This window comes from Hyaena hyaena, unplaced genomic scaffold (assembly GCF_003009895.1).
Source record: "Hyaena hyaena isolate Hyena2069 unplaced genomic scaffold, ASM300989v1 scaffold_34, whole genome shotgun sequence".
In the NCBI taxonomy this organism is placed as follows: Eukaryota; Metazoa; Chordata; class Mammalia; order Carnivora; family Hyaenidae; genus Hyaena; species Hyaena hyaena.
Window position 1 is genome coordinate 4,634,331 of NW_024080665.1, and position 288,358 is coordinate 4,922,688.

The following is a 288,358-nucleotide window of genomic DNA, read 5'->3' on the forward strand; positions in this document are numbered from 1 at the left end:
CAGTTGCTTCAACAGGGCAAACAGCTGTGGTCTGTTTTCAACATAATTTGATGTAATCAGGGTTAATTTTGATGATGCAGTAACTCTGAAGACTGTTTTTTAACTGGATTACTGTTGGGTCAACAATCATGTGCTATTACATTTAGTGGCTGAAACAAAAGCCAGAATTAAAACAGCTTCCCCCCAGCCCCTTCTAAATGACAGCCCCGCTGGGATTAGGAATTATGAGGCACATTTAACACAATTAACTAAAAAAGGAAAGTAGTTGCAGTCAAATTACATGCAGGCTTCTCCAAGGTCCAGAGTGTTGACTATGCAAAGACTGGAAACTTATTTGTTGCTGTTTTCTTTTCCTAGAGTGATTAGAAATATGTTGGCAGTAATTATTATAACTTAACGTTTTCATAACATTCTAGGAAAAAGCCCTCAGATTTTCTTCAGAAAAAATTTTCCTCAACCAAATGATGATTTTAGCAGTTTCCAGTTCCCTATTTTCCATGCATGTTTTCAAAATGATTATTTTAAGTGAGGACTAGATTCAGGGTGCGGCATGCCAGGGCTGAATGAATATGGTACACAAAGCTCTAAACACATTTGGAACTGTTTCTGAAGAGCAAAATCTTTTATCTTACTTTCCTTGTTTATGGCCGGACAACAGCAGGGTCTGAGATGGTCTAGGCACACGTGTTTTACTTAGTCTCTTACAGTCAGCAGTTTTGGCTAGTCTGAAACCCAGCTCAGGCTCATGACAAAGGCCATTCTTACACATTTCTGTTAAGATTCTTCAAAAATAGATGTCTTGGGAAGCTGCCAAATGTATTGGTTCTTCAAAACCTCTCTAATCCAATTTTGTAGTTCAAAAAAGGTCTGATATTTGTCCAACCCCCCCTCCTCCCCCATAAATAAGTGTCCATTCATTTGTTTTTGTGACTTAGAGTATCAAGAAACTTGAAAAGCAAAGAAGTCACTGATCCTCCTATGGCATCTTATCGATGAGGAATTTCTCATCTAAATAATTTCCTGATTAACACGTATTCTGGGATAATGTGGGGGTGTGACTAAAGGTAATGGAAGCACAACAACAACAAAAAGTAATGAGAATTCTTTCCATAAGTCAGATAGTGTATTAATGTTCTCTCTTAGTTGCAAAAGCAGATACCTGTTCTAAAGGTATCTTTACCCAAATAGGAAATTTATTGGTAAAAAAATGAGGCACATCCCATGGAACCCAAATTGGTAAAAAAATTGGTAAAAAAATTTCCTATTTGCTTAAGCCCAAATAGGAAATTTATTGGTAAAAAAATGAGGCACATCCCATGGAACCCAAGAAAAAGTTGAAATAATCTGGCCTCGGGAAGGTTAGTAACTGAAGACTAAATATAGCAAAAACTAGGCAGCCAGTTTGTATGTGTGTGTCTGTCTCTCACAGGCCATCTGGTTTTTCATCTCTGAGTATGTGTTTCATTTCTTGCTCTCTGCAGACTGCCTTCTCTGTCTCTTCAGGCACACGGCTGCTCTACATTTCCTAAGTTTATGTATTCCTGGTTCAAGCAACCAGTCCAGACTTTCTAGTGTTCTCCATCCCACTTTTCCAAGAGAAAATGACTGGCCCGTGTTGGGTCAGGTATCCACTGCCAGTAGAGTCAGCAAAGGAAGCTCCTGTCCCCAGTGTGTCTGCTGGGATCCACCGGCTAGGGTAGGGGTGGGGGGAATTCTCAGAGGAGGAATGGGTTTGATAACTAAATTGATGCCTCACCAAGTATTTGTGAGAGGCATGAAAATCAATCTACTTTCTTTCAGGACTTACCCAGTACGTATCATCTGAAACTATGAAAACACTTAGAAAGGCATATACTCCATCCAAATGCAAAATATATATTCAACGATATGTTACTTAGGAAAGGTCATTTATGTCCTTATATAATTCTCAAGAAGGATTTCTGAGAACCTACTACCATAAGTTCAGCATACAGACACTGAGATGAGTAAGACCAGGGTCTTAAGAAGTTCAGGGTGTTTCTGGGGAGAGAAGTAGGTAGGGAGGGATCTACAGTAGAGTGTTGACAATGTTATAATAAGAGGTATGTTCAAAAGATTGTGGGAACACAGAGAAATTATCAACCAGATGTATGGGAAATGAAACTCAACTCTCAGGTTTTGCATATTTAGGGGTGCCCCACAGAGATAGGCACAGAGTTAGCATTAATTAACATTTGCTTAATTAATGATGCAAGCAGTAGCTACTTCAATTTGGAGGCAGAAAGCCTGTCTCGATTTGGAGAGCAAGATTTGGAGAACACTAAATGAAAATCTGAGCAACTCTGAGTTCATCTGAGACTTGCTCTGAATTTCTCCCATCAATCAAATATCTTCATTTGTTATTTACTGAGCACTTACTGTGTGCATGGACATGGGTAAGTGCTGGTTATGTAATGATAAACAGTACAGCGAGGTTCTTGAGAAGTCTAGTTACTATACTCCAGAAGCAACACCAGGAGAGATGCCCTAGAAACTCACCTTCACTAACAGCTCCTAAAGATAAATTATTAGTTTCAGTAATTACTAGTTGTCTGATGGACATATTTCCTTTTTTTTTTTTTTGATACCTCAATAACACCTAATGCATTCATTCAAGAGTTTTTTCATGAGTACCCACTATGTGCCAGATACTCTCCAAGGCACTGCAGATACAGAGATGGATGTGCTCTCTCTCCTCTGTGTTTCGGAGCTCTCGTTCCGGCAGAGAAGACAAATGGCAGAGTAATATGGCTGGGATTTGCATGTGGTGCTCAGGGAGCATAACGAAAGGAGTCTGGAAGGCATTGTCCAACCATTGGTGTCTTGAAGTACAAGCAACATAAACATGTGAAAATATAGAAATCCTAGCTGCATTTTGGAGCATCACCCCTCCTGAAATAAAGACTCCCAGCCTCAGATAGTGTGATTAGAGCTGTAATATTTTGATTCTGGGTGACTAAGAGGTGACAGGTGTGTAGCCTGGAAAAGCCACACAAGCCCATCCACAGGCATGTGGAGACAAGCACTGCTGTGTCAGAATGCAGGGTATACTCCAACTCGACGGGCAGGACAGCAATCCATTGAGGGCTGCTAACCCAATGGAAAAAAGTTAATCAAGAGCTAAATGACAGTCAAGCACCAAAACACAGAAGTTTCCAGTTTCCACACATGGTAATTTTGTGGTTGGTGATCAATGAATAACCCACTCCTAAGTTTTCTCAGAAATACTAAGCATACATAAGAGCCTTCCAGAACGAGTTAGTACAGCAGATATTTGTTTCAATAACACTGACCTATCTCATGGGGGGGGGGAGGGGAGTAGGCTGGAAAAAGGAAGTGGGAGAATCTGGATGTTGATACATTACTGGACGTTGCAGGAATCAGAGTGGGAGAGACATAGATGCACAGGGGGAAAACACGGGTGAGGCGGTGGACGAGAAAAGGAGGAAAAAGATCTAGGCCAAGAGGTGTGGTAGGCTCCACGCTGCATGGATTTAAGAGTAACATCACTCTGTGGGCTGGCTTTCCCTCCTTGATACAGAGGCATAAAAACCAGGCCAAAGATGCAGGCAGAACAATCAAAAATAGTATGTTCTTCAATGAGCAGATTTGGGTATTACCTTTTACTGTAAAAATATTAAAACCTCACTGAAACTTTCTCACAGCATGGAATTAAACCACATACATTAGGATCACTCAGGGTGACTGTTTAACATACGTAAAATGTGGGCTGTTCCATCTACTGAACCAGACTTTCTATGGCAGGACCAATGTAATGTGCATTTTTAAAAAATAATTATTTATTTATTGGGGGAGAGAGACAGAGAGAGAGAGAGACAGAGAGACACGGGGGTGGGGGGAAGTACATGTGTGTGCAAGCAGGGGAGGGGAAGAGAGAGAGAGGAAGAGAGAATCCCAAGCAGGCTTCACACTGACAGAGCACAGCCCAACACGGGGCTCAATCTCACTAACTGTGAGATCAAGACCTGAGCCCAAATCAAGTGTTGGATGCTTAACCCAATGAGCCACCCAGGTGCCCCCTGAATTTTTTAATAAGCTCCGCTGGTGATTCTTCTTCAAAATAACCCTAGCAAAGACCATACGCAATAGGGGTCCCTGAGGCAAGGTATATATCCCCCTTAACTGTGTGTGTGCAGTCCAGCACTGGACCTGGTACAGTAAGTGCTCAGTAAGTTTACTGAACTGAACTGAATACACCAAAGAAGTTTTAAGAGAAAAAGTCACTCAATTCCACTGCCTTGAAATAGCTGATTTCATTTTTTCCCCAATGCTTCTAGTCCATGTACACAGATTTTACACTACTGGTCACTAGACCACTATTTAACATTTTTCAACACATTTCCTCTTATAATTTTTAATGGCTGTAAAATATTTCATTCAATGTGCAACAGGTATCTTAGTTGATACAGACTGAGTTTTGAAAGGGTTTCCCTCAGGAGATCTTACATGTGTGCAGTGCTTTGCACAGTTCTGTTTCTCACAACACTTTGTAAGAGAAGGACTACCCTCACTCTGCAGGTGCTGGCCAAACCCACAGGTAAAATCACCTGCACAAGGTTCTGCAGCTCAAAAGTAGAACGTCATGACTTAAATCAGAGGGGCATGTGGGTGGCTCAGCGGGCTAAGTGTCCAGCTCTTGATTTCGGCTTAGATCATGATCTCACGGTGAGAATGAGCCCCGAGTTGGTCTCCAGGCTCTGTGGTGAGCATGCAGCCTGCTTGAAATTCTCTCCCTCTCTCCCCAGCTTGCATGCATGCACGCACACACACTCACTCTCAACAGAAAGAAAAAAAAAAGATCTTTTCTCTCTTTGTCTAATACCTTTTCCAAGACACTAAACATCCACCAGTTTCTGGCAGGAACATGACCCAACAGTTTCCTGATGTGAAAACCTTTAGTTCAGAATGTAGAAGATGGAAATCACACTTAAAGAGATCACTGGCCAGCTATAGCCTAACTGTACAGGAATGAGTTCCTACCTTTTGGGACACTGCAAAGATCATGTGTAATGGTGGAGATCTTCAGTGAAAAAACTTAATGTTCTTCAAGAACAAATGTGTATGTGACGCAAATCCATTTTTGCAATCCCCAAATGAAGGGGGCTGGGATTGCCCTGAACATTTTGAAACTGTAAGATTCCTCAGCAGTTATGTACACAGGCAACTACTAGAGGCTGTAAGACAGCTGGAAAGGAGGCACTGGAGACTTTTAGGCTCTTCTAATATCAAAGTTGGTATCACAGCATATTTGGGTAGCAGCTGAGTGCATAGTGGAGGGAAGCACTCCTCTGCCAAGAAAAAGGCCCGATGAATGACCTAGTGGGGACAGCCCTGTAGAGAAGGGCACATTATCCACCTGGGCAGCCATGGACAGTCCATCCTGGAGAAGAGAAGGCTGGGGAGAAGAAATGGTGCTGTTGTGTTTCTTATTACATTTGTTACAGAGGCAGGTTTCAGTATTATCATCAGGTCACAGTTCTCCAAGGAGAGAGAGCTCCTCCTATTCACCAAAGGTACAGGGAGTGGGTAAACTACCAGGAGCTTGGAAAATATAAGAAAGGGCAGTTTATATACCACAGGGGAAGAAATATGATCTTTAAGAGATTTTTCATATCCAGGATCCTAGGAAAAGAGCAAAGCAGTTATTGTTGAACCAGTGTGCAGAGAAGGTTGTAAGTCAAAGAGTCACGGCTACAAATGGCCCAGGTTTTGTAAAATACAGTTCTAGCTGTGCATACGTGTATCTGTAGCAAGAAAAAAACCTGTGCTGGATGGGCCCACCATGTTTCTATTCTCAGAGCATCATCTTGACATATCAAAGGTTGATCACTTTGGGAGAGGATATTAATAATCGCCACCAAAGTTCCTGCATCTATCTTTCCACGTATATTCTAGGATGAATCTAAAAGTAAGGTAAGTAAGGCAAATATGAGCATAAACTCATTAAAAAAAAAATGAAACACAGCAAGTCTAAGTACACCGCTGGGTCCAGGGCCCTTTATTCCACTTTGTGTTTCTTTCTTTTTTTTTTTTAACGTTTTTATTTATTTCTAGGAGAGAGAGAGAGAAAGCGTGAGCAGGGGAGGGTCAGAGAGAGAGGGAGTCACAGACTGAAATAGGCTCCAGGCTCTGAGCTGGCAGTCAGCACAGAGCCCGACGCGGGGCTCGAACCCACGAACTGCGAGATCATGACCTAAGCGAAAGTCGGCCGCTCAACCGACTAAGCCACCCAGGCACCCCCATTGTGTTTCTTTATATTAGAATGCATTTAAATTCAACCGTCATTTCCTTCACACTGTGAAGTCTCTTTCCTCTGTGTAAAACAAGGAAAACAGAGGCCAAAGTGTGTGTTTGCGACATGTCCACTAAACTCTGGGGCTTAGGATGCAAAATTCTTTGGTTACCATAAGCTCTGTGCTTTCAGTTTCTCTGGAGGCTAAGAGTGGTAAACTTTATTTGCAATCTTACTCTCCCTCGATATTAGGAATTCCTAATAACCAATCTTCATAACAAACTAATCTTTAAAAAAAAATTTTGTTTTATTTTATTTTTGAGACAGAGAGAGACAGAGTGCAAGTAGGAGAGGGTCAGAGAGAGAGGGAGCCACAGAATCTGAAGCAGGCTCCAGGCTTTGAGCTGTCAGCACAGAGCCTGATGCGTGGCTCAAACCCATGAACCGTGAGATCATGACCTGAGAAGTCATGCTTAACCGACTGAGCCACCCAGGGTCCCCAAAACTAATCTTTTATTAAATCAAATGAATGTGAGGCACATAAGCTACAGAAGAACAAGGTCCATAATGCATTGTGGATACATTAAAAAATTTTATAAACTGTAAAGCAATGTTCAACTGATAGTCATATTACTAATAACAATTATGGACAGTAAAGATGTAGCACAAAGTTACTAAAGAGTCATGAACTATGTTAATTCAATAGCTGCCTGAATGACAGTTTAAGAACCACCTAAACTCCTGACTTCTTTACAAAGTTCCCCTGGAAACTCCCACACAGGGTGCTAATAATGGCTGTAAATTCACCAGACTCCAAACCAAACTGGAGCTAACTAGAATGCCCAAGAGCTAACTGGAACCCTCGCTGATCAGAGGAGTAGGTCAGGACTCCGGGAATGGCAGAATGTCTGGGTTTCTGGAGGTGTGTTGGACATGATTTAATGAGATCTGTCTTGTGGAAGTCCCATTAATCATTTTCGTGTCAGGTGATTAAGGTTATTTTTTGTCCTGAATGCCTTTTATTTTAATTTGGACTACACACTGGGAAGAAAGTATAGTCAGATATTACGCCCACCTGTTTTCTTTTTATTATACATACTTTAGATTGCAGACTGAATACAAATATTGATCAGAAGCCAACAAGCCCCACGCATTTCTTATCAATTCAATCCAGGCCAATTTGTCTTTCAACTCTGCATTTTTATGTTCTTGCCTCACCACTTACTAAAATAAATATATGAATAAATAGCAATCCAATCCAAATAAGCATCTTTCATCTATAATTATCTGAAACAAGAGATTTAAAGAAGAGTAGAGTTAATCCATCTCACCAATGGCATCCTCAATGCCTGTTCAGTCATGCTTAAATGTCTAGATTCAATTTATGGAGAGTATGAATGTATAACATTGTAGAGGGACGCTTCTGGCAGATACTGTTGGAGGGACACCAGGTCAAACAGTCCCTCTGCTGTTTTGTGACAGTCAGTCTCTGGGCTGGGTCAGATGGTGGGAGAGTTATGTCTAAATCTGGAATGGATCACACACAATTAAGTTCTTGTGAGACCAAAAAAATCTATCAATGAATGAATGAGAAAGTAAAAGCAAAACCTCCCCAGGCTAGAGGACAGTCAAACGGAAAGTAACTATCTTTTCCCACCTAATTAAAAATTTGAAATGAGAATGGAAATTAATGATGGAAAAACCGTTTCTAAGTTTTAAAATATACAGGCTTTTTCTTGGGTGGCTGGGGTTGCTATTTTGAGGTGATGTTTGGAAATCTTGGGAAAAAAATCTGATTTTTCCCCTCACTGGAAACTGGTTACTCAAGCAAAAGTTAACAGCCTCAAATCACCTTTTAACTCACAATTTAAGCCCTATAAGAATACTACCACAGGGTGGGCAGTCCTCAACTTTTATTCATTCTACACAGAATTCTACAATGCTGCTTATCTGAAGAATTTGGATATTCATATAGCAGCTGACAAGTGGCCATTTTAAAGTTTTCCCTGTAGATGCTGTCTGCCCTGCCAGCAAGTTTAGTTTTGGCATTTTCATGATCTTTGACACCAGGATCTGTTGTTACTCAATTATCAGTAAAATAAAAGTACCAAGTCAAAGATGTCAATTTTGAGGCTTGTTATCAGTGGCAAGTGTTTGGCTTCAATCAGATAATCACTGTGTGATCAACTGTAGAGGAAAAGAACGAGTAGGCATGAAAGGTGGGAAACATTGCTGAAGTTGATCAAAAAGGCAAGAACCTTTGCTGACTTGAGGGGGGCCTTCTCTGTTGCACACATGCACGCACACAATGAACACATTGAAGTCTATTGCAGAACTTTCAGTGATTTGACTTCACTGTACATTTTTGGGGACCTGATATGTGCTAAAATCAAGTGTAAAGATTAGACTCTAAATCCATCATTATTAGTGACTATCTCCAGCACAGAAGATAGTCCTGAAAGATTAAGAGACAGAAAAAGAATCCTTAGAGTTGACCTATTTTGAAATGATAGTTCTGCAGGTGAAGTAACTAGAGGGTACAAAGATGATCATCCTAGATTAACACTCTCCAGCTAAATCAATGGTGGCTCTGGGATCAGTGCCTGGGGTTTCTCTGATTCACTGTTCTTTCTATTACTGTTATTTTTGATGCCCTACCATCATGTTAACATTATAATGCTATCTGATTCCTCAAAAATCACTGGACACATGATTCTCGAAAGCCTTGGAAAATAGTAGTGCCTCCAGGTTGGGGGTCTGTGAGTGTCTCTGATTCTCACTTCCCAAAATTAATACAGTATCAAGACTTGAATGTCAAATCAATACTGACTGATGTTGCAAATGTTTTAAGATGGTTTCTGTATTTATCTTCCAGGTCTAAGGTTAAATATCACCTTTTCAGAGATGCCTTCTCCAGCAAGCTTATCTATGCTTGCCCTGTTCTTTATAAGATTTTATAGCATAAGTCATATTCTGAAATACATTTGTTTGCTTACTGATTGTGTATCTTCTCTAATAGACTGTAAATTCCATGAAGGCATGGATCATTTCTGCCTTGTTCACTATCATTTATTTAGCCCCTAGCCCCATTCTTGGCATACTGAATAAGCTCAAATAATATTTGTTAAACAAACAAATGAATTTATCTCTCTAGCCCATGATTGAGGCAAGACTTATAAAAGCTCTAATTATCTCTTTTGTCCTGCCCTAAACTTGGTATCTGAGCCCAGCGGATTAAAGTTTTAGGGAAGAAGATTTTAGCTCAGCAAAAGCTACCAACAAGACAGATTCAGAAATGGAATGAGATGTTTTGTGGGATCCTAAGGTCTTTGCCAAGAAGTACATGCCCAGGTATATAGGGTCTCTGTGCATCAGGCAAAAGTTGGGCCATGAGAACATCTTAGTGACTTCTGTGATTTCCAGCTCTAAGGTTTGGCAGTTCTTTTCAGTTGTTTGCTTTGGGTTAGGATAAAATAAAGTCCACATACAAACTCATCGGGAAATAACCTCAGATAAGTTATCTAATGAGATGCAGAAAATTGACTATTTAGGCATGCATGCCATTTACCATTATTTGATACATACAAATTCTACTGGGCATACAATTTGCCTGTAAGTCCATAGATATGTAAAACTCAATGAAGACTAAAAGAGTTAAAAAAAAATGTAGTATTTCACCGTTTCAAGTCTGTGCGGGCGCGCGCGCGTACACACACACACACACACACACACACACACACACACACTTTCATGTAACTGTATCATCTCTGAGGAAATGATGCATGAGCTCATACAGAGTAAGTGGCTTGTCCAAATCATACGCATAAAGTGCTACGTTGTCAGGTCTCAAATTTCCAAATCAGCAATCCTCTTAAAACTCTAATAGCCGATGTTGCTTTCTGAGTCCAGAATTACCCGTCCTTCAGGTTTAGCTATATTTGCATGCTCATCTTGCATTTGAAACACCTTCTTCCACTTTTCACTGTGGAAAGGTCATATGGAATTTAAAAATATAACTGTATTTTTCTTTTGGAAAATATTTTAGTATCAAAAATCTATTTTATTATTAGAGAAGTTATAAACATCTCCTATAAACTAATTACAACACAACAGTCATTAGTTTAAGTAATTAATACATTTCATTTGCTGTTTTTATAATTAAAGATCAACAGTTATTAAATGGGACTTTTCTCATCCAGTCTGATAAAAGATTTCAGTTCAGAACAGTAGCTTAGTATTAACTCAAATAAGATCCCCAAAAGAATATTTTCTTATGTTTAGTAAAGCAGTGAGAATAAGATGGCCATTTATCATAGGTTAAATGGAAAGGGAGAAAAGATCCAACATTTTATTTTTAGCTCCTTGTTTCTCAGAGGTCACAAAGGGCAGTGCTCTAATGGTTAAAGACAAAGTAAAACACATGTTCTCATCTCGTCTTAAGAATCTGAAAGGACCTCTGAGACCACAGTTCAGTTTCTTCATTTTTTCTTAATTGACATAACAGATTTTGAGATTCTACCTGCTGCAAGTATCTCTTTTTGAGAGAGTTCATCTTTCCATGAATTGCTTTCAACTTTCTAAGAAAATCATGATCACTTCTATTTTTCATAGGTTATATCTTAGGGCATGACAATTACCTACTGAAACTGCATTTCTACACTTCAAATGTGCATTCTCCTGTCTGCATATTCACATGCAGTACTTCTGGCACAGGGTAATTTTCTTTACCTGGTCTTCCAGCTATAAAACACATGAATGAGTAAATCTTGGAAAGGGGATAACATCTTTGATATTGTCAATTCCCAAGATGCACTGCAGATAGCGTTCAAATCCCATCCCAAAACCTCCATGTGGTACAGATCCAAATCGACGGAGGTCCAGATACCTGATTTTGAAAAACAGAGAATCATCACATATAGATGCTATATTGTATCAGATGCCATGATAGGACTTCACATTTCAAAAATATTTTACAATCATTTGTTATCATCTATATCATTTTTTAAATGTTTATTTTGAGAGAGAAAGAGAGCAGGTGGGAGTGGGAGGGAGGGAGGGAGGGAGGGAAGGAGGGGGAGGGGGGGAGAGGGGGAGAGAGAGAGAGAGAGAGAGAGAGAGAGAGAGAGAGAGAGAGAGAGAATCAATCCCAAGCAGGTCCCATGCTGTCAGAGCCAGAGCCCAACAGGAGACTTGATATGACAAACTAGGAGATCCTAACCTGAGCTGAAATCAAGAGTCTGGCACTCAAATAACTGAGCCACCCAGGCACCCTGATTTACCTGACTGTAGTAAACAAATCTTTTCCCTCCAAAGACAGGTGAAGGACAAGTTACAATGAACTGTCCAAGGTAACTCAAATAGCAGTATTCCTGTCAAGCATTCATATGCTTTGGTCACTTGATCCTTTTTAAGTCATTTATGTACTTATATACAGAAAACTTGCCTCATGAGGCTACAGAAACTGTTCTAATAACTTTACTAATTTTCTTGAAAATATATTCTTCTATCTCTTAGTATGTTAGTGCTTTTTTTCTTACTAAAATCATGTTGTTCAATACAGAGAGGAGTGAAGAGTTTTGCCCAATATGTTATAGAACGATATCCCTCTGTATTAGACTGTACGCTCTATCAAGAGTCGGAGTTGTGCCTTATTCAACCATTTTATCTCCACTGTCTGCTCTGGAGTAGATACTTACTCCATGAAGATTTATGGTGTGAAGCCATAAAAATATACTCTTGAATGTTAGAGTGAAATTTCTAGTCCTGTGCTTCAAACCTAGTATATGATGTCCAGATCCATTTTTCTGGAAGGTTAGACAGCCCCCAAAACCTATCCATACTAATTCTATTCCCATTTAAGATAATGTGGCTAGAAAATGGTGCAGTCATGATTCAAACTCAAATTTCAATACACCAGCTTGTCACAAATTTATTTTAAGAGAGGAAGAGAAGGCGGAAGACTTTAATTTGGTGGGAGATTTCTTTATTGCTTCTTGAATGATCTGTAAAATCACTTCCAGAATAAAATTTAAGTGCCATAGCTGGTAGTCATTTGGTTCCTCAGGCACAGAGACTAAAACCTATTTACCCACTATCAGTAATAATGACCACATGTACTGGTATTTTAGGCAAGTAAGAATGAATATGGATCTTTCTAAAATATAAGATGAATTGCAACTGGGTGAGTGACCACCAAGTGAGGGATCAATGAACAGGAGTATCTAGTATAAAGCTTCAGACTAGTAAGAACTATCAGGAATGATGGAAAAAGCACAGTCTTGAGTAAATGTTTGGTAGCTGAATTAACTTTAAGTTTACAAGGCATGGGGGCAGGGTATACTTTGGTTTACTTAGAAAATGAGATGAAAAGCCTATCAAACCACCTGCCACAAACACCTGCAGGATCTGGACTGGCTGTTAAAAGTCCAGCAATAGCTTTAGCTGACTCTAAATTTCTCACACATCGATGCCAAAACACCGGAATAAATGGCTGAAAACTGAACTCAGCAGATGGACTCAGTGTGTAGCATTTTTCTTGCCCCTGCTTTGATAAACAGAAAAATCCACTTTTAAAAAAACAAGTTTTCAAAAGAATATGTATTTGTTAGATTGCTGTTAAATTGATTCTAGGGTAGTCAGGTTACAGAAGAGATGGCACAAAAATTTGTGGAACTAGTTATAGATGTTATTTGCATAAGGCATGTAGAAATAGGAAGTGAGTAAAATCTTTAGACACCTGGGATGGTTACTCACAATGTAGAGATCGCAGACTTGAAGATTTCTAAAATCCCTTCTACCTTTCAAATACTGTGATTACCAGATAAAAGGAAGCCGATTCCAATAACAAGATATTTATATTTAGAGATCTTAAGAGTTTGAAAACTTTAGCTGGGACAAGAATCGTACTGAAATGATTAACAAAGACCAATAAGGCCTAAACTTATTTAACCAACAATTAAAATTTGTATTTAGCTAGCTTTTACACACTATGAAGATTCTCTCGTAGACAGACAAAAAAAGGCAAAATACATAAGCTTGCTCAATCAGGTTCATCTACCTAACAGCAAGAATGAGAACAAAGGAAGGAAAGGGGAAAGGAAGCTAGCTTTTACTGAGGTTCTATGCTAGGTAGCTACTTACCCTGTATTATTTCATTTCATCCCCACAATAATCCTGTTAAGTTGATATTTTCATTCCATTTCAGAGCCAAGAAAACCAAGACTCAGAGAGATTAAATATGCCTAAGGTCACTATTGGTAAATAATAAGGCATTTAAGGGTCATGACCTGAACATCATTTTAGGCTTCTGCAATTCTGCAATCTAGGTATTTCAAAAGTCAAGTGTATAATTTGACCCTTCCTTCTCCTGAAGACAGCAGAAGAATTAATAATATTGTTGGTATTATTACACCAAGATTCTGAAGGAAAGCTACTATAAAAATATAAGTACATAATTTGTATGTATTCAAATGTACTTACAGAAAGGGTCTGCAGAAACAATTCTGAAGAAGTAAATGTATGAATACAGACAAGTGTTCTTTCCTGTGTAGCACAGATTTCTACAGGCTTTAGGGATCACTTAGCTCAAACCTTAATTTGACACATGAAGAAACTGAAGCATAATGGTTAGGAAAAAAGCCCCAGCTCTATGTGTCTAACTGTGTGCTCTTGGTTAAGTTAGTTAACATCTCTAGGCCTTAGGTCTGGAGAAGTAATAAAAAGGAGATAAGAAGAGTAACCAACTCACAGGGTGTTATGATAATTACATAAGAAAATATAATTAAAAATTTTAACACAGTTATCCAGCACACAATAACAGAAATAAATGGCAGCCACTATCATTACTATTTTTCCAGGACTCAAAGGGAATAAATACTCTTCTGAGAACCTACCTATTCATTTTTCTTAACATCTTTCACAGTGCCTTGTGAATACACATAAAACCTACATAACAATCAGGCCAAACAGCTATAATAAGAATGATTAAGGGTCACATTCTTACCATTGGTAGGCTTCTGTTAGTCTTAATCTGTAAGAGGAAAATAACAAAATTCTTTCAGAAAATGGCAAAAGATAAAAATAATAATCACCAAACAATTATTCCAGGTTGTATGCAAAGTGCTCTTTATAAAGAAGTATACACAAAAACGTGTGCTCTCAGAGAACATGCACTATAGTTGAGAAGCTGAACCTTTAATATGGTAAGAAAGCTAAGGTATCCAGTAGTCTAAGGTATTATCACGTGAGTGGTAGAGATGATAAATGCTATAGAAAGTATAGTCCAGATCCCAAAAGAAGGGGTTCATTTTAGACGAGCTTACTATCCTCTGACATAGGAAATGCACTGTAATTATGGGGACTGGGAGGCACACTGAAGGAACACAAAGACATACCTTTCATTCTGTAATAGTGAAATAGTATTATAGATTCTACCTTCAGAATATGGTTGAAGATCATTTTTTGGCCAGTTTGGAAAATGTTAATAAAAGTTTAAAGTCTTAGTTCTCATGAAAATTAATTTTAGCCCTTTAACGCCTCGCTGGCTTGGTCAGTGGAATGTGCAACTCTTGACTTTGCTGTTGTTAAGTTTGAGCCCCAGGCTGGGTGTACAGATTACTTGAAAATAAAATCTTAAAAAAAATAATTTCAGTCTTTTAAAAAAGTGTGTGGGATCACAGTGCATCTGAAGTGATACAAACTATGAAAAAACCACATATATAGAAAACATGAACATAAGTCACAGATATATCCCTGAGATAGGGAAACACATATAACCATTTCATTAGGAAACATAAATTGGGATATAATCAGGTATTAGGTACACATGTAATGGTATGAGCAAGGGTTTCCTGAAGGAAGGAAGCAAGCAAAGAAAACAGACCAATTAATCTTTCAACAGATGAGGTTTCTTGCCATGTGTGATTTTTATTGTGCTTAAAAAAAAAAAAAAAACCCGGAGAATCTTAAAATTCTTTCCATCTAAGGAGTTTGACCTTTACTTCAATTTCACAATTTTCCCAGGACTTTCTAACATTACAGTAGTAAGGAATTAGGGGTCTAACTCACAAAAAAGAAGCCTCCCAGAACATATTTATCCCCTTTCTCCTGGACCCTAACCAAATAGAGCAGTTCAAATGACTAGGATTACAAAACCAAGTTACCCCACAGATTTATAGGTTGGGATCTTGGAAAAAATATCAACTTTTTAAGCATTTCTCCATTAGGAAAAGAAGAACTTACAAATGACTAATTTTACAGGATATTTTCAAACTATTATGGCTTTTCCATTTTACCATGAAACCCAGTATTATCTGGAGACTAGGAAGGAGAGTGGGATTAAGCCTTCAACATGGGAAAAACTTTATTTTTTTTTAAAGTCTGGCATAGCAAAAGTGGAGACCGTGGAAAACAGAAGTTTATAACCTTGGTTAGTTTAGGAAGTCATTGTGGTTTGTTGGCAGACCACGTATACATAGGAGTTCGATTAGAAACACAATTCTCCACTTCACATCTCCAAAACATTTTCTGTATTTTATGGACTCATTTCTAGGTCTCAAGCAGCAAGTTAAAATGAGTTATTCAAATAGCTTAATCAAGACCCTTACATAGCAGAAAACCCGAGGAAGGGAAAACTGCTTATTCTAAATGTTGGTTTAGTGGGTATTTTGAGTATCTTTCTTCCCCCAGCTTTATCTTTTCCCTGATTCAGAGTCTGTCTTTATCTCCCTATAGGAGTATTTGTTTATGTCCCCAGTCATAATTTAGAATCAATAAAAAAGTACACAGAAAAGAGCAAAAAAATGAAGGACAAGCTTTAAGGTTGGCTTCTATCATTAACTTTTAAAAAAGCAATTTCTGAGGTGTCTGGGTGGCTTAGTTGCTTAAGCATCCGACTTTTTGATTTCAGCTCAGGGCATGATCAAACGATTCATAGAATGGAGCTCTGCATCAGACTCTGTACTGACAGTGTGGAGCCTGCTTGGGATTCTCTCTCCCTCTCTCTCTCTCTCTCTTTCTCTCTCTCTCTCAAAATAAATCAATGAACATTAAAAAAAAATTTTAAAGCAATTTCTATAGGGAGAGAGATATACAAATGAGTGGGCAAATGTCACTATGGGCCTTATTTCACCTAACAGTTCCAACCACTAAGAAAGGGAAGCTCAGAGAGGTCATATAACAACTTGTTCCAGGCCACAGGGAATCGGAGATCCAGGTCAGTCAGGTGCTGTGGCTCATTCACTGCTGCTCTCTGTCACTTTGCCAAGACGGCCTTTGGAGTGCCTCATCCTCAGTCTCTGAATTTTGTTTCTTTTAGGTCTGATCATTACCTGGCCAGTCGCTGCTCTAAGAAATGGTATCGTTCCTCTCTGAGGCTTCCTCCAAAGAGCTCCCCAACTCCAGGGACCAGAAGATCAACAGCAGCAACCTAAAAAGGAAAAAAAACTATAAGCAATCTTACATTTTCAGAGGATTCCAATAATTGTCAGGTTCTCAAGGAAGTGGAACTTTTAACATTTTGGCAATGGACTATTTAACTGCTTACCCAAATATTATTTATGTTATCCATTCATGCTGTTTCAAAATCAAATTTTTAATATAATCTTTAGACTAAACGATACAAATTGCAGACAGTTACGTCTCCTTTCTTGCACCATGTATGCAGTGTACCTAATAGAAATGTGTTTTCTTCACAAATGTGTTATGTTTATTATAAAAAATATGGCAAGTATTAAAAATTATGAGGTATTAAAAATCGCCTATCACCAGGCAGAATAAATAGAATTTTTTTATAAAGATGTTGTATTTTTTATGTTGAAAATTAGGCCAGCGATAGTCCAACTTTGCCGGGGAGGGGTAGACTGAGCCCAGTATCAGGCTATGTGCTGACAACGTGAAGCCTGCTTGGGATTGTGTCTCTCCCTCTCTCTGACTGTCCCCTATTCTCTCTCTCTTGAAACAAATAAACTTAAACAAAAAAAAGTTATCAGTTTTTATTTAATTGCTTTTCTTTTGTTGAACATTTTGGTGTCTCTTGTTTATTTTCTCTTTAATAATGTGACAGTAAAGAGTCTTCTCTGATTTATAGTATTTTGGTAGGACTTGTAAAATGTTATTTAAAAAAATTTTTTTAATGTTTTATTTATTTCTGAGACAGACAGTGTGAACAGGGGAGGGTCAGAGAGAGAGAGAGAGACAGAATCCGAAGCAGGCTCTAGGCTCTGAGCTAGCTGTCAGCACAGAGCCCAATGCGGGGCTCGAACCCACGAACCATGAGATCATGACCTGAGCCAAAGTCGGACGCTTAACCAACTGAGCCACCCAGGCGCCCCTAAAATACCTTATTTTTTAGAAAATGTTTGTTTATTTATTTTGAGAGAGATAGAGCAGGGGAGGGACAGAGAGAGAGGGAGAGACAGAATCCCAAGCAGGCTCCGTGCTGTCAGCGCAGAGCTCAATGTGGGGCCTGCTCTCACGAACCATGAGATCAATGACCTAAGATGCAATCAAGAGGTGGAAGCTTAACCGACTGAGCCACCCACTGAGCCACCCAGGTGCCCCAAAAATGTTCTAATGATTAATCAAAGAAGTAAAAACTGAAACAATGAGATAGGATTTTGGAGTTATCAAAATGTGAAGGCAAAAAACCCAACATAAACAGCATGGATAAGAAGACACGTAAGCCACCACTCTCCCACGAGTGACAAAACCTTTCTGGTTAGTAACTCGAGAGAAGATGATCAAAAGCCTTAACCATCCATATGCTGTGACCTGGCAATGGAACGAGTCTTAAGAAAATAACCAGAGATGCAAAAACAAGCAAGCAAACAAACAAACCAAACAACCAGAAAAAAAGAAAAAGAACAGAAAAGATTATTGCATAGGGTGTCCGTTGCAGTATTACTTACAATAAAAATTCAAGCGTATGTCAACAGAAGATGATGACTAGGTAAATCTTATTATTACTATTTTTAATGTTTTATTTATTTCTGAGAGAGAGACAGCGTGAGCAGGGGAGGGTCAGAAAGAGAGGGAGACTTAGAGTCTGAAGCAGGCTCCAGGCTCTGAGCCAGCTATCAGCACAGAGCCTGATGCGGGGCTCAAACCCAGGAACCGCAAGATCATGATCTGAGCTGAAATCGGATGCCTACCCGACTGAGCCACCCCAGATGCCCCAATGATTAGGTAAAAAAGACTGGCATCTACAATGAGATGTAATTATGTTGCCACTGTAATTTCTTCTTTTCTCTGTTATTTATTTTCTACAATGAGGATGTGTTACACTTTTATAGTAAGAAAATAACAAAAAACTTAATAGGGGAAAATGGTAGCTTCATATTTTAATTTGTATTTCTTCAATCACTAGTAATACTTAATTTTTGATAATGTTTGCTATCAATATTGTTTTGTGACTTGGTAATTCTTTTTTGTGGGGCAGGTAAGCATTATTAGGACCAAGAATCTGAAGGCACAAAACTAAAAAAGTATGCAACAAATGAAAAATTAGGAACTCATAAAACACATTTCAATCTTCAATTATTATTATTATTATTATTTTAAAGTAAACTCTATACCCAATTGGGGCTTGAACTCATGACCCCAAGGTTAAGAGTCACATGCTCTACTGACTTAGCCAGTAAGGTACCCCTTACATCTTAATCTTTAAATGTCACATTATATTAAACTCTTTTCTTAAACTCTACCTTACTGTACTATTAAGCCACCACCCTGTTCTGATTTCAGAACTTTTTTTTTTCTTCTAAGTAGACTTCACACCCAGCATGAAGACCAATGCAGGGCTTAAACCCATGACCCTGAGATCAAGACCTGAGCTCAGATCAAGAATTGGATGCTTAACTGACGGAGCCACCCGTGTGCCCCTGATTTCAGAACTTTGAACTGAGATATCCTTTATAAATAATTGAGATTAATAAAGAATGTAATAATTCAAGAATGTGCCCCAAATAATGTATGTCTCATCCTCATTAATATGGTTAAAAGAGAAAAACATCAGGTATAATTTTCTTCACTTGGCTGAATGAGAATGAGAGAGAAAAGAAATTCACTAATGGCGTTTACCTTTACTAAACTTCCTACCACTCAATAAGCTTGTGGGAAGACAGATTTTTGTCACACTACCACTGCTTACTGACCACATCTTAGTAATTCTTCTGTGAACTTGGGGGGAGAACAACCACCAAGCAGGTAATTCAGAATGTGGATTTGGTGACTCATACACGATGACAGGTAATGAAACACACAACTTTGGACAGGTGGACAAGACAGCCTTAGAGTAAATTCTCATGGGCTATGTAGTTAATAGAGTTGGACTCCAACCAGGACCCTGCAGTTGCCCTTCCTGTTCTTAGAGAAAGGAGAAGTTTCAAGGGAGTTTTTATGGCCACTGAAGGACTGGTATCTTTATTTCTTAGTATCCTGCTTTTAGACATGGCTAAAATATGCTAGAGGTTGAGACACACGTGTTCAAAAATTTGTTAACTTTATTTTTCTAGGTGTATTTATTTGAGAGAAAGAGAGAGAGAACAGGGGAGGGGCAGAGAGAGTAAGAACAGGGGAGGGGCAGTGATACAGGGAGAGTGAGAGGGAATCTCAAGCAGGCTCTGTGTTGTCAGCATGGAACCCGATGCAAGGCTCGAACCCACAGACCATGAGATCATGACCTGAGCTGAAAGTGAGTTGGATGCTTAACCGACTGGGCCATCCAGCCACCCCCAAAATTTGTTAACTTTAATACAGAGTTTTAAATTTAGACTTACAGGTGATCAAGATTAGAAAAGAAGAGACAACATAGTGGCTCTCTGGTCTTTTTTTAAAATATTTAAAGACTGGGGTGCCTGGGTGGCTTAGTCGGTTAAGGGTCTGACTTTCGCTTAGGTCATGATCTCGCGGTTCGTGGGTTCTAGCCCCGCGTTGGGCTCTGTACTGACTGCCAGCTCGGAGCCTGGAGCCTATTTCAGAGTCTGTGTCTCCCTCTCTCTGACCCTCCCCTGCTCACGCTGTCTCTCTCTCCCTCTCTCTCCTAGAAATAAATAAAAATATTAAAAAAAAATATTTAAAGACTGAGAACCACTACCCCTGAAATACAGCATTCCATCTTTGGGTAGTTCTGACTACTAAGACAGGACAGGTATATCTAAAATCTATTTCCAAGGGTTTTGTTTTTTATTTTTAAGTTTATTTATTTATTTTGAGAGAGAGAATGAGTGTGTGCATGTGTGCAAGCAAGTAGGAGAGGGGCAGAGAGAGAGGGAAAGAGAATCCCAAGCAGGGTCTGTGCTGTCAGCATGGAGCCCAATGTGGGGACTGATCCCATGAACCGTGAGATCATGACCTGAGCCAAAATCAAGACTCGTAAACTCAACCAACTGAACCACCCACTTCTCTCCCCAAGGTTCTGAAGTTGAGGCAATTCCAAGCCACAAAGGTAAGCAATAATTGCTTCTGCTACTTTAAGTGTAGGCAAAGCTTTTAAAAGCCAGAGCTATAAAGGTCTACTGCCAAAAAAAAAAAAAAAGATGCTGGAGAATTAGCTACCATGGAAGAACAGGAAATTAGAGTCTGGCTGGGGTTGGTGGCCAGGGATGAGGGAAGGAGTTATTCTGCTTTTTCTATCCATTCATAAGAATCGAACAAGAGACCCATTTCTTGCTTGGTCTTGCTGCTAATGCAACTAGAACAAGTTAAAAAAAAAAAAAACCTTTGGAAATCTTAGCACGTTCTGTAGGTCTCAATTATGTTAGTTTTGAACCTTAGTTTTTTCAATATTTTTTTAGAGGACCATGAAAGATACATATTTATCTTTGATTTAAAATCTCCTTTATTTTAATATTTGAGTTCACTGGAGAAACTATACTGGTTTTAGACCTTTCTGTTATTTTTGTTTATCTAGGATATTTGCAACTGCACAGTAATAGTTGTAGAACCGGTAGCTTCTGAATCTTTTGAACCACCTTCAAAATCGTATGCCACAGTACAAAATCTACATTTTTCCCCCTGGATTTCATTTAAATCTGTCTTCCTAATAAAAGAGGCATCTGACTGGTTAGACCCAGTTATTTCCACATTAGCTATTATAAAATTAATGTGGTAGTTGCTGTAGTAGTCTATAAGTAGTTAGATTATGCTACTTAATAACCTAGTAATAAACAATCCCAGAAACTTACAACAGGGCTTCTCAATCTCAGCATTAGTGATATTTCTGGCCAGGTAATTTTACTGTGAAGGTCTGTCCTGTGCATTATGGGATATAACTGCTCTCTCCCCACCAGATGCCAGGGGCACTGCCCTAGTTCTGACAACCAGAAATGTCGCCAGACATTGCTAAATGTCTTCTGCATGGGAGTAGGGGGTTGGGAGTGGGGAGACGACATAAAATAACACCTGACTGAGAACCACTGCTTTCCAACAGTGAATTGGCTTTTTTAAACTTATCCTACATGGCCATCCTGGCTTGAAGCTGATAAGAAAAAAAAAAGCCTCTTTATGAGGTACTGCTGACTGAGCAGTTGGAAAAAAAGAGCACAGACAACTATGTATTAAAGCATTTGCCCAGGAATAATGCATGTAGATCACATTTGCTCACGATTTCTTTGGCCAATACAAGTCACATGCAAGTCACTCAACTCATGCCAATGGAGCAGGGAGGTACAATCTCGGGAGAAGTGGCAACTACCTATATGTAGTAGAACAGTTTGCCTTGTTTCCTCCCCTCTCCCCCACTTTCCACTTCTACTCTCCCAACCAAATCCTCGTTGTTGGCTACAATTATGTCAGAAGAGCTGTTCTCCTATTTTCTTCCTCTCTACTCTGGGAGAGGAACTTATCACGAAAAGGAAAGAACTTACCAGAATAGGGAAGAACTTAACAAAATAGTCTATTTAACTAAATAAAAATTTTATAAGACCTCTGGATCAAGCCTCATTATCACTCCTAATTTTGTGACATGCAGAAGGAATTACATATATCATCTATCTCTGTTCTTTGGATGGTCTGAAAATTCATACCTTCAGGTGGATGAATTTCACGTATGTTTTCTTGACAAAGAATAAAACTGCTTCTCCTCTTAAGAGAGATATATCTTTTGAGTAAGGCATTCCTTCACAATGGCTCATGGATGTGCAAAGACCAAAGGGTACTGTTTCTTTTTTATCAAGGACAGATTTATCACTTTGTGAAGAAAGACACACAAAGGCCTTGTTCTTTCTTCTTCCTCCATATAACCTTTTTCTCTTCTCTTTTTCTTTAGGTTTACTTTCCTGTTGACCCTGTCAGATTATTATACTTCCTGCTTTCCTTTTATAATGATATTCTCTATCTCTCTAGAGAGTCTGCACACTTTCTGAGAAGCTATAACATAGCAAAGTATTCCTCTACTATAAAGACATTTACATTTGGTATACATAGAGCTGCACTTCCTTCTGATATGATATAAAAAATACTACATTCCCTAAAGTTATTAACACAACTCCTTCAAATTTCCATACCTTTTATACTTAGGACTGACAATCCCAGAAGCATTCTTCCACCTTGTGTCTCCCCCTGGTAACTACTGAGCTACTTACTATAGAAACTACCAGTCTTTTTAGGGATCCAGTGGATATAATACAAATCATGACACAATGGTGCACAGACTATAAAACATGGAGGGAATCACACAAACGTCTTAAGGACTAATGAGAAAAACTTGGCCGTGGGTTTGTCAAGTGATGGGTGGTAGGGGGTTAGAGTCCAAACAGGCTGGAAACAAGCAAGTTACCTAGAACATTAGCTGGTGATTACAATTCGCCCTTATGGGCTGGCATGTCTGTGGTTTATGGGAGACTGAGGCTCGCTTACAGAGCTGGGGCTGAGCAATCCCGCCCTTCGTTAGGGAAAGTGAAAATTCACAGGCTACACAGTAGAATGTCCTCTGAATTCACAAATTTGACCAAGTCTGAGCACTTCTACAGCTGCACTTGTGTTACTATGCACCTTCGGCAAACTTGAAAGAAGTGGAAAGATTTTAGTTGTGCTGAACTTTCACTCTCCTATGTGATAACAATGAAGGCTACAAATAATTGTACTACATTCTTCACTAACTTCCTTAGTCTTAAACAACACGTATTCCACTTTGGACACATCTTTGAGGCCAGAATGCTGCTGGGCACATCTTCCTCCACCATCCATGAGTTTTTATTTGGTTTAAGTCCCACAGTTGTGCCAGTACAGGTCTAGAAATAGTTTGTGCTGGTGTTTAAGTTCAACAAGCCCTGGTCTCTATTTATGAAGCTCCCTTTGACTCTTACTCTTTGATTTCAATCAATATACTAAAAATAAAATGCAGACCTTGAATTAAAAACCAAACAGGCTAGACAGGAACAAGGCCTTTAATACATTACCTTTTCTATGCTAATTTCAGAGACGGGGGGAAAAAGTTTAATATCCCTTCCTCTAATACCTTTCTTCTTACCTCAGTATTTTTAACTAATAATGAAAAACACAAACTGAACACCTCCCTACTCAGTTTCTCATAGTCTGCTACCAACAATGGGGAAAGATTACGTATTATCAAGAGAAGAAGAATGTTCCATAAACCACAGGAAATCTGTTTGTGGTTTCAGCCTCTATGAGCTTTTGCTCTCACTGCTGACAGTATTTTGCCCTAAAACCAATGAGGTGCAGGTAGGAAAGAGGGCCTTCCAGACTAGATAGTGTAAAGATTCAAATGGGCTGCAGGTAGCAATGGACAAAAACGGGCTTTTGCTAGTAAATGGCTAGCTAGTTGGGGAACATTTTAGATGTATTACAATGCACACTTTCAACTCGTGACATAAATACCTGAATGGTCATTAGTCCCAGGTGTGGGGAAAGTTAGCCACTCCCTTCAATCACGATTTCTATTGGTTTGACAGAGGTTGGTTAATTAGCACCAGCCAGGGAAATTCATTACATACCCTTAGGTTGACTATTATGCCTTCCAAGTCAACTTCGCAGTGTGTACTGAATGCCCACTAATGCTTAAACTTTTATGATTTGCTAAGTAACACTGATACAATTTAAAAAATTAGAACATTGGTTGGTGATGGTGGCATCTCATCAGGGACTGTTGGGTAGTCACTTTCTCCTGATCACAGTGGCTGGAATGACCAGATCTTCTTCTCTGAAAAGCCATTTCCCTAACTGAATACTTGGGATTGGTCTGTGGAGGACTTACTTAGGGACCCAGACCCAGGGAAATATGGTATTTTGCATGTTTGCTTAGATTTGTTTTATTTAGGCCCATGATCTGTGTCCTTCAAATTAGCAAATATATTTACTAATTTGCATGTTAGTCTTATATATCCAAATGGGAGAAAACTTACAGTACTTGAAAATAGATAATCTTAAAAGCTGTTTAGTGCCATGGAGGTCATCTATCTGATCCAATTCTCTGATTTTACAGAGGGAGAAACTAAGGCTCATAAACTGGAGACAGCTGACTGAGGTCATGCAGCTAACTAGTAAGAGAGCTGGATTTCAAACTCAGCACTATTAACTCCTTAGTCCAGTGCACTTTTCATTATAATAATGCATATCTTCATTTATTGTTTTTTGGAAAGGGGAAAGGGTGGAAAGAAAGAAAAAGGAACAACAGCTGGAAAAATACACAATTTTACTATTTCTGACCTCTGGTCAGGCATTACAGGTATAGAGTAAACATTTCTCTATCCTTCACTTTTGATTCCCCAAGGACGGCACCTATGAAACATGCATGTCTGAATTTTTTAGATTGCATCACACCCATTGCAAAAACTCTTGCAAGCCGTTATTATAGCCTTACTAAAAGAAACACAGAACTTAGTTATTTGGCCCAAAGCCTGTTCATTCACCAGTGAAAAAAAAAACAAAGCAGGGATGAAAGCAGGCACCCTATACAAGTGGGTTGAAATCCAGGATGTTAATAAATCAATGTTATAATCTATGTCTAATATACATAGTTTAAATAAATTATGCTTTAATAATTTAGCTCTGGGAAGCTAAATATTATAGCATGGTATAAACTATATAGGTACACTGAACTACCATTATAATGCTTTCAGTCTTCAAACTGAGGCACATTACTAGAGACTTGTCATAAGGGAAGAAACGTTCGTGACTGCAGTCTATGAGAGAATGGACTTTTGAGGAATCTTGTGTAAGAGCATGTTTGATGTTGCAAAATACATATTTTAACATTACTGTGCTTTATCACAATAAAGATTTTATCAAAATTTAGAAGGAAAGAGAGCTTTGCACTTGTCTACTACCTGCTACCCCAAACACCATGCTAGATATTTTTCTTAGATTATCTAATTTAATCTTCACAAGGCTGGAATAAGATTACCATCTTATTTTTTATGGACTGGGAAACTAAGAATCAAAGAAATTAGGTGGTTTATTTAAGATCACATGGTCTATTACACACAGACCTAAGACTTGAACCCAAGAGTGATTCTAAAGCCACCAGACTTTCCTTTGTACAATGTCACCATCACTCTAGAGATTTAGAGAAAAACTGTTCTTTGGTTTCCCAGAAATTTCCTTAGCAAATCAAGTCACTCACTCACTACTTCTCCACCGTGCGTCTACAACTGTGCTGGGTTCAATTCATCCATCTGCCCAAGACCCAATCTATCACCAAGTAGATACTAAGTGTCTGTGGTGTCCCAGGCATTATGAGAGGCACTATGGACCCAATGATGAGTGAAAAGGAGGACCGCGTGGCATAAAAAAGAGCTGTTAATTAAACAGTCATAAACATAAATGTAAAATTACAACTGTATTAATGACTATGATGATTAAGAGTTAATAGCTCTGGGTCTGAAATTTAACCTGGTACCACTGTAGTGCCTGATGGTGGTCTCTGACTCAGTCTGGAGGGTCATGGAAGGTTTCTCTGGGGAAATGACGACTGAGTAGAGACTTGGAGAAACAGAAAAATTACTTAGGTAAAGAAGATTGCTCTAGACTCAGGGAACATAGTGTGCAAAGATACTATGATGAAAGAAAGCAGTGCCTGTCTGAAAACATGGAAGGGTGATGTGAATGTAGCAGAAACAGCAAAGGGGAGCAGCACAGTACACCAGGCAAGAGAGGCCGGAGCAGCCTGAGGATACTGGGGCCTAGCTAGAGGACAAAGGAAGGATTCTAACTTCAGTACTAAAAGCAATGGGAGGCCACTGAATGGTTTTAAGAGGGGAGATGACATGACCAGATTCACATTTTCTAAAAGCCTACACTGAAGTGGGGAGAACTGACTCACAGGAGGAAAGAGTGGACACAGGAGCAGTCAGGAAGCCACTGAAATACACCAGGCAAGAGATGATGGTATCTTAATCTAAAAAGGTAAAAGTGGAAATGAGGAAAAGTGGATGGATTTGAGATTTATTTAGAAGTATAAAAATGACAACTTTGTAACAGCTTGAATATGGGAAGTGAGGAAGATTTCAAAGATGAGGCTAGTATATGGCTTGCACAATTAGATGGACAGGGGACACTGAAAGAAGATCAAATTTGGCAGGAGGAGGGGAGAAGAGTAGAAGTCATGGGTCAGTTTTATATTTGCTGAGACGCCTTTGAGATATATAAATGGCAGTGAGAGCTCAGAGCAGAAGTATGGATTAGAGACAGGATTGTCTCTGAGTTGTCTGCAAATAAATATTAAGCAGTGAGTACAGATGAAATCACCTGAGGAAAGAAAAGACCTATTATAGAGCCTTGAGGAATCCCAATCCCACTGGATCGATAGAAGAGGACAAATGTATATAAGAGACTGAGAAAGAATAAACCACGAGAACAGAATGCAGTGTCACAGGAGCCAAGGGAGAAGAAAGTTTTCAAAATAAGAAAGTCATCAGTGCTGAGTAATACCAAGAGCTAAAGTAAAAGTTAAGACTTTTAAAGTCTACTGGATTTAATAACATGACAGTTATTACTGACCCTAGAAAAAGCTGCTTTAGTGGTATGATGGGTGGAAGTCACAATAGAGGGAATGAGATGTGAGCAGTAGAAGCCATGGTGGCTATAAAAAACTTATTCCCATCCTGAAGGAGAGTTTCATTTGAGAAAGCAAAACCAATACAGAGTACACAACACAGACACAATGCTACCAGTTTTACTTTCTTTACATGCTACAGAAATCCAAAAGAGGAAAGCTCAAGGTGGCTGGGTAGCCCAGGAAAGCCTATAAAGTGGCAGAGTTATTAATTAAAAAGCTTTTAATTAATTGATTGATTTTTAAATCACTGAAGTATAGCTGACATACAATGTATTCGTTTCAGGTGGACAACAGTGACTCAACAGTTCTATACATCACTCAATGCTCACTGCAACAAGAGTAGTCACCAGCTGTCACCATGCCACACAATTAACATAGAGAGAAGGAGTATTTAAGAAGTGCAAAACTGAATGTCTGAGAAGTGCCGTCAGGAAATTACATGCCAACACTACCCGGTGTGTGCATGTGGCGGGCAGGGGATGAGGGAGTGGAAGCAGTATGGGATAGAGGGATAAAAAAGCCAAGGCATTTGGACACAGCTGTGTTTTGTGATACAGGGTCAATACTGAATATTTTAGGATTGGATAATCTATGTCCTAGTCTCTCCTATTTTTGGGGGCTAACTTTTCAGCCAATTCTTTTCTCATAATCAGTTATACCAGAGGTTGGTAGGGAGAAGAGAAAATAAGAATCATAAATCAACTGTGCACTCACTGGTTTTGGATAACATTGTATGAAAAGGTGGGATGCGTAATCAATGTAACTTTATGACTTTGAGGTAGAATGACCGTGGAAAAGAAGAAAGACTTCAGAGCCAGAGGGTGTCAGGTCTGATCACCAAGGCTGTCATTCACTACCTATGCAGGCTTGGGGAGGCAATCCATGTGTCTGAACCCCAGCTTCTCATCTGTAAAATGGGAGAAACAGGAAGTTTCTTGGCAAGTTAGAGATGAGATGTAGTGTTGCCTTACAGGAATCTATTAATTGATGGCTAATGCTGTTTTAGTAATACCATAACATATAGAGAAAACAGGTAATATATTCAAAGAGAGAACCTTGTATTCCTAAGATGAAGGCATTTTATTCCCTCGTGGGCCCTGATCTAATTTTTCTATTGGTATTCATCCAGAGACAAGTGAAAAGCACCAGATGGCAAAGTTTAGGTCTTGGGACCTTTTGTGAGTTAAACATATTTGTCTCCCAGACTTTTTACCATTAATGATATTAAGTATTTAACTATTCAGTAAGTATTTAAGGATTAAAATATATTCTTATTTTATAGTATGAATAATTTTGTAGGAGTGGGAAGAAGAAACAAAAAAAGAAAAAAAGGAAAAAGTAAACTAGAAGAATAAGAAAGCGATGTATGTTAAGGGTGCAAAAAAGGACAGAGCATAGGAGCGGCAAAAGCAGAGAAAGAGACAGGAACAAGACAGACAAAGAGAGATTCAGAAGAGAAGGGCCAGGAGAATGCGCCCAGCTCTCACGGATCCCTTGGGACTCAGCCTCCCAACTGCTCTGTGGCAGCCGAGCCAGAGCACTGTGCGCCTCCTGCTCAGCCAAGCAAGCTCTCTCCCTGCCTCATCACACCTCTGCTTTCCTTTCTTGCTGCATCCCGCTGCCCCTCAGTCTCCTTATCAGTATTTCACTTGACAGCAGACCTGGCATTGTTCAACAGTGCTCTGGGCCACTTCATCTCAATTACTTAAAAAACAAAAGAAAACAAAAACACATTTACATGTGCATCTGCTAACCTAAGAAGGATCCGATGTGACAGAAATGAGGAAATATGTTTATAGAACAATGAGATCTTCTTTAGGAACACTTTTTTAGAGGTGCCTTTGAGGAATTTTATTACTTTAAGAGATGTAAAGAGTGATGGCTGTAATTCTGTAAAATATACCAGAAGATAAATGAAATTAAGTCAAGGGAAAAACCCAGACTCTGAGATGACCAACCCTGATTTATTTAGTGATTTTTCTTACTGTGTGCTGAGGGCCATCTTCATTATCCCTCATGTAGAAAGGCTTGAGTGCTAATGGATAATTAATGACGAAGACTGGTATGTTGCCACAGTGTTTCACCAGGTACTTTTCATGTTCAGTTTGCAGATCAACACCCCACTGTAATGAGAAAAAAGAACTTATCAAAGGAGAAGACAGAGCTGAAATACACAATGCAGTACCCGAAAATAACCTGTATCAGTTCCAAGGGCTTCCTCTGAGGATCAGTGATGTGTAGAGCTGTCTGCTGAGGTTACACAGATAAGTGAACCAGAGAGGTGTGTTATGAGAACATCCGAAGGCTTGGAGGGATGAAAACTGAAACCAGTACATAAAGACTATACTTTCTGTCCCCCATCTTGGGGAGTGGCATTTAGTAGATGAATAGCATCTGCAAGAAAATAAAGCACACTTCTCACAGTGTGTAAAAACGGACTTCAGAATCATGGCTTTTATTAATATTGCCTAGAGCTTCTTCTATGGTTACTGTTCCTATGTCACAGGAAATTAAATGATGAAAGATAATATTCTTAATATTCTGTCTTTCTCTGGCTAGATGGCTTATCTCAGTGAATTTTTTTTAATAAAAGAGTCAATTCACATATCAGTTGCTCTGGTGAATATTTAATAACACTGTTTATCTTTTCATTCAACAAATACTAATGTGCCTATTTAAATCCCAGTACCATGCTAAATACTGAATAGAGTGGTGAGAAAAATAGAGTCCCCGACTTCAAGAAGCTTCCAGGGTAGGAGACAAATATTAAATAAAAAATTATACAAATTAACTGATTATAAATATAACAAGCATAACTACTATAACTCCTAAGAGAATCTGACTTAACTGGGGATAGAAACAGTGTATGGAATACTTTGAAGACAGAGTTATTACAGTAATTCTTAACATTATATTATTCCTGCTTGTCTGCGAATACCTTAATTATAGAAAAGAAGCTCTGGCATAGGAATAAGGACTCGCCTCTCACAATATGCGCATGCCCACTGATAAATCATGTGGCCTTTCTGAACACATTACCATTCTCTTAAAGGATTTTCATCTTCCCAAATGTGGGAAACTTCTTTAGAATCCTTTAGTCACAACAATTATAAAGGATATGATTCTACTTCAAAATTATTATTTATTCTAAATATTTCACAAGGTTAAGCAAACATCAAAAAAAGCTATCTAAAGATGAACAAATACTAAACACTGCTAGTAAAAGAAATAAGATTATTTTAAAAAATTCTTTTTTTTAAAGTAAGCTCTATGCTCAACATAGAGTTTGAACTCATGACCCTGAGATTAAGGGCTGCATGCTCTACTGACTGAGCCAGCCAGGTGTCCCAGTAGTCTTAACGATATATGATAAGGGCAAGAGCAGAGGAAGATATGTATAAATACTAATATAAAGGTAAATAAAAATACTACCTCTGGGGTGAAGGTGAAGTTCTGAGATGCCTGCTTTAAGATCTCTACTGCTTCAGTATAAGAAATGCTGGAAAGGAAAAGGATAAAAGCAGAGAAAAGTCAATACAATGGTATACTGTTAATTAGTCCATCTGAAAAACCACAAAGGTCCTACTCCCATATAATCTTTGAGATCACAAATGAGTACTAAGTGGTTATTGAGTAATCAGGAATGATTAAACTAAATCATCATTGAGTAATCAGGAATTAAAGCTGATCTAATCATAGAAGAGTCTGATCAGTATGAAGAGAAACAGTCATTCAATAATCCTATTCCTGATCTACTTGCAGTGTACACAGAGGAACTAGTCATTTAAACAAGTAAAGATTTTCTCTGAATTTATGCTATGCCAATGCCTTAATAAAAGGTATGAAATATAGAGGATGAAAGAGCAAACATTTTTCCATAGTCATCATTCATTCACTCATTCATTCATTCAATATACATTTAATGAGAACGTACTATGTGCTAGGCATTATTCTAGGCACTGGAGGAACAGTAAATAAAAACAAAGCCTTTATAGAGCAGATATTCATATGTGTATGTGCACGCGCACATGCGGGTACACGTGTGTGTGTGTGTGTGTGTGTGTGTGTGTGTGGTTTGTGGTGAGTGACGGGGATGGAGGGTGGGGAGAAAGATAAACAAACAAACAGAAAGAATATAATGCCAGGGCTCTATTGGTGCTATGAAGAAAAATAAAGCAAGGTAAGAAGACAAAGGATGTTTGGAGGTGCTATTTTATCTTATTAAACAACATTTTTTTAATGTTATCTATTTTTGAGAGAGAGAAAGAGACAGACAGAATGCGAGCAGGGGAGGGGCAGAGAGTGAAGGAGACACAGAATCTGAAGCAGGCTCCAGAGTCTGAGCTATCAGCAGAGAGCCTGATGAGGCTCAAACTCAGGAACCATGAGATCATGACCTGAGCCGAAGTTGGACACTTAACCAACTAAGCTACCCAGATGCCTCTTGGGGGAGCTATTTTAGATAAGATGGCCAAGAAAAGACTCACTGAATTGGGGACCTGCATGACATAAGGAAATGAACCATACAAATATCTGAGGGGAAGTATTCCACGCAAAAGGAACAGTAAGTACAAAGGCCTTAAGTGAAGGAACAGTTTGGCTCATTCAAGGATCAAAAAGGTCAGTGTGCCTGTAGAATACTAAACAAGGGGAGGAATGTCAGGAAATTAGATAGGAAAGATAGTCAGAGGTCAGATCTTATGGAGTCTTTCAGGCCATAGTCAGGGCTTTGTAATATATAGTAAGAACTGTAAGATTCTTTAGGAAAAAATATCATTAGTTAACCTCAGTAAGAAACTCTCAGGTCTAAAGCAAGTCAAGCCAATCATGTTTTAATTTAACTTAATAGGTAATATATGAACATAGTAAAAAAAAAAAAAATTCAGTATGTACAAAAGAATGTACATCTCCTGTTCCATAGCCACCTGGCTCCTCTCCTGACATACAAACACTTTTGCTGGTTTCTTGTGTATCTTTCCACAGGGCTTTATATATCTATAAGCAAATATTAATACACAATCTTATTTAACAGAAGGCAGCCACAGTATACATGCCATAACACTCTTTTTTTTCTCAATCATATACCATGCAGATCTTTCCACATCTGTATATAAAGAAAGAGCTTCTTCATTTTTTAGAATTATTACATAATATTCCATTTTGTGGCTGTATCCCAGTTCATTTAGCTACTAATCTATTGATGGACATTTCAGCTGTTCCTAATCTTTTGCTATTAGAAATCATGAGCACATACATCAATTACAAATGATTCTACATTAATTCTATATTAATTTTGCATATGGAAAAAATGGAATTGTTGGATCAAAGTGTATTTACATTTACAGTTTTTATATATTTTGATACTCCCCAAGATACTGCTTCCCCTTTATAGTGTTCTACCAATTTAGGCCTAACTAATAAACAAAAATGTCAGTTTCCCTATGCCGTTTGTAACAGTACTTTGGACAATTAAAAACAAAATTCTACAGGGGCGCCTAGGTGGCTCAGTCGGTTGGGCATCTGACTTCGGCTCAGGTCATGATCTCACCGCTTGTGGGTTCGAGTCCCACGTTGGGCTCTGTGCTGACAGCTAGCTCAGAGCCTGAATCCTGCTTCAGATTCTATGTCTCCCTCTCTCTCTGACCCTCCCCTGCTCATGCTGTCTCTGTCTCTCAGTAATAAATAAAACATTAAAAAAAAATTAAAAAAACCAAAAAACCAAAATTCTACAATAAGACATCACAAAACCTCTCCCCAAACCCCAAGACAAACCAAACAAAACCCCCAAATCCACAAATTTTATGAAGGACCTTGAGGTCAAAAAGTAACTTACTCAACACAAACTTACTCACTGAACGAAAAATGAAGATCATACCTCTCTAGTAACTAACTAGAAAGAGTTGTGTATAGAGCACAAATAAAGCTTCCAAAGCTGTTTTGAGTGATTTTTCCAAGATGAAAACTTCATTCAAGTTAAAATCTAGTATTACATAATAAGTAATGTCTAAGGTGAAAATGGCGATGGTGTTGGTGGTAGTAATAATTTTTAAACGAGTATTTTACAGAAGGGAAAGAGAAGGTTAGAGGAGACAGTAACTTGCCAAAAATCACCCATGCAAATAAGTAGTAAGGCTAATGTGCTGACTCCAGAGCCTAAACTTGTAACTGCTAAGATAATGCCTAAAACACTGGGGAGTTTAATTATGCTCAATCAAAACAAACACCATGGGCTCGGAGTTCTCCCTCTGACTCTACCACTTACTGGCTACTATGTAAATTGCTTTACCTTAATGAAAACATTTTATACATTTTTGTAATGTTGTATACAACCAGTAAAAACATTAAATATTTGTACTTATAAAATAAGGGTATTGGACTAGATTGTCTAAAATTCTTTCCTGCTTAGACATTCTCCTCTATTCCACCAATTACTTGAGATGATCTACTCCTTATACTGAGAAATAAAAAAGCAGTCCAATGGGAAGCACCGGGATTTGGTGCCAGTGCTATGTTACTGCTACCTTACTTCACAAAATGACTCTATGTGTAAGTATCTCTATTCTGGATCTTCTGCCCCAATCCCCCCACACCTTAAGCTGAGGCACAGCTTTTCAGTTCAAATTACAGTTCTGACACTGGATATCCTTAATGGCTTTTATCAACTCTCTCTAGTAATTTTTTTTGTATACAGAGAATAATATTTCTTCTTCCCAAAAGCTATTTCTAAAGTACTTTGAGGAAAGAAGGAACAGACACACTGATATTGTATGATGCAGTATCAAACTACCTTCATATTTAAAGTTTTTATTGATGAATGAAGAAAATTATTCTGAAGCTGTTGGGAATAAAACTGCTAAGAGAAAATTATTAGCATTCTTTGACTCAAATTCACAGATAACGAAGAGCAAAAGATGGTAAGTACTATATATTTAAAAATCCTTATTGCTATGAACGAAGCTTAAAATAAATGAATTCTATTTCTTCTTGGTAAAGGCTAAATTCAATTACTACACAAGACCTTTAAATAATGTATCTTCTTTTTTTTAATTTTTATATGTTTTTTTTAATGGTTTTTATTTATTTCTAGGAGAGAGAGAGAGACAGCGTGAGCAGGGGAGGGTCAGAGAGAGAGGGAGTCACAGACTCTGAAACAGGCTCCAGGCTCTGAGCTGGCAGTCAGCACAGAGCCCGACGCGGGGCTCGAACCCACAAACCGCGAGATCATGACCTAAGCAAAAGTCGGACGCTTAACCGACAAAGCCACCCAGGCGCCCCTAAATAATGTATCTTCTTAGAAAACAACTCTAACAAGTAACCAAAAATACAATGAAATCGATTTATGCATAAGAACACAAGTCACACGGTATTTTGTGTGTGTGTGCGTGCGCGCGCGCGCACGCGCGTGTGCGTGCATGAGTATGTGTACTTTGGGGAGTGTCTTGATTCTAATTCATCATGCTTAGGTCTACTCTCATGTCCTTTCATGGCTGTTAAAATCCCTGGTTTCAAAGGCTAGCAACATCCCCTACATTTAGCATACACTCCACCTTGAGAAACCTCTACATCATGTCATTTATGTATACCCCTCTGGTGTTCAGTTTTCTTTTCATTTCTAGCTCCTGGAACTTCTCTTACTTTCTAGTGAACCCAATAATGTCTTAACAATTTTTTAAATAAATTTTAATAAGCACTTTTAGATGTTTTGTACCAGGAGTTATTATTTACATTATCTAGTCTAGCACACTGTTTAAGCAGTATGGTAATTTGATCCTTTAAACAATATGATAGACAAGTTACTAATTTTTTTTTTTTATAAGTTTATCTATTTATTTTGAGAAAGAGAGAGGGTGAGTGAGGGAGCAGAGAAAGAATCCCTAGCAGGTCCCATAGTGTCAGCACGGAGACTGAGGTGGGGCTTGAACCCAAGAACTGTGAGATCACAGCTAAAACCAAGAGTTGGATGCTCCACGGACTGAGCCACCCAGGTACATTGACAAGTTATTACTTTACAGAAGAGGGAACGGAAGTTCAAAAAGGTTAAAGATTTACTATTAATCAAATTCATAGCTGTAATTAAATAATCATTCATGCAAATAGTTAATCATTCATCATTTTCTCTAGATTTTAAATTCTCTAAAAGGACCAATCGTTGCCTGTATTCACTACTGAATCATTACTGACTAGCAAAGTGCCTAACTCATAGCAGGCAGCCAATAAATATTTGTTGAAAAATACTAACACATTCACTAATGGCTGATAACAAGTATAGCCAGAATTAGAATCCAGGTCCTCTGAGCCATAGAGCTTATTGCGTTCACAGCCCAGAGTAAACAGTGATATGTGTTAACAAGAAAAAAACCTCAGGGAGAGGACCCTAGCCTAAAAAAGAATATTCTCAACCTCACTGCTGCTCAAATGCCATTTACTCATTCATTCAGTTATTCAATATTTACTGAGTTCCTGTTAGAGGCACTAAGCAAGCGGGGGTGGGAGGGGGGTGTTGTAACAGTAAATAAAATCAACAAGCCCCTGATCACATGGAGGTGAAAACACTACACAAATCATCACAGGTATATACATTTTAACCACAACCATGATTTGTGCTGTGGAATGGATGATGCTGGCAATGACTGATGTGACATAGCCCATGAGGTCATTTCCCAACCTCAGTATTTTACAGATCTGGACCCCAAAGCACAAGTTAAGTGATACGCGAGGATCATAAGGACAGCAGGGAACTACAGCTCCTCTAGCATTAATTCCAGTGCCTTTCGAATAACATGAAGCCCTGTGGTTGAAAGCATGAGCTCTGAAATCAGGCGAGTGAGTTTGAATCCCCATTTCATCTTCTACTTGCCGAATCTCTTTGAGTGGATTCTTCATCTACAGAATGGCAATAATAACTACTCACAGAGTTGGTGTGAAGATAAAATGAACTACTAATGTATGTAAAGTTTATCACTGTCTGGCACACAGCAAATAGTCAATAAAAGGTGGATTTTTTTTTTCTATCTTAGATCTTATTTAGTAGATGTCTCCCTGGTTTTCTGTCCCCAGCACAGATTCCTTAGGATGCCCAAATTAATTCTTTCCTACCTGCTTACTTACTACTTTTATCAATATATAAAGTTCAGAAGTCTTCAGTAAACTCCAGATCTGTACACTGAAACTGCCTATGCAACATCTACAACTGGATGTCTGAAAAGAATCTCAATTTTTTTTTAATGTTTTTTTAAATTTATTTCTGAGAGAGTGAGAGAGAGAGAGAGAGAGAGGGAGAAGAATCTCAATCTTAACATGACACCTGATGATGATGATGATCCTGATATCTCCTCCCAACTTCCCCCAAGGGGGATACAACTTTCCCAGTCTCAGTTAATGGCAACTCCATTTTACAAGTGTTTAAGATAAAAGGCTTGAAGTCACTCTTGACTTTTTTTCTGTCTCCCAAATACTCTCAGCACATCCCGTTTGCTCTTTTAAAATATATTTATTTCTTTAAAAATTTTTTTAATGTTTATTTATTTTTGAGAGAGAGAGAGAGAGACAGAGCACGAGCAGGGGAGGGACAGAGAGAGGGAGACACAGAATCTGAAGCAGCTCTAGGCTCTGAGCTGTCAGCACAGAGCCCGATGCAGGACTCAAATTCACTAACTGTGAGATCATGATCTGAGCTGAAGTCAAAAGCTTAACCGACAGAGCCACCCAGGCACCCCTCGTTTGCTCTATCTTTAAAATATATCTTGACTAGAACAACTTCTCTCTACCTCCACTGCTACCATTCTGGCCTATAATGGTTATTTTATGTGTCAACTTGGCTGAGCAATGGTACTCAGATATTTGGTCAAACATTATTCAGGATATTTCTGTGAAGGTGTTTTTGGGTGAGATTAACATTTAAATCAGTGGACTCTGAGTAAAGGAGAATACCCTCCACAGTGTGGGTGAGCCACATCCAATTAGATGGAGGCTTCAATAGCAAAATGACTGGCCTCTTCCAAGAAAGAGGGAATTCTGCCAGCAGAATGCCCTTGGACTCCAGCTCTAACTCTTCCCTGAGTCTGTAGCTTGCTGAACTACTCCAACAAATGTTGAACTCATCAAGCATCTACACTGTATGAGATGATTCCTTAAAAATAAATCTTTACATATATACATCATGTTGGTTTTGTTTCTCTGTATAATACATGGTCCAAACCATCATTTACTCTCATCCAGATGACTCTAATAATCTTCTAGTTGGTTTTCTGCCCTCACTCTTATGTTGGTTCTCACTCTAAAGCCTGTTCTTGCCCAGTAGCCAGAGTGATCCTATTAAATCCAGCTCAGATCTTATCAGAGCCCTTCAACGGTTTCCTGACCTTACTCAAGCAAAAACCCGAACTCTTTACAGTGACCTAAAATGCTGTACATGATTTTTCCACCTCCCACCACCTTTCTTTGTCTTCTATTATCCTTTTCCCATATCCACTCCTCACTATTACTTGAACAAACCAGGTATGCCTCAACCTCAGGGCCTTTGTACTTCCTAATCTCTCTGCCTAGAATATTCTTTCCCCACATATCCATATAGCTTGTTCTCTTTCTTTCTTTAACTCTTTACTCAAAAATCATCTCAGTGAGATCTTTTCTGTCATACTAAGTATAACTTCTATCTCTTCACTCTTTTGTCTTCTTTCTCTTCTCTGGGTTTCTTCCCCCTTAGTACTACTCAATCTCACAGACTGTATGTTTTACTTATTTATCTTGTTTCCTGTTTCTTATCACCTCCCCAGAAATGTAAGCTCACTGAAGGCAGGGAATTTTATCTGTTTGGTTCACTGATTTAAGACAGTTGTTTTAGATTTTAGAACGAGCCTGGTACATTGTAAATATTCAATACACTTTTTTTCCCCCTTCTGTCAAGTTTTCATTTATATTCCAGTTAGTTAACATACTCAATATACACTTAAGTGAAAGGAAAAAACCTCAAAAGCCTTTAGTTGTACTCCACTGCCTTTCGATTCTCTATCATAGGGCTCCTATTTCCTCTTTTTCTGATCTCACATCTGTTGCGTTGCTATTCATTCAGGCTCAACGACTCATCACTTTTAACTTGTAGCCTGAAGGTCTACACTGATATCTGAAATTCTCAGTTCAGTCAAGTCTGCCAAGTTGTTATTACCATCCTCCTGGACAGGTTGAATTCTTTATTCTTTTAGAACAAAAACTTCCTAAACCTAATGATAGCAAGTGAAGAATGATACCAACTTACATTCAGAAACAATTTTCTATTCTTCTGAGTATCAAACTTACCTCCTATACACACTGTAAATACACTGAATACTGAGTCTTATATAAATTATTTGTACTATTTATGAAGAGATTGCTTATTGTTCTTTTTCCACATCAAGTATGTATTTTATAAACTGTATAATGGAATAACCTATCTGATTAGTATGGTTAGTGGAATACACAGTCCGATATCAAGTGCTACTTGTATAGGACTGTAGTGGAAATGAAGCAAAAATGTATGTGTTAAAACATAGGTCTTTAGGTTTAAAAAAGTGGCTAAAAAACAGGTTTAAAATATATTATCAGATTAGAGCAACTGAAGGTAAATAAAAAGAAGACTGAAATAGTAAAACTGATGGGTAGACATTACATGTATGTATTTTAGAAGTTGGTCTTTTAGATGACACAATTGGAAAGATAGTCCATGTTCATAGATTAGAAAAACAAATATTGTTAAAATGTCTATACTACCCAAAGCAATCTACAATTTTAATTCAATCCCTATTAAAATACCAATAGCATTTTCTTATAGGACTAGGACTAGAACAAACAACTCTAAAATTTGTACAGAACCACAAAAGCCCCCAAATAGCCAAAGCCATCCTGAAAAAGAGGAACAAAACTGGAGTATCACAATCCTAGATTTCAAGATGTACTACAAAGCTGCAGTAATCAAAATATATGGTACTGGCACAAAAATAGACAGATAGATCAATGGAACAGAATAGAGGGCCCAGAGATAAACATATAATTGCATGGTCAAATCATCTTTGGCAAAGGAGGCAAGAAAATCCAACGGAAAAAAGGCAGTCTCTTCAACAAATGGTGTTGGGAAAGTGGACACCTACATGCAAAAGAATTAAACAGGACCACATTCTTATACCATACACACAAAAAAATCAAGATAGATTAAGAACCTAAATGCACGACCTGAAACTATGAAACTCCTAGAGGAGAGCACAGGCAGTAATTTCTCTGACCTCAACCACAGCAATGTTTTTTCAGATATGTCTCCTGGGGCAAGGGAAACAAAGGCAAAAATAAACTACTGAACTACACAAAAATAAAAAGCTTTGGCACAGCAAAGGAAACAATCAACAAAACTAAAGGATAATGTACTGAATAGGAGAAGATATTTGCAAATGACATATCCAATAAAGGGTTAGTATTTATAATATATAAAAAGCTGAAATAACTCAACACCCAAAAAACAAACGACCCAATTAAAAAATGGGCAGAAGACACAGACATTTCTCCAAAGAAGATACAGACAGATGGCCAACAGACACATGAAAAGATGCTCAACATCACTCATCATCAGAGAAATGCAAATTAAAACCACAATTATCACCTCACACCAGTCAGAAAGGCTAAAATCAACAACACAGGAAACAAGTGTTGGTGAGGATGAGGAAAAAAAGGAACGCTTGTGTACTGTTGGTGGGAATGCAAATGGTGCAGCCACTGTGGAAAACAGCATGGAGGCTGCTGAAAAAATTAAAACTAGAACTACCATATGATCCAGCAATTCCACTACTTGGTATTTACCCCCAAAATTCAAAAAGACTATTTTGAAACAATGTAGGCATGCTTATGTTTACTGCACCACTATTTACAATAGCCAAATTATGGAAGCATGTCCACTGATAGATGAATGGATAAAGAAGATGTGGTATCAATATACACAAAATGGAATATTATCCAGCCATAAAAAAGGAACAGACTCTTGCCATTTTCAACAACATGAATCAATCTGGAGAGTATAATAAGAGAAGTCAGAGAAAGACAAATGCCATATGATTTCACTTATATGTAGAACTTAAGAAACAAAACAAAGAAAAAAACAGACCAAAAAGTCCCCCAGATTATTAACTATAGAGAACAAACTGATGGCTACCAGAGGGGACGTGGGTGGAAGGAATGGGTGAAATAGGCGATGGGGATTAAAACTGCACTTATCATGATAAGCAATAAATAATGTATAGAATTGTTGAATCACATTGTACACCTGAATCTGATATAATACCCTATGTTAATTACATGGGAATTAAAACAAAAGCTTTTTAATTGAGCCAAATTTCGATTACTGAAGTTAGTATTAGTTTGAATTGCATCAATATGGTTAATAATTACTGTGTTCATTTATCTTGCTATGATTTGTTCATTTATTCATTCATGAAACACTGATTATCACCTAGGAACCAGACAAGAGCTATAAAAATATTTAAAAACTGGGCCTTCCTTGTGATAAGAAGATATATAAAAAAAAAGATTTAATGGAATGCGATAAATACTGTGATAAAGTATGAACAAAGTTCAGAGAAAGTATAACTACTTACATTAAAAAGTTGTTTTTTAGCATATGTTCCAATTTGTCCTTGGTAAGAAAAAAGAAAAAAATTATTAAATGCAATTATATTCATTATATGTAATTAATATATTTAAAGAGATGTATTGTACTTTATCCACAAAACTAATTACCTTTTGGCCAGGAGCTATGAATTTGTGACAGAGTTCCACATCTTCAGGACAAATGGAAAGAACTGTCATTGTTGCAGTCTTGAAGAGCCCCTCCATAACCTAAGAGAAACAACATGGAATTGCCTGACACGTCGTCTACTTTATATGAAACACCTGTTTAGGGTCCAGGCTGCTCTCCAGGTTTTAGTGGCTATCAATCCATTCGGTCTCTTACTTACTAATGTACTATACCAAGTTAGTTCAGTTTTCCAGACTGCTTTGGGGAGGCAGTGCAATTTCTTCCCGGAGTGGGAAAAAAAAAAAAAAGAAAGAAAACCATATGACTCTTCCGTTCATCGTTTAATACTTAGTATTGAAGCAGGAAGTCAAATGAACAGCCAAAACTGACATCTCTCTAAAATGCACTGTAGAATCAGGACAATGATGCTACCTAGATCACAGGATTGTTGTGATAATTAAATAAAATAATCCATGTATAAGACTTAGCTTTAGTACAGGACTCAGAGAAGCATACAACAAACATTAGTTGCTGTGAAGGGTGAGACACTTTAAAAAGTGCTTCGTTCAGTCACTGGTAAATCAAAGTGGACTTTAAAGTTAGAGGAGCAATAAGATATACCTATAAAGATTTTATATACAGAGAGATAAATCTATGTAGATTGCTTGGCTAAAGCATACAGTAAAAAGAACACAAATCATGATACAACACAAATCAGTATGTAAGAATTCATTCCACTAGGAGTATCCATAGACATCTCACAGAAAAAACTTGTTAGAAGGAAAAAAAGTGGAATGGAAGATATTTCTAATCAAAACTAAAACTTCTGGTTTGAAGTCAGTGAGATCACATTAGGCTTTCCAAATGCTGTACTCAGAAAAACGCAGACATCGATTAAGTACAGGCTGCCTCAGAGTCCAGGATCTTCCCTTCCTCTCTTGCATTCCTGGTGCACCCTATCTGGGTACCCACAGGGTGGGGCACAAGCATCTACTCAATTAACTTAATATGATCAGATACAGGAAAGTGCTTAATTACCAACGGACAGATACATTTATTTATATACATATCTTTTATATTTGTTATTTATGTATTTTGTGTGTGGTTTTTTTGTTGTTGTTGTTTTGTTTTTGGTGTAGTGTAAGGAAAAACCTGATGAAAGAAGAGCAAAAGGAGGCTAAACATCTTTTAGCTTGAGACTATATTACCTTCAATCTAGCAGTGAGATAAAGAAATCACTAAGTAACTGAATGATTTATGAAGGGTCATATACCTCAATCACTAACAAAAGCTGACACATATGGGGTGCACACAAAAACAGGCTGATTGGATACTAAGTCTGCACTAGTGAGGGGCACAATACACCTGTCTGTAAGATGAAGACTTTGATCACTGGGGTTGTTTAACTGGTGTCTTTCACATGAGCAGTAAATTTCCATTTGAAGAAGAAAATCATTGGCTTCTCTAACCTTGACTTTCAGACTATGCTCTATAAATATATTTGAAGAAAACAGAAACTTAACCGAAGGGTTAGCATAACTTTCAGATGTTTTTAAAATTATATTACTCAATGGCACAAAAACAGTAATATTTATTTGTTTATACTTCCTGAGGGGAAAATCTTTGTTATTCTGATTTAATATTTTCATCAAGATAATAATTTCCACAGAATGTAATTTATAAAAGGGAGAAAGAGAAGCAGAAGATTAATTTTGGGGGGAGCATATCTTTCTTCTGTCTTTAAGAAAAAACTTGCATTTCAATTAATTAAAAATCACTCAACAGTGTGTGCTGAATACCACTCAGTGAAGGACCAAGTAAGAATTATTTAGTTGTAGAATATATAATTATAGAGCAAAGAGTATCATGTTTAGTAAATTCTTTTTGTTTTTTATTTATTTTTTTAATGTTTATTCATTTTTTGAGAGATAGAGAGAGACAGAATGTGAGCAGGGGAAGGGCAGAGAGAGAGACACACACACAGAATCCGATGCAGGCTCAGGCTCTGAGCTGTCAGCATAGAGCCCAATGTGGGGCTCAAACTCATGAATCATGAGATAATGACTTGTGCCGAAGTCGGATGCTTAACTGACTGAGCCACCCAGGTGCCCCTGATAAATTCTAACCTAATTTATGTCTTTGGAACTTTCCTCTGATATCTGTGTTTGGGCAGTAGAGACAGAGTCAAGGCAAAAACAAGGAGTAAAGTGTGTGGTTCCCTCGCTTACAATACTTTTCATTACCTAAAACAAAAGAGTGATACAGAATAGGGTGGTGTGCTCAGATTGAAAGCTGCTTAAGGAATTTTACTGACTCCTTGTGAGCCTCACATCCTGAATCCCTACAATTTAAAGAGTTACTGGACAGTGTTACTCTTGCCATTTTTGGCCAGATAATTCTTTGTTGAGGGGAGGGACCCATACTTTTAGCATGCTGAATAGCATCCCTAGCTTTTACCCACCTAGATGCCAGGAGCAACCACTCTCCCCTTTCTTCCATCCACTTCTAGGAGAGACAACCAAAAATGTCCCTGGGGAACATTGATCTGAGAACAATCAGTGGGAGATGCTAAAGGAGTATGTAAGTGGATACTGTTACATATGGTCAAAACACCCCTCAGGACCAAGAGTTTTTTTTTTTTTTTTTTAATCCACTGGTACTATTAACTGCTGAGGTCTCATTGTTGAATTCCTCTTCAGGAACTGGCCAGGTCAAGAGTGCTATCTTATCCAAGAGTAGGTCTCTTTCCAAGACTAATCCATGTCAGGTAACAGCTTGACAGGGAAAGAACAAAGGCCCACCACCACCTTGTCTTCCTATGGGACAACTATGAAGGACCATTCCAGCTCCGAAGTTCCGCGAAGAATTAGCTAAGGTCTCTGTAAATGCATTGTAGTTTAACTTTTCCCTCTGCCCAATACAGCTTTCTTCCTTTCCATACAGATACTCTTCTCCAGAGCATTCCCCAGTAACCCCCTCAACCCCTCAAATCTGCTTTAGAGTTTGTTTACTAGGAAATCCAACCAGGACAGGATAATAAAATAGTAAGTCCATTCTATTTGATGATATGTGTGGTACTTATGTTTTAAGTGGAATTGGGTCAGAGAGATATAAAATGAATAAACATTCTGTAATTACAAATCCAAACTAAGATATTAGTGGTACTGGAGAGACAATTCATAATAACAACAGTTAATAATTTCTGGGTACAAAGTACCATGACCTATTTATTCTATGTGCCTTATATATATTATTTGTGTAATCCTCTGAACTACTGCATAAAAGAAGAACTATAACTCTCATTTTACAGATGAGGAAACTCAGGCTCAGAGAATTAAATCCTTTGTCTAAGGTCACATAGCAAGTTAAGTGGTGGAGCTAAAAATCAATTCCTGGTTCATCCAACTTCAGAGCTTATGTGCTCTATCTAGATTATGGTCATAGCCTCCCAAAGGGGCTCCCACCCCCATGTTTATCTTTTTCTAAATAATTCTTTATATTGTTACTAAAGAGATGTTTCTAAACTATGACTGATCGTGACTTTTCCCAATTGAGAACTTTCTCCTTTATCTTCTTGATTAAGGTAAAACTACTTAGCATGGCATTTACAAGGTCTTTCTTTCATGATCTGACTTTTCACCCTCTCTGTGGCCTTACCTCTTGTCCCTCCCCTCCCCAAATAGAGCTCTGATGGTTCCTGTACATGCTTGCCAATACAGCTATATAGATGTTTCTCTAACTAGAAGGATGTTTTATTTATTTGCCTAACAAATAATGAGAGCTACTATTTACTGAGCCTGCCATATGTCAGGCCCAAAACTAGGTGCTTTACATTATACAAACGTTATTTCATTTACTCCACCCAATTACCTTATGAAACAGTTACTATTATTCTCATTTTATAGTTGAGAAAGCTAAAGATCATCAAGGTTAGGTAACATCAGAACAAAGTTAATGGCAGAGCCAGGATATGAACTCAAATCTGTCTGATTATTGTACTTTAAACTAAAGGCATTTAATATTTATCAAATTTCATTCTCCATATTCTTCACTCCATGAACACCTATAATGCACAGATGTATACGGAAGCATTTTAATGTCACAGATAGCTGTTATTTAGAAAGTGTTTTAACACTTGCATACCTACCCGCATGAGATCTTGAAGACTTTCAACAAAAGAAATCTCTGCTTCTACCATATAAAATTCTGCCAGGTGTCTCCGGCTCTGAGAATTCTCTGCTCGGAATGTTGGGCCAAAGGTAAACACTTGAGTAAAAGCTCTGCAATTCAAGATTAAAAGTATAAAAATAGGATTCATGTTATTAATTTTAGGTATTTAAAACACTCAGTGTACTCTTAAAATATAAAAGGTTTTGTGCCTCTGTCTTGTCACAAATCCACACATATTAGCTGCCATATTTCTCTAATGGGTGATAATAATAGTTTCATTAAAAATGTTACAATTATAGAAACCATTTTATCCCGAAGGAATCTGCAAATGCTTTACAAACCCTATGGCTTACTAAATATAGAACCAACCACTTCTGGGTGCACTCGACTGCAGCTGCCTTAAACAGCAGGCAACTACACTTCACAGCAATCAAGAACAAAGTAAAGGAAAAATACCACAGCCCAACGAGCTTCACAGAGAATCTATACAGTAACAGTGAAAACTAGAATTTCATGTGGATGAAGTATGCTAATTATTTTTTTAAAAAGTGAAAAAAGAGTATCACATATGTATGGTGATCTGCCTTGCTCAAATCCTCCTCAAGCCATTCACAACCACCCAAGTGTTTCAATGATCGCTGAATGATCCCTGAAACTTGGGGGTGAGGACGGATTTTGAAGAACTGTCTTTGGTGTTCAAGGGAAGAGCTCTTAGCTCAATAATTCAAATAGTGGGGGAAATCTTACTTTTCAATTCCTGCAGAAAAGTGGACACTACACCTTCATTCTTTAACACTTAGAGTCTCCTTCCTGTGGAATCAGGGCAACAACTGGGATTAAATCAAACATATGAAATGCAGAGTATTTCCTGAGGACTATCTAATCTTTGAGTTTTAAGGTTTTGTTAGAATAAAACAAGAGATTTGGGGCTCCTCAGCTATTATGCTGAGCACTCTTCGTTTTACTGGCATTAGTCAAACAACATTAAGATCAGAAAATAGTGCAGAAAGTAGATTGTGCATATACATATACATATATATATATATATGCATGCACATACACATACCTGTTGGGCTTTTTTTTTTTTTTTTTTAAAGACACTCTGGGAAATGAAACAGTACGACAATTATACTGGAAACCAAGATATTTATTTTTTTCTTTCAAAAGGCTATTTTAGTTAAGGCCTAGTTGGTAAGAAGCTTAGGAATTTATGTTTTGGTTCTACAGTCACCTTCCTGAGACCATAATCAGTTAACCTCCAAGAATCTTAGTTTTTAATGGAAATATAAACAATAAGAACTCAAAAATATTACTATGGTAACCTCTCTGCTGAAATTCAGATCCAGATGTGCCTACTAGAATGTTCCTGAAAAGTGACCCTACCTTGTACAAAATGAAAACCCTTGCCCTGCTCCCAGAGTAGACAAAAACCAAAACAAGGAACAATCCTTCCTTTTGTTTTTTACTTTCCCCAGTTCTATTAATCTCAGTTACTCCACCTCATCACCCAGACCAGCTCTGCCACTGCCCACATTTCCCATATCATACTGTTTACACCTAGGAAAACTCTCTCAAATCCAGAGACTCCCTGCCCCTCCCTTTATTATTATTATTATTATTATTATTATTATTATTTTATCTGAGAAAGTGAGTGCATGCACAAGTTTGGGAGGGGGCACAAGGGGGGAGAGAGAATCCCAAGCAGGCCCATTGCTCAGTGTGGAGCCCGACACGGTGTTCAAACCCATGACCTTGGGATCATGACCTGAGCTGAAATCAAGAGCTGAATGTTTAACTGACTGAGCCACCCAGAAGCCCCCCACCCCCCAATTTTTTTTTTTTTAATCTCCACAGATACTGTTAGTGTACACTCTAGTGTATTGCTTGGGGAACTACAACAACTTTTTAAAAATTAATTAATTAAATAATTAAGAGGGAGAGAGTGCAAGCAGGGGCAGGGCAGAGAGAGAGGGAGAGAGAGAATCGCAAGCAGGCTCTGTACCGTCAGCAGAGGCTGACTCAGGCTCTAAATCACCAACTGTGAGATCATGACCTGAGCTGAAACCAAGAGTTGGGACACCTAACTGACTGAGCCACCCAGGCACCCTGAATAACAACAACTTTTTCACCGGTGTATGCCACTTGTCTTTCTTCCTCCGGCCCCAAGCTACTATGACTTCTCAAACTCACGTCTGATTATATCAGTCACAATTTAAAAATCTTCAATGCTTCCCTAGTGTTCAAATGATACAATTCAAACTCCTAACTTTGACTCACTTTCTTTCACAAAACCTTTTCTCTAGTTAGGCTGCAGAAAACGCCCTCACACAGCATGCCTGGGCAAGCCTTGAGGCCTTTGCAAGGCTGTTCCCTGCCTCTAATGACCATCACTGGCTCCTCTCTCTCCAGATGGCAAATTCCCATCTATTTTCAAGACTTGGCTCAAATGCCACTTTCTCTTTGTAACCTTACCATACATCCCCAAATTTACTGTTCCCTCCTTTATATGACTATGACATTTTGTTCATATATTACACAGAATATATCACTTTGAAATGCAATTATATATGTGTCTTTCTCTCCCAATAAACTATGAAATTTTCCAGAGCAGGAATCATGTTTTATTCATATTTACATCTCCAGTGCCTAAGATAAAACAGGTGCTCATGCTGAATGAGTACTAATGATGATGACAGGCTTCCTCAGTTATAAAGTGAAAAAGTACAGCATCCTCACAAACAGTAACATTACAAATAATGTACAGAAAAATACTCAGATATGTTTTACCGTGGCTTTTACTCAGTGCCTAAACTGTGTCAGACAATCTAGGCCTGTCCCAGATATAAATTAAAAAATTATAAGGCCCTGGGTTTCCAGTCTGTGACTACAAAATCTCTTGCCAATAGTATAGCTACATAAATGAAATGAGATTTCATCAGTGATCTTCCTGAAATACACGGAAAGCCAATGAGACTGTTTTTTAAAAGAGACATATAATTTGTATTAAGATGCTAGTTATAGAAAATAGTGGTTTATAAGAAGAACTACAAGTTCCACTCAAAAGGGCATCTGCCTCTCACATGGCAATTCTATGCAGGGTGCTCAAAGATGAGTAGCAATAGGGAATTTTAGTTTAACAACGGTTAATAACTTTCTGTAGCAACGTAGGGTAGGTGTCTCTAGTGTAAAATAACAAAGAACGTCAGGGATTTTTATTTTAATTATAATAAGGATCAGGCTCTGACTGAGGTACCCAAGAGTTAAGTATTATTCTAATAGGGTAAGTAAAAACTGATGGCCACGTGCTTCCTCTGAATTAACACAAATTTAAAATAAACTGGAAGGTATGTTAAAAAAAAAAAAACCTACCTAATTCAGCCGCTAGTCTTTAAGCAGATGAACATGTAAATCACTCAGTAATGAACATCCTATGCCAGTGCTCAGTTTTCTCTTATAAAAGTGGGGATAGCAGCACTACTATCAGCGATAGTAGCTGCCATTAGAAGTACTCCTTGTGGGCCAGGCACAAGCTGTAAGGACCTTAAAGTTAATTCCTTTATAGATAGCTCAATAAAGTATGTATTGTTACTTCTCTTCAAGCTAAGAAATGGAAGTTCAGAGAGGTTAAGAAGCTTTCCCTAAAGTCAGAGTCACAGCCTATTAAGTGTATAGGTCAGATTCAAATCCATATCTGATCCTAGTGGTCACAGCCTTTCTCATGATATGAAAATACTGATGCTCATAACTGAACAGTGACAAACTCAGAGAACTACAAAGAAAACTTCGTAATGGATCCTTCCCCACACTCTTCTCAAAGATAATTAGGGTAAGTAGTTTGATATATTTACCTACCTTATAAATAGCTTACTTGTTTTATGTGTTAAAGTTATAGCTCACTAGGATATGTTGCCTTCATGTAAGAAGAATGATAAATTTTCATCAATATTTCATAACCTTTAGCCTTTCTGGTCTTCAAATTCCTTGATGAGTGGGAGACAGGAGTAGCTTGGCATTAATCTCTAGTGTCTTTTATGACCATTTTGTTTCTAGGTCCGTATGAAATCATTCTTATTTTAATTTATGCTTACTTCTTCTTTTCTGTCATTTGCAGCAAGGCTTGGACTCATCAACATTTAAAATAAGATCTGAGAACAAGGCCACTTCTAAAAAAAGATACAAAACCAGGTGAAAGGCCAGTACTGCTGTGACAAGAGACCAGCAGAAGAAGAAAACGCTCAGTACTAAAAAGCATTCTTGTGCCAAATTATGGAGAGAGGCAAGCTATATAAGGAAAGCCCATGAACTTGGACTTGATGTTTAAGATAAAAAAAGTACAGTCAATACACATCAACCAAGTCAACTACAAAAGTGGCTTTTTTAAAAATAAAAAAACAAAGTTATCAAAAAAAAAAAAGAAGTTCTGCAACAGCCATAAATTGGTAAGTGGAATACTATAAAATGGTCACTGACTGCTTGGCCATTTATTCTTTTTAGCCCTGGAATTTAAGAGCTAATCTTCATAATTTGACAGAATAGAGAAATTATAATTCTTTAGCTGAAGAAGAACTTATTCAGCATAAGGTGGATCATCAACTTTCCCTAAGGCCCCCAATCCCAACCTCCTATCAACTTCTCTGTGCTCAGCTCAGGAAACATCCATTGAACAGCTTTCACCTAGCTTTTAAACCAGTCTCTGTCAAATGGTATTCCCATCTTTCAGAAAGTAATCATCTGTTTTACTACCACTTTGAATCTACTGGATTATCAATACTATGACATATCTGTCTTTCATTATTTCCACAGAGTGGACCCCAGGCCTCTATTTTTCAGTTTTCCTCTCTTCCTCTGACCATTCTACGATACACTTGGTGGAAGCGTGTAAGACACAGCTCTCACTATTTCAACAATTCATGTGAAGATGCCTTAGGGAGGATGCACTCTCAAATCTAAAAATTATTCTCTAGAATAGTTTAGAAATTAAACATTTCTTTAAAAAATGAATTGTCTTTAATGTGAGCTAAATATCTGATTTAGTACTAAGTTTGAGGCCCAAACAAAATTTAATCTTAAATGTATAATGAGATTCAAAGATGAACAGAATCTGACAACAATCCTGGAGGGTTGGCTACTCTTCAGCGAGAAGATAACATCCATGTTATGGAACATCAAGCACACAGGGCAAAGGTAGGAACAAGCCTGACATGTTTAAAGAAAAGAAATAGGGCAGCAGCATGATGAATGGTGAGAGGTCAATGAAGTGGGAAGGGATCCCATAGGGCCTTACTTGTAAGCCATGGTATGAAGGAGAGTCCAGATTTTATTTGATTCTCCTTGGAAGATTCTTTCCTCTTGAAAGATTTAACACTGTATTCTCAGTTTTCCTATTTATTTGACGTCCATCTCTGTCTCCTACATTCTACTCTAGCTGTTTATTAAACACTAGAATTCCTCAACACTTAGTCACTAGACCCTCTTCTGTTCTCGCTGTATACATTCTCCCTAAATGATCTCACCTCAGCCAACAAATTTCAATCACCTATGAGCATACAATTCACACATTTATATCTCCTGCCCAGATTTCTTCTCTAAGCTCCAGAACCATAGATCAGCTGTTCGATTGATCCTTTCACTCGTCACACATAGAACTCACAACTTTCCCTACACTCATTTTGGCTTCAGTCTTCTTCCAACCTTCTTAGGTTATTAGGCTCTTTTTAAAAACACCACGTACTAGTGTGTTCACAGCACCTTTTAAAATTAAAAAAAAAAAAGAAATATATAGATGTGATCATTTGTTTAATGTCTGTCCATTTCTTTCATTTTTCTGACTTCATTACCTATTTTTTGGTTCATATTTTCCTCAGTCTCAATCCAGTGTCCAACAACACTAGACAATTACCACTTGCCAAATGAGCAAATAACTTGTTTTCCATAAAATATGCTGATCCCCAAAATGGATACTTGAAACAGCATTTCGATGGGGGTGAAGATGGAGAAGTAATAAGAGGAAGACGGTAAACAGAATATAAATTACTAAGCAAAAAATTCTGCTATTTTCTGAAATAATTTTTCACTGAAGGCACTAGGAGATAACAAAATCAGTTTTTTGAAAAGTGACTGCCCATATACTAGTTTTTTTTTTTTTTTTTAATGTTTTATTTATTTCTAGGAGAGAGAGAGAGAGAGACAGCGAGAGCAGGGGAGGGTCAGGGAGAGAGGGAGTCACAGACTGAAACAGGCTCCAGGCTCTGAGCTGGCAGTCAGCACAGAGCCCAACGGGGGGCTCGAACCCACGAACCGCGAGATCATGACCTAAGCGAAAGTCGGACGCTTAACCGACTAAGCCACCCAGGAGCCCCGCCCATATACTAGTTTTTACTCTGTAGCCAACAAGTAAATTTTTGAAAAGGACTAGACCTGGTGAACTTCCCTAACTAGCAAAGATTTTACTTCTTGATGAACCGAAATGTTCTCACATGAAAAAATCACCCTAAGTCTTATTCTTTGTAAACAGAGCAGCTCCTGATTATTGTGCTTTTGTGACAGTGGACACCAGCAAGTTAAAAAAAATTATTCCACTCCATCATTTCTGCAATGATGGGCTCTTCAGAGGACTGATTGGATAGGAGGTCTTAGAAAATAAGATTTTGTAAAGGGGCACAATTTGCAGACTGTTCTAAATGACTATTTATCCTGTTTCAATAAGATGCTAAAGTCACTTTTCCAAAAAAGCTAAAGCTAAACATTGTCAACTGCATCTATTCAGACCTAGATTATCCTTCTTATATTACTCATATTTAATAGTCCTTATAATAAGGACCACTAAAGAGAACAAAATGCAATATGTGTACCACATGGTATTTACATATTATTGAAGTCTATAAAGATTTCTAAGGTTATCTTTCTGGAGCCTGATGCTAGAGATAGATGAGTCATTATGGCATTGAACTATCAACAATTTCCTGGGCTCACATCCTGTACAGATGACCCTTACTTTTTTAAGGTTATGGTAATGATTAAGAACATGTACTCTAAAGACTTAAATTGAAATCCTGGTTCCTCAGCTTATGAACTAGCCAAGTTAACTTTTTTGAGAATAAATTTCTCCATGTGAAAATGGGGTTAAGTATACATATGTCATGAAGTTATTATAAAGATAAAATGAAACAAAATATGTCAAAAGCTCAGCCTCCTATTAACTAAATGGTAAGTACCCAACAAATGGGTAATAACTATTTTTTTGTTTGTTTCCTTTCTTTCCAAAGGTCTAAATTCTCATTTGGTTGGTCTCAATATCTCTTTACACTTTGTATTACTGAAAATCTCAAAGGGATTTTGTTTATCTAAGTTATGTCTACTAGTATTTACCATTAAAACCGAGAAATTTTAAAAACCGATGATTTTAAAACAATGATAAACCCATATAAGTCATAAAGAACATTTTTTAATAAAAATTCATAAGAGGAGTGGTACTGTTTCACATTTTTGTAAATCTCTTTCATGTCTGGCTTAATAGAAGACAGCTGGATTCTCATATCTGCTTATGCATTCAATCTGTTGTGCTATCACATGTCACGAAGACTCCGGAAAACTTCAATGTACACTCATGAGAGAATGAGAATGAAAAAAGCAAATACTTTCTTAGTATTACTATGAAAGTAGTTTTAATCTCAAAGACCTCTCCTGAAAGGATCTCAGGGGGCCTCAGGGAATCTCCAGACCAAATTCTTGAGAATCACCATTTCAGGCAATGGTTCTCAATTAGGAGTATTAATTCTGGACTTTATTTCTGGAGACCTTCATTCAGAAAATCAAAGAGGATACTGGCAATGAGTATATTTTAAAAGTTCTGTAAGTAATTATTATGTGAACCCATAATTAAGAACCACTACTCTAAAAAGTGTTTAGATTCCCTCCAAATTGGCCAAGAGGAGGTCAAACTTTCACTCTTCGCAGATGACATGATACTCTATAGGGAAAACCCAAAACATCCCACCAAAAAACTATAAGAACTGATCCATGAATTCAACAAAGTGGCAGGATATAAAATCAATGCACAGAAATTGGTTGCATTCCTATACATCAACAATGAAGAAACAGAAAGAGAAATCAAGGAATCAACCCCATTTACAACTGCACCAAAACCTATAAAATACTTAGGAATAAATCTAACCAAAGAAGTGAAAAATCTATACAATGAAAACTATAGAAAGCTTATGAAAGCAACTGAAGAAGACACAAAAAAATGGAAAAATATTTCATGCTCATGGATAGGAAGAACAAATATTGTTAAAATGTCAATAATACCCAAAGCAATCTACATATTCAACCCAATTGCTATCAAAATAACAGCAGCATGCTTCACAGAGCTAGAAAAAACAATCCTAAAATTTGTATGGAATCCGAAAAGACCTCAAAAAGCCAAAGCAATCTTGAAAAAGAAAACCAAAGCAGGAGGCATCACAATCCCAGACTTCAAGCTGTATTACAAAGCTGTAATCATCAAGACAGTATGGTACTGGCATAAGAACAGACACTCAGATCAATGGTACAGAATAGAGAGAACCCAAAAAAGGACCCACAAATGTATGGCTAACTCATCTGTGACAAAGCAGGAAAGACTAACCAATGAAATAAAGACAATCTCCTCATCAAGTGATGCTGGGAAAACTGGACAACGACATGCGGAAAAAGGAACCTGGACAACTTTCTTACACCACACACAACAATAAACTCAAAGTGGATCAAAGATCTAAATGTAAGACAGGAAGCCACCAAAATCCTCGAGGAGAAAGCAGGCAAGAACTTCTTTGACCCTGGCCACAGTAACTTATTACTCAACACATCTCCAGAGGCAAGGGAAACAAAAGCAAAAATGAATGAATGGGACCTCATCAAGATAAAAAACTTCTGCACAGTGAAGGAAACAATCAGCAAAACTAAAAGGTAACTGACAGAATGGGAGAACATATTTGCAAACAGCATATCAAAGGGTTAGTATCCAAATATCTATAAAGAAATTATCAAACTCAACCTCCAAAAAAACAAAGAATTCAGTGAGAAATGGGCAAAAGACATGAATAGACATTTCTCCAAAGAAGATATCCAGATGGCCAACCGACACTTGAAAAAATGCTCAACATCACTCATCATCAGGGAAATACAAATCAAAACCACAATGAGACACCACCTCACAGCCGTCAGAATGGCTAACATTAACTATTCAGGCAACAACAGATGTTGGCGAGGATATGGAGAAAGAGGATCTCTTTTGCGCTGCTGGTGGGAATGCAAACTGGTGCAGCACTCTGGAAAACAGTATGGAGCTTCCTCAAAAAATTAAAAATAGAACTACCCTATGACCCAGTAATTATACTACTATTTATTTATCCAAGGGATACATGTGTGTTGTTTCAAAGGGACACATGCACCCCAATGTTTATAGCAGCACGATCAACAATAACCAAAGTATGGAAAGACCCTAAATGTCCATCAATTGAATGGATTAAGATGTGGTATGTGTGCGCGTGCGCGCGCACACACACACACACACAATGGAGTATTACTTGGCAATCAAAAAGAATGAAATTTTACCATTTGCAACTATGTGGATGGAACTAGAGGGTATCATGCTAATTGAAACTAGTCAGAGAAATAAAAATATCATATGACTTCACTCATATGAGGACTTTAATATGAAAAACAGATAATCATAAGGGAAGAGAAACAAAGATAATATAAAAACAGGGAGGGGGACAAAAACATAAGAGAATCTTAACTATGGAGAACAGAGGATTACTGGAGAGGTTGGGGGGGGGGTGGGCTAAATGGGTGAGGGGCATTAAGGAATCTACTCCTGAAGTCATTGTTATACTATATGCAACTAACTTGGATATAAATTTTAAAAAAAAATAAATTAAATAAAAATTTTAAAAAAATGTTTAGAATCACTAATTAATATTCTTTTTAGATAGGCTCTGGAATAAAATTCTTAAATGAACAATAACAGGTGTTGGTGAGGATGTGGAAAAACTCCTCATACACAGCTGGTAGGAATGGAAAACTGTGTAGCTGCTGTGGAAGAGCCTGGGGATCCCTCAAAAAGTTAAACAAAGAACTATCATATGACTCAGCAATTCCACTTCTGAGTATATACCTCAAAAAATGAAAATATATGTTCAAACAAAACCTTGTAAATGAATGTTCATAGCAGCATTATTCATAATAGCCAAAAAGCAGAAAAATCCCAAGTGTCTGTTAATAGACTAATAGAAGAACAAAAGGTAACATATCCCTACAATGGAATATTATTCAGTCAGAAAGAGGAACAAAGTACCAATATACCCCACAAAATGGTTAAACCCTGGCATTATGCTGAAACTAAAGAAGGCAGACACGAAAAGCTATATTTTGTATGATTTCATTTCTGTGAAATATGCAGAACAGGCAAATATTTAGAGACAGAAAGCAGAAGAGCAAGCACCAAGGACTAGGGAGAAGGGGGAATAGAGAGTGAATGCTTCATAGGTATGGGATTTCCTGTTGGGGGGTGAGAATGTTCTGGAAATAGACAATGGCGTTAGTTGCACAACGTCACAGATAGTAAACTTCTTGTTATGTGTGTTTTATCCCGATAAAATTTTTAAACATTTACTGGAACTAATTGTCCATGAGGCTCTTCACATGTTTTATTTGATCCTTGCTACCCAAAAAACACTATACAACAGTCATCCTGTTCTTGGTGGCTGTTTCTGACTCCTCTTTCAACTGCGCTTGTAATCTCTGAGACTGCCATCTCCTACCATGTATGGCTGCTCTTTTCTGCCTCATGCTTCCTCTATCTACAGCCCCTTCTTAGTGAAAGGGTATGTTCATTTATAAGCACTATGGCCAATCAGGATACCTCTTCATTGCATTTTAGGTTACAAATGAATGGTAACATGCCAATGAAGTTTGTAGCCCTTAAGACCCCTTTTGCTCAGACTCAGGGATTTACCAAAACTGCCTTCTTTTTGGCATGTGTCAAGGCTGGACCTGAGTAAAAGGAAGCTTTGTTGTAAATACTTAAATGATTTACTAAAGTGGTTCTACAACTTTAGAATGCATTAGACTTCTTGGATCAGTTACAGTAGGCTTCTGGTGGAATCTGTTGGGTTTTCTATGTAGAGTATCATGTCATCTGCAAAAAGTGATAGTTTGACTTCCTCTTTGCCAATTCTGATGCCTTTTATTTCCTTTTGTTGTCTGATGGCTGATGCTAGGACTTCCAGCACTATGTTAAACAGCAGTGGTGAGAGTGGACATCCCTGTCGTGTTTCTGATCTCAGGGGGAAAGCTCTCAGCCAAGTTGCAGGGTACAAAATCAACATACAGAAATCGGTTGCATTTTTATACACCAACAATGAAGCAACAGAAAGAGAAATCAAGAAGCTGATCCCATTCACAATTGCACAAAAAACCATAAAATACCTAGGAATAAACCTAACCAAGGATACAAGAGATCTGTATGATGAAAACTACAGAAAACTTATGAAGGAAATTGAAGAAGATACAAATAAATGGAAAAACATCCCATGCTCATGGATAGGAAGAATAAATATAGTTAAGATGTCATTACTACCCAAAGCTATCTACACATTCAACGCAATTCCAATCAAAATTGCAACAGCATACTTCTCAAAGTTAGAGCAAACTATCTTAAAATTTGTATGGAACCACGAAAGACCCCGAATAGCCAAAGTAACACTGAAAACCAAAACCAAAACGGGAGGTATCACCATCCCAGACTTTAACCTCTACTACAAAGCTGTCATCATCAAGACAGTATGGTATTGGCACAAAAAGACACACTGACCAATGGAACAGAATTGAGAACTCAGAAGTGGACCCAAAAGTATACAGCCAACTGATCTTTGACAAAGCAGGAAAGAATATCCAATGGAAAAAAGATAGCCTCTTTAACATGGTGTTGGGAGAACTGGACTGCAACATGCAGAAGAATGAAACTAGATCAATTTCTCACACCATACACAAAAATAAACTCAAAATGGATAAAGGACCTGAATGTGAGGCAGGAAACCATCAAAACCCTACAGGAGAAAGCAGGAAACAACCTCTTTGGCCTCCACCGCAGCAACCTCTTACTTGACACATCCCCCAAAGCAAAGGAATCAAGAGCAAAAATAAACGATTGGGACCTCATCAAGATTAAAAGCTTCTGCACAGCCAAGGAGACAACCCACAAAACTAATAGGCAACCAACGGAATGGGAAAAGATAGTTGCAAATGACAGACATATCAGATAAAGGGTTGATATCCAGAATCTATAAGGAACTCACCAAACTCCACACCCGAAAAACAAACAACCCAGTGAAGAAATGGGCAGAAGATATGAACAGACACTTCTCCAAAGAGGACATCCAGATGGCCAAAAGACACATGAAACGATGCTCAGCATCCCTACTCATCAGGGAAATACAAATCAAAACCACACTGAGATACCACCTCACACCAGTCAGAGTGGCTAAAATGAGCAAATCAGAGAACACGAGATGCTGGCGAGGATGTGGAGAAACAGGCACCCTCTTACACTGTTGGTGGGAATGTAAACTGGTACAGCCCCTCTGGAAAACAGTGTGGAGGTTCCTCAAAAAATTAACAATAGAACTCCCCTATGACCCAGCAATAGCACTGCTAGGAATTTACCCAAGGGATATAGAAATGCTGAGGTATAGGAGCACATGTACCCCAGTGTTCATAGCAGCACTCTCAACAATAGCCAAAACATGGAAAGAGCCTAAGTGTCCATCAACGGACGAATGGATCAAGAAGATGTGGTTTAGCTATACCATGGAATACTACATGGCAATGAGAAACAATGAAATCTGGCCATGTGTAGCAACATGGATGGACCTTGAGGGGGTTATGCTGAGCGAAATAAGTCAGGCAGAGAAGGCCATATATCATATGTTTGCATGTATAGGAGGATTAGGAGGAACTTAACTGACGAACAAGGAGGAGAAGAAGGGGGGAAATGGTGGGGGAAAGGGAGAGAGGGGGGAGGGGGGATGGGCATGGAGGAGGGCACTCATGGGGATGAGCACTGGGTGTTATGTGGAAACTAATTTGACAATAAACTATTTGTAAAAAAAAAAAAAAAAAAAAGAATGCATTAGACTCCCCTGGGGCTTGTTAAAATCCAGCTTGCTGGACCCCACACTCAAGGTTTCTGCTTCAGGAGATCTTAGGGTAGGCCTGAGATTCATGTTTCTATAAGTTCCCAAGAGATGTTGCTGGTCCAAGGACAACATTTTGAGGACAACTGTTCTAGAGTGGTTCTCAGTCTTGGCTGCATAGAATAATGTATGGTTCTTCAAAAACAATCACAAGAACCAGTCCCACCCACAGACCGATTAAATCTGTTTTTCTGGGGGCATGAGTTGAAATATGATGCATCTATATTTTTTAAAAGGCTCGCCAATCTCCCCCCTCCCCCGCAGACATTCTAATGGACAGCTAGAGTTGAGAACCACTGATGTAGACCTTCTAATTACCAATTATAATGTAAAGTAAAAGGGACAAATAACTGATACAAAGGTGTTAGTTCACAAAAGGTACCATTTGCATGAGAGCTGGAGACTATGAATGGAATAAGACATTTCTAATATTCTTGACCAATTCCAAATCAGAGCTTATTCTATGAATGGAAAAGCATAAAGGGACCATGGCAGACTAGAAACAGAGACATGATACTTTTAAAGGAGCACTTAGCCTACAGAAATAATGCAGAAAAATCTCTATTTCTCTGCATTCATTTCCCCTGCATTCTAGAAGAGGAGGAAGAGGAGACGGAGGGAACAGGGTGAGGAAGAGGAAAAGAGGAAGACACAGAATAGAGAAATACCCATTTAGACCCTGAAGTTAAGTCTTTTACGTGTGTACCACGTGACATATACAGGGATATCAGGACTGCATAATAATACACTAGGAAAACACTAGGAAAAAATATCCATCAGTAATAAAATAGATGATTTGTGGCATATTCATATTCATAAAAATAATATCCCACAGTAGCAAAAATGAATAGATATGCAACATGAGTATAATATAACAATGTGGAAGCCATTAGGAATATATTAAGTGAATAAAGGAAGTCACAGAGGAATACACACAGATGATTCCATTTATATAAAATTCAAAAGCTTGTAAAACTAAAAAATGAGTTGTTTATGAACATATGTGATGACACTATGAATAAAAAATGATAAACACAAAATTAAGGCTAGTGGCTAATTCTCATGGGGAGGGAAGGGAAAGTACATAGAGGAGACTAAAGAAACATTTTAGGTGGACCAGGGTGTTGAATGTATCATTATTCTTTATACTTTACCTATACATGTATTTAAAAAGTAATTTTGTGTCCATGCAATATTTAGCCACCAAAAAAGACACAAGATGGATAACCTAATGGAACACAATGAAAAGTAAAATGACAAAATTATACTAAAACTAAAGGACAGGCATTAGCATGAGAGCTCAAAACACCTTACCAGGACACCACTCAGTTCTTCATGCTTCCTACCTTTCTCTCTCTCTGTCCATTCAATTTAACTCAACAAACCTTAATATACTCTGAGTACCTATATTTGTCCAGCATTATTACTATGCTAAGGGCAACAGAAACCTCCTCACAGCATGGAACACGAGTGACTTCAATGCTTTATGCTTTGGCCAGAGGCTAATTAAGTCTGCACTGTTCAATATGGTGACTACCAGCCACATATGGCTATTTAAATTTACACTAATTAAAATTAAATAAAATAAATAAAAATTCAATCCCTCAGTCAAACTGGCTACGTTTCAAGCGCTCAACAGCTACATACAGCAGCTTGTGGCTACTGTAGTGAATAGTGCAGATAAAGTGCTGCAGGAAGTCCTACTGTACCAGAGAAGACTGCTGAAGTCTCAGCAAACCCAGAAGACAACCAACCAAAAAAACCCATGTGCTCAGACAATGGGACATGAGGGAAGGGATCAAAGGAGGAAGAGCTGCTGGGCCTACTCATACACGTTTTATTTTACCCACAGCTATTGATCTGCCATGTCAGGTCCCTGTGGTTCTCCTCCCCTCATATCTGTTGCTTTATAAAAATAATGTTCTACTTCTTGGGTGTTTGCAGCCATAGCTCCTCTCTTCTGATAAAATGGATGCCTTTCTGAAAGGTACTGATACACAACCTAAGAATTACTCAGTAACCCATATTTATATCTTTTATTAACTTTCCATCTATGTGCATGCCTAACTTGAGGATCAGGCTTTGACAGGTATTAAATCATCAATGGCCAACTATAAGCCATTGTATTCGTCATCTTCTAAAGATGAGGATGAACCAACTAGGCTCCAATGGCAGTGGCTCCCTGAGAAGGAACATTCAAAACAGATACATGATGCAACAAATAGTTCTTCCATCTTTTGTTTTCACTTATAAATATGTCGCTAAATGCCAAAAAGAAACAATGAGTGCTGAATAATACTAAAAACAAATGCTTTTAATTATATTGATCATGGTATGATCTATACAAAAGGTAAGGAGACTTTGGATTGAACAATTTGAGCAGTTATCTTCACATTCTCATATCACACTCAACTCTCAACAGCTATATATGAAATCTCAGTATTATCATATCAAACACATATTTTGGCGACAAGGGGCATGCTTGTAAATTGTGAGACTTCTTTACACAGTAGTTCCTAAAGTGCGGTCTACCCAGACTTCAAATGTTCTCACTGAATCTTATACTATACTGCTCTGAAGGAGGATCAGAAGGAAAGCACAGAATAATTATCCATTTGAAGAAACTAAATAAAAGTCACTAAAGATGTTTCAGAAACAAAAACATTTAGGTTTTTATCTTTATCTTCCAACCTCCATCATGATTCACACACTAAATTTGCCTCTTAAATGTGAAATATGGCTGGGTCAGGTTTTGCATATTCTCCAAATTGTAGAGATTTATGTGACACATGTATATTTATCTGTCCCATGCACTTGTTTCAGTGGCAAAACAGAGGTTTTAATTTTTCAATGCAGGGGTATATGATAGGAGATAAAGTGGGTACTGACATCAAGAGAAATAAATATAATTATCGACTAATATATGTGAGTGAGCTTACTGGTTACCAATTTCTACTGGTGAGAGGGAAGCAAAAACCATGGCTGGCTGAGTTTCTTATTAATAATTTCTTCTAGAGAAGCAAAAATGAAGTTTCCTTTTATTTTATAAAAAAGGGAGCAAGTGTATCTTACTAAAGCAAAAATACATACAAGTGGTTTCTACAATTTATGTACGTAATTTATAGGTGATTTGAAAAAAATTTTAGTAACACTCAAGTTTCTAAATTCACACAAAAAGAAATTTATACCAACAATATGGGAAGGTAAAATGAAATAAAGTTATGTCAAAATATCTAAACAGATCCAATATAATATTATTCAAGTTTCTTAATGTATTGTCTAATGGAATTTTTAAAAAATTTCTAACTAGAAAGATTGGTGCAATAAGTCAAAAGTACAGAAGTAACTCAAGCCTACAGGTCACACCAGCCAAGAAGAAACAGATCCAGCAGTCTAGGGCCTAGCTATCCGTCCTTATCTTACAACCATCATTCTCTACCATCAAGTCATACTCATGTACTCCTTTGTTAAGCAAACATTAATCAGACTACTAACTACCATAAAAAATAGAGAAATAAATCAGACATGGCCTTTGCCTTCAAGGCTTATATAGAATAGTAGGGGAAATCACAGACTTAAATGTACAAGCTACAATGACAAAATTCCTAAGGAAAAAAAATAGGAGAACATCTATGTAGCCTTTTGAGTAACATATGAAAATCAAGAATCAAATAAGAAAAAAGTGAGAAAATGTGTATCAACAAAATAAAATAAACTTTGGTCTTCAAAACATGCTGTAAAAAGATGGAAATAGCAAGGCACACTAAGAGAAAAGTATCTATAATGCATACATATGAAAAAGGAGTAGTATCCAAAACATATAAATAACTCTTGTAACTTAATAACAAAAAGACAAAGAACCTAACAAAAAAGTGCAAAGGAACTGAAAAGACAGTTCACAAAAGGAGATACATAAATGGCCAATAAGCACATAAGAAAAAAAAAAATTCAACAATATTAGTCATCACAAATGCAAACTAAAACTGTAATGAGACATATACTTACCAGAATGACAAAAAAAATACTGACAACATCAATTTTTGTCAAGCATGTGGAGTAAACAGAACTCTCATCTTTTGTTGGTGGGCATATAAAATAATACAAGTACTTCAAAAAACTGCTTGGCAGTTTCTTATAAAATTAATCACACATTTACCATACAACCCAGCAATACCTAGGTATTTACCCAAGGGAAATGAAAACATGTGCACACAAAGACTTGTGCATAAATTTTTATACAGTTTCATTTATAATATCCCCAAACTGGAAACTAGTGCCCATCAAAAAATAAGTGAATTAAAAAATTGTATATTCATGCAATGGAATAATATTTAGCAATAAAAAGGAAGAAACTACTGATTGAATCTCAAAAGCATATGTTGAGTGAAAGAAGTCAGACACAAAAAAGTAAATATTGTGTGATACCATTTATTTAAACCTTCTGTTTAATTTAAACTATTTATTTAATACACCATTTATTTAAACTATTTTGTTAAATATTATATAAATACTATTTATATGAAATGCTAGAAAAGTTCTATAGTTTTCTTAAATGTTTATTTATTTTTGAGAGACAGAGAGAGACAGTATACGAGTGGGGGAGGGCAGAGAGGAGGAGACACAGAATCTGAAGCAGGTTCCAGGTCCCCAGCTGTCAGCAGAGACCTCAATATGGGGCTCAAACTCAGGAGCCATGAGATCATGACCTGAGCCAAAGTCAGATGCTTTACGGACTGAGCCACCCAGGTGCCCCAGAGACAAGGAAAATTCTAATCTGTGACGACAGAAAGTAGACCAATGGTTGCTTAGGGCCCGGGCCAGAGAGGGAGACGGCCTACAAAGGGAAATAGGGGATTTTTCTTTTTGGTGATAGAAATGTTTTTTATTTTTATTACAGTAGAGGTTATAAGGCTTTATAAATTTGTCAAAACTTACCGAACTGTACATTTACAATGGGTGGTTTTTCTGTATATAAAGTATATTCAATAAAGTTGACTGAGAAGCAACAATAACAAAAAGTGCTTATTTATGCACTGGCTTAATTACTCAATTGGCCTGTTACTTAATTCTTAAATTCTAATCACACCCCAACTACACTATAAAAGGTGAAGTGTCAGGCTCCTGGAACCACTGAAGGGGCACCGCAATCATCTACTTCAAAGAACAAAAGAATCCAGAACACAGTGATGTCCCACTGTCAACACAGCTGATCACAGCTCTTAGGGTAGATTATGACCTCATCTGCTCTCAAGTTTCTTTCTGATTTGGTCTTCAAATTCTGACAGGTATCTTATTTTTGTGTCCTCATCCCCTCCTTCATTCCAAGGCACTGGTGTAGCTTCACCTTCTGACCCGTCTCGTCTTGTGAGTTCTGAATTCTGGCAGACTCACTGTTTGTCTTAATCTTCTGCTCTGCATAACGCCAGTGCTGCTACTCTTGTAAAACAACTTGATTACTGGCTGCCAGCTATTTTTCCTGGTTACAACACCTTGGCTTCTTTCTTTATAATCACCCTGGGCTCTCCAGGTCCCAGACTGCATGACAACCATCATCACAGCACTTACCATTTCAGTGTCAAACTGTGATAAATGCTAGGCTGTACACAGTACCTAATTCTCACAATAGTTCTGCAAGGTGGCCATTACTATTCATCCTTATAATTAGGAAGTGGTGGCTCAGATAAGAAACTTATAAAACTAGTATTTATAAAAGGAGAATTCTAATTTGGGACACCTGGGTGGCTCAGTTGGTTAAGCATCTGACTTCGGCTCAGGTCATGATCTCACGGTTCATGGGGTTGAGCCCCACATCAGGCTCTGTGCTGACAGTTCAGAGCCTGGAGCCTGCTTCAGATTCTCTGTCTCAATCTCTCTCTCTGTCCTTGCCCTGCTTGTGCTCTGTCTCTCCCTCAAAACTAAATAAACATTAAAAAAAAAAAATACACTTTTTTATTTTTAGGAGAGAGAGAGAGAGACAGACAGCGTGAGCAGGGGAGGGTCAGAGAGAGAGGGAATCACAGAATGAAACAGGCTCCAGGCTCTGAGCTGGCAGTCAGCACAGAGCCCGACGCGGGGCTCGAACCCACGAACCAAGAGATCATGACCTAAGCGAAAGTCGGTCGCTTAACCGACTAAGCCACCCAGGCGCCCGCAAAAAAAGTGTATTTTTTTTTTTAAAGGAGAATTCTAAATTTGTTGGACTATATGACAACTTGCTTGGAAAAATTCAGCCCCTTCTGGTAAGGATACATTACCTTAGTAGCTACTTCACTCTGTAACAGGACTGGGAATCCTCTGTATGTCAATCAAGAAGTCTGTCCCATATTTTTAACATTCTCCTTGGTGTCCAACACAGTTACATACCATTTGGGTGAACACTAAAATATTGCTGAATAAATGAGTACCCATAGTTATTTTTAGGTAGAAGAAAACAAGCTAGGAGGAAAAAAAAAAAAAAAGGCAAAGAACACAAATTTTTTCTGCTCCTAGCCCAACCTAAATTCTGCAAACATGTAACAAATAGATTTTTTTCCCCTTCTCCTAAAAAAGTAATTAAATCCACCAGAGCAAAATAGAATTTGGACAAGATTACACAGTAATTGTAAGCAATAATAACATCAGTTTTGCTTTTTATAGCTCCAATTACTGTTCATAATGGTCAAATTACTACAGATTAATTGATGCCTCACTACAGTAACCTGTTAGGCAATGCTAACAGGCATTGCATTTTATGCAAAATGAGTTCTATTTGTGTCATTCTTCAAAAGATTGACTGGTAATATTTTTTTAACGTTTTATTTATTTCTGAGAGAGAGAGAGAGAGACAGCATGAGCAGGGGAGGGTCAGAGAGAGAGGGAGTCACAGACTCTGAAACAGGCTCCAGGCTCTGAGCTGGCAGTCAGCACAGAGCCCAACGTGGGGCTCGAACCCACGAACAGCGAGATCATGACCTAAGCGAAAGTCGGACGCTTAACTAAGCCACCCAGGCGCCCCGACTGGTAATTTTTTTTTAACTCACACCAAACTTGCTTATTTCAAAGGCATTCAATACTTCAGACTTGCTCAGCCAGACCTGAGATAATACAAGAATGGGGCTGATTCTCTGATACACTTGAAGAGGAGAAAAGGAAAATTAGTAACTGCCTTCACAAAGGAATGCAATACTAGAAATAGGTAGAGAACCCCATGTTTAGACTTGCAAGGTGGTATGCAGATACTGCAGAATTAATAACACATTAGGCAAAGGCACTAACTCATCACACAAATAATGAAGAGCCTAATGAGAAATTAAAGAAAAATAAACTATTACTACTCAAGCTAATAAAATGAACTTCAAATAGTGAATTAAGCACAGATATTACAGGAGTCCCCCTTCTACTTGCTAGATGGGGTAATGCCCAATTCATGAATCATTTCATAAAGACAATTAGATCTTCAAAAAAAAAAAAGCATAGATATTTACATTCACTCCTTCCTGAGACAACGTTAAAATAATAAGTTAAAAGGAAGAAATAGGAAGAGAATCTTCAGGGCACAAGAGATTTCAACCCAATTTTTGGAGGACAGAAAACAGTTGTTGAGAGATGACCAATGTGTCAAAGAGTGGAAACCATTACCTAGAATACAGAGTTATGTATGCTGTAGCAGAGAGGAAGTGACCTGAACCTTGGTGAGGTTGGAGATGGGGGAAATTCATTGACTGAGTTTACATATGGAACTGTCTGCCTTCTCCCCCTTCCCCTAGAATGGCTGGAAGCCAGATGTCCCCATCAACCAGGGAACAGTGTCTTTCTCCAGGTCAGTAGTCCCCAGCATCATCCCCACCCGACAGGTTTGTCATGACACAGATTGCTGGGCCCCGCTCCCACTGTTTCTTTTTTTTTTTTTAATTTTTATTTATTTCTAGGAGAGAGAGAGAGAGAGACAGCGTGAGCAGGGGAGGGTCAGAGAGAGAGGGAGTCACAGACTGAAACAGGCTCCAGGCTCTGAGCTGGCAGTCAGCACAGAGCCCGACGCGGGGCTCGAACCCACAAACCCCGAGATCATGACCTAAGCGAAAGTCAGACGCTTAACCGACTAAGCCACCCAGGCACCCCCCACTCCCACTGTTTCTAATTCAGTAACGGTTGCCAGGGGCAGGGGAGGTGCTTACTAATGGGTAAGGGGTTTCTTTCTGAAGTGATGAAAATATAAAATTAGATAGTGGTGATGGTTGTGAAAGAGGACCCAGCTATACTTTAATTGCCTCGATTTTGACTTCAGACTATACTTTCTAACTGAAGTTCTTTCCAGTTTATCTTTTTACTCAGGCAAAAGACCCAGTGGGCAAATCATCCTGTGATGGGAACCAAAATTAGCCCCTGAGCACGGACTACCCTGACATCAGCAAGCCCTCACATGACTGACCCCAAGACAGTGACCGACCTGATCTTTACTGCTCACCTGCACACTCACCAATCTTTGTCCCTCATCTTCCTTATACGAACCTGCCAGTGTTTTCAGCACATTAGAGACGGTCTTTGGGATATTAATCCGCTATCTTCCCTGTATGGGCCTCACTGATAAAAATTCCTGTCTTATTTCACTGTCACCTGTCTTTATGCCTTTGGATTTTGCCAGCAGTAAGGGGTTGAACCTGGTCTGTTTGGGAGCTCCAAAGTCAGGTGCTCTTGCACCCCTGGGCCCTAATTACAGTTGCACAATTTTGTAAATACACTAAAACATAATGAATTATACAGTTTAAGGTGTAAATTTTATGGTAAGTTAGTTGTATCTCAGTAAAGTTCTTCTTTCAAAAATCATTTACTCATCTGCACACAGGGCTCTAACCAAAGCCCAACAAAAAGATTTGAAAAAAATTTAAATCATGTCTCCCTTTTATCTTTCCTATGCTAACTTATTCAGTTTCTTCAACGATTTCTTTAGACCATGATGTCTGCATCCCTCTTATCCTGGCTGTTGCCTTAAAGTCAGATAGGCTACAAAGTCACAACCTTTTCATATAAAGTTTAATAAAAGATTCTAAGTATTTGGAAGTAGATAAGGGAACAGGACAGAAAAGCTAGACAGTTTGCTAGCTTTTCATGATTTGGCTAAATATCATTCACTCAAGGATAGTGTATTATACAAGGCATAAAGGTACCAAAAGATATTCTACAACAAAATACAGATAACATATACTGGGGTAACTAAAAGACTGTACACCATAAAATGCTCTAACATTGTATTAACTAGATTTCTGTTGTCCCAAGAACAGAAAACCAATAGAATCCAAACTAAATACGAGAGCCAGTGGTCATTAAATATAAATGACATTTTAAAATGCACTCTCATATAATCATTCCACTGATAAGGTTACTTCTAAATTCAATTCAACCTAGACAAGGTTGAAATTCCCTTGCCATATGTTGTTCGTGCCTCAGGACAGTCTTTTGTATTAACAGCTACCATGCTGTGAGTTTTTATTTAATACTTATCTTGTTCACTCAATTGTACGGGGCCATGAAGGTTGGGATTATATCTGTCTTGTTCATCTTTGTATCCCAGCACCTAACCTAGTGTCTGGTACAGAGTTGACTCTCAACAAATGTTCAATCAAGCTGAGATTGATTTTTGATCTCTGAATCAGGGAAATGATAGTAAAGAAACTATGAAGACAAAGAGGAACAGGAAACAGTTTGAGGAATTGGTAGGCTAAATGGAAGATAAGCATATAAACAGGTAATTTCAAGTTTTTATAAACAGAATTGATATAACTCCTTTCCAACAGGTATTAAAGTCTTTATTCTGTATTAATAAAGTTACAAAATTAAACAGTCCCTAAATCCAAAAGCTTTGAGTCTAAGCTATAGAGAAAAAAATGTCAGTGATTCCAGTGTTATAAAACAGAAAGAATAAAGCAACACAGGTGCACAAAAGAAGCACACTTAGGCAAGTAAGATGTGGGAGTGGGGATCCTCAAGAGTTTTTTTTTTTTTTTTCTGAGAGAGAGAGAGAGAGAGAGAGAGAGAGAGAGACAGCATGAGCAGGGGAGGGTCAGAGAGAGGGAGACACAGAATCTGAAACAGGCTCCAGGCTCTGAGCTGTCAGCACAGAGCCCAACGCGGGGCTTGAACCCACAAACCACGAGATCATGACCTGAGCTGAAGTCAGACACTTAACCGACTGAGCCACCCAGGCGCCCCTTAACAGATTTTTTAAGAATTAAAAACATTTTTAATGTTTATTTATTTTTGAGAGAGAGAGCAAGTTGGGGAGGTACAGAGAGACAGGGAGACAGAATCTGAAGCAGACTCCAGACTACAAGCTGTCAGCACAGAGCCCCGACAGGAGGCTTGAACCCACGAACCATGAGATCATGATCTAAGCTAAAGCTGGGCGCTTAACTGACTAAGCTACCCAGGCATCCCTGGGAGAGATCATTTTTAAGCTGAATTTAGATGGATAGGCAGGGGTTAGCTAGACAAAAGCATGGGGAAAGGACATTCCAGGTAAAAAAACAACAAAGGCACAGAAACACTTATATGTTAAACAGGATGTGATTAGAAATTTATAAGCAGTTTAGGATAGCTGAAGCAAAAGGAAGTAGACACAAATGACTGAAAAGATGAATGGATGTTGAAAAAGAAAAATTGGGGATAGAATTCACACAGTTGCTGTGACAAACTGGAAAGACAGTAGTGCCATTTCCTGACTTAGGAAATTCAGCAGGAAAAAACAGGCTGAGGGAATAAGATGATGGATCTAGTTTTGAAAATGTTGAGGTGGTTAAACAACAGCCAAATGGAGAAGCCAACTGGCATTTCACAGGTGGGAACCAAGCAGAGATTCCACCTTGGGATCAGGAATTTCACAACATCATTCTTTGACCATTACTTCATAACTATGCAGATTTTAACCCTAGCACATTCATGCTAACAATTCTTCATTATGACCTCCAATTCTTTAAGTCCACCACTTTTACCATCATCACCTACTACCCTATTTCCTCACTCCTCCTTGATCATGACCTTTTATACCGATCTACTTCCAACAACCTCATTTGGTAATTCCCAATCCCTGCTTAGTCCAAATATTCCCAATCTCTGTACTGTACCCAAATGAAATATTCCTATGAAAAATGAAAAGGCTCTGCACTTGCTGCTCAGTTTGCCTGAAATGGTCATCCCCTAGCTATATCGTACAAATGAAGAAATTGGTAAGGTGATAATGAAATTCCTGAGTCTTTTATACCAATAGTCTGCTAATTCATATTTCTATCAAAGCAGTTATTTTTTTAAGTTTATTTATTTATTTTTGAGAGAGAATGAGAGAGAGTGAGCGAGCATGCAAGCAGGGAAGAGGGGCAGAGAGAGAGGAAGAGACTCACAAGCAGGCTCTGCACTGTCAGATGCTGTTATGGGGCTCGGTCTCACAGTGAGATCACGACCTGAGTCAAAATTAAGAGTTGGAGGCTTAACTGACTGAGCCATCCAGGCACCCCAAAATACTTAATTTTAATTTTCCACTAAAAAGAAATCTCTTTGTTTTAAGGCCCCAATATCATATCAAGGGAATAGCATAAAGAACCATCATTATTCACACATACTCAGGAAATTAGGTAATTAAAGATCTCAAAGTTTCATGGTGATCATCTTTTCTAAAAGAGAGTAAAAAAATTGATTAACATATATTTAACTCTGTTGTAGGCTTGATTTTATAGTACAAACTACAAATTTAGAAGAATGAGAATTCAATTTACCAATATTTACTAAATATGTACTATTTTTAGTAGACATAAATACTTAGGATGTCTATAATCTGAAACAGACATGAAAAGAACCACAAACTGGCTAAACGTTAAGAGGAACTTTTCCCCTTTAGGACATGAGATAGGTGAATATTGGAAGAAAAGAGGAAAAAAACAAAAATAATTTCTTTTGAGAAGAACAGGGAAGGAATCAAGGAGAAAGTCCTCTTTCAGTTGAGCTGTGGAGGAATGAAATATGGAAAAAACAGTCTAATGCTACAGGGAAGGGCATTAGAAACAGACATGTACAAAAACACATGGCATGAATAAAATGGCCATAATCAAAAACGCTTGAAAATCAAAGGAGTATAAATTAATAAAGTTCAGATAAGCATCCAGGCATCAAGAGGATGAGGAATGAGAAAGTTATATGGGATGCAAAGACAGTTTCACTCTCAATTATAAAAGATACCTCAGTCTAACTCAGGTTCACATGCTGACATCCTTACCACAGCCACTTAACAGGATTAAGTACATCCTGAATATGAATGTTTCATGGCTTGTGAGCTCAGCATGTGAACTGATGAGATGACCCAGGGGAGTGAGTTTAAGATTGCTCATACCAACCAGAAAGCAAACAATTAATCAAACTAGAATAAAATTAACTTGAAGCATAAGCTGATTCTTCCTTGCCCCCACAATGGGAACAGCTGATTTTTTCTTATTAAAAATGTAATAAATACTAGTTTTTTGGATCTGAATAAAAGACAAACTTAAAGAACAAAATAAAAATTAGCAGAGATGGCCATTGCTTATTAGTTGAATACTGATGTACATTTTCCCTACATATACACGCATACACATTGTAAAACATGGAATCACATTTTACTTTCAGTTTCATAACCATTTTTTCTACTTTTAACAACATGTTGTAAAGCTTTATCATCACTTTTAAAAGCTGTACAGTAGGGGCGCCCGGGTGGTTCAGTCGGTTAAGCGTCCGACTTCGGCTCAGGTTATGATCTCACAGTTCGTGGGTTCGAGCCCCACGTCGGGCTCTGTGCTGACAGCTAGCTCAGAGCCTGGAGCCTGTTTCGGATTCTGTATCTTCCTCTCTCTCTGACCCTCCCCTGCTCATGATGTCTCTCTCTCTCTCTCTCTCAGAAATAATAATAAAAAAAATTAAAGAAAATTTAAAAGCTGTACAGTAATCCATTGTTTGAATGATTCATAATTAATTTTCCCTCGGTTTATTGTCAGGGTCCATTATACTCAATTTTAAGTTTCTTTGTTGAGCAATTTGTTGCTGTTATTTTGAAAGAGAAAGAATTTTTAAAGAAAACTTTAATTCCAGTGTAGTTAGCATACAATGTTATATTAGTTTCAGGTGTACCATATCATGATTCAAAAGTTCCATCCATTCCTCTATGTTCATCAAGGTAGGTGTATTCTTAATCCTGATCCCCTACTTCATCCATCCTCCTACCCACCTCCCCTCTGGTAATCCTCAGTTTGTTCTCTACAGTTAGGAATATGTCACTGAGCAGTTTTAATTATTTCTTAAGTTAGTATTTCATGATTTTTATTTTCTTAAAGATTATATTAATTTCCTAAGGTGGTCACAGCAAATTACCATGAACTGCTAGGCTTAAAAGCATATACATTTATTCTCTCAGAGTTATAAATGCCAGAAATCTGAAATTGAGGTGTTGGCAGAGCCATGCTCCTTGTAAGGTTCTAGGGAGGAACTTTCTGAGTTTCTGGTAGATCTCAGCAATCCTTAGTATTGCATTCCCAAGCATCAGTCCTATCTCTGCCTCTGCCTTCACATGGTCCTCTTCCCTCTGTGACTGTTTCCTGCATGTCTCTGAATCCAAACACCCTTCTTTCTTTTGAAAGATAAGAGTCAGTGAATTTAGGCCCACCCTAATCCACTATTTTATTTGATTATATCTGCAAAGACCATTTTTCTGAATCAGGCTGTACTCACAGGATTTATCTTTTTGGGGTACATTAATTGAAGCCACTTATAGATGTCTTCCAAAAGGCAGAGAAATTTGTACTTTATTCAAATAGAATAAAACTAATTGAATCCTTTAATGAATCTAAGATACATATGGGATTTAGTGATCTTATTTTCCCTATATATTTAAAACATTCTGCTATTTCATAATCCTAGAAATTATTTCATCGTTATTCATCAATTACTAAGTAAGTTAAAAAAAGAAATATTGAAAATAGAAAAATGAGGGGTGCCTATGACACATAGTGGATAAAAGGAAGATACAAAATGAGATAAGCCATCACCATCATATCATCCTCAGTTTTCTTACTGCAATACACAAAGTATTGTGTCATCTTTCAAAAAGATATAAGAAAAGCCTGGAGATACTATTGTTAAAGTCTTTTCCTAGTTTTCAGAGAACACAGTGGAGAATTGATATCTTTTATTTTTCACTCACAATGATTAAGAGAAGAAAAATGATAAAGATGCTTCATAAATATTAGGCAAGCTAGGAAATGAATGCAAAGAGACAGATAGTCACAAGCTAGTCTCTAGTAATAATGGTATAATTGGTTGTATAAATGAAATCTCAGACAATGAGCCTACAGATAATGATATCCTAAATGAATTTTCTCAAACCCAAGAACTGATAAGTGAACAATACATTTTTAAGGACAAAAAGGAAACATGATATTTTTATCCAATTAATTATTCTACAGTTAGGACTTCATCATGCAATAATATGCAACAAGAACTTGGATCATACCATTCTGCTGAAAGGATATGCGACAATACTGTTTCATCATTTGTGCACAAGAGTTTACTTGATATGGTTAATAAATTAACAAAGGCTGAAGGCAAGGATGTATACAAAGGCATTTGGAAGAAATAATATGTAGAGATGAAAAAAGCTAAGTGATTATAATTGGGAGTTTTACGAATCTAAAAATACAAATGTTTCACAATTATGGATCAAAATAGATGGCCACCCTGTCTTCAACAAAATTATGAGCTGTCCAGTATTCAAAAGTATTACTTTTTGATGATGTGAGTGCAAGAACCAGAAGTAATAATAATATTTAAAAAGTATTTGAAATCTAGCAACTGAATTAGGTATAGACATATTTTGGGCTCATGCCACGGCAGTTGATAAATAGCTACATATAAAGTACCGTGTCTATATGGGGTATTTTCAAAACCCAGAAAAGTGAGAATAAAAACTGAGGTTTGCTACCATCATCAAGACAATGAAAAATAACCTACAGAATGGGAAAAATATTTGTAAATCATATATCTGATAAGGGACTTGTATCCAGAGTATATAAAGAACTAAAGAACTCACAGGGGCGCCTGGGTGGCTTAGTCGGTTAAGAGTCCGACTTTCGCTTAGGTCATGATCTAGCGGTTCGTGGGTTCGAGCCCCGCGTCGGGCTCTGTGCTGACTGCCAGCTCAGAGCCTGGAGCCTGTTTCAGTCTGTGACTCCCTCCCTCTCTGACCCTCCCCTGCTCACGCTGTCTCTCTCTCTCTCTCTCTCTCTCCTAGAAATAAATAAAAAACAAAAAACAAAAACAAACAAAAAAAGAACTCACAATTAAATAATAAAAGACAACCAAACTTAAAAAAAAAAAAAAGAAAATGAACCAAAGACTTAAATAGATATTTATGTCTATTAAGTTTGGATGTCTCCACAGAAGATATCCAAATGGCCAACAGGCACACCAAAAGATGTTCAACATCAGTAGTCATTAGGGAAATGAAAATCAAAACCATACTAAGATGCCACTTTACACTCACTAAAATGGCACAATAAAAAGACATATAATAAGTGTTGACAAGAATGTAGAGAAATTGGGACCTTTATATATTGTTGGTGGGACTGCTGTAAAATGCTGCAGGCACTGTGGAAAACAGTCTACCAGTTCCTCATATAGTTAAAATTACCATGTGATCCACAGGTTCCATTCCTAAGTACCCACCAAGAGAAATGGTCACACAAATACTTGCACTCAAATATTCACTAACATTACTAATAATAGCCAAAAAGTAGAAATAACCCAAATGTCCATTATTACCTGTTGAATGGATAAACTGTGGTATACTGATATAATGTATGTTATTTGGCAATAAAATCAAATGAAATACTAATACATGCTGCAATGTGGACATTGAAAATATTATGCAAAGTGGAACAAAATATGATACACTGTGTATTCCATTTATATGAAGTATCCAGAACGTACAATGCACAGACACATAAACTAGATAAGTGGTTGCCTAGAGTGGGAGGGAGGATGGAGAGTAAATGCTAATGTGAAAAAGTTTCTTTCTGGGTGATAAAAATATTCTTAAATTATGGGTGATATTTGAAGTATGAAAATACACTACTGAGTTGTATGTACTCTTTAAATAGATAAATTTTATGGCAGTAAGTTATCTCTCAATAAAGCAGCTTTAAAAAATTTGGGTTTGCTATGTTTAAATTCTTTTTTTTTAAACTTTTTTTAATGTTTATTTTATTTCTGAAAAAGACACCAAGTGTGGGGAAGAGATAGAGAGAAAGACACAGGATCCGAAACAGACTCCAGGCTCCGAGCTGTCAGCACAGAGCCTGACGCAGGGCTTAAACCCACAAACCATGAGATCATGACCTGAGCCAAAGTTGGACTGAGCCACTCAGTTGCCCCAAAATTCTTACTAAAAATTCTAATGAAGTTGATTTTCATTATTCCTTTATTTTTACTTCTGCAAATTATTAAGAAGATGGCTTAAGAATATTTATTAAAAATAAGGTGAATTACTCCCAGATGGTAAATGTTGATGACTATTTTCTTTGCATACTGAGGGTTAAACAATCTTAAGTGGACATTTAGATTGTTAGTAATCTTTCCCTAGTATAAATAAAACTGCTTTCAACATTTTTGTTTATACATCTTTATAGAGTTGTAAAATCATTCCCTTAAGAAAAATTCCTAGACATGAAATTCTTGGTAAAAAGCATTTCTCTAGAGAGGTTCTACCAATTTATATTTCCAACAGCAATGTTCAAGAGGAAAATATGTTTTATTAGGAAATATGCTTCCCCTCATAGCTTACTAAAAAATACATAATAAGGAAAAAAAAACCTGTTAACAAACCACCAAAAGCAAAAAGCAAAAGAAAACCAACAAAAAAAGCAGTGATAATCAAAAGCTCTTTCAAATGTATTAGGCTGAATCTTTTCCCAATTCTGGCTTTAACTTACAAGAAATGGAAATTTTTATTATATGACATTTCTGAATGTAGGTTTTGCAATTCAGTATATTCCTAATTCTCTCAGAATAAATATGTCACTTAAAAATTATATTTATAGGCAGAGTATAAAGCACTTAACTTTCTCTTATTTAAAAAATATATTTATAGTTCTGTCTGCTGAAGGCTTAGAAGCAATAATACCCCTACAGCAGAAGGATACCCAGTGACTGAATCTTGGTTTCTAAAAAAACATCTTCCAATAAAAGGAACGAAGTCTCACCAGAAATGGCTGATTCTAGGGCCTAGGTAGGGAAAATAAAAAGCCTAGCATAGTGTCCCTAGGCAGGTGAATGGATAAACTATGGTACATGCAGATAATAAAGTATTATTTGACACTAAAAAGAAATGAGCTATCAAAGCATGAAAAGACACTGAGGAAACCTGAACATATATTACACTAAGTGAAAGAAGCCCATCTGAATAGGCTACTTACTCTATGATTCCAGCTATATGACATTCTGAAAAAGGCAAAACTCTGGAGGCATTAAAAAGATCAGCGGTTGCCAGGGATTAAGAGGGAGAGAGTGATGAATAGGAAGAGGACACAGGACTTTCAGAGCAGTGAAACTTTTCTAAATGATACTATAATGGTGGATACATGCCATTATTATACATCTGTCCAAACAACAGAATGTACACCACCAAAAGTGAAACCTAATATAAACTGCAACCTTAAGACTATTAATACTGTGTCAGTATAGGTTCACTGATCATAAAAAACAAATAAATAAATATGGGGTATCTTACAGTACCGGAAAATAAAAAAGCACTCAGAAAACGAAATGATAGGGGCATGTCAAAAGGATACAAGAGTTGATGTGAATGAGTTGCCAAATAGCTAAAACTAGAACTGTTTGAGCAACAAAATACATAACAGAACTAGAGTATAACCCAACCTATAAAATAAATATGCAAGTCCCTCCTGATATAAGTGAGTACAAAAATCAATAAGAGGGAAGAGATGACAAATGTTCCATAGAGAAGAATTCCAAAGACTCTCCCCTCCAGGAGGTGATGCTCAATTCCATCTCCCACCTCCCTAGAGTGCAGGTGGGTTAGACATGGTGACTTACTTCCAAAGAACCAAGAAAGGGAAAAATAGTGTATTTTCAGTGGAGAAACCCAGCAGATACTATTTTAGCCAAGTAATAAAGGTTAACATGGTTGTCACATACACCCTGATATGATAAGATCACTTCACCTCTACGGTATCATGCAATGCACAGTACTAGTAATGGGGAAACTGGACAAGAGGTATACAAAAAGTCTGTACTATCTGTGAAACTTTTATATATTTAAAAATTGCTCAAAATTAGAAAATTTGTTAAAAACAACAAAATTAAACTTTATTTTTTTTAAATGTTTTTTATTTATTTCTAGGAGAGAGAGAGAGAGAGACAGCGTGAGCAGGGGAGGGTCAGAGAGAGAGGGAGTCACAGACTGAAACAGGCTCCAAGCTCTGAGCTGGCAGTCAGCACAGAGCCCGACGCGGGGCTCGAACCCATGAACCACGAGATCATGACCTAAGCGAAAGTTGGACGCCTAACCGACTAAGCCACCCAGGAGCCCCACCAAAATTAAACTTTAAAATGGAGCCATGGAACCACTAAACCAACACAGATATCCTTTTAAAATGTGTTAACCTTCGGGGCGCCTGGGTGGCTTAGTCGGTTAAGCGTCCGACTATCGCTTGGGTCATGATGTCGCGGTTTGTGAGTTCGAGCCCCGTGTCGGGCTCTGTGCTGACTGCCAGCTCAGAGCCTGGAGCCTGTTTCAGAGTCTGTGTCTCCCTCTCTCTCTGACCCTGCCCTGCTCACGCTGTCTCTCTCTCTGTCTCTCTCCTAGAAATAAATAAAACATTAAAAAAAAATGTGTTAACCTTCTAAATGTAACCACCATTTACTCCATTTTGAATGTCTGCTCAATAGAGACGCTTGGGTGGCTCAGTCAGTTGAGCATCTGACCTTGGCTCAGGGCATAGTCAGGTTTGTGAGCCTCACATAAAGCCCCATATCAGGCTTACTGCTGTCAGCACGGAGCCTGCTTCAGATACTCTGCTCCCCTCTCTCATAAACTCTCTCTCAAAAACAAAACAAAACAGAATTCAAAAGTCTGCTGAATAAAATTAAAGAAAATGCAGAGGGAAGAGTAACAATTTTTTATTGGAGATTAAATCAGGCATTAATCTAAAACAGGAGGTACTGCATATTAATAGTCCTAGAACTATGCATATTCAACTAGATACATTTGACTGACATTACTAGAAACACTTCAAGACACATTAAAAAATACTGAACCTTATATTCTGCCAATTTAATCTTCTGTCAAGTTTCACTGTACACTATGTTCTATGGTTCACTGCATGTTACTGAGAAAGAGGGAACATATTTAATCCACTAGTGGTATTATAATGCCAAACACTTGGTAAATTTACACCTTTCACATATTATGACATTTCTGAGGGGAAGGTACTTTGCCACTAACAGATTAAAAAAAATGAAAACCAAAAAGTTAAGAAAGATTATCCAAAACTTGGATATAAAGCCGAAAGGTAGACAGTGTGTCCTTTCAATGGACTATGGGGACACAGATCCATTTAAACATTATTTAATTACTTATCAGAATGTACTTTGCTCTATTATTCTATTTACTATTGAATTAAATATCCCAGATTAAGTAAATTTACATGTTAATTTGTAGATTTTTGTCTAATAGAGCTGCAAATCGTTTCTGTCAGGTAGAAGAGAAAATTCCAAAGATTAAGGTTTAGTCACCTATAAGACATAAACCAGTATGTAACTAACCTAGCAATCTTATTCTAAAATTCCTTTACTAAACTGCCTACGAACACACAGCTCTTCAAAAGCTCTCTGAGCCAGTCTTACTTCTTTACGTGTTCCCTCAGTAATTAATGAATTGAATAAAATATTTGATACATGTTCAGTTTATATATGAGGCATGATTTTAATTTTTTAAAATTATGCTTTGAGGGGCGCCTGGGTGGCTTAGTCGGTTAAGCGTCAGACTTTCGCTTGGGTCATGATCTCGCAGTTCGTGGGTTCGAGCCCCGCGTCGGGCTCTGTGCTGACTGCCAGCTCAGAGCCTGGAGCCTATTTCAGAGTCTGTGTCCCCCTCTCTCTCTGACCCTCCCCTGCTCACGCTGTCTCTCTCTCTCTCCTAGAAATAAAGAAAGCCTTAAAAAAAATTAAAAAATAAATAAATAAATAAAATTATGCTTTGAAAGGCATAAGGAATTTTCTATGACATGCCTCACATGACCTTTTCCCCAAACAGCTCTGCAAATCCTACACTCCCACAGGGCTATTACAATAACGGGTTTTCTTCATGGTATTCTGATAATATTGTTAATTATCTGGTTATTGGAGTCATCAAATAACACTTTCTGTCTCAAAGATAAATCAGAAAAATGAATCTAATTAAGTATATGTTATTTTCAAGACCATGTTGATCTGACTTCCAAGACTTTCTGATTTGTCACATGTCGCTCCTGATGGTTCTGTGGGTTAATTTTTTTACATTTAAGCCAATTACTTAAAAAAATTTTTTCTTCTTCCATTTGTTTCAGGTACTACTACTACTTTTTTTCTTTTTTATTTTTTTTTAATACAATGAACTAATGCCTGCCTCAGATGTGAACTAAAACTGCCTTTAGTTTCATAAACATGATTCAGTACACTTAAATTTTGAGATTTAGGCCAAAAAAAAAAAAGATTAGCAAAAAGAAAAAAAACTCACTTCATCTTTCCAGTACTGCATTTTTTACTAAAACCAAAAGTCTAGACTAATGCATTTTTGGAAGAAACTTGGTGACTTTCAAATCTAAATGTACTTTGGTGAATTTAAGTGGACTAATCATAAACCCTAATTTCAATTTTTAGGTTTTAGCAACGGGAAGAAAAGCATTATTTCACTCTTACCCAACCCATAATCAGTAGTCCATTAAAGCAAAAGAGAAAAGAAAATTCTGTACCCTGACATCACTTCTAGGTGAAGTTGTCCTGAAACAGTTAAGAAAGCAGGAACATTGAAGAAATTCTCCTCAGGCACCTTAATTTTACTTGAAGGCTGCAAATGAAAAACATGAACCACAAAAAGCTATGAGATGCTTTGTTCTACTTTTCGCATTCACATACATGACATAACTAAAAATTACAATGCAATTAAACATATGTTAGGACAGGTCATTTTCTTGAAAATAAAAGCAGTTCTCAGTATACTCTTAAAAAGAGAAAATGCCTACTTGGAAAGTGCTAAGGTCAAGGAAGTTTGCTTCATATTTTCAAAACAACCAAAGGACAAAGTACTTTTGTCACAAAATACATTTCTGCAGAAAAAGTAATTTTGACTGGGTGACAAGCCAAAATAAGAGATTATGAATTAAAAATTTTAAATGTGAAGAACTATATAATCTCTTAAAATTCTGACCTATGTTTGAGATTTGATTTTCTCAAGGGAACAGCCTCTAGAACATGTGTTGTCCTATTATTAAAGTTTTAATAATAATGCTTTTAATGCAGATTTGTAAACACAACATAAACTTTTATATACATTATTTCGTTTAATTTCCACCACAACTCACAGAGGTAAAAGGAGCAGAACCTTATCTTTAAAAGTGTTGGGAGCAACTGGGGCACCTGGGGTGGCTCAGTCGGTTAAGCATCCGACTCTTGGTTTTGGCTCAGGTCATGATCTGATGTTTCATGGATTTGAGCCCCACGTTGGGCTCTATGTGGACAGGGCAGAGCCGGCTTGAGATTCTCTCTCTCTTCCTCCCTCTCTGCTCCCCCCACAACTTGTGCTGCCTCTGTCTCTCTCAAAATAAATAAATAAACTTTAAAAAATATATTTAAAAGATATTGGGAGCAATTAGATTTAAAGATCTTTAAAAAATTTACAAAATAGGGTGCTCATTCTATTTGAAACAGGTAGGAAACAAGCCAGGCAATATTTACAACAAGCTAAAAAAAATTCTTTGCAGGTCAAACATAACTTAAATAGTATAAATTTAAGAAAGCTTCTGGATCCAGATATGAATATTTATACTCACTTTTTTGGAAGAAAATTAATTTACTTTTCCTTATACCTCAAATTGCTCATTTGTTTGAAAGTGTTTTGATGTAACAGTGAAGTTACTATAAAAGCAACAAAGCCTATTTTATTTCATTTTAAGTTTATTTATTTATATTTTGAGAGAGAGAGTGCACAAGCAGAGAAGGGGCAGAGAGAGAGAGTGGAAGAGAGAGAATCCAAGCAGGCTCTATGGTTGGTGGAAGCCCCACACGGGGCTTGACCTTAGGACCATGGGATCACCTAACTGAGCCATCCAAATGGCTGCAAAAAAAGCCAATTTTAAATACGAATAGAGAATGTGAGACTCCTTTTAAGAGACTTAGTATCAAATACTGAATTACAGCAATACATAAAACGAAGGCCTCTTGTGCCTTGGTGGCTCAGTTGGCTCAGCATCTGACTCTTGATCTCGACCCTGGTCTTGATCTTACGGTTATGAGATGGAGCTCAGCACTGAGCTCCGTGCTGTGCACGAAGCCTACTGGAAAGGAAAGGAAAAGGAAAGGAAAGGAAAAGAAAGGAAAAGAAAAAAAAAAGAAAAGAAAAAAAAGAAAAGAAGGCACCTTATTTAATTCCATTGGTTCTAAAAATATTGCCTATCATATATAGGCATCTATGTGTATGAATGAGAAATCTAGTGTAAAAATGACCAATTAAAAACCATTCATTTATTTTGTAATTGCCTGTTATTTTTCAGACTTACTTTGAAACAGGTCCTAAATGTCCTATCACTGCTTTTATTTTATTTTTTTAAATATTTATTTATCTGGGGAGGGGAGGGGCAGACAGAGAGAGGAAGAGAGAGAATCCTAAGCAGACTCTGGTCTGTCAGCATGAAGCCCAACCATGAACTGTGAGATCATGACTTGTGCCAAAATAAAAAATCAGACACTTAACCAAGTGAGCCACCCAGGCATTCCCTATCACTGCTTTTAAAATCCATATTCAGGGGCACCTGGGTGGTTCAGTCAGTTAAGCGTCCAACTTCAGCTCAGATCATGATCTCACGGTTCGTGGGTTCAAGCCCCGCCTCGGGCTCTGTGCTAATAGCCAGCTCAGAGCCTGGAGCCTGTTTCGGATTCTGTATCTCTCTCTCTCTCCCTCTCTCTGACCCTCCCCTGCTCACGCTGTCTCTCTCTCTCTCCTCTCTCTCTCGCTCAGAAATAAATAAAAAACATTAAAAATGAAAAAAAAATCCATATTCACTGGGATTCAGTGAATCCCATATTCACTAAAAGGATGTTGTTTCTAAGAACTTAAGTACTCAATACTAACATATTTGTCCTGACATGTGTTAGGATTTCAAAATAAATAATATATATTTCCTCATTTTTTACAAAGTAATTATGATTCAAATAAGGCCCAGCACATTTATAAGAATATTATATTTTGTCCTTCCTTTCACCTCTTTAGTCCATAATTTGTATTGGTATCTTACCTCAGCTTCTCCTAAAGTGATTTCTCTCCTTTTCTATACATAAAAAATGTCTAGTTTTTATGACTACATTTTAGTCTTTCACGTATTAGCATTTGTACAAAATGGAATCTGATCCTTTTGCATCTCTTTAATCCAACTTATTTATATAGGTAAAAAATGTCACTACTCAATTATGCCTTCCAATATCATATGTACTTACATACTGAAATTCATACTATGCTTTAAAAATTACTTCCTTTTTCTCCTATATGTTGTTTACACATTACATTGATTTTTTAAAACATCTGTATGAATTAAGTTATATTACCTATACGTTTTACTTCAGAATGTTAAAGAGACATTACAAAACATTTTAAAAAGGAATTACTGTGAGTGATATTGGCAAACATGGTAGGATGGGTACATCTGAAGGACTGTCCCTCCACAGAACAACTAAAAATAATGAGTAAAAACTGTCAGAACCAACTGTGGGAACTCTGGAAAATAGCCAAAGGTTTATAGCAACCAAACACATGCTGAATTAAGGGAGGGGAAATTTACAAGTGACAGACTGCACCCAACAACAGCAGACTGCACTTTTGTCTCAAGTACACATGGAATATTGTTGCGGATAGACCATATCCTAAGACATAAACTAAAAAAGAATAAAATCATACATTTTATCATACAAAGGAGTTCTCTCCTTTGGCCATAATGGAGTGAAACGAGAAATGTTCAATGGTGTGGAACATGAACAATTTGGTGGTTCCTTAAAAAGAATTACTATACAACCTACCAATTCTACTCCTACATATATACCTAAAAGAATTAAGGCCAGGTACTCAGAACACCTGGGTGGCTCAGTCGGTTAAGCGTCTTACTCTTGGTTTCAGCTCAGCGCATTATCTCACAGTTTGTGAGTTCGAGCCCTGTGTCAGGCTCTATGCTGAGAGCTTGGAGCCTGGAGCCTGTGTCAGATTCTGTGTCTCCCTCTTTCTGCCCTTCCCCCGCTGGCGCTCGCTTGCTCGCTCGTTCGCGCTCTCTCTCAAAAATAAATAAAATATTAAAAAAAAAGAAAAAAGAGCCCGGTATTCAAATACATACATGTACCTTAATCTTCATAACAGCACTATATGCTGTGGCCGAAGGTGGAAATAATTCAAATGTCCATTAACGGATAAATGAATAAACAAAATTAATATATGCAAACAATGGAATAATATTCGGCCATAAGATGAAATGAAATACTTATATACACATTAAAACATGGCTAACCTTGAACATGTTATGCTAAGTAAAAGACATAAAAGGACACATGTTGTATGATCCCATATATTAAGAAATGTCTAAAAGAGGTAAATCCATAGAGACTGGTGACAGGCAGGGGTCTGGAGTGGGGATGAGAAATGGGAATAGGGCAGTTTTCCTCTGGGGTAATGAAAATGTTTTGGAATGTGATACAGGTGGTGGTTGTACAACATGATAAATGCACTAAATGCCACAAAATGTAACCTTTAATAGTTAATTATATATTATATGAATTTCATGTCAATTTTTTAAAAAGCATATATAAACAAGTAACTATTGGATCTGACAGGGTCAAAAACTACTAACATAACACTGCAAATTTAAGATTTGTAATCTTAAATACTTGTTAGTACTGAAGAATAAAATATACCAATTATGCATCCAATTTTGTGACTTTGCCAGTGGGTAGAACTTCTTTAACAAGATCCAACAAATCCAAATCATAAAATGATATATGGACAATTTTTTTAATTAAAAAAGTTTTTATTTATTTTTGAAATTGAGAGGCAGAGAGAAAGAGCGACAGAGGATCCAAAGCAGGGTCTGCAGTGACAGCAGAGAGCCCAATGCTGGGCTCAAACTTAAAAACCATGAGATCATGACCTGAGCTGATATTGGACACTTAACCATTCGAATGAGCCACCTGGGCGCCCCGACAAATTTGACATTAGCATTGCGAATTCCTATTTAATAAAGAAAGTATATAGGCAAAGTCAGAAGAAGAATGCAGAGTAAGAAGTAAATATTTGCAGGGCATCTAGCTGGCTCAGTCAATAAATAAGGAGACTCTTGATCTCAGGATTGAGAGTTTGAGCCCCATGTTGGGTGTAGAGATTACTTAATAATAAAATCTTTTTAAAAGAGAATAAAATATTTTCAGCATCTAAAACTGACAAGTGATTAATGCACAGGATATATAAGGACCTCCTGCCAAGAAAACAAGAAAATGAGCTGCTTCCCAACTGGGCAAGAGATAATGAGGAGAGATTTACAAAAAGGAAAATTCAAATGGCTAAGATGAATGAGGAAACACTCAAATTCATTACAAATTAAAGAAATGCAAATGAAAATCAGGCATTTTAAGACAAATTCATTACATTTACAAGACTGGCAAAGATTAGAAAGTTGTTTAATGTCAAGTCTAGGTGTAGACTCAGGGTATGATAGGCAGATTTCTAAGATGCACCCTAAGATTCTCAGCCCCTCGTTTATTCAGTCAACCACTAAGGCAGGAACTGCCAAGAAGGGGTTTTGCAATTAAATTTCCAATCAGAGAGCACAGGCAGTAATTTCTCTGACATCTGCAGTAGCAACGCTTTCCTAGATATGTCTCCTGAGGCAAAGGAAATAAAAGCAAAAATAGGACTGCATCAAGATAAAAAGCTTCTGCACAGTGAAGGAAAAGCAAAACTAAAAGGCAACCTCCTGAATGAGAAAAAATATTTGCAAATGACTAACTGACAAAGGGTTAGTATCCAAAATATATAAAGGACTTATAAAGCTGAACACACAAAAACCAAATAGTACTCTAAAAAATGGGCAGAACACATGAATAGATATTTCTCCAAAGAAGACAGCCAGAGAGCCAACAGACACATGAAAAGATGTGCATTATTACTTATCACCAGGGAAATGGAAATCAAAACTATAATGATGTATCACCTCATATGTGTCAGAATGGCTGAAATAAAAAACACAAGATACAACAGGTGTTGGCAAGAATGTGGAGAAAGAGGTAACCCTCTCTTGCACTGTTGGTGGGAATGTAAACTGGTGCAGCTACTCTGGAATACTGTATGGAGGCTCCTCAAAAATTAAAAATAGACCTACCCTACGATCCAGTAATTGCACTGCTGCCTCCAAAATACAAAAAAACATGAATTCAAAGGGATACATGCACCCCTATGTTTACTGCAGCATTATTCACAATAGTCAAACTATGGAAGCAGCCCAAGGGTCTATTAATAGATGAAAGGACAAAGATGTGATAAGTATATATGTGTGTGTGTATACAGGAATTATTATAACAGTGGAATATTACTTAGCCATTAAAAAGAATGAAATCTTTTTTTATTTAAAAAAATTTTTTTTAATGTTTTATTTATTTCTAGGAGAGAGAGAGACAGCGTGAGCAGGGGAGGGTCAGAGAGAGAGGGAGTCACAGACTGAAACAAGCTCCAAGCTCTGAGCTGGCAGTCGGCACAGAGCCCAACGCAGGGCTCGAACCCACAAACCGCGAGATAATGACCGAAGTGAAAGTCGGAAGCTTAACCGACTAAGCCACCCAGGCGCCCCTAAAAAAGAATGAAATCTTGCTATCTGCCCATCATAGATAGAGTATAATGCTAAGTGAAATAAGTTAATCAGAAAAAGACAAATAACATGTGATCTTACTCATTAGCAGAATTTAAGAAACAAAACAAATGAGCAAAAGGAAAAAAGAGAACAAACTATAGAGAAAAGAACCATAGAGAACAAACTGAGAGCTACCAGAGGGGAGGAGGGTGGGAGGAGTATGGGTGAAATAGGGAATGGGTATTAAAGAATACACTTATTGTGATGAAATAAAGAAATGAGCAAAAAAGTTTAAAAAATAAAGTGAGACGATTCTTATTCATTCTGCCTTAGAGTTTATTAAAAGATCCAAAAACAGAAAAATAAAATAAAGTTCCAAGTCAGATGGCCTCAAGATGTGGAGGTTTTCTGGGTGTTCCCGACCTAATCATATGAGCCCTTTAAAAAGCAGAGTTTTCTACAGCTGGTTGCAAAAGGGGAAGTCAGGGATTTGAAGCAGAAGGATTCAACAAGCTGTCACTGGCTTTGAGACACAGAAGGTCACATGCAATATATTCCTGGATATATATTCCAGAGAAATTTTCATGCAAGTCCATTAGGGAATATAGAGAAGACCATTTATGCAGTACTTTTTTTCTGGGTTTAAGTTGGAACTGGAAACAACCCAAGAGTCCTTAACTAGAAGAATGAGTAAGTAAAATGTCGTAGAAAAATACCACTGAATATTCTGTACCAATGAGAAGCAACAAATAAATGTACCTAAAGGGACAGAATTTCAACAGAGTTAAATGGGAAAAAGTAGGACACAGAACAAGATACATGGCACATTATCATTAATGTAAACTCAAAGCACATACAAAAGATCACTCATATTTTATGAGGCTATATACATAGTAAAAGATGATATATCAACAATGTTAAAGTGATTACCTCCAAAAGAGAAGAAAAAAGAAAGGGAGAGGAGACTGGATGAAAGAGGAAAAAATAAAACAAGAAAGCGACTATGCTGAATTGTGTTTTGTCAGCTTGGCACTACTGTCCCCATCCAAACTAAGGACTATGTTTCCTAAACTTCCCTTTCCTGCTTGGTTCCAGGTTAGAGTAGGCCATCTACTGTTGGGGAGAAAAATGCAAAAGATTTGAGAGGAGAAAATAAAGCTGAAGTCATGACTCTCAGAAGACTGTGGCAGTCTGCCACAGTGACACATATACACCAAGGGGCTGGATGATCTCTAGTTTCTAGCTTGTCTTCCATACTACTGACCAATAGTAGCTCGAAGTGGTGCTGGTGGTTTAGATCAGATTACTACAGTTACTACAGAGTAGATTAGGTTAGATTAACTGCATTAATGGCTTCAAGTTTTCACACCTCTCTGTATTAGCACCCCTTAGGATATCACACACTAATTCTGACTTTGTTCATGTGATTCGTTCTGATTGATGGTATGGTAACAAAAATTGACAAAAATAGTGGCTGTGCAATTCCACATTCTTTCTTGGATGTATGCTACCAAACAAATCATGCCCTGATTAGCATGATGGAGAAATCTGAGAGACATGTGGGGTCATCTTAGATTGGCCAGTTTCCAGGCAAACCATCAGCTAACCAAGTCCAAATGAAATCAGTATCACTCAAATGACCTGTAGACTCATAGGAAAGAATAAATGCTTTTGTTACACAGTAATATGACACAAGTGCCTTGGGAAGACCAATAACGACAGTGTACCATGAATGAAAATTATGTTTAACTGAAATCTATATTGCTGTGATTGAAAGAGGGTGGCTCAGTTGGTCGGGTGTCTGACTCTTGATTTTGGCTCAGGTCATGGCCTCGTCATTCTTGGGATGGAACCCTGTGTCAGGCTCTGTGCTGACAGCCTGGAGCCTGCTTCGGATTCTCTCTCCCCGCTCTCTCTGACCCTCCTCCCCTTGAGTGCTCTCTCTCTCGCTCTCCCTCACTCACTCTCTCTCAAACTAAATAAACATTTAAAAAGAAAAAACAAGGGTGCATGGGTGGCTCAGTCAGTTAAGCATCTGACTTTGGCTCAGGTCATGAACTCATGGTATGTGAGTTCGAGCCCCATGTCGGGCTCTCTGCTGACAGCTCAAGAGCCTGGAGACTACTTCAGACTCTGTGTCCCCCTTTCTCTCTGCCCTTCCCCTGTTTGCACTGTCTCTCTCTCAAAAATAAATAAATAAACATAAAAAATAAAAAGAAAAAAAGAATACACATTCAGATACTTTTACAGAAACCACCACAGCCAATATGCACTAAACACAATGTGCCATGTATTGTGTTAAAGAGTTTACAAGCAACCCAATAAAGTACTAGTATTCCCATTTACAGAGGAGGTTATTAATTTAACTTGCCATTAATGCAATTCACACTATGAATCAAGGTGGTCTGGCCAGAATCTCTTATCTTAACCAAAATGTGATAGTGCCAGACAGTATTTTCAGGATTCACAAGAAACAGCAATGGTTGATATTAGGGAAAGAAATCAGGTCACTGGGGAACAAAGGTGGGACAGAATTCTGTACTTTAATTTTTTTCTTTTTCTGTACTTTTAAATTAGTACCTTTGAACCACCAACTATATTACCTATTCAAAAAATACATTTAGGTGCACTTGGGTGGCTCAGTTTGACTCTTGATATCAGCTCAGATTATGATCCCACATTGGGCTCAGCCTGAGTATGGATCCTACTTGGGATTCTCTCTCTCTGTCTCTCTCTGTCTCTCTGTCTGTCTCTCTCTCTCTCCCCCTTGCCCCAGTCACTTATGCTCTTTTTTTTTTTTTAAATGGTTTTTTTTTTTTTTAATGTTTTATTTATTTCTAGGAGAGAGAAAGAGAGACAGCGTGAGCAGGGGAGGGTCAGAGAGAGAGGGAGTCACAGACTGAAACAGGCTCCAGGCTCTGAGCTGGCAGTCAGCACAGAGCCCGACACGGGGCTCGAACCCACGAACCGCGAGATCATGACCCGAGCGAAAGTCGGACGCTTAACCAACTACACCACCCGGGCGCCCCTCACTTATGCTCTCTCTTAAAAAAGAAAAAAAAAAGACACAACCCGAAAAACAAAAAACCCCAAAATACATTTTAAATAATCTATATATTTTAAAGTAGGACTCTGAATTACTATTAGCAGGTTCTCACATGGTATATGGGCTTTATTCCCTGTGTATTTTTTTTGATAGTATCTTTTTCTGACACAAGCAGACTTCATTTATTATTAATGTTGTTGTTGTTTTAAAGTAAGCTCTATGCCCAATGTGGGACCTGAACTCATGACCCTGAGATCAAGAGCTGTATGCTCTACTGAATGAGCCAGCCAGGTGCCCCATTTCTTGTGTATTCTTTATCACATAAACATTAATGATTTTACCTTTTGTCCTATGGTGACATGGATTCCTTTGATCAGCATCAATAAAAAATTTAAAAAACAAGAACAAAGTGTGGAACAAAGTCAAATACCAAGAAGAATGTAGGTGGTTACACTGTACTACTTGTAATGAAAACACCGTTGGGGGAAGGCCAAGAGAAGAGAAGGCCAAATGATCACTGAGTTCTTTGAGTAGGGAATGAGTTTATACATCCTAGTATACTAAACACCTTAGCATAGTGCCAGAGACAAGTAATTGTTCCGTAAATGCTTGTTAACCAAGAGTGATGTCAAGTGTGCCCAGAGGGAGTCAGTCATCAGAAATCAGAAGAGTTAAAGTCTGTCGGAAAAAAAAAAAAGCAAGGTTAAGGGATTGATTGATTGTTGTTTTCTGCTCAGGTCATGATCTCATGGTTCATGGGTTTGAGCTCTGCATTGGGCTCTATGTTGACAGCACACAGGCTGCCTGAGATTCTCTCTCTCTCCCTCTTCCTCCTTGCCCCTCCCCAACTTGCACCCTCTCTCAAAATAAACATTAAAAAAGAGGGGAAAAATGCAGCAGCAAGGAAAGTACATAAAGCATATGTAGCACATTTAGCCATAAAAGCTTCTAACAAAGTGTCATGGCTTTGCTGATCTGAAAGATACGTTTAGTGCACTTTCAGTGGTATGTTTGTTTTCAAACATAGGTACTGATAAGCAAATAGTATTAAAGAGAGGAAGTATCTCTTATATTAACTTCTGTAACTATACTGCTTATAATTAATTCTGTTATTTCCTAGTAGACTTGGAAACAGATGTTTACTATGTCTTTTTTTAATGTCATCATCATTTAACACCTACAAGAATTTTTTTATTTTATTAATTTATTTTTTATCTATTTTTATTATTTTTTTTAAAATTTAAATCCAAGTTAGTTAACATACAGTGTAATAATGATTTCAGGAATAGCATTTAGTGATTCATCACTTACATGTAACACCCAGTGCTCATCCCAGTAAGTGCCCTCCTTCATGCTCCTTGCCCATTTAGCCCATCCCCCCACCCAACACCCCACCAGTCACCCTCAGTTTGTTCTCTATATTTAAGAATCTCTTGTGGCTTGTCTCTCTCTCTGTTTTTGTATTATTTTTGCTTCCTTTCCCTTATACTCATCTGTTTTGTTCTCAAATTCTACATGAGTGAAATCATATTTGTCTTTCTCTGACTTATTTCACTTAGCATAATGTACTCTAGTTCCATCTACATTGCTGCAAATGGCAAGATTGCATTCTTTTTGATCGCCAAGTAATACTCCATTGTGTGTAGATAAATATACACACACACACATTTTCTTTAGCCATTCATCTGTCAGACATTTGGACGCTTTCCGTACTTTGGCTATTGTCGATAGCACTGCTATAAACGCTGGGGTGCATGTGCCCCATCAAAGCACTCCTGTATCCTCTGGATGAATACCTAGCAATGCAATTGCTGGGTTGCAACTACAGGAATTTTTAGAAATATAAAGGTAAAAAATGTATTTTGAATATATGGTTGTATGTTTAAAGTGCTTAGAGAAAATTTTTCATTTTCTTCAGAGAAATAAATTATGTGCCTACTATGACTCCACCTTCCTCCTATCCACTCTGATTCACAAGCACATAATCTGTAGATATTCTTTATAATTAAATGCCATTTTTGGCTAGATATAAAAAGACATATGGTTGGGCACCCATGTGGCCCAGTTGGTTGGGTGTCAGGCTCTTGACTTCAGCTCAGGTCATGATCTCACGGTTTGTGGGTTTAAGCCCCACATAGGGCTCTGTGCTTGCAGTGTAGTGCCTACTTGGGATTCTCTCTCTCACTCCCTTTCTCTCTGCCCCTGCCCCACTCACACACACTCTAAATATGACATAAACTTTAAAACAAAGATATATTCTCTCTCCTGCCAACCTTACTCAACACCATTTTCCTAATTCTGACATCAAACAGGAAAATTTGGAGAAGATAATCTGATCAATTTCATCTTCTGCATGCTCATGGATGTGGCTCACTCAGTTCCAAAGAAGGTATTACCTCTATATACTCTCTTAGATACCTTTTACTCTCTAAACCAATCACCCCCACTCACTTCTGGGACAGCTTGTTTCCTTCTTTCTCCAAGCTTGCAAGTCTTAATATTACCCAATTTACATAAAGCACTAGGAGAATCATAAGTTTTAAAGTAAAAATTAAACATAATACTAAAAATCGCATGTTTTATTTATTTCTAAGCTTCTGAAGCAAAATATTGAGTTGGGTGACATTTGGTTGTTTATTTTCTATGCTTTTCCTGTATGTTTAAAATCACAAATCAATATTTACAGCTCTTAAAAATGTTCAGCATAACTGTATGATCCCCATAGATATCAATACTTCTCAACCTATTTTCTTCAAGCATACAATAAAGGTTTTTTTATTCAACTTCACCATTTTTGTTTTGCTTAATGATCAGTGTTCTGTAAGTTTTCATTAAAATTTATAGTATTTTACCTACATGATGCATTAGTCTTATGCTACCCTATGAATTACTATACTTTATGCAAGGGAAAATGAGTTCTAAGATCCAAAATAACCACCTTAAAAATAAATGTCCTAATCTCTGAATATTCTATTTCTGCTGCATCTTAAAAAAGAAAACAATGTAACTAAACTAAATGTAATTAAAGAAATAAAACAGAAATTACTTTATACACCACCAAAACACCATCATGCCAATATCATTAAGTATGAGGCAAGTAACAAGATACCAAGCATTCTTCCTGGTTTATGTTTAGGAATATTTTTCAAAATGAATGATTCTTCTGTAAAAACTTATTTCAATGTACAGTACTTTAAAGTGTATTTATATTCTTTTATATTTTATTATTTTTCCCAAATAAAATACTCATAGTTTGAAAGAAATATGTTCAAAGGGGGTTAAAAGTAAGTGAATTATGTACTATAATTTTAAGAATTATGGAAATTCTACTGATGTGCTGGAAATACTACAAATTACTACAACATTATTATCCCAAAATTCCTGGAGGGATAAACATATATTCACATCATATCATTTGCCACAATGTAAATAAAATTCTGCAAGTTATTTCTGGCTGACACAATGCTGTCAAATTGACCTAGTACCATTTACTTCAATGATGTGAGATGACAATCTTTATAGTATAGCTTAGGTCCATTTCTGAGCTTTAAGTTCTAGCACCGGTTTATTTATGCACAAATAACACTCTAATTTAGAAGCTTTATAGTATATTTTAATTGCTGGTTATTCCTCATTTTTTAACAATTTTTTATTTATTTTTTAAAAATTTTTGTTTAAATTCCAATTACTTAACATATAGTGTAAAGTGTAATATTAGTTTCAGGTGTACAACACAGTGATTCAACACTTCCCCACATCACTCAGAGCTCATCACAAGAGCACTCTTTAACCACCATCACCTATTTAACCCATCCCCCACTGACCTCTCCTTGGTAACTATCCGTTTGGTCTCTACAACCAAGAGTCTATTTCTTGGTTTGACACCCCCACTCTTTCTCCCTTTGCTTCTTTTTAAAGTCCACATATGAGTGAGATCATATGGTATTTGCCTTCTTCTGACTGACTTATTTCAGTTAGCATAGTACTCTCTAATTCTATCCACGTCGCTGTAAATGGCAAGATTTCATTCTTTTCTATGGCTGAGTAATATTCCTCTGTGTGTGTACATTTCTTTATTAATTTATCAACTGATGAACATTTGGGCTGTTTCCATAATTTGGCTATAGTAAATAATGCTGCTATAAACATCAGGGTATGTATCTCTCTTTGAATTAGTATGTTTGTATTCGTATTCTTTGGGTAAATATCTAGTGATGTAATTGCTGGATTGTAAGGCAGTTCTATTTTTAACTTTTTGAGGAACCTCCATACTATTTTCCAGAGTAGCTGTACCAACTGGTATTCCCACCAACAGGATAAAAGGGTTCCCCTTTCTCTGAATCCTCACCAACACCTGTTGTTTCTTACATTGTTGACTTTCACCATTCTGACATTGTGAAGTGATATTTCATTGTAGGTCTGACTTACATTTCCCTGGCGATAAATGATATTGGCCATCTTTTCATGTATCTGCTGGCCATCTGGATGCCTTCTTTGGAGAAATGGCTGTTCATTTCTTCCGCCCATTTTTAACCAGGTTATTTGTTTTTTGAGTGTTGAGTTTGATAACTTCTTTATAGATTTTGGACACAAACCCTTTACTGGATATGTCATTTGCAAATATCTTCTTCCATTCCATAGGCTGCTTTTTAGTTTTACTGATTATTTCCTTCACTGTGCAGAAGCTTTTTATCTTGATGTAGTCCCAATAGTTTAATTTTGTTTCCCTTACCTCAGGAGACTTATCTAGAAAGAAATTGCTACAGCCCACTATTTTTGATCACTGTATTCTTTAGAATTAACATGAATGAAGCCCTTTCCACGTCTCTCAGTTGAGAAATAAATTTGTGTCTCAGCTCAAATACAGGTATCTCCCATATTTCCAGGCCCTACTTCCTTCAATTCAATCTTCAACTGAAAAATATTTACAGAGTGACTCCTATATGCCCAGCCGTAGATTAAATGTAGGGACATAATAATGAAATAAGAGACAAGGTCCCCAAAGAACTCCAGTTATTTTCAATTTCAAGGGTTAACACTATGAAACAACAGTTATTTATTTATTTATTTAATGTTTGTATTTATTTCTGAGAGAGAGAGAGATAGTGTGATCAAGGGAGGGTCAGAAAGAGAGGGAGATACAGAATCTGAAGCAGGCTCCAAACTCTGAGCTAGCTGTCAGCACAGAGCCCGAAGCTGGGCTTGAAACCATGAACCGTGAGATCATGACCTGAGCTGAAGTCAGACGCTCAACTGACTGAGCCACCCAGATGCCCCAAAACAACAGTTATTTAATATGAAGCATTGATATTGAGTTTTGTCAATTTATGAATATGTCTCGAGAAGATTATATCAGCAAAGTCTTAATTTCCTGACTCCTTCATCAATGAATCTAGCACCCCAAAGGAACTTACAGAACTTTCCCCAAGTTTTTTATTCCTTTAAGTATTCAAAGTCCAATAAAAACTGGCTCCCAGACTGCTGGAAAAACTAACTGCTATTCATTTTTATGGCTGAGGGTGGGGGTAAACAAATCATGTGATCCACAGAAAATGCCCCACAAGCAGTGTCTTGAGCAAGGATGCTGAAAAGCCAGTCAGTACCACTGCACACGTATTAGAATGGCCAAAATCCAGAACAGTGACAACACCAAATGCTAGTGAAGATATAGAGCAATAGGAACTCTCATTCATTGCTGGTAGGAATGCAAAACGAGACAGCCACTGTAGAAGACGGTTTGGTGGTTTCTTAGAAAACTAAATATACTCTTGAGCAATCACATTGCTTGATATTTGCTCAAAGGAATTGAAAATTTTTATCAAAACCTGCACACATATTTATAGCAGCTTTATTTACAACTGCCAAAACTTGGAAGCAACCAATATGTATGTCCTTGAGGAGGTGAATGGATACACTGTGGCATATCCAGATAATAGAATATTATTCAGCTAAAAAGAAATGAACTATCAGGCCATGAAAAGACATAGAGAAAATAAGTGCATATTATTAAGTGATAAAAAGCCAGTTTGAAAAGGCTATATAATATAGGATTCCAATTATAACACATTCTGGAAAAGGCAAAACCATGGAGATAGTAAAACAGATCAGTGGTTGCCAGTGGATAGGGTGGAGAGAGGGATGAATAGGTAGAACACAGGATTTTTAAAGCAGTGAAATTACTATGTATGATACTATAATGGTAGATACATGTCAACACAGAATGTTAGATCCAAACACAAAATATACAAAACAAAGAGCAAACCTAATGCAAACTAAGGCCTTTGGGTGATAATAATGTGTCAATACAGTAAACAACTTCACAACTGTACCATTCCGGTGGGAGATGTTGATATGGAGGAGGCTACGTATGTATGGGGCAGGAGTTTATGGGAAGTATTTGTGTCTTTGCTCAATCTCACTCTCAATCTGAAACTACTCTAAAAAGGAAAATCCATTTAAAAACAACTCAAGTCAGGGGCACCTGGGTGGCTCTGTCAGTTGAGCGGCCGACTTCGGCTCAGGTCATGATCTCACTGTTGGTGGGTTTGAGCCCCGCATCTGGCTCTGTGCTGACAGCAAGCTCAGAGCCTGGAGCCTGTTTCAGATTCTGTATCTCCGTCTCTCTCTGCCCCTCCCCCGCTCACGCTGCCTATTGCTCTCTCTCTCTCAGAAATAAATTAAAAAATTAAAAAAAAAAAACTCAAGTCAACATATAGACGGAGCTCTAAAATCAACATGTTGTATCCTTCATTTGACAAGAGAAATGGTCTCATTTCTATCAGTGTCAGCAAATGTAAACAAAAGAGAGATAAAGGACTCTTCACACAGAACACACACAGCACCAGGAAGCTGTGGAGGTTGTTTGTATTCCATACAGGGCATTATTTTGATCTTTACACTGGGTTGTTTATCACAAAGATAAGACTCAGAAATAGGAATGTATTTATTTTCTTTACAATTTGTAAATGTGCCCAAAGGTTTCAGAATTAGATAATAAAACCAATAATTAAATAAACAATGAGGAAGAGAAATGACTTAACTACCATCTCATTATTTAAGACATTCCTTATTTGGAACTTTTAAGCTTACTAAACTAGCAATAAGGAATATCATCTCACTTGATATAAAAAAAATTTAATTTGTGAATATATTAAAACTTTAGAGAAGACAGTTTTTGATGCTGGGGTTGCACAGTTTAATGCAATAAAAAATTGGTAATAATTTACTTATGAAGCAAAAATACCATGTTTCTAAGTAAAAGTATTTGCTGAAATAATAGTAAAAAGCCACTAATGTTTTTTCTCTAACTTTTCTATTGCAACATACAACACACATACAGAAAAGTACAGAAAATATACAGCTCAATGATGTATCACAAAATGCATGCTTCAAGACTATTACCCAGAACACAAAATACAACAGTAAAAACATGACAAAACTCTAGTTAATCCTGCTTCCAATAACTTATCTTTAAAAAAAAATTTTTTTTAAATGTTTATTTTTGAGAAGGAGAGAGACAGGTGTGAGCAGGGTACAGAGAGAGGGAGACACAGAATCGGAAGCAGGCTCCAGGCTGTGCACTGCCAGCACAGAACCAGACACAGGGTATGAATGCATGAACTGTGAGTTCATGACTTGAGCCAAAGTCAGATGCTTAACTGACCAAGCCACCCAGGCACCCCCCAATAACTCATTTTTCCTTTCAAATTGTTAACCTAACCACCAAAATCTTATATTACTTTTTAAAGAAGAACAAACTAAGTCAGCACAAAGGAGGAAATAACAAAGATCAGGGTGGAAATCAATGAAATAGAAACTAAAAAGACAATAAGACTAAGAGCTGCTTTTTGAAAAGAAAAACAAAATAGGCAAACCATTAGCTAAACTTACCAAGAAAAAAAGAGGATTCAATAAATAAAATTATAAATGAAAGAGGAGATATTACAACTTATAACACATAAATACAAAGGGTTATGAGATTACTATGAATAACTATATGCCCCCACAATTGAACAACCTAGAAGAAACAGATAAAGTCCTAGAAACATACACCTACCATAAAGAAAAGTAATCAAAAGCCTTCCAACAAAAAAAGTTCAGGACGAGAGAGTTTCACTGGTGTCTTCTAACACATTTAAAGAAGAACTAATAACAATCCATCTCAAACTCATCCAAAAAATGAGAAGGAATACTTCCAAACTCGTTTTACAAGGGTAGCATTACCGTAATAATGCCAAAGTCAGGCAAAGACACTAGAAGAAAATAAAAGGCCAATATTCCTGATGAACATGGATACAAAACACTTAAAATATTAGCAAACCAAATTCAAGAATACATTAAAAGACCATACATGATGTACAAGTGGATTTACCCCAGGAATGCAAAGATGGTTTAATATCCATAAATCCATCAATGTGATATATAACTTGAACAAAATGAAGGATAAAAATCATATGATTATCTCAACTGATGCAGAAAAAGCACTTGATAAAATTCATCATTCTTTCATGATAAAAACTCTCAATAACTTGGGCATAGAAGGAATGTACTCAACACAAGGCCATCTATGACAAGCCCACAGCTAACATCATACTCAATAATGAAATGTGGAAAGCCTTTCCTCTAAGATCAGGAAAAATACAAGGATGCTCACTCTCATCACTGTTCTTTTATTTACTTTTTTCATCACTTTTAAACAACATAGTACTGGAAATTCTAGCCATGGCAATTAGGAACAAAAAAAAGAAAAGGAAAAAAGAAAAAAAGACATCCAAATTGGAAACGAAGAAGTAAAACTGTTACTATTTGCATATGACATGAGGTATTCTATAAGTAAAATCTTAAAAACTCCACAAGAAAACTGTTAGAATAAATACATTCAGTAAGATTATAGGATAGAAAATCAATACACAAACATATGCTGCATTCAACAATGAACTACTAGAAAGAGAAATAAAGAAAATAATCCCATTTACAGTTACAACAACAAACACCCAGGAAAACTAAGACACTGATGAAAGAAGCTGAAGAAGACACAGATAAAAGATATTCCATGCTTATGAATCAGAAGAATTAATATTGTTAAAATGTCCATACTCCCTAAAGTGATCTACAGATTCAATGCAATCTCTATCAAAATTCCAATGGCATTTTTTACAGAAATAGAAAAAATAATCCCAACATTTGTATAGAACCACAGAAGACTCTGAACAGCCAAAGCAAACTTGAGAAAGAAAAGCAAAGCTGGAGGGATCACACTTCTTGATTTCCAACTATATTACAAAGCTATCAAAACAGCGTGCTATTGGCATAAAAACAGATGCATAAATGGAACAGAATAGAGTCCAGAAATAAATGGTCAATTAATTTATAACAAAGGAACCAAAAACATACAATGGGAAAAGGGTAGTCTCTCCAATAAAATGCACATGGAATTTATGTTTGCTGGTCAGAATGTCAACTGGCAAAGCCACTACACAAAACAATATGGAGGTTCCTCAAGAAATTAAAATTTTTTTTTTAAATGTTTTATTTATTTCTAGGAGAGAGAGAGACAGCGTGAGCAGGGGAGGGTCAGAGAGAGAGGGAGACACAGACTGAAACAGGCTCCAGACTCTAAGCTGGCAGTCAGCACAGAGCCCGACGCGGGGCTCGAACCCACGAACAGCGAGATCATGACCTAAGCGAAAGTCGGACGCTTAACCGACTAAGCCACCCAGGCGCCCCTCCTCAAGAAATTTAAAATAGAACTACCATATGATACAACTATCCTGCTTCTGAGTCTATATCCAAAGAATATGAAATCATTATCTCAAAGAGTATCCCCATGTTCATAACAGCATTACTCACAATAGCCAAGGTCTGGAAATAAGTGTCTGTCAACAGATGGATGGTTGTAAGATGTATAGATATGAGATGTCAGAAATTTGTGAGATGTGTTTATACACATATATACATACTCATGCACACACATACAAAGGAATATTATTGAGTCTTAAAAAAAAAAAAAAGAAGGAAATCCCATGATTTACAAAAACATGGACGAAACTGGAAGGTAACATGTTAAGGGAAAACCAGACAAAGACAAATACTTCATGGCATCCCTTAAATGTGGAATCTTAAAGACAACAACATCAACAACAACAAAACCCCAAAAAACCAAACTCATAGCAACAGAGAGTACGGAAGTGTTGGTTAGCCAGTGAGGAAAATAGGGAAAGGATGGTAAAAGGGTACAAATTTTCAGTTATAAGGTAAATAAAGGTCTGAGGATCTAATGTCTGATATGATGACTACAGTTGATAACACTGTATTATATAACTGAAATTTGCAGAGAGAAAAGAATTTAAATGTCCTCTCCACCAAAAAAGGTAAACAGGTAAAGCAATACATGTGCTAATAAACTTTATGGGGGGAATCCTTTCCCAGTGTGTAACTTTATCAAATCATCATTTGCACTTTATAATATCTTGCAATTTTAGTTGTCAATTATACTTCAGTAAAGCTGAGAAAAAAATTTTATATCACTTTTCTGTTTCTGACTTACTATAAAAGCAATCATATAGTATGCTGGACTTCATTCACTCAGAAGTGTACTTAAGAGACTTATCCATGTTGTTGTGTGTTTTGCTGAAATTCATTAACTTTTATTGTTGTAGGGTATGCCAGTCTCTAATTTTTGACAATTTATCTATTCTGCTGTTAATAGACATTTGAACTGTTCCCACTTGAAACTAATATGAATAATGTTGTTATGTACATTTTTTAATATCTAGTGATACGCATTTATATGTATAGAGAATTGTTGAGAATGCCTATCTTTGACATTAGTAGATTACGCCAAACTGTTTTCCAAGTGGTTATACCAAAGCCCTTTGCCACCAGCTGTATACGAGATTTCACACTGTATTGTATCAAAGTAGTGATGATTCTCAATGGGTAGAATGTGGTTATGTGGGGTTTCCCAAGATCCTTTCAGAAAGCTCATGAGATCAAAACTATTGCCATGATAATGGTAATGACTTTTTTGTCTTTGCCACTCTGTTGATATTTGCACTGATGGTATAGTAATTGGATAATACCACTGGTATCTCATTCAAATCATGGTGAGGGCACCAAACTATAATAGTAGTCCTTGTATTCTTCACCACCTGCATTCACAATGAAAAAACCAAAGCAAAACCTAGTTTTATTTAAGAATGTCTTTGATGGGGGTGCCTGGGTGGCTCAGTTGATGAAGCATCCGACTCTAGATTTTGACTCAGGTGACTATCTCACGGTTCGTGAGTTTGAGCCCCAAATCAGGCTCTGAGCTGGCAAAGTGGAGCCTACTTGGGATTTTCTCTCTCTCTCCCTCTCTCTGCACCTCCCCAGCTTGCTCTCTCTCTTTCTCAAAGTAAATAAACTTTTAAAAATTTTTAAAAAAGAATGTCTTTGATAATGCTGTTTTATTTGTTAATTTTGTTAAACTTTGATCCTTAGTACAAGTCTTTTTAATAATTGGGGTGACAAATCAAGAAGTAGACATAAGACACTGAAGTGGGGCATACTGAAGTACAAATGTTGTCTTGGACAAAAGCACTGTGTGAATGAGCTGAGAGTTGAACAAGCTGCTTTATTTCATGGAACACCAATTTTACTTGAAAGAGTGATTAACATGGTTATTCAGTCTTGGATATCTGGCTGACATTTTCTCAAAAATGAATGAAGGGAAGCTATAGTTGCAAAAAAACCAAGCAACGGTATTTTTTTCCAATGATAAAATTTGAGCTTTCAAGCAAAAATTAGGATTTTGGAAAATGTGAGTCTGCCACCGTGAGCTTGATAGCTTCCTTACATTTAAAGACTATTTTGATGAGATTTAGAGTGAATATTAATGAAATTATGTGTGTCAATGTTTAAAAACAACTGTATAACTCAGATAATATTGTCCAAATAACAAATAGATATGTTACAAAATTATACATGGGTAAAAGATCCCATGTATTTTACTCAAATTATAATCTAGATCAAAGGATTTCAATGTAACAGAGTATGAAAGGATAAAAATATATTGGTTATACAGGCCTACCTGTATTGTTTATTGTGCTTCACAGATATTGTGGGTTTTTTGGTTTGTTTTTACAAATTGGAGGTTTGTGGCAACCCTGCAATGAGCAACTGTATCGATGCCATTTTTCTAACAGTATTTGTTCACTTAGTGTCTCTGCCATATTTGGGAATTCGCATGCTATTTCAAATATTTTCATTATTATTAGACTTGTTATGGAATCTGTAATCAGTGGTCTTTGATGTTACTATTGTACTTGCTGTGGGATACCAGGAACCACCCATATAAGATGGTGAATTTAACTGATAAATGTGTGTGTTTATCTGATTGTCCCACTGACTGGCTGTTCCATCTCTCTCCCTCTCCTCAGGCCTCCCTGTTCCCTGAGACAAAACAGGCCTCCCTGTTCCCTGAGACAAAACAATGCTGAGATTAAGCCAATTAATAACCCTACAATAACCTCTAAGTATTCCAGTGGAAGGAAGAGTGTCACATCTCTCACTTTAAATAAAAATCTAGAAATGATCAAGCTTATTAAGGGAGAGATATTGAGTCAAGGCAGGTGGAAAGGCAGGTCTCTTGCACTAGTTAGCCACCTTGTGTACACCTCTGCCTGCATAGGAAAAGTTCTTGAAGGAAATTAAAAGTACTACTCCAGCGAACACATAAATAATAAGAAAGCAGTCTGGATAGAAAATCAAACCAGCTACCACATTCCCTCAAGCCAAAGTCTAATCCAGAGGAAAGCCCTAACTCTCTTTGATTCTATGAAGGTTGAGAAAGCTACAGAAAGAAGACAAGTATGAAGCTAGCAGAGGCTGGTTCATGAGGGTTAAGGAAAGAAGCCACCTCCACAACATAAAAATGCAAGGTGAAGCACCAAGTGCTGATGTAAAAGCTACAGCAAGTTATCCAGAAGATCTAGCTGAGATAATTCATGAAAGTGGCTACAATAAACAGTAGATTTTCAATGCAGATAAAATAAGCCTTCTGTTGGAAGAAGATGCCATCAAGGACTTTCACAGCTAGAGAAATGAATGCTTGGCTTCGCAGCTTCAAAGGACAGGCTGACTCTCTTGTTAGGGGCTAATGCAGCTGTGACTTTAAGTTGAAGCCAGTGTTCATTTACCATTCCTAAAATCCTAGGGGCCTTAAGAATGATGCTAAGTCTATTCTGCCTGTGCTCTATAAATGGAACAACAAAGCCTAGACGACAGCACATCTGTTTACAACATGGCTTCCTGAGTATTTTAAGCCTACTGTTGAAATCTACTGCTCAGAAAAACAGATTCTTTTTAAAATATTACTGCTCATTGACAACGCACCTGGTCACCCAAGAGCTCTGATGGAGATGTACAACGGAATGAATGTTGTTTTCATGCCTGCTAATATAACATCCATTCGGCGACTCATGGTCAGGAGTCACTTTGGTTTTCAAATCTCTTTCTGTAAGGAATGTATCTGGCAAGACTATAGCTGCCCTAGATAGTGATTCTTCAGGAAGACCTGGAAAATATTCACTATTCTAGATGTCACAAAAAATATTAGTGATTCATGGAAAAAGGTAAAAAGATCAACACGAACAGGAGTTTGGAAGAAGTGGATTTCAACCCTCAAGGATGAGTTCAGGGGGTTTAAGACTTCAGTGCAGAAAGTAACTGCAGATGTGGCAGAAATAGCAAGAGAACTAGAATCACAAGTGGATCTTGAAGATGGAACTCAAGTGCTGCAATCTCATGATAAAACTTGAACAGATAAGGAGTGGCTTCTCATGGATGAGCAAAGAAAGTGGTTTTTTAGATGGAAACTACTCCTGCCAAAGATGCTATACAGACTGTTGAAATGACCACAAAGGATTCAGAAAATTGCATATACTTACTTGATAAAATGGCAGTAGGGTCTGGGAGGACTGACTCCAATTCTGCAAGAATTGTGAGGGTAAAATGCTAACAAACAGCACCGCATGCTACACAGAAATTGTTCAAGAAACAAAGAGTCAACTGATGGGGGCAGTTTAAGAAACTGCCATTGCCACCCTCGCCTTCAGCAACCACCACTCTGATCAGTCAGCAGTTGCCAACAACGTCAAGGCAAGACCCCTCACCAGCAAAAAAAAGATTATAATTCACTGAAAGCTCAGATAATGGTTAGCATTTTTTAGCAATAAAGTATTTTTAAATTAAGGTGTTATTTTAGACATATTATTAATGCACACTTAAGAGACTAGTGTATAGCATAAACCTAATTTTTATATGCACAGGAAACCAGAAAGCTCATTTGACTTGCTTTATTAAGCTATTCACTTCACTGCAGTGGTCTGGAACTGAACCTGCAGTCTCTCTTAGATATGCCTGTAGTGCAAACTGGGAAGGGGAGTCCAGGCACAAGCAAGAGCCAAGGAAGAGATCAGTACGTTATAATAGCAGTACAGATTCTACAATATAAGTGATCTTTAAAACACTACCATTTGTTGAATTGTGATACCAAAGAACAGCCACAATAATCTGAAAAGACTACTAGAATACTCCTTTTCCAACTGCATATCTATATAAGGTTAGATCTTAATCCCCTTCAACTAAAACAACACATTGCAACAGACTGGATGCAGACACAAGTAAGAGAATCCAGATGTCCTATATTAGTCAGACTTTAATGAGATGTACAAATACAGAAAATACCACTTTTCTGAATTCTTTTTGTTTTGAAAATATATTTATTTTTCATGGATATTTTATTTATGCTAAAATAATGAGTCTATTATCAATAACTTAAAATGAAGTAATAAAATTTTAATTCTAAGCTTTAATTTCTAATACGACAAATATCAATAGAATATAACTCATATAAACAAAAGCTTGTCAGGGGCCTCCATAACTTTTTAGTGTAGCAAGGTTTAGGGAATGCTGTACCAAAACAATCTGTCTCCCTCAAGAGGAAACAAAGTAGGTCACTTAACACAATGAAGGCCTAAAAGAAAGCCTTAATAAATAGAAGATGTCCAAACAGAATTATAGGTAGAAGTCTCACCATCTTCAATACTGAAAACCTCCAATCAAACTTCAAGCCTCTTGCCAGAATAAAATCTTTATAAAACTGAAATTTTGATTACCCTGAAAACAATACAAAAATCCTTTGATGGTTCCCTAAAGCCTCCCTTGAACTAGCATAAAAGAAACTTCCTCCTCTGGCATTAACCTTCTAAAGCTTTCTTGCTCTAATTCGTACTTACTTTGTGCACCCTACTCAAGTTTTATTGCAAATGCCTCGCTAATCTCTGGGTCTTTGTACACAGACATTGCTCCCTCTACCCAGAAGTCCTGACTGGGCTAACTCACTTGTCCTTCAATATTCAACTGATAAAAATCAATTATACATGAAGGCTTCTTACTAGTAATAGCCACCCCTAACACCTACTCTGAGCCTAGGCTAGGAAGAGAACCCTCCTAATGTACTTCCATAATAACCTGTATACTAGTCATCCCTTTATCCAGGCACTGTGCTAGACAAAAAGACAAAGCAATGAATGAAAGCTCTTTGAGAGCTTATATTGCTTAATGGGGAAGAAAGAAAGTTAACATGTAAACTAATAAATTTTCAAGATAACTGCAAGTTGTGATGAGTCAAGGATAAGGGGGGAGTGGGGAGGGCAGAACTCTGAAGCAGCAACATGTCAGCAGGGACCTCAAGGATGATAGTGGGTTTGTTCTGCTAGGAAAGAATATTCCAGGCACAAAGAACAGCCAGTGGAGAGTCCAAGAAGGAGAAAGGGGCTTCATATATTTGAGAAGTAGAAGTCAGGTTACAATAGCTTGAGAAGATTAGGATTAGAGAGAGAGTGTGTGTTAAAAGACTCAGTAAGAGAGGCAGGTAGGAGTGAGATCACTGTAGTACCTTCATAAATCATGGTAAGTTTCAATTTTATTTTAAGAACACAGAGTAAGCATTGAAATATTTTAAGCAGCATTTTGGAATGATGTATATTAAGATTACACTCGTGTCTGGGAGAAGAACAGATAATAGGAGAACAAGAGTGTAAATGGGGAGACTAATCAGAGGCAAGAAAAGACAGTGGCTTAGATTACACAGGTAAAACTGGAAATAGAGAGATAATGAGGATTTACACTGAGGTAAATCAACAGAATTTACTCATACATCGGATGTGAGGTTGAAGAAGACAGGAGAAGCAAGATAAGTTTCATTTCTAGGTTGTTTACTTAAACAACTGAACGGGTAGCAGTAACTTTCACTGAGATTGTAAAGACTGGAAGAAGAGGAAGCTATGGAGAGAAGAAATTGAGAGTTCTGAGACATATTACGTCTGAATGTATACTAGACATCAAAGAAAAAATATCAAGTAGACAGTTGCCTTTACAAATCTGGAGCTCAGAAAGAGAGGGTGGGGATGAAGATAATGGTTTATAGTCATCAGTATGTAGACGGAACACAAAACCTTGGAACTGGGTAAGATTACTGCAGGAGAGATCACAGATTCGTGCCTCTCAATAGTGATGATAATGTTTCCTAGCAAATATTTTAGAAATTGGGAAAGGGATTTAGTGGACAGGAGTCAAGGTTCTCCTGCAATATGTACAGAGTCCTACATAACTCAGATTTTTCTGGCAATCTCCCAACTTTCTGCTTGATGTATTAATATGGGTGATCAGCATAAAATAACCAAACAATGCAGATTTGAGCTGCCTGAGGAAACAATTACTTTTATCTAGTTTATATACTGGGTCACAGGTTAAGGTTTTATTTGGAAATGACTTCTGAGCAAAAACATATGAAAATCACAATGGGTGATTTTTTTTTTAAATTTTTTTAAATATTTTTATTTATTTCTAGGATAGAGAGAGACAGCGTGAGCAGGGGAGGGTCAGAGAGAGAGGGAGACACAGACTCTGAAAGAGGCTCCAGGCTCTGAGCTGGCAGTCAGCACAGAGCCCGACGCGGGGCTCGAACCCACGAACCGCGAGATCATGACCTAAGTGAAAGTCAGACGCTTAACCAACTAAGCCATCCAGGTGCCCCCACAATGGGTGATTTTAAAGTTCCTCCCACTCAAATGGACTTTGATTCAACTAATTTGGCCCTGGTCACATAAAGTTTATTGGTGCAATGCAATTTAACCCAGCCTTGCTCTATCATGCACAACAGAAAATTTTCTTTTGCTAGGTTATTCTGCCATTGGAAGACAGAAAATACAAACTGAAGAAAAAAGAGACCAAGAACTACCAAAAATTCTTAAATATGTGTATCCCAGGGAGTTTCATATCATTGGGGTCTAAATTTCTCCCTGTTTCTTTGAGGATTTCCAAGAAAATATTAAGTAAGCATTTAGAATTGCTGTCTTTTTTATCTGTTCTCATAGCAGAACAAATATAGCTGAATAGTTTCAAAATCTCAAGGGAACAGAGTAGAAAAGCCCACACAAATCTGACTCTGCTTCCACGTGAAACACAGAGCAAGGAGAGGGGTAAGGAGCAGTAAACCGAATAGCAGAAAAGAATACAATCAACAATGGAAAACTTATTTGACCTCCAAAGTTACTGACACCACCACATCCTATTTTACCCCCTTTTACCCTTTTCTATCTGCTACTTTGTCCCCCCACCTACATTTTTCCCCATTTCATTTATTCATAATCCCAGGGAGGAAAATTCAAGACCAGAATGTATAAAGATGAAGCATGGCACAGAAATCTAAAAGCTCTAAAATCAAAACAGTATGCCATTGCCTTGTTTATCCTAATCCGCAATTTCCTTTAAAGAGCATGAAGGAAAGGGAGAATACTTACCAGCTGTAAGCTCCACATAACCAGTGAATATCCTATGTTCTTTCTTTACTCCAGTTAAGAGTTTACTGAGAGCCTATGCCTTTCATGATACAGATAATAAAGAATCAAAAAATCTTCAAGTTAGATGAGATCTTAATATAACTTCCATTAAAAAAAAAAGACTCTAAAGCTTAAAAATATTGTGTTAAATGTTAATTCAAATGTCATATTGAAACAGTTTTCGGCAAGACTAGTAGTAAGATCCAGATTTCTCAACTTCTGGTACAATGATCTTTCTAATATACCAGGCTGCTCCCCTGTTTTTTTTTTTCTTGTGCAGTAGAAACAATACGAGTCAAAAAGCTTTAAAAAAAAAAGTGTATTAGTCTCTCCTGAGTATAGAATTCTGATTACATGAAACAAAACATGGAAACTAGATCTGTCACACAGTCCCCCAAAGATTGGTGGCTTGATAGTTTTATGTCTCCTGTCAAACTGTGTCTCCAAAGGGGCTGGAACCCTGGCATAGGAATTGCCCTGCGGTGCCACAGACCGCATCCCACACCTCTAAAAACTAAAGCCAAGGAAAACAGGCACAATAAGCGGCATTCTCCTTTGCTGGTTATGATAGTTTTGTGAGCCTCCTATTAACAAGCCATATAAGTAGGTCTTTCAGTGATCTAATAATCTCCTGCAAGTCCAGTTCATGTTTCCATACTTTCCAATCGCTACAAATGTGTGTGTCTTGGTGTACACTGAACTTCTTATATAAAAATAATCTTTCTTAAAATAAAGACCCATTTACATTCCAGAACACCCACTAACTAGGACACCCACCCTCAGCCCTGAGAAAGGTTTCAGTTTGGCAACTATTTGATCGGCAGAAAAGGAAGTTGTCAGCTCAGACTGTTTGTAAACAGTCTGCTTTCCTGCTGAGCAGTCGAGAAAGAGAGAAAGAACAAAGAAAAAAAACAAGAAAACGGTGCTGGTTGTCTGTAAGATCAGAGGGTGAGGCTGGGGCAAAACAAAAGGTGAATAAACAATACTGCCTTACCTTTTTTTTTTTTCTTTCAGGAGAGAAACAATGCTAATTGCCAAAAGTAAAATTTGCTCCCAAATATGAAGGGGTAAGGGAAAATGTAGCAACCATTTTCTTCATTATCATTAAAAAAATATTAATTTTGCCATATTAGTTATCAGACTGGGGCTATAAAGACGGATATGACATGCTTCTCGCTCCTTAACTACCCTCCCATCCCATTTTCTAGCCCCTTTCCATGAGAAGGGAAATCTGTCCAGAGTTTAGTCTCCAAAACACTTGTACATATCAACTAAATGAACATCTCCTCCCACTTACTGAGATAAAGGAAAAAGTGAGAACCTTAGAGGCAGCGGTGAGAGTGAAATATTCAAGCAATAAAGGTAAATTTGGAAAACAACTTATCAGAAAAATTCCCCTTTAGCTCTTTCTGATCATAAAAGCACTGGTTCCAAACCTTTTCTTCAACACTTTAAAACTTTTCTTGCACTCTCTCCTTTCCATGTTTACCATTGCTACCAACACCTGGTGTGTTATCACTTCATACCTAAATTTTATGCCAATGATCTACTACCTACTTCTCTCCTATCTAACCTATTCTTGACGCTTTCATCAAGCTTATAAATCTTCATTGGTTTTGCAGTGTGTCCTCTACTCTGTTCTAAGCTCCTTTACCTTTTTAGGCTTCTTTCTATTATTTTCAATTAAAACCATTCAAAAACAGAAAAACGTATTGAAAATATTCTTCAAACCTAACTGATCTTGTTTCCTCCATTTGCTTAGTCATTCTTACCCTGAGTGTTTGCTTATGCTGTTCCCTGAGACAGAATGCTTCACCAATCTTTTCCACTTAATCATTTACTGCTTTATAATGTTATTCAACTTTACATGCACTCATCTCCTCAGCTCCTTCCTAAGAGGACTATTTTATATTTCTTTTATCTTTCCTAAAGGACTTGGCTACTATTAGACATAATAGGCATTCTAATCTTTATAAAACAAAATTGCACCAAGCATCTTGAATCCTTATCAAATTTCTTTCTAAGAAAGCCACTTATGTCCCATACCTTCTCCCACTATAAAAATTGAATCCAATCAACAATTTAAAAACATTTTCTTGCAGTTGCTGTGTGAAACAAAACAAGATAATGATACTCGGAACAGAAGGGCTTGGTCATCCTTCACCTCTGGCTGTGATACTTAAGAATGAACTATGATAAGGCATATTAATATAAATGTCATCATTTTGGTGCTGCTCAAACATTATCAAAAAGAGATTCATATCATTTTTGGAGATCAAAATATCTTAAGTCAACAATGCCACAGAATGCTTCCCTCAAGGATGGCATCCATAAAATAAGTGACTTTCCACAAAAACCCATTCTTCAAGACAATTATATGGCATTGACCTTAAAAAGAATAAGCTCAAAAGAGTTTTCTAGTGTTTATGAAGCTGACCTTTTCATTTGAGCACTTAGTTAAATTCTAATGTCTGGACTAGAAACATTAAAGTTCATGTTAACAACAACGAAAAAAGGAAAATAATCAACTTTATACTTTAATTATTCAATTTATTCTAATTTAATTATTTAATTTGCAACAAAATGGATGGAGCTAGAGTATTATGCTAAGTGAAGTAGGTCAAAGACAAATACCATATGATTTCACTCATATGTGGATTTAAGAAACAAAACAAACGAGCAAAGAAGAAATAGAGACAAACCAAGAAACTGACTCTTAACTACAGAGAACAAATTGATGGTTACCAGAGGGGAGGTAGGTAAGGAGACGGGGGAAATATAGGATGCGTTTTAAAGAGTACACTTATCATAATGAAAAAATTTAAAAAAAATAAAATGATAAAAAATCAGCCATGGAAACAACCATTTTTAGAAAAAAACAATCTCCTCCATATCAAAAGTTTAAAAGTTTTAACAGATGTGGACTAGCCAACATAACTACTGGGAAAATATAGGTCAGGAGTAGAGATGACAAAAACAAAAAGAAAATGTGCCCTGGTGCTGACATGCATAAACCAGTTTCTAAATATATCCAGAACCCAACCACATTTTAGGATCTACCATTTCAACTCTGGTCTAAACCCCTATCATCTGTCCACCTGGATTACTGCATTAGATTCTTAACTGTTTTTCTTCTGTACTTACCTACCTACGATTTATTCTCCATAGAGCAGAGTGAATTTATTAAAACAGAAGTGATTTACATTACTCCTTTGAACTCCCTGATGACTTTGCATCTCACTACAAGTTAAATTTCTTACAATGACCTGCAAAGCCCTCTGAGATTTCTAGTAGGAATCCTTCTGAGCATCACAATGATTAGGGACAGGTATTGGTGTTTAGTGGGTACTACCAGTTTCAAACATTCCATGGAACACGGAATGTGAATTATGTGAATTTTGTTCTTTAAATATACTCTGAATTTTCCAGAATGCATCTTCCATGTTAATTATGGGAAGCTTGCACTTTGGTGTAGAACTCTACACCAAGTATTATTCACTATATCCCCAAATCCCATCATCATTAGCAACACATTTCATGGCTTTAGAGTCATTAATACAACACATTTGTGTAAGTCCTAATTTACAGCTCTCAAAGTCTGAGCAACTCTATATAATGGCTTGTCATTTTAGACTTGTCATACCAAAGCATTCATACAATGAAATATGCAAATTATATTACTTTCACCTAATGTCTTCTTTATAAGGAAGTTGGCAACACTGTATTATTTTCTTTTTAAAATAAAGTGCTTAAAAGCTTCTATTATCTACACTTTGTTTCAGGAGAAAAAGGGGTTATTACAATACATTTGTTATAAAGAAGAGTGTTGTACTTTATGAAGTTAAACATCACAGCCTTGTATCATCCGCACCTATTCCCAACCTGTTACACCAGTCTGACCTCAACTCCTGCTATTCTGCCCCTCATTCACTACATCTACACTGGCCTTCACAGTTATTTCTTAAAAAACTTTACGCAGCTTCAGGCACAGGGCCTTAGTATTTATTTGCTGCTCCTTATGACTGAAGAATGTTCTTCCCCCAGGCATCAACATTACTCACTCACTCCCTCAGATCCATCATCTTTTTGTCTGAATATCTTCTGAGTCTTTTTCTGACCACCCAGTTTAAACCTGAATGCCCCTCCAACAGCTTCCTAACCTCTTTCCCCCGACTTTAATTTACTCCACAGTACGAATCACCATCTCTTGTGATTATCTATTGCCAAGTGACCCGGCACTCTAAACCTCAGATGTTTTGCTTAAAACAAACATCTACTGCTATCTTTCATGATTCTGTGGGTTGCTTAGGCTCATCTGGGTGGTTCTTGCTCAGGGTGTCTCATGTGGTTACAGCCAAATGGCTGCTGGGACTGAAGTCATCTGAAGGCTCAAATGGGCTAGACATCCAAGATGGTTTCTTCGACCACAAGTCTGGTACCTTAGCTGGGAGGGCTCAAACAGCTGGGTGTTGGCCAGGAATCTTTGTCTTTAGCTTTTCCACATGACTAGTGTGGGCTAACTCAAAGCATGACGGTCTTGTGGCAGTGAGACTTCTCATACAGATGCTGGCTTCCCCTAGAGCTAACATTCCAAAAGACCAAAGGCAGAAACTAGGTTTTGGCCTAGCCAAGGAAGCTTCATTTCTATCTTGCTTTACTGGTTACATAGAAACAGCTCAAATGAACTGTAGGAGGTGACAAGAGAAGGGTTTTAACACTGGGAAGCAGAGTACACTAGGGAGTTGTCTTTTGAGACAGTTACTACAATACCTAATAACACCATTTATTTTACTTATTGTGCTTCTCTTTCCACAATTCTATATATTCTTGAGGAAAAAAACATGTGTACTTTTTCACCACCATATTCCCAGCACATATGTACTCAATATTTGTTGAGAAAAGAATTAACTGCTGCATTAAATAAGTGATATACATCACCCTATATTTACCTTATATGTTTATTTCTCACTATGGGCCTCTCCCTTCTCCAAACTCCTACCAATTTAACTTTCTGGAAAGGGACCTGTTTATAAGCAGAAAGTGAAAGATAAAATTAGGAGCAAAAATCAAAGACAGAAATATCAAAAAGGGTCATCAACTGCCTACTCTGCCCTGTGGACATTGCTGATCACACTGACACCAAACCTCTCCCCGTCAGAAAGTTCTAGCAGACTCACCAAACAAAATGTGACCTATATTTGACATTTAATAATTCTGTACAAATTATTCTGTAAGAAAGATTTGAGGACCATCTCATTTTATTTTTTTTTTTAAGTTTTTTTATTTTTAAGAAATCTCTACATTCAATGTGGGGCTTATAATACTCACAATCCCCAAATCTCACAATCACAATCTCACCTCAAGCAAGAGTCACATATCGCACTGAACTAGTCAGGTGCTCCTCTGCTCATTTTAATTTAAAAAACAATTTTTAATAAAAATTCTCAACATGATACAATATGAAGCTGTGCTTACTAGTACACAACAGGAAAAAAAAAAAAAAAAAAAAAACACACAAAAAACGGAACTAGCAAGTGAATTCTCCTAGCTAGTAGAGGCAAAGAGCTATAGGTATAGAGGAGAAAAGGATGCTTACCACAATCACCTAACTTTTTAAGCCTGTTTCTACATTTGATGTCATATACTTAAGAGCTTCTCCAGAAGCAGTAGCTTTTAATATTAACTGTACCTGGTAAGCTTGAAAAATCTCCCATGGCAGATTACATCTCAAACCAATTAATTTGAATTTCTGGGGGCAGAGCCCAGGCATTCATACTTTTTACTATTTTTAGGTGAATTAAACTTACAGTCAAGATTGAGAATCACTGCCTTAAATTCTCTCCTTTATCCCTATTAGTCTCTTCTAAACAAGTAGCATGAAAAAAAGGGTAAAAGATTTTAATTTTTTTCAAAAGAAGGAAAAGAAGGGAGGATTTTTTTAAAGAAAAAAAAGGACATAGGCACAAAGAAAGATGTTTTAAAAAAACTCCAAAATGCATCAGCAATCACAATAAACATTAGTGGACTAAAACAGGAAAAGGGCAAACACTAAGTGATTTCATGTTTTAAAAATTTTTTTTAATGTTTTATTTATTTTTGAGAGAAAGAGAGCGTGAGCAGGAGATGGTCAGAGAGAGAGGGAGATACAGAATCCAAAGCAGGCTCCAGACTCCGAGCTAGCAGAGCCTGATGTGGGGCTCGAACCCACAAACCATGAGATCATGACCTGAGCTGAAGTTGGACGCCTAACCAACTGAACCACCCAGGCGCCCCCTAATGTTTTTAAAAATCTAAACTATATGCTATTTCGAAGATTACACTTTAAACATAAGACCAAAAGAAAAAAAAAAAGGTTAACAGTAAAAGGATGAGTGACAGTAAAAACCATGCCAAGTTGGTCCAGTTAAGTCAATATCAAACAAAATAGACAATAAGGCAAAAAACAGTGCTAGAATGAAAGAGACCCACTACAAAACTATACATTGATTTTAAATATGTATATACCCAATACAAAACTGGTTCTAAATTGGATATATCAAATAACATAGCCTAAAAACCACATAAAGCAAAAACTATGAGAAAAAATGGAAACAATACCAGAGGATTTTAACATACCAGTAAATGGCAGATAAAGTACACTAAATATCAAGAAACATATTACATAACCACAAATACAAAAATCTTGTTCTAAAACATATATATTGAACACTGTATCCAATAAATGAAAAATATACTTTACAAAGATAAACAAAACATTTAATACTACAAAAAATATAAAGTGCCTAGGAATAAATATAAAAAGGTATTCACAATCTTTATAAAGAAAATGATTAAATTTTATTGAAAAGGATTTGAAATAGAGGGATATACCATGTCCAGGGATACCATACCTGGATATGGTATGGGAATTTGATGCCATTAAGATACCAGTTTTTCCAAAGTGATCTAAAGAATCAGTATTATTCCAAGTAAAAGCCAAATAGAGTTCTTTGGAGTCTGTCAACATGATTGGTTTCTATGGAAGAGAAAAAGATCCAGAACAGCCAAGAAACTCCTAAAAAACGGTAAAAGGATTTGTCTTACTACATGTTAAGATTTCTCAAATAGCTACGGCAATTGAGAGAGTGAGGTATTGGCATAGGAATATTCTGATAAACCAATGAATATAACATACAGGAACACACACATAAATGGAAACTTGATTTATGAGAGTTGGCAACTGTGATCACAGGAAGAGAAATGAACTATTCCATAAACAGTACTGAAATTGTTATCTATTTTAAAAAACTGGGACCCTTACATCACATTCAAAACTCAATTCCAGGTAGATTAAAGACATATATGTATAATGCACATACTATACAATTTTTAGGAGACAATAAAACATTTCTTTAAAAAAAATTTTTTAAATGTTTATTTTTGAGAGAGACAGTGCGAGTGGGGGAGGGTCAGAGAAAGAGGGAGACACAGAATCTGAAGCAGGTTCCAGGCTCCAAGCTGTCATCACAGAGCCTGACACAGGTGCTCGAACTCACAAATTGAGAGATCATGACCTGAGCCAAAGTCAGATGCTTAGCTGACTGAGCCACCAGGGCACCCCAATAAAAGATTTCTTAAACAAGATACCAAAGCACAAACCAGAAAGGAAATGACTGAAGCTTGACTAAATTCAAATTAAGAACTGTCTATCAAAAGATACCTATAGTATCTTAGAGAAAAGGGAAGGCAAAAACTGAGATAAAATATCTACAGCAATACACTCAACAAAGGGTAAATATTATCCGTAATATAAAACAACTGATATGAAAAGACAACACAATAGAAATTATAGAAAAAGAAATGAGTGGCCAATAACCATAAGAAAACATTCCCAATCTCAATATTTACCAGAGAAAATGACATCAAAATCCCATTTTATATCCATGAGATTGGTAAAATTTTAGAAGACTAAAAATATCAGGTGTGGGCAAGGAGATGTGGAACAGCACACCCTACTGGTGGGAGTTTGAATACATTCTTCTCTTTGGGTAAAAATCTGGATTTATGTAGCAAAACTGAAGGTATAAACATGCATTTTCACTATTTCATAAATATTCTTGAAGGCATATTGGAAACACCCAGAGAGTCTTAAAAAAAAATACTAATGCTTAGATCTTATTTCCCAGAGATTTGGATTGAATTGGAACATAACACAGATGGAGGAATAAAACAACACACCAACAACAAAAAAACCAACTCATCAAAGAATCATAGTATGATTCCATTTCTTATGAAACTGAAAACCATGCAAAAAGAAAACAATATTTTTCCTACAAGCACACCCATTTGGTAAAATTATTTTTTTATTTTTTTAATTTTTAAAGTTTATTTATTTTGAGAGAGAGAAACTGCATGAGCACGGGGGAAGCTGAGAGAGAGAGAGAGAGAGAGAGAGAGAGAGAGAGAGAATCTCAAGCAGGCTCCAGTTATCAGTGCCCAATGTGGGGCTTAATCTCACTAACTGTGAGATCATGACCTGAGCTGAAATCAAGAGTCAGATGCTTATCCCACTGGGCCAGCCAGGCACCCCTAAAACTATTTTAATGTTTATTTTTTGAGAGAGAGAGAGAGAGAGAGAGAACATGAAAGAGTGGGGGAGGGGCAGAAAAAGGGGGAGATAGAGGATCTGAAGTGGGCTTAGCACTGACAGCAGGGAGCCCAATGCGGGGCTTGAACTCACAAACCATGAGATGGTAACCTGAGCCAAAGCAGATGCTTAACTGACTGAACCACCCAGGCACCCCTAAAACTTTTTTTTTTAAGCACAGGAAAATAAACATAAAACTGGCACAGTAGGAAAACAGAGGGAAATGGAATGGAGAAGGCACAAAGTGAGGGATCAAAGACATTAATAATGTTCTATTTCTTAAGATTAGTGGGTAGAGGTATATGCTTTACACTGTCTACATAGCTTGCATTATTTTATATCTACATATTTAATAAAATGAATTAAGAATTACAATAGGTTACTTATACAAAAAAGAACAGTACTTAAAGTTCTTGTCAACAGCAGGGTATCAATAAATGTTATTCTCTTTCCCCAAGGAAAATAAAAGGTTGTCTGGGAAGAGTGGCCAAAAAGAAAAGGCAAGGATACTTTATTTTAGTGTGGTGCTCAGCCTTTAACAGCAGTCTGCTACCTCATGAAGAATCTTTAACCGCAGAGCCTTAAAATTTTGTTATCTTTCTCAAAAGCCAACTTCAGGAGTCAATGTGATGTGTACAAACAGCATTTCCTTTATAGGCAAACAGTTCTTGTTTAAACTACAACTCTGTCCCTTAAGTGTGTGACCTCTGGTAAGTTGCTTTTGTTTTTTTTCAATCTGAGCCTGGGGTCCTCATGTAAAAAAGAATGATAACTTACTCAACAAATATTTATGGAGCACCTACCATGTGCCAGAGAATGTGCCAGGTATGATACAATAATGTACAAGACACACATGGTTTCTGCTCTCCCAAAGCAAACTAATTCCTCCTTCAAAGGGTTGCTGAAAAGATTATATAATATAAAGGACCTTGACATGGTGCCTGAAATACTTTGTATACTTTGAATACTTTGTATTCAATAAATGTTATTTCTCTTTCTTTTTCTGCTTGGATTACTTAAAGCTAATAAAATGGGATTAGTCCTTTTAAAAAGCCTGTCTAGTGGTCTAACATTACAAAAAACACCAATGAAATAACATATATACGGTCAAGTAATACAAAAGTATTAGCTGACTGAACATACTGTACAAACATTAGATGTTATTAGTCTATCATCAGGTTAAAATCCTGGCATCTGAATCAAAGTAAAACTATTTTAAAATTATGAATCCAAGCATAATTGGATTCAGATTTCACAGTGTTTTTACATTCTTAATGATTTCACTTAATATCCTTGTAATATCTGCAATTTTCTTTTAATATGTCTGGCTTTCAAAGTCACATTATTTTGGTGGCATTATTATTTTGGATTTTGTTTTTCCCATTTAAAAATGTCTTGCAAATTCATTTGCTGAGAAGCAAAATGGAAATAACTTTGTAAGTCAAACAGTACTAACTAGCACAGTAGTTTTCACAAGAAAGGAGGATTAACAAATATTTACAGGATGAATCAAACAGTGCAATTTTAGTCCAGTTGTGTGGCTGATGGGATTAGATCATTTTAAGAATGTACTCTACTTGGTGGATGCCAGAGGACAGAAGAAATAGCTCAGTCTTCTGAATAAGGTCTAGTAGCAACAGGCCGTATGTGCTCACAGTCTGAGGGGTTTTTCTTTTTTTTTAACCCATGTGTTGATTCACAAAATCCTCACTTCCCAGTGGAAGCATCAAAAGCACAATATCAAGTCAGTTCTCTTCTCAATGCCCCAGAAAGCAGGTTTGCTTCTCTTAATCTAGTGTGATATTTTCTTTCTTCTCTTTAATTAGTTTAATTGAAAAAGTAATATACTGGTTAAAATTGGAAAAGAAAAGTTAAAAAAAATCTGGTAATAAACTGACAGATGATTCATCAGACACAGCACCCACGCATATTGCTGACAGAAATAAAGGCTGATACAAACTCTCAGGAGAAAAGGAGCATAGTGACTGCCTGGGGCAAGGAGAATTGGGTAGCTCAGAGTCAGGGGTGGAAGGGAAACTAATTTTTTACCTCACACCGTTTGTGACTTGTGAACAGTGTAACTTTCCCATTTTTGTTTTGTTTTGTTTTTAAGTAATACAAGCAGATGATTAAAAATTCAAAGCACATAAAACAGTAGGCCCCAGGCCTGGGGCAAACACCAGTGTGTCTCTTATCTATTTTCCTAGATACGTGTCCTAGGCATTTTTCACATGCAGAAACCGGATGCCCTTAGCAGAAATAAACATTCTCACAGAGAAGAAAAGGATTAATCTTAAAGCTGAAAGTTCTGCAAAGCTAAAATCACCCATAGAAAATATTAATCAGTAAGTATCCTGGGCCCCTGGGTGGCTGAGTGGGTTAAGCGTCTAACTTTTGATCTTGGCTCAGGTCATGATCTCATGATTCGTGAATTTGAGCCTCGCATTGAACTCTGCACTGACAGTGTGAAGCCTGCTTGAATTCATTCATTCATTCATTCTTTTTTTCTTTCTCTCTCTCCCTCCCCCCCTACCCCTTCCCAACTCTCTCTCTCTCTCAAAATAAATAAATAAAACTTAAAAAAAAAAAAAGGCCCAAGTATCCAAATGTCCCACCACTGTCAAGTAGTGTGGAGGACACAGTTCTTCCCCACAAGGAGCTTACAATCTAGATGAGGAAACAAAAGAGAGGTAAAACAAAACAAAACAGTAAAGAACTGAATGTTAAAATAGGCTATAGCAACTGAACACAAGTACTTGGAAGGCAGGACTTAGAAGAAAGAAAAGCTTCATGGTAGATGAAAAAGTTGTTCTAAGAAGTTTGACCTGGCTTAGCCCTCCTTCCATTTTAAAGATTTAAAAGAAACAGGTAAGAGTATTTAAAAAGTGCAAACATCAAGCAGAACCAAAATGATGTGTGTCATGAATGACTTGGCCATAAACACATACAAACAGTAAAATTCTCCAGGTCCAGTAACTTCCTGTTATCATTTCTAGAATGCACAAGAGTTTAGAAAAGAGGAGTTTTGGTGCTTACAGCAGTCTGCTACTGCATATTGTTTTCTTTATTTTTGAAAAGCAGTTTCAAGTTTTCATATGTGTCATCTCACTTGATCCTTACAACTTACATGCATAGCTTCAATCACATTTTACAAGTGAGAAAACTAAGGATTGTGGTGGCAAAAAATAGTTCAAAGCAAGTAGCCTTTTCCTCCCTTTTTAACTCTCACCTTTGGCAAGACAGAGGGGGAGTTCTGCAGATCCACTCCTCAGTGAAACTGATGAAAGCTAGAAAATAAAAAAATTAAAAAAAACCAAACCTTACCCTCACCCCGGCCATTCAAAGTCTCTAGGAATGGTCCTAAGGACATACGGCAAATGAAGAAACATGTATTCAAGAAAATCTACTAAAACTTGGTAAGGACAAGTGGTGTTTGAATGATAACCCACTCCCTCTCCCTTCCCCATCACAGCTCAGCACAAGAGAAACTCCAGTCCAGACAGATAAAAAAGCCAAGGAAAGAAGGCTCTTTTAACCCTCAGCTGCCAGCTGGAAGACTACCTTAGTAGGAAGGGCAGCATGCCAGCATTTCTCACCTTCCCCACAGCCACCTGCTGCTGAAGCTAAGTTCGGGTGAGTGTGGCCAAGAGGTGGGGACTCCCTTCTTCTGCCCAGTCCCTGCTGGTCAGCAGGAGGCTCGGCCTTGGGGAAGGCACTAAGAATACCAGGCCCTGATTCTCTTGCCCAGGCTCATGGTGTGTGGGTTTCGGGTTGGGAGAAACAAGCCTACTGGGGCTGCCACCCACTGCACTGTGCTCTGTTCCTATATCGGGATGTCATTTAGAGAGAAGTATCCATTGTTCCTGCCTCCAGCACCACAGCCTGGTTCAGAGATTCTGCCCAGGGATAGAAGCAGGCTATAAAAACACTTTCATGTCTCCTTTAAAGAAGCCAACTTCATTTGCAACAGAGTACAGAGAAGTTCAAACCTAAGGTACTCTTAAAAAAAAGGTTGTGCTAAAAGGCAAGTGCGAGCTATGGACAGATTCACTGGAGACAAAGGCAAAAGTGCAGACCTGCCTGTTTGCTGGAGAGAAACTGAGAGATGGCAAGGAGGAGACCTTTTGGGCTCAGGATATATTCTAACATTGACTTTGAGAAGTACACCTTTAAAGGAGTCTGGATTTGACTGGATCAGTGTGTGAAGCAATTTATGCTCCAGAATACTGTTGAAAACAATGGTGCAATCACCCTGGAATTGGTGAAGTTTAAGAGCTGGGTGTGCTCTGGGAAAGAGGCTGCCAGAGAGCCCAGCCAGAATTAATGCCATCTCTGAGCGATTATGGGCATACCAAGGGTGTGCTACCCAAGAGCAACATCAGAAGCTTCACATTGCTGGAGAGATGGAGGGGATACACTTGTTTTTAGAAAAGAAAAAGAACTTCTATAACTCAAAACAAAAAGACAAATAAGCCAATTAAAAAATTGACAAAGGACTTAAGCTGACATTTCTCCAAAGATACACAATGACCAACAGGAACATGAAAAGATGCTCAACATTCTTTATCATTAAGGAAGTGCAAATCAAATCCACAATGAGATACTGCATCCATTAGAATGGCTATAATCAGAAACTGAAAATCACAAGCATTGGCGATGAGGCAGTGCAAGTGAAAGCCTCACACACTGCTGCTGGGAATATAATATAGTACAACCAATGTGGAAAATTAATTTGGCAGTTTCTCCAAGAGTTAAATGTTGAAGAACCATATGACCCAGCAATTCCACTCCGAGGTATATACTCAAACGGACCAAAAACAAGTGTTCAAACAAAAACTTGTACACAAATATTCAGAGCAGCATTATCCATAAGAGCCAAAGGTAGAAACAACCTAACGTCCACCAATGAATAAATGGTTGAATAGAATATGGTATATCCACACAGTATAATATGATTTAGTAATAAAAAGAAATGAAATTCAACACATGCTACAACAGAAGCCAGACACAAACAGCCACATATTGTATGATTCCATTTATATGAAATATCCAGAACAAGAAATCCATAGAGTGAAAACGCAGATTAGAGGTTACTAGGGGCAGGGGGAGAGGGGAATGAAGAGCTTCTGCTGCAGAGTTTCTGTTGGAGTGATGAAGAAGTTTTAAGTAGTAATGGTTGTATAGCACTGTAAATAGAATTAATGGTACTGAATTGTACACTTAAAGATGGTTAAAATGGTAAGTTTTATGTTACATGTATCACCAAACACACAAACACAAAAGCAAACCAATCTAATGCCAAACTTCAATATACAGTGTAAGATTCAGTATGAGAATCTTAGTATGAGACTCCTCACAGTATGAGATTCAGATATGAAATTACACATCTTCTTGGGTTCCATTTAATAGGCTTACACTTTGAGTTCATTCTTAGCTTTAAACAGTACTTAAATGTATAATTTCTAGGCTTGAATAATATTCCTATTATATGAAGTATTACTCTTAGATTTTCTCAGCCTAATTTAATTTCATAATGTGTAAACCATTTATCTATCACATTTTGGCAGAACAGAATTGTAATTTTAAAAACTTAAATGTGAATTAGACATTTACATATAAATTGCAAATGGTCAAAGGCAAAAAGCAAATCACAATGAAATACAACTTCATACCCTCTGAGTATAGCTATATTAAAAAAAAACAACAATAAAGGGCAATAATAAGGGTTGGCAAAGATGTAGAGCAACTGGAACCCTCATGCACTGCTGGTGGTAAACTAAAATGGTACAGGCACTTTGGAAAGTGGTTTGGCAGCTTCTCAAAATATTAAATACAGTATTACCATATGACTCAGCAATTCCACCCAAGAGACATGAAATCATATGTTCATCGAAATGTTTTCACAAATGTTCATAGTAGCATTATTCATAACAGCCAGAAGGTAGAAACAACCCAAATACTAATCAACTGCCAAATGGATAAACATAATGTGTAGATCTACACCAGAGTATACTAGTTGAATATGAAAGGGAATGAAGTACTGATAAATGCTAAAACATGAATGAACCTCAGAAACTTTGTGCTAAGTGAAAAAAAGGCAAGAAATGCTGTATGATTTCGTTTATATGAAATGCTCCCCAAAAGGCAAATCTATAGAAGGTAGTTTAGTGGTTACCTAAAGCTGGGGGGCGGGAATGGGAAGGGCCCGCGAATGGATACCAGGTTTCATTCTGGGGTGATGACAAGGCCTAAAATTAGTTTGCAGTAACTGATGGCTGCACAATCTTATGAATATACTAACCATGGAAGTATATGTTTTAAGTGGGTAAATTTTATGGTATGTAAACTATATCTCAATAAAGTTGTTTTATAAAAACCTGCTCTATCTTTTCATTCCTATAGCTATCCAACTTTATCTTCTATCATGTACCAATATACACCTTCTAATTTGTTCATCCAGAATCCAAGGAAAACCCCACACTCATTTCAATTACTTGACTCAATTCACAGTGTTCCCCTACAAGAAATATACTCCCTAGGTTATACTCAAGTCACAAATTCATTTTGAAGATTTTCCTGACCAAGTCGATCCTCATGGACATAATTTTCCTCTAGATTCCATGCCACTTGTACTTGGTGACACTGTAACCTCAAATACATACATAAAGCAGTTTCACCTTACAAAACAAACAGCTAATTTTTGTCATAATCTCTAATTCTTGGCTTTAATCTCTTTTATCTTCTCAGAGACAAGCTAGCATCTTGAACACAGGTGGTACAAATGTCTGCTGAATAACATACACAACCCTGAATGCAACTTCCTCCATATGTGTTCAGTAGTACCAAAACCTTAACAAATATCCAAAGTCTTAAAGCAGAAAACAGAAGTGAAGAAAAAGGGAACTAAAATGCTGGGACACGCTATCACCTCTCAAGAGTGTATAAGAGAAGCCTGTGCTTCTGCGGTGCATTTCAAGGTGGCCATTTACTGCTGTCCTCAAACTTGGGTGTGGACTAGGCATCCTTAACTTTAAATAGTTGCGAACACCTCATTGTTATCACAGCAAAAGAGAGCGCTATTAAGAGAAGAATTTAAATATGAAACTCTACTTCCTCCTGACAGTAGGGTGCCAAGACTCAAACCCCAGTGACCTTACATGCAGTCAGAAGGAAATTAACAAACGACACTTGGAATCAGTACTGAACACAGGTGTGTGATGTGGGAATAAGGAGTACTGCTTTCAAAGGATAGAGGGGCAGCAGGAGCAGAAGACAAGCCTTAAAACACCAAACTTCTGGAAGCAACAAAGACTGCAGGTCATAGCACAAAAGCCACCAATTGCTCAAACCTGATCTAAAGCCTGACTGCAGGGGTCTAGGATCAACGAATTTAAGAGCATTTCTTTCTGCTATCCTGTACAGGCAAGTCTAATTCCACTGTATGAAATTCTTTAACCTGGCCCTGAAATGCTACAGACAGTGAACACTTCTCATTTGTTGAGCTTCAGAAATCTCTATTTTCCCCTTCCTCTATATTTATACTTATCTGGTAACTTGCCTTATGTTGTTTAAAAGCCAAAATACACAGACTATAATCATTCAGACTTGCTTATGGGATTTCCCCAGTAGCAAAGTAGTTACCTCCAAATGTATCATTATTTCAGTTTGTTACAGATTTTTTTTTTACTTGTTTAATTTGGGTCTCTTTAATAATTACCTTCTTATTTGTAAAAACCCCTTTAAATTATACCTTTCCTTCCCTGTCATTTTAAAAATAATATTCAGTGGTTTAGATTAAGGGACTATGCAATGTAGTTAAGGTAGGTAATTCATCACTTCAATATTCAGAAGACTGTTAAGGCGCAAAGAGAAAATAAACAACATAAATGCCTAGAAGAGAATGTTTTTCACAAGGTATGTATTGTTCTTTTATCATATGCTGCCTTTTTTGAACTCACATTTATAGACGCTAACACTCCCAGTTTCAATGTTCAACGAAGCATTTTTATTCTGCTTTTTTGCAAAAGGACAACTATCAAGATTTCCTCAAACTATGTATGAATACAGAGAGCATTTAATTATCATTTTGAATAATGACCTCAACACATCAAGAGTCAGGATGTACTGAACCAGAGCACAGCAATTATATACAGGTCTTGCCATTTGATGGAATCATCAAGATGTATAAATAAGAATCCTGACTTCTCAGAGATAAAGAAATCACGGAATAAATGAAAGAAATACAAAAAGCACCATTTATCAATATACATTTCCCTTTGTCCATCATTGTATTACTGGCTAATGATTTTAAACAGGCTATGAAATTGATAAATGAATGGTTTTCAACTGCCTAAAAGTAAAAAAAACAACAAAAAAACCCTGGTAACTTTCAATAACGTGCAACAAGGGCAAGCTGACAATGCCTGGCATATACCAGAAGCTCAAAGAATTATTGCTGAACAAAGAATTAAAATCAGAGCCTTCATGGGGGGGCCTGGGCGGCTTAGTTATTTAAGTGTCCAACTTTGGCTCAGGTCATAATCTCACAGTTCGTGGGTTTGAGCCCTGTATCAGGCTCCATGCTGACAGCTCAGAGCCTACCTGGGATTCCTCCTTTCTGTTCCTCCCCGAATCATGCTTTCTCTATCTCTCAAAATAAATTAATAAACTTTAAAAGATAAAAAATAAAATCAGAGGCTTCATGAGGTAGACATGAGGTATACATTTCTTATGAAAATGCGTGTTCTTTAAAGACTTTGGAAAAGAAAATATCCAATGTGTACTTTCTTATTTTATTTTAAGATATGACTTACATCCAAAAATATTAACTAGGGCTTAACGTGCACAAGAGATATTAAAATCTTTATGAATCTCTTCAGATTTCTCTAGTTCACCAATTCACAGCTGTAGAAGGAAAGCCGATGGAGTACTAAATTAAAGACCATTCCTTTGAGTCACAATGCAAGTAAGATAGCCAGTAGGACAGGAAATCAGAGAGGTTTGAATTTTCTATAGAGGTTTCTATATTTTTTTAAGGATTACTACTGACAAAACTTCAGATTCTAGTCATGGTCTATCCATACAACTCTTATTAAATTTAAAGCAAACCCACAAGAGAACAATATTGAAGAGCAGCCTATCCTTCAAGATGGGAAGCACAACTTACTTCAACTTGGAACAGTTCTCCAGCCCCCTCACAGTCATTGGATGTGATTATTGGAGTATGAATATGGACAAAGCCACTGTCCTGGAAAAAAAGAAAACCCACTTTTTTCAGTATATTTGTACATGAAACAATTCTACTACTAAAAGAGCACTAAGAGAATGCCAAATCAAGTTCCCCTCTAACTCCCCAAATATAACTACTGAGATGTTAAGCTGAGTGTTTTACTGTACACAGAAGGGCAAAGAATTTTAAATCAAGAACTGACTTAGACATTATCCAATCCAATATCATTTCAAAGATAGCATCGAAAACTAAGGCCCAGAAAGATTTAATGAAAAATTCACGTATCTAGTCAGGTCAGTGGCAGAGAGAGCCAGGAGTGGAACCTAGGTCTTTAGGGTCTTTCTGGTGTTTTTTCTTCCCATTTCTAACACACTAGTAGTGATGTTACATACACACGCTCACTCAGGCTAATGCATCATGATGTTGCCTGCACTGCAAAGGGACTACAAAGTGATCAATACGAAGTTCAGTTAGTTTGGAATGAGACCATTAACTGTCACAAACTACCACAAAGGAGAAAAATTAAAGTTGACCAACAGGGACTAAAGAAATACATAGCAAAAAAGGCCGAAATGATTTTTAGGAAGTCTGTCATTAAATTGATGGCACAGTACACTGCACATGGCACAGGCAGTGCACTTCCTTTCCCTCAAGGAAGATTCTAAGCAGCAAATCCATCCATTACTGAGGCGCCCAACTGCAATTCTTCCGCTCCAAAGTCTGAGCTATTTCCATTAGTGAACCACAAAAGCTGTTTGCTAGGAGGATTGAAATAACCCAGCAACTTCAAGGTTATGCTTCTTTCATTTTGACTATGGATGTAGGCAAAAGGTTACATTCCGTGTAAATGCTGCAGGTGGGCGTGGAGGTAGCGCTGGGGGACGTGTGCTGCAGAGGCAGAATACCATGTGTTTCACACAAAAATTGTGGTCTTGAAATCAATACAATAAAATCACACATACACATTTAATCTCTGCCAAATTCTGTGTATCACTGGTGGAATGTAAAATTCATTACACTAGGGGTCTCCCAAATTTGCCCCTTCCTTCCTAAAAAAGGTTGAATTCAAGTGTTCTTGCTATATACAAAGTGCCCAGTTAACAACTTGTCTTAGGATGTAGACTAATTAAATATTCACACTATAAATTAGGAGTCTCAGAAAATATTCAAATATGTACTTAACCTGGGAGCTATGTGCCTAGAGGTGCCACACAAAGCACATTATAGACAATGAAGGAAACATAATCAATAACATTACTGCATAAAATTTTTATCTCCTAGGGACCAAGAATTATGGACATGAATCATTTATTCCACATGAATGCAGGCAACTATGAGCAGGAGTGCAGTAAACAAAGAAAGGAAGTGAAAAATCCAAAGGAAACGAGGGTGGTGAGAGGCAAGGGGGGGAGGGAGGAGAAAATTTAACGGCTAAATGTAATTGCCAAAGTTAGAACTGGTCAATTGCCACAAGAAACAAAACTGCAAATCTTATGAAAATAACTAACTATATGTTTGGTTTTTTTTAAATCACTCAAGTAGTGGGAATTATTCTTACTACTCAATTATCGCTAAACCTTTCAAAAGGTGTCACCAGCTTTTTAAGCCTAATACTGCTTGAAGGCTTATATCAAAGTGTGTAACATTATCACCAAAAGCTATGAAGAAGAGAGTCCAATGGAAAAATAATAAAGCACTGAGAACAAAATCCAAAACAGAGAAAGTGGATAGGGAAGTAGAAAAATAAAAAGGAAGAGAAATAGTAAGGACTTAAAGGAGTACTGTCTGCCTTCACCAGGATAACAGTGTCAGGTATTTACCCCATCCTGCACAACGGGGCTCCTAATTAGAGACAGGAGGGCCAGAGAAGGGGCCAAAAAAACACACGCACTTACCCCATTTTTCTGATTCCACCCATCACCTCTAAATATCTAGATATTTTTGATAGATACACATTCTAGAACCAGATATTTTATATGGCACTGAATATCTAAAAATTACAGAATTCACATACTAAAGCCCATGTGTATCAAAGACTCACAGACTGACTATATTTATCTTTCACATTCACACAAAGTATCATTATTGAATTATAATCAAGAACAACAATAAAAAATGACAAAAATTGTTAATCACTGGCAACCAAAAATGACAGCAAGACAACAACAAAAAATTTCCATAAAAAACAGTCACAAGAACTCAAAGACACAGTAGTCTGGGGTCATTCAACATAGGGGCAAAGAATATACCCTGACAGGCTGTTAAGGCATTTCTGTACAAAGAGAGAAAAATCTGATACTCAAAGGAAGAACCTTGACTCATCAAGAAAGGGCAAACTCTTTTAATGGCTCAATTTAGGAAGCAGGAAAATATGGCATATACTTTAGGATAACCTTCACTGGAAACTGGAAGAAAATAGTGCCTAAAGAGATAATTCTGTTGAGAAACTCAGCTCTTCTATAGAACTCATTCCTTGAGGTTTCCAGACATCCAAGTTTTAGTACATAATAAATGTGTCTATTTTATGCACAAGCCAAGTCATACACAAAATCTTTTTGATCCTCAAACCAAAAACTGAATTTTTAGGGCACCTGGGTGTTTTAGTCAGTTAAGCGCTCGACTCTTGGTTTCATCCTGGGTCATGATCCCATGGTTGGTGAGTTCAAGCCCTGCATCCAGCTCTGCACTGACAGCATGGAGCCTGCTTGGGATTCTCCCTCTCTCTCTGCTCCTCTCCTGTACACATGTGCTCTCAAAATAAATAAATAAACTTAAAACAAAGACCTTTTAATCTAGAAATATTAGGAAAAAACAGAAACTCGAATAGCACCTTTTAATTTAAGATACTTTAAGTTAAGAAACTTTTACTTAGAGTTCAAGTCTTAACATCTTTTAGGGAGTCTAAAGTAATGAGTTATAGCCCGAAGTACTAAGTAACATATAACTATTATTTAATATGCCTTACAGTACTCTGTAATTTCAATCCAATCACATTGTTACACATACAAGTGGGTAACATCATAGAATTATCAGAATTATATTTTCCAGGGCTTCATAATTAAAAAGTGAATTTACAGCACTTGAAATTACCTACCTTTATATAACTATAACCAATAGTGGTAAAATTCATTATTTTCAACCAATTAGAATGTTATTTTGCTTGTTTTTTTTTTTTTAATTTCAAAATTTCCCACTTTATTTTTAAATTGTTTACATATTTATAGAAGCCTCAAGTAGGAAGTGTATACAGAAAGTAGGTAAAGCTCACTGGTCAACGCACTGCCAATACTACCACCTAGTGGCCAGGAGTCTATAAAACTTTCAGTATTGAAGCAGGGTGGCTTTATCCACTGTTTAAAGCCATATGAGGGGGGAAGAGCATTTTTAGATCTAAACAAATTTTCTGTTTGTGTGGTTCAAGTACTACTAAAAAGCCATATGGAAGCAGCATAAGAAAGTTTATGAGAGCATATGGAAATGCACCCTTTCAAACTATAATGGGATGACATAGTGTAATGTGATTATTTTTCTTTGTTTATTCAAAACTATGTTTTAAAGCCATGATGCTCTTTAGCTGTTTCACCAGAAATTAAGTCTGAAGGAACTTTTCAAAGAGCAAGAGATCTTTCGGTAAACCACAGGAAGGCTGGGCCTAAATGAATTTGGACGTAGTCCAAGGGAGGGGTATGATGTTAGACACTCGCTGCCAAAAAAATGGATCCAGAGAAGTGGCATAGGAAGAGCTCCAGAACCTCTTGGAGTAACAAAGAACCTCACCTGCTGGGCCGCTCCTGGCCTTTGGGGTCCTCTCATCCATAGGGGTGGGTGGGGGAGGATCCCTTCACCTCATTAACTTACCAACTGTATTCCATGGTGGCTTTCCCGGGTAGGGGGGAATGGCTGACAAGCAAAGCTAAATATGACAAAATGCCTTTAGGTGTACATCAATCTACTTGATTAACACCAATAACTATTTAAAATCAGTGTTAACTACATATAAAATATGCCTATGACCAAGATGGAAAAACAGGGATCAGATTTACCCTACCCCTTTAAACAACCATAAAAACAAAAACGAAGTCCCCATAAGCAAACCACATGGAAGGCTGGTTTTTAAGATGATGCATATCAGACAACAAAAGACAGTGATCCCTGAGGTAGGAAACAAACTTAGTGAACCCTATCAGTAGCCCTGCTTACCACCTTGAGATTATCCAGGCCACAGCAGAAGAGGGGGAAATAAAGGAGCCCAGAAGACCTCTTGAGTTGCGGAGACAGAGCTGAGAGTCTGAGGGGACAAAAGTGGCTAGAATTCATAGGATAGAGTATCAGAGAGGAGAAAGTGCACAAACTCCCGAAATGTACAGACGGTCACTCTAGAGTGTCAGATAGAGGAATGATGAACACATGCGTGTGGGGAAACTGTCAAAGGCCAAGGCAAGAACCATCCAGAAAGATTAAAGGAGATAGTACTTAGTGCTCACGTGTGGCTGGGTAATTAGCCATAGACTGAGTACTGCTCCAGATCCATTTACCAAATCATAAGCAAGACCCAAAGGGATCAAAGTTTTCAAGTAGCTTAACCACACACCAGAACAAAGCTTAAGAAGCTTTATAAATATCCAACATGGTAAAATTCACAATATCTGGCATCTAACCAAAGATTAGCAGGTATGCAAAGAGGCAAGAAATCTTAACTTGTAATGAGGAGACTAATGAATGAATGAATCAATCAAATCAAGCTGACTCATAACTGACAGACATGTTTGAATTAGAAGGACATAAAATAGTTATTGAATAGCTACTAGAAACATAAGCAGTTTTAATTAAAACCATATTATAGGGGCACCTAGGTGGCCCAGTCAGCTGAGAGTCTGATTCTTGACTCAGGATCATGGGATAGAGCCCTGTGCTGGGCTCTGTGATGAGTGTGGAGCCTGCTTAAGATTCTCTTTCTCTCTCCCTCTGCCTCTCTCCCCTGCTTGCACTCTATCTCTACCTCAAAAATAAAAAATAAATTAAAAAAAGAAAGTAAATGTAAAATAAAAATATATGTTTTTAAAAATAAATAAAACTGCACTTTGTATATGTTTAAGAAGTTAAGTAAAGACATGGAAGGTATTTTTTCAAAAAGGCCCAAATCAAACATCTAGACATGAAACCTACAATGTGAGATGAAAAAGGCACTGGATAGAGGTAACAACAAATCAGTCACTGTAGAAGAAAAAGATCAGTGAGCTACAAGTGTAGAAACTACCCCCCAAAAAAACACACAGGGGAAAAAGTAATTTTAAAAAAGAAAAGAATGTCACTGAACTATTGAGGTATCAAGTGGCCTACTATCTGGGCAACTGAAGTCCCCAAAGGCAGGAGGTAACATAAAAAATATTTGAAGAAATAATGGATGAAAAACTTATGCAAATTAAAACACATAGATCCAAGAAATTCAGGGGCACCTGGGTGGCTCAATCAGTTAAGCATCCGACTTCGGCTCAGGTCATGATCTCACCGTTCATGGGTTCAAGCCCCGCGTCGGACTCTGGGCTGACAGCTAGCTCAGAGCCTGGAGCCTGCTTCACATTCTGTATCTCCCTCTCTCTCTGACCCTCCCCTGCTCACACTGTCTCCCTCTCCCTCTCTCTCTCTCTTTCAGAAGTAAATAAAAACATTAAAAAAAAATTTAAAAAAAAGATCCAAGAAATTAAACAAGGTCTAAACACAAGGAACAAAGAAAACTGGGCCAAGGCACATCATAATCTAATTGCTTAAAACCAGTAATAAAGAGGAAATTTTAAATCAGCCAAAAAAAAAAAAAAAAAGTACCATACAAATAAAGGGTGCTCGGAATAAATATTGTAACTAACAGAACTTTCAAGATAATACTCCAGGGTTACAATTACTCAATTTCTTCACAAGAAAGAACAGCTAGGAAGAAAAAGAAAAAGAGCAGCTAGAAGCACAGGAAGCACCTCACCTTAAAGAAAGAATGAATAGCAGCTGTGGCTTCACTGCGAATCCTCAGTATAGAACCCAGAGCATTAGTCCTGCACCTGAGGTGAGGATACTGCCTCACATACTCCAGAGGAGGCCTCTCTTTATATTTAAAAGGAAAAGCCTGACAATAAATGGAAAAAACAAATTAAAAGCTAAGACATAACATTCTATAAAATCAGTTCCCAGAACATTTGTTAAACAGTGATGCTTTGTAACAAAATTAAAATGCTTTCTGTCTCAATTTCTTAACATAAGTGAACATGATCCTGTTAATTCTAAGTTAACAGAATGGTGGGGTGGGAATCAGAGATGTGCGTTTGAATCTAGTTCTACTACTTCTTGGGCGTGGAACCTTGGGCAAAGTTAGAATTACGGAGGCGAATCTGTTATTTATGACATTTCTATCCATTAGCTTATATCAGTCACCACTTACAAATAGACAGATTAGGATATAATTATGCAAAACAATCCACTGTTTGGCACATAGGAGTTCAGAATATTGTAGATGTTAAAGATTATGTTTTCTACAGCTGTGTACACACAGCTGGCGTTCAATTTTAAAATCACCCAAATGTCTTGAAAGCCCACAATCATTTATAATCAATTGGCACTGTTTTTCACTGTTTATCAACATTTCTAAGAACATGAGGGAGGGTCAACAGCTTTCTGTCATTGGCAGAGCACTGTATATTTACAAAAATGTCAAATTATGACTCTAAGTGGAAATATTCCACCCTGTACATACTTGTGTTAAGAGATTTAGAAGACAAAAACAAACTTCTAGACCAAAAGCAAAGTTTCAATAAGAAAGACAGCAGAGAAATGAAATAAAAAAGCCAAACTGGTAGCTTATTACATTTAGTCTTTCCTATTTCTTTTAGTGCACATGCTAATTTATTTCGTAATAGAAATAAGCACCATACCTACTGAAGTCAAAATATGACCACATTACTAGAGGTTTGGGGACTGCCTGGGGGATTAGAATTCCCTAATGACTCACAAAATGACAATGAAATTAAGGGGACGAATAGGTGAATGACAACCACAGAAGCCAAGAGAGAACAGCTTAAAAAGGGTAAAACACATGGCACATTTTAATAATCATATACCCCTCTAAAAAAAAAGCAAAAACAAAACTGGTTACATCTCTGTTCTTCTCAGAATTCCAGATTATTTTTCACACTCCACTTTTCAGAAATCTTAGAACCTGATTCCTGATTTCACAAGTCAATTATTTATTAGTGTTTTAATTAGTATTTCTAGGAAAACTATTCAGAAGGACATTTTTTAAAAAGGTGACCATTTTCTTATTTCCTTGCCTTTATTTTCTTCCAATTATCCAAAAAAACAAAAGTGAATTAAATTGATGCAATTTCCCTATATTTCCTTATGTTTTGTTCATCAAATATTTGGAAGACAAGTAAGTACAGCACAACTACAGAGGAGTCAAATGGCTAGTACATACATTCCAGCAGTGGCGCTAGTCAGTGATATAACCTTGGGCAAGTCATGTCACCTGCCTGGGCCTCATTTTCTCCAATTTCAGAGGATGGATTAACAGCCTTTCATTTTATTCCCTCTAACCTCTTTATCAGGTGATGAATAAAAGCTACTAACAAAGAGACTTGCAAAACAGGCATGAGCATGTCTTAAAGTAGGATTTCTTATCCTTGCTCAGCCAGAGCATAAGTATTGTCCAACAGAATTTTCTGTGATAAATGGAAGGGTTCCGTACCCACGCCCAGTAGCCAGCAGCTGCATGTGAACTGTATCTAATGTCACTGAGGAACTGATTTTATTACCTGATTTAATATTAACTTAATTAATACTAAATACTAGTTAACACAGCTACAGGTGGCTAGTGGCTACTGTATTGGGACAACATAGCTCTAGATCCTGTAAAAGTCATTTCTAGGCAGGGCTTTCCTCAGAACACAGTCTGCCCTTGTATGTCTCTGTACTGAAGTTAACTGGGCATGACTCTAAAAGTGGCAGTTTAACTGTGACAGGTGTCCAAAGAGATACACCGATTAATACTTTGCTTTCAGTCATAAATTCAGCCATCTACACACTTTTTGCTATGTTCTCTACATTCCTCTGGCTCCATGGCCGGTTTCAATTATCTGGGAAGTCACAATTGAAACATGTTCTAAGTGCCATCTTCCCAATAATCACACTTAGAACAGACTGCTAATGTTTTAAATTATGCCCAAATAGTCTCCATAAAAGTATCACAGAGCATACCTTGGTATCACAATTCCCAACAATTTCAATTTTTTCTGCCTTCAGTTCCACATTCTGCTTTTTGGATGGACTTTTCACCAGCTGCCCTTGAACTTCCACAGAACTCCCAAAAGCCAGTTCTCTGTAGTAACAACAAACCAGCATAAACAAGATATCATTATACAGAACCCTCATTTTAATATAAAACTTGCTATCAGAACATTACAGTATTTAATGATAGAGGTTTCACCCTTAAATGTGCAGCAAATAATTAAGAGAGACTGAAGCAAAGGATAAGTAGGGGATATTATTATGTGAAGATGTTAAAAAAAGAAAGGCCTGGGAGGGCCTGAGTGGCTCAGTTAGTTCAGCGTCTGACCCTTGATTTCGGCTTAGGTCATGATCTCTCAGTGTGTGGGATCGAGCCTAGAGTTGGGCTCCATGCTACTACCTCGAAGTCTGCTTGGGATTCTCTCTCTCCCCCTCTCTCTGTCCCTCCCCCACTTGCACTGTCTTTCTCTCAAAATAAAAAAATAAACTTAAAAATAAAAATAGAAAGGCCTAAGCTTGAAGGATCTTGATTCCAAGTATGTGGACTTGGCCTCGAAGCTTTGAAAAGCAGGTTTTTGTTTTTTTTTTAGAAAGATCACTCTGGGGCACCTGGGGGGCTCATTTGGTTGAGCATCTGACTATGGCTCAGGTCATGATCTCATGATTCATGAGTTCAAGTCCCACATCGGGCTTACTGTCAATATAGAGCCCACTTCAGATCCTTTGTCTCCCTCTCTCTCTCTGCCCCACCCTGCTCATGCTCTCTCTCTCAAAAACAAACATTAAAAAAAATATATATGAACACTGGATTAGGGAAAAGGGGAACAGAGGAGATGAAAAAAAAAAGATTCTTTTGTTAAAAAAACTCGCCTACTATCAAAGCTTGAATCAGCTACAACTTGAAGGCTTTCCAAAGACGATCCATCATTTATATGCAGGAACAAGACTTCCTTCTGGGATCGGACTGAACGAATCCATCCCTAAGGAAGAAAAATTTCTAAATGGGAGTTTGAAACATGTAAACATTTTACATTTTCATTACACATGCACACACAAGACTAAATGAAAAAAACGTTCTTAGTCCTGCCTTAACAAATTGATTGCTTTTACCTCACCCATATGCATATATAATTCAACAGGATTCTGATCCCACGGAGATACAGCTTTGGCATTCCACCTTTTTGTTTTGTTAATAAAATTCATCATTCTCAGGGGCGCCTGGGTGGCTCAGTTGGTTGAGCGTTTAGGTTGGTTTCAGCTCAGGTCATGATCTCACAGTTCACAAGTTCGAGCCCCACATCAGGCTCCATGCGCTGTTGCCCTGCCCCTCCTCTGCTCATTCTGTCTCTCCCTCAAAATGAATAACTAAACTTAATTAAAACAAAACAAAACATACCTCATCATTATGAATACATGCCTAACATTCCATTAGGCTGATGAACCTAACTTATATCATCAATTTTCCCAATATTGGCTATTCCAGGTATTTATTCCAGGTAATAATAACAAGGCATATTATTTGGGTCCCTGTCTCCTTTTATATTGAACTCTCAGGAGGGAGATTATGTAGTTATAGGCCAGAAACACCTTAATGGGATTTTTCTTTTCCTTTTACAAAATACCACACAGACTTCTCAAGAAGCTTTTCACTGTGACATATATTTAGTACATAAGCTTTTTCAAAGACACTCTGAATTTAAAATGACAGGCATGTGTGAGTACAAATGAGGTCTTCTAGTAGACCAGTAACACTAAAAACAGCTCTCACAGATCACATCCAACTTATATTTAACTAGCACAGAAGAGAGAATATCCTAGCAGACACTGAACAATTGTGAAACTGATGGTGTTTGATTAGCTATCAGACATGCTTGGGAAAAGCGAGAGGATTCTACTTAGAAAAACTGTATTGACCCTGACCTTGTGTTCCCATCTCACACTACAGACAATGCTCTTCCATTCCTTATTTTCATGTCCATCACATTGTGAAGGGTTAAGAACCATGCTTTCGTTGCTTTGAAGGCCATTGTCAGGGACACAGTAGAAAGTCCGTTAAAGTTTTTCAGTGGAAGGAGGTCTACCATGCACTAAAAATCTATGTGACAAATGTTTTACTACCTTCTTCACATACCATCTCATCTTTTCCTCACATCTCTGTGGACTATCATCATAACTCGTCTCACAAGTGAAGAGCCTGGGCCCTGAGAAGTCAAACAACTTGCCAAAGGTCACACTGCTGGTAAACAGAGCCTGAATTTGGACGTAGGTCTACCAGAAAGCCCTTGGTCTTTTTCTAGGGCTACACTGAAAAAAAGTGTGTAAATTGCCTCGGTCTTTCACAACTGAGTGTGCCCATCTTTCTGGTTTCACCTCCCCACATTTCCCTGAAGACAGATGATCTTTGGTTATGTGTAATCAATAGTAATTCCTAAAGAACCACTGTCTTGCTTTTCACTTGTTAGTAAAACTTAACATTTGTGGAACACTGTTTAATGTGCTTCTGCTCTAAGCTCTTTGTGAATATTTTACATTTAATCCTTACAAGAACTTAATGAAGTGAATATACTCATTTTAGAGATGAAGAACATATTAGGACAAGTTAGGACAACCTCTCTAAATAATTAAAATCACAGTTCCTGAGGAGTAGAGCTAGCATTCAAATACAGTTCTCAGCTCAAAGTTCATGTTATTATTAAACTTTTCCGGAATGAGATCTCCACCCCATCCCCAGTTTCTCTGCCTGAGGAACATATCCCTCAGAACGCCAGTGAAACATCACACAAGAAGTCTTCCTTGACCTCACAAAGTTAAGGTCGTCCCTCTCTCTTTTCTCAAAGTTCTTTATTCCACCAATACTTATCACGTTACCCCCAATTACTTGTCTTAGCCATTAAGCCAGGGCTATCCCACAAAAATATGTGAGCCATGTAAGTAATTTTGCTTGTTTTAGCGGTCACATTAAAAGTTGACCGGTAAATTTAATTTTAATATTTTAACCCATTATGCCAATATTATCAACATGTAATCAATATAAGCATATATTGAGGTATTTTATATTCTTTTTTGTTCTCCAAAATTGATGTGTATTTTACATTTAGTTACCCTTCAGTTTGGACTAGCCACATTTCAAGAGCTCAGCGCCACAAATGGCCGGTAGCTACTATCTTAGACCACATGGCACTAAAACGAGAGCCTCTAACCTAGGCAGTAGCTTTTGTTTTTTTTATCTTTGCATTCTTTCTTGACTACCACTCAGAAGGGATCATTGATGTACACGTGTCAAAGTAATAGATGAATACAAAAAAAGGGCCTGATTTGGATCATGGAAAAATATGAAACCAAAAAAAAGGCAGAGGGATCACACTGCTAAAAATCAAGGATATTCAAGGACAACAAAATTAACTGCATCAGTATTTCAGCAACCTAAAGGGGGTCAAATCACCTTGCCTGGTCTACCTCCGTTAAAGGGAAATCTTCTAGGTGAAGTTGCAAATATTAGCAAGACAAATAATAGCAGCTACAACTGATTGAGTGTGGGCCACTGTTCTAAATTTCTTAATATCTATCATCTCACCTAATCTTCACGATTCTATGAGGTTAAAGCTATTATTAGCTTCACTGCTCTAAGCAGCAAAAAGGTTTAGAGCACAGAAGACACCATACTTAATAATTATAGAAGAGACCCATAACTAATGAGCCACTAAGTGGCACAGATTTGAACCCAGGCAGCCTGACCCCAGGGTTGTTTCAAACTGCTACACTCTACTCGTTTTCTTTATGTATTAAACATACGTTATATGCGAACCCCTATTTTTTGGCTTCGGGATGCCGGAAGGTTGAATAAAAGCCAATGTTTAGTTGAACAAATTTTTACTGTCAGACGTGGGAATACCAAGAACGCTAAGACACGGTGTCCGCTCTCAAGGAGATAGCTCAAGGCAGCCACTTTGTAACTGGTTGTTCATTATGAGGGATAAAGGAAAAAGCAGCTCGTCAATTTATTCTGCCGTGTAACTAACAAGTTTACTGACAATGCACTCGTACCGTGAAAGCAAAGTTCCAGCACTTCATAGGCAATCCCAACAGTTGTGCGCAAAGTAACGATAAGGAAAGGAGAAAGGAGTGAATGCGCACGACTGTCTACATTTCCTCCTTTCTCTGCCTGTCGTTTTGTCTGACCGGACAGGGCAAGCCTAGACGAGGAGGTGGCGTGCAAGTCACTAAAATGAAAAATAACCATCCCCTTCCCATACACCAACCTGGACCTTAACGCGCTCCCCATTCGTGCTCCGGGCCCCTAGCGCGTCCCGAACGCTCAGTCTGGCGGAAGGTTTGTGTCTCGGGCAGGGAGCGGAGGAGCAGGAGCGCAGGGCTCGGAGCAGGCACCGGGCCCCGAACATCGCGCGGCTGCCCCGGGCCCTCCTCGGGACCAGCCCGGATCCCGGCTGGTGCGCCCTCTGCCTACGGCGACCCTCCCCTCTCGACTGCTCCTCAGTCCTAGACCCCAGCCCTGCAGTCACGCTCTCCACACCCCCTACCCCCCACTCCCGGCTGCTCCCTTCCCCTTCAGGGGCTCCAGCTGTGTCCCCAGACAACTCGGCCGCTTCCCTCTCCGCGGACAGGGAGGAGCGGACACAACACAGCCAGCTGCCTAAGCCTAAAAAAAAACCACACGCCGAAGCCGGCCGCGACACTGCAGAGACCCGCGTCTTTTCCAAACCCAGCGCCCACACCGCCTCCCCCAGCTGAAACACGCGCGGCCGCCGCCACTACGCCACACGCCGACGTCCACGTCATCACGCTACAAGGGGGCCAAGAAGGAGCGTGCGCACTCGAGACTCCAGTTTACGGAGGGGGCGGGCCCGAGACAGGTGCTGGCTGAGCAGTGGGAGGCGGGGCCAGGAGCTAAAGCATTCTGGCTGTCGGTGTTGCCTGAGCAACTGAGGAGCACTGCTGGGAGGAGGTCTGAGAGGTCTTCATTTCTAAAGCTTCCAGTTGATGCCGAGGGACACTGAGAGGCCAGGAGTGACTGATGCCCAGCGAAAGCCTCCAGGAGACTTAGTTGCTGAGAGGATGAGCCTGAGGATATCGGTCGTTCCTGAGTCCTGAGCACAAAGACCAGAAGACACAGACCCTTGCTCAAGTCACAGTTGTTTGGTATCAGACATCTAAACAGACAAGTGCATAAAAGAGTGATGGGACGCCAGAGATGGCTTGTTGGAGAAGGTAGCCCTCTGAGAGTCCCTGAAGAGACTTTGTTTATGCGATTCAGACATAATTCACGACATAATTCACGACAGTGTGAAAATGTTGGGGAGAGGCTAGAGGCATTTGCCTGCCAGAATCTTCACATCTCTCTTTTTTTTTTTTTCCAGCACAGTTTATCTGCATTTGTTTGACCAGGAAACAATGACCCTTTTAAATTTATCCACCCACCACCACCACCACCAATTTAAAAAAAAAATTTTTTTTTTTGTGGGGGTGCCTGGGTGGCTCAGTCGATTGAGAGTCATGCTTTGGATCACGTCATGATCTCTCGATTCGTGGGTTCGAGCCCCCACCTCCTCCGTCGGGCTCCCTGCTGACAGCTCAGAGCCTGGAACCTGTTTCGAATTCTGTGTCTCCCTCTCTCTATGCTCCCTCTCCCCCGTCCTCAAAATAAATAAACATTTAAAAAATAAAGCCTGTAATTCAGTGACAATCATGAAAAGGTTTCTATCTAATTAAAAGAAATTTTACAGATAGAGGATCTTGGGCACAGGAAAGGGAAATGACTTACTCAATATATATCCTGTAAGTGTGAGATTTAAACTCAGAAACTCTGGCTCCATGCTCTAAACTATTGTACTATATACACGGTCTTAAGATGGAAAATAAAATCATGGTCTCTTCCACCAAGAAGCTCATGGTCTGGACCTAGGAAATGGCAACGAACAAATTATTGCAATAAAAACAAGTAAGTACACATAAATACATGAACCACATGGAGTGGTAGTCTAGAGAACGAAATAAGGTGGGTTTTTGAGGAGGATTACAATTTTGTAATGTTGGAATGTAAAAAAGAGTATTTCCTGCCAAAAGGTGAGCAGGAAAGGTTGCCAGAAGAGCAAATAGCCTGGAAGAATTGCAGAACTGTTCTCAAGAAAGACTGAAAATTTTCTTCCACAAAAACACCATGGTTCTTGGAGACTTCCTGAACCTTGCAAAAAGAAATATTGAGAGGCACCTGGCTGGCTCAGTTGGGAGAGGATGCGACTCTTGATCCTGGGGTCATGAGTTCGAGCCCAACATTTGGCACAGAGATTGCTTAAATAAAATTTTAAAAAATATGGAAATGTCCAAATACCTTCAGAATTATGTAGCTTTGGGCCTTTAATAAAAAAGTAAGCATGGTTTTGGTGTATTGGCTACAAAATCTGGGAAGAACGCAATTACAGCAATGACATGTTTTTCAATTCAAATCTCCTCTTTGACTATGCCTACCTTGTCTAAGTGTTGAAGAGTACTGACCAATCGGCTCACTTCCTACCTAGGCTGTTTTTCTGTCTTGCCTTCTTTCTCCACCCTTTCTCCCTCAACGGACCTTGTAAGAACTGTGGTCTCTCAGAAAGTAAGGATCCTGATTTCCTTTACCCTCTTACCTACTGCCTGTTTAAGCCAAAGTGTTAGTTAATTTCTAAGCAGGAGAACAAGGCCTACTAGTATGATGAAGACAAGGAAAGCCAGTGGGTGAAACTGAAAATCAGCAGTAGTTAATTGAAAATGTATATAACTGAAAGTTGACTATAGCAGTCATGTGTCTGGTGCTAAGTTCAAACCACTCCCTTTATCTTGTGCTATGTCAAATCGTGTTTTTTTATTTTTGCTTTCGGTGTTGGAATGACACGGCCTCTTTTAGATTCATCACCTTTTAGACAGTAGCTAGAGTGATCTTTCCAAAATTAATATATTATTATGCTGATAATAATACTGCTATAGAATGCTTACTATGTGCCAGGAAGTTTTCACATATTAACTCACTTATGCCTCACAATATCCCTCTGAAGTAGGGTTAGCATCATCATCCCCAGTTTCCAAAGGAGAAACTGAAGCTTGGAGAGGTTTTGAGCTTCTACCCAGTTACACCCGTAGTCTGGCACCAGAGTCCACTGTCTTCCCCACTCGTTACTCCAGGGGTTAAAGCGCTCTTCAGGTGCTCCCCCTACAACGTAAAGAGGACTTGTCTTCTTTAGCATGCCTACCAGGTTGTCTATGATCCAGGAGTTCCCTAGGTGCCCGGAGTGAGGAACTGAAGTGAAAAGTGTTATTGTTGCCTTTTGATAACTCAGGTCTGGGCAATGAACACTGTCAGCATTACTTGTCAGCTTTAGAGAAGGTTTTAATCAGGCTCAGCATGACAGGTTTTAGCTTAACTTGCAAAGCTTCAGGACTTCTAAAAGGCAGGTATTACTCTGATACCCAGTGTAGTCATAAGATACAACTACGTATTCAGGGTTTTCATTATGCTTGAATCCACTCATGAAATTCTCAACACCCAAAATTTGATTTCAAGGTCATGACCTCAAAACATAGAGAAACATAGTATTTGATGCAGAAACTCCTGAGACATTAGGTGTAGACATGGAATGGATGAATATTATAAGGGATCCTGAGTTTCTCAGAAGAAGCTAACAAGGGAGAATACAATTTAACTTGAAAAATGGAAAGGCACAGGCACAAAGCAGATCAAGAAGACACATTTGTAGTTTGGAACCTTGGGAAAAGCAGCTCATGATTAGAAAGAGAAGCTGACAAGCAAGTGGTCAATGAAAGGAAAGGCACAGTAGTAACCAAGTGTTGGGGGAGCAAGGAAGTTTTCCTAGAGGAAGTGACATCTAAGCTGAAGCCAAAGGATGAGTAACAGCAAGGAAATGGGGAATTGTATGTGCTGAAGAGAGGTGACAACGTTCTATATAGTGATCTGGGTAGATCACATATGTAAACATTCCTTGAGCTTTAAGCTTAAGATTTGTGCATTTTACTTATATATACCTCAATAAAAATAGACATTAAATATTAAAAATAGGAGAATCAGGGGAGCCTGGGTACGTCATTTGGTTTACCACCCGACTCTTGATCTCTGCTCAGGTCATGATCTCACGCTTCATGATTTTGAGCCCTGTTTCAGGCTCTGTGCTGACAGTGTGGAGCCTGCTTGGGATTCTGTCTCTCTCTCTCTCAAGATAAATATATAAACTTAAAAAAATAGAGGAATCAAGTCTGCTGATAGAAGGAAAGCATCTTCTTTTCCTGATTAGTGCAAGAGGCTTTTTTTTTTTTGTAAACATGTAAACTATTTCCTGCATATGGAAGAGTTTCCAAATAATGCAATAAAACCTGGTAGCTACCACCTAGATTTGTCATATAAAATCCTAATATCTTGTCCTATCTCCTTGAGATCTTTCTCTCCAGGAAATGGATCTCCTTTGTATAGCTCTGCATTCTATTTCCCCCTTTTCCTCCTGGATAGAGGTAACCACTATCCAGAATTCAGTGTTTATCATTTCCTTCCATGTTTTTATATTTTGATTATATACATACACACAAATAATTATGTAATAATATACATATCTGGGTATATATACATTTATGTATATATGCATTTATCTATAGTCTCTTGTATTGTTTTACATATTTTTTTAATGTTTTTTTTATTTATTTCTAGGAGAGAGAGAGAGAGACAGCGCAAGCAGGGTAGGGTCAGAGAGAGAGGGAGTCACAGACTGAAACAGGCTCCAGGCTCCGAGCTGGCAGTCAGCACAGAGCCCGACACGGGGCTCGAACCCACAAACCGTGAGATCATGACCTAAGCGAAAGTCGGATGCTTAACCGACTAAGTCACCCAGGCGCCCCTGTTTTACATATTTTTAAACTTTAAATTAATGGTAACTTGCTGTATAAATTATTCTGCAACTCAAATTTAATTTTTTATATATAACCATGTAGCTCCAGCTCATTCTTTTTAATATCCTGTTATATGAAAATACCACAATTAATTCTCAGTCTGATAGTTATTTGGGCTTTCAGTGTTTTTCTATTACAAACAGAGGTGGATTTATCATGAAGCTAATGAAGGGTAACCTCAGAGCTCCTTATTTGCCTTCATGCAATGCGAAGTGTATGAAATTCATAAAGGTATGAACCCCTTAGCACCCCTCTCTACCCGTCAAGTGCTGGGAGCTGCTGGGAGTTGTAAAGCAAGAGGGGGAGCAATTAGGAAGCATTTCTAAAGGAGCTCACAGGGGCATGAATTTTCAAAGTTCTAGAAATTTCTTGTAACTTCTCTCATTCTAATTTTTTTAAAAAAAATGTTTATTCATTTTTGTGTGTGGGGGGGAGCACAGCAGGACTTTCTCCCTCACCTGGCTCTGCTGAAGCCCTCCCTAGTGTAATCTGCACTGAGTATTTTGTTCATATGGATGCATGCACAGCTTGCATATCTGCAGGATAAACTCCTAGAAATAAGACCAAAAATGTGTCTCAAAAATATCTTTACGGTTGTTTTATGTATCTAGTTGCTCTCTTCATCCCCATTTTGAGATACCGATCTTGCCCACTGTGGTTTTCGTGTCTATACGTGTGGCAAAGACCTGGAAAATTTTATTTTATTTCATTTTACTTAGTTTTTAAGACCAGGAAATCAATTTAGAAAACAGATTTCTATAATGCTCTGTGACTACACCGCAGATGAAAGGAAACATACTTACTCCCAGGAGTAGTAAAGGTTTTTATCACCCTTTAAAATTTAGGTTCATCAGAGACAGGACACACTCTGCTACTAGACAGGTTACCACAAATTTTGATTTTGTACAATTACTCCTGGAGTTTGATACTTGTTAACTGGTGAGCTCATTGGTAAATGTTTGCACATCTAAAATTGGGGTTGAAAGTACATTATAACATCCTCTGCAAATAGGTTGGTGTGGAAAGCATGCAAATTTTTATACCTTATAATTTGGGATAATTTGGCCTGTAGTAATAGCCTGAGTTTTCACTGCTGAGGATAAAAGGAGATTTAAAAATTGTTTTTGTTATCATGCAAATAACAGAAAAATATATAAATGTGTAATTAATGAATGCTTATAATGTGAATATGTGGGTAACCACCATCCAGGTCAGGGAAAAGAACTTTCCCAGGACTCTTCCAGCCCAGGCCCTTCCCCCTGACAAGCAAAGCCTCCCTACTCTCCTGAACTTCTCCTGAACTTCTTGGTGCTCTTTGCTTTCCTTTACAGTTTTACCACTTCAGTATATAGTCTAGACATTATAATTTCATTTTCTCTGTTTTTGAACTTTATATAGAGTAATACCGTATGTGTTATTTTGTGTATGATTTCTTTTGATCAATATTATTTTTGTGAGAATTAACCATGTTATTGCCTATTGCTAAAGTTTGTTCATTTTCAGTGCTGTATGGCATCCCATTTTATGACTATAAAACAGTTTATTTATCCATTCTGTTGATGGATGTTTGGGTTGTTTCCAGTTTGGGATTATGAATATTTTTATACATAATTTATTGTACATGTGTATGTATTTAAGCTGGGAATAATATCTAGGAGTAAAATTTCTGTATCACAAGATATACAAATTTCAGCTTTAGCCATATTGGTGGAGGTGTGCTAATCTCTTATTGCAGTTTTAGTTTGCATCTTCCTGATTATTATCTTGTTGAGCATCGTGCAATGCTTATTGTCACTAGGTTTTCTGCCTTAGTGAATTCACTAAATCTTTTGCCCATTTTTTCCACTGAGTAGTCTTTTTATGTAACTTATTTTGTAATTAATCTACACAAGTTCTTATATAATTATTTTTTAAAAAGATGTTTATTTTCAAGGGGTGCCTGGGTGGCTCATTTGGTTGACTGACTCTTGATTTTGGCTCAGGTCATGATCTCACAGTTCATGAGTTCAAGCCCTGCATTGGGCTTTGTGCTAACAGTATGGAGCTAGAGCCTGCTTTGGAATTTCTCTCTCTCCTCTTTGAGAGGAGAGAGCTAGAGCCTGCTTTGGAATTTCTCTTTCTCCCATCTCTCATTCTGAGAGATGGCAGAGAGAGAGAGAGGGAGAGAGAGAGAGAGACAGCATAAGCAGGGAGGGTCAGAATGAGAGGGAGATACAGAATCTGAAGCAGGCTCCAGGTTCTGAGCTGGCTGTCAGCACAGAGTCCGACTCAGGGCTCAAATCCACAAACCGTGAGATCATGACCTGAGCCAAAGTCGGATGCTTAACCGACTGAGCCACGCAGGTGCCCCTAAAAATTTATTTTAAGTAATCTCTACATCCAACATAGGGCTTGAACCCAAAACCCCAAAATCAAGAGTCACTTGTTCCAATGACCAAGCAAGCCAGGTGTCCCATTACAACCCATAATTTAGACATAAGTTCTTCTCAGTTATAAGCATTGCAAATACCTTCACCCACTCTGTGGGTTGCCTTTACCAAAGTGTATTGTGAGGAAATGCCAAATGACAGTAAACCTTGACATTATTTGATGCTCTGCTTTAGAAATAGTGTCCAGTTCTTGATCAAAACTATGGATGCCCAAAATTATCATTTATTTGGACATTTCTCTTTTTGTTTTCCTTTAAAAATGGATTTTTTCCTATTCAAAGGTTTACTTTTTTACCACCTCCCCCCCCCCCTTTTTTTTTGTTTGCATGGTTAATGGCCCTTTCTACATATCTCTGTGTGCCAATCTTCAGGGAATAATCTAGAGGCTTGGAATTAATCTTGAGGCTTGGAATTTCACTCGAAATTGTCTGAAGCTGATTCTGCCTGTTTGCAAATATTTCTGTGTATAATCAGCCTCTAGAATTTCATAGCAGAAAACGAGGTAACTCAGAAAAGAAAAATCACATGTAAGAGACAATACAATCTGAGTCATCCTTGTATAATCGTATTTTCTTTTCATTCACACAGAACTTCAAAGAATGAAGTTAGCCTTTCACAATTTCTTTAATGCACACGTAGCTTCATAATGAACAGTCAGTCCATCTTGTCTGAGAAAATCTTTTCACAGCCTATACCTACAGTCATGCCTATATTTTTGCAGCATTTCCCACTGATGAAGTAAAAGTGAAAAGAACAGATACTTCCCCCCCAAAGCTTCCAAAAATGTTATGTATGAAGAAATGTTTCCAAATAGTAAAACTCCACAAATGTTTAGGTATTTTTAAAAAATTATTTATTAATTTTTTAGAGAGAGAGAGTACACGTAGTGGATAGGCAGAGAGAGAGGGAGACACAGAATCCAAAGCAGGCTCCAGGCTTTGAGCTGTCAGCATAGAACCCTACACAGGGCTCAAACTCAGAGCTGTGGGATCATGAGCTGAGCCCAAGTCAAGATGCCTAACTGACTGAGCCACCCAGGCACCCCTAGGTATTTTTTTCATGGGGGAGTGCCTTATCAGAGTTTGGGTTATAACCATAAATAAAAAGCAAATTGACTTTTGGCCCATTTTATTATTGTGTTTTTTTTTTTTAATTTAAACCTTTATTTATTTGGGGGGGGGAGAGGGAGGGGGAGAGAGAGAGCACACAAGCAGGGGAGGGGCAGAGAGAAGGAGAGACAGAATCACCATCAGTGCAGAACCCGATGTGGGGCTCGACCTCACAAATGGTGAGATCATGATCTGAGCCAAGATCAAGAGTCAGATGCTTAACCAACTGCACCATGCAAGAGCCCCATGTTTTAAAATTTTCTAGAGTTGTACACCCTCTTATTGCTTGCAACTTGGACAGACCACTCCCACGGCCCCAACCTTGGTTTGCCACCACTATTAAGCATGAGATTTTCTGCAGACTTTTGACAAATATTTTTTTCATATAAGGAAGTTCCCTACCGCTTCTGAGGGATTACTACCCTCTCACCCCAGTATATATGGTCAGAGAGATATAGGTACATAATGTCATAAATAATGAGCCTTATGTTTGGAACAGAATAGCCTCTGCTTAAAAATATGCAAATTCTAACTGAAGAGAATTTTTTCCTTATGCCAGAGTTTGGAAGAGACGTTCTGGAACCCCCAGGAACACTAGCACTCACCAGCTATCTAACATAAACAGACAAGTCCATAAGCACTAAAAGATACCAAAAAGAGATGTGCTTATGCCCTGGTTTTTCAAACAGGAAAACATATTGATGACTTGGTAAACTGTTTTGAGCTTCTTATAGAAGGGGCTTGTGAAAGAAATATTAAAACAAGGATGGGATCTAGATACCTAAAGAATATTCATGCCTAAACATTCAGGGACCTGGATATTTCTTTTCCTAGGTTTCCAGCAGAACTTCCTTGAGCTCCACCATTGTCTGTGGACAGCGGTAAGAAGACTGACTGATAATGTAAATTTCCCAAACCTGATTTACCCTCCTTTTTTCAGGCTTTACAGTCAGAACATGTACATTGACAGACCAAAAAATGTAAAGTTTTAATTTCCAATATATTAGATTAAGCAACTTAACACTCCTTACTAGAGTATAGTAGATATCATAAAGGAGTATGAGATATATATGTATATATATTTCTACAAAACATGTATGTATATATGTGTATATATACATACATATGTATATATATTTATGTATACATATGTATGTATATACATATTTATGTACATATATATATATATTTATCAATTTGGCTGGAGCCCAGTAAAATTATATAGTTTGGTTTACATTTCCTAGTGACTGGTTGTAGCTGCCAGTCTCTACAATGGCCCCAATGATCCTTGCTTCCTTTATAGAGTCCTTTCCACATTAGTCACACAAGATTAGTCCATATAACAAAAGAATATAGCAGATGTTGTAGTGTGTGACTTCTGAGGACAAGTCATAAAAAAAAAACTGTCCCTTCCAGCTTCTTCTCTTGGATCAATTTCTCTGCGGATTGCCAGGTACCATGTCATAAGGATACTCAACTAGCCCTACAAAGATGCCCACAGGCTGAGGAACTGAGACCTCTTGCCAATAGTTACTGTATTACTGTATGGGATGGTCATTTTCTATTTGTTGTTTCTCTAGAGAACTCTGAGTGAGTTAGTGAATTAATTAGTGAGTTATTATGTATTATATGTATGTATGTATTTAATGGTATTGGCTCATGTGACTATGGAGCCTGAGAAGTCCCACAATATGTCCCCTGCAAGCTGGAGACCAACGAAAGTCATTGGTGTAGTTTGAAAGCTGTAACAGCCAGAGAGCCTATGGTGTAGCTACCAGTCCAAGTCTGAAGGTCTAAGAACCAAAAGCTTAGAGGACAGAAGACCGATGTCCCAGCTCATCCAGTCAGGAGAAATCCTTCAGAGAGGATTTCAGCAAGTCTTCTGCCTTTTTGTTCTATTCAATCCCTGAATGGATTGGATGAGGCCCACCCACACTGGAGAGAGCCATTTGCTCTTCTTAGTCCACCGATTTAAATGCTAATCCCTTCTGTAATAAGATAAGTAAGTCCTGGGGATGTAATGTACAGCACCAGCACGGTGACTATAGTTAACAATACTATACTGTGTACTTGAACATAACTAAGAAGTACAAAAGGGAAAGGAAGTATCACTCCTGTGTAGGGTTTTTTTTTTTTTTTCATGTGCCTGTCATGTGTTAGAAGACAAACGTGCATTAAAAATTACTTTCTGCGCACCCACCATGTGCTGAGCCAGGCACTGTCCTGGGTTTTGAGCAATACAATGGCAAATCCATCTGGAAACTCGTTCGGCCAGATCCTATCCCTTCTCCCTGTGCTGATTCACCCAACAGGACTCTGTCCTAGGACTGTGAGTCCTGTGCCAACGGATGAAAAGGAAGAACATCATGTTTTCCAGTGTACTCTGGTAGTCCTTGTCCTGGTTCCTGCTGAATTTCCTCACCTGGTTCTTCAGCCTTCCCATTAATTTTGAGAGTTCCAGGATTATTTCAATAAGTCCCTCCTTTTTTCTTTCAAAAGTGTTCTGAATTTACAAATTATGTCAGAGCAATATAGGATGACAGAACAGTTCAAATAACTCCCATGCCCTTTACTTGGGCATTGTTAACATTTTGCCATACTTCCTTTATTTCACTCTGTATGTTACAGACGTATTATATACGTGGTATGTGTATTTAGGTGTGTGTTACATATATTATATACAGGATATATAGTATATATGTATGATATTTTCCTGAGCCGTTTCAAAGTTACAGACCTGTGCTCCTTTACTCCAGATCCTACATTGTTTACTTCCAAAGAACAAAGATCTTCTCTTATGTAACCACTATAAGAATCAAACTCAGGAAATGTAAGATTTAATACTATTTTATAACATATAATCCACTTTTCAGATTATACTAATTGTCCCCAAAATGTCATTTATATCAATTTCCCTCTCTGACTCAGGATCCAATTCCAGATTACACATTGCATTTAGTTATCATGTTCTTTTTTTCTCAAATTAGCCAGAGTTTATTTCTGTTGCTTATAACCAGGGTTAATGATACAGTTTCTTCCTGTTGTTTACAACCAAAGAATCGTTATAATGTAGTCAGTTATATAATTTAATCCTAATAAACTCTTCTAAGTAGGTATTAAAATCCCTGTTTTATAGATCAGCATTATTATACTTGGAGAAGTTAAACTTTCCCATGATGACACAGTAAGTTCTAGAGCCAGGATTTAAATTCAAATCCTTTTAATTCTCAAGCCCCTACTTATCCCATTGCAGGCTTGTCAGGTATTAGTAAACCACAATCTCTGTCTTCAGGGATCTCACAGGCTAGTGTAGGAGAGAGATAAATAAAGAAATAATTAGAATAGATGGCAGTAAATCCCAAATACAGAAGTATGTACAAGGTGTAGATGGAGCCGTCAATGAACTTACTTCAAATATAATAAGAAATATGGTTAGGGCTTCAGCAGCAAGGGAAGAAAATAAAATTAGTTTTCTTCCTTGATGCCAACTGGGAATTTATAGATTGTCTGTCTACTGTCCAAAGCATGATTAATATCAATGCTGATCAGCTAATGTCCAACATATGCTCAGGAAGTTCCACATTTAGTTGCCTAACATTGTTAACTTTGACATCTGCTAATGCAATGTTACCTCCTGAATGTTAGGGACCCAAGTAGTTCCTACAACATTTCAATTCTTAGGTGGCCATTTTGATTTATGTTGACATTATCCAGTCTGACATTTAGCTGCAACATTTAGCTGCAAAGATCCTAATCTGTAAGTTTGCTAAAAATCTGCCTTGTTTAGTTTGGTGGTTTTAAAACATTGACATGATGAAGGGCGTTCCAAAGGCAAAAGGGTCTGATCCCTTCAAGAAATCTAGAGCTCTTTCCCTTCTCTTTTTGTAAAAAGTCAAATGAAAAGTAAGCATCAGGCGAGAGGAAAACTAGAGCTACAAAATCAGAGCAAATAGCCTCTTCTACTTTGTGGCCTCAGTTCAGAACATGATGACAAAAAGAAAATATGCAAAGATCAAGAGCTCAGATGGTATCCAGGGAGCTGAAGCTTGGAACAATTAGGAGTATTGTCAGAGTAACAGGAAGGTGTTAGCAAATCAATAGACCCTGGGGACCTCCAGAGGGACCTGGACAGTGTGTGAAGGACAAGAGCTAGATAAGCATGCCGCGATCATATCTATTATTGATGAGAGTATTTAATTTGTATTTAGTAGACACATTTTCTTTTAATACTTAACTTTCATGGTAAGTTTTTAATAAGTTACTTGCATAAGTAGGTGTTCAAGTAATGTTGAATTGGATTAAGCTGGAAGTGGATGATGAGACTATCTTACACAGAAAGATTAATATTATTTGTGGCTCATAGGATGCAATCTTACTTCTCTCATCTGAAGCTAACCTAAACAGGGACAACTGGTGACCTGCCACCAGCAACCCAAAGCCCAGGTGTGGGGGTTGACGGATTTAATAAATGTTTACTAAACAGTTATTGCCATCAGACCTTGTCTTAGGTAGTAGGGACACAAAAACATCTTCGTCTCTACTTCCAAGGAATTCATAGACAAGGAAGCCCACAGTTATGACTGCCAGCTGCCCATTTTGACACTCCCTTAGTTCATACATGGGTTTCAAAATCTGAGACCACAGAATATCAACATCATACGAAACCACTGAGATCATTTTCTTTATCACTCTGCTTTTGGCAGGACACTCTAAACCCAAACTAAACGATGGGGCATACCCTCCTTTCCAAAGCTCTCCTAAAGTGACAGTGAATTCCCTGTGTGATCTACTCACAAGTCAGTGTGACATTCCTTCCACAAAATAAGGAAGTTCATGCAATAGTAATAGTAACCATTATTTACTGTGCATGTGGTTTGTAGCAGTTCCTGTGAGAGACTCATCTGGGGCCTCTTAGTGGCTCAGTCAGTTGAGTGCCTGACTTCAGCTCAGGTCATGGACTTTGGCTCAGGTCATGATCTCGCGGTTTGTAAGTTCAAGCCCTGGATTAGGCTCTTGGCTATCAGTGCAGAACCTGCTTTGGATCCTCTTCCCCACCTCTCTGCTCCTCCCCAGCTTATGTGCACGTGTCCATTAAACATTAAAAAAAGACACTCCTATGTCATCTCAACAAAAACTCCTAATTCTGTGAGGTAAGTACATTGCTCCTAATTTATCTTTGAGAAAACTGAGGATCAAGAAGCGGCTTGCCCAAGGTCACAAATCTAGTTGGTGGCAGATATTCAGTTCCAGGGTAGTCTAACCAGAAGGCAGGTTTCCACCTCACCACACTTATTCCTTCTTATTTGCAGTAGGTATAGTCAGTTCATCTCCCCAGTATACTCCCTGATTATCCTATCCAGAGTATGTGAATGGGGGCTCTGAAAGTAGACGCCAGCTGCTGGGCAGTGTGAGTGGGCATGGCCCAGGAAGGAGGAAGGCGATGAGAGAAGAGTCCAATTTCAGATCCCAAAGACTCAAACGCGATACACACATATCATCCCCATCACTTCCCCACTGCACTTGCAGAGCTGTAAGTTGCTTTCTTGACATTGGGAGAACTCAGGCCTTTTCTAGAACTTCTCTGTCTGCATTGTTTGGATGTCCCTGTCCTCAAGGATCATTTCAACAATAGCAAACGGCCTCTGGGCCAGCTCCCAAACTGGCAATGGAAACGTGGGCCTCCTTTAACTCACTGAGGCAAAGTGCTTAAAAGCATGGACTCTGGAGTCCAATTAACTTCAAATCCTCACACTGCTATTTATTAGCTGTGCGATCTTGGGCAAGTAACTTGTCTTTGCCTCAAATACCTTACCTGTGAAAAAGAAATAACGGCTTTCAGTTAGAGCAGAATGATGATGGCGTAGATTAAAAAAAAAATTTTTTTTTGAAGGGCTTTATTGGGTTATAACTGACTCACAATAAACTACATATATTTTAAATGTACAACCTGGCAGGTTTGGACACATCTGCCCACCGGTAAAAACTTCACCACAGTCAAGGTAGTGACTCAATGTCCCTAAGAATTTCCTCATGATCTTCTATCATTAATTCCTCTCATGTCATTTTCTGTTACCACCCCCATCATGTGCTCACAACCAAATAGACACTGCTTTGAAAAGCTCAGATTTATTCATTATGTAACGCTCCCTTTTATCCCTGATAATTTTCCTTGCTCTGAAGTCATCTTTGTCCTAAGTTAATACAGCTGCCTCAGCTTTCTTCTGATTAGTATCAGCTTGTGTGTCTTTCTTTATCCCTTTATTTTTAATCTGTGACCTTATGTTTAAAGCGTGTTTCTAGAGACAACGTATCTTTGGGTTGTTTTTCTCTCTTTCTTTTTTTTTTTTTTTTTTAACACATATGGATAGTTTGTCTCTTATTTGATGCATTTGGAACATTCAAATTTAAAATGATTATAGTTGATTTAATATCTACCATATTTATAACTATTTTCTATTTGTTTATCTTCACCTTTGTCATTTGCTCTTCTAACACTGCTGTCAACCATTTCACTTATCCATAAGCTATAATCACCAAATGCATTATCTATATTATTTTGAACTGTTATCTCTTAGATTAATTAAGAATAAAAAAAATAGGATGCCTAGCTGGCTCACCGTGTTCAGCGTCTGACTATTGATTCTGCCTCAGGTCATGATCCCAGGGTCGTGGGATTGAGCCCCACATCAGGCTTTGGGCTGAGTGTGGAGCCTGCTTAGGATTCTCTCTCTCTTCCTCTGTGCCTACCCCATTCGCACTCTCCTTCTTTCTAAAAAAAAAAAAAAAAAGGAATAAAAAAATGTTACTTTATCATTTATTCCCCTCTAACACTCTACCTTTCTTTATGTAGATCTGAGTTTCTAATCTATATAATTTCTTTCTCTCAGAAGAACTTTCAACAGATTTCTTATAAGGCAGATCTACTAGTGACAAATTCCCTCAATTTTCATGTTTGAGGAAGTCTTTACCTTTCCTTTTGAAATATAAGTGTCCACTGGATACAGAATCCTCAATTGGTTTTTTTCCTTTAATACTTTAAATACTTCACTCCACTCTCTACTCGCTTACATGGTTTCTGAAGAGAAATTTGATATAATTCTTATCCTTATTCCTCTATAGGTAAGTGTTCTCCCCAACCCCACTTTGTGCCTCATTTCAAAATTTTCTCGGTCTTTGATTTTTCTGCAGTTTCAACATAATATGTTCGTGTGTAAAGTTTTTGGAGTTTCTCATATTTGACTTTCTCTGGGATTCCTGGATCTGAAGTATGGTGTCTGTCATTAGGTTTAGAAAGTTCTCAGCCATTCGTGACTTCAACTATTTCTTCTGTTCCTTTCTTTCTTCTCCTTCTGGTATTTCATTACACATAGGTTATACCTTTTGTAATTGTCTCTTAATTCTTGGATATTCCATTCCTTTTTTTAAAAAAAAAATACTTTTCTTTCTCCTTCTCAGTCTGGGAAGTTTTTGTGGACATATCTTCACACTTGTGGATTCTTCCATCAGCCATGTCCAGTACACTGATGAGCTCAATAATGGCATCTTTAGTTGTTATATTGTTTTTGAGTTCTACACTTTCCTTTTGATTCTTTCTTAGAGTTTCCATATCTCAGCTTACACTACCCATTTGTTTTACATGTTCACATTTTCATTAGATCTCTTAGCATATCGCTCAGTTATTTTAAATTCCTAGTCTGATAGCTCTATAATTTCTGTCCTATCTGAGTCTGGTTTGAAGCTTGCCTCATCTCTTCAGACCATGCTTGTGTCTTTTAGCATGCCTTGGCACTTTTCTGTGGAGAGCTGGACATGGTGTATCAGGTGAAGGGAACTGAGTTAAACAGACCTTTATTGTGAGGTTTTGTGTTTATCTGAATTAGACTAGGTTTACTGTTTGCTGTAGCTGTAGATGGCAGAGGCTAAAATCTCCGGTACTGTCCTTGTTTTCCTCTTACCTGTTATCTTTGGAATTCCTTATAGACTCTTTTCCTTTTTTTTCTGTTTGTTTATTTTTGAGGGAGAGGGAGATACAGAGTGTGAGCAGGGGAGGGGTAGAGAGGGAGACACAGAATCTGAAGCAGGCTCAGGCTCTGAGCTGTCAGCACAGAGCCTGATGCGGGGCCCAAACTCATGAATCATGAGATTAGGACCTGAGCTGAAGTCAGATACTTAACTGACTAAGCCCCCCAGGTGTCCCACGAGAGATTCTTTCTTCAACAAAGTCTGAGTTCTGCAGTTCTTTCACTAGTAACGAAGGCCCTGTTACTATATAGGAGACTGATTAATGTGGTACCACAAAGTGTGTACATGTGTGGGGGAGAAGATTCCATAATTCTATAATTAGGTTTCAGACTTTTAAAGAGCCTGTGCCCTTAAGCTATGACCTTTACAAGCAGTTTTCAGCTTTTTTCCTCCCTTATGTGAGCTAAAAACTGTAGAAGGGGCTGGAGTTGGGTGTTCCTCTTCTTCCAGGTAGATTGGGCTCTGGTAAAATAATTTCCTTTGAGGTCAGGCTTTTGTTAAGGAGAAAATTTGTGTATATTTCATAATGGTTACCTCTGCTAGAAGCATAAAGGGATTTTTCTCAAGTTCCACCCTGAGAACCTGATGAGATTTCTGGAGGGAAAACTTGTAAAAGTGTAAGTGTCGAGGTCTCCCTAGGATGGGGGCACCCAAAGTTTGTTTTTTTTTTTTTAAATGTTTTATTTATTTCTAGGAGAGAGAGAGAGAGAGAGACAGCGTGAGCAGGTTAGGGTCAGAGAGAGAGGGAGTGACAGACTCTGAAACAGGCTCCAGGCTCTGAGCTGGCAGTCAGCACAGAGCCCGACTCGGGGCTCGAATCCACAAACCGCGAGATCATGACCTAAGCCAAAGTCAGACGCTTAACCGACTAAGCCACCCAGGCACCCCGGGGGCACCCAAAGTTTTAAACTCTCAAACTAGTCCACACTGAGCCACCAACATTTTTTTCAATTACAGTTTAAATGTTCCTACTACTTTAATAACCCAAAGGAAGGAAAATTTTCTTATGTTTCAAAATCTAGAAGCAATAAAAGAAAATTTGATACATTAGGCTATAATTTTTTTTTCAGAGCAAAACATCAGAAGCAAGGCTAAAAGACAAGTAACAACTAGAAAAAGATCTGCTGCTCAAATCCCAAATAAAGCCATAAACATTTGAAAAATTGAGGGGGAAAAAAGACCAACAATTCTTCAGGACAAAACGAAGGATAAAAGATAGGAATATACATTTCACAGAAAGAGAACCAAACAAAAAAGCTCTTACACATATGGAAAGACACTCAACCTCAATTATAATAAGATAGAAAAAATAAAAGTAGGGATATTTATCAATGTTCATCTATCAGATTGGCAAAGATTCCAAATTTTGAGAAAATGTTCTGTTGAGAAGGATATGAGGGTAACAGGCACTCTGGCACCCTGGCACCTTTCTGGCAAAAGTCCAAATGATACAACTTCAGAAGGGAATTTGGTGACATTTTAGCAAAGTTATATATTCATTTATCTTTTGGCTCAGCAATCCCACTTGTAGGAATAGGATTCCAAAGATACACCAACAGAAATAAAATATGAGCTAAGCACCGCACTGTAATTTATAGTAACAAATGATTGGAGAATGTCCACTGATAGGGAGCTAGTTGAAGAAATAATGGTATATCCACACAATGAAGTATAATGAAGCTCCAAGAATATATGAAAAGATCATTAAATACTGATATAAAATGATTTCTATGATATATTGCTAAGTGGGAAAAAAAAGGCAAGGTAGAGAATAGGGCCAAGTGTGCTAATTTTGCTAAAAAAATAAGAAAGTAAAAAGGAAAAGAAACAAAGGCTAAACTAATTCTAGTTGCTAGTATGAGGGGAGGAAAGATAGAGGGGAGAAGATAGGCATATAAATGATATTCTATAAATTCGGGTTGTTAAATAGTTTTGACTTGGAATGATGTTAATGTTTTAAATAGGTAAAAAGATAAAGTTATATGAAGAAAGAGTAACAACAAAAAACACATTGAAACAAATAAGCCCAACTATTCCAAGGTCATAGCGTAAGCACACTGAGAAAAAAAAAAAATTCTTCAAATGATGTAAAACTACAACAAAAACAAAACCCAAGAAATTCTGCAAAGGAATCTTAAGCTGTGTTCAGCTGCCTTATTATCATGTCGAAACTATTAAAGGTTTATTGTGGGATGAGTCAAAAAAGTAGTTATGTCAATGTGTTTTGAAATCAAAATTTTCAACTTAAGAGGAAAGGTAATGAGGTATAAAATCAAAGAAGCAAAAGCCATGTAATTATAGATTAGAATCACAAATACAATAAGAAGTTATGATTTTCCTCCACCTTAATATAATTCTTCTAGCTTTGATCACTGAAAAGGCCTAGATGCCACAAAATCCCTGTAACAGTGAGCACCCTTATCTTCTAGATTGTGGTATCTAAATACATTTTTTCAATAAAAGGAACCAGAGATCCTTTGAGAAATGATTGATTCTAATTCTGGGGTATGAAATGTACAAAGTGAGTTTGGGATATTTTACTGTTAGAAAGTAACTGGGATCATGTCAAGAAGAGAATAGAAACCAACTATCCTAATAAAAGACAATTTATGTATGAAAAGGCAATTGACTGAAGCACATCACATCATAAAAATTCATTTGTTCAGGGCGCCTGGGTGGCTCCATCAGTTGAGCATCAGACTCTTGGTTTCAGCTCAGGTCATGATCTCTGGATCATGGGATAGAGACCCGGGTCAGGTTCCACTCTGAGCATGGAGCCTGCTTAGGATTCTTTATCTCTCTCTGCCTCTCTCCCTGCTGGTGCACTCTCTCTCGCTCTCTGTCCATGAGCTCTCTCTCTCTCTCTCTCTCTCAAAAAAAAAGAAAAAAAAAGGTAGAACACATTCTTGATTCTGCCCTTTGTTGATCAGTTTTCAAATTAATTCATTGGTACCCTAGTATGTGTATACATACACACATATATATGTATGTATACACAGAGAAAGAGTTTAAAAAAGAGATTTTTTTTTTTACTGTTTATTTATTTTTGAGAGAGAGCAAGCAAGCGAGAGTGAGCATGAGCAGGTGAGGGGCAGAGAGAGAGGGAAACACAGAATCCAAAGTAGGTTTCGGGCTTTGAGCTGTCAGCAGAGAGCCTGACACAGGGCTCGAACTTACGAACCATGAGATCATGACCTGAGCTGAAGTTGAACACTTAACTGACTGAGCCACCCAGGTGTTCAGCAAAATAGGATTTTTTTCAAATGTCATCATAAACTAATACATTTTTATTTTAAACTTTTAAAAAAATGTTTATTTATTTTTGAGAGAGAGAGAGAATGCAGGTGCGGGAGGAGCAGAGAGAGAGGGAGACACAGAATTTGAAGCAGGCTCCAGGCTCCGAGCTATCAGCACAGAACCCGATGTGGGGCTCAAACTCACAAACTGTGAGCTCATGACCTGAGATGAAGTCAGATGCTTAACAGACTGAGCCACCCAGGCGCCCCTGTAACAGCTACTTTAAAATCTCTGTTATATAATTTCAACAATTGTGTCATTTCGACATTGGCCCAGTTGAGATTTTCCTGGTTCTTCATATGCCACATATCCTTGATATTTTGAATGTTATGTTATGGGTCTTTGGATCTTATTTAAATTTTATAGATAATTAAAAAATTAAAAAGCAAGTATTTGGCTAGGTTGATTCAGTCAGTCTAAAAGTTCTGACCACCTTCTATGGATTATGGTTTGGCTGTTCAGTTCTCAAAGACTTTGTCAGGCTATCCAGATCTGTTCCGGATATGTGTTCCACCCAACGGCCAGTCTGGGACCTGGGCCATAGTCTATTTCTCAGTTTAGCTCTCAAAGTTCACGTATGTATATTACTTAGGGCCAGATCTATGCAAGTGTAGCTAGGAGTGGGTCCAGGAGTTCGCAAACAACTTACAATTCCACTGTCCTGAGCTCTTCCCACTCTACAGCCATCCTAGTATTTTGTATTTCCCTGAAGCTCCCTTTTTGGTTTTCTAGCCAGAAATCTGGGGCTTTATTTATCCCCCTTCTGACATGCACTTTCTGCAACTACAACAGTTGCATCTGGGGCAATCCAGAAGGATGATAGAGAAAGCAGGGGTTTGCTCATCTCCCGTAAGTGTTTGTGGGTCTGCCGCCATGTTCCGGAGATCCCTTCCTCTTTGTTCAAGCCTGCAACAGGATTTCCCCTGGAGTTCTGTCTGCATTTATGCCCATTTCTGGGTTTTTGAGTCAAGGTGTGGGGATTCCAGAGGGGAATAAAAAAAGACAATCTCACAGCCAATTCAGTGACACTCAGAATTCTGGTCTTCCTTCCCAACCTACCTGTTGCTGTTCACTTTAGAGTCCTTATAGCTCCTCTGTGCATTCTGTTCAGGTTCTATAGCTGCTCCATTTCACCTGTAGCCAGAACCTGAAAATTCTTCTTCCTTTTTTAAAAACTTTTAATGTTTATTTTTATTTTTGAGAGAGAGAGAGTGTGTGCATGAGTGGAGGAGGGGTAGAGAGAGAGGGAGACACAGAATCTGAAGCAGGCTCCAGGTTTTGAGCTGTCAGCACAGAGCCTGATGTGGGGCTTGAACTCACAAAACACAAGATCATGACCTGAGCCAAAGTTGGATGCTTAACCAACTGAGCCACTGAGGCACCCTGAAAGTTCTTCTTTAAATAAGGGTCCCACTTAACATTGCTTTTAAAAAATTTTTTTAAATATTTTTTTAATGTTAATTTGTTTATTTTGAGAGAGAGAGAGAGAGAGAGAGAGAGAGAGAGAAAGCATGAGTTAGGAGGGACAGGGAGAGGGAGAGAGAGAGAGTCCCAAGCAGGGGACTTGAACCCACAAACTGCAAGAACATGATCTGAGCCAAAATCAAGTGTGGGACACTTAACCAACTGAGCCATTCAGGTACCCTGGATGCTTTAACAAAACTAAATCTTAACATCACTAGAAGTTGGACAACCTCACATTATGTGCCTCTTGATGGGATACAATAAAAGGTACATATGAATTATTCCTGCTGGAAACAATTCACCTGAATTTAATTAAGCTTTTGGAGCCACATGGCAGCTTATAGGAGGCATGGAGGCTTAAGAGTGGAGTGACACTGAAGACCCATCACCCAAACCCGGTTGTGAGAATTCCTGTAGTACAAATGACCTGGTGTCTTCACACACACACGGCTTTCAGAAGAATGTGGAACTATGATTGAATAAAGGGACTTCAGAGACCTAACAAGTAAAGGCCGGGGGTTTAAATCTCAGGATTCTTGAGAAGATTCAAGGGAAAAATGAATGTGAAATGCTTAGCACAGCGTCCGGCAAATGGTAAATGAAAGCTATTACTACCTCTTGTCACCTCTAAGAGACTCAGTCTCCTCTTCAGTTGTAAAACACGGGAGATGGCAACCTCCCTCTCAAGGCTACTTAGGGTTCAAAGGATTCAGCTACCTTCAGCCCCTTTCCCTCTGCATCTGGACGTTAATTTCCAGCGCAGTGTGTACAGTTGGCCAGTAGATGGCAGTTCAGGCCAGTCTATCTGGAACCCAGACCCCAGCCGGAGCTAGTCTTTGCTGTAAAAAGGAGAATCTTGTCTCATCTCTAGTGTTCCCCTTCTCTTCCAGCGTAGGTGGCATAAAGCTAAGGGAATCAGTGGTGTTTCGTAGATATAATGAGGATTCTAGCAGCCTTTTGCTGAGGAATCATTATTTGCTAAGCTGAGTGGCATTCCTTAGACCCAGTTAGTTCAGATGTCAAGAACTGCCTGCCTAGCTGTGCCCTGACCTTGCTTCTTGTCCCAATGCCTTCTGCTCCATCCTGAATCACTGGTGTGCAGGTCCAACCTGGTTCAGCCTCTCTTCCCCATCAGAGTGGGGGTAATTTACACCTACGTGCCCACTCAGATCTGGTGTAAGAAGGTGTCCTTCAGGAAAAGTTTGTCGAGTGAATAAGTAAATGCATCATGGATATTCAATCACATATCTTCCTTCTCCAGGAGTCTCCGGGACAGGGGAGATACATTTTCTTTTGGTCTCTCAGCCTGCTAGGTAGCCTGAGTAGTGGTTTCGTAGTACATGCCCTGGAACGGATTGTTTAGCTTCAGACCTCAGTTCCTCCATGTACTAGCTCCACAGCCTCAGACAGGTGCCTCCATTTCCCTCCCTGCACAATGGAGACTGCAAGAGCACCTCTCCCGTTGTACTACGGGGAGGACTTAATGAGCTAATGCATTTAAAGGGCTCAGAAGAGTGCCTGGCACTTAGTAGGCACCCAGTGTATATTTACTGCCTTCTGAACCCTGCCTTACTCTCTGAAGCAAAGATTTAATGCGCTTGCAAAAATGCATTCACGGAGGATGCCTAAAGGGGGACGGCTCTCAAGAAACAGCACCTTCCCCTCTAGCTCCTCCTTTCCTCCTGCTTCTTGTTATTGATGTGATCATTACTGAGCGTCTGAAGAGACCTAAGGTGAGTTTCTAAAGGCCCACGAGCCAGGAGTGCGGTTTTGATCATCTTCCAGCCACAGACGCGGCCTCTGCAGTTGTCCTCATGGTGTTGAGACAGCACATCTAGGATTCAAAGACCCTGTCACAGTAGCCCAAGGATCAGAAGGCACTGGGGAAGGGACCTCCAGAGCTGAAGTTTTTCTCCTCTGTCCCCTTTCTGGGTGTGTGTGTGTGTGTGTGTGTGTGTGTGTGTGATTTTGGGAGCATCTTCCAAGAGTCATTGCTCAACTTTGGGGCTGTTGTGTAGGTCAAAGGAGTCCTGTATGAAGGACATCTGAATTACACAAGACACAGGGGCAGGACAGGGGATTATTCTGGTCCTATATAATCTCTCCAATTTTTTCTGCCTGTCTGCAAAACAGCAAAGTGTATGACAGGCGACCACTAGGTGGCATTGTCAATGAAAAGAAATCATTAATTAGCTGTAAACTCCTCACCTGTTCTGTACAATAGAGTGGATGAACAGCAGCTAAACATCTATCTGGAGAAGATCAAACCCTCTATCTCAATCAATGTCAGCCATCCTGGCAAGATTCAAGGTGGGAAGGGGGACGGGCCCAGGGGAATATACACAAGAAAGCTGGGATCAAGGAGGCAAAGTCAAACCCACCTGATCGGCCCCACCCCACCAGTCCAGTCCTGATTCCTGAGGTCCCTCCTCTGCCTGGCCCAGGAGATGTACCCAAGTACCCCTGAGACACCTCGGTGCCTTTACCTCACCATGCCCTCCACCAGCCATACCCTTCTTCATTCTCTTTTTAGGGTGTTGCCCCGCCCCCCGGAAGCCTCCCCTGATTAGGCTAGTAGCTTCTTTGTGCCCCACTGTCCCTACACCTCCTTCTTTCCCAGGTCTTTGCCACTTTAGTGGACTTAGAGGCTTTAGTGGACTTAGAGGGTTACCGTTGAGTAGAGATTTCCTGGCTTAGTGTTGATGGAGGTGAGAAGCCATGAGAATGGCTCTATTCAGTCTCCCCTGACCCTTCAAAATGTTTAACAGTTTTCTTGCCCACAGTATCCCTTTGGGTTTCAGGGCCCACCCTCTGCCTCAAGTCCTCAGGATGACCTAGCATGCTAAGATTGTCCATAGTGGGTTAGCAGTGTGTGTGTGGGTGGGTGGGAGGGGCTGAATGGCTATATAAATTGCAAACTCCAGTGCAAAATCAAAATACTGGACCCCTTATTCAAAATTATGATGAATTTCAAGATGAAGACAGCAGAGCAGTAAACAGAGAGCAGGGCCCTTCTGACCGCAGGGGCCCGTGTGAGTGCACCAGTTGCACACCTGTGAAGGCAACCCTGAGTCTGGGGTTGAGCCAAGTCTCAGGTGGCCCTCATGTCTGTTGCACAGCCATCAGGTGACCCGCTGGCGGCTTGCAGGGTGGTTGGCCATCAACAGACCATTGAGTGTATGAAACCCTCCACATCAGACATTTCCTTACTCCCCAGCTGGAAGACCTAAGAGAAATAGCCTCGAATTTAGAGTTAAGCAAATATGGATTCAAATTCTGATTTCATTGCTTAAGAGCACAAATCATGAACAACTCCGGGCCTCATATGCAAAATGGGAGGTAATAATATCTACCATGAATATTCAAACGAGATTTTAGGTAGGTGGCACTGGGTCTAGAGCCCATCTACCGCATCTCGCTGAGCTCTCCCCAGTGAGCCTCACTGTGTGTCCTCAGAACCATCTGGCCAGGAGAGAACAGGAGCAGACGGTTCTCTGGGGAATGCTTTTGCCCAGTGAGGAGGGTCACCATGGGGTAGGATCCCAAGGAGCTCCTCCTGCGTGTCCCATAGTCAAGCAAGCAATGAAAGAACTAGGGAGACCCTGGAGAAACTCTTAAATCAAGAATTACCATGGTGTGTGTGTGTGTGTGTGTGTGGGGAAGATTCATTCATAATTTTTCCAGCAAATGCATATTAACGTTTCCTATGCCAGGCGCCAAGGTACAGTGGTAAGCATAACAGTTGGGGCCCTGACCTCGGTTTGCTTAATGTGTGTGATTACTGTGCCCTGTTCTCTTCGATGCATCTGTCACTAGCCAACACTCAAGCAGCATTTACTAGGTGCACACAACGTGGCAGAAAATGAGACCACAGCAGGTGCTGTGAAACCCCACTAACCTCCTCAGATCGAAATGAATGAAAGCTGTGTTCTTTCATTCCCAAAAGCCAACACCTGCGACTTTTCGGAGGCAGGCTGTCCTCATGCTGTGGGAGCCCCGTTTGCCAAGTGCACTGAGAGCCAGAAGTGACTGGGAAATGGCATCCTCAGGGGAAGCCCTTAACACATGATTGACAGGTGCAGAAGTGTCAATACTCCTGCTGCCAGCCAAGCTGGGGACAGCTCTCAGGCACGACTTGGCTAGTTTCCACAAGTCGCCCACTGGACTGAGCCAAAGTTACTCTCTTGGGACTTTGCTTGAGCTCACATCTGTGACAGGTTTTTCTTGTCCCTCCTTTTCATTTGTCCACCTGTGTTTCCTGGGCCCACTTCCTAAGAACTTTCAGACAAATCTTTGTTCAGGATCTATTTATGGGGAACTCCCCCTCTCAAGATAGAAAAGAAGAAAAAAGAGGTGTGGTTGTTCCCAATCTTCATGTTACTATGAAGAGTGATGCCATATGTCAGAAGTAAATTATTATGAATAAAGTACAGCTTTGCAAAATAATTCCTTTTGTTATAGAGTGCATCCAAAATTATCCCTGTGATACAATCAGTCTCCCTCATTTACATTCTGATATACTTTCTGAGTGGGGAAAAACTCTTGCCTGCTGGGTGGGATTTGCACATAACCTACACCTTTCTTTTAGCAAATTTAGATACACCCATGAGAGTGGGTCCTGCATGTAAACATCACCCATGGTGGGGCGCCTGGGTGGCTCAGTCAGTTAAGTGTCCGACTTCGGCTCAGGTTATGATCTCAGTGCTTGTGGGTTTAAGCCCTGTGCTGATAGCTCAGAGCCTGGAGCCCACTTTGGATTCTGCGTCTCCCTCTCTCTCTGCCCCTCTCCAGCTCATGCTGTCTCTCTCTTGCTCTCTCTCAAAAACAATAAACATTAAAAAAAAAAAAAAACAACCATAGTGCATTTTGCTGTGTGAAAACAGTTGAACCATGCTGGGTCGGGTCCCTGGGGATTTCTGGCTTTATGCTCCCATGGACTACGTTCACAGGAGTAGAGCTTACAGGCCAGTGATTTCCTTGACCCAGGTAGACAGTGCCCCTTCCTCCTACCAGAAATGTCTTCCACTCTCACCTAATCCTTTCTCACCAAACCCACCTCTTCCAGGAAATTTTCTCAGATTCCTCCCCTCACCCCCCCCCCAACAACCAGCCTACGCTGAGCTCCCCTTTTTTGGCACCGTGGAAAGTGGTTTTTGTTGGAACCACTTTCTTAGTGCTTGGCTCAGTCCCATCCCTCCTCTCAAGTTAGCTGGAGTCTCTGAATTTCTAAGGGGAAATCACAGGCTGATCGGGCAAGGAGCATATCAGAGGCCTTAGCCATGGCAGGAAGTGGGGGGTGGGGCCGGCCCTGCTATTACAGAATCACAGCCATGGGCAGAGGATGAGCTTAAGTCCCCAGAGCTTGTTGCTTCCTAACAAAGGTATGTTGGTAAAGCATGGATGCCATGGCATCTGCAAGCCCAACTACCAGGTGTGAAGCCTTGCCTTATTTGCCCGCCCAGCCCACCTGCCTAGACTGAGAAACACCTGCCCTCAGGGTCTGGACATGCCCCTCGGATATTGATAGGGTTCTGCTCCCAATAGCCCTACACATTGTAGTGCCTGGACCCCCTCCCTGCCTTGACATGCTTCTGTTCTAAAACTGGCAACTCCGTACCCCCTACATGAAGCTCAAGCTGCTGGTGCCACTTTGTTCCAGAGACTGGGCTCCTGGCCACCATTCCTGGGGCAAAACCTAGAAAGTGTCTGGTCCTTCAGCAGTCTTTGGAGTTCTAGCAAGACTGGGTGCAGAGGATTCTTTCTGGAGTAGTGACAGAGAGCACATACTCTCTTTTCTGAATCTTTCTACACCCCCTGATTTTTAAACCAAAGGGTACTGTTTTCCATCTTAAAGTCCCTTTTAGGCTGCTTGGGGTAATATCTTAACATATGTGAAGTGCTCATTACACATTTGCTGATTAATTGCAATTTCTCTTCTATGCTTCCTCCAGGGCCTGGCTATAGCACTCATTCATGTCATCATCCATTATCTTTCCATCCATCCATCCGCCCATCCAGTGATATAATATCTCTATCTGAAAGAATGACTCCATTGTCTCTGTTCCCATCTCACAGACTGGGGAAGAGACTTGTACCCTAAGAAGTTAGTCCTGGGATAGTGGAATGGACATTTACTGAAGCTGAGAGAGGGAATGACAAATTGAAAGCCCACCTGTTCTGCATACATTGTCACCTACTGACTTCCACCAGACAGGAATGGGCTTGAAGGTTATAGGGCAGGAAGGAAAATGCTTCTATTCTTCCTGATGGGCTTAAAATTCCACAGCCCTAAGAATTGATATCTATCTTTGCAACGTATGTCTCCACAAATGTGCTTTGAATAAATCTTGAAGGAAAAATAAGTGGTATGTAACTCCTACCGCCCCTGATACGTTTGTGAAAGGGGACCAGCCTGGGGATGGTAGTTGGAGCTGACCCTGGGTTTATTCCAGACGGATGAATTCGGACTTGAGAAAGAAATGCTGGGGGCACCTGGATAGCTCAGTTGGTTAAGTGTGAGGCTCTTGATTTTGGCTCAGGTCATGATCTCACGGGTTGTGAGATGAAGCCCCGGGTGGGGCTTTGTGGTGCCAGCATGGAATCTGCTTGGGATGCTCTCTCTTCCTCTCTCAGCCCCTCCCATGTGTGCTCGTGCACACACTCTCTCTCAAAAATAAAAATGCTAGGCTGCCTGATGGGGGTAGAGGTGGGCTCTCCAGTAAGGAAGGGCTCCCTAAGGCGGGGAGAGAGATCTCCAGTGTGAGTCTGGAGGAAGAGATACCCACAGGTATGCCAGAGTGAGGACCGAGAACAAGGTCAGGGTGGGATGAGACCAAGTGGAGAGCCCCTGTAAGTTTAACTAAGAGGTTGAACCTAAAAGGTTCAAATCTTAGACCCTTCTCTTTTCAATATGGGAAAAGGCATATTAGTACTCACTTTTAAAGCCTTTTTCCTTGTAGGTCCCGGCTTTCTCCGTGGCCTCCGGGCGGATCTGGAAATCAGCCTCAGCCTGATTGGGGCGGGGTTACAGAGGGCGGGGGGCGGGGCGCTGGGGAGAAGACCCTCTCTGCTCTCAGTTCCAGAGGCCTGGACAGGAGCAGGGAGGGGAATTCAGTGGAGGAGCCGGCCACCAGTTCAGAGTGGAGGTGGCTTCCCTTCAGACGGGGACAGGAGACAGCCCCGCTGTTTCTCAAATACACCAGAGAGAGTGAGCCCCTAAGGCAAAGGGAAAGCTGAACCTCGGGGCATCCATGGCGCAGCACCTGCTTTGGACACGGGGCATGCGCAGACCATTAGCTAAAGGGAGGGGTTCCCATGTAAGGGTAATTGAAAGTGCCTGGCACGCGGCAGGTGCTCAGTGAGTGCTTTCTGGAAGGGGAATGCGCGGCAAGAGGGCTTCAGGAGTACATTTCAGCTGGGCCTGAAGAAGCGGTGAATGGCCCTCAGGTGTGAAAATCCATGGGTATGTTTGGGAAGGGTGGTGGTTCCCATGCAGCTGACGGAGAACGACGTGGGGGGGGGGGCGGTATGCTCATACACCTGCTGTACTGTGTCTGCGGCAGGTCTCTGGACTGTGCAGTCAGCCCTGGTTCTCAGAGCATGAAGGGATATCACTGTGCCCTGGGAAGGTGTGAGAAATAGAAATTAATGGGCCCCGTCTCAGACCCACTGATTCAGAATTAAAAAAAAATTTTTTTATCGTTTATTCATTTTTGAGAGAGACATAGAGCGTGAGTTGAGGAGGGGGAGAGAGGGAGACACAGAATCCCAAGCAGGCTCCAGGCTCTGGACTGTCAGCACAGAGCCCGATGCGGGGCTTGAACCCACAAACTAAGTTCATGCCTTGAGCTGAAATCTGATGCTTAACCGACGGAGCCACTCACGGGCCCCCCACTGATTCAGAAATTATGGCTGGGAGGCGGCAGGGAGGAGTCGTCTGTTTTGATGAGCCCTGCAGGCGAATCTGATGCAGGCCCAAGGTTGAGAAGCACTAGTGTAGTGGGAAGAGTAGCGGACTTCATTAGGTAGGTGGGCGTGGGGGCGGGGGCTGGGGAGAGAGGAGTGTGCGGTAGAAAACTTACCTGGGAGAAAGTGCGTTGCACTGTGAGTATTGTACCTCATTGCACACCCTGTCCTCTGAGGTGTATGCATCATCATACCTGCATTAGAGATGGAAGACCAAGGCTTACAAGGATTAAAAGATTTGCTGAGGTCCCTCAGTAAGTGCTGGAACCAAGTTCTGCACCCAGGTTGGCCTGACTCCCAAAGTGGAGTAGGGTTTTCCCTACCCCTTCAGGTGCCTTCTGGGACTTCAGCAGAGTGATAGTCTGGGGGGCAGTCCTGGAGAGCCAGCAGTTGTCTGGGGGGAAGGGAGGGGCCTGGAGCTTCCCAGAGGGCCTGGTGCTGAGCCAGTGCTGTGGGTACCGGCAAGGGCAGGGGGGCTTGCTCTTACTCCTCTGCTCCATTACTTGAATTTTCATAAGGTCTGCCATTCACACCAGGGAGCTGGGCTTAGCACATGTCCTTTCTGAAGTGACCAGCTGTCATCTCGGACTTCTAGAGCTGAGAGGTTAAATGTGAGGTTAAGTGAGAAAACAAGGTGAGAAACTACCTGTATGCTGTGATTATGGCTACCTTAATTTTTAATTTTTAAAGATACATTAAGAACACACAAGGGAAATGGGAAAATGCTAAAAGAATTTCCCCCCCAAGAGTTTGCAAGAGGACTATGCATTCATTTATTTTCAAAAGTATGGGGCGCCTGAGTGGCTCAGTCAGTTAGGCATCTGACTTCAGCTAGGGTCATGATCTCATGGTTCCTGAGTTCAAGCTCCACATCGGGCTCTCTGCTGTCAGCACAGAGCCTGCTTTGGATCTTCTCCACCCTCTCTCTCTGCCTCTCCCCTGCTTATGCTCTCTCTCAAAAATAAGTAAACATTAAAAAACAAAGTACAGCTTGTGGCATAGGAGATGACTCTGTGCCCAGTGGTTCTTTCTTCATTGCAGTGTTGGGTTGTCTGGCCCCTTGGATTCTGTCCCTGAGGCCAGTGAAGACATCAGCTTGGGGGGGAGGGGGGACATAGCCCAATGTCAGGGGTACTTTGACATTTGTGAGGCTAAGCCCCAGGGTTGTGTGGCCTCAGGAAATGCCTAAGACATGTGCCACGTCGACGGCGGCTTACAAGGCACTCTGGGGCCAAGGACCCGAGTTTTCAGGTCATCCTGAGATGGGCAGTATCCAGAAGTGCAAACTCAGGGGACCAGCTCAGGCAGTCACTACTCTCTGAACAAAGGCCACCAGACACCTTAAACACAAAATATTCTTTTATTTGTCAACGAAGGCTACACGGAATCACTTCTGGTTTTGTTTTTATGCCTTTTTTTTCTTTTTCTAGAAGGTATCTACATCTGCATTTATTTACAGCCTTGTCGGTATTTACACAGTCAAGAATACAGTGTTAGAAACACAAAAGTGTTGAGAAAAAAACTTTTCAAAATTAGTTCCAGACTTCAGGAAAACTATTTCCACATGGTAAGGCCAGAGTCTCCAGTGTTGGTCGTCCAAAGGCAGCTTGGGACAGTCCTTTTGCCAAAGCTGCGGGTTCAGAAGTGTTCAAGAACAGGCGGGTTTAGCAAAGTGGGATTCTGGTGCTGGGTGAATCCAGGGTTGCCGGGCCCCACCAGACATCTGTGACCCAGCTCCTGCCAGGATGGCTGAGCCTGCCTGAGGGCTGGTTCTCCATTGACAGTTGGCCCTCAAAATCAATCACATGTTCTTGGGGACCGAGAAGTCACCTAGTGTCATGCCTTTGGCATTCCAGAAGGGGTAAGAAACCCAACATGAGCCCCCCTCAGGCCTCCCCCCACTCTGATCTTCCACATTCATGATAAAACCTAAGAGCTCACCGCTGTCTGGGGCGGTCAAGTACACAGGGCTGGTTTTCGAGAATGTAAAGGTTGGAGAGGATAAAGTTTCTATCACCTGAGCAATGAGTCTTTAAAATGAGTTTGCTGTTTTTTGAAGGTTAAATGAAAGGGTCTTGAACTACAGAGTTCTTTCTTTTAATCCCCTCCCTTCCAATAAAATATAGACAAGTGTATAAACCTAGCTGGGAATTAGGAGCCTTAAGTGGAGGGCTCCCAACAGAATGATAATCCTTAAGAGGATCCCAACAGAAAGAGGAGACTGGGTTCTCTCTGGGACCTCTCAGGAAGCAGGCCCAACTCAGGACCAGAAGGCATGGACTGGGCTTAGTGGCTGCTACGAGGAATGGAGAATTGATCCGACTTTGAGCACCAGGGATGTCAAACCCCAAAGCCCAGGATCCTGCTGAGGCCTGGTGAGCTCTTCCTCCTCGGTCCCAAGCTCAACACCTTGCCCTCACCTTGTGGCAACCAAGAATACGAGGCTGCAGATGTGAAACTGCATTCTAAGATTTCACATCAAAAGCCTGCTCTTTGCATAATGGAAACTGCCACCTATAAAGGTGGTACTTACAAGTCACAGCTGAAAAGGTCCTTAATAACTTTTTTTCACACAAATGTGATTCCTTGTTATGGGTCTATGAAAACACTGCCCAGCATTACCTTCCTTTTCCTCGCCATCACCTTCTGCTTCTGCCCCACCCTATCCTGATTATTGGAACCATCCTCAACTTCTGGTCAGTCTCCTAGGGACTGTTTCAAATTCTCTATCCCTAGGTAGAAATCGGGTACTGGGCTGTTCTTTGGGCTCTCAGCCAACAATTCTGAGAGTCAAGCACCAGGGGCTGATACAGGTGTAATTTACCACAGCGTTTCTTTCCTTTCATCCCCTTGTCATAGCTCCGCCCTCCGATGATGTCTGTCTGGACGGTGGGTAAAAAGAAAAAAAAAAAGGGAATCTCATCCTATGAAAAATAGAGCTGAGGAATAAGTCCTGTTTAAAGCAATGGCAGAGGGGCTGAGGATCAGGGGCCGATGGTACCTGTGGAAGGCAGGGGAGAAGGCAGGAACTCTTCCAAAACCAACCCTTTGCTAGGGCACAGAAGGCGAGATCCTGAAGGACCATGAACTTGGGCCAGTGAGGCAAGGCTGGTTCCTTCAAGAAATGGACACATTTGAGTGATTTAGTGCTAAAAGGACAGGTGCCATTGAGGGTGGGATTTGATGTTTGGAGGCCACTCAGTGAGCATGGGCAACTCTGGTTTATGCCTTCAGACTCACTCTTGCTGCAAGATTGGGGCTGCTGGTCTCAGCAGAAGGACAAAATGAGACGGCAGGCACCATGTCACCTGCCAGCCCTACTGGAAGCCCACTCTGAAAGGCCAAGGCCAGAAGCGCCATGTCCTGGAGCAACAGTATCAGTGTGAAACCGCAGTGCATGATGCTGCCTACACCAACACCTGAGATCTTTCCTCTAAAGAAAGAATGCTTCAGTTTCTCCTGGCACAGACGCCGGGCCTCCTTGGTGGTGTGTAGCCCAGGAAAGGCAAAACGTTAAGGAATATGCAGTAATTCTGTGTTTTTGATCTTTAAAAGTCCATCCTATTACTTTGGTGGGAGGTGGTGGTGGAGGGTTCAGAGGGTGGGGACGGTGTAGGGAGAGGATTCCCTTGGCTCTCGTGTTGGCTCTGACCTTCAAGTAGATGTCCCCAGCAGGTCTTGACTGATGTCAGGCAGCCAAGATAGAACTGCTCAGCTAGGCTAATGGGCAGGAGAGCTTCACCCACGGGCTCCTTGTATCAAGAGTATGTTTTGAGAGGCATAAGTCTACTTTGGATTAAAAAACAAAGAAACATGTGTTCTTCAGGCCAAACTGCTTTCCATCCCACCCAAGAATGATCCTGCCAGATGGGAGTCCACCACCAGCTCCCAGGGAGCACGCACGGCGGGCCCGAGGAATACTGCATCTGACTCGGTGGAGCTCTGCACTCAGAGGCACCGGGCAACCAATGGACAAACGGGCCAAGGTGCGCGGTCGCAGCAGTGTGACTTTTTTTGGAAACAGGAAGAGCACTTAGCGAAACATCCTCTCATCCCAGTGGGATGACGTAAGGCGAAACCTCCTCTCCCGAGAAGCAGTGGGCGCCTCCCTCTGCCAGGCAGAACCCGGGCCACACGCTGCTCCGGTTCTCACGCAGCAAAGACCTTCTTGGTTTCATTAACTCGTGTAATATTCTGAAGACTCTGTGTGTAAGGCTATAAAGGTGCCATGAGCTTATCAGTCCAACGAGGTTTCCACGGGGGATAGCTCAGACTCCAAATTCATTTTCCACACTTAATGTAAATGTAACCCATAAAAGTCCCATTTTCTAAGAAGCCCAGCTCAAAAGGAAGCATTTGGCTTCTCCTCCTGGTCTCCCAGAACCTCCGGTGAGTGGTAATGACGATGGTAATTAGGCAGATGAACCAGGAGCAAGGAGCTCCTCGCTCTGGCTGCAAATGTCCCCTCCCCTCAATGCTTCCCTAGCCTGTTAGCTGCCACCTCACCGTGGGCCTGCCCTCCAGGGGACGGTGGTGCCCACTCCCGAGAGGGTGAGAGGGCGTATGCCTCTTCCCAGTGACCTCAGGCATGGTCTTCACAGGGACAGCTGTAGCCCGGCCACTCTGATCTGTGGGTATCGGCCTCAGGAACGGGTCCCAATCCTGGGGCGGCAGGGTGGGGGTGGGGGAGGGGGTCGGATGACCCTGCCAGGCCACACCAGATTAGCTCTTTCCTCCTTTCTCCTCAGTCTCTCTTTAAAACACTGGATGGACTCCTCCAGAGGGGAAGCTGTCTTAGAAGAACTTCACAGAAGGAGTTTGCTGAACGCCTACCCTGCTGCCTCCCAGCTGTGCTTACTGGCTCGTGTATGGGAGGCAGAGGAGCCTTCAGGAGCTGGTTAGAAGCCGCTTGGCTTACGCCTTCCTCTCTTTGGCTGACTTCTTCATAAGCATCTTTCCAGAATCGGAGGCCACCAGGCACCCCTCTCCACACTCCTGTCTCTCAGCGGTGGAGCTGAGCAGTGGAGGGAAGATACCCACGGTCATGGGGAGAGAGGTTCACCCAGGAAGGCAGGCTGGTTCACCCTTGCCGCCACTGCCATCCTTTGGCCATGGGTGGCCTGCCCCTCCCTGGACCTTGTGCTCACGTGGAAGGCTTGCCGGTTCTCGCATCTGACTCTGGGAGAGAGAGATGAATAATAAGGAACATCACGGGAAGACCCACCAACCACGGACATCCTGGGTGCCTCTGGCCCTACAGGAGGGTGAGGCTCAGCCCCAGGATGTTATGTCACCAGACTGGGGGAAGGGACTGGGGGACACTTTCTCCATCCCAGCATGGGAGTGGCACCAACAACCACATAGGATTCGCAAAAGGGGTAGGGGGTTTCATTTAGCATCAAAATATAAAGCTCGGACAGGAGTTTGGGGCAGCTAGGAAAAGGTGCTGGATGGTATCACGCAATTCCCCAGCGTAAGATGAAGACATCTGTGGTCCTCCAGAGGCACAGAACATGGTGAGTCACAAGCCACCACTCGTCTGTGGGAGCTGAGCCAAAAGTCCTCAGGCCCTGCAGACCCTCCTTTCAGGCCCCCTTGGAAGTTCGGTACTAGCCCGTTACTCTCTGCACCACTCACTCCTGCCCGACCCCCATGGAAGAAAGGGTTGCACATGAGACAAGTCAGCACAGACAGTTGTGTCTCACATCACACCGGGTAGCTAGGGACAGACAAGGACACAGCTCAGGAGAGGTGTCTCAGTGAGGAGAAATGTACCCCAACAACAAGGACAGCTCCTCAGGGAGAAAGGGAACAAAGGACAATAAAGTTTTCATTGTGATCACACTACAGAAAAAAATACCTTCTGTTCTTTGCAAAAAATGTGTGAAGGCCAAATCTGTGTTTTTCTTTTCTTAAAAAAAAGGATGTTGCATGAGTTACAATGCAACCAGTATCTTGTGTGTGTGTGTGTGTGTGTGTGTGTGTGTTTTCTGCACTTGTTAAAAAAAGGATTTTTTTTTTTTTTTTTTTTAAAGTACAACACAGTCAGGTGCGTGGCCACGAAAGAGTAGCTGTCTTTGGCAAGAAGTGCAGGCCGTGGTCCTCTCTGTCACCTCCGGCCCATCTCGCTCTGTCTCATGAAGTGGATGTTGTTGGCGCTGTCTGACAGTTCCGGGTACTGCTCCACGGAGATCACGAAGAAGCCGTCGTAGCCTTGAACCCGCCCTGTGTTCAGCGCCTGCTGCTTTTCCCCCTCTGTCCAGGCCCGCAGGCCTTCCTCCCCTTCCCGGAGTCGCTGCTGCTCGCGGGCCCACGCCTGGCTCACGGCTCTCTGCCGGGCCAGCTCCAGCACCCGCGCCTTCTCCTCATCCAATGTGGTCCCGTAGCGAGTGCTCAAGCACAGTGGCCCGTATTGGAGCTGGATGTCTGTGTAGCGTCTAGTCCTGCCATTGATCATTGTGTTGATCTGGGACACGGTGACATTGACCCCGTTCTCCAGGGTTCGCCGCCCCCCACTGAGGCCCAGGATGGCCAGGTCGCCTTCGGAGGGCCCTGGTTTCACAAAGTAGTGCGTGTCCACCCCATCAATGGTGAAGTGCAGGTTCTCCAGGTAGTGGGCATTGTTCAAGATGGCGGCAACCCTCCGCCCGTCCTCATTGGCCACACTGATAATGTCTGTGGTCACTCGGCCATCCTTCAAGGCAAACTTGACCCCCTTGCCAAAGACTGAGCCACTGGATGCAAACTTCTTTGTCTCTGGGGCCTGTTGGCAGCTGGTGATTGTGGAGCCGTAGAGCTGGTCAAAACGTTCTAGGGTGACAAAGGCCTTGAGCTGCTTCTGCACCTCACACTGTACCCCGAGGATAGACTGATGGGGGAGGAGAGAGAGAAGGAAGCAATGAGACAAAGGGGGGAACCTCTCCCCTAAGAGCCTGAAGAGTCAGCCCCCATAACTAAGTCAAATCATACAAATTTATTAACCTGTAGCATCTAGCTCTACTGCTGACCACCAGAACATCTGCTGTCCTTTATCTATGCATTCACCCATCCTTCCATTAAGAAACTCTTCAGCAAGCATCTACTCTGTGCCAGGTCTTTTTCTGGGCACTGGAGAGACACCAAAGAATCAGACATCATTCCTGCTCTTGAGGAACCTGTCATTTAGGACAGAAAGAGATGTGACAGCAGGTAACTATCACCAAATGTCATAACTGATGGTCTAAGAGAAGCAGTAGTAATAACTAGCTAACAGATCTTGGTCTTTTTTTATAAAAAAATTTTTTAATGTTTTTTATTTATTTCTGAGAGAGAGAGAAAGAGAGAGTGTGAGCAGGGGAGGGTCAGAGAGAGAGGGAGATACAGAATCTGAAGCAGACTCCAGGCTCTGAGCTGTCAGCACGGAGCCTCACATGGGGCTCAAGCCCATGAACTGTGAGATCATGACCTGAGCCGAAGTCGGGCACTTAACTGACTGAGCCACCCAGGCACCCCCAGATCTTGGTCTTTGAGCTAAATAAGTCATATTCAGTATCTCATTTGGTTTCCACAATAACTTTCTATAGTAGGTACTGTTATTATTGATTTTACATCCAAGAAAACTAAGTCTCTAAGAGGTTGTAATGAGCCCACATTGGTACAACTGGTAAATATTTAAGCCTAATATTTACAGAACTCAGGTCTGTCTGATTGTAGAGGCTCAGCTTCAAGGGCTCTAGATCAGGGAGCAGTGAACAAGGCTCAGAACATCTCAGCCTGATGGTGGAGGAATGAGGTGGAGAAGGTGGGGTTCAAGTGCAGACACATTCTTGAGTTGGAACGTGGAGGATAAGGAAGGGGACGATGTAAGATGGAGGAATGAATGGCAAGAAATGTGTTCTTGGCAAGACGGCTTAGTAAGATGAAAAGTGGTGATTTCTATAGACCCCCTTACCCTGCCTTATCGTTCTCTGTCATGTTTATGGATGATTTTCAAGGAGGGCCTCTGCCTCCACAGTGCTTCCCGGGGGCTCCTCAGATGCCGCTGCTCTTGGCTGCTTTGGGGGACAGATTGGGCCCGGTATCTGTGTCATACCACCTACCAGTCCCTCCCAGGGCATGGAAGCTTGGTAAAGCCAGGTTCGGGCAGGCTCCAGGGCCTAACCAGCAACTCAGGGAAATGGCTTTAGAAACAGGCCCATCGGCTTCTCACTGAAATTAAGTCCTCTTTATAATTAATAGAACCCTGTCTGTGAACAATTATTTCCTAGAGTTTCACAAAAGCTGGAGTGCTCAACAACAAAGATCTCCGATGCTTGCCAAGGGCAGAAATCAATAATTCATTGACAGGCGAAGTTGGCAAACAGGCCGTCAGAGACCGGGGCTCTGCATCGGGAGAAGGGAAGCTGGTGGGGGTTGGGGGGTGCGGGGGGAGGGCTGCTGTGGAATCAGCCCGGGGCACAGCCAGGTTGGCCTGGAGCAGGTGGGGGGTACGAGGAGGGGTGTGACCATGGGGATTGGAGTCAGGCAGAGGGCAGGGTTATGGCTAGAGAACAGCAGAAAGGGGCCAGGGTTTGTGGTCAGACCCCCGGGTTCTCATTGCCTTTCCTGCTGAGTGACCTTGAGCAAGTTTCTCTCTGAGCTCTGGTCTCCTCATCTGTAAAATGAGGAAAAATGCCTAATTCCCACAGGGTTGTCCACTTCTTTCAACCATTTGCTCATTCAACAAAAGGGCAGTATACTGGGTACCAAAGAAGACTCAGGATATATTTGCCTTCTTGGGGGTCACAGTGCAGTGAGGACACAGGTATGAAGAGTGCTCTGAGAGAGGAGACTAGAGGCTACCACCGGGGCCTAGGGGTGCAGAATCATGTTCTCCAGAGTCTAGAGGATGGAGGCAGCTGAACCGAGGGCAAAGGGAATCAGGCTGGAGTAAGACACATGGAGTGAGACACACGGACATGCAAGTTTCTGGATGTCAGCAGTGTGCTAATAACCCTGCTTTCCCTCCGGACTGGGATGCCTAGGCCTGGTCTCCACCTGATGCACACCTGCATTCATAGGGTGCATTGTGGGGCCCGGAAGAGCCAGCTCCTAGTGCGTGTATTATGAAGTGGGGGAGGGGGGTGGGAAGAGGACACCTGAAGTGAGGGGTGGGGTACAACAGTTTTTAAGGGCTTTAACAGCTGTTTAAATCTGTGAGTCTTTAAAACTGGGTCATAAAAGGCACACAAGAGAAGGTAACATTTTTTGAATGCCTACAGACAGATCTGGGTTTGAATCCCAGGCTAGCCCTTCCTTGCCTGTGTGGCACTGCGAAGCCTCAGGCATTAAATGTGTAAAATGCCAACAGTAATGCCAGGGGATACGTGTGAGTTAGCTTGTGTAGAACACCTCTGGCGAGTGCAGGTGCACGGAGGTGCTCAAAAAATGTCACACTTATAATCGAACACACCTTCCCTCCTTGCCCTTTTGCTCTGGGCGGTGACAAAGGCTCACTGTTTTTGTGGAACTCCAAACTCCACGAAACAGAGGAAACTTAACAGAGCTAGTGGGGGTCCGTGCGCTGCTACAGCTGGGCCCACAGTGGCCTGCAGTGGTGACTACAGATTTGCTGGATGGTTTCCGGTGGCTGCACCCCATCCAGTTTCCGTCAGGGGCCCACACTTTCCTGCAAAGCTCTGTGGGAGCCGCTCCTGTAACATCTGCCTGGCCTGAGGGTGGGCGGCCGGGCGGGCGCAGATTACCTTGCTGTTGTCCCATTCCTGAGTCTTCATCTGCGTGTGGACCAGCTCATAGGATGGCTCCATGGCGTCCATGTCTGGCTTGGGGTAGCCAGGAATCACATTGTGCAACTGGAATCCAAAGGTGAGGAGCCAGCTGTTGACATCTGGGTAGGAGAGAGGCAGAAATGTCCTCGTGGAGTGAGTGGATCTCAGAGGGGACATATGGCCACTTCATGAATTTTCATAAAGTGGCCTAGAGTGAGGCAGCCATGGGGGGTGAGGGTGTGGAGCGTCGCAGGTGGGGCATCAGCTGCTACAAACACTTTAGAAAACTGTTTCATGGTTATTAAAGCCTCATGTACTCTCTGGACCCGGTGTCCCCTCCTGGATATGTACCTAAGAGAGCTGTGACTTCAGTAGAACCTGTTTCCAGATTCCCCTTTCTGTCACTTAACCCCTGGGGCCTTTGGCTTCACAGCCACAGCCGGGGACAGGGATGGGCGGATGAAGCCGCCCCGCCCTGCACACCCACACCCAGCATTAGAAGGAAATACTTGCAGAGAACAACCCCGCCCAAAGGAAAGATTTAAATGAATGATTTTCAAAAAGAAAATTCATTTAAAAACAAGCCCTCCCTCCTCTCCTAAGTGGTGAGGTGGCCTCCACCAAACATCAGAGGTCCCCCTCCTCCCAGCCTACCTTTCATTTACTCTGGGAAGTGATGCTAAGGAAGTCATTTAACCTCCCTGTACCTTCATTTTCCAATCTGCAGTACTGGGCTTGAGGGGACACCTGGGTGGCTCAGTTGGTTAAGCATCCGACTTTGGCTCAGGTCATGATCTCATCATTCATGAGTTTGAGCCCTTGCATCAGGTTCTCTGCTGTCTTCTCAGAGCCCGCTTTGGATCCTCTGTTTCTCTCTCTCTCTGCCCCTCCTCTACTCACAGACGTGCTCTCTCAAAATAAATAAATATTAAAAAAAAAATAGTGGGCTTGAGGATCTAGCCTCATAGGCATTGGTTTCATTGATTTTTATAACATTCCTAGGGGGGTTACTAATTATAGAATGTTAGGTATAGGGGCAGGCAGGACTTTTCCATGAGCCTTTGGCTCACTGAGGACAGAATCAGGAAGCCAAGACTAAGGTAAAGAAAGAGGATGGATAACGTGCTAACACTCGGCCCAGTGTTGCTGAGAGCCTTTCAGGTGCCCAGGACTGTGTTATACTGACGCTCACTCTGAGCACTCAGAACCCCGAAGGGGAGATGACACACAGGCATGCAAAACTTTGGCACCAGAGAAAAGATGAGAGGAGGGCAGGAGTCTTTCAGTTGGACAGGCTGACAAGTCTTCACGAAGAAGGTGGCCTTTAAGGCAGACACTGGAAGCTGTGTACATTTTGTCAGGCTTCAGCAGAGATGAAGGGGGCATTTCAGGCAAAGACCATTGTGCAAGGCAAGGCCTGGAGAGGGGAGGGGAGTGCAGGGAGTGGTCGGGTAAGCAGAGAGCAGTTCAGCCAGGCAGAGAGAGAACCGGAGAGAGAAGCTGTGGCTAGCGCAGGAAAAGCCTGGGATGGCAGACAGCAGTTGGCCGGGAGCCTACAGGAGACTGACAGCCAGCCTGTGTCCCAGCGTGGCTTGGCCTTCCTTGAGAAGGGGAAGTGTTAGATGCTAAAGTATTTGTTGAGCAGAGACTCAGAATCCAAAGTCTGGGGAGGGTGGGGTTCGGAGGTGAGCCTCAAGCTGGCAGTCCCAGGCTAGGGGCATCAAGGCCTGCTTTTGAGTTCCTCCAAAGGAGACATGTCTCTGATCAGGGAGGCCCTGTTTAGGGCCCCGGCATTGGTGGCACTGTCTTCCCCTACCACCCGCTGAGGCCATCCCAGTGATGGGGATGTCCTTTGGGGGTTGACAGCTATGTCCCTGCCACCGCTGCATCCTGTGCTGTCTTCCCATTCAAGAACCACAAGTTTGCCTTTGTTTTCTGTATGTTTTTGTTTTTTGGATGCCCCGGAGCCCCTCTCTTGGGTGTGAAACCTGGAGGCACTGGGGTGGAAGAAGGGAGGAAGGACAATATAGAAACCCAGGTTCTACCTCTAGAAAGGTCGTGGAAGGGAAAGAACATGGTGAGGCAAGATGAAACCCAGGTTCAAATTCAGGCTCCCCAACTTGCGGACTGTGTGAACTTGGACTGTTTCCTTACCCTCTCTGAGGTTTAGTTTCCCTGTCTACAAACTGCTGGTAGAAGTGGTTTTCACCAGGCCACGGAGAAGAACACTAATGGTGTGACCACTTTACGCAGGCATCATAGAAGAGCTACCGTTCTAAGCTTGTTACACAAATGACTGGGTTTCCTACAGTCTAAAGTGTCTAGCTCGGTTTCTGGCTCATAGAAGGTTTTCTGTGCTTCTTCAAACCTAGGGCCCCATATCCCTGGACCTCCATTTCCTCATCTGGAGCATGAGGGACTTGGGCTACCATCCTCTAAAGTCCCTTTCTTCACTGAGTTTTTGAGAACTCTGATTCTATGCATCACGGCAGATGGTTTTTTAGGAAATTAAAACAAACAGAACAGGGGGGGAAATCCCCTATGAAGCCATTTTGCCCAAGGCTGAGAACTTGCATCTGAATTTGTAGTTGGAAAGAAAAACTTCTATCAGGAATACTGCAGATTCCCAGAAAAGTAGGGGGTTGTAAAGAGGGCTGGGCCTTAATTATAAGTGATGGAAGGTAGGAACCTTTCTCATCATGCCTTTAGGGAAAATGCTGAAAATTGATTTATTCATTGTCTTTTTTTTTCCTACGGCACTTCTATGAAGAGTTGGGAATTTTATTCTTCCTTTTTATGACATCAGAGCAGGACATTTCCCTCAAATTAAAAAGCTCCTCTTAAAATGAGTGATGGGCATGGAGAGGACACTTGCTGGGATCAGCAGTAGGTGTTATATGGAAACCAACTTGACAATAAATTATAATTAAAAAAATAAATAAAATAAAAAGCCCTCTTTATCCATCTGCCCCAGGTGTTGGTATGGCCACCTGGGACAGTGATGAATAATAATCCTTTTTTATGTGGGCACATTACAGAGTGAATTTCATTCCAAGAATGAGGATTCTGGAGTCAGAGCAGAGTTCTACCCCCAGCCCTGCCACCTCTCAGTGGGTCACTTACTTTACGGCTCTGACCTTCGCTTTTCTCCTCGGAGAATGAGGTCAGTGACCCCATCTCACAGGCTTCAGACAAGGATTAGTGAATAGTGTTTGGGACGTAGCCACGGTGGACATTTTTTGGTTGCCTTCCTAACATCCCATTCTGCCTTCTCTTTCCTTTTGGGGTCCCTGTGGAGTTTTAGGGAGGCTGACTCCACCTCAAGGTTCAGCAATGGAACATGTGACCTTGGCAAAGCCAGTCAGTACACTTTCCCTCCCAGCCACAGTGCTTGGTTCAAGGGTTGCCATGTGACCTAAGCCCACCCAGTTGGAGTGAATGCTCTTTATTTTTAAACTTTTTTAACATTTATTTATCATTGAGATGCAGACAGAGACAGAGTATGAGGTGGGGAGAGGCAGACAAAGAGGGAGACACAGACTCTGAAGCAGACCCCGGGCTCTGAGCTGTCAGTACAGAGCCTGATGCAGGACTCAAACTCACAAACCGCAATATCACGACCTGAGCTGTAGTTAGATGCTCAACTGACTGAGCCACCCAGGCGCCCTGAGTATATGCTCTTTTTATTGGTGTTGTTGCTGGATGTGAGTGAAGTTGGACGTAGCTGGCATGGGAGCTGAAAGGTTTAGTGAGAATCAGTGGGATCTTGGTTTGTAGTAGCAAAATGTTTTTCTGCACCGTTTTTCTTTTTTTTTTTCCAGCTATAGTAACCTGCCAAGATACCTCAAAGAAACTTAGTGCAAGATGAGGCAGGGGTGTGCTTAATGCAGACAGATCTATTGGAAATGTCCTCTACATCTGTTAAGTTTTCTCAGGCTGCCAGCAAGCTGAGTGTAGTGAGACCTTGCTGGGCTATTCCCGTTCACCACAGGCCTGGAGTCTACTTTCATTGCACCCGCCCACCACCGCGCCCACTCTTCTTCCTCACACGTGGGGTGCCTGCTCTTGACATGACCACCTGGAGTTCTTCCCTGAAAGAATCTTCCAGTGGGTGTCAGCAGCGGTGGGGTCAGACCCGGTCACCGGGTTTGGGGGCCAGGAAGCCACATCCCTACGGGGCACTCATGTGAGCTGTACCTGTTGCCCTCTCTGCACTTCCGTAAATGCAGTCCCCTCCGCATGGGTTGCCTGTCTCCCTATTACCTGAGGAACGTCCACTCTGAAGTGGGCCTCAAGGATGGGCTACTCCCTGGGCACAGCTAGCCGTGCGTCCTGTGTCAACAGCCATCAGTGCAAACCTTCATCCTGGGCCCCTCACAGATTTCTGTCTCCCCCTTGCAGTATAAATTCCTGGAAGGCAGAGATTACCTTTCCCCCTGGGGGCTAAAAACAGTGGCTGCACCCAGGAGGCACTTGTTGAAGGAAAATGAAACTGCCTTAAAACAGGGTGCAGGGTTGTGTCACAGGAGAAAGAGAAGGTTTGCAAGTTGGGGCGTGCCCAATGTTTGCTCATGCCAAACTCTCTTTTATAAACAGCGCTGGTTTTATCTAGACCTGAATCCCCACAGCTGCCCTGACCCCTGAGGTCTTCTGTGGCTCGCTTGGGAGTGGCTGCTTTGCTGGCTGGACTGTGGCTGCTGGACGTTTCTGGTACGTGTGAGCATTTATATTCCAGTTGGTTTCATAGTAGTGGGAAACAAAGCCCACTTTTTAAGTCAGGGTGGAGGTGAGGGAAACTTACATGAGGTAGGCACTGTGCTAGGCAGGCTATAGAATGTATCTCATTTCACCCTGGGACCCATGATAGGTTTTTTTTTTTTTTTCCCTACTTGTCCATCTGTCTCCCTTTCTCCCCTCTTACTACCCTCTTTGGATTATTTTTTTAGTCTACATTTTATTCCCACTACTGACTAATCAGCTATGCCTCTGTTTTCTTTTCTAGTGGTTGCTTTAGGATTTACAATATGCAAACTTATCAGGGTCAGTAGGTATTTTAACGTTTATTTATTTATTTATTTATTTATTTATTTATTTACTTACTTACTTACTTACTTACTTACGTAGGCTTCATGCCCAGAGTGGAGACCAGGGCAGGGCTTGAACTCAGAACCCTGAGATCAAGACCTGAATTGAGATCAAGAATTCGACACTTAACTGACTGAGTGAGCCACCCAGGCACCCCCCCCAACTTTATTTATTTATTTATTTTTAAATGTTTTATTTATTTCTAGGAGAGAGAGACAGCGCGAGCTGGGGAGGGTCAGAGAGAGAGGGAGTCACAGACTGAAACAGGCTCCAGGCTCTGAGCTGGCAGTCAGCACAGAGCCCGACGCGGGGCTCGAACCCACGAACCGCGAGATCATGACCTAAGCAAAAGTCGGACGCTCAACCGACTAAGCCACCCAGGCGCCCCAACCCCCCTCTAACTTTAATTTGCAGGTCAGGAAACTGGAATTCAGGGAAGTTAAGTAATTTCTGTGACTGTCCATAACTTAGAAATGGTGGATCCTTCACCAGTTGTGTCCAAATTCTGAAATTTCCATTACATCATCCTGAATAAGAAAACTGATTCTGTTTTCTTTAGCTCTACCTTCACCCACCTTATTGGGGACACATAGCCAGCCTGATCTCTGGGTCAGAAACTTCCAAAGTGCATTCTCAAGGATGCATCCAGTGAAACACTAGGATTTCATGGTGAAAAAAAGGGGTTTCATGCTCAAATGTTTGAGAAATGGTGGGTAGAAGGCTTTCATGGTCAGATGTTTGAGAAATGGTGGGTAACTGTGTTAAACAGTTCTCTTTACAAGAGGACTTCTCAGAGCCTTTCATAAGCTGCAATGTATTATGAAAATTTAAGAATGGTAGTTACCCTGTCAAATCAGTTTGATGCCAATACCAGTTTTTCCAGGGCACTTCTCTCAACTAGTGTTTCTTAAAATACACTTTGGCAAATGCTGTGCTAAGGGAAAGCCCGTGTTTCCCGTGACCCAACTATCAGCTTCTCAAGGAAGACTAGCTGGTCAGATGACCAGAGCAACCATGGGTCTTGTCCTCTGAATGAGCCCCAATCCTCACCTGTCATGAAGCACTTGATGTCCTGAGAGTTGCTGATGGGGTTGTTGTTTTTAAACATGTAGAGATTGAAAGGCATGATGTTGCTGCTAGTAAGGTGCTTCCACAACTCGTGGTCTGGGCTCGTCCAGCGACCGGCCAGAACATCGTAATCCCGCCGGCCCATGTGGATGAGCTTGGTGAGTGGATCATAGAGGCCACCGTGGTAGCCGATGATGATCTGGAAGTTGGGGTTGGTGTCCATGTAAATCTCTCCGTAGGCCGTGTACAGAATCTGCTTGATCATCAAACCTGTTCCACTGAAGACGGCAAGAGGGGTCCCAATGTTGTCACAAGCTATGTAGAATTCATCACCGCTGCTCAGCTCCATGGCAAAGAGGTGCCCTTGCAGATCATAGTAGAGGGATGTGATCTCGGAGCTGGAGTGGTTATAAAGGTGGGTGACCTTGGTGGGGTTGGTCAGGTCTGCATAGAAGAACTGCAGGTGGTGGCTGTGGCTACTCTTGCTGGACACCCGCCGCCCCAGGCCGTCGTAGCGGTACCTGACGCTCCAGCCACCCGCTCGGTTGTAGGCCTTGATGAGCAGGCCAGCTGAGTTGTACTCAAAGACGTCCCCGCCGCGCTGCCTCAGGAAGCCATCCTCATCCATCTTGTACTGCACATCACCCAGCCTAGTGATGCGGTCACGGAGGTCGTACCTTAGAGGGGTGAGCCGTGCACTGTTCCCAGGGCTCAGTAAGTGCAGGTTCCCATTGAGGTCATAGCTGTAGCGCCAGAGCGGCTTGTCATTGATAGAGACCGTCTGTAGCTGGCCATCAGCGTCGTACTCATAGGAGTAGCGAGTGGTATTGGCATAGGGCCCCACCTTCAGCTCCTTCTTCACGACTCGCCCCATGTTATCATACTGGACGGTCATCCAGTACATGAGTGAGCGGAAAATCTCATATTGCACTTCCTTCATCCGGCCATACGCATCAAAGTGTTTGGTGTGGGTCATGACTGCCGTAGTGATGATCTGGTTAATGTCATAGTAGATGACACCAAACTTCCCAAACTGCTCTGTCTTGCCTGACACATCGTCATAGCGATAGAGATCAATGGGCAGCGGGGTCTCATTGATCACGGCCTGCATGCTCGTCACCCGGAAACTGTTGTCATAGTTGTAGTCAAAACGAGCATTGACCATGCCTTCCTCGGTGAAGCGGAAGATCTGGCGGTCGATCAGAGGCCCAATTTGACGGTAGCGGATGGTGCAGGTGAAGCCCTCATTCTGTAGGTTGATGGTCTTCAGCATGCCTGCCGTCTCGTCATAGGTGAAGCTCACCCTAGTGGTGTCATACAGCATCTCGGCTAGTTTTGACAGCTTGCCATACTTGTAAATGACCCTGCGGCCGGTGCCCAGGTAGAAGGTGTGGAGGAGATGCCCGTCCTCAGTGAAGTCCTGGATGACTGAGGCATTGCCCTCAGGGGGCTGGTAGATGTTCCTGTAGTAGCCCACTGAGCGAATGGTCTCTAGCGTCTGCCGGGCCACGTTGGGCATTGTCACGGAAGAAAGGCGGTCGTTCTTATCGAACTCAAAGATGTACTGTCTCTGGCTGTGGAGGAGCAGCACCATGGACTGGAGGGAACGGAACAAAGAGGTAAGAGCAGGGGAGCGCATGCAGGGGAAGTCTGTGCCCTGAAGACTTAAGGAGAGGAATGGGAAGCCAGGAAACTGGTGGTTCTCCTAAGTTAGCCCCCAACCACAGCCTTCTAAGCAATGTGCCATAGGATACTGCCATGGGGTACAGATGGGCTAAGATAAGGATTTCTCTTAGCCCTTGGCCCTGGCATCCAGGCCATCTGTCTTCCTATGGTGAGCAGCCTTATCTGTTTGTCCCTTTGTGTGGTACAAAAATGATGACTTTGGTGGGTGATGGTTATGTGAGAAAGGTTGGGAGCACTGGCTAGAAGTATTTGCAACAGGGTCTCTCCTGGCTACCTCGCTTTAGATTCCTTCTCAAATCCATGTTCCTACTCAAGCAGGAATGACTTTCCTAAAACAGCCTGACAGTGTCTATTGCCTGCGGAACAACTTCTCTTGGCTCCCTGTGGCCCCACAGGATCCAGACTGCATCTGAGGAGAGCATTTAAGGCTCTATGCAGGAACAGGTCATGCGCCCACCCTGAGCTGGGGCGGGGTATGATGGCCACAGGGAAACCTGATTCCTAACAATGGGCTTATTGTGCGGCCTCAGGAAAGTTCTTTCCCCCTTGGGTTGGGTTCTCCACTATGTTGAACAACCCCCAAGGTGTCCAGGAACAGAACACTGCGCCTGGAGATGCTCGCCCAGCATAGGGTGGGGAAGACTGAGCACAGGGCAAGCACAGCCTGGGCCCTGGACAGGTGACCCCAAGCAAGAAACAAAGTAAAGATGTGGGTACCAGAACCAGAGCATGAAATGCAGGCTTGTTTCCAGGAATAAGTCAGCAGATAACAGACCTAGAGGCATCTAGGCAGCAAAGCTACCATTTTCTCCAACTGGGGACCAACTTTTACTTTCAGGGCTTTTCTGATTCCAAGCTCCTGGGATGAAATAAATCCTGACCTGAAGCAGAAGGGATTTATGAAGGTCATGCCCACCATTGTCAGCTCAGGATTAATCACCTCCTGCCTAAGTACTGATCCCTAGGCTTCTGCCCTATTCTCTGTGATGAGGTCACACTGTGTGCCCCAGACCTGGGAGCAGACCCCTGCCTGGGTCCAGACCCTCGGTCCTGCTCTGTAGGACCAGTCAGTGTTGGGCCTGACCCCAGCTCCAGTCTCTCATGTGGGGCTTTCACATTCTCCTGCCCCAGGACCCCCTCCCATGCCATCAGCACGATCCACCCAGATGCCTCTGGGGCTCCTCAGCACTATACTACAGATTTTTCTGAACATTTTCTTTAGGAGACCATGTGGGTCCAATCTATCCCACTGAGGGCAGCAGGCTGGGCCTGGCCATGGGTTGAGCCATGACACAGTGGCCTTCTAAATGGCAAGGCCAGTGATGGGGGAGACGGACACCTGCCTTCTCTAAGTATGTGTAGCTCCATGTCTTCCCATCAGCGAAGATCCTGGATGTGATGCGACCCGCCTGGTCGTATTCCATCCTCTCGGACATGATGCCTCTCTGGACGCCGGCGATATGGCCCCCCGGGGAGTATGTCACATTGACACCATTCAGCCTGCTGCTGGGTGACCAGAGGCTGGGCCGCCCTGCCTGGTCGTACAGGATCCGGAGGGTGAACTTGCGGTGGTCATCATAGATCTTCTCTGTGCGGGTCACGCGGTCAAAGTCCAGGGACAGGAGGTTCCGATTGTGAACCTGGAGTAGGAGGAAAGACAGAGTTAATCTGGATGTTGAAAACTTCGATGTGAGAAGGTCCTGAGTAGAGGAGGCAGCACAGGTCATGGGTGTCAACAGACAGGGTTTGGGTCCTGGCTCTGCCACCTGCCAGTTCTATGAAGCTTCTTCATCTGTATAATGAGAATGCCAATTACATAGGGCTGTTGTGAGAATACAGACAGTGCAGGTACTGTGAGCAAATACTAGCTGGTCCTGAAGACGATCTGTGTGATATCCTAACATCATACTACTAATGAGGACAAAAAAGCAGCTCCTTCTTGACTCTCTCATAGAAAGGGAGAGGCCAAGTGGGCCTAGATCCTTTTGCTAGGACCCCTGGGAAAGGTGAGCTATACTCACCAGACCGGGTCAGCACACAATTCAATTTCCTTCCAGAGCCAGGAATACAGGGCTCCTGAAAGGGTAGAGGTAAGTTAGGGTTTCTCACAGTTTAATAAAGAATATACTTGGGGGGCACCTGGGTGGCTTAGTCGGTTAAGCGTTCGACTTTCGCTTAGGTCATGATCTCGCGGTTCGTGGGTTCGAGCCCTGCGTCGGGCTCTGTGCTGACTGCCAGCTCGGAGCCTAGAGCCTATTTCGGAGTCTGTATCTCTCTCTCTCTCTGACCCTCCCCTGCTCATGCTGTCTCTCTCTCTCTCCTAGAAATAAATAAAAATATTAAAAAAAAATATATATACTTGGAGGCCTACTTCTGTATTTGGATCCACCCCTTAGGCATCAATTGCCTCTGAAACACTACCAGGTACTCGGAAGCTAAAATGCTGTGTCCCTTCTAGTTGGCACATGGCCTTACGGGGCATTTGGGCACATTTTCTGACTCTTCCATTGGTCACTGGTTACATGTGACAAGTAGTAAGGAAAACACAAGAGGAAAGTAGACAATGTAGGTCACGTGATACAAAACCTGTCACATGTGGACTGAGGTAATGAAAAGCCCTCTAGGGACCCCAGGTAGTAAAAAGGACTCAGGTCTAGGAATGAAGGCCAGGATTCCAGCGTCAATTCCATGACCAACTTTTCTGTGTGATCTTGGGCAAATGCCATTCCCTCTCTGAGTCTCGATTTCTTCCTCTGTGAACCAACAGGGCTACTGTGAGGTCTGAAGAAGCCTAAGTAAATTACCACATGGAGTTCTGGGCATACAGAAGATACTGAATTAATGAATGCAGGTATTTCCATTAAATGGCGGCAAATGATCTTGTTCTCAGAGAACGTAGAGACACGTGTGTCTCCCTTTTTCTCCAAACAAATTCTCAAACCTTGAAAATAAGGATTTATAATGATGATGCTGGGACAACTTTAGCTGTGAATGGCCTGGTTATAATAAGGTTGCCTTCCCAGGGGTAATCAAATACAATTGCAGAGCAAAAGCAGTGTGGCAGACAATTCCTGTGAAAAATCGGAGGCGCTGGAGACAGGAGCTGTGTTCTTTGCCTAGAGCACAAAGAAGATTCAGGGTCTGCACAACCAACAATGATGGGAGCCATTTTAAGGCATCGTTTGCAGGGTCCCCTGCGACTCTCCTAAGGAGCTGCCACCCAGCCAGCTGCCCCCCGCAACCTCTGGAGGACCCCTGGGAAAGGCGAGCTATACCTCTGTGGCAAAATTAATAAAATTGAATTAAGCAGCTCACTGGGGAACTGCCTAATGCTTCCTGTGCTTGGCACTGGCAGCAATGAGATTATTTTACATCTTTCTTTATTAAAAAAGTTCCCAGTTGTATAAAAAATGAGCTCCATTATGGGGAGGCGCACCCGGATAACATTCTAATTCCACATGCTGCCCCTGTGGGTGGCCATTTATTTTGGGAGGACACAGAGATGTGGCCACCCAACTGGAGCACCGTTAATCTCAGGTGGGGAGAGGGACCAATTAAAGCCTGGGAAACTTTTGGTCCAGTTCACACCACAGAGAGGAAATCCTAATAGCACTAATCGCTGCCATTTATTGAGCACCTGGGGTCTACCAGCACTGGGCTAGGTACTTAGAATATATTATCTTGTTTCTGCAGAGGAGCCTGAGACTCAGAGGTGTTGCTCGGGGCTACACACCAGGCCCGGGCAGGAATCAAACCAAGGTCAAACTTTCCATTTAGCACACTGCCGCAGGTGTGGGGGCTCCGGGAGAACTCAGACAGGGGGTCTGGCGAGGCTGCAGATGGTGGCGGGCCACAGAGAACAAACACACCTAAGGCCTTCCTCAGGGAACTAGTGGAAGGCTCTTTCCCACACTGGATTTCTGCTAGAGTTCTAGGCTGCTGAGGAGGCACAGGAAGGCTGGTTTTCTGGGTTGTGTGCTATTGGCTACGTCAAGACAGCCCTGGCTGTGTGGAAGGAAGACGCTGCCATAGCTTTTAGCACTCAGGAGCATCTTGCTCAGGTCTCTGCATCCCTTCAGCCCGGCAAGAGCCTATAGAGCACCAGGGGTGTGCACGGAGCTGTGCTCAGAGCCAGGGCTAGTTTCTTCCCTTTCACTCTCCCGGTCACCTTCCTTTCTAAAGCTGGAGGGAAAGAAGCGGGGCAATGGGTGGGCCAGGAGTAACAAACATGGGAAGTGAGGCAGGGAAGGGGCTGGTTCGGGGAATCCACAAACTGAAAAGCACCCCGAAACGCCAGACCACAGATGCCAACCCACCGGCGGCAGGGACAGCTGGGGTGGGGGGTCGTTTTGCTCATTTAGTAAGGGGACTGCGGCTTAGCTTCCAAAGAGCTAAGCTGAATTCAAAGAGCTAAGCTGAATTCTGGTAGATATTAATACAGTCGTAGGAGGAATAGCAGGAACGAGAGCAGGAGAGGTGATTACTGACCACGTTCTGCGTGCGAGGCTCTGGATGGGGCACTTTATATATTATTTCTAATTCTTGTGGCAACTTGTAAAATTGATTTTGTCCTTTCCATTGTTTTGGAGGATGGGGCGGAGGCTCTGGGTGAATGAAATGGCATCACGGATGCGCCGAAATTCAGTCCCAGTATTACAGAAGCTGGAAACCCAACTCAGCTCCAACACCAGAGCCAGTGGCGTTGCCACAACAGAAAAGATGGTCGAAAATTCGTATTCAGTGGGGTTTGCCTATTTTACTTCCCTCCTTTAGCAGAGGGCCCGGCACACTTTCTCCCCCAGGGCCAGTTTCAGGAGCGGAATCCAGTTCTTCAGATGGGTCGGCATTCGTTCCCACCAGGGCCCCAGCGCCCCCAGCTGCCCCCGCCCCAGGGCCGGAGCCCTGCTGGAGCTGGCCTGGCTCACCCGCAGCCGGCGCCCGAACACGGTGACCTGGCCCCGCGCCTGCTCCTTGCGCTGCCGCCACTCCACCAGGTTGAGGCCATTGTCGATGGGCAGTGTGACGTTCCGCTTGCCCACAGTGGGGTTGACGGTGCCGGCCAGCAGGTGGGGCTCCGTCTGCAGCGCCACCTCCATGCCGTTGGCCAGCAGCAGCCGCAGGGAGCCGTCCGCCCCGATGTAGTAGCTGTTCCGGACCTGGTCTGAGGGAGAGCAGAGGAGAGGGACCATTGCGGCTCGGAAGGGTTGAGGATGGAGGGAGGTGTGTGCACAGCAGAGGCGGTGGTGTGGCTTCTAAATGGGTTTATTTTTCTGATTATGCAAATGAAACATTATCATTGAAGAAAACTAGGACACTACAGGGAGACTGTCCATGATTGCAATACCAAAAAAAAATCATTGTAAATCTTTTGTATATTCCTTGACTTTAGAATATTTCTGGGGCACCTGGGTGGCTCAGTTGGTTAAGCGTCTGACTTCAGCTCAGGTCATGATCTTACGGTTTGTGAGTTCAAGCCCCGCATCAGGGTCTGTGCTGACAGCTCAGAGCCTGGAGCCTGCTTCGGATTCTGTGTCTCCCTCTCTCTCTGCCCCTTCCCCACTCATGCTCTGTCTGTCTGTCCCTCTCTCTGAAATAAACATCAAAAAAGAATTTAAACATTTAAACATTAAACATTTAAATAAATATTAAAAAAGAAAAAACATTTATAGTTTAAATTGTTTATAGTGTTCCACTGATCATTGTATTACATCCTCGAATATTTTTCCTAAGTGTTTCTCTCTTTTTTAAAAAGAAATTTTAATGTTTTTTATTTTTGAGAGAGAGAGAGAGAAAAAAAGAGAAAGAGAGCAAGCACGGGGGAGGGGCAGAGAGAAAGGGAGACACAGAATCTGAAGCAGGCTCCAGGCTATAAGTGGTCAGCACAGAGCCTGATGTGGGGCTTGAACTCACGAACCATGAGATCATGACCTGAGCTGAAGCTGGACGCTCAACCAACTGAGCCACCCATGTGCCTCTCCTAACTATTTCTCTTAGTGACTGTATGGTGTTCCATTGTATGGAAATACTATAATTTATCTAACCAACGCTCAAGTAGATATTCTTTCCAGTTATTCGTAATTATAGACAAACTCATTTTAAATATTATGCTAAGTGAAAGAAGTCAGACACAAAAGACCACATAATGTATCAATGACTTCATTTATATGAAATGTCCAGAACAGGCCAATTGATAGAGATGGAAAGTAGATTAGTGACGGAAAGGCAGAATGGGGAGTGAGCACTTATGGGTATGAGCTTTCTTTTGGGGCGTGATAAATAGTAATTGGTAAATATACTAAACCCCCTTGAATTGTACACTTTAAAAGGGTGAATTTTACAATATGTGAATTATATCTCTATTAAAAATATATTTTTGGATAAATCAGTGTTTTCGTTTTGGGTTGTTAGGATTACTAGAAGAAAGGACTGAATATCTTTAAATGTCTTGATACACATCAGGGTAACTATTCTTTACATCAAGGTGAAAATAACTCCGATACTTAAATCGCTGGCAAAATTCCAAATATATATACGTTTTAAGCCATTTTCATATATGTACATATATATGTGCAAAGATGAGCCAATGGTTTAAAAATATGTCTGATTTTGAAATTTTAGACCCGATTAAAATATTTTAGTTAGGATCTTTAGCTCAGAGAAACTTCTGGAGGAGAGTGAATTTCAACTGTAAAATGCACACAATTCTTTTCTAGCATTGGAAACGCAGTCCTGCAGCCTTCCCCTCTTGCCCTTCCTCTGTTGCTGCTTCTGTCTGCACCCGCCCCTCTTCCATAAACGCTAGCCCAGGTCCTCCCTTCAAAGCTCTGCTTAGCTGTCATCCCTTCCCAGAAGCTTCCACAGTTCCTTGGTCAGAACAAACGCCTCCCCCTCCCTTAGCCCCTTTGGAGGCCTCATTAGTGGTCCTGCAGCTGAGGGGTGCAGGGTTTACACTCTGTCCTGCTGCACAGAGACTAAGAGCATGTGTGGCCTTCGGAGCCACGCTACCGGGTTCAGGTCCCAGCTCCGCCAAGAGCTTGGGCAAATTCCTTAATCTCCCAAGCTTCTGGTTCTTCATCTGTACCCTGAGGATGATAACTGTACTCTTACCTCGTAGGATTAGGCGGGATAATGAATACGAAGAGCTGAGGATGGTACCTGGCATATAGTGAGTGTTTTGTAAAAGTCAGCTATTACCAGTTTCACGTGCCTGGCATCTCACTAGTCGCTGTCACACAGATCTCTTGTCAGTCTCCACCACCCCGTTTCACATATCTGTCAGAGAGAACTCTTCCAGTACTGATCACGGGTCTTCAATAGCTCCCCAGTGCCTTGAGATCCGTGCTTAAGAGAAGGGGTTCTGGGGCCTATTTGTCTGAGTCCAAATTCCTTACCAGGTATGTGTCTTTGGACAAGCGGCTTAACCTCTCAGTGACTTAAACTGTCTTCATTTGGAAAATGGAGATGTCAGTAACGCCTCACGGGGTTGTCGCGAGGAGGAAATAGGACCATGAATGTAAAACACTAGCCATCTACTTTACAGGTGTTCCAAAACGCTAGCTATCCTTGTCATTAGAGAATGTGCTCGGTAAACACTTGACGGATTGAACTAGATACAGAATCAAAAACAAAAAATGGTTGTAGTTTTGTAGGAAACCCTCGCGGAGTCCTCCCTGATAGAATGGCATCAGATCGGCCCCTCCCTGGCTCCCTCCCTCCCCCTCCATCCTTCTCCTTTTCTTTCTCACATGCGTAGAATCCTAAGATCTGCCTTAAACTTGCTATGCATTATTCACTGGCAATCTGTATTTTCCTTCCTTGGAACAGTGAAAAGGCCTGTGTCATTTATCTCTTAAAGCCGCTTCTCACTGAATGCACATATGTCCCTTAATGGTGACCTTGGATGGAATGGTGTTTGTAGAGGCCCATCTCCAACGAGCCCCGCTTAATGTGAGCTGTGACTTCCCAAGCCTGCTCCTCATTAGCAGTTCCTCCTTATTTCTTCCCGTAGTTCAGATGTAAGATGACGCTGAAGGCACTTTTTACAAAGACTCTACAGAGGTGGCTGCAAAACGGAGCATGTAAGCCCGGTGTGAGGGAAGGAGAGAGCGCCGAGCAGAGGCACCAAAGAGGGAAAACAGACACCGCATTTCCTGGATTCCCTGACGAACGTTTCCTTTTCCCACTTCAGTGTTTCTGAAATCGGAACGGGACTTAAGTCCTTGCATGGATTTTGAGCCGTGTGTCTCCCCGCCTCCCCAAGCTGAAAAGTTGCTATTGAATTGATGGTACATTTTAAAAGTGAGGAAATGTGGCACTTTTGAATGAAAAAAAAAAAAAAAAAAACCCAAACGTTGCCTAAAGATAAGAAAAGCGACATTAACTTTTGAGAAAAATGTAGCAAGCCAGCCTGGCCAGCTCGGAATTGGTACCTTCAGAGCATAAACACCTTGAGTGTGTCCCAACCCCACTGCTGGTGGGGAAGGAACTGCAAGGTATCGCTCCTCTTTCTTCTGACCTGAGAACCGCTATTGTTCTTTGAGCTTCTTTAAAGGCACTGGATTACACTGGGAGTAAAAGAGGTTGTGAAAATATAGTTATTTTCTTATGGTAAATCCAAGTGTCAGTTATTAGATGCTTTGTTAAGTAATCCAACAAGTACTTACTGAGTCGTACTATGGGCCTGGCCCATGTTGCTCACTCTGTGCACACTGTGCAAAGAGACTGTCTGAGCAACGCTTATGAGGCAGGTATTGTAATTCGGCCCCATTTCCCAGCCCCAGAGACTGAGGCTCAGAGAAGAATGACTTCACCCAATTCACACACGTAGGAACTGACCCTGTAGGCACACAGACCCCAGCCTGCCTACCCCAGAACTTCTTTCTGCTCCTTACATTCAACATGGCTTCAACTTGCTTTTGTTTCGTCAAGGAGAAAATCGAGGGGCCCCATGATGTGGTGGCAGAGTCGGGACTAGAATTTGGGCATCTGACTCCCAGCTCAAGGCTCTTTTTATTACTTGTGTCGAAGCTTTTGGGAGTACAAAAAGCCATCAGGAGGGTGGTGGAAAAAATCAGGCAAGGCTCTCCCTAGTGATAGCTTCTTCTTCTTCTTCTTCTTCTTTTTTCATGCTTACTAGATCCAACAAAGCTGCAAGTGCCACTCTGGGTCCCCACCTCCCATGAGGACAATTGGGTAGACGATTCGCAGCCAGGTTTCATCTCTGTGATTTCCCTACAGCTCAAAGATCAACTCATACCAGGGATCACTTGATGGATGCGGAGAAGAAGGGTCTCTTCTCTGTGGAATCCTAGAGAAGGCACGGACTGCTCTCACCTGAGCTTCAGGAAGGATCTCTCTATACCTAGGTCCCTTTCACAATGAAGCGTAATCATTATTGTCCTTTGTCCTCACCCACACCAGTGTGAGAGTAAGTCTTTAATCTGGGAGCCATTAGAATGGCAGAGAGTGAGGTCTCCTGGATTAGCAGCTAGTGGACTGTCTATCCTTTGCTCTCCTGATAATGGAATGAGACAAGGGACTGTACTCTGAAGCTTCTGGGAGAGAATATACAGACTCAGGATGGTGCGTTTTGCATATTCGATGGCAACACAGAGAGAAACCAGTTGGAATGCTCTGGTACCAGGGCTGGGTAGCTCTAGTAGCAGCTTGTTTCTGGTATCATCCTTTTCCAAAGGGGTCTCTTCACCCCCCTGCCTCAGAGTCCCCAAGTGCCCCACCGGGCTTACCTTGCAGCAGTGTATAGAAGGCACCGGAAGCGGACAGGTTGGTGGTTATGGTGACATCGTCCTTGCTGGAGGTCTCTACCTGGACATGCACTGAGCTGTCTGTATCACTTCGGAAACTGCTCACCTGGCCAGTGGGGAAGGTCACATTTGTCAGGCGGCCAAAGCTGTCGTACCTGAAAACCAAGGGTGGCTCTGAGTCACAGAAATACAACAGTGCTATCGCTGGAACCTGGTGTGTTCCACCTTGTGCCACAGTTTTGCACATTCTGCTTTTTTCTCTGGTTAGATACATGGCCGTGTCTCCTACATCCCCTTGCACATAGTTTCCAGGAAGGGACTCACCGGCTGACACCTGACTGCAGGCAGATGACTTACCTCTCTGAGTCTTCCTCTGCCAGTTCCATAAAGTGGAGATGATAGCTCCTGCCATGGCTGCCTCCCAGGATTATGGCAAGGAAGCCTGTAGCTACAAACACACCCATCCATGCGGGGTGACAAGATGGCAGCCATCTGAGGCTGCTGACCCCAGAGTCTTAGAGCCAGGACACATCCAGAGGTGATGGGGTCAAACTTGACGCTTGAATACCCTCTCAAAATCTGGAGAACTGGTTATACAGTCTTTTCCTGAGCAACACAAGAGATGGGGTTTCCTACAAAGCTACAGACCCTGGAGAAAGGGGGTTCTGGATTCAAACCAGGACTCTGCTCCCATATAAGGAGGCTAAACAGGTGAACTCTTGCAACCTCTTCCCATCTAGCTTTCACATCCAGCACCAAATGGCTATGCACATACAGGCAGTTGTCAGGACTCACAGCTTTGCTCTGCTGGGGTCTTTCTGAGGCATCACAATTGAATCTTAATTCCCTTTTCCATCTCTGATAATAATAAAAGAAGTGCCTACCGTTACCGAACACCTACAATGTATAAGGCATAATGCTTTTCATACATCCTTTCACTTAATCCTTGCAACTAGTCTGAAAGGTATAAACGATCTCCTTTTGGAGGAGGTTCAGAAAAGTGGCGTCACTTGCTCAAGGTCACACAGCTAATTAGTATGGTGGAATCAAAATTCAAACTCAGATCTATCTGCTTCCAGGGTCCCACTTGCTTCTCTGCCTTCAACGAGCGTTTCTGTAGCGTCCATTTGCAAACATCTGCTGGGGTGTTCTACTTGCAACAAAGTGGTCGGGAGATGGCAGGGGGTAGTCTGTTAACACTTCAGTTATAATTTTTAATTGCGGGAAGCTGAAGTGTAAAAGGGTAGGATAATAGCCTTTTTGCACCTGTGTGCGAATGGGAAAAATGTTCTTCATCCAGATGTCAGTGTTTCTGACTTCTAGTCATGTTGAAGCTCACACATAGGTTCAGTTGTGTGTCTCCCTAGTGGACTCCCCCCCGCCTTGCTCTCACTATTGTGATGAAGCGGGCCTGGGCCCCAAGGGCTTTAATGTTGATGAAATGACAGGCTCCAGAGTTCAGCTCCATCCTGGCTCTTCCCATGATCCTCCAGCTGCACCTGGCTTCCTGCTGGGGGTCCCCCCCCCCCCCCGCCCCCCGGGTGCTGCAGCTTCTACTGCTTTAGGTGAGAATTGGGAGGTGAGACTAGACAGGCGTTTGCTGAGCAATTTTTTGCCCAAGGTCAGATATAGGTGCTGCATGGATTCTGTCTTCTGCCAACTTTTGTCCTGTGCCTGGTAGTGACCACGGCACTCTTTACGATGAATGCCAACAGTCCCTGGCAGGGACAGTCTGTCACAGACAGAGGTGCTGGTTACAGGAGGTCTTGAACTCTGGGGGAGACTAGATCTCTGTTGCTGAGGCCCGAGGAGGGGGGATGTAAGCCCTTTCCAGGATGGCAAACAGCACAGATGTCTAACACACACCTCAGGCTTGGGCTTAGCCGGGCAAGCTTGTGGGCTGGATCAGTCCTTCGGGCTCTCCTATAGGCACCTTCAGGGCTTTGGAAAACTGTTTCTTGTCACGACTTCTCATTTTCCTTCCTCTGTATGGAGTCAGAGTCTTGTAAGAAAATGTCAGTCTGGCTTTGGGAAGGGTGACCATGTGGCTTAAAACCCTGACTGGAGGGTCACAGGTACATGGACCTAGGGGAGGTGGTATTCTTTTCAACTCTTTATAGCTGCTGGAAATTTGAATAGGAAGGAATTATACACAAATGTTTAGAGTGTTTATCTCTGGGAAGTAGAATTATTGGTGGTATTTTATATCTCAAAGCTCTTAAAATAATGAATGTGGATTATTCTCATAATCAGAAAAGTGCTGTGACAACCCAAATACTGCCATGTACAGAGAGGTCATGAACATGCTATCTTGGGGGAGGGGGCCCTTTTAATTTACTGGCATTTGGGGCAGCTGGGTGGCTTAATTGGTTAAGCATCTGGCTTTGGCTCAGGTTACGATCTCATGGTTTGTGAGTTCGAGCCCCGTGTCAGGCTCTGTGCTGACAGCTTGGAGCACGAAGCCTGCTTCAGATTCTGTCTCCCTCTTTCTCTGCCCCTCCTCCAATTGCACTCTGTCTCTCTCTCTCTCAAAAATAAATAAACATTTAAAAAATTTAAATTACTGACATTTACGGAAGAGTCTCACATATAAGACATCTGCCAACATCAATCTCCAGACCTTTACAGTAAATATTACCAGGGTGGCCCAAATTCCTGAGCTCAAAATCAAGACTCACCCTGCTCCTACCCCCAAACTGCCTCAGCCCTGGTCATTGCAGCTAAGTCTGTGGTGTATAAGTATTCTGAGTCCTGTCAGATCTCAAGTCACCTTAAATTGGCAGAAGACCCATTTCAGTTCAACAGTTTTATGGGATGGATATGCTATTCTAGTCTGGTTCTCTGAACACCTGTTATTCAGGTATGTACTCTTTATAGAGACTACGTACTCAGATTATCTAAGTTCTGATCTAACCAGATAGAAAAGATTTTATCATGTCACGCAACATACTTAAAAAGGGGCTTTAGGGGTGCTTGGGTGTCTTGGTAGGTTAAGTGTCCGACTTTGGCTCAGGTCATGATCTTGTGGTTTGTGAATTCGAGCCCCGTGTCGGGCTCTGTGCTGACAGCTTGGAGCCTGGAGCCTGTTTCGGATTCTGTGTCTCCCTCGCTCTTTGCCCCTCCCCCGCTCATGCTCTGTCTCCTTGTGTCTCAAAAATGAATAAATGTTAAAAAAAATTTTTTAAGGAGTTTTTGAGTCTTACAAATAAGACTTGAAAGGGAGATTATGAAATAGGGGTCACATGTCCCTATAATACTACTTTAGTATGGCCTTGCTCCAATGACACCACAGAAAGCTTTCCCTGGTTTCTCTCTGGTCCCTTCTCCCAGTGATACACTAGCACAGCTGCATCACAGAATGGGTCCCCTGTCCTATAACAGCTCACGTACGAGCTGTCACCTGCTTTGGCCTGGGGATGCTTGAATCAGGACAGGACTGTGGTGTCAGAGAGGCTGGGCATGTTGATTAAACAAATAAATGAATGCACAATTGGATACATGAGGCCCCTTTGCTGCTCTGTGGGAAAGGGGAGACCATGATTCATTTACACACACATCGTCTCCCACAGGACTTGACAGAGGCCTGACACACAGTAGGTACCTGACAAGCATCTGCTGACATGCACAAAGACGGAAACAGCTACTCTCACTAAATGATACTTCAGCAATCTCCGCAGGCATCTCCCCAGAGCTCTGGTCTCCAAGACAGGAAGAGCTTTTGCATGAAGGCAGACAATTGTAATTATTATTGAAGGTAGCCTGTAATACATAATTAAATTGAACTTGAAGAAGATACAATGAAAAGTCTCATGCCTTCAAGATCTGGTTTTCATTTTATACGAGATGGCCGAAAAACAGTAATTTCGACTCCTCACATTTTCCATTAGAGGGACTGAATGTCTTAATTAAATGAACATCAAATAGAACAGCCAATTTATAGAATTTTCTTGTCTCTTATTCATTCATTTCAGTGCCTTCCAGAGCCTGGGAAATGCCAGTGGATCTCCCTGCGGCCTGATCAATACCTGTGATTAGCCCATCAGCACACCGCTGTTTCTGGCTCTGCAGGAAAGAACTGGAGCTGCCTATCTGGGGAACCTCAAACACCTTTGCCCCACGCCCCCTCTGTTGGAACCCTTCTTTTCCTGTTACCGAGCTGCTGACAGAAAGATGGCCAGCGCCACCTGACAAGGTGGGACAGTTTTCCCCACTCTCTGGATTCCAAGTGGCTGTTTCAGACCCTGGTCCTTTGACTGGGTGACTTTGGGACAATGGCTCAGTGCTGTCTGTTCTGGCTTTAAAGAATTGGCCAATTTCTTTCTTTCTAACCAAAAGGAAGGAACATGTTGATATGGGAACACCCTCAGAGTCAGACATTCTAGGCTCTGAATACAGGCTCTACGCTGGCCAGCAATACAAACCTAGAGGGTGGGCACCCAGTTCTGAGTTCCTGTGAACCATCAACCCCCTGTCACAGATGACATGATTTCAGGCAGGATTATAACACAACCTTTGGTAGCCTCTTTTTTCTCCTCTATAAAATGAAGACAGTAACACCTGTCTCAGGAAGATACTGTGAAGTTCAAACAAGGTAACATGCTTGAAATGAAATGCACATTTTTCGACAGGGTCTGCAGGACCCCAGGAGACAGTCTTCCCTGCCATGTAGACTCCCTGATGAGAGAAGGGACTTTGGTTGCTGACGCATCCCAGAACTTAGAGGAGTGCCTGGCACATAGTTGGTGTTCAGTAATGTAAATGAATGTTGACCAAAGGACCTGCTCTTCCCTGCTTCTCTTTCTGATGTCACTTTGAACTCTACTCTTCCATCCTTCCTGTGTTCCACTGTATCTGCTTCTGTTCTCCAAGCGTGCCAAGTTCAAGCCAGGCTCGGGGTGTTCACACTTACTGTTCCTTCTGCGGAGAATGCTCTTCCCTCCAATCCTGGTGTGGCTACTTCCTTTCATTACTCATATTTCAGTTCAAATGGTATCACTTCAGTGAGGCCTTCCTTTGAAACGGATAGGTCCTTCCATGTTGGTCACATTATCTTATTTTATTGTCTTCATTATGTATTATCTTATTTATGTGTTTATTGGTCAGTTATCTGTCTCTTCCTACTAAGCTCTACGAGGACAGGGGCCTTGTAGTCTCATGCCTAGGAGAACATGCAGAATATAAAAGGCACTCAATACTTATTTCTTGAATGAATGAATGAATGAATGAGTAATAAAGGGTAAATATTATTATTGGCTTTTCAAGATGTGGATTGAGAAAAACAAGAATTTCTCCCCTTCTATCTCTCCCCTTCCATATGAGGAAGGGAGAGTTTGCTGATATCCATAGATTGATTACCTTTTAGGTACCGAGCACTATGCTCATAACCATCTTGGAGGTGGGCATTGTTGTTGTCATTTCACAATTGGTGAAGCTGAGGCTCAGGAAGAATAAGTAACTTGCCTAAGATCACACAGCTACTTGAGGAATATAGATTCAAAGTCAAGTCTGTGTGACCTTAAAGTCTGTTCTTTCATCAAGCTTCCCTTAAGTGATGCTGTTTCAGGGAAATATCTTTGTGTTCCTCACTATGTTATAGAAAACACTGCGTTTGGAAATCTCAAGTGGGTCAAGAAGACTGATAGTTTTCTCTTCAAGGTGCTTTGCTTTGATACCACTGCAATTGAGTTTGCAGTGATGCCAACCCCCTGTTCAGGGGGTATGATGGAGATGGCCAGATGATTGGCTTTTCATTATTTTTTTCCACTGACTTTTCTTCACTCCATTTTCCCAGAGCATCTTTGGAGAATGGGGAAAGAAAACACATAAAAAATTCATATAGTTGCTGTGAACTTGGCTCTCAGAAGAGGACCGCTAAAGGGTATCTTCACACACAATGCAAGGCTTTCTTCTTCACACTCAATATTTCACATCTCAAGCCACATACTATGTTGCAGCTGGTGAGGAAAATGCCAAATTGCTTCTCTGATACTAACTTTTGCTGACTTGGATTTTTTAGTTGGAAAATAAAGATTTGATTTTTAGGAGTTTCATCGATGATTGTTTCAAATGCCACCATTGTCAATCAGAGGAATTGGATGCCAAATCCTTTGTGAATAGTTAGAATTAACAGCCCGTGCACACCAATAGTCCCCTTGGCCTCAGGTCACTATAATAGATGGCATTGCTACATCATTATCTTCTTCAAAACTGTACCAGAGCCAGGGTACTTTTGGGATTCTGCAATTAAAACTTATACTTGCTGCTGATTTCCTATGGAATTAAGTTCCACCAATGCATTGCAGCCTTTAGGATTTCTAACATCTGGTACGCCCTACCCATGGTAGGTCTTATCTCTTACTGATGTTTTACCTGAAGCAGTGCATCTGTTGGAAAGGATTCAGGGAGATCTGTGATTGAATCCTGGCTCTGCCACTTGGGTGTATAGTGTCACAGAGCCAGTCGAGGCCTGTGCTGGTTATACTCTCCCCACTCATATCCATTCTCTGCTTTCCTCTGTGCCCAGAGGAGCTGACTACATTGCTGCCCACCTCAACCCTCTGGCTTTCTGTCTGGTTTCTGGTTGGATTCAGTCAACGATAAGCACTGGCAAGAGACTGGATGTTAAGAGGGGTCTTCCTTATTCTTTATCTACTTCAGAGCCATAGTTCTGATAGCGGCTTCGTCTGTCCATGATTATAATTTTTATGCAAGAGCTTCTTATTCACATTATATAGCTCCCCCTGGGCTTCACTAACAATATCCTATTCTTGCTCTGCCTTGCCTTAAGCTTCAGGGTTGATCATGGTTGTTCACTGTTTTTAGTGCCTGGGTGCCTCCCCCCCCCCACCGGCCCCCGCATTTCTGTCTTCTCACTTGCATGGTTTTTGATGAGAAGTCTGCTGTAATTCTTATCCTTGTTCCTCTATATAAAACACCTCCCTCTCCATCTGCTTTTAAGATTTTCTTTCTTTTTTTTTTTTTTTTGTATTTTGAGTATATGCCTAAGATATGTGTGTGTGTGTGTGTGTGTGTGTGTGTGTGTGTGTGTGTGTGAGTGAACTTTGCTTGGTATTTTCTGAGCTTCTGAGGCCTGTGGTTTGGTATCTATAATTACTTATGGATAATTCTTGACCATTATTTCTCCAAATATTTCTTCTGCCTTGCTCTTTTTCTCTTCTCCCCAAATTTCAATTGTAGGTGGTTCCTGACTTATGATGGTTTGAGTTGTGATTTTTTACTTTGTTTTTTATTAAATTAAAAAATATTTTTATTTTTGAGAGAGAGAGACAGAGTGTGAGCTGGGGAGGGGCAGAGAGAGAGAGGGAGACAAAGAATCCAAAGCAGGCTCGAGGCTCCGAGCTGTTAGCACAGAGCCCAACAGAGGGCTTGAACTCATGAGCCATGAGATGATGACCTGTGCTGAAGACAGACTCTTAACTGACTGAGACACTCAGGCACCCCCATTTTTTGACTTTATGATGGTTCAAAAGTGATATAAACTCAGGAGAAACTGTACTTCAAATTATGAATTTTGATCTCCCAGGCTAATGATATGACACTCTCTCGTGATGCTGGGCAGCAGTGAGCCACGGCTCCCAATCAGCCACCTGAATCATGAGGGTAAACAAACCCATACATTGACAACCCTTCTGCACCCAACAACCATCCTGTTTTTCACTTTCAGTACAGTATGTAATAAATTACATGAGATATTCAACACTTTACTATAAAATAGACTTTGTATTAGATGCTTTTGCCCAATTGTAGATTATTGGAAATGTTCTGAGCACATCTAAGGTAGGCTAGGCTAAGCTATAATGTTTGATAGGTTAGGTGTATTAAATGCATTGACTTCGAATATTTTCAACTTACGGTAGGTTTGTCAGGAAGTGATCCCATTGTAAGTCGAGGAAGATCTCTATATGCACATTAGACAAGCTGATATTGCCTCCTAGCTTTTGGATGCCTGGGTTCTGTATCTTTTTATTTTTCCACTATTTTTTTCTCTTTGTATTTCAGTTTGGGTAGTTTTCATTGACCCATTTTCTTTCTTCAGCTATGTCTATCGACTGATAAGCCCATCAAAGGCATTCTTCAGGGCGCCTGGGTGGCTCAGTCGTTTGAGGGTCTGACTTCAGCTCAGGTCATGATCACATGGTTTGTGGGTTCGAACTCTGTGTCGGGCTCTGTGCTGACAGCTCAGAGCATGGAGCCTGTTTCAGATTCTGTGTCTCCCTCTCTCTCTGCCCCTTCCCCACTTGTGCTCTGTCTCTCTCTGTCTCAAAATAAATAAAACCAAAAAAAATTTAAGAAAAGGCATTTTTCATCTCTGTAACTTATTTTCATTTCTAGATTTCCATTTGATTTTTTCTTATCGTTTCCATTTCTCTGCTGAAAATATCCATCTGATCTTTCATAGTACTCACCTTTTCCATTAGATCTTTTAACAGAATTACTGTTATTTTAAATTCCCTGAAAGACAGCTTCAACATCTGTGTCATGTCTAAGTGTAGTTCCTTTGATTCCTTTGTCTCTTGGGAGTGTGTTGCTTTTTCTAGCCTTTTTGTACATTCAATTGAAAGTGTGACATCTTGTGGAGCACACTAGAAAATGAGGTAACAAGTTTTACGCCTGGAAATGGGTAGGAGCTTCCTTCTCTTAGGACTCTAGTGAAGGGGTTTGAGTTAATTTAGTTAGGATTTGGGTTGAGGTTTGATGTTTCTCTGGCTAACCTTAGTACAATATAGGCTTTAAGTTCCTCTAGTGATACCTTGTGTTTAGGGAGCGAACCTTGTTTGTTGGATGACTTTTTTTTCTCAGGGTCAAATACATCTTAAGCATTAGGTCCCCTGAGGGTCTCTTTCCAGGCCCTTATCCCTCTCTTACCTCATTCACAGTACTATTCTGCTTTCCATTATTGTGTTTAGCTTTTTAGCTAAACCGGGGGTGGGGGGGTGGTGAGCGTGAGAGTTCTCTCTTGTTCTGAGTAAGCCTCAGTCTTTTTTTTTTTTAATATTTAAAAAAAATATTCTTATTTATTTCTAGGGGGGGGAGAGAGAGGGAGAGAGAGAGAGAGACAGTGTGAGCAGGGGAGGGTCAGAGAGAGAGGGAGACACAGACTCTGAAATAGGCTCCAGGCTCTGAGCTGGCAGTCAGCACAGAGCCCGACACGGGGCTCGAACCCACGAACCGCGAGATCATGACCTAAGCGAAAGTCGGACGCTTAACCGACTAAGCCACCCAGGCGCCCCTGAGTAAGCCTCAGTCTTATGTAACCATGTGTCCCTGAGTCTCAAGAGTGTAGCCTCTTCAGTGCGTGCTCCTGCCCCTCTTCAGGCTGCAATTCTGGACCCACTGCATATCCCTCTCCCCTCCTGACAGAAGTTAAAAACTTTTTCCTTCCTTTATTCAGCAGCAGTGGGTCTCTACCTGCGCCTATGAAGGACAGTGGTAGTTGTTCTTCTCTCCACAGATTAAGGCTTTTGTTCCATATGGGAAATAAGGTGAGTCGGGTCTGGGAACAGAAGGCGGACCTTCCCAAGTCTGCCACAGCAGACTTACATCTTTCTCTACTCTTTTCTTAGAGTTACCGGGTCAGGCTCTGGAGAGAACTTACAGGGAGGATGTGGACTCTCACCCATTTTCCGCAGCCGCTAAGGGCTGCAAGCTCACTTGCCAGTTTACACTTAGTCTTCATCAATTCACCAAGCACCCTACCTGAACTCTTTTGACCAGCTGCATTTACCCCAGGTAAGCCAGTGCGCACATCTCGGTTTTCTCTTCAGGAGTCTCTCCCCTCAGATTTGGTGAGGAGGTTGCCCTGTGACCTTAGAGAAGTTTAAGAAAAACTCATGAATTTGCCATTTGTCTGACCTATTCTTATTGTAAGTTCGGGAATGATGCACTTTCTAGCTCTTACATCCTCCAGAGAAACCCCAAAGCCAAGTGTCATTACTTGAACCACTGAGTTGAATTCTATGTCCTGCTGGGTGCGCTGATGATGCAGGAGCTGGGGTTTAATACTCTTCTCACTGCAGCCTAGTTTCCTCCCTTCTTTATTTCCCTTCTCTGTATTCACATTTCATTCATATAATATTTACTGAGCACCTACTAGGTGGCAAGCCCTAAGCTGGATACAGAGATAAATTAGTATTTAGTGCGAGCATAACTACGACAGAAGCTGTCACAGGGCACCATGGGATACTAGAGCCACTTACTCCTGTTAAACTTAGGGAAGCTGGCTGCTCATGCCCACCCAGCAAGAGTTTGGAATCTGCCTCGTGCTCATGAGGCCATTCTCTTAGCCACCAAATGCCATCTGGCCAGGAGCCCAAATCTGAAATTAATGACACCGTACACTGAAGACGAGGATTGCATTACAGAGTTCTTTGAGGTTTTCTGCCAGCAGACCTGTGGGCTGACGAGAGGAAAGGAACCTTCATCCCCCAGAACTGTGAACTCCTAAGTTGCTCTGAAATCTGTTATGTTTATGATAGATGCATTATTTCATCTGTTGAAAGGATCAATAAAGCCAACTTAAAGCTTGTTTCAGTAATAGCCTGTGCTACAGGCAAGCCTGGGTTGACTTTTTTTTTTTTTTTTTTTTTTTTTTTTTTAATATTAGAGCATTTGGGTTGGAATCTACTACACTGCTTCATGGAGCTGACGGCAGAAAATTCACTAGAGCAATGGTGCATTGGCAAAATCTGTCAAAAGGTGTGTTAGGAAACACCACAATAATGATACTACTGCATCCTTACTTCTTGAGTGCTTCACGGTTTACAAGTATTTTTCACCTGTAGTGTTTATTTAGTTTTTTGATCACAATGATGGCCCCAAAATGGGGTAAGGGAGGCATGATTTCTGTCCGGTTGAAACCTAGGTCTAGAAACCGGCCAGCCAGCCCCTGAGTCACAGGGCTAATGTGCAGTGAAAGTAGCTACCTGGCACCCTGGCTTTGTTCACAATCTGAGCGGAACCATTTTTTCCTGACCCACTCTGCATCCCTGTTTTCAGCCCATTTTGGATACGCTTATGGACCTGACCCCTTTCCTAGTTCTTACCTTGATCTTTCAGACTTGACCCTTGATTCTGCTCCTCTGGTATGATTTCTAATTCCTACCTACTTTAACTACCACTCTTGTTTGCTCCCTTGACCAGTTTACTTGCTGCCATTCCCGGGTAATACCTTTCATGCCCAAATAATATTTCTGCAATTACTGGTACATCTACTTGTATTGCTTGAAGTGATGATGATGAAGACGATGATGATGACAGCAGCAGCAGCTCTTAGTTGATTACTTATGGTGAGTAAGACATTGAATTTTCCATATTTTATCACATTGAAGTTTTGAACCTCAGACCATCCCTGTGAAATAGTACTATTTTTATCCCTACTGTACGTACAGATAAGTCACAAAGAACTTAAGTGAACCTACTCAGTGTAGATGAAAGAACATGGATTTGTGTGCTGGCTCTGCTATGTACTCACTGTGTAATTTTAGACTGCTCCCTAATCTCGCTGTGTTCCTAATCCCTCAGTTTGTTCATCTGTGAAAACATGTGGATGATTAATTTCTCTGGTGTGAGGTTGCTGTGAGGATGAAATTGGAAAGATCCTGGCACACAGTAGGGATGTCAAGATGTTTCTCTTTTAATTTTAGGGCTTTTATCTTCAATTCACAGGGGATTCCTTGGAATTCCAAATGCCATTTTATAAAAAGTGATTATACTACCTTTTTCTTCTGCATAAAGAAACTATGGCTACATATTTCATCTAGGAAGACAGGGAGCAGGGAATGGGATCTTTTCTGGTGGAGGTGTAGGAAATGGTTTTAGATTTCAGGTTGGGTGGAGATTAACGGTTGCAGTGATGTGTAAGCATTCAGTCTGGGATCTAAAGGAGTGACCTCAGGAACTGAGTGCTCCAACTTGCTCTGACAAAGCAACTCCTTTATGGGATAAATACTGTATAAGAGACTTCCATTGGGCAATGGGGGGGAAATTGAATTATTTAGTGTATTTCCATTTCAATGAGTTAATCAAGATAATTGCTGTTTTCCTGGAACTTTGTCTTTCTTTGTAATTAACAAGGCCCGGGTTTGGAGACAGGAATTTAGCCAGTGAACTTTGTACAAATTGCTGTGACATTTTTTTTGGTGCAAATTGTATTGAAAAATCTATTATAAATCCTTTTCCTCTGGATTCTAGGACTGTGAGCAACTGATGCTTGAACAAGCTTGAGAAAAATTTACAGTTCAAGGGTTTAAGCTCATTTGGGATTAACAAACTCAGCAGGGGCCAGCAGGGCAGGGCTGAAAGCGCAGGAGCCCTGGCATCAGACAGACCCGTGTTCTGCCACATTCTCACTGTGTAACGTCAGCCTCTCTGAGCCTCAGTTTCTGCTTCTATAAAACAGATACTATTGTTCATTTTCCAGAGCTGTTATGAGGATTAAGTGCAATAATGTGGTTTCTAGCTCATATCTGGTGCTACTTAGATTTTTAAAAAGCTTCTCACAACCCCCCCTCCCCTACCCCAGGCCCAAGGTCTTAGCTTGTAGCAAAAGGAGAAGATACAAAGTCCTTTCATTAAAAAAGCTCAGAGAGGAAGACCTCAGATACATATGTATTTGATTTGGCTAGGAATGGAATAAGCTGAACTTCTGCTTATCTGGCCACACCACTTAAGAAGCCCTACACTGGATGACGGGAAGGGAAGTGAGCCCCCAGAGGTGGGCGCCACAGGATAACAACTAGTGATGCAATAGCGCCACTCTGAGGGGGCAGGCAGTAAAATTATACCAAGAGACATAGGAGCTGATCAAAGAACAGTTTACAATCACTTTGGGCAGGGGCAAAGGTTTCTGGCCTCACTTTCTGCGTAATATGCAATTGTGGTTGTTCCTCATTAAGGATCTTGACTCATAAAGAGAAAGGTTTCATTATGTTCATATAATGGGTTTGAGAAGGGAGGCATGGAAAGCATTTGTTAAGTTCCACCCCAAATGGTTAAAATGAAAAAAATATTTTTTTGAAACTTGAAGATGTGAGCTTCGATTATGTGGAAAAATCATCTACATGGAACTGTTTTTTCTCCCATTGTCATTACTTCTGGACAGTGATCATACAAAGAAGCTAGCACGCTGTGGTTTTCATCTACATTACTTCCCTGTGGTGTGTTGGGCAAGTACTTCCCATTGTACAGATGTGGCAACTGAGGCCTAGAGAGATGCAAGCCCAAAGTCCATGCCTTCTAAGGTCAAAGTTCACGCCTTTTCCACTACATCATGTTACTGTCTAGGAGCAATCGTCTGGAATATGAACATGCAGAACATATTGTACGTAATGGTTTGCATCCCAAATTTTGAGTCAAGATGAAATATATCTCCAAATTTTCATTTCATCAACTCACCTCTAATCGTACAATACATCTCCTGAAACAAAACCGTCAAATGGCCTTATTGTGATACTTACTCATAAAATGTTGTCCATCCATTTTCATTGCTTTTGGTTGCCAGAAGGCCAGAGTTGCCATGGTACGTCATCATGGCCAACTCATGCCCTTGCGTGGTCACACTCTTGAGTGCACTGTTGGTGCCCATGGTCACCCAGTACACCTGGCCATCTGGGACCACCAGCCAGAGGGGCATCCCGGTAGAGTCTCGGCGGACGTTCACCATGTTGCCATTGTTGTCGGTGATGAGTGTGACATCGCCATCCCCAGTGTAGGTAAAGTTGTACAGGTAGTCTCCTGTGGGCAGACTCTGGGTGTACAGATGCTTTCCACTGGTATCAAACAGGTAGAGCTCCTGGTCAATTGGTGAGGATAGCTCATACATGTTCTGGGTGTTGAGGAATGGCTTGTTCTTTCTGATAAACCGAATTCGGATATTCCCCAGGTCAGCCACGTAGAGTTCCCCGTCGGCACACACAGCCAAGGAAGATGGGGTATTCAGCTTTGCATCCTTGGCGTAGCCATCATCTCCAGAGAAACAGTCACAGTTGGCATCATTTTTACAATCACAGCCACTGGGGGCCCCGGCAACCAGTGAGATCTCTCCACTAGTGGTGACCTGCCTGATGCGGTTGGTCTTCTTCTCATCAGTCTCTGCAATGTACAGGACCCCGTTGTGAGAGACGGCCAAGGCCGTGGCGGACTCCAGGGTCGCGTGGATGGCCACCTTGCTCAGCAGGAAGTGGTCGATGCCGGGGACCTGGCAGTGCATGGGCCTCCCAGCGACAATGCGCACCTGGTGGTTTTCAGAGATTTGCAGGACCACGTTGTTGTCAAGGACGTAGAGAGAGTTGTCCATTGGGTTGATGGCTAAGTCTGTGGGCCACTCCAGGCGAACCTGACAATGGAGATACCGATACTCAGACGCCTGGCAGGGTGCTCACCACTAATCGTCCCACAACCCGTATAGCTCGTCATAATGTCCCAAGTACCTTCACACGCAGTCCTGCCTGATCCCACAGTGGCTTGTCATCAACAACGGATGTCAGCCCCTTGATATGAGTGAAACCATGCAAGAGCTGCCCCCAAGACACCTGATGGTCTCCATAAGACTCACAAAATATGAAGAAGGGAAGACAAAGTGGTGGGGGAGGGAAGAAACATAAAAAGTAAACAAGAGCCAGACAGGCCTCGGTTCGGATCCTAGCCTCACCATTATGACCTTTGGCAAATGACTTTCCATCTCTGAGCCTCAATATTCACATCTGTAAAATGGGACCGACACTGCTGCAGAGTGCTCAACCCACCATAAGTGCTCAGATAATGACAGCTAATGTCATGGAGGTGGGAGAAGAAGGCAGATGGGGTCTGGAGGCTGAAGCAGGACTTGTTCAGATGTCTCAGAGAGCTTCTATGTGAACTGCTAAAATGATACCTGTATGAAAGATGATATCTCGACCCATTAAACTCATGGATTGCCATGAATATCCGAATTCGGTTTATCAGGAAGAACAAGCCTTCCCTTGATATGCAGAACTGACATCGCCCGGGGGCTGGTCGGAAATGTAGAAGGGCAGGTCTCACCAAACCTACTGAATCAGAATCTGCATTTAAATAAAATCCCTGGATAACTCATGTGCACACTGAAGTTTGTGAATCCCAGCTCTAGAAAATGGTTTCTATACAAATCAAAACTGCCATGAGATATCACCTCACGCCTATCAGAATGGCTCAAATGAACAAATCTGGCAACAACAGATGTTGGCAAGGATGCGGAGAAAGGGCATCTCTTTTGCACTCCTGGTGGGAATACAAACTGGGGCGGCCACTCTGGAAAACAGTACAGAGGTTCCTCAAAAAATTAGAAACAGAACCACCCTACGACCCAGGAATTGCACAACTAGGTATTTACCCAAAGGATACAAAAATGCTGATTCGAAGGGGCACGTGCACTCTAGTGTTTACAGCAGGACTATCAACAATAGCCGAAGTATGGGAAGAGCCCAGGTGTCCATCGACTGACAAATGGATAAAGAAGGTGTGGTATAAATATATAATGGAGTATTACTCAGCAATCAAAAAAAGGATGAAAGCTTGCCATATGCAACAATGTGGATGAAGCTAGAGGGTATTATGCTAAGTGAAATTAGTCAGAGAGAGACACATATCATATGATTTCACTCATATGCGAAATTCAAGAAACAAAACAGATGAACATAGGAGAAGGGAAGGGAAGCAAAGATAAGATAAAAACAGAGAGGGAGACAAACCACTAGAGACTCTTATGTTCTCTTACAGACAACAAACTGAGGGTTGCTGGTGGAGTGCTGGGTGGGGGGATGGGCTAAATGGGTGATGGGCATTGAGGAGGCCACTTGTTGGGATGAGTACTGGGTGTTATATGTAAGTGATGAATCACTAAACTTTATTCCTGAAATCATTATTATTCTATACGTTAACTAACTTGGATTTAAATTTTTAAAAAGCAAAGAAAAAAAAGAAAGTTAAAACGAAAATGGTTTCGAGTACCCCAGAGAACGAGTCCTCCCAGAGGAGATTAAGGAAGGTAGTGATGGGAATGAGGTTCAGAGGTCCTGGGGCCCACGCCCGAGCCTCCTCGGAGCCGGGCTGGGAAGCTGGCCGAGACAATGGTGAGCTTGCAGGTGGCCAAGCACAGGACTGCAGCTGGCAAGTGTGAGGTGAAGGATGCTTTGCTGGTGGCCAAGGAGGAGGCTGGACGGTGGGACACAGCACACTGGGAGGTGCTGGAACTACAGGAAGCCGTTTGCCACCTGTGTCCCCAGGAGGTCATCCAGCCACACGGAACATGGGCCGGAAGCATTGCGTCCCTCTGATTTGCTTACTCCACCCCTGGGGACTCACCACCTTTGGTTCCTGAGACCCCTACAGACAAACCGTCGACACTATGTCCAACATGGGGCTTATTTAAACACCCATGTTACTTTAGGGAAGAAATTTCTCTCCCAGGAATTTACTCTTATAGACCCTTGTTTACAAGGGTGTACACCTCAGCAATGTTTAACAATGGTGAAAAACTGGGGTGCTTGGGTGGCTCATTCGGTTGAGCATCCAACTATGGCTCAGATCATGATCTTGTCGGTGAGTTTCAAGACCCGTGTCGGGCTCTGTGCTGACAGCTCAGGGCCTGGAACCTTCAGATTCCGTGTCTTCCTCTCTCTCTGTCTCTCCTCTGCTTGTGCTCTGTCTCTCTCAAAAATAAATAAACATAAAAAAATAATGGTGAAAAACTGTAACCACCTCAAGTGCCCAACAAGAGGGAATTCACTAAATCAACGATGGTATTTAGTTCGCCCAGGAGTTAGAATACTCTGCGTAGCCCTTAAAAGTGATGTTATAGATGGATATTTAATGACATGGGGAAATGTTTGCTATGTACTAGTTGAAAAGAGTAGGTTACAGAATTGTAAGCACAGTGTGATCCCAATTGGGGGAAAACGTAACAATAAATTAGATAGATTTCGGATAGAGGGGAGATGAAGAACTTGAGGGATGAAAACCAAAATGCTAATGGTACTCGGATGAGGGGTAATTTTAACGTTCTTCTTTGTACTTATTAACTTTTTATACTTTCTACAATGTCCGTGTGGTAGTTAACTAATACAGAGAAAAACTCCAGTAAACGACACACCTATGAGATATGGCCACCTCCATCTGACCCTTTGGCTCAGGGCCATCCTCGGGCTCTGCTTTCTAGTCTTTTTGTTTCCTCACTGGGAGCCTGGGCCCCTCTGCCCCCTCAGAGCCAGGGAGCCTGAGGCATGCCAGAGCCACTGGCTGGCAGAGCCACTGCTTTCACACTTCCCAGAGCTCTCTGGAGCACAGCATCACGGCAGCCCTTGGGTGCATCGGAGCAGTTTACTCTAATGCGACAGCGGAATTTTCAATTTCCTAAAACCCATTTCTTGTCAACACTGGCTGCTAAATATTTTATGCCTTCTGGTCCTCTGGCACCTTGGGGACCTGCTGGCCCAGACCTTTCTGCCAGTCATTATGACAAAAAGATGGCTCGATGGGTGGGTGGGGAGGGGGAAGGGGGAGAGGAAAGAGGGGAAGGAAGGAAGAGAAAGTGCTTTCCTGTTCTCTCCTTCCTGTCCTGTGCACAGAGGCACCTGGAAAAGAAGGAACAGTGGTCTTAGAGTCTGTCTTGGCTCTGTCACGGAGCCTCTGTGATGGCTCTGAAGCAGACCAGATATACAAGCTTCTCTGATTTCCCCTCCTGTTAGGAATAAGGGTGCTAAGGCTTAATATCCCATTGCTAAAATGGAGAAACTAGACTTTAGAATTGCTGTGGTCCCTCTAGCTCCCATGTTCTGTGGTCCTGAGAGGGGAGGGAGCCCCCTCTCTCCTGTCCTCCAGAACATTCTGTGCCTTTATCAAAGCACTCTGAGATGACTGCCTTATGGCAGAGTTATTTGTTCTCAAAAACAGGATTGCCAGATGGATGAATGACTACATGACTGGTAAATGGCACAGAGAGAGCGAGGGATTCGGGGCCAGCACTTCTCACCTCTTATCTCAGTTCCACAATTAGTACAGGTGCGTGCTACTTAAACACTTTGAACTTCTTTCCTCGTATGCAAATGGAGGTAATAAATATTACATAGAGTAATTGTGAGGATCAACAAGACAATGTACAAGGAATTGCTTTGTAAGTTATAAAAGGAATGAATACTTACAGCCTATTACTAGCTGCCAAGCACTGTGCTAAGCAATTTATGTACAGGATCTCATTAAAAAATTCATTTCCACATCCCTGATGGAAACTAGCATAGCGCTCTGCACTTACGACTGCATTTTTTTTCCCACCGAGCCTCAGTTTTCTTATCTGTAAAACGGGTAGATAACATCACCTCTTGGGATTACTATGACAGCTAGATAAGAAAAATGAAGCCCTACTCATCTCTGTATTCTCCTTTCTAACAGTGCTTGGCACATGGTAAATTCTCAAGAAGCCTTTTGAACCTGATGGACAATCATCCCTACAGCCTGCTGAGCAGGGAATGAATCCCATCTTTTGAATAAGTTGCAACATCTTCTGTTCTTTCTCTTCTCCATTCCTCTCTCTAGTTTCTCCTTGGGCCTGGGCCTATCTCCACCCAGGGGAGCTGGCCAAGTTCCTTGGTTCCCTGCTTTGCACTCTTGCCTCTGAGCTGTGTTCCTAACTCTCTGGCTTACTCCCTGCTCCCCATGGGGCAGTAAAATAGCTCTGAGTGTTTGTACAGAGGAAGCTCTCAGAATGAAAGCCAGTACCCCCGCCTATATGTGTATATAAAAATATAAGCCTGTGTCTGGAGAGTTTAGTAAAAAGAATTCCATGCTTAGATTCAGATGAGGGTAGCGAAGACCAGGGGCGAAGGGATTTCAGCTCAGGGTTTCTGGAGCTAAGTGCAGGTTTTTTCCCTGCTCGACTACGCGCCAGCTGTCCTCTAAGCTTTGGATCTGGCTGCTTGGCAGCACCGCTCACTAAACTAAAACAACTTCCCAACGTGTGGATTGAAAATTTTCAGTGCCCTGTGCTGGCTGGTGCAGGGCCCATTTGGAGAACTGAAAATACTCGCGTGCACATCCTCAGGCCGCGGCAGCTTCCTGACAGGTAATTCAAGCTTGCTCACAGACTGGAGAGGGAAATTCTCGAGCCAGCAAGGGGAAGCCTGCCAAATTGGAAAGACGAGTGGCAGAGAACAGATTCCATTCTGGAGTGGAACAATCACATGAGCTGGTGCAGAGGAAAACCATACCAGCAACCGAGAGGGAGGCTCTGGGGATGGCGCTCCACGACACACACCACCAACAGGCGGGCTTCCTGGCCTCTGCTGCCCGCTGAGTCCAGGGAGCAGGTGAGCAGTCAGTGGGAAAGGGGGTTTCAAAGCGAGGGGGTTTAAAAAGCCAAGCGTGGTTACTGCTGACACCACCCTGCAAGTTACTGTAACTTGTGCCTTCCTTTTTTCCCGGTTTTGGTAATGCTGGCAAGAAGGGTGGCCACTGATTCAGCTCTGGCCAGGCCCTGCTGAAGGATCTAGCAATAAAGGACACTTTCCTTGCCAAGACATTGCAGGACAAACTAAGGACATGTTGAACTGCCAGTCGCCGGGTCTATACTGGATTCCCGGTGTTCACTACTACGGTCCAAACTGTCTGGCAAGGTACGGGAAGGTCCTTCCCTAACTGGCCCTGAATAACATTCCAGTTTCAACGCCTGCTTCTTTCTGGGAACCCTGCACTCAGGCATTCAATCTTCCAATGGGCCTTGAATGTACTGGGCCCATGAACATCTATGTACCCTTGCACACGCTGTTCCCTTTGTGTGAAATGTCTGTTCTTCCTTGCCAACCAGCAACCTCAACATAGCCTTCAAAACCTGGCACAGGTTGCACTTCCTTTGTGAAAGTGGGCACTAGGACTTCTCTTGATTGACCACCTTGAGAGTGCCAAGCGGTGCCAGGAGCCTAGTATGCACTATTCGTGTTTTCTCAAAGCAATCTTGCCAGACCGAAGTCAGCTATTTCTATTTTAAAAATATAAAACAGGGGCACCTGGGTGGCTCAGTCGGTTAAGTGTCTGACTGCAGCTCACATCACAATCTCCCGTTCTGTGAGTTTGAGCCCCACATCGGGCTCTGTGCCGCAGCTTGGAGCCTGGAGCCTGCTTCAGATTCTGTCTCCGTCTCTCTTTGCCCCTCCCCCACTCATGCTCTGTGTCTCTCAAAAATGAACAAACGTTAGAAAAATAAAAATAAATGAAACGAGAAGTTCAAAGGACTTCAGGATTTGTCTAAAGTTACTCAGCTAGTGAACGGCAAAGCTGGAAGTCAGCCAATCAATTAATTAATCACCAAATACTGGTTGTCCTCCTATGGTATACTAGGTACTCTAGTTAGAGCAGAGGAAAAGATGAACAGAATTCCTGTCCTCACGCCATTTACAGTACAGAAAGAGAAAAGTCAGTGTGCAAGTACCTGTGTTTCCAAAGAGGGAACTCACAGGAACTACGGATTTAAGTTCATACCACGTGACTCTGTGGAGCCTTCGAAGCTTCCTTGGCCAGATTTTTTCACTGTGACGATCTCCTGTCACCCTTCTGGTGAACTCCCAGAGCACCGAGCTACGCCCTACTCATCTCTGTGTCCTTATGCTTCCCCAGGCCCAGCGCCAAGAATGTGCTCTTGTAAGGCTAGTGCAGCATAAAGATGGGGGCCCGTGGGAGGGCCAGGAACCGGTGAGAGGATGAGCCTGCAGCCACAGGGCTCTAGCAGGAGGTTTCCCTTTACCTGAGAAATATCCATGACGGAGTCACAGCTGAGGGGCCGGGCCGAGGTAAGGTCATTGGAGCCCAGCAGGGTAGAGATGACCCCATTCTGATCAACGCGTCTGATCATGGTGCCATCCACAAAGTAAATCAGCCCAGACTTGTCCACTGTGATGCCTGGGAAAGAGAAGCCAGCGTTAGAGGTGGTAACAGCCTACGTGCTCATGGAGTCTTGTGGGCTGATGAAGAACCTCCCCTCCGTGATTTGACTGCATCCTCCCCACGGGATTCCTTCCCCGTCTAAAGGCCAGAAGACAGATGCCCAGAGGCTTAGAGTGACTTGTTCAAAGCAGAGATTAGAACCCGAGTCTTCCAACTCTGCAGGGCTCTGGTCCTTCGGCCTTACTGCCGAAATTTTCACCTATCAGCTTCGTAAGTCATCAAAGCTGGACTCCTACTTCTGGGGGCTTGTCAAGCACTAGAGGTAGCGGTAAGGAGAACCCTTTTCAATGTCAAAACTGTGAGTTTCTTTACGTTAACCTACTTCTGAAGCCTTGTAATTCTAATAATGAAATCCATCCCCATTTTGGTAACAATTTTTCCTTTCTTCCAAGATAATCATCTTCCATGTCTTTTTCTATTCTTAGTTTATGGTCATTGGTAATTATAGATGTATAGAGCCTAAACATGAATCCTTTGGATTTGTGTCGAGAATATGGGTGAAATAAATGTCTAAGAAGGCACACATTAGAGGGCAGTCTGAATTCACCATTCACTTTCTCCGTGACCACCTCTGTGGCCTTGGGCAAGTCACTGGACGTCTCTGCATTCATATTCTCAGCTCTAATATACAGAAATTGTTTTAAATTTGTACTTTTCACTCCTGGCTGTGTTTGTGAGTCACCTGAAAGCCTTCTATCATGTATTCTTCAGATAGCTGGTTCAGAAAATCTCAAGTGGAGCCTGAATATTTATCCGCATTTTTGACAAGCACCTTGGGTGATAATGACATAAAACAAAGTTTGAGAACCACTCTAGTAAATCAGTACCTCTTAACCAGTGATGTGTATCAGAACCACCTGAAGAGTTTATTTCTCGCCCAACACATCCCTGCTTGACTCCCTCCCAGACATACTCATTCTGGGCGTGGCTGAGACCGATACAATTTACTGTGGGTGAGACTGATTTCTACCCTAGGTGCAAAATCCCAAGAGTTTAGAAATAGCCCTATCAAACTGGGAACTGCTCAGGGGTGCTGGGGGACAAGACGTGCCCCCTGGGAGCACAAGTTCTAGATGGGGAGGGCGGGGATGAGTCAGCACCAGGTGGAGTGCCCCAGGGAGGGACGTGATGAAGAAAAGGAGATTCTAGTCAGTTTCGCTCTGCTCAGCTTTCTCTGGGCAACGAAATGAAAGAAGAGATCGGAGAAAGCTTCACAGAGGTAGAGAAGCTTGCTAGAGAAAGCTTTCCAGTGGTATCAGCTTGGCCATGTCATTTCACTAAGTCCAGCTTCCTCATCCACAGAGTGGGGATAATAACATCTGACGTGAACTAGTTACCTCTCAATAATTATTAGTGACTGATAATTATGAGAATTCGACCAACACTTTGTGAAGACCCTTTGCTCTGGCTCCGGGTGTCTGTAACTGGGCCGGTTTCAGACACCCAATGGGCTCTGAGTGATGAAGACCCCCTGGAGGGGTGCTCTTTCCAACCCCTCCTTAAGGCTGCTCAGGGCTGGGGAGCGATTTCACACGGAGGACAAAGCAGCCTTCAGGCAGGGAAGCCTTTCCTTGGTCCCTGCCTAGAATGTAAATTAACTACAGTCTTTAAGTACCAAGGCAGGAGTTTTCTTGTCTGCCTGGCCTTGCTCTGTCTTCCTCTTCCGTCTGCTAGGACTGATGAGTGCTCCAGGAACAATCAGGTTCTTGTTTACAAAGTTGGCTGCACAGGCTAATAGAAACGACCTGCCCCTGATTAATTACTTCAGTTTTTCTCCTTTTGTTGTGCTAACTAGATGGACATCTTTTCTCCTCCCTGCTGCGAAGTGTCTGCATATTGTGGCACCCTTGTCATTTCTATCTGGGTTAATTACAGGCTTTTGGGTAATTTCACTGCCACTACATCTGTGTGCACGCATGCGTGTGTCTCTGTGTGTGTGGGGGGAGGGAGGGCGGAGAACACATATGTGTGTGAAGCAACTGAGAAAGACCTGGAGAGAATAACACTTTCAGAAAAAGCTTTTAATTCTAAGAGAATAGAATATCGCAACCGAATGTGGTTTCAGGGGGGGGTCATTTAGCCCAATCCGCTCATTTACCAGTGGGAAAGGTAAGGCCCAAAGGAGGAGGTTAGAGGCCAGGGAGCCGTAGGATCGAACCATACTGCAGGACCCCTAAGTGCAAGCCTGTTCTTTCTGCTGCAGGCTACTTGCTCAGTGTTAGGAAATCATAATTAGGAAGATATCATAGTTAGGACCATAGATGTTACAATACTTTCCCCAAGGTTACCACCTGACCGGTCAGGCATCTAATAGAGGTGACATAATAGGATATATGATATGGTGTGATAACATAACATAAGGTAGTGTAATATAATAATTATAATAGGAGTCACTAAGACAATGTTTATCAGGTATGGGAAACCAATGCACCAAGCATTTTCATTCCTGATAATGTTTAATCTGTACTGCAACTGTACAGTGTATCTCTATTTCATAGGTGAGGAAAATGTGGCTCAGAGAGGTTAAGCAACTCACCTACGCTCACATAGCTATTAGGTGGCAATGTCTGCCTGATTTCACTAGACTCTAATGCTTTGACTTAGAAGTGCATGTACCAGCTGCATTTTACCAACCACTTTCACAGACATTAATTCATTCAATAGGGGCACAGCTGGGTCTAGGAGAGGCCTGAAACCTGGCACTATTTACTAATACAATCACATATGACTTTTTTGTGGGATAGCATATGGAATATATGAATTGCAACCTCAGAACAAACTTAGGAGGTGGACACAGAAGGTACTGTTACCCCTATTTTATTAATGGGGATGCCGAGGCTTAGACACTATATATAGGTCACCAGCCTGTGGCCAGCACATGGTGGGCGTTTTGCTGATGAATGTCGACAATGATGGATTCTCCTCCAAAAAGCCTTCCCTTGTCTTCTAGGCACAAGGGGCCTCTCTCGCTCTGAAGGCCCTTGCTCAGTTCTATGTTCTGGCTTCTCAGGGAGCACTTCTTCCTCTCTCCCACATCAGAGATTCACACTCAAGTCTTATTTATTCTGTTACATTAAAGTTATCTATGCAAACACAGCACACCACACACTCAGTAAATACTTGCTGAATGAGCGAATGAAAAATTGTGATTGTGGGTCTTAAGAGGTCTTTCTGAAGGACTGAGAATTGAAACTTACAGTTAACCTGTCCTACAGCACATGAACATCTACAAAAATGATACGCTGCAATGTTCTTATAAAACAGTAACAGGAGAGAGAACATAAAAGTCCAAAAGTAGGGAGCTGATAAGTGATGAGACATCCATTTGATGGAATACCATACAGCCATAAGAAAGGAGTACAAAGATGGCGGATAATATGGAGAAATGGTCATGATTTGTCAGTTAGAGTAAAAAAAGTAGTTAAAAACGGTTTGTTTAACGTAACCTCATTTTGTTTTTGGTGAGCACATGAACACCTGCGTGCAAACACGTGGAAAAAAGAATAGAAGGAAAGGCAAGAAATGTTAGCTGGGAGTATCTCTGGGCAAGTGGAATTATGACAATTTTAACTTTTCTCTGCAGACATCCTGGTATTTTCCAAAATGTATTCACAATGATAAACTGGTATTTCTTTTGAAAAATGGGTGGGCATTAAGCCTGAATTTTGCTATCACATGGCATGGATTTACAGTTTTTTCCAATTCTAAGGCTGATTGTGGTGTCAGACTCACAATTCCTGTGAAGTTAATTATTAGGACCTCAATCAGCATTACCGCTTGTGTTTGAAAAGGCCTTACTCACCCCTGGGGTTGGTAAGTGTGGCTTCAGTGGCCTTGCCACCATCTCCGCAGCGAGTGTCATCAAAGGGGAGGCACTGGTCACCTGTTCCGGCGACCACCTCAGAGTTCTTGACAAGGTCCTTCACCACCACGGTGGACTTGATCTTAAACACCCGCCGGCTGTTGGTGTCCGAGAGGAAGACAGCCCCGCTCATGGGGTCTGTGGTCAGGTAGTACTTATGTGCCGGGCTGTGACTGGAAAATAAGGACATGCCAACTGGTGAGTGCTATCTTCCTTCCTATCGGCTAGCCAGAGATGTATGGCTTGACCCCACGCCAACAAGTCATGTGGGGATGGTGCCCCTCTTTTGGGTGATCGTTCCCCAATTTTTCGGACCCCAGCGGTTACCTTAACTATCCCTCTTACCTAACTACTAATACAAAAAGCTCTTGCCAATGACTGTGATGCCCAGCCCAGTGCCCTGTCCACAATAGGTACTTACTACACGTTTTCTTAAAAGGATTATCAATGAGGCTTACCACAGGTGGCTTGTAAATCCAAGCCAGAAACAAGAGAGGGCCTGACTTTAAAAAAACACTTCAAGAGTTTAAAACACAAGACCTTCTCCTGAAAGTTTTTGTAGCAGCCCCACCCCCTCCTCAGGACTGACTGATAAGGCCCTGGCCACATGGGACTCCTAGTCAGTGGCCATGGAGTCTTCTGTCAACCCTCGCGTTATACTTCTCAGTGGCCCAGCAGTCTCCCTTCTGCAGTCAGAGGTAATGAACTGCAGGATTAGTTTATAATTTGCAGCAACACCCAAGGAAAAATAAATAAACCAAGAGAGTAGTTCTGATGATAGTTCCATTTCTAGAAATCAGTCATCACGACAAGGCTATGCTGACAGAGGAAAGCAAAGGCAGCCGCGGCTGTCTGGAGGGCTGCAGAGAAAGGGGGCTACCCCTCGGCACATGGTGGCAAAGAGGCACAAGCTTAGGCATCAGATCGGTCTGGGTTCCCCGTCTGGCTCTGCCATTTCCAGGTTCTGAAACTTGGGCAAGTTACCTGGCCTTCTGGGTCTCAATTTTTCTTCATCTGCAAAATGGGGTATTAACAGCCACCCTGTCGGTGTACTGAGACAATTATGGAAAATTGTATGCGAAAGATATTTAGCGTAGTACATGGCACATGGTAGATACTCAATAATTGTAACTGTTCTTTTAAGTCCTAGTCATTATGTCTGTTTTTTGCAGCTGGAGACGACGACAGACTAGGTGTCCCTTATTAAGCCTGAATTTTCCTATCACATGGTATGACTTTACAACTTCTTCCACGTCTAGGCCAAGTCAGAGCTGGAATCCTAACTCCTGGAAACTAATTTTCAGTTCCTGTGCACGGCCAGCCTCAAAGTGCATCTTAATACTGGTAGCCCCTTCCAAGTCTCCAGCATGTCTTCTGATTCAAGGGACTCTGCCTCCATTCAGGTTGGATGGCCCAGCACTGGCCATTTCCACTGGATGGTGGGATGTGAACCATGCTGGGGATTCAGAGGGCAGACGGAGCAGTGCCTAGAGCACCGGCAGGGCAGACACACTGTACAGTCCTTCAAGATGCAAGGAGGACAATCAGAAGAGTCTAGAAGGAAGCTATCTTCTGTTTTATCGGGCATGTAAGTTTTAGGCCCTTTTGAAAAACAAAATTTTGTTTTACAACTTGGTGTCTGTTGAATTACATATGAAGACTAGGGCATCATAATCTTTTCAGTGTCAAGGTCCCTGAAGGTCTTAATCTGGCACCAACCGTCGGTCATCCTCACCACCCCTTGCTCTGGGTGCTGTCTTGGGGACTGGCTGCTTCTTAATGGGGCCAGATTCCCAGACCTAAGATTTCCCTGTTGGTTTTCTCTCTCTCAATGAGACTATGGTGACGTGATTTTCTCCAACTTCCTTCTTCTCTGGCCCTAACATGCTTGTCCCCTCACATCATCCTTTTCAAAAAAAAGGCAGGTCTCTCTGCCTGCAGCCTGGGTCCTCCACAGGCCATTCTTCCTTGTTGTAACCCAGATCGTCACGTCACCCCAATGCCCTCCCTTCCAGGACGCCCCATGGTTTATAGGCTGACTTTAGACTCCCCAGCCTAGCAACACACTCTGCTGCTGCCTCGTCTCCTCCGGGACGCCCTGCGGTCCATCTGTACTGACCCCTGGTCCCATACACACACCTCTGCACCTCCCTGTACCTGCCGTTCCCGCTCTGTGCAGTGTCCCGTCCCCTTCCCTTTCCAGCTTGCTGAACTCCTACTTATTCTTCAGGCGTCAGCTCAGTGGCACCTTTTCTGGCAAAACCTTCCCTAACCCTTGTGTGTGGAGATTCGTATCTGCTCATAACCGGGTTACAAGACACTTCACATAAGGCCATGGCTGTTTATTTATGCGGCTTTCTCCCAAATCTGACAGTCAATACTTGAAGGGAAGAGATGGGATTTTATTCATATTTGTATTTCCAATGTTCAGCTTGATGCCTTCTAGGGCATAGCTGTCACTTGTTTTAAATGGATGGTATCTGCATTTTGAGTTTATTTAAATGCCATTTTCATTCAAATTACTTGGGTGTTTCTTTTACTTCTCTTTTGGGGAAAACGGGTAACAGGATAGACGTGCTCTTTATGTTGGAATGTCCCCTGTGACTTACCCTCTAATGCAGCACAGATTTGATCTTCCCAGATGACACTGATTCTGGCTACATAAAATGCAGTGACCTTAGATCCCACTCTGCAAATCGGAGCAGCCCTGATCTCTCTGCTTTCGTGATGACAGCTGCGAGGTGAGGGGGGACGGAGATCATTTCATTTCTCTGTGCATCACTCATGATAAACCAGTGCTATCCACCTTGGCAGGAAGTGTGTCCCTGTGGGAGAGTGGTAGGGGCCCTGTCCACTTAGATTAGCCCCCTGACTTTCTGGCTCATGTCTTCTTGCATTGACCCAGAGAAGTGCCATTCATGTACAGTTTCTCAGCTCAGTGAATTCCAGAAGGTGGTACCGGCAGGACTGTCTCAGGGAGTCTGGAAGAACTGTGGCCCATCTTCTGTGCTCAAAGACACCTTTGAAGGCTGGTGGTCAGGTTCGTGTAGGGGAAAGAACACTAGCTTTGAACTTAGAAGATGTGGGTTCTCATTGGAGCAAGTCCCCTAAATCGCTCATACTGTAGGTCACTTGGCTGTCAAATGATGAAGTCCCTGCTCTGCAGTGGCACGGGCTTGTCATCAGGATCGGATGAAATTACACATCTCAACAGCCCTTTCCAGTTGGTAGAGCATTTTGGACAGTCTTCGACACCGTCCTTCCTCATGCCACCTGCAGCGGGAGCAGGACGTGGACTCCCGCTGGGGGCAGGGCCACCACTGGGTGGAACAGAGCTTGGAGAGATGACTGTCACTGCTACGAAGGCATCTGCTACTACCTCTGGATGTGTGTCCTGTCGCAGACACCATCCTTGAGCTTTGCATGCACAGCCTGACCTTCCTCACAACTGCCATGTAAGGCACGTGCTTTTTTTTTTTTTTAAATATTTCAGAAAACAAAGACCACCAGAGGTGACATGCCTTGACCAGGGCTAGAGACTGCTCGGTGGCACGATGGGTTTCTGACTCCAGTCTTCTTGACCCAAAGGCTGCGTTCTTCCTACTTCCCCCTGCTGCCTCTCCAGGCCTAGGAGACGCCACTGCCCTTACCCACGGGCAGCATCTGATCACGTCCATGTCCTGAGATCCAGTTCCAGCATCATTTTGTCTGAAATGCCGTCCCAGGATCCTCAGGCCCCTCATTCCTCCCCTGGAGAGCTGGCCACTTGCCTTGTTGTGTCACCAGGCCCTTAGCAAATATACTTTTCCTACCTGTAGGGCTTTAGGACCCTGTTCTACTTAGTTGTTTGTCTCCTCAGTAACATCTTGAACTCTCCAAGGGCAGGGACCAGCTTCGAGTCCCTGCTGCTTGGCCCTGGGCTGGTGCCAAGGAAGTGCTCCAGAGAGGTCTACACTCTCATCCCTCAGTGAATGAATGGCTCTCCCCCTTGCTGGGAGCCTACAGAGGAAATAACAATGTGACGGATCTTACGGTGATGGTTCTCAAACATGGTCACACATCAGATGCACCAGAAAAGCCTCAAAAAGAAAAGCCTCATCCACAATATCTGAAGAGCCTGAGCATCTGTCCCTTTAAGATCTCTACAGGCAACTCTGAGGCACAGCCAGATTTGGAAACTGAGGCCTTAGAGCCAGGCTCTTCCAATTTTAATATGCAGATGAATCACCTGGAGGTTGTGTTAAAATGCAGATTCCAGTTCAGCAGTTCTGAATTGTGGCCTGAGAGCCTATATTTCTAGTAAGTTCTTAGAAGATGCCAGTGTGGTCTGTCTGCTTGCTTCGAGCACCAAGGCCTTAGAGTACTCTCAAAACCACGGAAGGTGTCCTCCAGCAGAAAGCTCAGGCTCAGCTTGGCAGCAGGAACCGTGTCTGAGTCACTTTTGATTCCTAGTATCTGGAGCCCCAATGGGCAGAGAGCAGGGTCACAGCTTTGTTTCCTGAGTCCACTGTGAGACCCGCATTCTTTTCTACTTCCATAAACATGAACTTGGCACCTCTGGAAGCTGTGTATACACTTGGAGGCTATAAGGGTATCATTCCTGAAGTTCATGAGGTCCAATCAAGCCTCACAGTGCTCTCTTTCTGGATGGTGTAGGGAATTTCCTGATAGGAACTAGAGGCAATCCATTCCCTGCTTCTGAGAAAATTCTCCCTTTGTCTCAGAGTAACCAGCATCCTTTGACCACATTTGTGGCGGCCCAGGTAGAACCTGATTTACTGGTTCTTAGAACGAGTGGAGAGAGCTGCAAAGACAGGAGTTCAAATACTAGTTCTACCACCCACTTGGTAGGCGATGTTGGGCAAATCACTTCATTACTCTGAGCCTTAGTTTTTTCACCTAAGAAATGGGGCAAATCAACTATATTAAAGGGCTACTCTAAGGACAAAACTGTATAAAGATGATAAATCTCTGTGCAGAGTGCCAGTGCCATTAAGAAATAAAAATGCCCGGGGGTGTCTGGGTGGCTCAGGTGGTCAAGCATCTGACTTCTGTTCAGGTCATGATCTTGCAATTTGTGAGTTTCAGCACCACATCAGGCTCTGTGCTGACAGCTTGAAGCCTGGAGCCTGCCTGAGATTCTGTGTCTCCCTCTCTCTGTGCTCCTTACCCGCTTACGATCTCTCTCTCTCTCTCTCTCTCTCTCTCAAAAATAAAGATTAAAAAAAAATTTTTTTTAAAGAAATAAAAATGCCCAATAAATGGCAGCTGGTCACCTGGAGAAACCTTCAGAGTATTTATGTTACTGCATAATGGAAGAGCCAAGTACGTCAGACTTAATACTGTCCTGCCCAACCTATTTCCTGGGGGAAGTTAAGAGCTTTCTGTTGGAGCTAACTTAATACGTTGATGGAGATTGATGGCGACCTGAGTTCAAATGTGCTTCTGAACAAGAGGCATCAAGCATCCTACATCACCCTGGGGAAGAGATCTAGGAGGAAACGAGGATCCTTGTTCCCTGAAGGGGTCCACAGAAGAAGATGCCCAAAGGCTCAGGGATCCCTGCACGGAGCATGACCTATGTGGCATGGAGGCTGAAGAGCTGGAGGCAGGCAAGGCTGCCCTGGGGAGCATTACACAGACTGCCATTCCTGGGAACAGCTGAGATGGTACATGCTCATGGACAGAGAGGATACGATTTGAGAATTTTTAATCTATCTCTGACATTTATGAATGGGGACACCAAGGCCTGGCACATTTATGAATGGGGACACCAAGGCCTGGCAAGGGGAAGGGATTTACCAATATCCAGGTGCCAGTTAAAATCAGAGCTCAGACCTAGGTCTTTTCACTCTAGGTTTTCTTTAAAAAACTGGAGAAGGCAGGGGTGCCTGGGTGGCTCAGTCGGTTAAGCGTCCCACTTCGGCTCAGGTCATTATCTCACGGTTCATGGATTCGAGCCCCGCATCGGGCTCTGTGCTGACATCTAGCTCAGAGCCTGGAGCCTGTTTCGGATTCTGTGTCTCCCTCTCTCTCTCTGACCCTCCCCTGTTCACGCTGTCTCACTCTCTCTCTCAGAAATAAAAAAAAAAAAAAAAAAAAGAAACTGGAGAAGGCAGAAAGAAATTCCTTTTTTCCTTCCACTTAGTCTTACTTTAGAAATAGTTTTTGGCACCTGAGAAAATGATGAATGAGGGAGGGTGGGAAACTGGCTTTGAAATCATGCCATGGATGTATCGAAAGATCACTAGACATAGAAAATAAAGGCACCAAACCACAGCTCCCACGGTTGACAGATGAGGAGACTGGAAGCCAGAAAAGCCAGGTGCCCAACCCAGTGCCATGGGACAAGTGACACCAAAGGAGACAAGAACCCTGACTTCCTGAGTCTTCCCAGCTCGGTCCCCTGTGGCCCAATTATGTCCCAGGCAGTGACCGCCACTCACTGAAGGTTTCAATGTGAAACGCTCAGTTTTCATCCAAGATCTTCATGTGAAACGTACTTCTATGTTTCCTCTAAAACTGAACTTGAAGGGATGTATCAGTGTACAGTTCAGTATCAGCCATATAAAGCTCACTAAAAATTCTTTCAGATTTCCGTGTCAGGAAAAAGAATGAGAAGTGAGCAAAATTTCCCATTTCTGATAATACAAACCATGAGAATAGTTACGTTTCCCTGTTTACTCTGGCTGTCAGGAAGTCTAGGGTCTGATCTGACATACAATCACACATATGTGTTTCTTCCTTTTTTTTGGTTCCCAACTTCTACTTAATTTACTTTAAGTCACGTATCTTTGATTGTAAGAGGACAGAATTCCTTTTTGGGAAAGCTGACACCATCATCATCATATAATTGTTATGATGATGATGATGATGATGATGATGATGATGATGAAAAATAATAATAAAAGCAGCCATGTCTGGAGCTCCCTTCTGTGCCTGGCACAATGCTAGGTATTTCACAAGTATCCTCTGTAACCCTTAAAATGGCCTCCAAGAGAGATTTTGTTAACCTCAAGTCAAAAACTAAAGCTTAGAAAGATGAAATGATGTTTTTTTTCCAGGTCGCACAATAGGCAGGGGGAGGGAGGAGGGCTTCAATTTTCTCGTCTGTAAATTGGATGTGTTGTGAGTACTTAGTTCACAGGGTGCTTTGGGATGAACTGCTATAGTCCAAGTAAATCCATGAACCCTCTCTCTGCCTCACACTAAATGTTCTATCCATGTTACTTATAATTATTATCTTAAAATAATACATATGATTGTTACATTGATACTATATATCTAATTACATAGATACAGATTTAATCGTTATTAGAGTTTGGGTCTGCCTCTTTGCACCATCGTAAGATTTTCTTTTATTCCAACGCAGCATGTAGCCCATGAGAGCCACCTCTGTAGCCACCCCAGCTCCATCTGCCCATGGCTGCCTCATGTCACCCAGATGTGTGTGAGGCAGGGGACTCTGAAGTGACTGTTACCCAGGACTCAGGAAAGTGCCACAAAGACTGCTGATGAGCAGACATTTCTCTTGGCGTGTCTGATGAGAGGTGTCACTTCTGCCTGCTGCGGCGTCACTGTGAGCCTATGTGACAAGCCCACTCTGTGACCAAGTTGCTATTTGAGGCCTGCTATTTTGGGTGGTTCATATGGTCTAAACATTCCTCCCCAGTCTGCCCTTGAGGGCAAAGTTTCTGGTGAGGTCACCTAGCATCCCAGTCACCAAAGCCAAGGCACCTGGAATGCCCACAGAAGGTACAAATCCGAAACCTGTCTTGGTCCAAGTTCCTCACCTGATCGAGATGTTCTCAAGACGTCCCATTGTGACCATCGAAGCCACTCAACACAGTTAGGATGATGTCCTCATTTACTCCAAGGATAAACGGACCAGTGTTCAAATTACTATGCCAAGGTTAAACCTGTTTCCCCTACAGTTTCAGTCTGTTGTGTCCACAGGCTGACAGTAACTGCTACAGTTTGCTAGAGATTAAAGGAGTTTGGGCTCTTGTCCCCCACCCCCACCCCATTATTAATGACTTCCTCTCATTGTAACTGATTACCCCCAATCAGTTCCAGTCACACAGGATTCATTTGCTATTCAGCCATCTGAATTTGACACGGGCAGCTTACCACACAACATGCAACAAGGCAGAGGAGAGACAGGAAATTCTCCACTGGTTGGCTTACCTATGTCTGAAATCTTTATTTCTGACAGAAGACAGGAGAGCAGGGAATAGAAGAAAGAATGAGGTGTTAGCAGCGGGGTTAGAAGCATTATTAGCAGCCTGAGAACTTGACAGCAATGGTACTGTACAATACTATAATAAATAAAGACTTAGCAGCTATGACACTGATTTATTTTATATTGGATATTACTTGTCAGTGAGCTCACTTACAAGCAGCTACATATCACAGAAGAGGCATGGTTTCACCTGCACCACTACCGCCGACTTCGGGGAAGGGTTTGAGGCTGACACATGTGGCTGCTCTCACCGGAGCTAAGACAGAGGCTGCAGCAGCTGATCCCTCCCCTGTTCAGAGACACAGTCTCAGAGATACGCGTGCTGACTGCTGCGTCTCTGTCGGTGTGCACACTGCCCTACAGAGGGTATTCAAAACCTGCGTAGCCCACCATGCTCCTCCTCATGACAGAATATAGAACTGGAGATGTACCATAATTAGAAGGGAGGGGGTGGAACAGGGAGACAGGCCGGGAGGAAAATACATTATGATGATAACATACTGATAAATTTATTTTTCTTTCCAAATTTCATTTCCTCCTCCCTTCTCTACTTATTTGGCTTCCATGATCTCCCCTAAAATGTGGGAGGGAAGCAGGAAAATGGGGTGTCCTATTTGAAGATGTGACAATGGGGGCCCAGAGTGGGTAAGCATCTTGCCCACAGCTGTACAGCTTCTCTGCAAGGTGGGCTGACCCCCTAGTCTGTGGCTCTTTCTTCCTATCACACTACAGGAGATGGGAAGACAGTGTGAGCAGCTGACTAGAGCAGACAGGCTTATGGGTTCCTTTTTCCCTGACAGATGTCTGTGGCAGTGAAACTCATAAAACAGAGAAGAAAGGCAGAGAATATTCCATTGGTGGTTCTCACTAAGCCTGATATCTCATTTCCTATGAGTCCATAGAGTTCAAGCTTCTGATTCTTGTCATGGCCAAAGGCCTTCTGCTTCATTTCTGCCTGTGTGTGGGGGTGACGATGAACCCTTTCCTCTTGAGGGCCGCCATGACTGTGGTCAGTGAGCAAGCCCTCCCTTCCCTTTACATGCGCACTGCAGAGGCATTCTCAGCAGGCATTTTCAGCAGGCAATTACCTCCCGGGAATAACTTAACAAGGCATTAAAGCCAAAGTGGCCCTCTTTGGGTCAGGTGACAGTTCTTTGGCCACACAGAGCTGTGTGATGGACTTCTGGGTTTGGATCTGCCACCCTAGAAGCTGGACCTTGGGAAGATTCTTTAGATTCCCCACTTCTCCTTTGTGTTGTTTGTCAAGGGCAACAGTGACACGTATCTTGCAGGATGGTTATACTAGGCAAATAGCTGGGACTTCACAGAAGTGAGTTTCCTTTTCCCTGGCCAGTTTGGAGAAAGGCTTTCCAGCTCTCAGGCCTTTCCTGTTTACATGAACCCCTGCCCAGGACACGGGCAGATCTGACTCCCTAAAGCAGTTCTGAGGAACTTGCTGCAATTCCTCCTGAAAGGGCAGCCCTGTCTCTAACCACAGCTTCTCTGTGACCCTAGAACCTAACCTGTGGCAGTGCTCTAGTTCTAAAATGACCCGCTTTAGGGAGTCTAGAGAAAACACAACCCACCAGGCCCTTCCCTGAGCTCCAAGTGTGGCTGTGCTCCCCCGCCACCGCTGGGATGGGGAGAAAGAAAAGGCAGAGTCAGCGGGCTCTGCACCGTGCTAGGAGCACAGAGGCGCTGCCCGATTTCAGCCCATGGGCCTTTATCTCAGGACCCGGCAGCTGAGGAGGGCTGCTCTCACTTGGATCAGTGTTTAGTACCAGGGCCAAACCTGCTAACACTGGCCTTGTCCATTCGGCCATCTTTGTCCTCGCAAGAGGACTCGTGAGACTAATTCCAATCTGTTTGGTGCCAGGAAACAGAAAGAAGCTCAAGGGCTTCAAAGAGTCTAATTCCTGGTGGTCAGCAGCCTTCTACATCTCCTGGGCGCCAAGGATACCCCCTGGCCCCACCAGCGGTTGGTCTTCCTTTTGGTGCCTCCCTGGAGACCAACACCTGCTTCCCCGGGGCCCTCAGCTTATCATTTAGCACTGAGTTGGAGAGTGAGAAGTCTTGGATTGGACTCTGACGGCTGAGGCTCCTCTGGGTGTCGTGGGTAATGCTAGGTGGGCCCCACGGGATAGCCAAGGGACAGTGTTAGCAAACGTGACATACCTCAATTCCAGGATGTTGGTGACATTCCCAGAGGGGAAGATCCTTCGGATGTAGTTGAAATCTCCCACGTAGAGGCTACCATCGGAGCCACAAGTCAGGGCCACAGGAGCCAGGAGTTTGTTGCCGTCAGCAAGGCCATTGCAGCTGGGGCAGGAGATGCTTCTCCGGCGCCCATTGCCCATGATGCTCCCGATGACAGGTGGCTGCTGAGACACAAACTGGTTCTCGCCATTCCCTTTGTGTAAGATGCCTGGGACAAGGACAGAAGAACAGAATCAATCACCTGTGGAGCAGGAAATGGCTCTCTTCTGTGGCCGACCACAGATTTGCCTTGATTTTGCAACGAATGCAAGATCTCTGCCTACCACTTCCAAGACTCGCCCCCCCACAAGGCTGCCACACTCCCATCATGAAACCCAGAGTGTCCTGAACAGACTCTGCTGCCTTCCTGATTGAACGCTCTCAACAACTCTGTATGACAGGTATGACTGTCCCCTCTGGATGAACGGGGGGAACAGACTAGTGGCTCACCTGAGCTCACACAGAGAGTAGTCAAAGCGCTCTTCAGTCCAGGCCCTTAATCATTCAGCTCCACTCCTTCTCAAACAGCCAGTACACATCTCATATACCTAGTCCCCATCTCTACTACGGCGTGTTTTTTTTTTTTTTTTTTATTACCCTGGCATGCTTTTCTCTCTTTAGACTGAAACCATGTTATCTCCCTCTCTATATCCCCAGTGCCTAGTGCAGAAGGTGACACAGAGTAGATCTCAGTAAGGGCTTATAGAAATGCATGAGTGAAGTTCAGTCTCTTCTCACCAGGGTAGAGACAAGAGACCTGGGTTTTTACCTGGTTTTGCTCCTAATGGGCTGATCCCAGATGTTGTACAGGCTTCCCCACTGCTTTAACTGCTTGGATCTCCATTTCCTCACCAGCAAAATGAAGGGACTGACCTCAGTGACTTGTAGGCTTCATCCCATATCCACACTGTTTATTTGGGGCCCAGATCATCCTTAATCTCCCATATTATTGCCACAGTCCCCCAAATGGACGCTGCCTCTGACCTCACTCCTTCCATATTGAAACCTGAATGAATTTTGGGTTTCTGGTCACATGAATCTTCTTCCAGGCTGTCACCTATCAGCTCTGTCTTTTATTAAATAGGCATCTTTCATTTTTATGTAGTCTAATCAAATCACTTTCCTACTCTAATGTTTGTGCTTTTTTTTGGTTTTAGGGAATCCTTCCTTGAGACCATAAAGATATTCTCTTGTGTTTTCTTCTATTAAAGTGTTATCTTTTAAATTTAGATCTTTAATTAATCTTATTTATTTTGTATGTAGTGTGAACTTAATTTTACTATTCTCTACCCATTAAGCCAGTTTTTCCAACACAATTTCTAAAATAACTATCCATCTCCACCGATATCTGATGTTACCTGTGTCATGTGCCAGTTTCTATGTGTGTCTGGAGTGTAGCAGAAACCGCAGCCATCCACAGGTATCCGTCCTGTCCCCCATCCTTTTTCTGCAGCCACAGAACCCCCGATGTTTGGCCGGGCAGGTGACTCTCTGGAACTGCCTACACTTAGCAGGTGACTAAGTTCCAGCCAGTGGCGTGGAAATAGAAGTGGGGTGGGTAGCTGTTGGGAGGTGTCCTTGCAAAGGACAGGGCTTGCCCTTAGCCCTTTTCCTCCTCCTTGCTGGCTGGGATGTGGATATGGAGGCTGGAGCTTCAGCGTCACCTTGAACCATAACCTTGGGGATGGAGGCCTGAGTAGAGCAGAGGGATGGGAGGTGCTTGGGTCCCTGAGCCTTCAGGGTGCCAGGCCAGCCCTGGGTCACCCACCTCCAGACTTTAAGGTGAGTGAGAAACAAACTTTTAACCTGTTTGGAATTCTGTTACACTCATGGCCCAAACTATTCCTAATGACTACTTACAGGTCAGTTTCTGAACCCCGTGTTCTGTCCCATAGAATCTACTTATCTGCTCCGGTGCCTGCACCGCACAATTTTGGAGACCGTGGTTTCTCTAAGATAATTTGGCACCTGGTGGTGCCTCTTTTTTCTTTTTCTTTTAAAGGCTGTCTCCGCTATTTACAAATCTTTATTCTATCATACATTTTAGAATTAGTTGGTTAGTTTTTCCTTAAAACTTTTTGTTTGTATTCAAATCCGGTTTTGTTAAAATTATTTGGCAATGTTAGTAGCAGTACAAAGTTTTTGACTCTGACCGCTGGACACGTTTAGACACGAATTTATGTTTTTGGTCTAGTATAGGTTTGAGTGCAGGTACTTTTCTAAACCTTTTGCCCTTCCTTTCAGTACCAAATGGCAAAGTGCCTTAAGTTTCTCTGTCTTCAGTATTCTACTACTTGTAAAAACAGAAATCTGTAGGGGCGCCTGGGTGGCTCAGTCGGTTGAGCGTCCAACTTCAGCTCAGGTCATGAACTCATGGTTCGTGGGTTCGAGCCCGTGTCAGGCTCTGTGCTGACAGCTCAGAGCCTGGAGCCTGCTTCAGATTCTGTATCTCCCTCTCTCTCTGACTTTCCCCTGTTCATGCTGTCTTTCTCAGAAATAAATAAAAACATTTTTAAAAACTTAAAAAAAAAAACTGAAATGTTTAAAAAAAACAAGAAATTTGTAAAGTAAGATTGAAAAAAAATCCATAGATTCAAAAATTCTCTGCAAATATTAAGAACATGCGAAGTATATTAAAGATACAATGTGGTGGTTTTGAGTGGCATTCAGTGCCTCTCCAGACTGGGCGGGAGATGTCTGACATCATAAGCATAGTTGTCCCGTCCCGGAACACGGACAAGGTGGGCTATCTAAAATACGGAGCTGATTGTGTCACCTGCATGCTTGAAACCTTCCAGAGGCTTGACATGTGCCTCCGGATGAAGTTCAAAGTCCCAATCTTCACACCCTGGGCTCCAGCAGCTCAAGCCTTGGCTTTTGCTTCAGCTCTTGCCCTCATTTCATCCTTTGCTCAAACCACAACAAACCATCTCTCCAATGACTCCTCTTTCAGGCTTCTGTGCTTTGGCATGTGCCTTCTGCCTAGAATGTTCTCCCCGCCTGATACATAGGGCCAATTCTACAGACCTTTTGAGACTCGGTTCAGAGGCTCTCTCCAAAGAGACACCTTGCTGAACCAGGAAGCTGAGGTGCTGTCCTCCAAGCCCCAGTGTCCTGTGCTTTTGTGATGGCATCGTCCATGATGGAATTATCCACGGCACAGCCTGGAGACTGCCCGGGAAGTATTTGCATCTGACCAGAACATCAACTCTCGAGGCCTTTCATTTCTGCGTCCCCACTGCCTAGCTGTGACAAGCACAGAGCAGCCTCCCGAGCAATATCTGTTGACTAAGCCTTCTGATCACAGATCACACATGAGCCCGTATAATTTGAAGTGTCTGTTTTTTATTTTCTACCTGGCAGGGCATGAAGGATATGAGACAAGGGTCACCCCGTGGCCCGGCTCCTGGAATTCTATGAACGCACTTACCACTTTGGATGTTGAGGGCATGATGTTTGTCTAGGCTCCATCCTCCCAGCTTAGAAGCATCGATTTCATAGCCCTGCAGCACTGCTGTTCTTTTTTCCCAGAGGATCAGATCTGGGCAGGATTCGTACTCATAACCCACAGAAACTGTAGGAAACAAAAGGTGTAAAGTGTACAGGTGAGCAAAGTCTCTTTGGCTTTGATCTGCATGCAAGGCTCTGGCTTGCCTTTTGTAGAAAAGGAAAAAAGGTCCTATTTCTAAGTGTAGTACTAACACAGAGATACCGAGTCTTCATATCCTTTTTTAAAAGAACAATTGTGCATAATTAGGAAAGGTTTTTTTAAAAAGCATTAAATAATTTTAAAAGGACCCAGGAGAATCAATTCCCAAAAAATAACCCTTCAGTATGGAAAATACTTCAGGCACAAACTCTTCACTGTAGCATTATTTATTATAGTACAGATGGGAAGTAAGCTAAAAGTTTAAAAGGGGCAACCGGGTGAGTCCACACAATGGGGCCCCTGGGTGGCTCAGTCGGTTACATGTCCGACTTTTGATTTTGGCTCAGGACATGATCTCAGGGGTGTGATATTAAGCCCGACATTGGAGGGTTCCATGCTGAGCATGGAGCCTGCTTGGAATTCTCTCTCCCTCTGCCCCTCTCTAGCTCGCACACTCAATAAATAAATAAATAAGTAAATAAATAAATCAGTCAGTCAGTCTTCAAAGTGTACCCACTTGAGGAATATTATGCAGCCACTGGATACTTTGGTTATGAGGATAGTGGGGTGTCATGAAAAATGCTTATGGAATAATGCTAGGTTGTAAATACAGTATTCTATCTAGGCTTAAAAAAACTACACACACACCAACTGTAAACGAGGAAAGAAAAGAAATGTAAATGTTAATAAGTAGTTGTTTTATAGAAACAGGTATGGACTTAATTTATATTTTTGTCCGTTCATCAAAGTTTTATGAATGATAATGGTATTACTTTACTAAAGAAAAAAAAAATCAGTTGTTTATAATGAATCCTGGGAAAAAGAGCTCAGTTAGGGTACTCTGAAGGCTGGAAGTCACTCTGAGGTCTCCAAGCTTGAAAATCGCCTGGTTTCACTTCTGTTTCATAAATCCAGAGCTCCTCGGAAGGGCACCGGGATGCAGGCTAACCGCGGCAGCAGTCCCAAAGCTGCATTTGTAAACAGCCCTGTACCTGCCCTGTGGAAAGGAACCCGTGGAGACAGGAATGCATTTCTTTCAAGCATCTTTCTGTGCAGACACTATCCGTCAAGAGGGCAATATCCTACCACATGCTCAGGACAGGAATTAACAAGTGGGCAGCCCCTTAAAGGTTTCTTTAGGTGCCGTAAAAGATTGTTAGCCACCTATGGCAAGAGGGACATCTTCCCTGTGACCATGAGTCCCTTAAGCAGCCTCTATGCCTCCTATTGGCCACCTCAGGAAAGTGAGCCTCTGTCCCTGAAGTCCCACTGTGCAGACACTTCCCTGTGTCCCTGGCTGGTGGACACTAAGGATACCCATTTCACCTGAAAAGAGGTTGCAAGGCTTTATTGCTTCTGATGAGACCTCAGAAGTAGTTTGAGTTACAGAAGGGAGAGTGAACAGAAAGAGATAGGCCCTTCCCTCCCAGCATGCCCCTGTGTGGTGAGGTGGGATGCAAAACTACAGGCAGGACTGGGATGAGTCCAGGCTTGAGCCCAAGCCCTCGCCTCTCCGGGCCTCAGCTTCCTCTTGCAGAACCCGGGGATGATTTCTGACTCACAGGGTGGATGTGAGGATTAAGTGGGATATTAACGTGCAGGGCAGCACACAGTCCAGAGCAGGTGTTCAACAGACATTCTCTCATTGACTGCCTGCCTTTCCTGCCTCCCTTCCTCTCTTTCCTTTTACAACATTATTTCTCTTCTTCCTCACCCTGCCTTTGCTAAATCAAATAAGGGAATGAAACTGGAGTAGGTTTCAAGATGAGACAGAATTTCCTGGGCTGATACTCTACATGCTTGGGGGATTAGCCCCGCGGGGGTTAGGTCTACTAACAGGCCAGCTCTGGACCATTCCCGGGACGCTGCTATATACGGAAGCTGGAATGAGCACAGCCAGCCCCTGAGGCCCGACGTCTGAGCAGGTTGGGGCTCCAGGTGAGGCCACAGTCACCTTCTGTTTCATCTTAAAAACAGAAAGAAACAACTAGGAAGGGGGCACCTGGGTGGCTCTGTCAGTTAAGTGTCTGACTCTTGATTTCGGCTCAGGTCATGATCTCACAGTTCATGAGTTCAAGCCCCGCGTCGAGCTCTGTGCTGACAGTGTGGAACCTGATTAGGATTCTCTCTCTTCCTTTCTCTCTCTCAAAAACAAATAACTTTAAAAACAACAACAACGACAACGATGATGAGAGAATCTTCTGATTGCAAATGAGGTAAAAACGCCAACAGACTTCCTGATGAAGAAAGAATCTTAGCTCCTGCACCTCAATAACTCTGAAGAAACGCAGGAGCTCCAGACTCCCACACTTTTCATGGGTGAGTTCAGGCCAGATGTCTGTGAGGGGGCCACAGCTGCACCTTCATGGCACAAAGCCCCTTTTAGCAGTCACACACCACCACAGCATTTTTCAAGGGCCCTTCTGCTTTGGTACCCCCACCCTTTAAAAAAAAAAAAGGTCAACTTTTCCACATTCAGGTTTTTGAGTACACTCTTTTATTTAGGTCATGGATGGCCACCAAAAAGTCTTGAAGGCCAGCTAAGCCGTAGGTATTTCTTTTTTTTCTTTTTTTAAATTTATTTCTGAGAGAGAGAGAGAGGGAGATAGTGTGAGCAGGGGAGGGTCAGAGAGAGAGGGAGACACAGAATCCGAAGCAGGCTTCAGGCTCCGAGCTAGCTGTCAGCATAGAGCCTGACGTGGGGCTCGAACCCAGGAACCGTGAGATCATGACCTAAGCTGAAGTTGGGTGCTTAACCAACTGAGCCACCCAGGCGCCCCAAGCCGTAGGTATTTCTGACAAGAGGAAGGGAGGAAGAAGGAGCAAGGGAGGTGGAAAAAGAGTCCCACGTCCCCAAGTGTTACTGCGTCTCTGAGGACGGCCTAGAGTCCCGGGGCTGAGAGGCTTACCGAAGGCTTCCGAGAGCCCAAACACCTTCTGGTTGTAGACATCCGTCTTGTCCCAGATGAAATAATAGGACAAGTCCGGGGCCGCGGCAAACCACTTCCTGAAGAGGCGGCCCTCCACTGCCACCATGAGGTGCACCTTCATGAGGTTGAAGGGGATGGTAGGGTGGGTGAGGCTGATCCTCAGGACAGATTTGTAGCCAGGGGTACGGCTGCTCAGGTAGCTCAGCCTCATCTTGCAGCCTGAGATAGCGATTTCCTCCCGCAAAGCCTAGAGAGACAGATTACACGGCAAGTGATGGTCAGGGACTCGTGGGAGGAGGGGAGCTGACAAGCCCCACGTACTCAAGAGGTGGAGGAGGAAGCAGAGACGGGGAGCAAGGGGGAAGGAGGAGAAGGAACTAGAAAGGAGAGAAGAAGGTGGAGGGGGCAGAGTGTGAAGAGAAGTAGGAGGAGGTGGGGAGGAGGGGACCAGGGGAAAAGGGAGGGAAGACGAAGGGTCTGAGAGTCACGAGGCCGGGTTCCGGACCAACTCCATGGGGTACAGCCCTGCCCCGTTCCGCGCGGATGACGATGCTCACCCTGCTGCATTAGTGAGAGGGACGCATGAGGTAATGCGTGTAAAATATTTATCATCATGTTGCCTCACATCTACTAGCTGTGTCATCCGAGAAACGCATGCAAGCCGCCGACAGCCCGTCTCCACTCCGGAGTAGTGTGAGGACCGAGTAAGGTCACACAGATAAAGTGCCCAGCCCATAACAGGTAGTCAGCAGGACGATGGTGCTGGCGCGGGTGCTGCAGCCGCGGGTACTGTGAAGACAGACCTTTCCCTCAGGCTAATGTGACAGCTGCCTCAACAAGGACAGTTTCTCCCTCAAAACTCTTCTCAGATAAGACCCACAAATACTTTTCCTCTTCAGGAAAGTAAACAGAGACTGTGAGAGGTGGGCCAAACAATTACACAGAGTTGATGGCACGGTCTGCCAAGGGCCTGTGGCCAACACCTCCCTCCAGCTCACCCACGGAACGAGGTCGGACTGGTGGCATGGAGTTTCCGGGCCCCAGGGCTGTGCCAGATGAACAGAATGGTGGGGAAGGCGGCACTTTATCTACTGGGCGCAACGGGCTCAGTTCCAAGATGGAAACTTCGAATCAATGCCAGGATGCTCAGGCCCATGGCAAAAGCAGAGAACTTTTATCGGCTTGATGCTCTGGGCTCTGTTTCAAGAAGGGGACATTAAATCAATTGAGGCTAACATGTCCATTAAAAGGACAATGATTATTCTATTCTGGTGTTCCTGGAGAAATTGGGCCTTCGCAAAGAAAGCCTTTTCCTTTCTGTCCATATCATATATCACGGGTGGTGTGAAAACTCTCCCTGTCCCACTCTGAACACACAAAATTTGAGGGATGGGGCCTAAAGCAAAGCAACCTTCCTAAAAACCAGCTTGTAGGTTCTAGACAAAGCAGGCTCTATACCCTGGTGAACCAGAGGCAGGCTTCAAGGACCATCCTGACATGCTCATAAATATTTATCTTCCACATACCTTGTACAGTGTACATCTCCCAGTGCTTGCGAAGGCCAGCCAATGATAGGGTCGGGAAAACCCAGGAGCTTGTTTTCATATGTTTCATGAGTCTGATAATAAGTGAGGTTTGTGACCCAGGTGGGCTTGCAGACACCCAGCTCAGGGAGCACTGAGAACAGGGTGGGACCTTTAACCTCATTTGTTCTGAAGTCCCTGCTGCTGGGAAAATGTCTGCTGAAGCTGAACCAGGGCTGAGTAACAAATTACTTCTCTCCAGCAAGCTCTGTCTCCGCTGACAACCATTTCAAAAGAAAGGTCAGCCCGGTAGTTGGGCCAGGAGACCGCACTGAATCTCTAAAAGGAGTGAGGTTTTCAACCTGAGGGTGCAGGGAGCATTTCAAAATGGCTGTGTGTCCTCCTTGTGGGCTGGTGCCTGAAGCCAAACAGCAGGACACACACACACACACACACACACACACACACACACACACACACACAGATGTGTCTACTCAGCCGGGCATGAAACATACACACCAAAGTGTATATGCTCCCTGCTCCACAGGCCCCGGGAACCTATCAACATGCACATAGCCAGAGCTCTTGCTGGGTGAACGAGCGAGCCTGGGGCCTCTCCCTGCTGTCTCTCTTCCCTTGGCCTTTGTTTCTGCCAGTGGAGATTGGGCTGAGATGGAAGAAGACATGTGACTCTCCACAACTTTGTGAGGCCAAGAATCTATCTTGATTTCCATTTGATTAGAATGTATCTTTCCAAATTACTTCCTTTTGATGATAATTAAGTAAAGCACTTGTGTGTAGAGATTGGAGCCAGAGCATGCCTCTGGCATGAAGGCAGTGTGTGTAAAATAATCTTAAATAAGAATAATACTGGCGAGCATTTATTGAGCGCTTACTGAGTGCTACACCTTGTGCTAAAGCACCTCGTGTATATTATCTCATTTGATCTGTATTATGATGCTTGTCCCCTGCTCTTGATGGAACCTACCATCATAAATATTTTTCACAGAAATAATGAGAGGGGGGACATTGGAGGCTGGGGGAAAGGAAGTGGAAGCGAACTGGATGGCAGAGTGGAAAAGGCGTGGGAATGTATTATACACTCGAGTGGTGGGCCAGAAAGCTTCCAGCGCTCCTGTGTTCTGAGTGTGGAGGAGGGGTGGCCACCATACGCCATGGCTGCTGTGGGGTCTGGCAGCTGGATTCTGCATGGTGGGCTGAGGGGATCTCCCCTTCCCCTGTCCCTGAGACCCTCCCCACCCCCAAGGTGAAATGAAAGCATGGAGAAATACAGTTAATAAAGCTGGGTACCTGAATTTCTGGAACGATGGGGCCTTTCTCCGCACACGAGCTGGCGAAGGACGTCAGTGGGGATGGAGACACGACGGGGTTGGGGCGGGCGAAGTTGCTCAGGTCACAGCTGGGAATCTCGTTCTCCTCGTGTCGCATGATGATGGTTTCCATGACGAAGAAGCGATCCCAAGGCAGCCAGAGAGTGTGCTCCTGTGTGATGAAAGGTGCCCGCTCGAAACGGAGGATGACGGAGATGCCGCCATTGGTGACCAAGTCAAAGCTGTTGAGAGGGGGAGGGATGGAAAACAGGGGGGAGCAGGAAAAGCAGGGAACAGGAGATGAGGAGGAAGAGGAGCGGGGAAGGGGGATGGGTGGGTGAAGAGAGACATAAAGGAGAAAAAAATTACACCAAAGGGTCTGAGCACTTGTTGAGGGAACCCTAAAACCTGCAGCCTTCATTATAACCACAAACAGTAACAGAGATTCCAGAAAGCATTGGTTTTTGGGAAAGTGATTCATTACAGAGATTTTACCAAAACCAACATTAATAATCACTGCTATGGAGAGCCATTTGCCAGGACACAGGACAGCTGCTTCCGGTACTGAGGGCCTCTTAGAGCTGAAGCCCAGTGAAAAGTCAGCAGAATAAAGTGGAACAAATCCTGCCCTGGTATTAGGAGCCTAAGCCTAGTCCTGCCTCTGCCATGAACTACTGTGTGATCTTGAGCACATCACTCAGCCTCTCTGATCCTCAACTTTCTCATCTATAAAATGAAAAAGTTCAAATGGATTTTTTATTCAAGCATATTTAACATACAGTGTTATATTCATTACAAGTATACAACATAATGCGCCCAAAATTCTATACATTTCTCAGAGCTCACCAAGATAAACGTACTCTTGATCCACTTTATTTCACCCATCCCCCTTCCCACCACCCCTTTGGGCACCTACCAGTTTGTTCTCTGTCTTTAAGAGTCTTTTTTCCTTCCTTCCTTCCTTCCTTCCTTCCTTCCTTCCTTCCTTCCTTCCTTCCTTCCTTCCTCCCTTCCTCCCTTCCTCCCTTCCTCCCTTCCTCCCTTCCTCCCTTCCTCCTTCCCTTCCCTTCCCTTCCCTTCCCTTCNCCTTCCTCCTTCCCTTCCCTTCCCTTCCCTTCCCTTCCCTTTCCTTTTTTCTCTCTCTCTCTCTCTCTCCCCTTCCTTTCCTTCCTTCCTCCTTTCCTCTCTCTCTCTCTCCTTCCTTCCTTCCTTCCTTCCTTCCTTCCTTCCTTCCTGTATTTGTTTGTCTTTTTCTTTGTCTGTTCATTTGTTTTGTTTCTTAAATTCCAAATGGATTATTCTTAAGTCACTAAGATCCTATGATCCCATAGCAATTTCAGCTCTGATTATGATAGATTACTTGATGCAGGCCTCTAGAATTACAAAACAGCTAGACAGTTTAGAGAAGGGCACAGCTGACATGCAAGGTGGAAAAGGGAAGCTGGAGACTGAGTCTCAAACTCGCTGCTGATGTGAGGCCTCTGGCGGTGTCCCGGAGAGCCGGCGGCCAGCCACCCTTTGTTCACGGCCCTCTCCCAGTCTGATGCTTTTCTTCTACAGAATCACCACCAAGGGACCATTTGGGTCCTTCTTGCACGCTTCCAGTGATGGGGAGTTTGCTACATCTACGGCAGACTGTCCCATCTTCGGTTAGTTCTGACTGTTAGGACTTTTTATTTTTGAAATGGAGCCTGGGTCCCTCTCCTTATAGTTACTTAGCCAGTGGACCTTGTTCTACCTGTTGGGGTGACTTCAAACTAGTGTGTTCCTTCTGCCTTTGACAGTCCTTCAGGATTAGAAACAGGGGTCCAGTCCACCTGCCACCTCCCTGCTGTGATGTCTCTGGACAGGGTCCTTTTAAGCCACTACTTGAGGGTGTGTTCTCAAGGCCTGTCCTCATCTTGTTCTTGTGGTTGGAGAGCAAACTCCTTACTCGGTCAGGATTCTAGCTCCCTGCCTCTCGGGGCACCACGTGCCCTCCTCCTCTAGACCCATCACAAACCACCCGGGAGTCACACGTTTATTGCGTCAGCCCACACGCATTGATTCCTCAGTCTTTCCAGAACCTCACCTAGCCTAGCTTGACGCTTATAGTTTATAGAAGGAATGCACGAGTGACACCGTCAATTTCTTCTGAACTGACCATCTTCTGAACTGGGCACCCTGGGCTCGTTCCTACTTTGGCTGTTATTGTAAGTCAACCCAACATTCGCCCTGCACTTGGTTCATGGTGACCGTAACACAGGACCTCACCTTTATCCCTGATAAATACACCTTGTGGGGCTGGGTTCTCTGCTCTGGCTTGCTCTTCCCTCTCCCAGGGATTTTACGCTGAACTGCCCTGACCTAGTGCCAAACCCTGCTCTTCACAGACCATGCCCCCCTATTTGGGTTTCTAGGCTCTGGAGCCTGACTCTTTTGTCCTTGGCTGAAATTTTTCACCCACTCTGCCTGTTCCTCACTCAGCCCTTTCGAGGCCCACACTTGGGTAGTGGAAGGAGGACAGCACCATCTTCAATAAACAATGACAGAGTTTGTTCCAAACCAAGGTTTAGTTTAGTATTCTCTCTAGGAGAATACCCGTGGTTTGGGGAAATACCCAGAGAACAACTTTCCTGTCACAGAGCTGAAGAGCATCTGTACTTTGACAGAACATTTTTAGCCATCAAACAGAATTTTGGCCTGGCTCACAAGCTCCTTTCATGAGAGCGTGGGCGTGGGGAGAAAGTGAAGACGAACCCGAAAAGACATATTCTCAACGCGGGGAGCAGGCTGGGGGCAGCTGGCCCTGTCAAGAGCTGGGTGTGACTGGATCTTGCCAAGAGCCAGGCCTGTTCATCTGGAGGGAAACCTTGTTGTGAATATGGGGGCCTGTCTGACCCCAAAAGGAAGGCCTGGTTCTCAGGTGAAGCCCAGACAGCTTCGGGCCTGTCCAATCACGGCTACTCACTCCATAGGTGACTTATGTCACCTGTCTGAGCCGCAATCTCCTCATGTAAAATGAAGCTGATGATCATCATCACTTGGCAGAGTTCTTAATTAGACAGATGGGATAATGAATGGGAAAAGTCCAGGCCCCACTCCCAGGGCATCATGCTCTGTATAACCCCATTTCTCAAGTCAGCGAGCCTGAACTGCTTCTCTTGTCTGCTATTCTTTAAAAATATTTCATCATGACTTCTATTTTTCATCTTTTTAATGATCTCTTTGGCTCTGGGTAAGCCTCGATGTCTGGTATTTCAGGGTGGTGGGTGTGTGAAGGGGAGTGAGGAGCTGGGTGATGTGGGTAGCGTGGTGCCTGCCTGGGAGTGAGGGATACAGAGCTCAGTTAGACTTAGTCCACAGACTTGCATGCACTGTGACCTCCAGACTATGTCTCTGGCCTTGTGGGCTCTCCCAGGGAGTGAGAGATAAGAAGGAAGGTGAGTCAAGGAGGAGGAAAGGAAACAGGCAAGATGCTGCCCATTCGCACATAACAAACAGGGATCTTCAGGTGCCTGGAGAATAAGGAATGCTCTCCTATACATTCTGCGGTGTCTAAGTAGGGAAGAAAACTCAAGCCCCATAAAGCATTGGTAAGCATTACTTTGAAACTCAAGCCCTCTGCAACTCTGGTTCCTCTGATGTGATTTAGTAAATGGACAAAGGAAATGTGGCTGACGACTGCCTCCCAGGCCCTTCTGTGCTGTCAAGGGGCCACAGAAATCACAGGGGCAGTACACACAGGGGGAAATCAAAGCCTGGAGGGGAAGGAATGGGCTTTCCCCAAGGGCCAGCAAACCTACCTGACTCTGGGGTGTTTTTTGGACCCACCCTGACCAAACACAGCAGGGCAAAGGACTAACACTATGCCATTTCATGTGAATGATGGACACATTTCATGACCAAAAAAAAAAAAAAAAAAAAAGGCAGTCCCCATGGCTCCTTTTTGATGGCTGTTTCACAGCAGGTAAGGATGTAGCCAGAACACCTGTTGCCTAGGGTGCTCACATCTGCCATTTCCATCTAGCAGGCAGCCCCGAGCTGGAAGGCAGCAGAGACAGAGCATGAGAAGACAGTCCTCCATGCCGCAGTGACTGACTGCACTGATGTGCTTCCTGGGACGGAAGGTGTGCTTGGCAAGGGGCAGTGGTCTGGGCCGGCCAGGTTACCCCTGGGACTGGCTGCCAGCCCCTTCGAGCAGGGCCCCTTCCCATTCACAGGGAGAGGAGGGGGGAGAGGGCTCCCCATGCCAAGCTTGCCACTCTGTTTAAGAGGCACACATGTCTACAAACAGATGAGCCTCTACTTCATTATCACCTCGGCCGGGACATGTTCACGTCTGATATTGGATTAAAGAGGTGCTAAAATCAATCAGGCTGGAGCATAATTTCCAACACAGAGTGAAAATCAACCTTATGGGCCCACACTTAGCCAGATGGACTGCCACCACCTGATTTTATTAAAAATCGAGGACCTGTCACCACTGACAGCCTAAATGTTCCACTTTCTTCCTTCCCTTTCCCTTTTCTCCAAAATATTCCCAGTGGCCTGTACCATAATCATCACCTCCTCATCATTTAATAATTTGTAATTTTAATAAACAGCTAATATTTACCATATCCTTATCGGGTGCCAGATGCTGGCAATACAGCAATGAACCAGAGTAGGGAAGGGGAACGAAGATTTATTAAACACCTACTCTGTGCAAGGCGCTTCCTCAGACGTCATGGAATGTCATACTTACAACCAGATTGTGAGATGCTAGAATTAGGACCATTCATAGGTGAAGAAGTTGAGGCCCAGAGAGGTGAGGAGAACAGTCTAATTGTTCTCGAAAACGGGAGACTTAGAATAAGTAAAGAAACTCTACTTCCTACTATCGGCTGTTTTCATGGGGATCCAAAATGCAGACTTCTGTCATCACCCAGTGGCTTGCACAGACGTAGGCAGTTGCAGATGGAAAGCACGCAGCAAGAATACTAACATTTCTGGAGTTGTCTGGTCTGGGGAAAGTGGTCCACATGACAGTGTTTTATATTATAAGCCACGCAGCAGGATAACATGTATAAGGTACCCTGGTCTTACTCTGAGGACCAAACGAGAAGGGACTGCTTAATTTACAGCCAAGGTGACTAAGGCCAGAGTCAGATGCAAGGTCTCACGGCTAGTGAGTGGCAGAGCCAGGCCTCTGAACTCAGCTCCCATTCTCTTCCCACGCTGCCGTTCCAGCAGTAGCTGTGTGGCAAGACCACGAAAGCAGGACCTTCATGAGCCCTGGTCCACAAAAGGTCTCCTACCTGCCATCTTGCCTGCTGATTGTGTATCCAAAGAGAGGGTTATTGACGAAGCTGATATTCACACCAACCAGTGGGGTCCCATCTGATGTCATCACTTGACCACGAATGACACAAGCGTGCCTGTGGGTAGAGAAGAGAGAATGACGTCGTCTACTTTTCATGTTTAGATCCCTGGATGGCAGAGAACCCCTGGAGGTCAGAAGACAGAAAGCAGGCCACTTAGACATCTCTGGGCACCGTATTTACTCAAGAGGAGTAATACTCTTTTTTTTTTTTTCATATTGTCTCAATTTAAGGCATCAAAGGGTCCTTAAACAGTTATTACTGGGAGATGTTTTTAGATACCTTCCTAGAGGCCATTTTCTAAGGACACCATGTTATGCAATAAGGGGATAAACTGATACAAGAGGGCTATGCCAGCAGCGGAGTTACGCCTGAGAATCCAGTCACTTGACTTGGGTTCAACTCTTGGCTCTGCCACTTTCTAGTTCTCTAAAGTTGCAAAAGTACGTGGCAGCTCTTTGAATCTCTGTTTCTTCATCCCGGCACAGAGCAAGCTCCATGAATGTCAGTGGCTATTACTGTCACTAATGGACACAGTAGAGGCGGATTTACGAGAAAGTGAACAGGACAGGGAGTACATCCTCTTGTCTGGCTTTAGAAACAGCAGAAGGGCACACGCTAAGCATCCCCCTGGAGAGGGTTCTGGAACCTGTCACATCTCCCAGTAATATCCCTGCTCCTGCTTTCCCTCTATATCCCACACAGCAAACCATCTGTTTCCCCCCACCCCCCAACTTGTCGGCCAGGTGTTGCCTAAGCCTTTGTGTCTGTGCAGTGTTCTCCCACCTGCCTCAGTGTCATTCCAGCACCCCTCCCCCAACACTCTCATCCTTTATGTCAAATGACACCTCTTCCCTGAAGCCTGTCTTGATGGCGCTAATTAGACTGGTCACTTTCACGAACACCCAGATACCCTGTCACACTGCACACGGTCCTCCTCTCCACTAGATCGTGAGCTTCTTGAGGACAGGGTCAAGGACTATTCCTTTCCTTGTCTCTGCAGTGCCTGGAAATGCCTAATGAGTACTAGGTCACCGTTTAAAAAAATGGTGGATTGAGTAAATAAGTGGGGCAATTAAATATCATCTAGAATGACAGTTTTTCAAATATATCAGAAATATATCAGAAATGGAACCTTTTCACCAGATGATATTTTATGAGGACCCCAACGTGGAAAACAAAAACCAGATCTCTCTAGATGAAATAAGAGGTTTGGGGTGATCCTGAAGGCAACTCTGGAGTCTTAGTCTCTGGAGAAGCCAGAGAAAAGCCTGTTGGAAAATCACTGAGTTGGTGGAAGAGGAAACTGGGGTCCACAGAGGTTATGTTATTTGCCACAAGTCACACAGCAGGGTAGTGACGGAGCCAATCCAGGGCTCACAGCCTCTGAGTCCAACTCTAGGCTATTCTGTTTACCACTCACGACTCTGGGTCCAGGGCTCATAATTCTGGGTCAAACTCTAGACTATTCTCTTTACCACTAATGACTCTGGGTCCAGCGCTCACAACTCAAATCCAGGGCTCCCAATTCTGGGTCCAGCTCTAGACCATTCTGGTTGCCACTGGCAATGGGTAAAAAAGGAGGTGCTCAGTGGTGTCAACATCCTAAGGCATCAGGGCACTAGGGAGACAGCCCTGGTTGACAAGACAAATCTGAGGCAAATATTCAGGTATGAGTATCCAGACAACTTTTTCCATCTGCCTTGGTTCAGAAGGCTTTCTTTACTTTCTTTTTTTTTTTTTTTTCTGGCTTGGAGTAGAGCTACTGATGAGACCTATGGGCATTCATTAAAAAAAAAGATCTCAAACTCAGCCTCTGCCTCATTGGGTACTTACATCTCTACCTTCCTAGAGTGATAAACTTTTCCCTGTTTGATGAGAAAAGCAATTAACACCAGGCTTGTAAGCAGCTGGTCTCACTGGTGTCAGCCTGTCCTTTCGGAAGGCAAGAACAACTACCCACAATGCATCAAGCTCCCCTCCCCCACGCCGCCCCACCCCACCTCACCTCACTACACCCAATCTGGTTAATGCTAATTCAGTCAGTGGTTTCCTTCCGAGGCCCTTGGTCTAAATGCAATTACATGACAAACAAGTTAAGCGGTGAGGCTCAGCAAAGACTCTCAGTCCTGCTCTGAAGGTCTCCCAATACATTTATGTGAAATTATCTCTCCACTAATGGGAAAGATTTATTCCATCAATTGTATTCAGCTGGTACTGAGAGAAGCCTTCTTTAATGGAGGAAAATTGAATTTCTTATTGCTGGAACTTTGTCCTTCCAGAGAATTACTAACAGATCTCATCCTGGTGCTGGCAACTGTCCAGCCTCGTCCTGACATATGTGCCTTCAGATTCTGCTTGGACGACACCAGCCCTCTGGGGACGGTTTCCTTTTGGGGGCTGCCCTGCTGGCTGCCCCCTCATATGCCTGCGGGCCAGCCTCCTATGACTGATCGTTCTTCGGGGATTTCCTGATAATTGGGAAACATGAAATCAGCACCGTTTGGCTATCATGTAGCCTTCACTCTGGCCAGCCAGAGCAGATGTAATTTTAGCCCAGGCTCCCGTGGGTTGCTTTGGGTTCTGGAGAAGATTAAGTCGACTCCCTGTACCCCTGTACACCACAGAGGCCTCTTGCCAAAACAGGCATTTGGCTCAGGAATTAGGTCCTGGAGAAAAACACTTCCATCCTCTTTCTGTTTGACCATGATTTTCAGTTGTCAAGAAAACCCCACTTAACACGAAGGCCTCTCTGGGACGAAGGAGATGGGGGGAGTCTGCTCTGTGGAGGCCTCTGAAATGTGTCTCATGCCATGTGTTTTTGTCCAGAGAGGTTTAAAAAGATGTGGGTGCTGGGCTTCCAAATGCTTTCTCCCTTAATCCCACTGATTTAATGGATACCACCCGTGGTGTACTGGTGAGGATTTAACACTTGGCTTTCAAAAGAAAAATTGCTTTAATTTGTAGCATTTGCCTATTTCTGTGGTGTAAATACTTCCACCCTGGCCAGTTTCACACTATTAATGAGATGTCACTGACCCCAGACTTGGGAAGAGATGCAGAGTAGGACCCCATTACCGAATCTGCCCACCACAGAGACATAAGTGTCCTAATAAACTTAAGAGCAATGAGAAGAGTGGAATACAGTAAAATAATTAGGAAGTGACGGGTGTTGATTATTCTTTATCTTTTTTCTTAATATAACTTACTTAATTTTAATTTCACATACTTTATTTTTTAGTAAGAGTAGTGCACAAAAAATAGCCTGCAGAATTCCCGAACATTTAATAACCAGTCCTTGTGAGTGGGCACGAGCCTGCTTCCGTATGCCATCGGAACAGACCCCACACTAAGGGTCAATGTGGCTGAGAGATAGTTATTGCTCAGACTGCGAAATTCTATAATGGAAGACCGCACCTTGGCAAGAAGTTGGTATCATGGGGTGCAATTCGCTGTCACAAATTTGGCTTCCCGGCTGCTTCATATGACACTCCTCTCACCAGTCCTATATGTGACATGTTTTGCTTTCCCTTGGTCACTATCTGGGCATAACAGAGTTTCGGGGTATGTTTTTTCCTTGTCCTCAGAGACCCATCTAAGCTGTCATCACCTCAGTAAGGTTGATACCAACTCTTCTGGGCACAATGAATCACCTCTTCCCCTAGGCTCCTCTAGATACTTCCAAGGATCTCTCCATGACCGTGACAGTCAGAGAATGTATCATTCACATTTACATAGCTGTCTTATGGGCTTGTGTGCGAGCCAGAGGAGGCCTGTGACCACATCTCTAGAGGCTAGGGCAAGCATGGGATATTGCTCTGAGTGTCTGTTAGGGGAGAAATGATCAGATACTTGAAGTTCAGAGAGAAATGACTTGCTCAAGGTCATAGAGCAAAGAACTGGCTGAGCTGATGCTCAAAGCTAAGATTTCTGACTTCTAGATCCTTACACTTACTCCTATGTTAGATATCGGCAGTCACTAAAATCCACTCTAATTAAAAAAACTGGGCACCTACTTAATAAGCTAGGCACTGTGTCAGGTGAGGGGGTTGTAAATGCATGAATTACTGTCCCCGGTTGCTTGCTGGAGCTCACCAGAGCCAACCTGAAATGCTCGAGTGTAGCTGTCTCTGACACAAGTGAGTCAACACATGGGTTTGGCATATGTCAGGCAGCTGGGGCACAAAACAGGCAATTAGGTTGAGTGAACTCTGCCAGGAAGGAGCACTCGTGCCAGGCCAAGGGGGGTGGTGCGCATCAAATGAGCTGGCGTTAGTCCAATCACACACTCAGGGCCCAACTGAGGTGCCCTTGCTGACACCAGTGAGGAGGAAGATCTGCCTGACTGCTTCCCGAGTACAGTGGCCAGGTTGCGAGTCAAGAGGGGAAACTGTTGGGAGAGACAAAAACACCTCGAGACAGAATCAAGCAAATAAGAAGCTAACCTCAACTGTCAGTCAGGGAGAGGGGGCAGGGGGTGGGCTGGAAAGCATCCTGGGCAGGGAGTCAGTTCCTACTTCTGACTCTGGTAACTAACTGTAAGACCTTGAGAATCATCTGACCTCTCTGGACCTCCATTCCCAGCTGCCCATGCAGCTGAAATTTTTCCCATCCTGATGTCAAATTAGAATCCAATGCGTGCTTAAGAATGAGAAACTTAACAGAAGACCATGGGGGAAGGGGAGAAAGTAGTTTCAAGCAGAGAGGGAGGCAGACTGTAAGAGACTCTTTAATACAGAGAAAATCAGGGCTGATGGGGTAGTGTGGGAAAGAGGGGAAAATGGCTAATGGGCATTGAGGAGGGTACTTGTTGGGATGAGCACTGGGTGTTCTTATGTAAGTGATGAATCACGGGGATCTACCCCTGAAGCCAAGAGCATGCTGCATACACTGTATGTTGGCTGACATGACAATAAATTATATTAAAAAAAGAATGTATACTGGTTTTAACATAGTGCTGCCCAGTCTAGCTCAAGTAACCCTATTACACCTAGTTTTAGAATCTTCATGGACTTCATACAATTCTGACACTTACCTCTGAATTGTTCCCTCTCTATGGAAACTTCCACCTATCCTGTTTGTTCATCTGAAAACCACCTGCATCCACCAAGTGGTACCTCACACTTCCAGCCCTCTGCCTACTTCCGTAAAACCTCAGTGGTGCCGCACCCCTGGGGCAATCTTTCTCCCTTGGCAGACCATAAGCTTCTTGAAGACAGGGGCCACATCTCCCTCACTGCTACATACTTAGCATTGGGCATGACTCATGCTCATTTCTAAGTGGGCAGAAGAAAGCCTCCACTGCAAACAGGCATCTGGCCTGGAATCTGAATGCATCGCACAGAGTAAGCTCTTGATAAATTATTCACTGAATGAATGAAGAACTGATACGCTTCTGTCACTGAAGGTGGGGGTGACGCCTGAGAACTCAGAGCTACTCAACCTTGATGGGGATACGGCCAAGGAACTGAGGCTGGAGTGGCTGGGCCTTTCTAGCTTATCAGCCCAACCTTCATCCCAAGGCTGGGTTCCTTCCCCTGGAGGACCCACCCCACCTCGGCTTGCAGTCTGTGGCCTCCTATCTGTACCTCTTTTTAGAAAACTTTAAAAAAACAAATGCTGGCAATTAAGTCAGATTTGTTTTTCAATGCATATTATACAAGCAGATAAAAGGAAGATGAAGGGAGAAAAGCTGCAGCTTTAACTTCCTAGTTATTAAATGAGAACAGCTAAGGAAACTGCTATTCAGGAGAATGAAATAATTATTTGGGATCTAGGTGGCAAAAAGTAACTTTAGCTCTTCTCTGAGTTAAAGTATTTGCTACTCTGTGCCACGCTTGTTTATGCAAATCACTCCTTTGTATTACATACTTTAAACAGATTTATATGCCTGAGTATACAAACCCTTAAAATGTTTTCTGCTTGCTCATGCTGATTGACTGGGGATCTAACCAGCATCTCTGAGACTTTATTCAACATCCTGTAAGAACCTCACTTGGGCCCAAATGAGAAGCCCACTTCATGGGGCTCTTGAAACATCCCCAGCAAGGGAGTTTCTGTCCAAGCCTGACCCTGTCCACCTTGGAACAAGCCTCTAAGACCTTGTTCCTTCCAGCCTGGACATACTAGCTATTGTGCTGGTCTCTCTTTCTCTGAGACAGAGCCTTTCCATCTCAGGGCTCTGCCTCAGTTTCCTTAACCAGCTTTTCCAGCCTGATGTCTTCCACCTATAAACAAATTCTTGCAAACCCACTGGTAACAATATGTTAGAAGAGACCTTCCTTCTAAACGTTTAACCTTCTCACTGGGGAGGTGAGAAAAGAAAGTCTAAGGCCTCAGCATTTATTGTGCATGAGAGCTCTGGGCAAGTCCCTTCACCTCTCAGACTACTTACCATCTGGCACAGATACACACCTAAGTAATTGAGAATCTCAATTTGTTTTAGCTGCCTCAAAAATCAGAGTTCACATCGCCAGAGAAGGGCTCTTAAGGCTGTTTTTGAGTATACACTTTTTTGGTAAACATTTTTGAACAGGCTTTTTGGATGTCTTCATATTTATTAATAAATTGCACACATGTGCTGTCGTCATTAGCCGATACTAATCATATGCAGTTGGTGCAAGGCTTAACGGATAAAAACGCACACACGCATACTTCCTCTCACTGTGCTTCACAGATACTCCATTTCTACAAAGTCAAAGTTTGTGGCAACCTTGTAACCAGTACGTGATTTGGTTCCATTTTTCCAGCAGCATTTGTTTACTTCATGTCTCTGTGTCACATTTTGGCAATTCGGCAACGCGTCAAACTTTTCCATGATTACCTTAATTTGTTTTAGTGATCTGTGATCAGTGAACTTTGATATTACTACCGTTAATTGTTTCGGGGCATCGTGAACCATGCTCATGTAAGGCGGTGAGCTTCATGGATAACTGTTGGGTATGTTCTGACCGCTCCACCAGCTGCTCTCCTGTTTTTCTCCCTTTTCTCAGGCTTCTCTGTTCATAGAGACACAATATTGAAATCGGGCCAAATAATAACCATACAATGGCTCCTAAGTGTTCCAGCACTTGAAACCAAAAGCTCGAAATGATTAAGCTTAGTAAGGAAGGCACGTTGTGAATGCAAAGGAGAAGTTCGTGAAGGAAATTAAAAGCGTTACTCCAGTAAACACACGATGATAAGAAAGCAAAACAGCCTTACTGCTGGAATGGAGAAAGTATGAGCGGACTGGATAGAAGATCAAACCAGCTACAACAGTCTCTTGAGCCAAAGCCAAACTCTCCAGAGCAAGGCTCTCTCTTCACTTCTCTGAAGGCTGAGAGAGGGTGAGGAAGCTGCAGAAGAAAAGTTGGAAGCGAGCAGGACTTGGTTCATGAGATTTAGGGAAAGAAGCTGTCTCCATAAACACAAAAGGACAAGGTGAGGCAGCAAGTGCTGGTGTAGAAGCTGCAGCAAGTTCTCCAGACGACATAGCTGAGAGAATGCATGAAGGTGGCTACGCTCAACAGATTTGCAATGGAGATCAAAGAGTCTTCTATCGGAAGAAGGTGCCATCTAGGACTTCCACAGCTGGAGAGGAGAAGTCAGTGCCTGGCTGCAAAGCTTCAAAGGACAGCCTGATCCTCTTCTTAGGGGCTGATGCAGCTGGTGGCTTGAAGTTGAAGCCAGTGCTCACTGACCATTCTGAGAATCCTGGGGCCCTTAAGAATCTACTCTGCCTATGCTCTATAAATGGGATAGCAATGCCTGGAAGACAGCACATCTGTTTACAACATGGTTTACTGAATATTTTAAACCCTCCTACTGGGACCTACTGCTCAGAAAAACAGATTCCTTTCAAAATATTTCTGTTCACTGACAATGCATCTGGTCACCTGAGAGTGCTGATGGAGATGTACGAGATGAATGTTGTTTCCATGCTTGCTAACGCAACATCCATCCTGCAGCCCGTGGATCAAGGAGTCATTTTGACTTTCAAGTCTTATTATTTAAGAAATACATTTCAGAACGCTATAGCTGCCATAGATAGCAATTCCTCTCATGGCTCTGGACAAAGCAAATTGAAAGCCTTCTGGAAAGGATTCACCATTCTAGATGCCATGAAGAACATTTATGATTTATGAGAAGAGGTCAAAATATCAATATAAATAGGAGTTTGGAAGAAGTGAATTCTAACCCTCATGGGTGACTTTGAAGGGTTCAAGACCTCAGTGGAGGAAGTAACTGCAGATGTGGTAGAAATAGCAAGAGAACTAGAATTACAGGTGGAGCCTGAAGATATAACTATATTAGTGCATCTCATAATAAAACTTAACAGATGAGGAGGGCCTTTTCACGTATGAGCAAAGAAAGTTGCTTCTTGAGATGGAATCTACTCCTGGTGAAGATGCTGTGAGACTGTTGAAATGACACAAAGGATTTAGAATATAACATAAACTTAGTTTGTAAAGCACTGGCCGGTGTGAAAGGAGTGATTCCAATTTTGAAAGGAGTTCCACTGTGGGCAAAATGCTACATCATTTGCATGTTGCAGAGAAACTTTTCTTGAAAGCAAGAGTCAATCAATGTGGCAAACTTCATTTTTGTCTTCTTATTATTATTGTTATTATTTTTGAGAGAGGGTGCAAGCGGGTGAGGGGGCAGAGGGAGAGAGAATCTTAAGCAGGCTCCACTCTCAGTGTGGAACCCGATGCAAGACTTGATCCCACAATCCTGGGACCATGACCTGAGCCAAAATCAAGAGTCAGATGCTCAACTGCCCGAACCACCCAGGTGCCCCCACTGTTGATTTATTTTAAGAAGCTGCCACAGCCACCAACCTTCAGCAACCACCGCCCTCATCAGTCAGCAGCCATCAGCATCAAGGCAAGGCCCTTGACCAAGCAAAAAAAAAAATTATGATTCACTGAAAACTCTGACGATGGTTTAACATTCTTTAGCAATAATATTTTTGAATTAAGGTATATACATTTTTTTTTTTTAAGATCATTACATTTCACACTTAATAGTCTATCATATAATGTAAACCTAACTGCTATATGCACGGGGAAACTAAAAAGTTCACTTGCCTTCCTTACTGCAGTACTTGCTTTACTGCAGCAGTCTGGAATGGAACCTCCAGTCTCTCTGAGGCATGCCTGTATTTCAAATAGTCTTCTTGATAATGCTGAATCTTTGGGCTAATGATTTTTAGATTCTTGATAATTTTGAACCTCGGTTACCTTTCTGTTCGATCTGATGAAAATGAACATTAGTGGTTTTCACTTCATAGTGGAGCTGAGGAAGACTTTGTGCAAGAAGTACCAGCTCTGCCATTTTTGTTGTCGTTGTTGTTGGTTTGCTTGTACTCATGCTGCTATATTACGTTGTCTTTGAGCTGCAGCTACTCTACAAGGAACTTTCTATGGCACTGGACCGTTTTATGTGGAAGTTTATTTGAAACTGGATTTTATATGCACACACACTACAATCGTGTTGTGATACACCAGAATAAACCCGTACAGGTCCACTGCCTCTCTAAGAACAACTTGTTGCCAACTAACATTGGCAACCAAGGGAGAAAATCAGTGAAAACCTAGTGTTCCATATGATTAAACATTCATTCTCTCTTATTTTTTAAGATAAAAAGTAAATATAGATAGATCCTCTAATACTTCCTCCCTGTACTTCATGGATCACATTGGGCACCCACCTTGGGACCGCGGTACTGCGCTTAGAGTTATAATGGTGTGTGTTTGTGATTTCTTTGAATGAGATAATTGTGAACATGCTACATATTATTATATTCAAAAGTTACCCTCTAGTTGTGCTTCATTCTTTTTACCTAATTTCAAAGCTCTTCCTAGGTTTCTTTCAATGACCTTAGGCCAAAGTGACAGAACGAGATCTAATCACTTAACTTTTAATGTTTCTGACTCACTGGAGGGCAGGGAACTGGACTGGATCTTCTCTTGAGGCATCTTAGCTCCCCAACTGTCCAAACTTTACCACTGTTCTTTTACCATAGAATCAGAAACTCCGTGCCATACAAGTCATCCCCTGTGGGATCCCATGTCTCCAGACAAAGCCCATTGTCTTCAGCTTGGCATGGAAGACCCTTCAGGATGTGGCCCCCGCTTGCCTCTGCAGGCTCCATCCCATTGTGCCATTCTCATACCCTGTGTGACTGCCATGTGAAATCACGTCTCACACCCTTGTCCTGGCATGTATTTCCATGCCTCTCTGCCTTTGTCTATGCTAATTCATCTGCCTCACATGTCTTTCTCATTCCTACTAACCTCTCCTTTAAGGCCTGGCTTTCAGTGAAGCTCTTCCTTATTTCCTTGGTACAAAGAAGTCACTCCTTCCTTTAGTGAACAAAGAACAATGTATCTATCCCACTAAAGCATATTTGTTAATTCAAAGGTCTCATCTTCTTTTCTAGGTTGCCAGTTCTTTGACCTTTGCAACTTCAGTGCTCAGCACAGGACTAGGCTTATATGACACATTCAACAAATGTTGAGGAGAGAAAGAAATGAATGTCACATGAATGAATGAAAAAAATGATGAAGGCAGAAAAAATGAATACAGTTATTTCAATTAGCTCAAAGGAAAGGATAGATCTGAGCTGAGAGAAGAGAAACTCAGACAGCCCTGGCAAATAAGAGCAGGGTTCTGTTATTGGACCTTTAATTGAGCACCTACTATGTACTAGATAGACGGTGCTGGGTAGTATTTACTTATCCGTTTTCTTATTTACTTATGGAAACTGCAGGAGGGCAGCACCTGTAGTTTCTGTTTCATTTCCTATTGCATGCTAAGCAGTTAAATACATAATGAACAATAAATGAGACACAATCTTCATGTCTGGGGAACTCAGAGTCTGGAATGAACATCATCTGACTTAAAAAAAAAAAAAAGTCGTATCTGGAAGTAAAACCAGTATGGGGTAAAACCAGATGCTTCCAGCCACGCCATGCCAGCACGACCTACAACATTCCCACAGCTAGAACCAAGCACCGGGCTCTGCCCAGGTAACCTAATATTTGTTCTTCCATTTGGAATTGGGCTCAGTGCAGACTCTACCAGAGGCTGCCAGATCACTTGCTGGGAATATGGAATAAACATCCCAGGAAAGTCCTCCAGTTCATTCAGAAAAAGCTTCTTCTCTCAGACTACTTTGTACATGTCTGGGGAGACAGAAGGAGAAACCCACAATCTTCTTCAGATTAACAGAAGTGTAACTTTGAAGCTAGAAGTGTCCTTGCGGTGACTGGATCCAAGCCCCTCATTTATAGGTGAGGCACGTGACGTCTGGGGCGGGGCGGGGACCTTCTCTATCAGACATCAAGGCTGGGACACCGACAGGTCTGCTGCGGTACCCTGACACCACCTGGGGGCATCTGGTGACAACATGGTCTTGCAACTACTAGCGTCTCCTGAGCACCCCGGCTGTACCTCGGCAGAGCCCAGAAGCCACCCATCTGTGACCTCCTCACTTCATGTGGCTGTTGAGTCCTGCAGATTCTCATGGGGCATGAGCTTCTAGGCTGCAGCTCAGATCACCCGAGCCTGAAAGCAACCTGAGTGCTGAGTGCTGATACTTTTGGCTCAGTCATCTCCCACAGGAACCCTCTGGAATATTTTTCTGCTGGCTGACGAAGGTGCACACAGGTGCAGAGCCTTTGACTATTCATAACACTGTATGTCAGAGAGATGAACCCATTGCCTGTGGCAAAGGAGAAGCAGGACTGAGGGAGACTGGCCAGTAGGGATCATTTTCGAGGAGCAAGTCTCCTGCCTGGTTTGGTGCTTAGAAAGAGCGGGGACATGGACGTGGAAGCTATGACGCATGTCCACCAAGCCTGTTCTCTGTGCTATGTATCCCGGGGCCTGCTGCTAAGAAGAATTCTCAGGAGATGGTTTGTGCTGTCAGAAAAACTTGCGGCACCTCTGCTACAGTGTGTTCCAGTACAGTCTTGGTGTACAAGTCCATTCAGGGACTGTGAGTCCTGTCTTCCTGTCAGAGCTCAGGACGGGTCCTGCTTTCACCCGGAAAAGGGAGACTTCTGTTGTTCCACCCAGAAAACAGAGACAGGGATGGACCACAATGAGACCCGCTTCCTAGGCTGGGGACAACGGTGGGCAGAGATGCAGAAAGGGGAGTGCAGAATGTCCACCCAGCAGGCTGAGCCTGAGGCGTGTAGCAATTGACAGGTGGTGTGTAAAGGCAGCAGTCATTCAAGGGACAGGGGAGGAGGGTCTGACAGGGGCACAGCCACAGCGAGGTGGCTCCTAGGGGCAGCTGGATGTGGATGTCCCGTGTGTGCCCAGGTTCCTCAGCAGAGTGGGGCCGGAGCTCTAGGACCAGATGTGGCAAGGGTGGGAGCCTGGCAAGAGAAGGCAAGGCTTGAGTCCTTGTGTGGCAGGGGTCCCGGGTTGCTTGTCTCGGGAAGTGGGGCACAGAAAGTGAGGCTAGGATTCTGGGACACAGCAGAAGCCCATTTTGCAGAGCTGGTAAGCCAAGGCTCAGATAGTAGAGCCACTGCCTTCAATGCCAGAGACTGAGCAGCTGGGGCTGCTCTAAGCCTTTTCTTCAGATTGGGATTGGTGCTAGAGGCCCGCAGATTGGATCCACAGGGTCTCGTAGGGTAGGAGGGGGAGGCGGAGGTGGGGGCGGTAGGCAGGCACAGCTCTCGCTCCTGCCAGAGAGCACTGTCCGGAGGTAGAAGCTTCTCTCCACATCACAGTCCCTCACTGAGGGGCTCACTTACAGCCAACTTTTGATGCCTCCAGCATCATACTAGAGGGCTGGTCAGACTCACTGCAGAGGTATTTGGTAAGTCATGACCCTAAGAACACCACTGAGGCCAGTCTTAGTCATGGGATGCACAGATTTCCAATATTTTTCCTTCTTAATGCTTGAAATTTATCAGGGTTGCCTAAAGTCCCTGATTTATAAACTCTGGAATTACTGTCTGAGAGAGCCCTCCCTGAGGACCTAGGAATGCTTGCTCCTATCTTGCTGAGCCAAGAGCTTTCTCTGACCGCAAAGTTCCCTCTTCTACCACAGAGCTGAAGATCTCAAGGTCCATTCACCTCTGCCTGCCACAGTGCTACGGCATTTGCATCAATTCTATGACTACACTAATACGCTTCTGGCTAAGATGCTCATTTTTCCTCTCAGTTTTCATGGTGACACTAAAACCCATACAGATACTAATGTCCTTGCTAACGCTGATGCTCACTCTTGCCATTAGTGGACAAGGGCCACTAACACTTATTGAATGCGTACTGCCCTGACACATAAGGGTTTTACATCTCATTTAGTCCTCAGACATCCCCGTGAGGTATGGATTATTATCCTCATATGACAGATGGAAAAAGTGAGGCATAGAGGGAGGCTTGTTCAAGGTCACAGCAGCTAGCGAAGGGTGTGCCTCTGAGGCTGGTGCTCTGAAGCACACAGACTTCCTGCATACCAGCTTTACATCATGCTGTACGGTACTGGGTTGAAAGTCAGGAGCGGCCGGGGTTGTAGAATTGTTGCAGCATCATGCTGTACAGATTTCCGAATGGAAGATGCTGAGATGGGAATAGAAAGGACCAGGCAGGGGACAGAGGCTCGGCACATTGGCTCCAGGGGCATTCGGTTAGGCTTCTTGCTGGCCCTGCCACTTATGAGCCCTGTGCCTTTGGCCAGGTCACTCAATTCTCCGTGCCTCCGTTTCCCGTCTGTAAAAGAAGGGTGATGAAGTCCCTGTGTCATCCAGTTTGGAGGGAGATGTAAAGGTGTTACTACTTAGGAAACGTACAAAGTATTTCCAACAATGCTGACATATACAATATCCTTGGGAAACGTTAGGTGTCATCACTGAATGCACGCTACATGCCAGCCACTGGCTTTCAGGTCTTTTATCTCATTTAATCTCCCAAACAACCTGTGGGGTGGGATTGGTGGCCCCACATTACAGATGAGGAAATGGAGCCTCGCTTGCCCAAGGTCGTTTGCTCTCATTTGCCCAAGGACTTGAACGCGGGCTCTCTCCCCATAGACCCCGAGTGGTTCTGGCTTCAACACAGCATCCTCTGCTAATGCCTCCTGTGATGGACAGCTAGGCACAAGCACAAGCTATGGAGCAAACGGAGATCGTAATTTGGTTTTGAAATCAATAAAGGGATGATCAAGTGGCAGAGGAAGAGTTGTTAGCTGCTCATCAGGATGATGTGAGAAGTTGCTGCCTGCATCTTGAATTAAATTCACCTAGTTGCTTTATCATCATAAACATTCATTTCAATGTGGGGAGGGATTTTTTAAAAACCAACATGAATAATATATAACAGCTGACATTTTGGAGGAAGCAGGATCTTTACCTTCTTCCATCTTCCGTCAGGGTAATTTATCATTGTCTTTCTCCCTGCCCCCTCTTCTTAAACTGATGGGGTAGCCTGTCAGCTCAGCTTGTTCTGAAACGCAGGAGTATAATTCAATAATAAATTCACTCAGAAGCCAGCTGTCAGGAAGCTGGTGTTTATTTGAGCTCCATTAGATGGTCTCTACCGCTCAGCCTCTCTGAGGGCTGGCTGAGGGCTGTCGAAGGCTTGGGGCTTGGGGATGTGGGTGGGGTGGCACGCAAGTGCTCTTCTGGAACTACGCAGCCCCTGGTCCTTGCATGTGGCTTTGTCTGCAGTGTGCTGGGAAATGATTATGGTGAAGACATGATCTTTTTTCCCTCCTTTCCATTATTTTTTTTTTTTCCTCTTGGAAACCCTGGCTTTCAAAATTCCTGGAAACTTTGTGTCTTTTTTTCTTTTTTTAATGTTCATTTACTTCGAGAGAGAGAGAGAGAGAATCCCATGCAGGTTTTGCACTGTCAGCACAGAGCCCCATGTGGGGTTTGAACTCGTGAACCATGAGATCGTGACCTGAGCCGAAATCAGAGTTGGATGCTTAACCAACTGAGCCACCCTGGTGCCCTGAAACTTTGTGTCTTTATAAAGGATCTGAAGAAAATTCTGACCACTTACACAGTATCAAGGTTATTTCATATCTCTTTAGAGCCAGTTTTAAGTACTGAGAAGAAAAACTCGGTTCTGGTTAGTGAACAGGTGCGGGGCTGACCTCTCTCAGTTCTGCCCCAAGTCGCCAGCCTCGCTGCATAGACCCCTATGTTCTTCCCTCTCCCATGTGCCCCCTCTGCACTCCAGGATCATATACCCCAGGCTTCTGAAGACCATCTTGATTTCAAATGTTAGAGCATGTCTCTTGACTTTGGATTTGGAAAGTAGAATCACCATTATTATGTTCCAGCCACATTAACAGTCCCTCAATTCTCTGATTATCCTGGAAAGTCATGCTGGCTCCTCAGTCTAGAATGCATTTTTAAGTCTTGTTCAGCTGAAACCAACATTAAGCAGTGGAGGTTATTCTGTAACACGCACACACGTGCGTACATAGGAACAACCACATTTCATGAGATGCACGTCTTTTTCACGGTGTTGACACTTTCCATTCCATTGTACCCCATTTCCGTTTAAATTTACTTCTTTTTAAAAAATAGTTTCGACTCACTACATTGATTTCATGATGCACTAATGGGTTGTTGTGAGCTGAAGTGGGATAAATAATGTTTTAATGGCCAACCACCCTCACTAAAATCCTCTGTCTCAGGCCAAAGGCCACATCCCGCTGGAAGTCTTCATTCATTAGTTCACTTGCTGGTTTGCCCACTCGTTCCCAGACGCAGCCCTGAGGTGTGCGGTGGGAGTGATGGCCAAGTTTTTGAACTCTTGGGGCACTATGTCTCTACTTCTCTTCAGGACTCGGCACTGGCTGACTCGCTGATTCACTCTGTGATCCTTGTGATTTAGTCTGTGCCAACTCTGCTTGGCCCTGGGGTTCAACCACTAACAGAGTATGGGATACAAGACGAGCCCTCACGGTAAGAGGGTATAGATGCGAACCTTTTTCTTGCAGGGCTTGCACAGAGCAGTATTTACCAGACAGGTGTCATGTGGCACCTCTGTTCCCCTCTGAGCCTGCCCAGTGTCCCCTCTCCATAGGGTCTGACCCTCTCCATAGCACATGACCCTGGACCTCCATCCCTCCTTTTTCTGAGTCCCCTGACTCCTCAAGTCTTTTCTCACTGGGCTCATTGTGTCCCATAAGCTGACATTCACGGCAATCTGCCGATACCCTGCTTTCTTGCCTGAGGAGCTGATAAGCCATTAGACTTAGAGGGGCCCAGAAAGACTTGACAACATCACATTTCTCTCATCAATACAGCGTTCTCAAACACACTGTGAACTGATATTCAAGTAAGTCGGGGGTGGTTCTTTTGTCAGAACTGCTTCCTATAATCCGCTAGCCTGTCCGGCATTGGCAATCCACAGCTATTGGCTGAAGGCATCTGCCTGCCCTGTGTCCAGCCTGTCCTTCCCAAGAGGAGACACATCTAAATTGTGTCAGAGGGACAGAGCTGCCTCGAGTGTTCTCTGAGGGAGAAGTGTCTCATGCTTCCCTCCCTTTCCCAACCATCTGGTTCCAAGCTCCATACTCTGGGTCCTGTTACCTGTCCTCCATCTATGGATGGTCAGCTGGGAATCCGTCTTCCACCTGCAGACCTGAGTGGCTCCTTCCTTCGCACACGGGAGGCGCCCTACACTGTATTTCCCCCATGACTCCAGGTGAGGGGTTCCACTGACAGACAGGGTGTAGGCCTCCAGGCTGGGAAAGAAAGACGGTCTTCACGCCACCTAATCTGGTGACGGTGGTTCCCTGTCTGCTCTGTCCCTTCCTACTTCAGACCTGCATCAGATCGGCTGAAGTCGTTCACATCCCTACCGCTTACGTGGACTTGAGAACAGGGGCAGAATGTCAGGTCGAGCTACTGTACCTGTCACACCTGTATGAAACCCCTGCTCTGGGCCAGGCACCGGGCGGGGCTCCGGGGCACAGAGAAGCCAGAGGGGGCCCTCCTTGCTCCAAGTCCTCTTGGCAGTGCTTCTGCTTCAGTTGTTAGTCAAGCTCCGTGCTCTCCTCCAAGGAGTCCAGTCCGGCCTAGAGCCTACTCCGCGTGGCTGGGACCCTCCTGTGCCGAAGCGCTGCTGCCCGTCCTCCCCTGGGGGCGACCCCTGCCCCAGGGCCTCTGGCATCAGCAGGGGTGCTGCACAGAAGCCCCTCCCCCCTCTCCCATGTACGTCCTGGTGTCAGCCGTGGCTCTAGAGAACTTCCTAAGTTTTCATCTCAGCCATGGGGCCAGGCCTCTGAAGAGAGGCCTTTGGGGGAGAGCCCCGGCCATGGAGGGGCGCTCCAGTCAGTCCAACCTGGCCTTGAATCCTCTCCCTCCTGGGGCACCAGCCCGCTCCCACGTGGGGCTCCCTGTTCCACGGCTCGGAGGCTGTGGTGTGAAGAACGGCGACTCCTGGGCTGCCTGTTGTTGCTGGGCTCAGCGACGCGGCCAGTCTCTGGGTGACAGCTGCACTGTGAAGCCCGTCCCACGGACTCGCACACAGGAGGGACCCGCACGTAGGTGGAACGCGCCACGGTACACGGGGTGCAGGAGCATGTGGGCTTTTTATCAGGCGCAGGGGCCTCGTTACTGCTGCACACAGTCACCGAGTCAGAGCTGCCTGCCCATCAACCCCCGCCCCTCCTGGAGAAGTGCCACTGGATTCCTCCCTAAGGACCCCAGCCGACAGTGGGCTGGCAGACAGCTGCCTTTTCCCTTCCTCAAATAAGGATTCAACACCTCGTTCCTCTCTCTGAGGCTGCTGGACTTCCCTAGAGGGCAGGTCACTACCAGGTTGTACTTCCAATTAAAAAGTGGAGCTGGAAGCTCTTTTTAACACCATCACCACCACCACTGTCATCATCATCATCATTCAATTAGGCATTTTTGGTGTGGCCATTATTAGGTTACAACTGTATGTACTTTTTTTTTTTTTTCATTTAATTCTTATGGCAACTCTACAAAGTAGACATTATTATCTGCTCTTACAGATGAGGAGACTGGAGCTCAGAGAGGTTAAGGAATTTGCCCAAGGTCACACAGCTAGAAAGTAGATGCAACAGACTTCAAATCCAGTTGTCTGATTCCAAAGCTTGTGTTACTTTTACCGGGCCATGCTGCTGACACAAAAGCTACCATTTACTGATCACCTCAGTACCAAGTTCTGTGCCAGGTGCTTTATTCCAGTTAACCCTTTCAATGGAGTTCACGAAACAGTCACCGTAATTGCCAACTTATAACTGGAGGCCCATGCACAAAGGCTACATCATTTCCTCTGAAGCCACACAGACTGGTGGGAGGGAAAGCCAAGATTCAAACTCTGGGCACTTTCTATTAAGCCACCTTCCTTCATATGAAGGTAAGGAAAGTAAGTAGCAATCCAAACTTGGCATGAGATTTCACTTTATCCCAATTATGCTTGTAAGCACTAAATTGCTGGCCCAGATCAAGATAACAATACCCTGGGGGCAGTCCAACGAGAAAAGCATCTGATGCCTCATGTTTTCAGGCTTCTGATCGCTTGGGCTTGTTTTCCATAAAAATCTGTCTGGAGATATTCTGTAGTGATAGATAGCTGTTCCTTCTGAATCCAGACCAGCGAAGAGCACGGACATAACGATTTGACAAATATCAGGTAAAAGGAGTTTTCACAGTAACATTCAGAAGCTTCTATTTACCCATTCATTTGTAGAGTGAATCCCATCTTCCAGGCCTTGCCCTAAGTATGATGGGTTTGGAGAGATGAATGGTCTCTGCTTTCAAAGCATCTGTAGTTTAACTGAAGGTGACAGATCCATAAACAATGATCTGGGAGCCGACTTCTCTCCTGCCTCTGCTGCTCATCTGTAATATGATTTCTGGCAGATGATTTAACCTCCCTGGACTCGGAATCCTCAGTACAAAATTAAGTAAAATGGATAACGTATCCATCCATCCTTCCTCTGTCCATCCCTCCCTCTCTCCTTCCTTTCTTCCATTTCTTCATTGTTCAGGTACGTTTACATGTAGTTTCGGGCATCTCCTGAGCACTAAAATGAGCAAGATGCAGTCCCTTCCTGGAGGACTCGTTTTAGACGGTTGACGGGCGTTTAAACATATATTTGTTATGTTAAACCACTTGCCCAGAGCCACGGATCCAGTGGTGGCGGAGGCAGGGTGTGGAAGAAACACAAGTCAGCGGCGTGACTCCAGCGTCTGTACTCTTCCCTTCTGCTGAGAGCTCCGTTTCTCCCGGTCCAGGTTTCTCAAGTTCCCTGCCTGACAGGCACCTTAGGGCAGGTCAGACGCGCTGGAGCCACAGTATCGAGACCCGCCATCATCTGTGGCATGTAAGCAGCAGGCTAAGGGAGACCCCAGGACACACGCAGGAGGCATGGTCCCTGCTGGCACCGACCAGGATGGCATGCTAAGGGTACCCCTTAGGCACAAGAGCCAAGCAGCCGTAGTCCTAATCAGATCCCATAATGGGTCCACTAAAGAAAGGCTGAGCACAGACTGTTCCCCTTGGAAGGAATCATATTCGAATTTCCGGTTGATTAAAGGAGCCCAGAAGCACACACACAAAGTCACACGATTGACTAAAAGAGCAGGGAGCTTCCTACCCAGGGACAAAAGCAGCATTTCTGACCAAGATCAGTGAGTAGGTTTCTCCTCTCTCTAGCTCAGCTCCTGGCTCTGTCGCTTGAGCAGCCTGTGAATTTGGGAAGATCATTTGACCTCTGAGGTTCGCAGTATCTGGGCGGTAAGGTGAAAGATTTGTTGGACTAGCAAGTACTTTTCATCCCTAACAAGGTTACACCCTGAATGCTTTTACTCACTCCTGTTAGGTGCCTCTCCTGCTGGCTCGAGCGCCCTCCCCACCTCACCTTCCCCTGTCCTGTGCTTGTGGGGAGGGGGCTGGGCAGTGGGAGGCACATGCCCTGGACACCCCCCCTCCCGCCCCGCCCCAGGCCTGCAGTGTGAAGCCTCGAGCCCGGGCTCCTTCCGTCCCAGTAGCGAGGCCTCCTCCTTGCATTCCCAGTTACACTCCAGGGAGGATAACGCCGCCTCCCAGGGCGGCTTCCCAGGATTCCTTCACAGGTCCCTGCCCTCTTCCCCTCACTCATTCTCGGGAGCCAACTGCTGGGTGCTCCTGGTCTCGACTCCTGCTTGCTGCTGACTCCCAGAGAACAACGCCAACTTCCGTGTGAGCTCCAGAACTGCTTAGGAACCACCAGCATCCCTGGGGTGTCCTCCTGAGGTGTGTCTGTCCCTTGCCCTTAGCGTGCTCAGGATGGAGGTCATCACCTTGCTCCCAACCTTGCTGCTGCTCTCAGGTCCCCAGCCTGGAGACACACCACCATCCATCTCCCAAGGCCTCTGGGTAAGAGGCTCCTTTCTCCAGCATTCCTCAGGCCCAACTGAGGACTAAGCTCAGCTGATATCCCCTTTATTATTATTATTTTTAAGTTTATTTATTGATTTTGAGAAAGAGAGACAGAGAGCAGAGGAGGGGCAGAGAGAGGGAGAGAGAAAGGAGGATCCAAAGCAGGCTCCACACAATCAGCACAGAGCCTGACTCAGGGCTCAAAGTCATGAACCGTGCGTGAGGTCATGACCAGAGCTGAAATCAAGAGCTGGATGCCCAACCGACTGAACACCCAGGTACCCCAACTGCTGATCTCTCCCTTGAAACAGACCTTGAGGACAGCCTTCACCCTTCCCACCCCCTCATTACGACCCCATTGTCCCTGCAGGGAAGGACTCTCTGGCAAAGAAGTCACGGACATAGAAGGGACATGATCTGTAACTGCTGAATTGAACTGTGCTGACCTCCTAGAGAAAACTGCACGTAAGAGGCGCCTCTACATGGGAAGGCGTTCAAAAGAAATTATTATAAGTCTCTCCTTCTTGGATACTAGGCCTCGTTCATAGACTCTGGTCTGGGGAGCAGAGAACAGAGAGCTGTCTTTTGCTGGCTCCTGTCCCTGAACTTTGAGGGCCCTGGTCTGCACAGCCGTTCCCTCTCCCTGGAACACCCTTCCCTCCCTGGCCGAGAGAACCACTTTTCATCTTTAAGATTCAGTTTTTAAGTCGCGGTTTTCCCCCACCCAGGAGTACCTCCCCTAGGGGCACACTTCTTTCTGGCCTATCACACCAGGGTTCTTTTTGTCCCCTGAGCAGACTGAGAGTGACCAATGAGCAGGGACTGTGCTCTGTTCACCTCCCTGATGCCAGCACGGGACCTAGCACAGAGTGGATCTCAGCAAAAAGCTGTCCAGTGGGGGACACAAGTGAAAATGTGTGGAAGGCTGCACGGGCAGGTGGCCTGGCATGCCAGCGGGGGCGCCCCCACCCCCTCGGTCTTCTGGACAGCAGCTCTAAGGCTGAACAGTGAAGTGCTTCCGCGGGTCTGGACACCGCAGAATCAGTAAGAGCTGACTGCAAAGAGGGTTATTGATCCAAGACTCCCCTGGGACCTTTGATTTCTCACTCTCTCCATCTATCACCCAGCGGGAACAATGAAACTTTGCTCATTAAGATTCCAAATGCCTGGGATAGCAGTTTTCTAAATGTGGGTACCTGAGGCTGCTTCTCTGCTTCCCCTGACATTCCATTAAGAACCCTATTGGCTTCCTCCCATCCCCCTCCTCCCTCAAACGCGGCCCTCGAGGTGATTCAGTTCTCCCGCAGACAGCCATGGCTGAAGCTGGGGCCCTGCAGACTCACCCTCCGTCAAAGGGGTTCTCCCCGGGAATGATGTGTGTGCTGTCCCTGCCCACGAGGAACCTGATGCGCTCGTAGAAGGAGTGCAGATTCTGCTGGGACACGGGGGCCGGTGTCTCCTGGATGATGTTCAGAGGGTCGGGGGAGCCCAGGCACAGCGGGTTGACTTGACAGAGGGGCTGGAGGCAGCAGTCGGGGTCCATGCAGTCCATCAAGCCATCTGCGGGGAAGACAGAGCATGAGGTTGATAGCGCTATGTCCCACGAGCCATGCTTGTCCACCAAGCCTTCATTCGCTTCTCTGTTTGCCGCTCGCTGGAAAACTTTAAGTGCCTGACATAAGCCAAGGAGTTTGCTGGGGATCAAGGAGATCCGGACACTTCAGATTTGCTCCCAGACCACCAGTCTAGCAGGAGAGACAGACAAGCAAGTGTACAGTGTGATATGTGTTTCTTTGTTTTTTTTTCTTTCTTTTTTTTAAAATTTTTAAATGTTTTATTTATTTCTGAGAGAGAGAGAGAGAGAGAGAGAGAGCAGGGGAGGGTCAGAGAGAGAGAGGGAGACACAGGATCCGAAACAGGCTCCAGGCTCTGAGCTAGCTGTCAGCACAGAGCCTGACGCGGGGCTTGAACCCACGAACCACGAGATCATGACCCGAGCCGAAGTCGGACGCTTAGCCGACTGAGCCACGCAGGCGCCCCTCTTTCTTTTTCTTTTTTTTAATTCGAAGAAATTCTATCATGGCCCAGAGGTGAGAGAACATATTAAACATCTGGGCTGCTGAACTCAGCTCAGAAGGTGAGGGGTGAGCACAGGAAGAGACCGTCGATGCCAGCAGCAGCAGAGGTGCCAGGGACTCAGGCCAGCCTCGGCAGTCTGTGTGTCACCCCCAGGGATGGTGGGAGCTACTTGCAGGTTGAAAGCAGGGGTGACATCATCTGATCTGCATCACTGAAAGAACCGTCCCTACAACAGGGAGAAGGGACTGCAGTTGGCGTAGAGCGGAAGCTGGGGGCTCCGGAGTGATGGGAATATCTCTGAGGTTGCATAGGGCAAAGATAGTGGTTGTGAAGACCAAACCAGTAACAATGGAGGTGGAAAGAACTGGGTAGTTTTGAGAGCTATTTCAGAGTTTGCTTAAACTAACTAGCTTTGGGGGTAAGGAAGAGGTGCTGTGATTCCCAGCATCTCTGTCAGCTGCCATGTAAATACAGGGAGACCCAGCCCTGCTTTCCGTGAGAGGGAGTCCCTGCATTTGCCTTTTGGCATCAGGTCTCTGACTAAGGTGCCACTAGCAGGGAATGGTCTTTGCCACATGGACAAATTTTTCAGGACTGGAAATTATATCACGGCTTCCAGCTTCCCAAAGTACAAAGAAAGAAATTCTATCAGATCACAGATTTTTGGTCACATTAATGCTTTGACAGGCACCCAGCAGCATAGCTTACAATGGATAAGAGACCCAGGGATTAGAGAACACTGCCCCCAGTCGGGGACAGGGAAAGCCCGGGGTTACAGTCTGTGCTTTGTGGGTAGAAAACGGTCTAAGGACATGTGCTCCTCTGGGTTCAAATTCTGCCTCTCATGCTTTATTAGCCGTGTGACTTTGAGCAAGCTTCCCCACTACCCTGGGGATGTAGATCCTGTTCTGGCTACCTCTGTTGTATCCCCAGCACTTAGTACAAGTATTTAAACATGGCTATTAGATAAATAAACAGATGAGAATTGAATGGATGAACAAATGAATCAGGGGATGAAACCAAATGACAGTCCATAAACGCCCAGAAATCACCAGCTTAATTTAATCCAGTGCAGTAGTGTGGTATGGTGGGAGGATCATGAGGCCGAGGCTCAAGTTCGAGTCCTAGACCTGCCCCTAAGAATGCCCCTGGATGAATTCCTGCGCTTCCTCTCCCGGCCCGTCTCCTCATCCGTGACCTACCTCCCTCTCTTCTGTCTCCCTGGGTTTACAACAGAGGTGCAGCCCAGCAGAGCATTGCCCCTGGGCTGGCTAGAGTTGGTGCCCCACCCCCACACGCAGCACCCAGAGGCCCCCTTCCCAGCCTCAGAGGTATTGCGGCCTCAGACAAGCTACTTGACCTGCATGAAATCCAGTTTTTCCCCTCAGTCAATTAGGGACAAAAATCCCTTGTCTTTCTCACCACTTCTGCCTCGTGTCCAAGACTTTCTAACTTCCTTGAGGGCAGCGCAGTGCAAAGTGCCTGGATTCCAGGGCCCAGACTGTCTGGAGCCAAATCTTGGCTCTGAAACTTCCTACTGTGTGGCCTTGGTCAAGTTACTTAAAGTCTCTGGCCTCTGTTTCCCATATGTCTCAAAAGGGGACTATAAAAGTGCCACATAAGTATTTGTTACATAAATAAAAAACATAGCTCATGTCCCCAAATCTAGCAGAGTAGCCCATATACAGTAAGTCCTTACTAAGGGCCAGTTCCCTTTCCTGTCCCTGAGTCTACAACACGGCTCAGCAAAGTGAAGGACCATCTGTCCTCTGTCTGCTCACTGGCCAGATTCATCCTGAGATGTGGAGGCAAGAGCACCCTGCACCCTGGCACTGTCCTAGGTCCTAACTTCTCCTGTCCCAGCTCCCAGATACACTCACTAACTGCCTCGCAAAGCACCTGTCTTCCCTTGCATCCCCTCCATCACGGATTCCTGGGCTGGCCCTGTCAGACATCGCTTAAACACATAATTACAGTCCAAGCTGAGGGTTATTTGCACTCTGCTATTGATGTTAGCATGACAGATTCAGCTGCTGCGTCCGTAACTCTGCAGCAAGGCTCCATTATTCAATCCCAGCGAGCAGGGACGCTGACCATTAAATCAGCCAGCACAATTGAAGGGCTGTGAAAAGTCATGGCTAATTTGAAATTTTATTAGCTATTGCCTGCTCTTGTTTACCACCGAAAGCAGATCCTGGAAGCCAGTCTTTTACCTCTTTATAAACACTCTGCTCTGTGGCACTCGGGAAGGACTGCTTTCTGTTTTCTCTAGTCCTGGGGGAAGGTTAGCTGAGAATTACTGTTCTTATTATTTGTATTCTATTAAATGATGATCACGGGCATTGTGCTAAATGCTTGGCAATGAATGCTTTCAAGGGACGTGTCATCGAATCTCTCCAGCTCTGTGAAGTGGCCACTGTCGTCACCATCACCCTCGTTTTATGGAGGAGGGAACTGGAGGCTCAGAGGAGTAGAGTAGCTTGGTCAAGGTCACATGGTTAGAGGAGTGACTTGGGATCTGAGCCCATTCTTTCTGAGGTATAAAAAGTTGAGACTTTTAGCAACCATTTTTTCTTAAGTGGAAAACATGAATTTATGAGTCTTTCTGAAATGGTACTTCTGGCTCTCCGGGTGACCTCTGTCATGGCACTAACCCCCCGCCCCCCACTCTGCAATTTTTATTTTCTCTGTCTCCTGCCCCACACATGGAGATCCTGGAGATGAGGGCTTCCAGACTCTCTTCAGTAGCTCTGTGCCACCTATGCTAGCATCCCCCTTCATCTTTGCTTCTGGCATCCCCACACTCTTTTTCCCCTTCCCTTTTAAAAGCAAGTTCAGCAATGCATTTTACAAGCAAATGGTCATTTCTTGTGATCAGAGGGTCTTTGCGATGATCCAGGTGGCCATTCTGCTGGGAATGAAAGTCTCAGCAAGGGTTCTGAGCTTCGGCTGGGCCCATGTGAAAGATGCACAGGCAGACCCACCTCACAGACAGGGAGGGGACTGGTGAGATCATGGGTGTGGAGCACTTAGCATGCCAACCAGCACCCAAGTACGTGCTTGCTAACTAAGAGTCATTGCTGGCTCCTTGGCTGCGGCCTCCTTGGGCAGGCAGCCCCATAGCAGGCCTGCCCTGGCTCCAGCTCCATCGCACATTTCAGGACAGCCCTTTCTGGCTGCAGTCTGGCTTTGAAGAACTGAAGAGACAAAGAAGGCCTAAGAGACACACCTTCAAGTTAGGGAAGCAGAGACCCAAGGGGGCTTGAAGACTGGGTTCTCTGAAATGGAGCCACTGTACACGGGAGGGCTCTCATGAGGGACCTGGGGCCGTGCGACTGGTCACTGTACGTTTCACAGGATGGAGAGACAATGCTGGGCCCAGAATTCTGTTTCCTGATGCCTTCCTATGTGGACCCTCCCTAACTACTCACTTAGCAAATATTTGCAGAATAGTAAATGTGAGTTAAACCTTTGCTAATAGAGACGATCATCTTGTTAAAGGAAGCACTCATTTCAGAAATGACTGGTGTCCGGGGTGCCTGGGTGGCTCAGTCGGTTAAGCCTCAGTCAGTTAAGCGTCCGACTTCGGCTCAGGTCATGATCTCACAGTTTGTGGATTCAAGCCCTGTGTCAGGCTCTGTGCTGACAGCTCAGAACCTGGAGCCTGTCTTCAGATTCTGTATCCCCCTCTCTCTCTGACTCTCCCCTGCTCATGCTGTCTCTCTCTCTCTCTCAGAAAGAAAAAAAAGAAATGACTGGTACCCACAAAATTCTTATCAAAGGCTCAGTTTACAAGGTGAGCTTTCATGCAAACCCCTCTATTTCCTTTCTTTTTAAAAAAAAAAAAACTTTATTTGAAAGTGAGAGAGCGAGCGAGCGGGCACATGTGAGAGAAGAGGGGAGGGGAGAGAGAGACAGGGAGAGAGAGAATCCCAAGTAGGCCCTGTATTGTCAGCATGGAGTCCCGATGCAGGTCTCGATCCCATGATCACAACCGTGAGATCATGACCTGAGCCAAAATCAAGAGTTGGACCCTTAACTGACTGAGCCCCCCAGGCACCCTTCCTACTCTCTTTTCAAGTGCAGCACATGACAGCCTGATACAGGGCATCTGGCTGCTCTGCGGGGACAGAGGCTTCCATACTTTCGCTTTCTTGGGCACAGATGACAGAGTTTAGAAGAGTTCTGTTAAAAGGAAAAAGCATGCTTTGGGGACAGAAGAGTAAATTTAGGGGTAGACTAGAAGCATATCAATGTATAGTTTTCATGATTCTCTGGTCTGGCTAGTTTGGAAATGTTCACATTTTCCAAGGATTTCATATCTCACTTAACTGTATATTATACATAAGCCAGCTGGCTTATATAACGTCCTTGTTTCATGTGTATGCTGGTCCCATTGAGAGAGCCTTGTTATGGCAAACAGAAAAAAAAAAAAAAAACACCAAGAAAATAGAAAAATAGGATTTTTCTCTGATTCCTTAAAATTTTCAGGAAAACCATCTCCAAAACATTGTTTCCCCAGAAATATCTTTTTTCCCTCCTCTCTCTGCGTACATGGTGAAAGTAAATGGGGTAGAAGGAAAGGTTAGAGGCCATTCAGGCTCCTGGAGGCTAGAGGGCAGGAATGCCCCAGGAGGGAGTGGAGGGCAAAGGAAAGGGACAAGGAAATGTCCAGAAAAAAGTCAGACTGGAGATTAAAAAGAAAAATATAAAAGGGAAAAGAGGGAGGGAGGAAAAAAAAAAACCAGGAAAAAAATGCAGGTCTCTGGGGGTACTAAATGAATATCCCAAAGCAGTTCCAGTACATGTGACTTTGAACTTGAAGCCCTCTGGGGCTGAAAAGGGGCATGGTGCACTGAGCGCTCACTGGCTTCTGCTAACACTTCCATTTAAGTGCTACCCACTTGAGGATGAGGGCCATGCCGTCTCCTCTAGGCCCCTCCTCCGTGCCTGCCCTGCTGGTGGGTGTCAAGTGATCTTGAGAACTGGGGAGTGGGGAATATGAGAGGAAGAATCATCTAGGCCAGAAGCCTGAAGAGCCAGTTCCTTCCCTGGCTCGGTCACTTTCTGGTGGCGAGACCTTTGGCTCTTCCCTTCCTATGTCTGAAATGTCATGTATTCATATGGAACCAGGGTAATGACTTCTAGCAGTCCCTCAGGATTGCTGAAGGTTTCCCTGGTTGTGAAGAGTCAATGAGTCATTCACTGAAGGTCTGGTGTCCTCCGCATGCCCGCAGCTGTTCCCTGGAGTCCCCTCTGCGGACAGGTGCTGCGGCACAGGGCTGGGTGCTCTGCCGTCAGTGACCATCCTGAGTAGCAGCGGCTGTCTGCTCTTTTTGTGATCGTAACTGCTGCCAGTGAGTGGTGGGCCTTGGGGTGACTCATCCCCCCATCTGATGTCGGTATCATCCTTGGTGAGGCAGAGGGCAGACAGGGCAGCCTCTGGGGTCTAACCTGCAGGACAGTCACCTCCTGGCCTTTCCAAGTGGCAGGCCCATCTCCCCTGATGGCTGGCCTGCAGAAACTTCCGCAGAAAGTCAAAGGTGTGCCTGAGGGTCCTTTTGAAGTAGGTGGTTCAGCTAGTCTTCTTAGCTTTACGTAACAGTGAGGACCGTGGGGCTCGGGTTAGGTGAGTTACTCAATGTCATACTGCTAGTGACGTGTGGAAGAGTTGGGAACCAGGTTTCTTATCTTTCTCCAAATCCGGCTGTCTGGCACTATCCTACAGTCTACGTCTTTGTCAGTGCTTTGGATGTTCTGGTTCCTCCACGGAGGGCAGGGACTGACTTGTTTACTTCTCTCTCCCGAAGGCACAGCACAGAGCCCGGCGATGAGTGAGCATCACATTTGTTGAATGAATGAACAAACGAATGAGTGAATATATGAGGACGCAATCGCGTTGGCAGGGCCCCTTGAGGGCCATGGGGTGTGGTGGAAGCCAGTCCCCCAAGGAGGAGCCCATTCCTCTCCATAGAAAGGAGGCATGGGGGAAGGCCCTGCACCAGGCACTGGACAGGCAGGGAGAAAACGGTCATGCCTGTGCAGGAGTCAGTGTTCTGGGTCAGCCAGGGACAAAAGAGGGCTGGGAAAGAAGGTCAAGGTGGGGCTGTGGACGCCCCCAAGGTGGGAACCCAGCTTGGGCTGACGGCTGGCATATTTCCTGGAAGACAGAATGCTTAAACTAGGGCTGGAGGGGTGGATGTGAGCAAGCCAAAAGGAACACAGAGCTGAGAGCAGGTCTGGGAAATCCATGAACTAGCAAACTCTTTGTCTCATAGCTGTTTGCATGTTCCTTGCACTCATGGCCCCATGGACAGTGTATAACAAGTCCATCTATTGCTCTGTGGGCTTAACTCCTGCCCCGGCTCCACAACCCAGCGGCCAACCTCATCTCGAGGTTGCCTGCGGTCTGGCCACACAGCGGCTTTCCAGCAGGCCATAAACAGCATCCAGGGAGGCCCTGGGCATGGGGGTGGTGGTGGGTGGGATATGCCTCCCCCTCTGTATGCATCTGGGAGAAGGTTTTGTCATTTGCTATAATAAACTCTGTGCCTTCTTTGAAAAGGCTTGCAAAATCTCTATCTGCCCCTTGGAACACTGGATTTTTAAAGGTCAATTTCTCTCTTGTCTCTTATCACAAGAAATGTGGTTTCGAGATAGTCTGAAGGGTTTCCAAATTCTATGGCCTTATGTAAGGTCTCCATTCTAGCAATGGGAGAGGGGGAGGAGGAAGGAGGGCAGAGAGCTTTGTTCTCTGTTTTCCTGAAAGTTCTCCTTCCAGGTGGCATCTATCAATGATCTGTATTGTAATCCATGATTGTTTGTCATGGGGCCGACAGTACCCGAAGGGATTATCACACCTTGAAGCTGCTTACAAATCCTTCCTCCAAGGGTCTGGTTGTTTTAGAATCCAGTGGATTTCATATTCTGGCTTCTTCTTTTTAAACACCCATTCCATTCCATTCTAAACCTAGCTCTCCTGCTGTCACTGTGTGACACTGGGCAAACATCTTCAGCTCAATGAGCCTCAGTTTCCCTGCATGTAAATGTCAGCCTTGCAGGTCTGTTGTGAAGGGCCGGACATCATGTCCACAGGGCGTCTGGCACAGTGCCGGGCACTGAGGGGATGCTCCCTATATTATGGCTAGTACTTTCTTTCATGAACACTTGCATTATTTTCCTTCTAGCAATGAGCATGTGACAGTTTGCAATACAAATTTTAATCAAGAAATGAAAAAGTTTCAAAATACATTATTATTCGGAGAAACACATCATAATCCTAAGTGAAAAAGGTAGAGTGTAAAATTTCATAGACAGCACAGTTTCAATTTTTAAAAATAATTACTTATAGATGGGCATATATTTATTTTATAATAAATACCATGCTTCTGTGCTTACAGGTGGAAAGGCTCAGGAGAATGAGAACAGACATTTGCAAGTGAGGGACTGAGGCTTAGAGAAGCTGAGGAGCTCATGCAGCCAGCATGCTGGGGTTTGAATCCAGACCATCTGGGAACAGATCCTGTACTTTTTTTTTTTTTTTTTTAATTCTTTTTAAAGTTTATTTGTTTGAGAGAGAAAGTGGGGGAGGGGCAGAGAAGGGGAGAGAGAGAGAGAGAGAGTTTGTGCGCTCCCGTGTATGTGAGCAGGGGAGGGGCAGAGTGAAAGGGAGAGAGAATCTCAAGCAGGCTTCACACTAAGTACAGAGCCCTACAAGGGGCTCCCCATCTCATGACCTTGAGATCGTGACCTGAGCCGAAATCAAGAGTCTGATGCTCAACCGAGCAAGCCGCCCAGGCGCCCCTGCCTCTCAGGCACTTTGAATACAACATCTGCAATCCGCACAGTGACCCTACAAGGCAGGCAGGAATTATTACTCTCATTTTGCAGTCACTTTGCATCTTAGGGCCACAGTTTCACCATCCCTGAAATGGGCATGAAATGAACACTCCCCCACTCCCCATCAGAGGGTCACCATGTAAGGGACGAGAAGACACATGGGAAAGCACTTCCTGGAGGGTTTCATACATGGCACTAGATGAAGAAGACACCACTTGTCAGGCAGGGCACACAGAGGAATTCACCGCGAGCGGTGGGCCTGGGCCTTGCCTGCTGACCTTGCTGGGCCACCGTACCAACCAGTGCTCTGGTGACATCTTGTAGACATGTTAGGGTGAGGGTAGCCCCAACAGAGGATCAGTGGACTGGGAGTCCCTGAGTCACCTTCAGAATCTGTTTCCTGGTTTTCAATCTATACAACAACCACAAACGAAAACAAAAACAACCCAATAATGCCAGACCCAGCTTAGCCATACTGCGAACTTTTTTTTCTGTCTCATAGTTGAAAAATACAACAGCATTCTTAATGAAGCTTGAAATTCAAGTTTAATTTAGAAAGGACTGCTTTAGGCCTAGCAAATTGGGAAAGAAGAGACAGCAGCAGTTTTCAGAGCACCCGAAGAGCCACAGTGGGGTTTACCACGGAACCGTGGGTCTGAGGTCTGGGCTCACTGTGGAGCCTGCATGGCCAGACCTCCCAGCCTAGGACAGTTTCTGCCATCCAACAGCTGTGTGACTCGGGCAAAATACTGACACTCACTAAGCCCCAGTTTCCTCATTATACAGAAATAGTAAGGGGATAATAACATCACGTACCTCGAGAGTTACTGGGTGGATGCGTAATTGCTCTGCAAAGTGTAAAATGACACACAGATTATCATTCTCAGCCTCTCGTCAGCTTTGGGAACTGTAGTCACCTATTTAAATTTGTGTGAGGGCTCACACTGCATTTCTAGGAAGAGGATGAACTTCTAGAAGGCAGAAGGGCTCTCGGGTCACAAGGCCATGTGGAATGGCCCACGAGTCTTGGGCCCTGGCGTGGGCCATGTTACCGACTTCCTGGCTGATGCGGAGGTGTGTGATGGAACACGCCCTCCATGGCTCCCGTCTCCCTGCCTGCAACACGCAGGGAGTAGGAGGAGGGAGCTGGAGTGTCTCTTCATTGTCTCGACATTGAACCCTGCTGTTTCCTTCTCCAAGCCCCTGTGTCACACCCGCCAAGAACAACCACTCAGCTAGACTCTAGCACTTTCCCTTCCACCCCGCCTTATTTATCTGGGATTATGCTGTGTTCCACCTCGTGGCCGAAAGAAAGGCACTTATTCCATTCTGCATCCACTGGACTGAGTTGGTAGGGCAGCAATTTCTTCCAAATGACTGGGCTTCCTAAGGGAGAAAGACTTGGCCACGTTCACAGGTTCTGTCTATCCGCTCAGAAAGGAGTATGGTGTCTTGCAGACAGTAGGAGCCCAGCAAATGTGTGCTTGACTGAACTGAAAACAGCCGTACAACGGCTCACGCTTGTGATGTCTTGTACGGCCTGCCGCATTCCTCCCTCCACCAAAACTGCTCCCATTTGGCCATGACCGAGGGTAGTAGGCCAGTGAGGATAGCCATGCCCCCTCCAGCATTTGGGGACAGTCTAGTCCCTATGATGGTTTCCTCTGTGCTGCCCGGCAAAGCAGGGACCTCACGTAGCATCTCCTCAGCTCCCTCAATGGGTGGAGAGCCCAGCAAACCGAAAGGACCCTGGGTGAGACATTTCCTCATTTCACAGTTGAGAGCCCAAGACCAAGCTTCCTCAGCAATCTGGTCTCCCAGGCTAGTTGTCTTCCCAACCATGACCCACAAATGTCTTCGTGGCTAGACTGGAAGCCTCAGAGGACAGGGACCATATCACAGTTCCCAGTTGGGTGCTCAGGCATGTGATAGTATCGGTTGAATGAATGGACACTCCTTCACCACAGCAACCATCCCACTGCAATGTGACTGCAGGCTGCTTATCTCTCCCTCCAGACTGTGAACTTCACAAGGGCAGGGACTGTGTCTTCTTTGTCTCTGAAGCCCCAGGAACGCAGGACAGGGCCTAATGCGTAGTAGATATTCACTTAATGTTGGTTAAGTGAGTGAATGTAACACCATACGGCTTTGCTAAGAGGGATGTAAAATACTCCAGCAATGCAAGAGGCCTGGTCCCTACAATTGAGAATTTTCTGATTGTTCTTTTCTAGTCCCTGCTGGTTCATCTCTCAGAGTGCCGGGAGGAGGCTACACTCCTCTGGGGTCTGGATCAACCCTGTTTCCTCTGGTCAGAAGCTCTTTCTCCTACCAAAGCTGTGGGGCTTTGGGCTCTTATGCCCCTGCCCCGTGTAAACACTGGCGAGTTTTAGCACTGGGAGGGCTAAACAGGATACACCAGCGTTGTGCTTCATGTGAGGGAACAGATGAACCTTGTTTTGTAATATATTCTCCTATGTGTGGGTTCTCCCTACGTTTCTCAAGGACATGCAGTTCTCTGGCTGCCAAGATGCTCAATAGCTATTTGAGGGCTTTGGTCAGGATCCTGCCTTCTTGACAGGGGAATGACTTCATGGTGCCGCTCCTGTCCCCTTCTCTTCTAATTAGCATGGAGTTATTGTTGGCCATTGGAACTGTGTCTACAGGCAAAGTAAAGGAGAAGGTTGAGGAGTGATGTGGATAATTTAGGCTGACATCTCTTTCCCATGAAGAGCAAATATTATCCTACTTCTTCTTGCCTGAAGACAAGGATGCTTGGTGCCCTTCAGTGCTTTGCCCTGCCTTTGCCCATGACGATCTCTCTGAACAGAAAGCCCTTTCCTTTCCAGGAAACATCTACCTACTCGAGTATCACCTTTACCGACCAATAGAGAACTCTGTAACAGCATCCCACTGTCTACTAGCACTTCACCTTGGACTTTTCTCCCCCCTCTGAATTCCTGGAGGGCAGGGACACGACACTGCCATCTCTGTGCCTGGCCTGGGGCCTGCCCCCGTAGGAGGAACTCTGGATATTTATGGAACACAGGAATTAATGGACTCCCTATGTTTCAGACTGATTAAGGGATATTTCAGCCCTGCAAGATCTCAAGAGGAGAACTTGAACCTGCTGTCTCTGCTTAGCTGCCAAGGCCCAATCCTATGAGCTCCTTGTTGACAACTATCCCACAAGGCCCTGACTGGTGCGGAGGCCTGACCCCCTCCTGGTTGCAGGCAGTAGGTAGATGGACTGAAAACTGGTTCAGACAAAGACCCGTGGTCTGAAATAGCCCCATCCAAGCTGCTGGGGCCAAGTGAAAGCAAATGAACCAAAATAATCACAATAAACTCCCACACCGCCTTTTAATCTGCATGGTGCTCTGAGATTGTAGAATCACACTCCGTAGAAAATTCCCAGAGGTTGGGATGCTGAGTTTCTGGCCTGCTGATTTCCTAATCCGTGCAGTGCACTAGCAAGTCCCTTAGTATAAATCCAAAAACACATTTGGATTAGACCAGCTGTTAGGCCATCATCTGACAAAAAGGGTCGACCGTTTCCATTTTTTTTCATTTCTCTATGTTTTTAATCTCTCCGACTAACCCTCTGAGATTAGGAGAATTAGGAAGAATCAACCTATCTTCCAGGAGGGAAAATAGGGCACATCGTGTTTATATTTATGCAACGTAACACAAAAGAAAGACAAAGGCTAATTCTGGGACCACAGAACGACTGGAATGGTCCTCATGATCCAACTGCCTTATTTTATAAACAGGAGAGTGTGAGGCCCAGAGATAGCAAGTAACCTGCTTAGAGATACACAAGGTCAAGGACAAACAAGTGGAACCCTGATCTCTTATGTCTAAGCTAAGAAATGCTCCACAAGACCAGGCCACTCCTCCTTAGGGTCTGACTGTACAACACTTGGGAAAAAAAAACCTATTAACTAAGACCAAATCTACTATCAACCCACAGGGACAGAGGGTGTGGGGGCAAGGTGGTTCCATGAGGGTTATTACCAGAATCAGGGGAGAAGGGATGTTGACTGAAGGGAACTCAACCTCCCTGCCCCGGAGAAGCATCCTTTCTGCCACTTTCTGTAACACAAAACTGGATGGCCTCTTCTTGTCCATTTCAGTGAGGGGGGCTTCGTGACTTTGCTGGTAACTCATCCCACTACTGGATTGCTAGAAAATTCTTTCTTGCATATGCTTTCTCCCTGCACTTGCTGTCAGATGGTAATTAATTTTATGTACATTAGTTCATTTAAATTAATTAAGACAGAACAACTGGAGGTATGTACCCACTCCTTAGACCGCATGTGCAGTTTTATGCCTACCTGCAGGCCTCTCTGACTGGACAGCTGGTATGCTAGCGGCCTTGGCAATGCCCACTCGCTGCCCTGTGGCCCCACTTCGACTCCCCACTGGGGCTGCATGGGGCCCCTGGGTGCCAGAGCCTTACCTCCATCGTTGTCTTTGCTGTCACCACAGGCGGTTTCCATGGATGTGTCACAGCCTGCTCCTCTCCAGCCCAGCTGGCAGACGCAGTGCCACCCATTCAGGTCCAAGGTACATCTGCCATTGCCATTGCACAAGCCAGGGCAACCCTCTGCAAGGCAAAGCACACAGAATCGAGGTCTGATCGTCCGCAGCCACCTGCAGTCACACACACTCACGCTCTTCCTGCCTGCCTGAGAAGTGCTCTCACGTCCACCAGCACATCGATGCCCTCGGCACCCAGGGAAGATGGGATCGCTAGGGACTGGCACTTGGCCGAGAGGGCCTCAGGGATGCGGAGGTGAAAAGACTTGCGAAGGCCATTGGGTTAGGCAGCGGCACAGGTGGGAAGTGCTGGGGGTAGGTCTGAAACTCACACCTTCTGCATCTGAAATCCTCCTTTCAAAAGTGATCAGGATTCCCAGCGGTGAGTCAGCGGATGTGAGCCTGTCAGAACGTGAGTGGTGGAAACTTTTGTCTGATCCTTGCTCCATGTTCACGCCTGTGTGTTTTTCCTGTTTCTGGGGGTTGTTTGGAATGAAACCTTCATCCCCCCGGTATACTCATGTTCCCTTAGCACTGCTGTGTCATTATAAAAGGGCTCTGTTTTCAGCACTGGTTACTGAGTCAATCGTACTGGACCCTAGGCTTTTCATTTATTTTGTCCTGTTTTCTCCTAAACTGTCTTTGCTTTGAGGAAGAGTCCTTAGGTCTCTTTCTTCCCATCTTAACTACAGCCCCTAAGAACAGGGTTTGGCATGCGTAAGAGCCCCGACGACTGCCGTGAAGATAGACTATGTCTGTGTTTGCTAATGCAGGTACGGGCAGGCTGCCCTTCCCTAATGTAGTTCATGTGGACATCTGTGTGCCTGTCTGTCATTTATTAAGCACTTTCTCTGGACGAGCCCTGGAGGTACGGAGATGAATAAGACCTAGTTCTTATTCTTGAGGAGCATGCAGCCTATCAAAGGAGACAGATTTGTATAAGCAAAATATTTCACTGCTAAGTGCCCTCGGGGAGATGTACAAAATATGGTGGGAACCTGATAGAGGAGTGGCCATCTATCTAAGAGAACCTCGGGTGACTTCATCAAGAAGGGTCAGGCAATGTTTAGACTCTGCCTCAGTGCTGCTTTGCCCATGAAACAAGGTGGGAAGTTATTACTTGTTGGAAGATTTACAGGTTTTTATTACCACCTTTTGAAACCCTTCTGAGTTTGGGGCTCAGGAATCTATGTCTGAGAATCTGCTAAGTTACATGGTTCACTTCAGCTTCTATTTTGCCACTTGGTTTTCATTCACGTCCTCATTTTAACACCTGCCGGCTCCTTTCTCAGAGCGGCTATCAAAAAACAGTTTTTGCTGGCATGCCTTCTGTGTTTTCTCTCTACTCCTGCTCGGTCTCAGGGAAAGGTAAAGATGTGAAAGTCATCTATAAAACTTAATTCATTATTATGAGCTGCAGACTGCTACGAATATGGCTACCAACCGAGTTTTCTGCCATGGAATAACTGAAAATTGGCCCATTATTCTTGAATGAGACAAATATGAATGTAGCTGTTCAGTACAAGATGTAGGCCAAGGTATGATCTCATTGAATGACCCATCAATTAGAATATAAAACTTTAGTGTTTCAAGGAATTCTGGTAGTTGACTTTTGTATTTGAAATGTTCAAACAGCAACCAATCAATCTGGCCATCATGTTTGTCATTCAAAGGAAGAAACATTTATTGACTATGCACTCACTCCAAGCCTAGCAGGATCCTTCCAGAAGTTTAGAAGCAAATGTAGACTATGTGGTCTTTGCACAGCAGAAGCCTGTCGGGAAAGGTGGGAAGCCACCCGCATGGTCACCCCAAAAGTGACTGAGAAAGCAGTTGTAAAAGCACAGGAGCAGGGCCTTGGCATGCAGGTGATTACTCAGGCACCCTGACCTGGCAGCCAACACCAGCCACCCTTCCTGGTCAAAACCATTAGAGCCTCCCTCTTTAGTCCCATTTAAATGTTTATCCATTCAGCTGGGACTGTCTTTCAATTGAGCCTCATTTGTATTTGAAATCAGTCTTGGAGGAAGGAAGACTGCAATAGTTAAGAATGGTAGTGGACCGCTCTCTCTTTGCATCTCCCAGATATAGCCTCCTGTGAGACGCAAAGAACACCTCTTGTGTGAAAGCACAAGTCTGGAAGCCCTATCAGTCTGGTTCCTCCACTCAGGGGCTTTTATGACCCAGGCACTTTATTTAAGTTCTTTGAGCCTCAGCCTACTTATAAAATGGGGCTGTCCGAGGGATTCAATCAGATAATGTATGCATGATGCACAGAGTCTGACATAGCTTGAATACAATATCTGAGTCCTCTACCTACCTTTTTCGCCTTCTATTTTGAGGGGAGGGGATACAGTATCATAAGTTGTACCCATAATCTCACATAGGGCTCATAGAAAGGCAACCCAGAAACCTGAGGCACTTGTCTAGATCAGAGTCAGCCGACTTTTTGTGTAAAGGTTCAGATAGTAAATATTTTAGGCTTGTGAAACACACGGTCTCTGTCGCAATTAATCAAATCTGCTATTGTAGCTGGAAAGTAGTCAGATGTAACTTATAAATGAGCTATGGCTGTGTTCTGATAAAACTTTACTTACAAAAACAGGTGCTGGCCCAGATCTGGCATGTGTGCTGTAGTTTTCCTGGTTAGAGGCTTCAGGACAGTAATATGCTGACAGTTGCCATCTACTGAGGGTCTACCATGGCTTGCCACTGTGCTAGACACTTCACACATACTATTTTAAAGTAACTTTTTATTATGTTTTTGGATCCTGATTCTCTAAGACAGTTCCATTCCACACCATTTAATCCTAAATTTTAAATTAAAACCATGTGCTGTAACACGATGTGGACTTTGGGACGGGGCAGACTTCAGTTCAAATTGCCATACTACCTTTTCACTTACTACCTGTGTGATGACTGGTGAATTATTTAATTCTCTATGCCTCAGTATTCTCATCTGTAAAATGGAGGTGAGGCCTAATTCAAAGAGTTGTTGAGATTAATGAGATAATGTTATGTCAATTATTTAGCACAGTTATGGGTAACATGAGTAGGCAGTCAATAAATCATAGCTGCTATTATTATTATTGAATTAACATTGTAATAACTTCATTAAGAAATTCACAAACCAGAAATAACCCTCTGCTAGTTGCCACTGTATCAGCTTTGGGTCAAGAGCTATGGTCCTAATAAATATAAGTCTTGAGAGAGTTGAGGCAAGGCCAGCAACGTGGTCATGGGAGTCAACATGCATCTCAGTGGGAGGCAGAGAGATGGGTTCATGGCCATGAGTCCCAGCCCAGGCCTACGACTTCATGCTTTCCTAGTGCTCTGTCCTCACTGGAAGCAAGTGTCCCAAGTAGGTGTAGATTATTCATTTTGCAATTAATGCTTTTTCCTTCCATTGGACTATAAACACCATAAGGCCAGCTTTGGACCTACTCCAGTGCCTTGCACACAGCATGTACTCAATGTGTATTTGTTGAATGTATCAATGAATAAGACAGGAGACCTAGGTTCTGGTACCTGCTGCCTAACTTGTGGGGTCTCTGGAAAGTTACTTTTCCTCTTTTGGCCTCAATTTTCTTATCTATAAAATGAAGGTCCAAATGAGATGATGTATTAATTCCTTCCAGTGCAGCTGATCCAAAAGAGAGGGTCAAAGCAACTTTAATTTCTATGATATTGTTCTTAATTTCAACAAACTTTCCTCAGCACCTACTAGATTCCAGGCTGGTGTGTGTTAATTCCGGGGCATCGAGAGATGCATTATTGTCCTCTGCCTTCAATTATGTTGTATTCTATGTACCTACACCTTACTTTCTTCCAAGAAGAATTTAAAATGGGTCTCATCGCACTGGGTGTTATATGGAAACCAACTTGACAATAAACTGTCTGTAAAAAATAAATAAATAAATAAATAAATAAATAAATAAATAAAATGGGTCTCATCATCTGAAACAGTACTTCTCAAAGTGAATTTTGTACAATGCTAGTACTATGAGGTCCTCAAAAACAAGCTTCTGCAGTCAAATTTGGAAAATATTTTATCCTAGATTCTTATTCTATAAAGTCACACTGAATATTAATATATTAAAGGCTCTGAGAAGTCTTACAATAAAGAAACCTGCTTATTTATCAGAACATTCTCCAGTTTGATCTCAGAACATATACCCCCCTATTACCATTTATAATAATGTGGAATATTCCATTTCACAAACCCCTCTTTGGGAACCCCTGCTCTAGTGAGTTCCTCTTAGCACATGATACCCAGTGCACACATTCTGTGCTGCTTGGGGAATGCCTTGAAGGGGTAGGTGTTCTCGGGGAGGGTAAGTTCTACATGTGAAATCACAGGAACACTTTAAATACAGTTCGTTTCTTCAAATGCACCAAGTTATACCCTGAGGATTTGCACTGTCCTGTCAGTCTCAGGGTTTCAGAAGAACTTTGAGTACCTGTGGGTTAAATGAGGTTTGCTCCCAGCCAGCAGTTTGCTTCTGGAGTAATCACACCTCCATTAGCCAGTATGAGGAAGCCACCTCCGGGGTGACTTGCTGACTTTCTTAAAGCAATATGCCTCCTTACACACCACTAAAGCTCATTAATTCCACAAGCCCTGAAACTCATCAATAATTCAGAGAACCCAACTGACATTAACAATCCCCTCTGGAAGGACTCACATCAGGCATTTGCTAGAGCCAAAATAATGTAATTTTAAGGTTTAGAGAAGGGCTAAGCTTTTCAAAAGAAAAGATGCCCTTTAAATGACAAGGGACCACTTTATCTTCAGCCTTCTGCGGAAGCCTATGAAGAAGTCCCCCTTGAAACTAGCATCAGGTATGACAAGACGACTTTCAGAATCCTCGAAGGTAGTTTTCAGTTACGTGGCAAAGGGGCTAAGTAATATCCCTATCAGGTATCAAAATGTCCCATTTCTTTCTGGTTCTCTTTCTGGTCCCCTTGTCCTTTCCATTTCCACAGTCACTTCCCTAGACAAAGTCATCATCATCTCCCACGTGGATGATGCCAACAGTCTCCCGATCGGTCTGTTCTGTTTGCCCCCAAACATTCTCCCTCAACTTTTTCCCCAATATGGCCAGATGGATCCTTCCAAATCACAAGTGTCCTCAAGTCATTATCCTGCTTCTAAAAACCTTTAGGGACTTTTTCCTATGCTTCTGTTAAAGTTCACACTGTTGGTCTACAAGGTGCTGCCTAAATTGCGGGGTTTCACTGCTAAGTGGCCCCTGGAATTCACTTCTTAACCCTCATCACACTTCGATGGAATTACTTGTTTTATTGGTGTCTTCTCTGCTAGGCTACTGGGTAGTACAAGGGTAGGAAGTATTTCTGTTGTACGGAATCCACATTTCCTGGCACTTAGGAGGATTCAACATATTTGTTAAGTGCATGTTGTGTTTTTAGTCTCTACCAACACAACTGGAAAACAAAGAGTAAAAGTGGGCTGGTCTTTGAACTGCACGATACTCTAAAAGGTCCTGAGCTTGTGCTGTACAGGTCTCTGAATTCTTTTTTGTTCCCCCCAGGATTAGTACCAACATACCAGAAAGTTAGTCAGATGGTGGCCTGGCTCAAACCTAGGTTTTGGCAGAAAACAGTTGTCCTTCAAAGAAAGTTATGATTTATTGGCCTAATCCAAATAAAGGTCTGATGATATTTTCTGAACTAAAGAGCAGAACAGGTGGTTTGAGAGAAGATATGTATCACTTCCTGTTGAGGCTGCCAGGTTGGAAGACATGGTTTGGAGGAAGAATATTAGAAATTATGGGACTTTCTTGGTGAATGGTGACAGAAGACAGAATGCTGGAAATATGGATCAGGTCAGGAAATTCAAAGTCCTGGCTCTGCCACTTACTAGAAATGTGACCCACAGTGGGCCTCTCAACTTCCCCAACTTCAATGTCGTTTCCCAATAAAATGGGTAGAGTCACATGAGCTCCCTTAGAAAAATCCAAAGGGCTTGCTTAAGCCTCGAGGGATATGAAAAACAATTCACATAGTAGGAAAAAAAATCTATCAAATAGATGGCAGCATTACGAAATTTAATCCACACTGAAGACTCCTCCAATAATGGTTATGTGTGAAATGCCTGTTTTAAAGAGGCTCACAGATACTACTCTCTCTTGCTGGAATGACTGTATTCTCAGTTGAAGACTGGCATGTAAAATGTAAGGAACCTTGCTTCCCAGCACCAGCCTTGAATCTGATGGGCCCCAGTAACACCTTTGCTGTATTTGGCAAAGATATTCTAGTTGGAAAGTACTCAGTCATTTATATTTCCCCCAAACCCTTTCCATGCGTTTTTAAGTAGCAGTTGCTATCTCTTATCACAAGCCAATTTAGCTGTTTCCTTTACAATTTCAAAAATTAGCCTGGCTAATGAAGTCCTCCAAATTAAGGGTGAGAATAAAGATATAATGATAAAATAGCATATCTAACATTTATTGAGCATCATCCCTGCCCATGTGCTAAGCACTTACATTCATTATTTTACTTAATCCTCACGCCTACTCTACAAGGTAGATCCTGTTATCAAGTTTATTTTAGAAGGACTCTCAAGTGAAGGGTGGTTAAATAACTTGTCCAAGGTCACACAGCTTGTTAACTGCTGGACTTGGGGTTCAGGCTCAGGCAGCCTGACACTGAAGTATTTCTCATTAACCACTAACCACCTATTCTGTGCCAGGTGACGTGTCAAGACTTGAGGACAACAAGACGACTATGGCACGGCATTTCTCCTCAGGGGGCTTGGAGTCTTTTGTAGGTACACACATAGCCGATCTTTCTCAGACATAATTCTTAGAGTAATAAGGCCTATTTGGAAAATTAGGCACTATCTAATTAATGAAGATGTTTCAAATGGAATTACTTTGCCTGCAGGGAACACCCCTCAAAGATAAGACTTACCAAACTTGGGCCTTCTCTGAAAAGGGAAAAAAACCCAAACAAACAGACCATCCACTCCCTGAGGTCACGGGTCTGTTTCCCCAACTCCCCAGAGCCCGTCCCGGTACCAAGCACATGGCACTAGGACCAGTGGGTGCTCCACATGTGGCTGTTGGATGAATGAACATGACAACAGGAATGTAATGCACTTGTGAAGATTTCTTAGCTTGCTCTGGGGCCTCTTCTTTTCTCAGGCCACCCACCCTGGTCCTCCGGATCTTAATTCTGATGGACCAGGGTCTGTTTAAGGGATGGCTAGGGTGACATATGATGGGGCAGAAAGAGTGAACGGTGTGTGCGTGTGTGGGGAGGGAAAGAGGGGACAACACAATGGTGATGTCACAGACAGACCGAGCACTTCAGGGGGAAGAATGATGCTCCAGGTATATCAACCACCACGGGACCGAAAACCCACCCTCTGGGTAGTGGATGCCGTGACCAAGCCGGGGATGTGGCAGCATCCAGACACCATGCTTACGGGGTGTATATACATTTCTTATATACACATTTCTTCTCTTATGCTCATACACAAACACACACACGAAGACAATAGGAAAATAGAGGAAGGAAGACCATACCTTTAACTACCCTATCCAGATAGTGTGCTTGGGAAATAAAAGACAGGACATTTAAGGTAGGATCCAGTAAGTGCAGTTCTGCCTGCCACATAACCATGCTGGGTGCTAAGGAGACACAGGAGGACGCAACCCACGTTTGGGGCAGATCTGCCACGGTGGCGAAAATAAAACCAAAGACAAGATGACATGAGAGAGGAGGAGGGAGAGCAAGCACATTCTCCAGAAAGGACCAAAAGGAACTTGTACTCAGTCTACGATCCGGGAGTATGGAAATGTGATCATATGTAAGAAGACATATGGGTAGGGGAGACAGGAGAAAAAGGAGAATGGGAAGCTGCAAAAGTGGCCATGCTCCTGCTCTGCCAGGTTTGTTCTACTTTATGGAAAACAAGAACTTGCCCCTTGTCCACCCAGAGCTTTGGGGGAAGCAGCCGTGTAAGAACAAGGGCACCCTGTCTGGGTTGAGGGGCTTCCAGAGAGCTGGAACTCAGAGCTGTGCAAAACTCTTTGATATGGGCTGGGGGAGTGGGTTGAGTCTTTGGTCACATATATTGCTACATTATCTGTCTGCCATTCGTGAATTTTCCACAGACACAGGTGCCCACAGAGACTTGAATGCAGAGTGCCTGGTGTCCCAAGTAAGATGCATTTCTCCTTTGTGCATCTTACACAGAATGTAAGGTGCAGGTTGACGGATGCCACTGTGGAAGACGAGGAAAAGAAAAGAAAACCTGACCACTTCTCAGTGCTCATTAACTCAAAAGATAGAATGATGCTGGCTCTGTTTTCCAGTGGAAGGGTTGCATCCAAGCACTGGCTTACTTGGCGATCTAAGGTTTTGTTTCTCTTGTGAGGAGGAGGGTCAAGCAGTGCACTGAAAGAAACCTCATGGTGCATGTATGTGGCTGCGTGTTGAAAAGCAGGGCAGCCCTCTTCGTTCCCAGCATCAGTCAGTAGTGCCATTTCATCTTCCCCACCCGGGCTACAGTCATAGCCCTTTGGGGAGCTTCCCTTCCACCCCTCCCATGACAGTTCCTCTCCATGCACCCCCACAATGGCCAGATCGATGGCTCTCTCCTGAAGGGCCTGATGCTTTGTGTCAGGCTGGTCTCTCTCAGCTTGATTTCACACACGAATCTAAAGGACTCCAGGACTGGACTGCATGGCAGAGCCTTATCTGGAAGCCCTGGGGTTCTATAAACTGTCGGAACATTCTTGCTCTCCTCATAAAAAAATATAAATTTCATTTTTTCAGTCCTCTAGCTTGGATAGACACCATTGCTGTTCAATATATATTAGCCTCAAAAGACTGGTGGATGAGAGGCTATGTTTTGACTTGAGGTTTCCACGTGGTATCTGCTTCAAGATGAAAGATGCATCCAAAAGATGCATGCGTAGCCAAGTGGAAAATTGGGAAGAGGAGGTTTTAACTGGGCCTGTGTGCTTCCCCTTCATTCGTGTAGACGTCATGGAGTCTGTGAGATCACAGGATACAGGAAAGGAAAGTGGGGGAGAACGGCTTATTATGGCAAGAGTGAATAAACAAAGCTGTGAAATGCTGAACAATGAAAAGTAGGGACAGCCCACAGGTAATGCCACCCAGGAAGCATCTCAGGCGAAGTTGAAGCCTTTCTTGATTCTTGATTCATCTGTCACGCTAGTCTTATCTGTCAAGCTCATTCATCTAGTTTTTCAGAGTGACCTAAAATTTCTTAGACGTCACCTCCCATGGTACATCATCACATACAGCATCTGCGGGACCTCCTGGCTCAGGTGGTGTTCTCGGCTTTCAGATCTGCAGAGTTTCACAGAGGGTCGTGAGCACAGACTGCTGTGCGCTGGAGTCTCTCTTGCAGGGGTAGAAAGGAGACACCATCAGCGGGATCCAGGGGGCCATGCCATCACGCAGCATCCGCTGGGAGGGAGTTCTCTCACACGGAAAACCTGCTTATCTCCAAATTTAAGGGTGATATCCTGGCTGCGGTGATGAGTACAAATTATATCTACTCTGTCCACTAATCTTCCCAAAAAGTTTTCTGGGAACAGAAGAGAGCCTCTTTGTCTCTGTCTATTGAAAATGAAAGGGATAGCTGGGGTCTCTGTAGTCCAATGTTGTTTATTTATAAAAGCCATATGCAGGTGTCCATACTGCTGTTCATGCTTCTATTGTTTGAAAATCTTGGTACGTATGCCCTCGAACGTAATCTCTTAAGAATTCGTCATGACTTTAAAACATTAACTTTCAGAAAAGAAGACACAAAGTCCATGAATTTGCATTGTGGATGGTGGATTCGGGACTTCACAGAATTCCTTCATCTTTCTCCTCAGGACTTTGGGATGAAGGTGATGACAGTTAAGTCATCTTTCCTCTTGGGCCATTCTTATTTATTTATTTATTTATTCATTCATTCATTCATTTATTTTTAACACTGCACAAATGTTTCTTATACTCTTTCTCTATTCCTGTCACTATACAAGAAACTAGAGATAGTGGTGGCATACAGCTATTCATGATACAGACTCTCAGCCTTTGGCAAGAGTCTGTGAAGTCTTAGATCTCTGTAGCACTTCTATGACCCCCAACATGCAAACTTCTTCCCTTGACTTGCTTGTACCAATATAGGTTTCCAAAAGTTTCTCTCAGGGTAATCCCGAGAAGCCTCAGGGGGCCCCTATCAAAAGC

The 288,358-nt window shown here is 42.2% G+C and overlaps 2 protein-coding genes across 7 annotated transcripts in view; both read right to left on the reverse strand.

Annotated features, from left to right (window-relative positions):
* Window positions 1–7,336: 7,336 nt before the first annotated feature.
* Window positions 7,337–137,381, reverse strand: NARS2 (asparaginyl-tRNA synthetase 2, mitochondrial). Of its 6 annotated transcripts, none has more exons than XM_039228760.1 (15): window positions 136,893–137,381; window positions 133,504–133,613; window positions 132,604–132,724; window positions 130,340–130,480; window positions 124,303–124,383; window positions 79,460–79,554; window positions 45,185–45,317; window positions 41,040–41,138; window positions 40,898–40,935; window positions 30,717–30,783; window positions 29,270–29,407; window positions 16,600–16,697; window positions 14,274–14,300; window positions 11,000–11,156; window positions 7,337–7,798 (listed from the first exon to the last, which is right to left on the reverse strand). In XM_039228760.1, the coding sequence occupies exons 1-14, from the start codon at window positions 137,031–137,033 to the stop codon at window positions 11,012–11,014; spliced, it is 1,434 nt and encodes a 477-aa protein (XP_039084691.1). In that variant the 5' UTR covers window positions 137,034–137,381; the 3' UTR covers window positions 7,337–7,798; window positions 11,000–11,011. The 6 variants fall into 6 exon arrangements, 5 of the variants coding, with proteins under 5 accessions (XP_039084691.1, XP_039084690.1, XP_039084689.1 ...); XM_039228759.1 differs by lacking the exon at window positions 7,337–7,798 and adding an exon at window positions 9,988–10,253; XM_039228758.1 differs by lacking the exon at window positions 7,337–7,798 and having other exon boundaries at window positions 10,594–11,156.
* A 29,822-nt stretch (window positions 137,382–167,203) lies between these two features.
* The window catches only part of TENM4 (teneurin transmembrane protein 4), a 387,326-nt gene continuing 266,171 nt past the window's right edge, over window positions 167,204–288,358 (reverse strand). Inside the window, exons 16-33 of the mRNA XM_039228710.1 lie at window positions 285,676–285,702; window positions 278,046–278,192; window positions 265,012–265,228; window positions 243,248–243,367; window positions 237,949–238,210; window positions 235,094–235,361; window positions 231,966–232,109; window positions 228,455–228,704; window positions 226,225–226,245; window positions 217,978–218,210; window positions 213,976–214,130; window positions 206,687–207,564; window positions 193,194–193,366; window positions 188,373–188,608; window positions 184,791–185,087; window positions 181,744–183,358; window positions 175,585–175,727; window positions 167,204–172,730 (exon numbers count right to left, since the gene is read on the reverse strand). Coding sequence (XP_039084641.1) covers window positions 171,972–172,730; window positions 175,585–175,727; window positions 181,744–183,358; window positions 184,791–185,087; window positions 188,373–188,608; window positions 193,194–193,366; window positions 206,687–207,564; window positions 213,976–214,130; window positions 217,978–218,210; window positions 226,225–226,245; window positions 228,455–228,704; window positions 231,966–232,109; window positions 235,094–235,361; window positions 237,949–238,210; window positions 243,248–243,367; window positions 265,012–265,228; window positions 278,046–278,192; window positions 285,676–285,702 — 5,945 coding nt within the window. The 3' untranslated portion in view covers window positions 167,204–171,971. The remainder of the gene's footprint in view (window positions 172,731–175,584; window positions 175,728–181,743; window positions 183,359–184,790; window positions 185,088–188,372; window positions 188,609–193,193; window positions 193,367–206,686; window positions 207,565–213,975; window positions 214,131–217,977; window positions 218,211–226,224; window positions 226,246–228,454; window positions 228,705–231,965; window positions 232,110–235,093; window positions 235,362–237,948; window positions 238,211–243,247; window positions 243,368–265,011; window positions 265,229–278,045; window positions 278,193–285,675; window positions 285,703–288,358) is intronic.

Bases quoted from the DNA above. Each gene is read 5' to 3' on its own strand.
- NARS2 (XM_039228760.1), bottom strand. From the start codon at position 137,033: ATGTTCGGGGCCCGGTGCCTGCTCCGAGCCCTGCGCTCCTGCTCCTCC. The intron at 45,318-79,459 runs GTACAGAATTTT...CTTGAATTGCAG, and splicing joins CACCTAGAAGTGATGTCAGG to AGCTTTTACTCAAGTGTTTA. The intron at 41,139-45,184 runs GTAGGTATGCAA...TGTTTCTCTTAG, and splicing joins GTCTTCAAGATCTCATGCGG to GTTATGGAGGGGCTCTTCAA.